This window comes from Trichoplusia ni, chromosome 3 (assembly GCF_003590095.1).
Source record: "Trichoplusia ni isolate ovarian cell line Hi5 chromosome 3, tn1, whole genome shotgun sequence".
Classification (NCBI taxonomy): domain Eukaryota; kingdom Metazoa; phylum Arthropoda; class Insecta; order Lepidoptera; family Noctuidae; genus Trichoplusia; species Trichoplusia ni.
In genome coordinates, this window is record NC_039480.1 from 14,140,860 (window position 1) to 14,408,863 (window position 268,004).

Sequence of the window (268,004 nt, forward strand, 5' to 3'; positions counted from 1 at the left end):
TTTTATGCTCTATGAAGTTTAAAATTATTAGGATTATTCAAACGCTAGCTGTAGCCCAGGACTCCGTCCACGTGGACTTCAGTTTATAGCGTTCGGTGGTCCCCGTTTCCATCAGGCTATCTCTCAAATTCAATACAATCGGTTCAGTAGGATTGGCGTGAAAGCGAGACAGACAGACAGAGAAATTTTCGTATTTATAATATTAGTTTCAATAGATGCACAGTTTATCGGTATATGAAACAATTCAACAAAACTATCGCGATCAATCGCAAGACATAGGTACTCCCCAAAGTTGCGCCACATAACCATTCCTAGGTACCCACGACACCGCTTCAATTTAATAATGAAAAATTACTAAAACCCAAAAGAGCAAGAAGAAAAGTGTCCATCTATTTGTGATATCAAAAGAGTTCGTATATCTACATCAACCGCATAATTTAAAAAAAAAACACTTTGCGAAACTTCAACGGCAAAGATGGCGACTTTGAGCGGTTTGTTTTTTGCCATCGGAATTTAACGAAATTCTCCATAATCCGAAATCTGCGGATATATGTTGTCGACTCAAAATCAATATTTTTTTTATGTTTTGTTATTCATATAAGATTTCGATCGAGTTTACCGTAGTCCTGCATGAAATTATTAATGTAGATTTGAAGCTTTTTCGGGAATATATATCTTACTCTGTCTTTTAAGCAACGTTAGAAAGAAACAACTACATTAGGCGTGAAGTTAGGCACGTTCGACAACATGACAAGTATGACAACACGAATACTACAATAACAATCGAGCTCTCGATAGCGAGCGCGTCAAGGTTTTTTAAACTCATGGTATGAGTCCGATTGTAAACTATTCGATCCGTGTTTATACGCTATCGACTGTAGTAACGTCATTGACGTTTTCGATGGCAACTCATGGTAGAGGTACAGATTGATATAGAGTATACGGACATTCGTTTTTATACTTACAGATAAACCATTAAGATACATGAACTACGTACAATAAACAAAAAATAAGACTCTTTTAATTGTTTACGTTATCATAATTAAAACAAAGTTATTCGCAAACGTAAACAAGGACGCGAATGCCGAGATTTGTAACAATTTCATTACTACATGAGTTTAAAGCCGCTTTTGATAATCCATCATTCTGATATAGGTACTGCAATTGTGTAAACAAGTTCAGAACTTCAGGACGACTGGAGACTAAAGAGAGATAATTTATATTCTGTAGTTACGTTTTAAGTGTTACAACCCAGAAATCTAGTGTTTAAGTGTATACTTTATTTCTTTGGGTACCTAAAAAGGTAAACAATCCCGGTTCTTTTGTCGAAAAGCTTAATTTAAAAATCATAACGCCACTGAATCCATAAAAAAGAAATTGATTTCCGAATTTATTAAATAACGGTTTACTCACGCATATTATCGGATAGCCCGACTAGTTTCGGGACGCGATCTTGAGTTTAGTATTTTAAACCAATGAACTATCTATATTATAACAGTCGAGAATTTCTACGCGCAGCGGGAAAATTATCGAGCCTTTGTTAGAACGTACTAATGTCTAAAACTACACGTCGAATTATAAAGAACTTTTTTAGGAATTTAGAGTACAATATTTGATGAAGGCTAACATTAGTCGCGAGTTAGGGTAAAAGGCGGGCAAGGTAAAATAAAACTACTAACAAGCCTAAACTGGGGTATTGATGATCTCATTGTTCAGATGGTGAAAAACGGTATCAGTACAGGTATTAGTAGTCATTACATTCGCCGTTACACATTAAAAAGCTTTACAGCGAATATCGATCTGACACGCCTACGAACACCCACATCAAGTTCACCACACATTGGTATTCGTATCGTGTCGCCATTGTTGGCCGCCCAAACACTGCCTACCCACAATTGTTAGATTTTCTAACTGTGCCAATGATAGTACAGTGTTATTAGTGGCAATCTGGGGTTGATGATCCCATGTGATTGAAATGAAATGAAATAATTTATTCTGCAAATAGGATAGACATTATCCCTTTTACATGTCATTTTTTTGAGCTAGCTGGAGTCGACATTTCCTAGCTGGCTACCCTGAGAAGAAATGTCGAAACAAACTCAGGGGTCACACCTCTTTTAAAGTCCAGACACTGTAGTTTTTCACAATGAGTAAATAAATGCAGTGTCTCTTCTGGACTGGCCTTTTGATTCAAGACAAATTATTATGAATCATTCATAATCATTCATAATAATTACTTTGATGCCTTACCTAGTCAGAAAATTAAGCAAAAAGCATTTTTTTGTAATTGTAATTGTTGTAATTGCTAAAGTTACTGCTGTGGTATACACAAACAATGTTTTATTAATGAGATTGGAATTTTCACCCTAGAGACATTATTGTAACACCTGGAAAACAGTCTACCTAAAATATAAACTTTTTGAATCAACAGAAAACTGAAAATGTTAATAATCATTAGGATGTATTAATTACATTTTTTGACAAATAATACCCACTTGCACACATTTAGGTATTTTTTTTTTTTCAAAGCTCAAGTATATTTTGTTAATATTGTAAGCAAACAATAACATAATATATTATTAAATAGTAACTGTGAAGTGTTGTTAAAAACTTACTTTTATGTAACATTTGAATGGCTTTTTTGGATGATACATCAAAACTTTGACACAACAACATCACTTGCACATACAGAAAATAAACAACATTTATTTCCTATGTTGCAATTAAAAATTGGAAGCCAATAATAGAAAATGAATTTATTGCAAAAAATGAAAATAATTTATGTAACATTTTCTTTGTGTAATTATTACAAGAGAAATTAAAAAAAAAACATATCACCAACACATCAACAATAATTATAATTATATTTTTAATTCTTAGATCAATAACACACTGTATACATAATATGGTTTAATCAAGGTTGAATTATGACATTTGGAATGATCAACTGAAGTGTTTGTGGAATCCTTTCTACAAGAGTGAACCAGGAAATAATGAGTTCAACTGTGATGTTGGTCACAAGAAATTTCTTTAAAATAATAGTGTAAGTTGTAAGTAAAGAAGTAAAGCAAAGCGTTTAGGGAGATGGAACATTTTTTTTTTAGGTTTAATTAAAATAAGATCACTTTAATAGATAACCAGTGATTAATAAATCGCGTGCCTACATGACGAAAAAGCGTCGAGGCTAAGCCAAGTAAACCCTTTAGAGTCCATTACATTTTCAAGGTAAAAAGAAAGTGAAAGAAAATATTTAAAATTACTATATAAACACTTACCTCTATATTTCCCATCGTTTGAAATGCGGTAAAGACAAACATAAAACCAAATCCAAGTAGTATAACATTTACAAATTTTCGATTCATTTTTGCAGATTAGATACTATTTACTCCTAACAAATAATATTATAAAAATTACAAACTTAACGAAATACGTATAAAATAAATCACCGTTGGAACTCAACAGCCCGATATCAAAAAGAGAACTGAATTGTTGAACGTAGTTTTTCAATGTATTACATGCACGTCCAACTCCCCACCACCAACAATACTTAGCAATGTAATAATGCCCAAAGAAATTTTTGTTTTCTTAGTTTCTTGCATGTAAATAAATACACGACACGAAACCAGTTTCACTGTCAATAAATTGTCAATTTGACATTCATGACATTGATCATGGATTCCTGGATTGTCTCTAGTACTAAAACCATAGCCAAATTTGTTGTTTTCTAAGTAAAATCAATAATTTTTTCAGGAAAACGCATCCGCCTTTCGGAAGAAAATCTTTGTCCTTTAATAATATACCGTTGGATATTTTCGTGATTGTTTGATGTCCTGTCATATGTTTTTCGTCTGAATAGAACCAAATGTGTTCAATCTATTTCAATGGAATTGCGTCAGGAATTAACGTTAACTTAGCAAATTCTTTGGGAAAAGTTTATTTAAATGAATTTTATTTACAATGAAATAAATAAATCTTCTTGTACTTTGTTACGTTTTGTTTTACTTACGTAGCTTTGCTTATCTGTTTCATAGTTTGTGTACTTAATATTTTTAATCTGTAGGCATTAACTTATTTTATTTTCCTGATTCATCGAGAGTATTTTATTACTGTGTCTTTATACGTAAAATTACAATTTAATTATGGATAATATAGTGTTATAAGTGAATCATGGAAATGTAGTGCCTTATTGGATAATTTGTGTAGCAAATTTTTGTGTAAATCTACTGCAACATTCTTTGATGAGGATGATCTCATTGATGTTCTGACATTACGTTCTTTTTAGCTAAATCTTGATCGTTTTATTATTTTACTATTGGGTCCAATGACCTTGTAGCTTAAAAATAATTTCATCGAAATTGATTTGTGACAATGAAGAAACAGTTCTATAGGGTTAAGCAACTTGCCGACCAAACATTTTCAAGGTATACACGTATTTTATATTATCTTACCTATCAGATAAGATTCAGTTCTTTGTGGGTTTAACTCGTTGTTATTGTAATCTTTTCACGTATATCAGTATCATTAGAACCGATATTGTGACTAGTATTATGAGGAAAAAGTATTATTTGATCTTCTTGAATAGTTTGTTACAAGTTAAATTTAACTTCAAATTGTGATAGACATTTATTTTTACAGATCTGGTAAAGCAGAAGGCTTGACAGATGAGTTACAAACGGCTGATAGGAAAGTGGAACACCTCAGAAATGCCTTACAACTTGTCAGCAAGAGGCTGTCGACAGGAGCAGGCAGCACACAGGGTCAGGATCCTGCAGCTAGAGAGAAAAGACTAAAGAAACTGCCAGAATACCTTCTTGGGTTGTCTATGTTGGAGGCCAGCAACTTTGATGATGATGATAGTATCTTAAAATACATTTTATATGAATGTGGTAAGTGAACAAATCATTATTCAAAATTTAAATAGTTACTCAAAGGAAAACGATTTTCCTCAAATTATTCCAACTACTCACTTATTGACCTTAATGTTAATATAGGTAAAACAGAAAAACTACTGGCGAATGAAATAGCAGAGCATGAACTAAAAGTAGAACAGTTGGTATGTGCGCCGTTAACATCCATTAGTGACCAGGATTTGCCAGCTATCATGAAAACCAAGAAACAGTTGAGCAGGCTCATGAGTGAGAAGGAAACGGCGGCCAGTAGATATCATGTGAGTTATATCTTATAAGAAAACTGATCACTTATCTTAACATTGAATTTAAGAACAACTCTGTTTGTGACAGTTACCTTATCTGCTTGATATTGATATCTGTGTCAGTTTTGGGTACACACATTTGTGAATCATTGTTTTTTAGATATTATTTATTTATTTTATTATATTAGGAAAACTTACAGCTAATAACAAAGATTGAACAAGCTTATAGCAAAACTAAAGCCAATTAAAAGTTTCCACTGATAGTAGAGAGAAAACAAAAAAAAAATAAAAAATACAGACAGTATGTCGGTCAAACCAAAAGCACGTAGCGACATATTAAATAATCAGTTTGGATTATGAGCAAAAAAGGGCTTGCACAGAGTTCTTTTAAGTTTACCTAACCCTGTATTGAACAGATCAATATCAATTTTATTAATAGATTTGTAGAATCATAGTAGAAGTAGTAGTTTTCAAGTGGTGATGCAACTTGTATTCATGTTTATGTTTCATTTAGGAAGTGTAGATACAAATTGTAGAATAAAGAAGTCTCAAATAAGTTTTGAATGTGTATATGGTATCTATGTTCTGTAGTTAAAGTCTGCAGACAATTAGGCTTCAAAATTGTTTTATGTAATAAAAGGAAAAAATATCTCTTGCTAGTTTTAAACACTTCATGTCACAGAGGAAGAGAGAGAAAGTGTATGATTTGTATTTTAAAACTTGTGAAAGAAATATGTATAGGACCTCTTTTGTTAAAAAAAAAATAAGCCAAAATGATTAGCCAAAGAAAGACAACATTTTATTGATCAACAATACAACTCCCAAACAGCATTTAGAGCGTCAAAAAGAAGAAAATCCAACAAAGTTTAATGCAGCACGAGAAGAGCTCGAAGATGTCGGGATACGTGTTGAGGCCGCCCGAGACGCCCTGGCCGCCGACATGTTCGCGCTTGTCGCTAAGGAGGCCCAACTGGCACACACACTACTGCAATACATCAAACTACAGAGGGCCTACCATGAATCCGCCCTCCACTCTCTACAAGACACAGTGCCAGAACTGGAAAGGTTTATAAGTAAGTATAGTGCCTTACTAAGCTGTGATGTGTGATTTGTTCTACTTTCTAAGTGTTCTAGTATAGTCTTCAATTCTGTTTGAACTTCAAGCACAATGGAAGTTGATATATGTAACATAATATTATTAAATTCTCTGTGTGAGATCTATTCATACATTGAGTTCTGAATTCTTAGTTGATAGTATATTTTTTATCAATAGTGACTGCTCTACTCTGCATCTATCATCTAAATATGCATTTATTTTTAGTTTCACAATACATAGTAATAATTAAACATCAGTTAACTGATTTATTATCTAATTTAGTCAAACCTTGTTTTGCTATATCCTGCTTCTATCTCTAGTTTTCTAAAGTATTGAGAGAACCTTTATTTGAACTCCTTAAATTGATTTTCGTAATAATATATTCTCACTACTGATAAACTGTGGACTGCTAATGGGTCTAAAAAAGTAATTAGTTTATCCTTCATTAGTAAAAACCAGTTATTTATCAGCTTACTAATTATTACTAGCAAGCAAACTGTTATTCTGATTTATATATAAACACAGTTTCCTCAGTTAAACAGTTACTGGTCATTGGCTTTGTCCCTGTACTCCTATAATTATATGCATGCATATGTATATTATCAACAACATCCTCATACAATAATTCACAAATCATTACCATACAATAAAACGGATGTCGATACCATGTTTGGGAGTAAAACTGGAAATATTCGGAATTATCCTTTATAATTTTGGTTGAAATATTCTAGATTAATATTGTTAGACTATGAATATGAAAGGTGAAAAAGAGATGGCGGTATCTAACCTATAATGTTTTAGAATTCAACGACTTTGTACTTGATATTATAAGTTTAATTTACGAACTACAATCCGAATAACAAAATCTGAGTGCCTACTGCCACTAAAGTAATGTAATTGCTGGTGTAAAATAGACATCGCTCTACGCCGTGCCCACAATAATGATATAACTTTAAGATGGAATAGTAGACCCTCATCGACCCTGTCTGTTTACACGTTTAAATAAAACTTCACTAGTTAAAGAAATCTTTATTCCTCCTCAATCTTTCTTGAATATCTCAGTTTGTTCGCAGTGTCGCTCCTCGCAAATCTTCCATTAATAGATTATGTATATTGGCTTCCTTCGAATCATTGTAATGTACACATCCGTCGTCGACACAGCATAATACTTCCGCTGTTGAACAATACCAATTTAGTTAAGTGACTGCGTACTGTGCAGAGCTGTAGATATCGTTTGGTAATCGTGTTATAACGAATGATTGAGAATTGTGTTGAAACTTCTCTTGTAATATTATAAACGGATTGAGATATAAAAATATACCTGTTAACTTTTACTGTCAAGTTGATAGTCAGGTTAAAACCCACAGGACATCCAATATCCGATTAGGCAAAAGATAATCCCTTATCTTAACTCAAATACCACTATCGATGAATAATTTTTATCAATAACCGTTTAGTCATATTTGTAAAGGGAGCAAAATATAAAAATTCTAATAAAAATAACTCAATCTGAAATTGTTGTTTACATAAACGAGTTTAGCTTTCAAGGTTGTATTAGGATCACACTAATATACCTTATCTGATCAATATCACACTTCACAATCGGATTACCGGGTAAAGTATTACTATAACAAGTGCCTCGATTGTTCTGTACCATCAAGGGGTCCAATTTTTATAAATAATATATGCTTAGATTACTTTTTGTTCCCGTTTGAAAGCTGACACGCTTGATCGTTTTAAATAAAATTGGTTCCGGGTATAGTTTGTAATCTCTAGGTAATGTTTTGCCAAGTAGGTATTGGTTATCACGGAAGCAATAGCGGACACCTACTTGGCAAAACATTGGCATAATATATTCTTTACATTTTTTTAAAATCACCATGAAAGAACATTGCGCAAGTGCGTACTGAATTACATAAGATAATAATTAAAAATCTACCGGCCCCCTACACCTGTAACACTTGTCATCTCTATATTGAAGGACCACAGAAGGACTCATGTCCAGCCCGCCAACCGTAAAATTTAAATACACACAATATTATATCGTATAAAGTACCTTGCCTAAATGAAACACCCTTTTACAGATGATAGTTCCACAAAGCCGGTGTTTGGGTATCCTCTAGAAGAGCACTTGCGAGTCACGAGCCGAACTATCGCCTTCCCAATAGAGCTGTGTGTCTGCACTCTACACGAGTTGGCCCTCAATGAGGAAGGACTGTTCAGGATCGCCGGAGGTATTTATGATTTATTAAGGAAAATATAACCCTAATTGAATTGGATGTCAACTCCTAATAACATAGTGAACTAATTTGATGAATACCTGATTCTGTCAACTGGAATTAAAATTTTGACTATAAAATAACATGACTTCCAATGATATTTGCTGATCGAAGTGTGACATGAATTTGATGGTATTCTGGTATATTATAAATATTAGCAATGAAGAGTCGGCTAGCCGAAACCAAGTACCTCCAAAGATGTAATAAATGACGTGTAAGGCAGAAACTAGTAAACTGTTATCACTTAGAAAATCATATTTACCTTTGAAATCCAATATTATAATGTAACACATATAAAGTTACTTGTAGTCATGCGTGAACAAGCAAGTATAACTTATGAATGCAATCATGCGTTTTCCAGGTTCTTCGAAGGTGAGGAGAATGAAATTATCGTTAGATGCAGGCTTGTTCAACGTCCCTCTACCGAGAGATTACAGAGACATGCATGTTGTGGCATCCGTCCTCAAGTGCTACCTCCGAGAGCTGCCCGAGCCCATACTAACGTACCGCCTTTACGAAACCTTCGTGAATGCCTCTCGACAGCCCACAGAACAAACTCGACTGAACGCTCTCTGGGAAGCCATACACCTTCTGCCAGAGGCTAACTTCCAAAATCTTAGGTACCTCATCAAGTTTTTGTCCGCTTTGACTCAGAACCAAAGTACGAATAAAATGACTCCTTCAAACCTAGCCATCGTGATCGCTCCCAACCTGCTGTGGGCAGCTGACGAGAGCACCTTCGACATGAACATCACAACAGCCGTCAACTGTATCGTAGAGTTACTCATCAAGCACGCTGATTGGTTCTTCAAAGACGATCTCAGCTTTTTCATTTCATTTACCAAAGAAGATCTACTTCCAGATCAATGCGAGTACGGTTTCACTCCTAATTTCGTCCACGGATACAATCAAACCGCTGCACTTAGTCAGGACGCAGCGAATGGTGACTACAGTAGCATGAGTAAATCTATGTTTGACTATAATCACCAGAGCTTGAGCAAAGTCACAGACGGGTCCGGCCGACACTCGCGGAGCAATAGTCACGACACTAGTTTAATATTGCTGGAGAATGACATTAAAAAGGCCCAGTCCAACAGCTCTTTGTCTGATCAATCTAGTCCCCCACACGGAAGTCCAAAGCCGATACTGAGGCGAAAAAACAAACCTCTAGCGCCGGTGCCGCCTAATTTCACTCCAGACAAAAATAGAAAGGTCGAACCACAGTCGCAGCCGCAGCCGCAAGCGCCAGAGCCTGCCAAAGAGCAAGCGACCCCGGCAAAGGTGGAAAACGACAAACCGGCAAAACCACCCCGGCCTGTAATATCAGATACCGGTAAGGTTATAACTGGTGTACAAACAATTAACCGCTCTACGTACAGACAGAGCAAGGCTCTAAAGGAGGAAGCAGCTCGCTGCGGCAGTCGCGAACACTTGTCTGACACACGGCGGCAGAGTCTCGAACTGGACAAAGATAAACTCGATATTATAAAAGCACCGGATGGTCGGGAGTCCACGCTTGTAGTCAAGAATGTGACGGCACAGACGGGCATCGTCGGCAGAATGAAAGTCGTTGGCGACGCGATGAGTGGGCCCGCGTCGCTGGGCGCGGAGCGGCCGCTGTCGGGAGGAGACAAGCTGGCGCCGCGCGCCGGGCCCGTGCTGAAGCCGGGCGCCGCGCCGCCGCCGCGCCCCGTGGCCGCGCCGCGCACGCTGCTGCCCGCGCCCGAGCCCGAGCCCGACGTCACGCTGCGCCACAAGCCCGCCGTGCCCGAGCGGCCCGCCGCGCTGCGCCCGCAGAGCTTCCGCGCGCTGCGGGCCTCGCTCACCGACGCCGCCGACGTGGCGCCCACCGTGCTCGAGCGCACACACATCTACACCGTGGACAAGCACCACCCCACCGTCATCCAGGTGGGGGCCGCGCCGCCGCCCGCCGAGCGGGACGCGGACGACGCGCCGCGAGCCACCGTGCAGCGCACGCACAGCTCGGGCGGACGTGACGGCGACCTGGAGGAGCCGCGCAGCCTGTGCGTGGCCAGCCGCCAGCTGTCGCAGTCGGAGGGGGACATCACAGACAGCCCGTCCCCGCGCCCGCAGCCATCCCGGCCGCCGCGCCCCCTCATGCCGGCGCCGCCGCCGCCCGTGTCCGCGCCCGCAGCGGCCGCAGCAGCCACAGCAGCGCAGGTGGTCCAGCCCGCAGCAGCACCAGCACCTGCCGCTCCCGTGGCGCCTGTTGCTCCGCTGGCAGCTTCCGTCCAAGCGACTGTAACTGCTTCCACGACTGACGTCGCTCAGTCGGGGGAGAGTACTGATCTTTAGCACCGGACAGTTGTTCCTGTGCCGATGCCGAGGTTGAAGCGCCGGCGCTAGCGCACTGAGTGCTGAAGTAGTGTTGTGTTCGTGATGACGGCTCTATAATAGAAGCCAGTTAACGCGATCGTGATTTATGAAGTCGCAACGAGACTGATGTTCGCTTTTTATTTTCTGCTGGCTCCGCCTGACGGTCGAGTAGAAAAATGTAATTGAGAATCGTTTTTCTTTGCATCAAATGAGTATTATGTATTTATTTTTGTAAAAGTGTAGCATTATTAATAAGATAACAAGTGATAAATTGAATAATATTATCTATTACCAAAATAGAATTTACAGCTTCTGCAGTAATACAAGGTCTGACAATTAACCATTGACCCCTGGAATGTTTTCCAAAAAGACATATCGGTTGGATTGTCTATGTAGCTTTTTTATGCAGTCTAATTGTATTTAAATAATGGAGCATTGCAAACTAGTTTGTACAATGTGTGAATGTTGCAATTAATACTTGTGATATTAGGAAATTATAATCACCACTCCCGGTCAATGACCAGTAGCGGGAGAATGCACAAATGTTATTGTAACGAACAGCCATATTTTATGATATTGTGATGGTGTTTTTTCATTGGCTACCAATCATTTGGCCAGCGCCGGAAAGTCTGATAATTTGCTAGCCATTAGAAAGCATATAACGCTAAGTGGCTGCTAAGACAAGTTAAATTTTATTTTTCTATTCAGATTAAATTATAAAATAGTCATGGAGTTGGCCGACTGACTGTTGTCTAATGGCGATATGCCGTCGTGAATTGTCAATGCATTAGATTAAGTAATCAACGCAATGCTGTTTCAATGACTATTATTTTAGCTATAAGTATGTTATGTAGTGTTTACAATCTTATGTGATATGCATTTTATTATTATATACTTCAAGTATACCGGCTTCTGTTGTAAGTATTAATAAAATAGCCCAAACATTAGTCATGAAGTTTTTCTTCTTAACCTAGTTAATGCTCTTATTTCTAGTAGTAACATTTATCAATGGATTGTATATAAAACGAGCGATAATTCAGATGTAAGGTTGCTTATGGGATAAAGAAAAACAACAAATATAACGATAAAATATTTTTATTATGTCTGCCATTTCACGATGTAGTGGTTCCGCTTTCCGACTCTCAATAATGAAAGTAAGTTGGGCAAAATATGAGCCGACTGCGTTATAACTTCATCAATCTTCTTAACTTTTTGATGGTTGATGTAGAAGCCGCCCGCTTGGATTATTCTGATTGCATCATCTATAAATAAAGGATAAGTGTGAACACACATTTGCCAAAGCAACATTACATTGATTTGTTCAATAAAATTTCCATGTAAACTACTGATATGCAGTAATATGATTTATTTTTCATTTGTTAACCAAGGAAAATACCTAATTGCCCATTGCTTAAGCTAACAGAGTAATAGCAAGTAAAAGTTATGGCAAAAACATAAAATTACTATTGTAATTTAAAATAGTCCACAGTTATCAAAAATCTTTAATGTCTACATTATGTGAAGAAAGAAACCAAATATTCTTACTTTCTGTTGGAAAACATTTAGCTTTCATCCCGAGTTCTAGAACTGTGATGCCGGGTGATAATAACAGCGTTGTGATCGTTGCGTTCTCAAACACTTGCTCCAACTCCGTACTACTTAAGGCGATTAAAGATTTCACGTCTTTGCTGTATATCGCCTCAGTAGCTTTCAGGGCCTTTTCCACTCCTTCCTCTAAAAAATTATCAAAATTAATAAGTATTTACTTATAAAATAAAAAAAAATGATATTTTTTCCTTAGAAAGTAGATAGATAGATGCACTTCACAATTTAAGTAAGGATGTCTAACAATTGATTGCTTTTTTTTCAAAAAGGAAGGGATAGAAAGCTGCACAATTTATAAGTTAAACTTATGTATTGACAGATAAACACCAATAAGTAGACTCCTGGTTAAAACTATTGAAATTTGATACTTACTCCCATGTACTAAAGTCGTAAGATGCTCAGCAAGACACGTCTGTGGATATCTTTGGTCTGGATGCTCTTTATGCTTAAACATAATATCTTTTATTTCTCCTAGACTATAGAATGTGAATAGCTTGAGTAGTTTCTCAACTTCCGAGTCCTTAGTCCTGATGAAGAACTGATACAAACTGTATGGGCTTGTTTTCTTTGGGTCCAGCCATATAGCATTGCCAGCTGACTTGCCAAACTTGTCACCTTCTTCTGTCGTCACTAGAGGTAATGTTAACCCTGAAAAATAGATGATACCAATGTAGCTTCTGCATAAACTAACTTAAGCGTTTATGTTTCCAGCTGAAATGACTCGCTCATTCTTATCTTCTTTGATTCTCTAGACCGATTTCGGCCACAGCGACTTGGATCTGTGCTTAATTTTGAGAGCTTCGCTGGTGTGCTCTCCAGTGACTGACAAAGCCAATTTTAGCCGTAAATGTCTGTTCACATCGCCGCAAGTCAGCGAAGTCTTTGAAAAACTTCGCTGACTTGCGGCGATTATTATCAAAGACTTGACTATATTTCCTAGTCACCTTAGACCATACATCTTTTGTCAAAGTATAAGAATAGAAGGTACATAAATGAGACTTACCATACACACTCTTCTTTGAGGTTCTGCTAATAAGTTCATGGCCTGCACTTATATTTCCCATTTGATCACTACCACCTATCTGAAATAGAACAGAATAACATTTAATTTAAAAAAGACTGTCAACATCCTTGGGCTTTGATCCAATATTTGATTCTGATTGATTTTATTTTAATGCAGTTTTTATCTCAATCATATTTTGAGAGGAAGAATTGACCAGAAACAAAAAAGCAAGTGTGGGTCAGAAGTGGCTCTGTACAAACAAGCCAAAAAAAATATTTGCAAACCAAATTGGCCACCCATCAAATTTATGAGCTAGCTACTTGTTTTTACAGTAGCAAATTAAGAAAATTTCAGCCGTCGAGGTTTTTTTAGGTATAATGGGCCTGGAAAGTCCCTTATATAAAGGGGAAAAAGAAAGGTTCATAAGATATTGCCTGGAGATAGACGGACAAACAGTGGTTCTTCATTAATAACATAATAAAATGCAATACCTGAAATCTGCAGTTATATTCCTTTAGTAAATGCTGCCAGTCATAAGACTGGAATATTTGATAGGCAAATTCTGTAAAACTCATTCCTATTTCGGAATTTATTCTAGCCTGGACACTTTGTTTTAGCAGCATGGTCCCCATCCGAAAGTTTCTACCAATTTCACTTACAAATTGTATGGAGTCAATATCTCTATACCATGTTTCATTGTTGACTATTCTGAAAAAAAAGTAAGGTAGTTTGTAAATTACAGGCAAGAACTTAACATAAGGTTAACATTAAGTTCTTTAAAAAAACCTTTGCAATAGTGATCATTAATTTTAAATTTCAAATCTTATCTTGATCCTACTGCTCATAAGTCCCACTTCAAGTTGAGTTTTTTCCATGTGAAGTGTTGGTTTTTAATACATCTTCTAAATCAAGCTTTATTTACACAGATTTAAATGAGACGCCTTTAAATTAAGCTCTATAAAACATGAAAAAAATGTTTAAATTTAGTCTAAAGTGCAATTTTACCTTACAGGGTTTAATTTCCTCTCATCATTCCAGATATACTTCTGATGGTTTTCAAATACCGTCTCTAGGTTACTTTTAATACACTTGATGTTATTTTGTATGATTTCTTGTTGCAAAGCTACACGTTCTGTACTCCTGCCACTGGGATCACCAATAAAACCTGTTGCTCCACCCAACTGCAAAGATTAAGGGCAAAATTAACATGATAATATTTTAAGACTAATCATTACTATTATTATTTAACTAGAACTAGGTGGTCTAACCAAGATTGTTGGATTGTGTTATAAATATGAAATAAATGGTGTTTTTTTATATAATAAAAGAATAATATTTTTGATTCCTTCATGTTTCAATGAAAATGGAAATATTATTTTAGAACTAGCTAGCTAATAGTATTAAAAATATATTTACCAAAGCAATAACATTGTGTCCTCCTCTTTGCCAATGTAGGAGGTTTATTATGACAAGTAGGTTCCCAACATGAAGGCTATTTGCAGTAGGATCAAAGCCTGCGTACACACACTGTGGGGCTTTATTTAAAAGGTCTAGTATTTCTGTGCTGAAAAAATGATTATTAAATTATTTCGGCAACTTATGTTATTGTTATAAAATCATAATCCCTCAAAGAAATAGATTTAGGAAGTTAGAGATGTGTGAGGAAGTTAGAGTGGCTTTCTTATGCTATTTTGATATGAGAATGAAATGGATTTATCGATTTTTATTGTTTACCAATTAGTTCAGGGACACACATTAAAAATATATTTTAAATAATTACATGTTACACTTACCCAGCCGTGTTTGGAAACATATCCTGATACATTCCTCGTTCATTAAGTTTCAAGATATTTCTGCTCGAATAAGTACGCTTATACGATCTTAACCATGCAGGTTTAACCCCGCACAACAATTGCTTTAAAAGCTTCATAGTTATAATTCAATAATTTGTAACTTTTATGTTTAAAAGGACAACCTAACCTCCAACCACAAGACTACCGCAGCACTTATAAAACTTTAATTAACGACACTGAAAATACATTTTAGGGTAAAATCTCGAATTTAAAGTACTTTACCATCCATTACATAACAACATTTATTTTATTTTTATCGTAAATCCGCTATTTACTGTCAAATCCTGGTATTCACTTTTCTTAAACATCTGTTTGATTTGACAGAACATGCTGTACAGCTGTTCATTCAAAATCATACCCTAGAGCCATGGCGCAAGGTTCATGTTCCCAACTTTCAAAGTGTGCAAGTCAAATCAAGCAAACAGATTATGTATATCTTTCTGGAAAATAAAAACAATTTATTATCTATTTACTCCATCAAATAATGAAAATTCTGCGTTTACAGAGTCAGTATTTTAAATCCTTCAAGGGAAATCACTGTGTTCAATTTATCGATACTAATCCCATAAAACTATAATACACATACACATTAGACTTGATATTGTAATATTTTAATCATAGGCACAACACAAAAGTACTATAAGCTGAAAAGAAAATAATTTCGTTACATGTGGCTACGGGCTACGGAAATGCGATTCGGCTCGTCAACAGACAGACAGACATATAAATCTCAGACTTGAACAGCTGACCAATTCCCGTAGGAATCATTTTCTTGTATGTTACATGAAAACATAGCCTTAGCCGATGCCGACGGTGCCTACTACTACTCCCATTAAAAAGTAGGTGAAATAAAAGCCAATTATGCCACATTTTAATTTATTTATATAGTCTATATTTAGTACACATATTACGGCGTTTTCTTAACTATAAAATTAATATATTTATATTTACTATTAATTCTCACAGTCATAATGTTTATTTTGCATATTACAATTTATCCAGATACAGCCAACCAAATGGCATACAGGGTGAAAAAGAGTACTTGATCCCACGAACTTTGTTCGAAGATCAGGCGTGTTGTGTACTCTTTAGATTCTTGTTTACCTGGATAAACTGTATTACAGGTATTCATCTAACAACCATTCATAAAACTACAAATATTACTGGTTATGTTTATAGTATCCACAAATATTTTAAGAAAAAATATAGACTCTCGGAAGGAAATGTTCTTCGAATCACCAATATACTATATTATTGCATAATCAACTTCACTTTTAAATAGGCAACTTTTCGACATTAAGGTATATAAAATATATTGCAAATATTCGGAACAAAAATATAAATTTATCAGTCTATAAACCAGCAAGGCAAATCTTTAAACAATTGTAATTATCTACTTCATAGGTATACTCATACACTCATTATAATCTAGAGCTTGGCCTAACGAAAGTCGTGTAGTTCTATAACAAGACCATTTTAACACCAGAATAATAATAATTATACACTGCAAAATATTGTAAATATGAGCAGGATGTATGTCTTAACAGAGTTGACGGACACCTAAAAGTAAACAGATTATCTAAAAAAAGCAGGGATTAATTTTCAGTATAACGCACTTCTGGTAACGAGGTGTGTAGGTGTTATTTTTATATGTAATCGAGTATGAATTTATGGAGATGTAAACTGATTAGATTAGCAACCTATTTTTATATTAGATAGTTTCTGCAATGTTTGTGTAGTAAATGAGGCGTTAAATTATTTTTATAGCACACCATAGAATCATATGAAAAAGCTCGTTTCAAATAAATGTACACTTGGATTCGTCATCTTTGAATATACATTTAATACTTAACACGACTAAAATAATTACCTCCACAACTTACAACAAAAACCTTCCTAAAGCTATGATACATTTTAAATTCAATTTTGTATGTGCCCTTATGCGTGTCCTTTATTTTTGGTACAGAACACTAATTAAATAAACAAACAATAAGGATAAAATGCAAAATTATATAAACAAATGTAGAATAAAAGAAGCAGTTCAAAACTAATGTTGACAAGGCTATTTGTAGCCAAATATCTCGTTTAATGTGCACCTGAATATGGATATATACATACAAAAGATATATTTTGATTTGTTCAGATATTTGGGTAAACAATTTGATTACAATAATAAAAAGTAAATAATAGAAGCAACTTAAAAAAATAAGAATACACAAAATAATACACAAAACGAGGAATTATAAACCATTCCACATAAGACCTTTATAATCACTGAGAAACTTGCTTAAAAGGCTGGTATGTAATACAGTCACTAACAGATGTTAAATACTTTTACAATGGACAGTATAGAAATTCAATGATTATAAAACTCAAATAAGAACATAATACTTAATTAATACTTAAGATTAAAACATGGAAAGCAATACAGGTATTAATCTTCGAGGGTGACATTTTTGAAGAGGTATGACATGGACTCTTTGTTGTGGATGCGCCGGATGGCCTCACTAAGGAGGACGGATATGTCTATGGTCTTGATCTTGTTGCACTGCATCTTCTGTAACTCGTGGGGCACCGTGTTTGTGACGACCACTTCGTCGATGGGCGATTCTTCAATGAGGCGGGGCGCATCAGACGAGAGTAGGCCGTGAGTCGCAAGCACGTAAATTTTGTAAGCTCCACATTCCTTTAAAACTTCTGCCGCAGCTACAAATGATTGGACGTCGTCTATCATGTCATCCTGAAATAATAAGCGACAATTTATATTCATTTCTTTTTTAGTTGCATCTTTTGAAGGTCCATTGCAAAAAATCCTGAGATTGTAATTTCCTTGAGTAATGTTGAGTTGTGTATAATTTAAATCGCTTTTGCGTCGAATTCCTTTATTATTGGCTATAAAATTATATCTCGCATAAAATCTGTTCAGACGTTTTGTGTACAAAAATGAACAGTCCAAATCTGAAAAGCCATGAGAGAATTATAAATAGATGTAGGTACATACCACCATAATAGCTATTCTCCCGCCTACGTCTCCAACAACATTTATTGGCGGCTTCTCTTTTGCCGGGTGTACCGGCACACCCACGGACACATCCATGGTGCGGGATCGGCTGAAAAAGGTTAATACAATTATTACAGATTACATATAAATGTGGTGTGAAAATAGCAGAACATAATTATGTTCACACGGCATCACTTTATATACGCAACGTGTATTAACAAGCAATATTGTATTTACAACATCTTAAGTTGGGCACGCGACCTTTGAATTTATCAGAAAAAAGTACCGTAATTTGACTCAAGTGACGCTAAAGTGTCCGTGTACATGTCGCCTAATAGTTCATAATTTATAAAAATTCCTTTAATTTAGATACAATGTTTTTAATTAGAGTAGGTAGTTTAAAGTGACTAGCATTTTATTGCTTCTTAAATACCAGTTATCAACCACAATAAGTTCACTTACTTCGGTAAACAAGGTGGTGAGTAACGTCCATCTACTTCATCACTTTCAGCTTCCTTCTGTTCGCCGTGAATCACCGCGATAGCTAATCGTAAACGCTCAGCGTATGACGTAGCCTTCTTAGCAGAGCCAGGGTTGCGCGCCACTATTACTGAATTCCGATAATCTGGAATCTAATACCATAATTCAATTACTTAAGAAACTACAAAGTATATTTGAGCCATTTGAGGTGGTTTCACATTGTATTTTAGTCTTAAGGTAACTTTGGAGGTGTGCCAAAAAACTAATTAAAGGTGTAATTATTGGGAGAATTGTCAGTTATTTATTTTCAATGTTATAGTTCCATTGCCAAAAATGTTAGTCTAAATAATATATACTGAAATCTATGGAAAAATCCAGTCAAAAAATACACAAATAATAATAAATTAAAGAACTTACACTTTCTTGAATGTATTGCAGTAAAAATGGTGAAGCCCTTAAATTATCAACTGGGCACTCGTAGAAACCTTGGATTTCTTTCTGGTGTAGATCCATAGTGATGATATGTGTCAGGCCAGACTTGCACATCATTTTGGCAAGAAGTTTAGTGACAATACATCCACGCTTCCTCATTTTACACTGTTTGCTGTATGGTAGGTACGGTATCACACCTACAATAGACCTAGCTGATGAAGTCTTACAAGCATATGCCATTATCAATAGTTCCATTATGTTGTTATTTACATCTCTGTAATAAAAATTAAAGTTAGTATTTTTTTTATTTTAACAATTAATGAGTTTAATGGTTATTTATGGCTAACAGCTGGGTGAAGTAAGAAAAATTTTTTACTTATTCACAAGGAACTGAATGTATAATTTCAAACCACATTCAATGATTATTTTAGGCTAAAAACTGTATGAAAAAACAAAAAATTATCACATATTATTTGCAAGAAAATGGATGTATTATTTTATGTTGCATCCAATTTATATTTATCGGATCTATCCAGTTAGCCTTGACAGCTTTTTCAGATTAAATTAACATATTTTGTTAGTATTATACTGAGGTGTCAGCACACATTCACAGAATAATTGGTAATAAATGCCAAAAGATACTAGGCCTCACAGGAATATCCTTGAATCTTTTCAGATCTTACTTACAATACAATACTTTCATACAAATTACAATTCTTAGAAGACAAATCTTTTTACAACATGTCATTGTTGACAGAGTACATAAACATTGAAGCAATAATCTACTGTTTATTGCCAGTTAACTATGCACAACACAACGTTCCATTTAAGTTGATTACTGAGAATATGGACTGATATAAGGACACACTTATTAGCACATTATTACGCAAACAAGTCACTTTAGATATATAAAATACTCTTTGAAGTTTGTTTATTACAAATACTATTGACTAAAGACTTTGGAATTAATGGTTAAAAATAGTTACATGTTTATGGGCTAGATTGTATACAAATCAGAAAAATAATTTATTTTGATTCCAATGAGATTCATTTTCATTCAGAAATATTTTTTTAAATTATACTTACTTAGTACCAGTCTGTACTATATAAATATTCTTTCCACGAATAGAATCTGCAATTTCAACAATAGTTTCCCTATTGGTCTTATGATATACAGAACATCCTCCTTTTCTTACTCCCAGACGACTGAAAAACATGAAGATTATTCTAGCATAGTAAAAGTTAAGGCTAATTTAATTTATACATATACAAACCAACACATACTCATATTTTAAATGAGGTCATACTACTTAACCTCTGTGATTGTCAAACACTAGGTCAATGTTCCGATCCTTCCAATGGAATGGGTATTCAAGATGAAGAGCAAATACTTACTGAGCGATTGATTCCGCAAGTTCAGGGTGCGAGTTGCCGCTCAAGATCACTATGTCTGACGTGGAGTTACCGTCCATATTGCCCTTGCGAGATCTATTAGTGAAACCCACCAGCCTGAAAAAGAGCAGGCACGTTTTCTTATTCGTTAGCCGACTGTTCAACACATGCAATTTTATTTAATTTAGGAAAGGGACGTCACTGTGGATCAACAAGAAAAACAATAAACCTGGTTTTGTTGAGTAACATAATAACCTGATGGCAGTATTGTATTTGTTACCGCAGAATGAAAAGAAACAATATGAAATATTTCTAAGGTACTTTGCTTCCTAAAACACACTTTAAATACATGTAAGTGGGAGATATTTGGTGTGGTAGTACGATTTAATTAAAATTATGGAATCACCGAATGTGAATAGCCACAGATAAAAATACAACCGAACGAACAAACAAAAGGAATGATAATTGAATATGTTTAAATTTTCTCACAATAATTATCATTATCTTTTCAAAAGTGCCATCGTGAATATCCCTATATAATATCAACCTGTGTAAGTCTTTTTTTTCCAATAAAAGTTATCTAGGACTAATTTAATAGAATTACAATTTAGTTCAATCGAAAACCAACCTCTTTTTTGTTTTGCTTTCAAGGTTTGTTGGTAATGCTACGTTTTAAAGGAAATGGCCATTTTATAATAAAATATTATCTGAACAAGTCTTCGAGATTTGGATAAAATATTAAGTTATCAGATAATCCAATTTTAACCTTGAAGGAAACTTTCGTTCGGCTTTTGTATTTTTAGCCTAGGGAAGCTTAAAATACCATGTTCCGAAACTTGAAATTATTGGAACAGACTGTTAAAAAAATCCAATGTCATAACAAAAAAGTGTGCGCTGGGATCTGGGAATTCTGGGATGTTTTTGTTGGAGGTTATGACCAGTAAATAAATAAAAATGGGATTGACTAAACAGTATTTACGTTACGCTCCAAGCGGAACATTCAATGTCATAGCTAGTGCCGATTGTAACAGCACTCATGTCTCGCTGAATGGAGTAAGTGGGCGATACATAGCAGTTGGAACATGCGAACATGTTGTGATCTGGGATATGAGGCTGGGCGAAAAGGTAAGCGTTAGATGTGTTATTTATTTACCACAAAGGGACAGATTATTTACTAGTTAATGACTTTAAAATGTCGAGAGTTAGATTGGAAGACTAATAATGTTGAATTGTGGTGTTGTTTGTTTACTCTGTCTCGTTTTATTTTTCCTCAGGCTCAGGTGCTTCCAGGAGAAAATGTAGTGGTATCTCAGATTGCAGCAAGTCCCAATGGTAACCACATAGCGGTGGGTTATGTGGACGGCAACATCAATGTCTTTGAGCTCTTAAACAATGAGATAGTGTGTGTGTTTGCCGGTCATAAGTCCGCCGTCACATGTTTACAGTATGATGAACAAGGACATCGTCTGGTGTCTGGTTCTAAGGTTAGTTTAATATTTTAATCATTGGTCATGGATGGTAATTTTTATGATGTGCATTAAATAATTGTCAATCAAATGGCAAAGGCAATATTGCTTAGAGTTATTTTTACAGAATTCATTTGTTGATATTTAATATCTAACTGTTTATCAGGATACAGAAGTGATCCTGTGGGATGTGGTGTCAGAGACAGGTAAAGCCCGCTTCAGTGGACATAAGGGGGCTATAACCAGTGTACTGTTCATCAACGGCAAGAACTGTGTGGTCAGCTCCTCTAAGGACACATTTGTTAAATTCTGGGATATTGAGACGAAACATTGCTTCAAGACTCTGGGAGGACATCAAATGGAAGTGAGTACTTGTTCTCATTTTGATATTTATGTACTATTTACTACTTAGTAACATCATTTTATTAGAAGTCATGTGTGCATTACTTTTGGTGTTCAATGATATAGTAAATGGTTAATTTGAAAGTTACTTCCCTTAATAGTCAATTATAAGTGTTTTATTACCAATTAATAATAATCCATAATAATCAAGACTGTGCTCTGTAGGCCTTTATCAACTCATGCAATATAGAAAAGTTGGTATTATTAAATTAGTACATTGAAAATAATGTGTCAATAAAAATCATTCCAGGTATGGTCAGCAGTACTTCTAAAAGAGGAGAGATACCTTGTGACTGGTAGTATGGACCAAGAACTGAGAGTTTGGAAATTGAACTGGACAGCAGATGTGAAAGATGAAGACAAACTTATTAGACAACTAGAAATAGTCAAGTTGGAGGAGACAGATAATCTGGAAGACTCTTCAGTGAGTACCTATATAATAAATACCTACTATAGCTTGTTTTTTGTAGAAGGTGGGTAAGAGATTCGGCAGGAGCTATGCAACATTAATAACTTAACAACGTTAATGTTATGCAATAACTCAAACAAAAAGTGATTAACATTGTATTATTCATGGATTATTACATACATTGTCTAAACTGGGTTTCAATTTTTATATTCTTTGTTGCAAAACAAAAATTCATCATCAGTAAAAAATACTAACTCTCTAGCTATAAAAGTTCATGAGACATCGCCTGGACAGACAGGCAGATAGGGAATAACAGATCCCTATCACTAAGCAGGGCCTTAGTGATATAGATCCCTATCCCAGTGATAGGGATCTGTTATTCCCAAAGCTTAGAAAATATTTCCAGTGAAATAAAATACATAACTAAATTCTTACATAAGTAAAGTTACTGCTTAGTAAAAACAATTAAAATTAAACTCCATTGCAGGTACTTCAATGTCACCAAGTAGGTACACTAGTGAGAGGCGGTAAAGGCCGCGTTGTGGGCCTGTCAACCGACCCGGGGCTGACCGTGTTGGCGTGTCATGGTACAGATTCTCTATTGGAACTGTTCTCGTTCTGTTCAGATGAAGAAGCCAAAACAAGGATGGATAAACGAATAAAAAAACAAAGAAAGAGATTGGCGTGAGTGAATTTAAACTAAATTAATCAATAATGCTTAAGTAAAATATATTAAGATAAATTTTCATTGTATCTGAGCTTAAAAATTAATGGACTGCACGGTTAGCCGAATGGTTGACGTCACCACGCCAAAGCACTGGGCGTGACGTGTCGCGGGTTCGTCCACGCGTAAGACAATTATTTGTGTGATCCACGAATAGTTGTCCTGAGTTTGGGTATCTTTATGCATGTGTGAATTATAATTCCTTTTTGCGGGAATCGTTTCTTTTTTGTAAAAAAAAAATGTTTTGAATCATTATAAAACTTTTTTGCAATTTACAGGAAACTAAAAGAAAGTGGTGAATTAGACGCTGAAGCGACCACAGTACCAGAGCTATTAACACTGTCAGATGAAGTGAAGCGACTGTCTTCTATAAAACTGGACACCAAGTTGAAGTCTACTACATTATTGTTGGGCACCACAGGAGAGTTGCGTGTTGGTGTGAGCTTGGCTAACAACACTGTGGAGCTGCATAGCCTGAGGATCGGAGAAGGACATGAAGGTATGTCATGTTCTAAGGTTTGAGCCACAGTAGCTGTTGTCTGCGATATGAGTATTCATCCGCGTTGTAAGTAGGAGGGTAGGTTATTAGATAAATAATTAGCAGGAAAATAATATTGCGACTATAAATTGAAAGCTACCCTATTTGTCAAGTTGTATCAAGCTGCGGTGTGCTAATTAGATTGTATTCAGGAAAGTAGTTCAGGAGTCCATCGCAAACCAACAACGTGACACATAATTCAACATTCATATTAAAAAATATATACCTTAACTGATTTGTTTAAAGCGAGGTTGAGGTTGTTGTGAAAGTGAAATAGCGTTATATAGTGTATATTACTGTCTCGCTTTCAAGACGGCATCAGCTCGTTGTAAGCATAGCTGTAGACTAATGTTGAGAGTATGAGTAATTTATTATATTTGATTTCTTTCACAGTGCAATGTCTAAAACAAATTACTCAACCGGGCCACCAGAAGGAGCCGCGTTGCGTCGCCATCAGTTCTGACAATCTCGCTGTGATATCTGCTTCCGCTGATTCTATCAAACTTTGGAGTAGGTAAGTTGAGATGCAGTGCCAAGATTTGTTTACCTGATGCAATTAGGCTAAGCGAAGGTTTTGTTTGAACATTATATTGTATAGTTTCGCTGTGTATACTATTTTCGTTATGTATAATATGTAACATGCCACAATTTACGCCCATGTTTCTGCGAAGAAGAAGGAATTTAAACTTGGTTCATTTGCTTTACTTAAGTATTGTTTTACTTAATCAATTCAATAAGCAATAACTTTTTGTCCATTCAAATACAAGATTTGAATTTTGAAGTCTAAATCCAAGTACTTAGGTTCATATTGCATTGAATATAACACTTCGTCAGTGCTAACAGCTGATGTATATTATCATACTAGAACACAATACTCCTACATATTCCTTATCCTTCCTCCAGGGCAACGCAAGCGTGTCTCCGTACAATCCCAGTGCCATGCGGCCGTCCGTGCAGCATCAGCTTCGCGCCGGGCGACAGACACGCGCTCGTTGGCTGCGTGGACGGGACGCTACTGCTGGTAGACGTGGCGGCTGGGAAGGTTCTAGAACAAGTGCCCGCTCACACCGCCGAGTGTTCCACTGTCGGACTTACACCGGATAGTGTGAGTACATTTTATTTCTTTATTTACTACTTATTGCCTGAGGCGTTCTCTAGCAGTCTACAAATTGTGAAAAGAGATAACAAGAAGTAGGTGCATTGGTAACGTGTGATGAAGTACACTACTGTGTTATGCTATTAATACATACAGTAATTATAAAATAAATTAGTATACAATATAATTGCGTTGTAATGTTAATGAAATGCAGCCGTTATTACACTGTGTTAAAGTATAAAATGCAAGAATAACAAAAATCTTGTAGTCAATTAATTGTTTAAACTTATTTTTTTAATTGTCATAGAGAGGATGTTTTTCGGGTGGCGGCGACAAGACAGTCAAGTTGTGGCAGTTTGAACTTATTCCGGATCCGACGGGCGAGTCCAAGGCAAAGGTAACCTTCTTCTTTTATTTAATTCTAAATTGTCGTATTTGATTAGAGCCTGTAATGAGTTTGTTAAGAACGACTTTTGACCTTTTAGAATCGAGACCATGTCGGTTCTACTGCACCTGTAGACCCGCTTAAAGAGCCTACAGGAATACCGCAATATCGGTGAACAAATTACGCAATATTAGCTTTTCGGTCACCGGTGACCGACGGCCACAAAACCCTGCTTTTTTTACATGTTTTCATGTGTTACCTGACTTTATCTAGCTTATTAATAAGATCATTATTTTCCAGGTGCTTTCCCTCCTTCACACAAGGACGCTAGAGTTAGAAGAATCTGTACTGGCAGTAAAAATAAGTCCGAACAACAAGTTCATAGCTGTCGGTCTATTAGACTCTACCGTAAAAATATTCTTCCTTGATACTTTTAAGGTAAGTCAACAGTATCAAAAGTAGCTTAATGAGCGAACGTTTCCTATTAATGTACACTGATTCGTTGTATTGTTATGGCTTAAGTATAGTTGGTTTGCGCAACATTAACTCAGTCAAAGATCCAGAACAAAGAGGGGTACTTGAAAAAAAAATTTTTTTCTTGTTTATAAATAAATGAATCTTATCTTATCTTATCAAAGATGCAATGATTGTAAACTTAGACTATTTGATTATTGTGGGCGAATGGCTATGGGCCATTTCACATTGCCAATTGTTAACTAACCAAAAAACAATCAATTTTCAACCGTAACTTATCATCCACAGTTCTACCTATCCCTCTACGGGCACAAGCTACCCGTCCTCTGCCTAGACATCAGCTACGACTCGACGCTCATAGCAACAGGCTCAGCCGACCGAAACGTCAAGATATGGGGAATGGACTTCGGTGACTGCCACAAGTCGATATTCGCTCACAACGATTCCGTGACCTCACTCCAGTTTGTACCCTCAACGCATTACTTCTTCACCACGTCTAAGGATGGGAAAGTGAAACAGTGGGATGCGGATAGCTATGATAACATTATTACGTTGAATGTGAGTGGCTTTTTGATTATTTTTTTCTATACCGATTTGTTTTTAATTTTAATGCAAGGCCACCTTAATAAAGATCTTTTTTAGAGTAACTATCGTGGTAAACATGATTTATCGGTATTGCCCATCTAGTTTGGGACTTAGCTGAAGTGGCGAGGTCGTGAGTCGAACAGTCGTTTTGTTTTAATCAAAGTTTCTACTCGAAAAGCCCATTCAAACGAATCTATATTCCAAGCCACCTTCTAGCATCAGATCTTGTGCCAAAAGCTCTGCTTCAGCTCAATCGGAAACCGGGAATAAGATCAAATTAACTTGCTAGTTGATATTAGACAGACAGTCTAACATCTGTCGCTTACAGATAAAAATAAACTAAAAACCTTTTAGTTTTTTTAGTAAGATACGATAAGACCGCCCATTGTGGCACCATGTAACTATTTATTTGTATCCAATCCTGTACTTTGTGGTGTGCAGTACAGAACATTCTATCTTCTATATTCTTTAACATAAAACCGTTTTCCGTGTGGCAGGGTCACGCGGGCGAGTGTTGGGGTATATCGGTGGGCGCGGGCGGGCTGCACGCGGCCTCCTGCGGCGGGGACCGCGCGCTGCGACTGTACGCCAGGACTGAAGAGCCGCTCGTGTTGGGAGACACCGACGAGCAGGAGGAGGGACTGGCTACAGGGGAACAACATGTATGTATATCTCGAAAATCTCGATGTATCTTAATTTAATACCTATTATAGTATGTTTCTTATAGGAATCAAGTTATTAGAAGTCATACTTAACCGGGAAGTTGGAGAAAACCAGTTATTTCATATCCATAAGTAAATCGTTGTAGTATAAGCAGGATACCAAAGTTGTAATCGATTCATCAAAATAGGAAAAGAGGGAAGGGGAATGAGTTCATTTTCGTAAAATTTTTATTATATGACTTGTTATTTAATAGGCACCAGTCCCCGGTCTGCCTGGGCTAACTATGCCTACGAAGAAAACCATCGGTGCAGAGAAAGCTGTAAGTAGAAAACATATTCAGTTCTTATAATAATACTTATGATACTTCACTGATTTTGATGAACGGTAATTTTCGTTTAAATATAGACCTTATACCTTAGTAAATCAAAGTTATTTTTTCCTTGACTGCTTTTTTAAAGCCAACTTTTCCACTTCGGGATGATAAGGAACTATTTCTCATAAACAAAACTTAAAACATTTCTTGGCAAAAACAAGTTATGTGAAATATACGTATGTTTTATAGGCGGACTCGATAATGGAGTGCCTGTCGGTGGGCGCGGAGTACAAGCGCGAGCTGAAGGAAGCTCGCGGCCAGTTCGTGCAGCCGCCGCTACTCATGGCCGCCTACAACTGTACCACGCCAGAGAACTTCTTAGTCGAGACTGTTAAGAGGATCCGATCAAGGTAACTTGTTAGACAGAATAGAAGTAAGGGGGGGGGGGTGTAGGGTTATAAGTTTGTAGTGTTCGCAGTTTCATTTAAATCTGGAGATGTTGGGATAGCGACAGTAATGGCTAGCAAAACTATTTTTTTTTCACAATATGTTGTTTCGGAATTTCGCCCTGACGTTAAAACCGTTACCTGACAATTGATTATGCTGCCTGACAGCTTATAGAGGTCCACTGCTGGACATCGGCCCTTTTTTCGCATGGGAAATCATCAAATGGCTCCTTCCGCATTGGGTTGAGCGGTAGGGAGTGACATAAACCATGTTCCTTCCTTTGCCACGGTAACCCTTTCAGATAATCCCGCTGCCTCGGTGGATATGGCCGTAACTTGCTCAAGACTCTAGTACTTACTAGCCTGCAATGTCAAAGGCCGGCCCAAACCTTCTTATAATACTAACACTCCACATTTTAATTCCGATCTTCGTTATCCTCCAGTGACTTAGAAGAAGCCCTCCTTCTGATCCCGTTCAGCGTGGCCTGCGACATGGTCCGCATGTTACCGACAATACTAGACCGCGGCGACAACACGGAGCTGTTCTGTCGCCTCGCCATTTTCCTGCTGAAGATACACCACGCGCCGCTGGTCGCCAACCAGGCGCTACTGAAGCACATGATACAGATACAGGCCAAGGCCAGCATGCGGCTTAATGAGTTGAGGGTGAGTTTTGTTTACTGCCTAACTGTGTAACTATTTGTGACGTTTTGTGATGGTATTAATGAGTCTGATGGAAGACCTATTTTGAAATAATGCCTGTGTTTTAGGAAAGTAGGAAGGATATACTATTTTTAGCACACAACTGCCTCTTCTCAAAATAATCCAAAGATTCTAGATTCTACAATGATAGTAATACAGTATAATATTTTAGTCGTTACAATTATCGCAATAAAAAAATGTTTATTTTCTTGTCTGATTGTCTTTTATTGTTAAATGATGCAACGTTTTACTTAAGCGTATTTATAGGGGTTTTAATTTCGGACCCAACCGGAGTCCTTAATCATGAGCTGACACGGCTATCACAAAACATAAATACAGCATGATTTTCAACTTGTTTCGTAGGACATGGTGGGCTACAACGTGCATGCCCTGCAGTGGCTGCGGCGCGAGGCGGAGGCGGCCGACAGCGAGCAGCTGTTCCGGGAGGCGCTCGCGGACAAGCGCTCGCGGGACAAGCGCCGCCGACAGCGGCAAGCCGTCAAGAGGCCAATCGTCACTGTTACTTAGTAATAAATGTTATGTAGTTAATAATGACTTTCATTTTGCGTTTTTGTGGAAGTTGTATGTAGCTTGATGTAAATATTGGCCCATATTTGGTACGGCGCTACTTGGGGGAGGAAGTGGGTAGAGACTCTTCCTGACAGAAACTGAACCGTCGGATGACGTCAGCCGCGTTTTGGCCGTTGCGTGGCAATGTGTAGCAATTCATCACAATACATGTCCATATTGGCTTAAGGATATCCAGAGATAGCTTCACGCAGAAGGTTGAAACGCTGACTGGTTTAACTGGTAAATGGCCATAAAGTGGGGTATTTGCATCTTAGGAACTCTGTTTCACGTGACACCATGTTATTTAAGTCCATACAAACATCATGCGTCAACTAGAACGTTAATTCAAATGATCAGTCAGACCAGATAATAATATCCAACACCAATGCGGGGAAAAGGAGACCATGAATGAGTAAAACAAAACAATAGCTGCTATAATTTATTTGTAAAAAAATATTCTACTCACTACATAGCCAATATATCAGTTAAAACTTTAATAATTTAAGTATCCATCCCTGCGTAAGTCACATTATTTATCATCTATACAACAATAACTAATGTTTCACAATGAGTATTCCGGTCACGTGTTCATCACTAAACAATCTCAAACGGATAATTTATGCTGAAAGTTACTATAAATACAGTTATGTAATTTGACAACAACAATAACAAATGGTCCTTCAAGCTTTCTCTATTGGAAGTTATTGCTTTACGTTCACACCATACTATGCGTATGTCTTCATAAAGGAATTCAATAGCAGACTACGTGCACCTGCTTACAGTAAACAAGTTGAATTTGACATAAGATGAGCCTACCTGTAAGAAGGTTTGTCGCTGGACGAGTGCCCTCACAATATTTAGGTAAATACAACATTTATATTTCTTAACTATAATTATCGCTAATTTTAAGTTGAATATAAGGCTATGACCATACCGGTCTATTGCTTTCGTCAAATTTATTGCTATAACAATATTCGAAACAAGTTCGTAGCATAACTCTATAGACCGCGAGCTCACCCGTCCAGCGCACACAAGTATATAATTGACAATATTCATTCTATATTATTCAGAATTTACTGTTCAGTTTAAATACAATCAATGTTCATCACCACTTATCACAATGTTATTGCTTTTCGGAAACACACATCTACATTCTCCAACAAAATATATCACAATGAATTAAAATACTTTTACATAATCATTTTTCGAACAACTCGAGTGAAGTAGCAAGTGAGAGAGATTACAAAAACAGAAGACGTCATGAGATTTCTTGTCAGTCTTAAATCTTCGAAAAACGATGTTACATACAATGTCGAATGGAATTTCTAGGATATGAATACGAAGCCCATATTCCAGCATAAATTATAATAATACACAACAGTATTGGTACTGCCCGCATCGCTGCCAGACTTGATAATAAAAACAAAATCACAAACACATGCTTGTTAGAGCGTAAGCACACACAACACAACCGGTTTGTTAGTAACTAAATGACGATATACATTGTTCATCAACTCTTAATACCGATATATCCATAAATTAACCTAACATAATAAATAACCAAATTGGAAGATCTATATCATAGCTGTATCCCGCTGCAATGTCGACTTGAGTGAGAAAAGCAGCCGCGACGCGATGGTCTTGCACTATTCAAACGACGCCGTACAACACAGAAGTCAAACAATCATTCCACTACGACGGACAACTACAATCATCAATTTAAATTCGGAAGTCAAACTAGTTAATAACTACAAAAATACAAAAAATAATAAACCTAAGAAAATGTACAGAGTAGAAAGTTCAATAAAATAATACTGTATCACTACTGCAAGCAGCAATATTAGTGGAGATTTAGAACGGTTATATCGATTGACGAGGATTGCTGCTACATCTCTACGATCAAGTTACAAATCACCTACAGCGCGCCCTGCTCTATCGACAACTGGTATGCGACAACTAGCAATAACCACTGTTCCTTATAATATATCGACGAAACGATGAAACTTCTCGTGTATAAAATTACCTAAATGAGTACGAACCAACATGGTACACCGTTGTGATAAAATAATATCATCAAGGCCCACAAACATAATCAACTAGACACTTAAATCTCCTTTGACTTAAGCTTAAGCAGTTATAATTTAAAAATAATTTCAAGATTGAAAAATTCGACCAAAGATATATTCTTAAAAAAATAAACACGCCCTATTTCTATTTGAAGTTTATAAATATCCATGGGTAAGATCTAAAGATTTACAATTTTAATATCATCACGCAGAGAGCTAAAGTTACGTAGAGAGCGAGACAGTTTTAGAATTTACGTACATAACACAGTTCCATAATGACTGGAACATTATTGTCAAGGTAGACAGCTACTCCGAAATAAACGTAAGCAATACTAAACGGTACACATTACACCGACAACTATACAGTGATCCCAATAAGAATGAATAAATAATCTCAATGTTTAAAGCTTTTTAAATACGATAAGCTTGACGTAACGATGAAGGATTAGCTGCAACAGAATCACACGATCGGATGCCTCAGCTACGTTACAGCTGAGAATGTCTAGCTAAGTATTATCACAATGTCTCAAAGACTGCTGTATTTTACTGGCCCGTGGGGTTTCCATAATAAAACAAACTAACACTAAATTAAGTAGACGTCAAGTAAAGGACGGTGACAGAGTTCACAGCTAAATAAGTCGAATGGAAGCAATAACAAAACAGCCCAGTTCAAGGTACAGACAACGTAAATGCTTTCTGCTATATAATATACACATAACACTGACCATCATGAGGTGAATCCGGTAGATTTTAACTCGATATAATGCCACAACGTTCTGTTACACGGTTTGTTCTAACGCTTAACGACCAAAATGCCCGACAAATTAAATGGACTGAAACATTAATACCTAAAATAAATCTTTTAACTATCATGTACATAATATATATCTATTTTAATAATGCCAAAAATTACAGGTTTTTATTAGTAACGTATAAAGGCAACATCACATTAATATATAATGTTAATTAAGAGTATATAGATTTATTGTTGATTTGTGAACAAGTTTTGCTCCAAGGTACTTTAGTTTTGAGAATTAAATATATTCTAGGCAAATAACGTAGAGGAGTGTGATAAACCAAAACATTCAACATTTATAATTATTCCAATTTCAACTTATCATTAAATTTATCATTCCTCAACATTGTATTCTGGATAATTCCAGATTTATAATTGCTTGTCATTATTGCTCCATATCTTTTCGTTACCTTAACTAAGAAAAAAAATACTCGACAGAAATAAAAAAAATACTTACATTGTAAATACTGACCGAAATGGGAAATAAATTAGACACTTATAATTTACTGAATTTAAGCATTACAACTACTACGTAAATAATAAAATTTACAATATGACCTAAAACTAAAAGAATACTTGCGTCCTGCAATAGGTAACCGTAAATATAATTTCAATAATATCAAAGAGAGCATTCTAAGGCAAGGCTTATTATAATAAAACCCGATATAGTGTCATTATCGTTTTTGAGATTTTATAATTACAGATCGAAATCGGTGCCTGTGCGAAGTTTAACGAACAAACCCGAATAGATTCTATGACTGGCAGAAGTAACCTTTATTCTGCAGTCATATCACAAATTGCACGATGCTTGCACATGCATGACAACAATCATACATATCACATGTTAAGAAAATATATACATACGGAGTGCGCATATCATTCACTGCGGTACCGTTTCCATTCCTATACATTAAGTAGGCACTAGTACAATGAATGTATATTGTTTCCCGCGACCGAATAACCAAGTTATAATGCGTAATGCCCTGTTATTATAAGTCAATCGTCTATCTCGACGATTCGCTTCGAATATACAGATAATCGTTGTCGATTGTAATATCGATTATCGTATTAAATACTGTTTTATATTTAGTTGTAATAACTGTATTACTACCGACAATTATTATCGAGATATCGCAAGCTCTAAGCTTCATGCCGTTCCGATATCCAACCGGTCGTTTCGCATCAATGCAAAGCTTATACCAGCAAATATTTCTAAGGAAGATTTTAATATGAAAACTTTGTGGTCTCCTATAAAAATAATTCATTTTATTATACTATGACAACAGGACGAAAGGAATGAACAATTCAAATGTATTTCCCTCTATTGTCATCAACACTGGCCTGAACTATCACTATAAGATATTTAGTACTATATTATACCAAGAATGTTATTATTGCATGTATTGTTAAATTCTAATTTTATATTGCTTTTCGATTATTTCGAGTGTTACGGCGACTGTTTAGCAAGAGAGTGAGTTAAAATGTGCTTCTGTTGCGAAAAATTCGCGGGAACACTCGGTATTGGAAGAGATGGTCGATATGCGGTACACACATACGTACTGCGGCACGACAGTCTGGGTGTGATACGCGAGCAGGTCCGGGGCGAGAGTGGCTATCACAGAGGGCAGTCAGTGAGTCTCTTCTGCGGCGGCGACGTGACTCGCGACTAAGTTCAACGGGGCCTCGTCGTACTCTGGGGCGTTTAGACCGACCTGCAACGTATTAATATGTCTAAATATCTGAAAATATTAATAAGTATTTAAGCAGATTCAAAGTGATTAAGTAAAATATTTACTTTGCACCTTATGGGGTATAATGATAGTTTTGCTGTTTTTATCCATTTTTAAAGTGGATTTTTTTAAAAAGTGCAACGCAATTATCGAGATAATTGAATTTCTAGTGGGGGTACGTTGCTTCAGGTTCGCACTGGGGTAAAGGTGTCTAAATGGTAATAGCAGCGATCGACTCTGCGTTTCTTTCTGATAATATCGTGTTGCTACCGTAGCGGTGGGGTGTTACCTGCGCGCGATGCGGCCTGGCGGCGCGCGTGTTGTGCGCGTGCAGCGCGGCCAGCAGGTGCGGCTGCAGCTGGCGGCGCAGCGCGGCCAGCACGGCCTCCTCGGCGCCCTCGCCGCCGCTGCCCGCGCCCTCGCCCGCCTCGCACGCGCCGCCGCCGCCGCCCACGCTGCCGCCGCTGCGGCGGGATTCTGAGACCAAACATAATCATATAAGCATGGTTAAGCGGAACGTGTTATGACCTAGAAGTAAAACCGCAGGATTCCGAAGTCAAAGGTCTCGTTTTTATCACTTTTCCGATACATTAAATTAAAGCACAGTTTCCAAGTTCGAAAAGTAAGGATGGTGTCGGATTCAAAGAGCCCATCGGTCTAAAAGAGACATACAAAAGGCTCAGACACGGAAAGTGCAACTTTCTCCCACACGTGAGAGAATATATCTCTATAATACACTTGTACAGTTTCTTTGTAAGGTAAAAGACATTACTATTATTTAGTAGAACCAGAGCAATTAAACAGATTATAACATACACTCCGTCTGTTTTACTTTTCTTTTGTTACAAAGGACAAAAACTTTTCGATAGGGCCTTTTCCCTTAAATCACTGCAAAAAATCATAAATATAAAAGGCTAGACTCACTGCTCTTGGTATGTTTCCCGTCGTGTCGGGGCCGGCGGCGGCGCGTGTGTATGGTGTCGCGGCGCATGGCGGTGGGTCGCGGCACTCCGTGCAGCTTGAAGTACAGTCCGCACGCGTTGCACACCATCTCGCCGCGCGCGTCGCGCCGCCAGATGGTGGTGGTGTGCGTGCCGCAGTTGCTGCACGACAGCTCCACGCGGGGGCCCGAGCGGGCCGCGCCGCCGCCCGCCGTGCCCGACGACTCCGATGGCTCTTGCTGTAAACAAAAACATTGATTAAGACATAAATACAAAACATTTGGTGTGTTATAGTCCGAAAAGGGAATCGAATACATGCATTTCCAATTTTAATGTCGCCTGGATGTGTTGTAGTTCCACTATCAATCACATCGTTTGATTTGAGCTTTGATAGAGGACAATGTATTCTTCGTTAAAGTTTCTGTTTATCAATGTCAGAAATAAAACTAAGGAAATTAAGTAACTTACATTTTCAGACACTGGTTGCGGCCATTGTGGATTAGAAGCGGGCGGCTCAGTCGCTACAGGCTGCGCACGCGCAGGGAAGCTTTGTTTTCTTCGTGCCGTTCCCGCCACATTTGAACCACGACTTGACCCATGCCACTCACCATTCTGTTTGGAAAAGACAAGTAAAATTTACAACATACCTTAAAGTTGAAACATAGAATTAATCTTAGAAATATTATAAACTCCTGCAAAACAATAAAATTAACCAAAGCATTTAATTTCTTAGCACCTATTTCTCCTATTAATACAGACTTACACAATAGAAAACAATTGGTCACAAGGCCAAAAACAATGCACCATGTATTTATTGTTCTAAGTACGTGATAAGAGCAAATACAAAGAGAAAAATCAACACTATCAAGAGAATATACGATAGGAGTGTCGATAAAACACATTTTCAAGAATAGATAACAATAAGCAAATATATTTAACGGGACAAGGAAAATTGACTTGTAAATGAACATTAACATAACATTCGAACTGACAATAAAGAAGCAAATTCATTATGTCATGGCGATGTATAATGTTATGTTATTTGCGAGAGATGTCTTCTCAGTGTGTTGCCGACTTTACTAGTGGATAAGTTGAATTGTGTTTCGTATAAGGAGGCCGTGTTTGTTGTGAACCGATGGACCATGCAGGAGATTAGTGTTGGTATATTTTTGTTATGTTTTTTTTTTTTACAAAAAGAAACATCGTGTGCTATCTGTATTAAAAAGAAATCTAGATGTTTAGAATATTTAAAATGTAATTTTATTACAGATATATTTTTTAGCAAGTGTGTTCATCTCACCAATGTGTTATTCATATGTATAAAATAATTGTTGTAACATAGTTATATATTGTAATTATAATTAGTGTAACTCAGCTGATCTCTTTGCTCATTAGAGATATTTTTAGTCGAAATTTCTTTGTTTTTTTTATGCCATACTGGACTAAGAGAGCATAACCAAACTATTATATCTTCTAAGAGACATAGAACGCTACAATTTGTCTTCATTAACCACTTCATGCACAACGTTGTCAAGGCAACACATACCAAGACATGATAATGAATTATAGAGACTAAATCATGCTAGAATTGGTCACGCAAATCGCGAATTTTGCATAACATTCACAAAATAAAATTTCCTTATCGCTCTATTTAAGCCTTCAAATCTATTGGAGGATGACAAACGGGAAGCTGAAAGCATTTGAATTTGAACCTTATGCAGAAGGAAATAAAAGTCAAAATTGAAGCATTAAGTAAAAAGGCGGCAAATTATGTCTTCACACTCGTTTTCAAGTGTGTTATTTTTTTAGTAATGCGTTAATGCAAGGCGAGATCATTATACTGACTAATTAAATACAGATTATTAAACGTCAGCACCCATTAGAACACCTTATAAAAAATAAATTGTTTTCTGACTCAAAGTAGTATGTGCCTATATGATAATCTCTATCACTTACAAATAATTACTGTACTGTAATGAGAGTAATTAAACTTAATTGTCATTGTTATCTTGTAATAACAAATTAAATAATGCAGACATAATAATCTCGTTTTAGATTTGTGTCATGTTTGTTGTAGACAAAATATAAATATTTAAATGACTTGTAATATAATAATTTTTTTAATATATCCGTATGTATAGTACAGAGCATCTTATTGGCGGATCCGGGAGTGGGGAGGTGTGTAGGGGGCTTATGTTCAAATTCATCTTAATTATAGTGTTAAAAAAAGGTTGCTCTAAACTTTAGGTACCTACTACTTAGGATTTTTTATATACATTCTAACTATTGAGAATTGACCGAAAGATTTAATAGTGACAATTCGAGAAATACAAGACTACGAGAAAATACGCTGTAGTCGTCTACTCGTGATTGACAAACAAAGCTACAGATCATAACAAAGAGATAGACTTATTAGAATTGCAGTATCTGTTATCAGTACCATATCTAATGCACGTCGTAATGTTATATAGTAGAGTCGGCATGAGCAACGAGGGCATCAGATCATCCGATCAATAACGCTGATAAGCGCTGACCAGTTTCGCTAACTTTGGCAATTGTCCAGATACTTTATAGCGAGTAATCAGTCGACTCGACATTTAAATGCAAACTGAGATAAACAAAACCTATGAATTAATTTTAGAAAACTTGCGAGCGGAAAGTAGCTAAGAGTGATAGAAAACTATGAATTGTATTCATATGGTGTTATTCATTTTCCGGACCAACACATTTTTTGCTCCTACTGGAAAAACTTATGGACTTTCATCACCCGGGGGAAGGTGAAAAGGTGTGCCGGACTCTTACCGGCATAAACCAATTTAAAGCTTTTCCGGGGGCCAAGCAGGAACACTTTCGCAGACTACCGCAAAGAAACCAACAGTCTTATGTTAACATTTCCTTATTCCTACAAGTCACTCGAATAAATTAAATGTTTCTAATCATAGCACCGTAAATTATTTCAGGATATGTTATTGACTTGTAACTAAAATAAAATAAGAAACACGTATTTCATACAATTTCCTCGTGTTTACATAACATATTTACAGAAAGATTCATGAACTACTTTAAACATGAAATTAAACACAGAAAGTAATAACGATTTGATCTTTTGATAACATTGTGTAAGTAATTGTTTTTTACACATTTTGAAGATTTATGAACATGAATGTAATAATTATTTACTTCGTACCCTAGTGTGTAAACGACAGTAAAAGTATGTCTATATTAGATTTCTATATACTTACGAATGTCTAGACAAAGGTGCACGCCGACTTAGAAATGAATATAACTGCTTACGTGTTACGGAAGGCATGTAAGAACGCGTGTCTTGCGATTGATCTCTCTCCAGGTTTGATGGATTGCCGTCCCTTCGGGCTTTAAAAGTAAGAGAATAGAGACTGTCTCAGTGTGAATAGAGTGTCTCAAGACACTAGCCGCCATGTCCGTAATCGCAGGACAATATTATACGGATATAGTACGTATGACATGATGAGGTAAAGAAGTGTTTAATATAAGGTCCGTATTTAAAAATTTAAAAACTTTTTAATAGTCATATCATCGTGATAAGCACTTTAAGCTTCACTCGGTTTTTTTTAATATTTTAAAATGTATCATAAATCTCAGCCTACGTCATTAGCATATAATTATATTGAGACGTAGAAGGAAATAACTCGAGCTCATGTTGTTGATATTTGTACCGTACATTAACACTTGCAAGCTAAACAACATTTCAGGTAGATAGATAATCTTTGACGGTTCCTTATTTGGATATATTTATTACGATACTACGCTATCTGGTAGCATTTTTATATAAACAGCGGGCGTCGACACACGTCGCCTTTATTGTTGAAGCGTTAAGGTTGATTTTCGTAATTCGCAGTTAGTGTTGTGTGTGGCTTAAGAAGTGATAGTGCTGTTAATAATGATGCTAATTTGTTTTCTATAGACCTGTTTCGTGATCTCACAATTAGACCAGTCAAGCCTATGACGTCAACCAGGGTATCCGTTTTAATTGTTATTGAGTGCGAGTAATCAATTTTAATAGGCAATATTTTGAACCCTATAAATTATTGCATAATATTTTTTTTGTAAGTAATTAAGACTAACATTGTGATATTATTTATAATTGTGTTAATCGCAAAAGTGTCTGGTGGAATTCAGTGAAAACTCAAAAAAGAGAAATATGAAGGTAGTGTATAATTTCATATATAACTTGTCCTTAAAACATTGCTCTTATAAAAACCTTGTGAAAGGTTTATTAAAGCTTAGGAACCCAAAGAGTTAATTCTTTTGCCACAACATTTTTTAAATGTGTATGAGAAATGTCTATGGTCGGGTACTTACCGGTGAAACAGCGCCGTTTAACGGTTGCTGCAGAGTACTGGAGAGGGGTGAAGCTGGTGTTCGTAATGGTGATACTGTCATGCCGAGTTGTTTGCTGTTTATTAACCGCCTCAGTAACTGTGTTGCTTCGCCGCTGCGACCTGAACACATTGATTAGAGTTAGAAATGGTACAATTAATCGTAATGGTTAAATTGATATAATCTTCTCTGCTCAGATCTTATTTAGGTGGTTGGATTCAGCATAGTAAATATTTTTCATTGTTCATTTCAAATAATTCCTAATTCTCGCTTTAATTTCTCATTGTATAACAAAGTAGTGTAATTAAAAAATAATTTAATAATGACTAAAATAGAGCAATAAAAAACGTTAAAATAATTGTCTATTTAGATATACAAGTGGAAATCTAGTAGTAATTAAATATGGATACGGAATTTAAAATATATATATTACATTTCCTAGTTTGTTTTATGTTTAATTACAAACCAGAAACGATTAGACAAAAAAAAACTTGACAATAATAGATAATTGGAAATGAAACCATGTCCAATTAATAACAAGTTCTTTATTATTATGCAGTTGTAGGTTTACCTAATTGGAATATTAAACTACCAGTTTTTTAAACCTAGTTATACTTTGCTCCTACATCTGTTGATATTTTGTTTTTATTTTCTTAAATTTTCTTGTACTTCTTTTTTGTATAATAGAAGTCTGACCTATTAGCCAATAAATTATAATAGATTAATTATTTTACTTTATTTATGTGGTAATAAATATGAGAATTAGTTTAAGGTGCCCAAATTCAATCTTATTGATTGAACATAAGATACTTTTTTATCAAAGTAAGTATTTGGGAAAAACCTTTAACTATGCCAGATTATGTACCTTACCTTTATGAATGGATTCTTTACATGATTTGTATTCCTTTAATAGATTAGTACCATATTCCTGATAACATAGAGTTGAAATTCGTTGGTATGATAGTCTTAGGTGAGATAGGTATTTTAACTTTGTTTACTTCATAAAGGGTTATTCCCGCAGCATAATTATAATCAAAGTTTATTGCCGGTCAATAACAGAGAAACGATGATGCCAATGACGGCAACAATATGGCATTATTTATTTGAAATGAATTAATTTGAAAAATAATTATATTTAGTACCACCATATTTGAATTAAGTAAAATACATCGTATCATCCAGTAAATCCTAGCAATGCTATATAAATACACTACATTGGATACATAGCCAACAAAAAAGAGAAATTCCTCATAATTTGTGAGGCACAAGTAAAAGTCTTCAAATTTAAGGAAAATTTGCTGTATAGACAATAATATTACTGTTATTAAAATAGTCTTTAAATCCTCTTAATACGGTTTTGTCTAGTAATAGTGACGTCTCAATGTCACTAACATTGAGATGTCATAGTCTTACCATTTTGTCGATGTAGAGCTTGCCACAGCGACTCCTTGTCCTGTTCATGCTCCTGCGGCGGTTGCGGTGATGACTGCGCCGATCTTGCGGACTGCGTTTCTTCAGGGTCGTCCTGTAATGATATCATACAATACATTAGATGTTGAAAATTATTTAAATCCGTAAACATTCATAAAGTTGTTTTCGCATAAATTCGAATTCGATTAAATACGTTTTTCGGTAATATGTAGCATTATATCTCAAGTATTTGCGTAGTACTACTCATCACAAAGTTGAAAAACACACAGCTTGCGAAAACATCACCTCAATGTCGCTAGATGTCGTGACGTCATCGCAGCCTTGTTTGTTATCTCTAGTTTTCTATTGTGGACAGTAGAATACCGTGACCTTCCTATGTTACACATACTACTGGAAAGTGAATCGAGTTATTATTATCTTGCATCTCACCTGCGACATCTGAGATATGTCCATCTGTAGCCGGTCCGGGTCGGAACCACTACTACTTCGACTGCAGTCCTCGTACACCGAAGAATTTTCTTTCGACGTTTTCATCTTGCTTCGACCAAATACATGTTGCTTGTACTCGTCAACGTAATTCGTCTTGTGTGGCAGTACGTTGTGGAAGTATGTGTTTGTGTGTTCTTGTTGGTCGCTCTGTTCGATAGGCTCGTTTTTGACGGATCCGTATAAGGAGAGGTCCATCTCCTTGTTGTCATGGTCGTCGTTGCTGGCCGGGCTGGCGGCGGTCTGCGGCGCGCTGTACGCGGGGTACTGCTCGTCCGTGTAGTCGTGCGGGTAGCCGTCGCCGGCGCCGCCCGACTGCGTCCTGTCGATCACGCCCGTGTAGTTCGGTGGATACTTTTGAGATTCTTCGTTTTCCCTCTGCGCGACCGCCACAGCCTTGCTTATAATATCGATGACGGTATTGCAGTGCATCACCTCTCTCGCTCTGTCCGAGGGCGGTAAACTCGGCACACTGTTAAACATTATGTGAGGTTCATCTTCCGGTTTGACCGCATATTTACTTGGATCGTAATTTTTTATCTGTAGTAGTGTGACCGCCGCCTGCCGACTCTCCAAGTTCTTCATCTCCTCAGTAGAGTCCGGGGAGCCGATCTCGGCATATTTGTGTTTCGAGTCGTGATCGAAGTCGTTTTCATTTAGTGGCTTGATTATTTCTTCCAATTTTGCCGCCGTTATGTTCAGAATCTCCTAAAACAACATAATATTTGAACATTAAAAGGCGCTCCATATTAGTAGCACGATAACAAACAATCATCGACCAATGAGGCGCGCGCTTATTTCATGTCACTCGTGATATCAGTCGGCTCCTGACTGATAAGATAAAAACATATTGAGATCCAAAGGTGTACTAGACAGTATCCTTTCTAATTTTGAGGAAAATGTACAGCGTAACAATATGCAAAGTGAGTGACCGTAGTGACCGAGATAGAAAACAGAGCCGATTGTTTGTGTACCTTAGAGATTATATAAGTAATGGTGTTTCTTTGTTGTAGGTGTTAATGATATTATGCGTCCTAGTTTCGTCGAGCCACGCACAAGAGGCCGACGCAGTAAACGCTACAGCTACCTGTGATTTTTCCATTCAAGACTCTGCCGACCTCACATTAAACTGTTCCCGGCGCAACATTAATGAGGTTCCCGAAACTTGGCCGGAGCAAGTGAACAGCATAGACAAAGGTACAGTCATAAACAATGTAAGGGTGTCAGGCTCTTTTATCACATCGCCTGACGCTCAAGATTATGATTGAACAAAACAAATTCTTGTAGTCTATCAAGTTTTACGTTCGACTCCAGCGGATACTAGAAATAACTACATGATAAACATTGATCAAATTTTAGTGTTCAAATATATTATGATAATAAATTTTAAGCGATGTGCATACGTTCGTGCGTATGTTTATGGATGCAGTGAAGTTAATCGTGGGCGGAATGGATAGGTTTTATGAGATTAGTTAGTTTTATGAATATTGATGAGGTGTTAAGAGATCTATAAAGCGTTATTATTTGGATATACGTATCCTAATATTGCATCAATACTTTGATGTTTTTTTTTTTATATATGGTTGTATAAGTGTGTTATGTACTTTTCAGATGGGCACGTATTGATAACCTTTTTCAACAATACTATTTCGAATCTGTCGCAACTGCCGTCGGTGCCTGGCAAGAGAGTCGCAATCAGTTTTAAATCCAACGAGATAGTGGATATAGAGGATGATGCCTTCAGTAACATCGAGGGATTGGTCTACTTGGACTTGAGCAATAACTACATCGCAGGTATGTATCGATACAACACTAGTTTAATATATTAAAATACTCAGTCGTTTCTATGTTTCTGTGCCAACTTAAGTATAACGCGTAAACAGTCTAAGCTCACTGGAAAAATACCAATATTAGATATGCAAATTTATTTTCATCGTTAATATTGTTTAAAAAACACCAAATAGGTTTAATATAAAAAAAAAAAAAACAATCTCCTTGACATAAATAGTATTAGAACACAGTCGAACGAAGCTGGCTAGGTTGACCTAGAAAGTGCAGATAGAAATTGAACCTTCGGCATTTAAAATATTAGCTTGGAACTCTACGAAGATAGTGTTCTTTATAACTATGGATACGGGAACAAGTCTACGTGATATTATTGATCAGAAAACAACAATCTGGGTCAGATATTTATGTACACAAGAAAAGCAAACCTAATAATAGTATACTAATGACAAACGTGGTAATCTACATCTACACCGTACGACTTAATACGAATGCTTGCATTCGAATATTTGTCATCGGAGGCTTGTCAAACCACAACTTAGCATGTTTACACTTTTAAGGTAATGCGAAATGTAGTTCGAAACTCATATTTAAATGTAAATACAACTTAATGTATTTTTAATACGGACATTTTGAACCTTATTGCAAAATAAGTCTTAAAAAAATGGTTGAACTATAACATAATCTACAAAAGTTTTTTCAGTAGTTTGTCAAGATATTTTTAAATAACTTAAGTTTATTTATAGATCATCTAACATTCAATAAATGTTAATTTAATTAGCATTAGAGACGTTTGCATTATCTACGTCGATGATTGTAACTTTCCATTCTAAAGGTGAATGAATCAGAATGAATTCTAATACTTAAATGTTCCTTCAAATTTGGACGTGGCGTGATATAAATAATACATCTTGATATGATTAATATCTATCGACTGTTTTTTTTTTAATTGAAGTAAAATCACATTTGTCAGCACATAGAAATAACAAGCGTATGATTTTGTTCGTGTAGTAAATCATATTGTTTTAGTTTCTACGCTGATACGAACGTACACTAAACATCTTTCATAATATTAGTCATCGGCAGCGGTACATTTATTTATATGGTTTCGACGAAGAACGCTACTTGGTTGCAACACTTTGATTCACAAAAATGTCGTAAACACCGTCTAACAATAGCACAACAACATGAATCCTTAATTCTCTATCACATGATTCAAGTAAATAAAAAAATCGTATAAATCAATGAAGTATGTTTTAGTAATAATTCTTCAAGCGTGACGAACCCATTCATTGAATCACTACGTTTCCCCGAAGCTTAAAAGTAAACCTGATTACAATAGTATAAATTAAACAGTTGATAACGACTTATTTGTCATCGATATCTTACATTCTCACTTCTAACTATATCACAAGTAAAACAGCGCAGTAATGTGCGAATACATACGACTAAAAAAACCTCATTAGCAATACCATAACAACGCTAATCCACGGACAAACGACAGTTCTCAATCATAGCCCTCAGTTCATTGCTCCGTAATTATAGCTTTGTGAGACAATTTACTCATTTAGAACCGCCAAATGGAATAATAAATTAAGACACACCTCAGTGCAACACAAACAAGTTTCTGATAGTGATATCAGACCATAATCGTTTAGACAAGTGACAATTCTCACAGTATAACATCCCTTATCTCAGTGTGCGTTTCACACAATGTTCTAAACAAATACTCTTGCAAAATACGTGTTCAATCAACATAAATACATATACATGAAGAAAGTGTGATCTCTGAAAATACTGTCGATTCGGTGGCTCATTAGAAAGTAAACTCAAACAATAAAGCCGCGTGTTAACCTATAAATATCAGTATTATAATGCTGCGCAATACGTGGTCATTAAGCAATCATAATTTATCATAGAGACCACAGATTATTCTCTAAATCAAATTAAGAGAAACTCTTTCAAGTATCGTATGAAACTCGGGTTAAATAAAAGAAAAGCGCATTCACTTTTAAGCGTGCTCTTTTGTCCTTCATTTTAATGGGTTTTAAGAGTCATTCCGTTCGACTCCTGACCAATGGCAAATTGCACTCGGTGAAAACTATGAATCACAAAGAAAGTGGGCGGATAAGTTGAGTGCAACTTTAGTGAATACTAAGTTAGAGGTTATAGATTGGGTTCCAGTTAACTTGAAGTAACTATGGGTTATTTTAACCGTATTATGAAGGTGTACAATAAATAATGGTAAAAAAATGTTCTTTAAAAAAGATGATTACCCATATAAGGCTGACACTAAAGTATTGTCGATGTTACTGTGTAATGTATCTCATTTCCTTATTAAGACACATTTATAGAAAAGCCTATTAAACTTGACCCTCACGTTCGTTACAACCACGTGAAATGACTCGATAAATAAGACCATTCTTCTTCCTTCTTCACACAATAGTCATAGCTGGTGTATTTTTAGTTAAAATTAATTATTTTTTTGGAGAAACGTATATATAAACAGGTGATGTCACTGAAAAACTGTTAGCATTTTAATTTTTACCTGATACATAGCTTTTCCTATAACAGATATTTTTTCGGCTTATCTCTGTAACTACAGTGTCGACGTTGTTTTTCTTTTATTGTCAAGAGAGAGCCACGATTACGACGAAGGGTTATTCCTAAGTGTTAGATGTTATTGCCTCGAAAAATACCGTCCTACAGGGTGCTCGTTCATATAATTAAGTTTTTGTATTTAACCTTATATAAATCTTCATTTCAGGCGATGTACTGAGGAGCGAGATCTTCCAAGGGCGCTACATAGATGGTACATACGCGAGTATCGGTCTGGAAACGTTAAACTTGGGCCACAATGACATCCACTCCTTGGACCGATATCTGTTCCAGCACACTCCTCACTTGACTCGACTGTACCTCAACAACAACCCGATAGAGATACTTGATCATGTGACTATCCTCGCTTTGTCTAGCGCTACCAATTTAGAGGTGAGTAAGAAAGAAGTTTATAGAATTAAAGTGGGGAAGGAAGCTAACGAAATTCTCTTGCGGTGACTATACTACTATTGATCTATTTGAAACTAATATTCTCACATCCTAGTGTGACAAAAATCAACTAAAAAGATAAGGAAATCTGTTGTAACAGTATTCAAAGAGGAAGGAAACGAAACATTATCAATATACGCCTGTTTAGATTGTTTGCTGTCAAAATGGCCGCAAGAATCTTCAACATTACACATATCTGTCAAATTACAATAGTCCCGTTTAGTCACAATGAACGGTGATTATTCGTCGGCTAATGTATAACCTCGATTAGTGAATTTACTGATAAATAAAGATTGTCAAGTAGAAAACAAACGCCGTGAAGTAGTACAAACATATGAAAGTTAAGACACACCTTCGTAAAACAAAGATTAGCCATAAAAAGCGTATTTTTAACTTCGGTTACGTGTAGTATGTTACCTGATAAAAAACGAGGTTATCAAACTCTGACTTTTATTTAAGCAATAAAATTCTAATTTATGGTGGTAAAATATTCTATGGGGATTGCGTTCTAGCAAATACATTATTAGAAAATTTTTGTCTATTCTTATGTGGGTTATGGGAAAAACAAAAAGCTAAAGCCCTCTTGCGCCATGTAAGCCACAAGTCGTAGTTTTATTAAGCGTTTTTAAAAGTAGGAGTCATCAATACTTGATTATAGGGGTTTAAAGGTATTTCATGTCACCTTAACTAACTCTTAAATTAAGAATGTCGCGGTAGCGAAAACGAGACGGATCACGGAGCACTTGATGGCGTAGAATGTCGTCATACTGCCACAACTGATTGCAATTGGGTATTTGAGGAAAAAAGCCTCATATGTCCTTCAGATAGATTTCCAAAAAACATATTATAGGTCGCAATATTTTTCTACACCTTTGAAAGCAAAATCACATAAATACAATCAGTAACGTGACATACTTATAACCAATAACTTACGTTAGTCATCCCATACTTTTCACCACGGTGAAAAACGAAAATGGTTTTTGGCCTCCCGATCTAATTTATTAACCTTTTATTCTAATTGCAGGTATTGGATTTAGCTAAGACCGATATCGACAGCATACCCTTAGACGCATTCAGGGGTCTGACTAAGCTACAACAGATCGATTTGTCGGACAACCGGTTCGTGACGGTGCCGGAGAGTCTGAGTCTCGTCGGGGAGTCCTTGCAGTACTTGACTTTCAACAACAACCCCATTGTTGAACTGAATGATGACAGTTTCGTCGGTAAATATGTTGTTTTTCTAACATTATGTGGAGTTAGGTCAACTAAAGTATGATGTTTTCTTTTATAATTTGATTATATATGGTTGAAAGAATTTTCTGTACTGCAAAAATCTACCAATCTCTTGAAGCTTGTAGTATAGGAACCCGTCTTATTTTCTTTAAACAAGTAATATCTAAATTAATTTTCTCTTTAATTATTAACACACACATGTATACCACAACTAATCACAACTCAGGTGATTTCCCTGAACTTGTTTCTTTTTTAATTAACGATGATAAACCGATGTGATGAATAATATAATCAATCCCAACTGATTTTGTCGCTCAGCTCACCATAAATATATCAAACGAGTCTGTCCAGTGTTTTATGTTCGTCCAAAATGTTTGTTCTTGGCCAAAAGATACGGATATTTACGCCTGTCTGTTTAGCAACAAACGGGCGTTTTCATAGACTATATATGATATGAATATAGAACCTTTTGCTTGAGTTAATTAAGTGTTTTTTTTTAATTAGTTTGACATCTTATCAGTCACCACTAAAAACTGAATGTGGCAATGTTTTTGAAACCCTCTCGAGTTAAGGAATAAATTCCTTACCGCGATCTTATAAGAAAATCTTATATATATGATCTAGGCAATTTTATTCATGCAAATCCGTTTAGAGATTAGCGTTTCTAAATTAGAGATTACGTTAATCACATGCCGTAACGTAACGACGTAGAACTATTCGTAAAAGGATGTAATGTACTTACATACGTTAGCTAATGACTCACTCTGATATGATACAGAACCTGTTCTCATTTTCTATTGCGAAACATCAAAAATATAAATTTTACTACGCTTTTTACCTCAACTGTTGCGAAATCAATCAGCCATGATTCGATCCTCGCGTTAAAATTCTTTTATAACACTAGCCTATTAATTTTGTTAGAATTGGACCCGATATTTGGCAACGATGTTAATCTGGAGCGTATTATGAACTTTATAGCTATCATATCTTCTATTTCAAGAACATATATTTATTGTATCACAGAGTATTATAAGTATATATTACTTTGTAGTATGACTCGGTGGTTTTAAATATCTACTCAATAGTTTTAACTGACAATTCAAAAGCGTAACCTATGCGTATCAATAGTACATTTTTTGCTTCAGATTTTTATGTAAGATAAACAATATACTACAACTTGTTAATACGGAAGTACGCAATAATAATAGAATTAGTTTTTTTGCAGGCTTAACGAACTTGATCGAATTGGAAGTCGGCGAAAACGATTACTTGGACGAAGTCAAACGGAGCACGTTTTCCCCACTTGTCAACTTGAGAGTACTTCACCTTTGTCACAACAAGAATCTGAGGTACATCAGTCATAACGCGTTCCGTGGGTTGAAAGATAAATGGACCTTGAAAGAAGTGAGTAACATGGCAGGCATTTGATATTAACTTTGATATGGAAAAACCCCTTGCCTAATATTTCGCGTTCGGAAATTTAATTTGGCGCTAGTATTCCTTTTAAGCAAGAGCCTATTAATTCCGTCTACTTTAACATTCGTTATTATCGACCCAATCACAACTACGTACATACATTTTCCGACAAGAGATTAGTGTTACACAGAATGATGACACCAGTCTATAATTGTAACTGATATAATCTATAAATAGCTGACGTTAACGCGGTTTATCACGGATAAATGTACTTATATTAACATAATTTTGGTTAGAATATAATACTCTTCACATAATAGAATGTATGCAATCCAATTTGCCCCAATTTTGAGTGCTTACATGACAGTCGAGAATCGGGGTCAGCTTACTAATCACTTTAGTGTGATGTTTTGATACACAATCAGTCAGTACATTGCGACATTTATCCGAAAATTAAAACGTAATCACGATGTGTCTGTATCTGCAATCACACTTATACTACTCGAAATTATGTTGACATAATGCTGAATAGTGAATACCTATTTGTGTAAAGGGCGTAAAGATAACGCTGCCGCGGGAATTCCCTGACCACAACAACAGCAGAGATAAAGTTGATCGGAATTTGAATTGTTTTTTTTTTCAATAAATATTTTTATAATTTAGGAAAAAATCTTAAAACTAAAAAAAACTTATTTGATTTCAATCTATGATTAATACAATATTATTTTTCTTTGACAGGTATATCTTGATGATAACAATCTAAGTGAGCTATCAACTGACTTGATGCCATGGAACAAGTTAGAAATTTTAGGCATGACTGGCAACAGCTGGTTGTGTAATTGTGACTTAGCTGATATTGTTACTAAACAAGAAGCAGGAACAAAGTTCCAGGCTGGAGAAATTCCTTAGTAAGTATTAAAAAGTATAAAATGACAGATATAAACTTCAAACTTCAAATTTTCAAAATTAAATAACACATAATAAATTGATAATTTGGAAGATTTTTTCATAATAATTGGTAAGTTACAGAGCTTCTAGCTTTGAAATTTATTCATTAGAATGCATAAGAATATCAAGACAAGTAATAAAGTGAATTACTTACAATTAAGTATGTAATGCTCTGCATGACATAAACAAAGTACCTATTTAAAGTTTTATTACAGCATGGCAGCATAGGTCACTTTGAGTGGTATACTAACATTTAGTTTAATTACAGCTGTGCAGCACCCATGAGGTTCAGTGGCGCATACATAACAAACATCACAATCACCTACTGCCCAAGTCTGGACACTACTGTTGCCCCACAAAGGGGCTTCACTTTAACTGATTTGAAAGCAAAACATTTAATATGGAGTATTCTCGGAGTAGCTGCCATAGCTGCAATAGGCATGCTATTAGGCCTATTTGTTAATGCAGCTAAATCTTTCTACAATAAAAGAATCAAAGGTCAACCAATCCGCTATATCAACTTACATGCAGACACTAGGTTTGCATAAAGACTACATTAGTACTTACAAATATAAGCATATTGTATTATACATCAATATAATAAAGTTTCAGTATATGACTTTAGATAGTAATAAACACATGTAAATAGAACTTGTATGTCATTATGTTTGGAAATGATTAAATTTTTAAATTAAACCATTGTTTATCTTTTTAAATGACTATAAACTTAAACAATCTATTATAAAACTCACCTCTTTTGGACCAGACAATGAATTTGCATACTGGACAAACTGTTCCAAAAGCCTTTCAGATTTATGTGATAACTCTCTGAAGGTGTGAAATTCATCAAGTTTGTGTGCACAGCTCCCACACACTACCTGTGGCAGTAAGTCTTCTGGGGAAACCTAAAAATATTATAACACCATTAGATATGTACCTCTCTGCCAGTTTCACAGTACAGTCATTAAGAGAGTTGATGTGGCCAGTGACCTTTTGCAAGTGTAATCATAGATGATGAGTCATTGGTGGCAATCTGATAACAAACACATTAAAGAATCCTACAAGTTGTTTGTTACACCAAGCAAGCAGCAGGATGCACACTGTGACAAAAATGGGAAGATGCAGTCCCCCTGCAGATTGATTGCCTTAAAATACAATTCTAAATTTAGATAATATTGAAATCTCAAAATAGCAGGGAATAGCATAATGTGGATAAGCACAGTTAAGAGTTTATTCCTTGAGAAGTGTATTTGTGGAGGACGAGGGGCGAGGGCGCTCGGGCCAGGCAGCCGCGGGGCGGTGAGGCGAGCGCGAGGTGGTCTCCGCGCTCCTTTGTTATCAGCGACGCGGCCGCTGATACAGCGCGCCTGCCTTACGCTACCATATCACTTCCACGAATGACATTAGTCATACGGCCGAGCAATCGACGCGTGGGCCGTAATATGATATCACAATGCGAAAATACCCAACACCCGCGAGAAAGTTAATGGCGCTTATCAGCATCCACAATCTCATACGCTTACGCTAAACTTTCACACGAGAAAACTCCTCCTTCTTAGTGCTCATTGCGAGAAATACTCCAAAATTATTACCATTATTGACAAATTTGCCATTATCATCTCGGAAAGACGTGATTTATCCTTATCACGGTCGAAAATTGGAAGTTTAACATCACTGCAATTATCGCCACAGAATGATAAACAAAGGCGACACACTGAATGGAACTTCGGCGGCAAATTACACATATTTAGAAATTAAAACAGAGAAAGGTATTCACAACGAAAGAAAACATTTAGAAATTAATCAAGTAACTTAATTAAAAATTAAAAGATTTTGTTGAAAATATAACTCAGCATGCGATGATGTAGAATACATCACATCGCGATTGTCAACCAAACGAACGAACAAGCTACACACACATTGAAAAACTCTATTGTTTACGAAGCGATGAACGCGTCGCATGTGTGAGCCACGAAAGTTTGTTCTAGTTTACGCACTGATAAAATGATAACATTATCAAAATGATTTTTATTATCAATATTTATGTTATGAGATAGTAATATTGTTTTCTGTATATGAATGAATATCACTTATGACGTATAGAGATAAAACATTTTATTTTAAGCGGCCTAAAGGAATTTATTTGATAAATGAGAAATAAAATGTGAACACATTTTATTTCTCATTCATACTCTACAGTGGCAATTTACTTTATTTATAGTGTATATTGTTATGTAATATAAATAATAAAAAAACGACTTCGATAAATTAATCTACGATAATTCATTTATTTGGAGCGGACTCTTTTTTTTAATACATTATTTTTAATTGTTATAAAACGATTTTTTTTTAATATTATATAGAACCCTTCATAAACATGCGCATAATTACACAAAAGAAACTCTACTAAGCTTAAAAAAATAAACTCTACGTTCAGTAGTAAATATTAATTAAACTTTTTTGTAGGACTTTCTTCTATCAAGGACTTTCAGTAATACTATCGAGAATAAGCTTCAAAATCGTTTTTGATCTGTTCTCCACGGATTGACATTTCTGATTAGTAATCATATGTCATTCGTGTGTCATATACATTGGTTGGTGTGTAGTTATTTCCAATACTCGTAGTGTTAGGACAATAACATACTTTTATTGCTCCGAATATCACTATATGAATTTATGATTTAGTTGTTAATATGATAATGTATTTTAGAACCAGCAATACGTGTCTTACTGGTAGTTAATAATAAAAAATATTTATTAAACATGTGTAATATAGTTTTGTTATGATTCTGTGGCCAGAAGAAATATTTACACGATCATTATTTAGTTTCTTGCGTGATTAGAACAAAATGAGCCACTCGTCAACGTCTGGACTTGATGGAACTGTTAGTTCCATTAGCAATGTAGAAACTACGTCGGATACAGCTCAATTAATAAACACTGAAGATGCCAGTACTTCTAATTACACGCAACTCAACAAATCTGTTAATTTCGAGGTATGTATAAATACAAATTCACTGTTTCCGTGTCAAATATTTTTTTTAAATGTATTATCTTAACTTAAGTATAATTTCGATGCAGAATATCCAAATTGTTGATTTAGAACACTGGCCTAAGTGACCTCTTTGTCTAATCATCTATTTGTTTAGAATAATAGCTAAGGTCACGTGACTCGTATATAAAGATTATTGATACACACAGGACTCGGATGATGAGGAATTTCATGGTAGCCATGGTGTTAGAAGACGACAAGCGCAACAGAAAATTGAGCCAGGCTCCATGAATGTACTGTCAGCCAAATATGAAGTGAGTTATATTTATGAAACTAATTTGTATGTAGGCATTATCTTAATTGCAAAATGTAGTGAATAGTGAACAGTTGGCATACATAGTATTTGTTTTTGGTATTATTAACGATGCAGACAAAGGAATGCCCAACAGTGGGTTAAACTGACACCAATGACAAAGATTACTTTCATTTGCTTCTGCAATATTTAAATGCCAGATAAGGAAACAGTTCTCAAATCGCTAGAATAATATTATATATGCATGGAATGCAATTTCTAACCAATAATATTTAGTCATTTCCATGTTTGTATAACTTCTATTTACTTACATTACTGTATTTTTTTTTACAGAGTTTAGACTATGACACATGTGAAAACCATTTACTGTTAGACGAGGAACGCAAAAGAGGTTATCCTTTTGTTGTCTGGAAGGACATAGCCAGGTGGTTTATAATACTGCTAATTGGCATAGCAACTGCTTTAATAGCATTTACAATAGATATATGCATAGAAGAATTCTCAAAAATCAAGTACAGGGAGCTGAAAAAATGTATCCTTTTAAATTGTTAAAATTTAGAAATTGCCATGTAACACACAATGTTAAAAAATCATTAATCAACTTAAAATTATAAGAAAAATCACCTTTAAAAAATAATTTCGAGTTTTTGTTTATATTATTATGTAAATGAAAAAGAAAAATACAAAGTATCACAATATAAAAAATGGAACTGATCATTAGGACCTACAAAAAATATTTAATTGTTTTATTTCATTACTATTTGTGGTATCTTTGGTGTTTGAATGAGTCATTACCACTGTCAGTGTTATCTTTGGATATAGGTACAGTTAGCAACAAAAGTTGACACACTAAACCGATTTTATAAATGCCGAATTATAGGCCTTACAAATTTTCTCTTCTTTCTCGAAAATTTTAGCCTTGTCGTCTACTATCTAGCGAAACTCAAATGCGTTACCTTGAAAAATTGAGTTTAAATAATTTCAACACCCATACGAATTTTAAGTAGCTATTAGACTAGTTTTCCCCCTTACTGTTAATTATTTTTATCAGTCAGGTTTTTGTTTTTATAAACCCATATCCTTATAGCTATCCTCATACATAATTTCGTTATCCAATCAAGAGCTAATTTAAACCGGGAAAGCCTAAGTAAAATCGTAAAAACTTCACGTCCATAGGGGTTCAATTTTATACGATTGCTTCGCTAGGCCTTCGAAAGATTAATTTTGATTGATTTAATTTCTGTTTCGCAGTAGTATAAAAAATAAATGAACATTTCATGTTTTTTTTCTAGATGCATTTTATAGTTTTCACTCCTAAGCTTCCGCACACAGAAGATGCGACTACTCTTCCAAAAAAACTAATTCAATTTTGCCTCTTTTCAATTTTTGTCGCCTTAAGCCGGACTTTTTCGCCTCTGCACGTTCTCATTTATGAGATTTGTTCCAATCCATCAACTATTGTAGCTAATTGTACTTTGATAAATCCGCTTCCCGACCCATTTTAATATGAATGGTTAACATAATATTGTAATTTGATTAAATGATTTTCGTAACTAATTTGAACAGCTGTGGACAAATATGTGGTACAAGACAGGCTCTACATTCCGTATTTGTTGTGGGTGTTATCAAACATATGTATCGTGTTCATCGGGTCTATGCTGGTTGCGTATGTTGAGGTAAGATATTGAGCAGTTACTGATTATTTTTGATTCTTAAAAAGGTTGCTATGGAGTTTTAAAACTCTTGTGTACTAGCTTTAAATTTCAAACTTTCGTTTATGAAACTGTCTTTAGTTTTACCACCTTGTTTATAAATTTCACCTTTTTAAGAAAGAAATCTCTTGTTAAGAAAACGTAAGGTGTTTCTTTTTTGTGTATATTTAATGGTAAAATAGTCTGCCTTATCCAAACAACTGTATAAATTAATTAATTCTGATGTTAAGCAATAGGTGACCTTTTCGACACGTACTGATTTATCAATCTATAGATAAAGACTGGCTATATCGATGATGCGCTTAAATAACATCCTTTCTTTATCATATTGTTTATTTCTAGACATCAAAACGCAAATAAAAATGAACATTTTACTAAACCTCCACATCGCTTTTAATACCGAAATACCTAAAATATATAATCACAGTTTTTAAGCGTGTGAAAAATCTCTACTGGGTCCTCGGAACTCATCTAAAATATAACTTCGGTAATAAGCAAGCTTCATGGAAGCAATAGTTTATTCTGAAAAAAAAAATCCGATATAAACTTGTACTGTACAGAATCGGTGTGTAAAAATAACAATAGGCTTTTATAAATACTATCTACAGTTCAACAAGAAAGATTTAAATTATAATTTGTATTTGTAGCCGGTAGCAGCTGGCAGTGGTATTCCCCAAGTGAAATGTTACCTCAACGGTTTGAAAGTACCGCGCGTGGTGCGGTTCAAGACGCTGGTGGTGAAAACTGTTGGAGTCATCACTGCTGTGGTCGGCGGACTTGCAGGTGGAAAGGTTAGCTTGTTCTTTTATGTTCACTAATAATCAAAACTAATAAAAATATCCGATTCTAAGCACGAGGTACATGTTCGACATGCAGAAAAGGGACCAATGTGGCTTTCAATTCTCTATGTACTTTTTAAGTATTCTAGGACACCACTAGCGGTAAAGGAAAAATCCTTTTGAGGAAACCTAGATTCCAAATATTGGATCAAAAATCGCCAACCCGGAGTGAGCTCTACTCTACTCCCTTATACGTGAAAATGCCCAGAAGTTGGTATAGTATTAAAAATAAATTAAGCCTTGCCTAAGTTTGAAAGGTATCGAAGTTTGAAAGGCGTCAATCGCTCGACAAAAAAAAATAAAACCTCTTTCTGTTGTACAAGAACAGTAGGCAAACAAGTTGCATTCCAAACTTTTTGTAAAAACTTTTTCATAATTCGTAGGAAGGCCCGATGATCCACAGCGGAGCGGTAGTAGCAGCCGGTATATCTCAGGGCAAGAGCACGACTTTCAACAAGGACTTCAAGGTATTCCAGTACTTCCGCGAGGACCATGAGAAGCGGGACTTCGTGTCCGCCGGCGCTGCTGCCGGCGTGTCAGCCGCTTTTGGTGCTCCTATAGGTAAATGATGATGAATATCATCCGTATTCAGGAAGACATTGAGTTAAAAGTTGCATTCGAGATAAACACGACTGTATAATCCCATTTTATTAACCCCTGACGCTAAAAAAGGGGTATTTTAAGTTTGACCGCTATGTGCGTGTGTTTGATATCGTAGCTCCTAAACATGTTTACCGATTTTGATGCAGTTTGATTTGACAGGTTTAAAAAAGTGTTGTTTACTGTTGTTGACATAGATATATTATTTGCTAGCACTGGCAAATGTCACTTGACAAAGAGTCTTGGTAGGTAATTTGGCAGTTTGCTTTCGGGCTGACTAGCTCCTACGAATAAAAATCTGTAAAACAGATTCCCAAATTCTTAGTTAACCGCAACCGTATTGTGTCTAACTTTTCACATAGAAAAACGAACGTTACTCCTTTGTAGAAAAGCTGATATTAGCTTGACTATTCCTTTTACTAATTAACTAACTTTCCTAGGTGGAGTACTGTTCTCTTTAGAGGAAGGCACGAGTTTCTGGAACCAAGCTCTTACGTGGCGGACATTCTTCGGCACTGTCGTGTCGACGTTTACGTTGAATTGTGCCTTATCTGCGTACCACGGAAGGCCGGGAGAACTGAGTTATCCAGGTAAATAAAAACTAAATTTTTTAAAGAATTCACTACACATTCAATTAAGTTTCAACTATAAAATATTGTGAATATATTCGTCTTCAAATGGCAAAACGATATCTTTATTATTTTCTATGGTTACAGGTCTCCTGAACTTGGGTAAGATGGAACCCTTCCCGTTTCAATTTTATGAATTACCAGTGTTCATGTTTTTCGGCGCCGTCGGAGGACTATTAGGCGCGCTGTGGAACCATATCAACTATAGATTAACTGTATTTAGGATCAAGTAAGTACATGTAGAACACTCAATATATCACTTTACAACTGACGTAAAAAAAGTGGAAGTCCTCAATTTCTGTGTTTTTATGTTGGTAACCTTAGAACTTTGGATGGTGTGAAAAGTATTTAACGTTTTTCATTTGATGTCAAATAGCTGTCATACGGTCCCATATATTTAATCATAAGTTCGGTTAGTTTTTATTTGAAGGCCGCTATATAATTTTATTCTTAAAATAATTTTATTAAGTACCGTTTCGGGACCCCAATGAAAGCCAACGTTCATATTGATATAAATCTTCCGTGCTAAGTGTTTTAGGTAAAATAACAAGCCTAGAATGTTAAAAATTGATAATTTCTTAATGTAAATGTTATCATCAGGTACATAGGATCTCCTTGGTTGCGAGTGGTTGAGGCGTGTCTAGTGGCCGCAGCTAGCGCCACCTGTGGCTTTCTCATGATGTTCCTGTTGAACGACTGTCGACCACTAGGAGAAGACCCTACGAAGGTTCCTCTACAGGTATGTTAAGTACTAGTGCATGAAGAATGCAACGCATTGCTATGCATATTGCACTGATACCAAAATGTTTATGACGTGTCTCGGTTTACGTTTAGACAGTAAGTGCCAAATTATAAAAAAGGTATATTAAGTCCTAAATTTAATTTACTATTCTGTTTTTTAAATTCCGACGCAAAATGTTTGGTGAATTGGTGGTGGGGGGATGGTCTTTGCAGTTCTCCTAAATATGATTTGTCATGTGGGTTATCGTAGGGATATTATAAATTTAGGATAAATACTAATCCAGCTAATTATTATCATTTTGGCTAAAATTATAATTTATTTCCCAGTTATTCTGCGCTGACGGCGAATACAATGCTTTAGCGGCGATCTGGTTCCAAACACCTGAAGCGTCCGTCCGGTCCTTCCTACACGACCCTATAGGGTCCTACAAGCCGTGGTCGCTACTAGCGTTCGTCATCAGCTACTTCCTGCTGTCATCCTGGACATTCGGCCTCTCTGTGTCCAGTGGACTGTTCATACCGAATTTGTTGACCGGGGCCGCCTGGGGCAGGCTGTTGGCTATTATGATACAGTATATGCTGCCGTCTAATGTGAGTATTATGTAGTATTTTTTACCACGTTTTTATAAACTTACCTTCCTGTTTGTTGGTTTATCGTTCCGATTAGATTTTTGCAACTCAATTTTGAGGCACTTCCCGATAAGCAAGCATGCTTGAATTTCAGGGTAGCTTCGAAACCCGATAACAATGTAATTTAAAACTATACAAAATTGATAAAATTTTACTTTTTTTAAAAACGTGGGTATTTCGATTTTTTATTTTTTTGTTTGTTTTGTTTTTACTATTGCAACGATACTAAAGCTATAAATATTGCTGAACTTGGCAGGATTAACAGCCAGTGTTAAGTGCGCAATAATGATGCCCACATTTCGGAAATATTAACAAAATTCTGCCATATGTAATCAGCCTATAGATTCCTCGTATCAGTTTTCTTATAGTGAAGCTTTTGCATTGTTAATATATAGTAGAAATTATCATTGACCTCTACCAGACGATTAACCCAGCGAAGTACGCGCTGGTGGGCGCGGCGGCGCAGCTGGGCGGCGTGGTCCGCATGACCATCTCCCTGACTGTCATCATCATAGAGACCACCGGACAGATCTCCAACGCTCTGCCCATCATCATCACCCTGGTCGTCGCTAAGTGGGTCGGAGACTTCTTTAATGAGGTACTTATATTTTAGAATTGTACATTGATTGCAAAATTTTATTTGTCATTTATATTCTTATATCATTACTTATATCTTGGATCGAAGATGTATCTCATAATACAATGAACAGAACTATCAATCATGAATCAATCATACCGGGCCTTAACCGTATACGTAATTAATGCTAGAAATACCAACTTTTCCTTTGGCCTTTACGTTCGGTCGAGTGAACCTTGAACAGCTACATCAAGCAATAAAACACCAATTCTAGACACTAGAAACGTCCCCATTACCGCGGGTTACCTTTTTACGCCAGCTTACTTCTAGTACAGGAGCCACCAAGACTAACAATCAGATTTAAATTCTTCAAATATGTTCCATGAGAGAAAAAGCCCTCATATTTACCTTGCCCTACAAAAAATCACCCATACTATTACCTTCTCAGGGAATATACGACATCCACATCCAGTTGGCCGCAGTCCCGCTCCTACCGTGGGAGCCGCCGCCGCTGGCGCACAATATCTACGCGTCCGAAGTGATGTCGCATCCAGTGTTCACGCTACGAACAGTCGAGAACGTCGGCCATATTGTGGAGTTGTTAAAACTTGTGTCCTACAATGGATTCCCCGTTGTAGACCCGCCGTTGGCTGATGATGTGAGTTGCTGTTATTCTGATATGTTTAATGTTAATTAAGATTTTTTGATTTGAGGTTATGTTGATTACGGTTTATCGTGATGCGGATGTTTCGACGCCTTTGTAAGTCTCTTTGTTAAAAAAATTACGTTCCTTTTATGTTCTAACATGCATCGGTCATCGGTGCCCGATCTTCTTTCGCTGGACTTAAAACCATCAGTGTAGCAAATTCTCACAATTCAATATTTTTAGGTGGAAGTAACAACCTACAAACGCCTCCGCGGCTTAATACTACGATCCCAGCTGATTGTTTTGATACAGAACAAGATATACAATGAGAACGCCAACACGACGTGGTCGAACTTCAATGTCGATATGAATATGTTCAGGAAAGAATACCCCCGGTTTCCATCTATTGATGAGGTAAGAAAATACTGTTTGCTTTGAGGTGATTTAATGAAAATGTTTAGTTACTTGCTAAGTAGCTTTTAACTTTTTGCCATACAAAACGTCTTTGAACATGAAAACGCGTCGTGACGCTTTTAATTATGGGTGTCAATAATTGATTTCTTATAAACAATTATTTTTAGAACCATTGAAAATCGGTGAAGAAGCCTGATATTCAACTATTGAAATCCGTTATTTCCAACCCGCTCTGATCCCCTAACCTTCCCTTCCGTATGGGAATTGGGTAGAGGTCTGTACCCGGTAGTGTGATATGTATGGGCTTGTGCTGTGTTTTTTAATAAACGCATCTTGTTAATTCTTATATTCCATAGCTAAATCTAGCCGACTGGGAGAAGACATGCACAATAGACCTGCGCCCGTTCATGAATCCCTCGCCGTACACGCTGCCGCACCGCGCGTCTCTCCCGCGCATGTTCCGCCTCTTCCGAGCACTTGGGTTGAGGCATCTACCTATAGTTAACGATGTTAATGAGGTAAGTAGCTATGAAAACGGGCGCCTCGTCCTGCGGCTGCGTTCTTGAGAAAAGTGTGGCGGGCTTCTTCCTTTCATACTACTCGAGTGTTCATTAATTTTACTGATAAAAGTAACTGATTAGTTTCATGAATACTTAAGCCACGCAAAGAATCGGAACAAGTATTCGTAGAACATATTTATTTGTATAATATAATATGTTTGTCCTAAGCGGGGGTTTCGCGACACTTCTGGGTTCGGCATGATGACCTCACCGGCTATCCGTGTCGTCTTAACACTCCTCCCTCGAGGAGAGAGATTCCAAAGGGATAAGACAATCTTGTGCCTCTGGCCGAGATGGGCCCGGGGTGTTTTCAGTTATATCCCTATGTCGCCCTATGTATCCCGCGCCCTCGGCGAGGGTTGAAAACAAAAAGAAAATCTATAAGACCAATTTTTTCTATTATTTTGAGTTGAGTTATTGGGTTTGTTGTGTTTCCTACAGGTGGTTGGCATGGTGACACGTAAAGACATCGCTCGGTACAGGGTTTGGCGACACAGAGGCCACATGGGAATGGAAGAACTCATACTTTCAAGTGAAATATAGGTTTGATTTCTTTGTACAAAATTGCATGTAATAAAGGAACCTGCAATATTGGATTATGACTCATAAATGAATAGCCAAAAAATCTATAATTATGAAACTCAAGTAATTATAATTTAAAACAAGTTTATAATTCTTCTCATATGTGTAGCAATATTAATGTTTTATTATTCCTCTTTATTCTTCCAGTTATTTTCTACTACTGATATCACATGATGATTCATATCTCTTTCTTATATAAAAAACTGTTTGTTGTAAATTGTGTTGTCAATAATTAATGCAAATATCAATTAATACATAATAGATAAATGACAATTATAATTTAATATATTTATTTAAAATTGGCCAGTGGCCAGTGTAATTAAGTACATGTACTCTAAACCAAATACAGATTTGTACTCATACTAACATATTTATTAATGTAGGTATAGTTTACAACTTGTAGGTGTTAGATGTGCCTGATTTTTTGCATAATTTGATTAGAGTGTTTTGTTTAATGTTATTAGGTTTCTAAATAATATTACAAATGGTCCTCTATTATAAAAGATGTCAAATCATGGATGGACAGGAGGATTAAATACATAAACTCTTTTATTTTAAAATAACACAATAACACAGCCCATCCTTTTCACCCTATTTAACAATATCCAAATTTATATAGGAACACAGAAAAAAAAATAGTGGGCATTAAATATTATCTTGTTTGCCCACTTGGAGTTGTAATAATGCTTGTGCACTGTTAAAAAAATGAGTCTATTAGCTGTATGGTATAAAGTGTAAATAATTTCCATTGATCCAATGTGATATTTTTGTTAAGATTTAGATGTTGTACTTTAATGCATGAAACTTATGCAGAAATTATGAAATTGTTATGATTTATGACACTATTGTGATAATTCTATAATTAAGATTATATATTGTGTTATCAATAAAACGACTTTAGTAAACATAATTTAATTTATTGACCCTTAGCATAACTTAGTTTTAAATCTGTCTGGTATTATAATTTAACTCAACGAAGACATCCCTCAGTCTTAGAAGCAGGTAATTCATAGTGATACTGCATTTTATTAGTTGTTTTCAAACAACTCCCAGCCAATGCCAGACCAAAGGTTAAAAAATAGAACCACTGGTAGTATTACCAATAAAATCAGCAAGTAGTTGACGAATTCATCCATTGTGGGTGCTAACTTACGATGGTCTTAAACTCTAATGCAAAAATATCATATTTATTATGTTCAACAGCTTGCAACTCAACTAATAAACATAGCCTCCAAACTTCAATTCCACAGAATGACATTGACAATGACAGATGTAATGTGAAACTTGTTTATGGTCTCGCGAAGACATAAAATTGAGTCTACCGCCAGCCAATAATGACACAAACGACCTAATGCCTTGAGTTCAACTTAATGCATGTTTGATATACTTACGCTGAATCCTACATTCATACAATGTATTTTAAATATGAAACTTGTTCAGGATCGAATGTTAGGTTATATTTATCGGGATCCTCGTCAGGCTTATTTTTTTGTATGCTGTTTTAGGACTGGCATTACTACATTTCCATTTATAATTATTATTATTTTCATATCCTTAGCTCACATTCGCAGCATTGCTTACTACGATTTAACTCGATAGATTATATATTATTATGATTGGAAATAAAACTAGAAAATAACGTTAAATTATTTAATGACAGTCCATTAATCATGAACTAATTCGTTAACATTACGTTATAAATATAAGATAAACATGAAAATCAATTACAATTAATTCATAACAGTCCATTTTCACACAAACACAATCAAACAGTTAAAATTAATTTAAAAGAAAACGGTTAATATGTTGTTTTTCGGCGTATGCGTATTTAAATAAACGTGTGTCTATGGAAGCACATTAACGCTAATATTAATCTTTAAAATTAGTAGAATGCCTTATAATAACAAATAAAATCAAGTCTTGTCTACCATATTACGAACATAGCAATATTAGTAGACATCTGCTAATTCGATATCAAGAAAAGTAATTTAGTATGAACATGTTAAAAACCACCAGCATAAACTGTCTTTAAAATGTATTAAAAATTGAAACATGATTTCTATGGAATCCAGTCCTTAGTAAAAGGATGTATGAAATGAATGACATTATTAAAAATTAAGTTACATTACATGAAATATATTAAATTATCTTAATTAAATATAACACACAATACAAAAATTATCACAACTTATATGTATGGAAAAGGCAGTTTATAGCTTGTTGGGCATCCTCGAAGTAACGAGGTTTATCAACCCTGGCAATACCATAGTCGGGTTCTAATGCTGGCAGCACTATGCTGTTGCCAGTACTACACAAACTCATGTTAAGTGATTGGTTGTTTGTATGTGAGATGAATTTGGATGGCTGTGGCGTGTTGAACTTGCTTCTAACACTGTTTGTTGTCATCCTCTTAGTTCTGTCTACATTGTTCTTAATTGTCACTAACATTCTGTGGTTTTCTGGCTGATTCAGCAACTCCGTAAGATCCTACAAAATAAGAAAGTTTGTTTTGTATATGATAGCAAATATAAAATTAAGTAAATTTTTGTGATCATATAAATCTTACCTTTTTCACATTTTCGTATTTAGAAAATAGCCACACGTAGGTGGCCATAATGCAGAATAGTTGGGTCTCACTGTTACTGAACCTCCACATGAATTTCAATATCGGCGGTATGCGATCTCTCTGCAAAGACAAAGACAATCATATTTTAAGCCGTTATAACAGACGGTTTCGCCGACGAAAACGACAACAGGGAATATGTATAACATATTCAAATCAAATAATGTTAGGTACAACTATTCATACTAATAAAGTATTAAATTTACGAACAGACAGTATTTAAGTATTATATGTAAAAAAAATACTGCATAATCAGGCAAAGTGATTTAAGAAATTAGTAATACAACTTATCAACATAAATACTATGAAATACAAAACGCCTTACCAAGTATATCTTAGGTCCCGTAACCCTGTACCTAGTAAGGTTAACAAGAACGGCGGCGGCAGATTTCAGCACTTCTATGCTAGAGATGGATCTGTTCGTCACCGACATATACGTGTACACACGATGGACAATGGCCGAAGCATTGTCGTTGTACATCATCGGGAATACTTCCGTTAATAATTCTGAAAAAAAAAATACAATTTTAGATAGATATAAGGCTAAGGAACTAAATTTGGACGCCGTGTTATAGAAAATGAAAATCAACTGTTTAGGAAACACTTAGCCACGCCGATTCAAGATCAAACTCAACTCCCCCTCAAAACCCTCACATACAATTTATTCTATAATTATGTTTAACACTTACCCAGTGACCTAAAAGCTTTAATAACAGTCTCTATGCCGCTAATATTTCTTAAGACTTCCATAGCTTCTTCATTGCGATCCTTCATGGACTCCTGAGTGGACTTCAGACCTCCATCGCGCCACCGGCGCCTGAGTTCCGTCACACGTATATCGTGCGAAATGTTTACTCGGGCTATGTGGCCACGGCAGAGTGCCTAAAAGGAAATAATAAATAGTTTTATTGAAGTTAACAATGTAAATAAACAGTGATAGCGTATCCAGGAATTTTGTTTAGAGACGTATAACTTCGGCTTTTACCACAGCAAGTGCTAATAAAATGCCTTAAAGTTAAGACCTTGAAAATTATAGATCATTGATTACAAATAATATGTACTATTTGTTTAATATTACAAAGGGAAACCATAATCAAAACTCAGAAACATGCAGATCCCGGATCCGCCAGTTTAATAAATAGCGTGCATAATTACCTGAATTTTAGTTGCAGCCCAGTATCGCCTCTGTTCCTCTCTGGTCTTTCTAATCTCTTCTTTCTTCGCCTTCATTTGCTTCCTCACTAAATATCCCCTAAGAATGGATTGGAAATTGATAATAATTCGTCTCTTTTGTAAGTACTCGCAACGGACTAGTCTTGTAAGCAACTTTCCCCTCCATATCCTTTGTATAAATCTGATTTGTTCCATATATTTAAGGTAACGTGATCTTACAAGATAACATCTTGTGTATTTCTGAATGCAAATTGCAGCATCGATCCTTTGCAACCTCGTTATTTCTCGTAACTTTTTCAGTCTGTATGCAGCTTGTAAAGTTACCACGGCAGAACGGAGTCTCAAGAATCGCTTGCGTTGTATAAAGGCACGCAAGTAGCTTTGCAGTTTAATTATGGCATGTCTAGTGGTAATGTAGTTCTTCTTTTCTGACAGCATTAACTTGTATGAGCGATAGAATCTTTGGATACAGAGGGAAGCGTTTCTGATAGTCGCGTATCTTTTGTATTCAACACGCATACGGACTATAGACTGTACAAATATTACTGTCTTTCTAAGTTTTAAATATTCTTGTCGGCAAAAGTCGCGTTTCTTTGAGGCGATATACCAATTTTGTATTTTTGTCGCTGCTTCATTTTCTTTAATAGAGCGAGCTATTTTATTCGCTCGATACCTACGCTGTATCATTATAGCAGCTGCCCTTAATTTTTGGTAGTCGTTCTGAATTTTTCTCGTCTCAGTAATAAGTCGGAATCGTCTTTGAATTAATACTGCAGCTGATTTTAAGTTATTGTATTCACTTCTTTGTTTTTTCATAAGTTTGAATGCTATAAATTGCCTTTGAATGCAGATCGTAGCTTTTATTAGACGAGCATAAGCTTCACGATCTTGTCTCATGAGACAATTAGCTCTATATTGGCTTTGAATGACGATGGCTGCAGCCTTGAGATTTAAGTAAGCCTTCCTTGTTTGTCTCATGGTAAGTAAAGCTCTATATCTCCTCTGAAAAACGATAGCGGAACGTTTTAGTTTCAGGTATTCTTGTCTTTGTTTTTTGCCGTCAAGATAAGCTCTGAAAAATCTTTGAATAGTACAACAATGTTTTACAGTAGTGGTGTATACGAGTCTTTGAGATAACATAAGTTTTTGTGCTCGGTATCTGTTTTGGATGGTCATGGCTGCGTTTCGCATCTGTTCGTAAGCTTGTCTTTGCCGCCTCATTTCTAGTAGCGCTCTAAACTGTTGCTGTAGACATATAACGGCATTTTTCATTTTCAAGTATTTTTGCCTCTCTCTTCTCATAGCAAGAATACTTCTGTACCTTTTTTGTATGTTTATTGTGGCTTCTCGTAGCTGACAGTAGTTGTTTCTGACCATTCTAGTCTCTTTGTACCGTTTGTAATGATCCGCGATACATACAGCTGCGTTTTTCATTTGCAGATAAGTATGTCTTTGTTTCTTAGTTTCTAAATGACATCTATAATATCTCTGGATGGTCACAGTGGAAGTCCTAAGCGTAATGTATTGTTGTCTCACAATCTTCATTTCTGTATAAGATCTATAGTACTTCTGAATACAGATTGTCGCTGTTCTAATACGTACGTATTCCTGCCTTTGTTTTCTACCATAGATGTATGCTTTGAATATTCTCTGGATAGTAACACAAGCTTGTTTCGATTGTTCATACTGCTGTTTAACTTCTTTTCCTTTCTTACAACTTCTGAACCATTCTTGTATCTTTGAAGCAGCCTTTTTTATATTCAGAAACTCTTGTCTCTGTTGTTTACCTAATACATAGGCTCGGAATGCAAGTTGAATGGTTATGCAAGAAGTTTTAGTTTTGATGAAACTGTTTCTTGTCAATTGCATTTCATTTTGAGCTCTGTATCTACGTTGTATAGCAATCGTTGCTTTCCGGAGTTCCATATACTCGTTTCGTTGTTTTCTCATCATGATTTGAGCTTTATACCTTCTCTGAACGACAAGTATCGCTTTCCTAAGTTGTAAGTATTCTGATTTCTGTTTACGCATCAAAATTAAGTTTCTGTACGCGTTTTGAAGAACGATTGCAGCATTTCTTTGCTGTATATAAGATTTTCTTTGTGATTTCGCCAGTAAATAGGATCGGAAGTACTGTTGAATAGTGCTGACGGATTGACGCAGCCTTTTGTAACTATCTCTCTGTTTCTTCATTATCAAATAAGATCTTACGTAGGTTTGTAGAACTATTACTGCGTTTTTAATTGTTACAAAGTTTTCTTTCTCTCTCTTCATCAATTGGTGTGCTCTGATCTTCCTCTGGAGTGAAATAATTAAGCTCCTCTGTCTCAAATAGTTTTCTCGACATTTCTTGCTTCTGGACAATGATTGAATTCTAACAACCGTTTGCCTAAGTTGTAAATAGTTCTTACGTTGATGTCTTGCTTCAAGTAAAGCTCTGTAGCGTTCTTCGAATATTTTGACAGCGTTTTTGAGTTGTAAGAAATACCTTCGCTGTTTAAACATACGGTAATAACTCTGTATGAGAGTAGCGCTTGATTTTTTAGTATTAAATTCTTGCATTTCTTTTTTCATTAACATTTTACTTCTATATCTCTGTTGGATGCATATAACTGCATTTTTGTATTGAATATATTGCTTCCTAACAAGGAATCTACGAACCAAGCTCTGGACTAATACAATCTGCCGTAATGTTTTTGTATATCGTGTTACACATATCCATCTTCTTACTTGACACTGAATATGAATTGCCGCTTTACGTCTCAATTCCTCTCGCTCTAATTTTAGTGTTTCGAGAATGTATTTTGCCTCTTTCATCTTTCGGACTGAGCTGTACCATTCTTCGATCTTTATAACGCTTCGCTTATATTTAAGTAAGCGACTGCGAGCAAGCCACATACGACAATACTTTTGTACAATGATGGTTGCAGTTGTTACTTGTTGCATCTTCCATTCGACCAGGCGGTTGTATGTAATACGGCGCCACCAACATTGGATCACACTCGCTGCGTCGTTCTGCTGCTGCAGTATTCGCTCTGCTTCCTTCCTCTTTTCAACAATAACTTCATACTTCTTACGCCACCACATTTGTATAACGTTAGCAGCCTTCTCAAACAGAGGAGCGCGGAACACGTGAATGATCTGCCATAGTAGCGACAGAGTCTTCTCTCTATGTCCGTCAGCGATATCGTTCGAAGTGATTTCACCTGCTATCACAAAGCTAGACTCCTTCAGAGCAGTCAGCGCGACTTGAACATTATGAATCTTCTGTAAGCGAGATATCGCTGGCGTACGGAGCTGTTTCAGTAAGCCATCCTTCATTAGAATGATTTCCATGACTTTAGTCAATCGAACTCCATCTCGAATGTCTACAGCTATGTTGTGAACTGCGTATTTGTATTCGTCTAAATAAGATTGCTTGTGGCTCACAACGTAACCGAGCGGCCTCAAATGTTTCGTGATATCACCAATTCCAGCAATTAACTCCCTCGTAAATCTTATTATTATTTCCCTGCTCTCTTTACACACTGCGTTTCTACAGAAGAGGCAAGGATCGTGAGATATGAGTTTTCGTTGTTTGGCTTGATCCAAAAAGAAAACAAGAATGAAAAACTTCTTCAGAGTAAACTTTTTGATCGCCTCCATGTAAGCTGGTAGCAACATGTTTGGAGCATTCGCTTTTGAGTGTTTATTCTTTAGGAAAGGATTCTTAAACATTCTATGGATAATGAAGGTTGTGAGTCCTTCAATGTCGCTGTTAGATTTGAGTGGCAGGACACACCCGTATATCGCTTCTAGACCGATTCGTAGCCATAACGGATTGTACGACAATAACAATTCCATGATTGCTTTCTGTAATCCGACATCTAAGTGAAGATTACGATCAGTTCTTATAGCTATAAGCTTTTTTTCTATCTGCGCGGTTAGTTTCTGGAAGACAGCTACCATTTCAGGGCTCATGAGTAAAGCCCTCGCGGACCTACGCAGACTCTCCAAGCGGTGGCTGTTGTGGTACGCGTTGGATACTTGTTCTTTCGTCGGTGCAGCCGGTACTTCTTTATTCCTGTTTTCAATCCACGCCTTACCGACGTCTACCTTCTGTTCGGTATTACTATCGAGGTCCGCAGGCGGAGTCAGAATACAGTTAAGCCATCTCTTAAACTCCTTTTCGAATTTTTCTACAGCTTCCTCGTCGTAGAAATACGTCGAAGACAAGAATGGATCCACAGTAGAAGACTGAGAGTAGACATTACCTATCTGATTAACAGACATGTTTTGGATAATACTCTTATTTGTCTCAAATGTAGTGTTCGATATTTTGCCAGATAATGATTCCTTAGCTTTGATTGATGGTCTATTCTTAGCTTTCTTCACATGGCTTATAGGTATTTTCCACAAGTCCGGTTCGGCTCGGACAGCCTTTTTAGACCAGGATTGAATGTTGCTAATTGAAGCATTGGAGGAGAATCTATCAGCCGGCTTGTCAAATGTGCGGTTTATAGTAAATGTGGACATTTGTTTATCAGTCTTGTCAAGTACTTGGGTGTCGGAAAAATGGGCACTCTCTTCAGGTATCGATTGTAAAGGCGGAGTAATAGATCTGGGAGGGGACCTTGTGTCTACACGCAAATCATTTTGCCAAACATTATGGTCAATTTGATTCCCATACGTTCGTTGATCGTATGCTTCTTTTTGATGCTGGTATTCTCTGAACAAAGCCTGCCTGCACATTTTAGGTTGATCTTTCATAAAGAAATGTGGCGGCTTCATTTCGTAATGATTAAAGTTATGTTCCATCGGTGTATTTGGCGATTCCTTCGTAAAAGTGTCGGAGCTTGGTTTAATGTGTACATGATCATCAAACATTTCGTGAGTGTCATTGTTTAATTTTGGGAATGTTTTTCTTTCAGTTGAAAATCTTTGAGGGAAGAATGATAGGTCGCTGATACGCGAGAATTCTGTGTTGATCGAGAAATTGGGACTGTTGAGTTCCTTAGGGGATGAAGTGTTTGGATGTTTCTTGTTGGGAACGGTTGGCGTCTCCATATGGCTGTCAATTTGTGCGTGATTGACTGTCAACCACTTATTAGGTGGTTGATTAGATGTCACACTTATTATAGAGCAAGTCTGGTTCTCTTTGTTAAAGTTTTTATTATCTAAACTATCATCCAGCTCACTATCAGAGTTCATGCTAAGGATTATTTTAGGTCCCTTGTCTAGTTTATCAGCTTTAGATGGCAATGTCTTCAGAGGCGTGAAGGTGAGATTGTCAAATAACTCAGTAGCTGAGACATCATATATTTGCTTATTACTTGGTTTTAACACATTGTGAGGAATGCTTAACTTGCTGCTGTCTGCAAAAGACTTGTCATATGTCTGTTGTAGAATATCTGGCTTTCTCATTGTAGAGAAAACTTCGGAAGTGTCAAAGTTAAAGTCAACACTTGTGAGTGAATCAAAAGGACACTTGTCTGGTCGGGAATCAATAGAGTAGTCATTTATAGAAATATTCTCCTTGTTATACACTTGCGAAAATTTCTGTTGAGTCTGCATAACATTGTAAGTTTTTTTGATTTGTGTAGTATTGTATATAATTTCTGACTTTTTTTTGTACAGGGCTACTGGTGACTTTTTAGAGACCTTTTTCTTTATTTTACCTGGAGATATCTTGAAGCCCTTTGGTTGTAAGCCTTTGCCTTTGATGTTCTGAAAATATTGAAAATTATGAATAAGTATTGTGACTTTTACACATTAAATATTTATAAAAAAGTGCATGAGACAATGTTGTTGAAAAGAATATTATTTAATTTAGGGATTTTTAGAAAGTTATGAAAGCATATGTACTATAATGGTTTCAGAACAAAAATGTTAACTAAACAATACTTTTCTCTTTATAATAAAAAAAAAATCTTAAGAATATCTTTACAGTACACCTATAAACAGTGAATTGTAAATGTTTCTTACCATAACAGACTTGAGGACAAGAATAACATCATATCTGCCTCTATTCTCATTAGTGAAGCGTATAGTTTCTCGGGTTGCAGTTGGCTGCACTGGGGTCCACATCATGGTTATGCAGTAACAAGTCTGGGGCTCTAGGACCAGCCATTCTCCAGGTAACTCTATAACGAGGCCAGGCGGCAGGGACTTCCCCAGTGTTATCTGAAATAAATACATTTTAATGTACTTAGTTTTTTTTGTTTGAATTATATTGATAATCTAATTGAAAAACTTAAAAACATCATGTATTGCTACATAAATTATAGGTGTAAAGTTGTAAACCTTTTCTAATCATGGACAGTTTTTATATGAATACTAAAGAAAAACAGTTATCTCAATAATTAACACAGAGAAATAGACATAGACCTTGTAAATAAGGTCACATTTCACTATTAATGATAACAAAACAATGTCATAGAAAAACAATACTTTAATTAAATATATTAGGACAGTATGAAGATAAAACATGGTTTTTGTGTAACTATTTGGATACTAGATTAAATAATTCTTATCATGCACTTGTTGACATGTTGAGCTGGCATAAACTTGCCGCCCAAAATAATGTTATGAATACCTGTTGCACTTGCTTCGAAGGGTTAAACACCTCCAGGTTTCTTTCACATGACGCCCCAATGAGGACATTGTCGAATACTACTTGTGGAGGTCTAGAAAATGGAGCCAAGATCAAACGGGGACATTCCTCTTTCGGCGACTCTTCAGTCTTATAATCTGCCCGTCGAGCCCTCCTAATGTGCTCGGGAGTATTCTCAATCTATAATAAAATAACGAACAAATTGTAATATTATAGTGACACAGTTGAAGTACGTTACAAAACACTAATCAACACGCACTTCGAAATACATATTTCGTAGGCTATATAACTGCACACGTTCCACACAATTCACTTATTTTTAATACACATTATAAGACAGTAAAACTTCACAAACTCTGGATAACAATGTAACAAACGAATTACGACCGACTGAATTGAAATTCAAACGAATTTGAACTTCAAACCGTTCACTTCACCGTTTCCGTCATGAAATAAATAGCCCAGAGACAAGTACAGTTTTGGTTTTCATTATTGGTAAATGTGCACTATGGTATTCTGCATCGATCGAGTAGCTTGCAACTAGCAACTCTGAAGGCCTGTAATTTCGCTTTATTATTTTTTTTCATGGCAATCACACAATTGTGCTGTCATTACAGCACTACGAAATTTTCGTCCTTCCTTTTCTCAATCTTACGTAGGTATATACAGTATTTATTTCTGATTTTTTATAGATAATCCCGACTAAACGTGTCAGGATATTAGTACGTCGTTATAATTTTACAGAACCAGCCCGACACCATGAATGACTCGCAGTCAAACGAGAATACTTGCGTAGTGTGTTTCAAGAACGTTTTATACTATTCGATTGGCGAATGTGACCATCCCGTATGTTTCGAGTGTTCAACCCGAATGCGGGTGCTCTGCCTGCAAAATGAGTGTCCTATCTGCCGGCGAGACCTCTCAAGGGTAAGCTCCATTGCTATGTATATCTATGAATAATAGTGTTTGTTCAAATTTCAGTGCTCATGGTATCATTGTGCAACATTGTGCATTATAAACACATCTAGCAAATCTCCCGTCATAATATTGCACAATAGACGAATAACTACACTAGTGTCATGATTTGTATCATAATAACTAGAATGTTGATAAACTTTTCATAGAGGCAGTGTGAGAGAATGCTAACAAGAATGATGAATGATTGCTTTATTATAACTGACATCACTCTATTATGAATGGATCATGTCTTCACCTATACAGGCCGTTTCAATTAAAAGAGTTCAATTGTCTATATTTACATCCCTGCACCATGTAGTTCATACATAAATTGTAACAAAATGAACTTGAAAAACAGTGTCAGATTAGAAAATAACAGTAATTAAATTATAATTACCACTTGCCAACACTAATAATTAAATATCTTGTCAGGCTTACTTTGAAAAGAATATTCCTATTGTTTACAAAATTTATTCTTATGTGTTTAATTCCTAAAACTATTATTGTTAGGTGCTATTAAATATTTTATTTCAATATCATTTAAATGACTTTTATTCTTATTTAGTGGAAATGCATTGTCTTCTACAGTTTCAAATTTGTTCCCCTAACTTTTTGCTGACATCAATATTAGATCTTTGTCTAATTAGAGACCTCAGTCATTCTCTAATTTCTTTAATAATTATTTATATTTATAACATGAATATCTTCAGTCTTCAAACAAGGTTTCAGCAAGTAATATTATCACTGTAACAATTAATTCACAAGTTTATATTCTTTTTTTTTCTGTAGTTATCAAATATTACATACACATATTTCCCGTGCACCCAATGGAGTAATTATAAATTTATTTATTAATGGAAATTTAAATAGACTGAACGCTAACTATTCTAAAAGCAGGAATTTCACAAGGCTGTGCATAATCTTTTTGATCAATTTAAATCAATAGATAAATCAAAACAAGTAATGACATGTTTGAGAATTCAAATAGGAATTGACTTTTGAAAAATTATTCACAGGTGGTGTTTACGGAAACCGTCCAACCGTATAAGGAGCTTCGTAACAGGGTGTTTACTGACCGGTTGTTTGAGAGGCAGTTCAAGATTGGGTTCTGCAGTGAGGACATCAAACTCTCGTATGAGGCGTTGTTGGAAAACCGCTGTAAGATTTGTGACAAGATTCCACCGTTCCGCACTTTCACTATGCTGAGTGACCACATGAGAAAAGTGCATGAAAGATACTTTTGTGACCTCTGCGTTAAACACTTAAAGGTATGTTTTGAAATCTATAAGGCCCGTTTGTCCCACTGTGGAGCAAAGGCGCTTAATTAATTTTTTTTTTATACATCCTATCCACCTAGACCATTCAACTGTGGAATAGATAGGTTTATGCTAGAAGCCCTTCTCTACCAGACAACCTTAATCCTTCATTGCAGTGTACTCAATACTTTGTACTTATAGACAGCTGTGCGTTGGTTTTGCCAAATTTTTAAATTATGTAACATCTGTGAGAACTGGAGTATGAATTTGTTAAATTGCCAAAACATTTTATCTTGGCAAATAATGAGAATAGAATCGTACTTTACATGTGCCGATATAGCAGTGATATCTACAATGTGTTCTAACAGGGAACATAAAATGCATTTTTTTTTAAGAAAAATCGTTATATTTGTAGGAAAAGTCAAAAGTGCCATTGACATGTAGTCGAGGTTTTTATGGCAAAACTTATGCAAGTCATCCTGAATTCACAATTTTCTAACTTTTTTTACTAAGAAACGTACATAAAAATGTTGACTCAATATCACGTCATTATAGTTGATCATTATGAATTTTCACTAATTAACTGACAATTATTTTTTTATTACAGATATCATTGTCAATTTACGCAATAATTACACAGTCATTTTACCAGATATTACTTACGCTTTGATACAATAAGTCTGTGTACCAATAGTATAATTTTCGTAAAACAACTACCATCAGAAGACTCAATACAAGTTGAATTAGCTCTGTCCCCACCATATTGACACGGCGATTGATATCTTCTACACAGTTTATCTTTAAAGCTTACCTCATTCAGATAATCATTTCATAAGAAAGTTGTAAAACCCGACAAATTTTAATATGCGATTTAAGCGACCGATAGCTTAGATTATATTTGCATAGATTTTCATATATTTTAAAAGCATTATAATTGCTGATTAACGCCTGTTTCACAATCACTGATTACCCGCAATCTGGAAGAAAATAGAAAAAAATCTTTGTATGCTAAAATCTGTCAGATAACTTAACGGGAACTTATTTGACGGTGGTGAAACAGGTGGTTGGTTCTAATCAATGACGTGACTGTAGTATTTAAGTAAATAAGAAACTATTTTAACGCTAATAAGCACCACAATAGCGTCATACAGTAATTTATATATTTTATTATTACAATAATTATACCGTATAGTAAATGTTATCAATAAATGTAAACAAGACCGGCTGAATGGGGATATACCTATTCTTTATATAATAGCAAATTGTGGAAATTGATAGTACTCTCTTGTTGACATTGTGTTGTTTGCCTTGTAATTAGGATATTGTCATTAGTCTAGAGTGGTAATATTTGTAGCCTGTCTGCATTTCTAAACTTACCTTTTAAAAAGTCTAAAAAAGAAAGAAGGAATTATTGGAATTACTTACTTAAAAAACCGAAAGAATGCACAATGTTTGGAAAGAAACATTAAATTGCAATGAAAACAAAATAAAACCCTATCATATTTTGCTCTGCCGAGTTAGTTATAGTTTCGTCCACAGACAAACCGATAAACCGGTTTTGTGGAGCACTACATACTGTAATTGTATATTTAACAAATAAAAATAAATAAATTAATAATAGTCTATTCAAATAGAAATAAAATGATTAACATACACACACAAACATTATCCTGCCAAAATAGTCAAAAATTTCGCTTACTTTAAATGCATAGAACTGAAACAACAAGGAAGACGTATTTAAACGAAATGTATGGATATTTTATAGATTTTCACGATGGAGAGAAAGTGTTATACTCGTCAAGAGCTGGCTCACCATCGACGGAGAGGAGATGTGGACGATACATCCCACAGGTAGGTAACAGCATCATCATCATCCTAGCCTTTTCCCAACTATATTGGGGTCAGCTAAGTACCAGTATTTTACAAGGAGGCAAACTTTCTAGTGGTGGGTAACGGCTGCTGTGTTAATAACAGCCGGGACCCAAAATTTTACGTGCCTGCCGAAACGCGGTAGGTAGGTAACAACAAATGTAGGTAACACATGAGATATATCCGGCATTGTACAGCAAGATATATCAGGTATTGGATAAAATCAAAAGAGTTGACAACATTAGCAATTCACGGAAGAAACTACAGGGTTTTTATTAAATAAAATATAGCAGGCTTTGTATTTTGGCAATTTTAGGTTTTATTTAACGATATTAACGCCTCCCGAACTAAGGCATTAATTAGCGCGGGGCTTGTAGCAACTTCAGCCAACGGGGTTGATTTATTTAGGTTCTCAAATTCCTTGTTAGTTTTGCTGCGCTACCAACTTAATGTGTATAGTGCAGTTTAACTAATCCATACGACTACGGCACGGGCCGCACTCAATTTTAAATTATTACGGTCAGAGAGGCAACGGAGCGCGGGACCCTCCTATTCGCGGGGCCTGTAGCATTTACTACTCTTGCTACGTGGTTATTCCGGTACTAAATATGTATACACATGTATGTATGTATAAACATGCCTATAATCTGTGCCATTACTGTCTCTATTACACTTTGAAAACGTAAATATTAAGTTCGAAGGTAATTGTACTGTTGCTGTGCTAAATAAATTAAATAAAAAATAAAAGTTAAATATCTAGGCTTAAAAATTTAGATCATGTTTGTCCTACGCGGTAATCAAACCTGCGCAATACGCAATTATTTCAACGAACTGTATTACTTTAAGGATTATTAGTAGGTCCTTAGATGCTGAACACATGACAACCGTACCAGCATCAAAACACCAATCAATTTACATTAAAATCGAATAGATAAGCATCATTAAAACGAATAAAGATATCGTACACGAGACTAACACGCTTTTCTTATCAGCACTATGATATAAGCTTCGTTAAGTCAACATTACTTATCAGTTACATTATCATATCAAATTGAACGTAAAACATGCCTATGAGATGAAATATTTGCGCAATTTTATTTTACAATTTATTATAAATTGCATCACGAAATATTTTGAGTACCGTCGTACCGAGTACTCACAGATTTAATTTTTAACATAATTCTAGATATAGACGTTTCGTTCTTATTTGACGGCGTTTGATTACGAAGCGCGCACAAATTGATAGAAACGCAGGTTAGATGTTCTTCAACTGTTCTTCATCTTCAAAAATGCAAGTTTGTTTATAAATTTACAGAGTTTTATCAAAAGCGCGACCACTACTTGTCCGTATCGACCGTAACACCGCACTTTTGTATCGATATTGATACTAATAAATGTCAATACTTTAGTATACCCACAAAATTTGCCAGCGTTTGCAAGCGTGAGAACCTACGTTGTTGGGTTGAAAGTACGACCCTTAATTGAGTCATAAAGGCTATATTTACAATGATTCCCAAGCAAAAATAGACTACAATTCAAAATTATTAACGTTCCTTTTTATCCCGCTAGAGGTCACCCCCTCTGCGAGTTCTGCGAGGAGCGTTTCATGGACGCGGACGAGTTGTACCGGCACTTGCGTAAGGAGCACCTCTACTGCCACCTGTGCGACGCCGACGGGCGTAATCTGTATTACGCGTCCCACTCCGCGCTTGCCCACCACTTCCGCACCGATCATTATCTGTGCGAGGAGGGCGAGTGTGCGGGACAACACTTGACGGCTGTGTTTAGAAGCGAAATTGACCTTAAAGGTGAGTTTTAGTAACATTCGCAAAGATGAATATGGTGAAAATGGTCCCATTCCAAAGGACGAAGTTTGAATGCTATTCACAGAATCTGTCTCCTTTCTTTGGAGGTGGAACAATTCAAGTTCATCTTGACGTCTGGCAGCCTACAACCGCCTCTGATACCTTTAAGGTCGGCAGGATCTAAGGACCTCTGAAGGCATGATGGGCACTGGTCGACGACGACCGATGACGCTTTTAACAGGTTACGTGGATTGTCCAATCAAGTACCTGCAAAGGCATCAAAATATCGAAAACTAATTACAGTAAAAGTGCGTTAAAATCCGATTGAAATATTGAATACCATTAAGAGTTACTATCAGCAATTGTTAATTGTTGCAATGTTTGTTTGTATAGCGCACAAGGCGACGGTACACGGTCGTGGCATGCCCCGCGGCGCGGCCCGCCAGGCGCGGACGCTCGAGCTACAGTTCAACATCACACCGCATCCCAATGTGCAGCGGACACCCAGGTACCCGGACTAACTACAGAACATACAACATTCAATTAATATCAATAGTTAAGGAACAGATAGGTATTTGTATCGGGTGTCAGAAAAAGGCGCGCGTACGTCATTCAGACGACCGAAAAAATTGTTTGTTTATTTGCGGAGGTGCTCGGAATATAGAGTGCGAGATGGGGACAGCTGCGCACTTACTAAAGAGCATACTGAAATAACAATGCCTTGATTTAGAATTATGGTACAGACTGCAACGCTCACTGAGTGTTAAATATATGGGCCAAAGTGGACATTAATATTTCCTCTCTGACCATTATGTCAATAATGCTTTCTAACTGACAGCAAATCTAATCATGCCCGTCCTGAACGAGTTTAACTCTAAAATCGGTCATAAATCATTTACTGATGACTGATAACAAAAGAATCCCTTAATATACACCACATACTCAAAACTAACTTCTATTTTCTGTAGGGATCATAGGGGTGATCACAGGGATAGACGAGAGCAACCGGAGCCGATACCCGCCCCGGTAGTGCAGGTGGCGCCACAGGCGGACATCGACACGCGCAGCGACGAGCAGTTCCCGCGACTGTCGGCCGCGCCCGCCGCGCCCGGACTCGTGCTCTCGGCCCCGCATCGCTCTTATAAAGGTATCTACCGGGTGTAGAAGATGTTATAGAGAAATCATATAGATAAATATTAATCAACATCTGTAAAAAAACTTTACGAGGGTATATAGGTTGTAGGTAGTTTTTTGTTCGATGAACGCAGGCAATATATATAGCCCATAAGTATTCAAATGTAGATCAGGTGAAGAAAACTAAGCTTTTACGCTGAAATTAACGATATAAAATAATATCAGTAGGTGTCGACGGGCTGACTCGCAACGACAAGAACTTCCCCGCACTGGACGGCGCGGCGGGCCCCTCCCGCGCCCCTCGCCCCGCCGGACCCGCTCCCACTACCGTCGCTGCCACCATCGTCAGGAACAGTGAGTTGTATATCTTATGCACAATATAATAAAGTCCAAACTCCCTTTGTAAAAGCATGTAACTATTTTTAAATGCTTTTGGTGCCAAGTAGTCTCCAATATAAAATCTTAAAGACTGTAGCTCAGAATTTTTTAAAATAAAAGAAGTAACGGAAGGCTCATTAAAGAAAATATATGTAAAAAAAACTAAATACTTTTTACCACTGCTCACCCTAACTTATCAGTCTGATATACTTATATTTCCAGCTAAGCCTAGCGTGTCAATCCAGCTACACAGCCAGCCGACTAGCGCGAGCAACTTCCGCCTGACGCAGACCAGCGGCAACCGCATCACGATCCCTCATCAGCAGAAGATGGCGTCGCTCTGCGATGACGACTTCCCATCGCTCAGCGTCGGCAGGGACGACCATCCTAGCCTTGGAGCTGCTACCATGCAACCGCCAAAGGTATGCCATGACTAAATGAGTAATAATGTTGTATTAGCTTAAGTAATATTTCATGTAATAAATTAATTCTACAATTATCGTCTTAGTTAATTGTTAAAATGACTACAAACGTCTAACGTTCTATGTCTGGTTGGAAAGTAGAATCGGCGTTATAAATTCTGCAGCAATAATATATTGTTTTTTTTTCTTGCAGGTCGCACTCATCAACAGTCAAGCGATGCAGGCCTTAAAGAATGAGCACCCGTCGCATCACAATAAGAAGCAGCCGCCTCAGTCGGCCGAGGCGTTCCCCGCGCTCTCGGCCACGACCGCGCCTGTCGCGCCACCGCAGTGGATCACCGTCTCCAAGACTAAAGACAAGCAGAAGCCCACCAAGCCCGAGCCGCCGCCGAAGAGAGAGCCAGCCTTCAACCCTGTCGCCGACTTCCCCACCTTGCCCGTCAATCTCTCTAAATCAAAGTCCAAAAAGCAAGCATCACAGCCACAACAACAGCAACAGCAACAACAAGCTCCTGCACAATCAAATGACAATACTAAACTTAGTAAAAAAGAAAAGAAGAAACAAAATAGTAAAAAAGAAAATTTAGTCGACCTATATCACGTCAACGGCACGAATGATAAAAAAATAATGAGGGAGTCGTACGCCTCGGTGAATATGAATAATAATCAAACGGGAGAAGAGAAAAATGTTAAGACTGTGGAGGCCCCGACGACCGAAAGGAACCGGAATGGCGGCAACGGAGACTTCAGCCTCGCGGCCAAGGACTACCCACCGCTGAACTCCCGCAGTGATAACTGCCTGCCCAGCAAGAAGCTGCCTAACGGGTCCGTTCCACCAGGCTTCGTGCCGCCCGGCTTCAAGCCGCGCCCGCCTTGCGATGGCATGACCTTCACGAACTCCTCGGGACAGACCTTCCCCGCGCCGCTGCACTCCTACATCCCGCCGCCGGAGTTCGAGCAAAGGAATCGTGCTCTAGTCAAGAAATTCTCCGTAGCGTTGGGCGGGGACGAGGCGGTAGAGAACTTCAGGGTAGCGTCGCGGGCGTTCCGGGACAGCTCGATCAGCGCGGAGCAGTTCCACCAGCACTGCCGCGCAGCGCTGGGCGCGCAGTTCGACGAGGTGTTCCCCGAGCTGGTGGCGCTGCTGCCCGACATCGCCAAGCAGCAGGAGCTCATGGTGGGGCGCAGCGCGCGCGTGGCCGTGTGCAGCACGTGCGGCCAGCTGCTGGCGCCGCCCGACGCGCGCGCGCACGCCGCCGCGCACTGGCCGCCGCTGCAGCACGCCTAGCCAGCCCGCCACCAGCGACCGGCACTACACGCAACCGCTAAACTGAAACACCCACGACCCGCGCTTTGAAATACAATTTCTCATAAACAGCGATGGTATCCGACGATACATGTTACAATGTTTCGTTATGGTCATTGATTTGACTTGCGGTTCTAGTGTTACGTAGTTCAATGATCCGATTGTGTTCACACGTGTACCTTACACGCTGCGAGTCTTCAGACATAGACAGTGAGTGTGAAAAACTATAATGTTAATGCCATATGGACCTCTGACCATCAGCCAGTGCCTACACTTCATGATTTGCTAGTAGCGACCTTATTTCCTTGAATACTTCATGTATTCAATCCTTACTGTCCGGGTTTCAGGACCGTATGGAACTATATATAGTAACTGATTATACTTGGAATGTATAGTACGTATGGTTTGTATATACATATTTAATACATGTTTATCTGTAGTAGATGAACGCGACACGCACCGGTGTTGTCGGTGTACCGTACGCGAGCGCAGTTTTATTTCGCTAGCCTGAATATTCCTACGACTGTGCATTTTTATGTGATCATATCAAATCCACAGTATCTCGATTTTATTACACTCAAATGTGATTTTGTAAAATGTAAATGTTATATGATGTAAAATATATTGTTTCAAAGTTAAATTTTTATTATATTTTTGTACTTTCGATCAGAACGATTTCTTTAGTTTTGTGTAAAATATTTTTTGTTGATTACACAGGTTACTGGTTTTATTGTAACACTTTGTGCTAAATTATAATTGGAATTATAACTGTCCATATTTTCAAATAACATTCACTATAATGTATTTAATACTATGTGTAGTGTATGAATGTACATTGGAAATATAACAATACAACTATAACTAAGAAATACAGTATGGAAATATTGGATTTTTTTTACCCTAATTATATGTTGGAATTTTACAGGTTGTTTATAATGTTTCCAACGCTCGCTAATATCGCAATGCGAATATTATTTGTATGCGTTTTAAAACCGCAAATGCGAAATATAGAACACATTTTGAATTAATTAAAAAAAAACGCGCATTACATATAAAATCGCATCAAATTCTACTGACACCATAAGTATTGTGACGCAAGAAGTTTCACAAACATTCAAGTCGTATGTACAAAGAAACCAGAAGTATTTTATGGATCATATAAATGCTTGTGCTACGCGGTAATCGAACCCGCAACACGTCGCATACAGTACGTTTGGCGTGGTAACCTCAAACGGCTCAAACACTCGGCTATTTGTTCACTAAATGTTAAAATTTATCCTGCAATTTGCAATCTGCAAAGCTGATGACGAGCAGACTGACACTAAGAACTCCCTTAGCACTAGAATTCGGTTGCAAGTCAGTTTGAATATTAGATCAATAAGGACAAACGTTGTCGAGCAAAGGTTCGAGCCCCTTAGCCGTCTTATAAATTCAAACGTCAACAAACAGCAGGCTTACTCACAAAAATGGTTCAGAGCAATTTTTTAGTTCGATTAGAAATTGATTCGATTCTCGATCCGGTAAATACCAGCGTCGTTAGCTGTAGACAAATGAGCGCAAATTACACCAGTTACTCCAATTTAGTTTGCATTTTATACTATTGTCACAATCTACATTTGCCGCGTGGAATTCGTTGCAATTCGTTGGTTAACAATGGCCGATGTATGTATGGAAATTGGATTAAAATAACTCTATTCTATTCTCCTAAGTATTTTGACAGAGTACCAACTCAAATCTTCCAATTTAGATAAAGTTCATTTATATATAGAACATAATGATATGATCGATATGGTTATGTGGATCTAAAAAACATTCGAGGTAGGTAAATATTTACCTGAATACCTACAACAAAACAGATGTGTATTGTCTAAGCCTGCGACAAGTCGGTCTCTTGTTGTTTCTTAATTTCTTGTTTACGCTGGCTTAGCGTTTATTCTTAAAGAGAATAATACAAATCCCACTTTTGGATATATCTCGACAGATTCAAGTGGACTGATAAAATTGTGTTAGGAACCGATAATACTTACGTTTAGTCAGTTGGTTTGTATGAGAGCACCATGAAGCTGGCTGTGTTGCTATGGTATGTGACCATTGTTCTTGTTTTTTTTCGATTGATTTTTTGTATACAGTTTTTTGAAATATTTTGTAAGACTTAATTATTCATGTTAACATAATTTATATATCCACTAAGTGACTACTTGAGTTAAGGTGACCGTCGTAAGTAGTTTCCATATGTTATGCTCTGAGATCCTACCACCTCCTCTTGGTTCGAGTGTAGCCTTAGAGTGAAGAAGAAGAAAATAATTTTATTTGTTGGAAATTGTCAAATGAAATGTATTATAAAAAAAATGAAATGTAATCTATAAAAAAAATTTAACTACGAAAATAAGTTAGTTTTTTATGTTTTTCATAGAGCTTCTGTCACTCTTCAATCTCACCCATCATCTTCTACACTATCTTGTAGGATGATCTACTGACCTTCCTCTGCAAACATAATTCATTCTGATATCCTTGAAACTTCAACGCTCACTGTATTTGTAGTTCTGCGCTGGCTGTATGTCATGGCGCTGAAGTTAAGCAAAGCAGAAAGTTCCCGAACTACTTCGTCTTCGGAGTCGGTACAGCTGCATATCAGATTGAGGGAGCTTGGAATGAAGATGGTGAGTACCTACATCATGAATAAGTAACGAAACTGTATCGCAAGGAATATTTAATAAATGGTTCTTGATTATTTAAGGTAAAGGAGAAAATATTTGGGACTATCTGACTCATACCAACCCTTCAGCAATCGTAGACCAGAGCAATGGGGACATAGCCTGCGACAGCTACCACAACTATAAGCGCGACATTGAAATGTTGCGAGAACTCGGGGTCAGCGTCTACCGCTTCTCCGTATCCTGGTCTAGGATACTACCCGAAGGGCTCTCGTACTATATCAATGAAGCTGGAATAACCTACTACAATAATCTTATCGACGAATTGCTAAAATACAACATTCAACCCATGATAACAATTTACCATTGGGACCTACCGCAAAGACTGCAAGAATTAGGAGGCTTCATGAATCCTCTCATAGCCGACTGGTTTGAAGACTACGCTCGAATAGTTTTCAAAACCTTTGGCGATAGAGTAAAGTTCTTTGCCACTTTCAACGAACCTTCCGAAATTTGCAGCGGATACGGGTCACTAGGAAAGGCCCCGATGTTAAATGAGACTGGTTTTGGCGACTACCTTTGTGCTAGGAACCTTCTATTGGCTCATGCTAAAGCGTACCATCTTTATAATGATGAATTTAGGCCGACTCAAGGTGGAGTCATTGGTTTTATACTGGCTGTATCATCTACCGAACCTTTGACGGATTCAGAAGAAGATAAGTTTGCCGTCGAATTGTATTCTCAAGCTACGGTTAGTAAAAGTAATTTTATTTTATTTTAATTATCAATCACTAATTATTGCCACCGAAATATTTACGATATACGTTACAAATAACATTCAATTAATTAAAAGTTTAAAACTTTTTCTAGTGGGGAATATACACGGATCCAATTTACTCAAAAGAAGGAGGGTTTCCAAAAGAGCTGGTAGAACGAGTGGCCGCAAAGTCTGCAGCTCAGGGCTATTCCAGGTCTCGTCTGCCAGATTTTTCGGAGGAAGAAAAGGCATTTATTCTCGGCACTAGCGACTTCTTTGGCGTCAACCACTACAGCGGCAGTTACGTTTCCCAGACATTGTATACGTCACAGCATGCTATCCCTTCAGCATTAGATGATATTGAAATGGGAACATATGCTCCAGATGAATGGCTGCAGTCTGCTTCGTCGTGGTTCCAAGTGAGTATTTTTATACAAGTTAGAAACCAGGCTCATAACTTATGGAGATTATTAACCCCTCCCCTTGAAATCAACAAACTGGTGTGCATTATTTTAAATTTAAATATTTCAGTTAAATTAAAAAGCCATTGTCATTCCAAAAGTTTCATATGAAGTTTGTCCCCCCATTACCCTCCTTAACAACCCTTTTTCCAGTTAAAATAAAGCTGATGTCTTTTTTTAGGCTCTAGAATGTCTGTGTACTAAATTTCATTGCAACCGGTACAGTAGTTTTGGCGTGAAAGCGGGACAGTCGGGGAACTTTCGCATTCTAGTATTATTCACAATATTAGTATGGATGAAATTCCTAATCTTTCTCTACCAACCTATTACAATGAAAGTCTTTATTTATACCTAGACTAGATTAGGTGGTGGTCACGTAAGACCTTTCTTTTCAAAGGTCGAAACTTTGCTTAATTTCTCATAAATTTTCCTTTCTAGTTAATGCCGAACAGTGTCCACATTTTCTTGAAACTTATAAATGCGAGATACCCAGGAGTGCGCATATACATTACTGAGAACGGATGGTCGAGTCGCGAAGGCATCGTGGACGAAGACAGAGTTAATTACTACAGGTCTGCGCTAGAGGGCGTGCTGGACGCGCTGGATGAGGGCATCAACGTGCATGGCTATCTTGCGTGGAGTTTGATGGATAACTTTGAATGGATGGCGGGATACTCGTAAGTTATGTTATTTAACAAATAATTAACTGTGGTAGCCTGTCGTATAACACAAAAGTTGACTTTGTTTCTTTAGTGTATAACATCATTTTTTTCAGCCATTTTTGCGTGAAGAAGTCACAAATATTTACCCAAACCTACGCCTTATAACATTCGTGTTATTTACGATTCATCTACTACTCATCATCACCACTCCAAAAATAGATAATGAAATTACTTGCTTACAGAGAACGTTTTGGATTATATGAAGTCGACTTCAATGACCCTAACCGCACTCGCACGCCAAGAAAGTCAGCATTTATCTATAAGAATATTATGAAAACGCGAATGGTCGACCATGACTATGAACCAGAGAGCTACGTCATGACCATAGACGAGGGACATTAATACCTGACAAGAAAATCTGTGAAAATGAAAATAGAATATGTTGTTATTTATGTGTGTATAATAATTTGAACCTTTATAAACATATCCAGGCATATAATAAAACCAATAAAAGTTTGTGTCTACTTGTCACTTTTGCCCCATCCCAAGAAACCCTTGACCAGTCCAGTGAGACCTGCGCCTTGCTTCTTGTTCTCAGCGGCGCCGGTCTTGTCGTCCAAGTTCGGAAACTCTACAAAGTTGCATGCCAGGTCAAAGAAGAGAGGTTTGCAAGGAATGGCTTCCATTGATGGTGGCATTTTGTAGATGTTAGGGTTCTTCGTAAGAACTTGGGTATCCTCTTTGTACTCGTCCAAGCGGTCGACCAGAGGTTTCTTCTCCTTGTATTTTCCGCTGGACGTGTACTTCATGTCCTCGTCTTGGTCTTCATCGTCTTCCAGCACGGAGTCGGCGTGAACTTCGAACTTGCAGCTCTCAACATCCTTTTTCAGTAATTGCAATTTGTCTACTAGTTGCTTGTCGTTAAGTTTGCTGTTGAGCGACTCGGTGGCGTAGTTGCTGCAGCGCTCGAGCATCGCGAGGGCTTCCCTGAAGCGTCTCAGTCCAGTCAGCACTTGAGCGATGTAGTAGCAGCGGAAAGAGCGGTATGCTTTCGTCAAGGTCTCGATTTCCTGTTGGTAAGCTGCGTCAGTTTCGAACCCTGGCAGTTGTTGCAACTCGGTGAAGTTCTGCAAGATAATTTCGTAGAGCCGAGTCAAGTCTTGAGGACGAACCTTCTTGCCGTCGATTTGTATGTTGTTCTTGCGAGCTTCCTCTGCTTGCTGCACCAGCAAGTTGTTCCTTTCAATGGTGCGAATTAGACGCAAGTACATCAAGTAAGACAGCAAGTAGTTGATGCTAGACAACTGGGTCTCTGAAGCAGTTTTTAGTTTCGGATCGGTTTTGATCTCGTCCTTAATAGCTGATATAGCGTCCTTGCAGTCCATCAGTATGTTCTCGAGGATGTCAATCTTGGCTTGAACGTTGTCAGCGCTGGCAACGGACTTGTCTAAATCTTGGAGAGCGATAAGGAACAGTCGCACTTTTTCGGGCCTTACAGTGACCTTACGACCGCGCCATTCCACTTCATGCATTACGCCTGAGCGCGACTCCCTGCAGTTAACATTAAAAATATATTATAGATGCTTGCCCTGTGGCTAGTTTGGACTGAGTATTGGAAAAAAAGCCTAAATTAAGTAAAAATTATACATACTTAGCTTGCGCCATGAGCGAGTCCAAGTTCTCGATGAGTCCCTGTCCGCGCATGGCGACGAGGTCGCCAGCCGCAGACTCATCGCCAATGTTGTAGGCGCAGTAACGAAGGCTTGGCTTCAGTTCTTCTACCTAAACGGTTGGAAATAAAAAAAAATATATCAGTTTCACAATACATTTATCAGTGAATCCGAATAAGTTGTTCTAATTACGCGTTTGGTAAGTACAGTGGCGTAGTGTGGGTCACCGTCATCCGGGGCGGATTCACACCTTGGCGCCCATTTATTTGGTGAATATTCATTATAAAAAATACTGAATAAGTATCAAGGTTTCTTTTATTTTCTGTTCTAAATATTAAACTACAACATACCCATCAGATTACAAGAGGTAGATAGTACCTATGCGGCGTATAGCAGTCATATGTGCATTCACGGCATACCCCATTATAAGAACTACTGCTTTCATTAGGCGGCGCGAAACCAGTGGTGTATCACGAGCATGACAGCAAGGAGGTCGGTTACCTTCTGCTTGTAGACGAGGCGCTCCTCGTCGGGCAGCGCGGCGCAGAGCTTGTCGAGCACGAGCTGCGCGCGCTGCAGGCTCTCGGCCGCGGCGCGCCACTGCTGCAGCTCCACCTGCAGCGCGCCGCCCAGCCACGCCGCGTACGCGCCCGCCTCCAGCTGCGTGCGGGCGTCGCACACGCCGCTTTGCTAACACAACATACACTACATTTATACAGGAATATTTTAACAAATGGAAAGTTAGCATTTTCGATAAATATAACATACAACTTACGGTTACGGTAACAACTTACGGTTTCGTTGAAAACACGAAACGAAATTCCCACGCCAATTTGTTGTACTTTTTATAACCAAATTTTGCTATTGTTGAAAAACAAACTACCAAAGTTAAAAATAATTCTGGTTTAATGGATATTTACAAATAAAGATATAGTCAAGAGATAATAGTCGATTACTCAGAAAAATTATAAAAAGGGAATTTATGTAGTGTTTACCTCACACAACTGCAGAAGCGTCTGAGCATGCGCAAAAGCCTTCTTCAATCTCGACACCAGATGGAACTTCTTCCGCGGCTCGGTGTTGGCCTCTTGACGCAGCTGCATAGCATGTGCCCAGGCCCTCTCAGCCTGAAGTAGCGGCACGCACAGCAGACGGCTCTCAGCAGTCGTCGCCGTCAAGTGGACGGTGGTTACGTCACGGCGACGGTAATGGCGCCTATCGCCCTTAAAATGAAGCAAAGATATTACTTTCATGCTTTAAAAAAAAATGTTACTCAGACAAAAAAATTTAAAGGTTCAGAAATTGAATGCATTTGAAATGATTTCTCAAAGTTTAATAGAGTTTTAAGTATTTATGTAGGTACTCAATCAAAATATAGAGAAGTACAAATCAGGCATTTTCATTCATATTTGGTATCAAGAGAAAGTAAATGATTCTTATTTTTATTAACTTGATGTGACCAATTCTCCACAGTAAAATTTTTATGTTCCTAGTACCTGAGGTATTTTGAGCACTTTGCGCAACCTTCGGATGCGCCTTGAACAGTAGCCGCGATACCGCTGGTAATCACCATGACGCAGACCATGCTGCTGTTGGGCATCCTTTGTGATACGGAAAACTGAAGCATGTTAAGGAAATATTACAATATATTAAATTGTTAAGATTTGGAACATTGACCTGGTCTCTATGTCCTATGAACAGCCTATATATATATTTTATTTTTAACAAATGAGCCTCCTCTGTCTATTCTACAGTCAGAACTAAAGATGTAGGAATACTTTTTGTTCAATTCAATATCAAGCAGTGGTTTCAATTAATTAAGTGTTAACCTCAACCTGACACAATATTACAGTCACAAAGATAGTAGATAAAACAATCCTATGGTAAATGATACATTTACTATACAAATTATGGTATGTACTACTTATATATATAATTTTCAAGAGTCAAAACTAACTGCAAAATAAATTATTCTACAATTGACATTTAAGTGTTCCAATAGCAATTGAAATGCAAAAAATCTATACTATTCACTAGCACTGCATGCATGAACACTATATATCTGGAGTTGTTTCAATAATTTATATCATTTAAAGGAGTATCAAAGAGGTACAAACCAGCGTTCATTTATAATTTAAATAAATATGTCAAATGAGAGGGTATCAGAACTTATTGAACTTCTATGTTAAAGTTATATTATGATTACACATTTAAATTTTACACTTTTTTCTTCATCAAATCTTATGTTCTAATGTCAAATTATGCATCATTTTAAAAAGGATACTTTCTAATGTTAAAAGTCTTGGCGACTTGGTTTCTTCTTTATCAATTTCCTCTGATGATATAAGCTTGGCATCCCCGGAATCACCTTCCAAAACCACCATTGTGACTACCTTTGACTATTATTATTTAATATTGATTGTAAAATTTTAATTTTTAGTTTATTTTTCTTGTTTTTTCTGATAAATAGCTTCTTTCACAGCAGTCTGTATTTCCTATCAGACAACACGACACATGTTAAATATTCTGTAATTTTAATCGTATCTTGAGCACCAGTACATGTTGCTACTCGCTCTAACTTTAGATTAAGTAGATCATAGTGAGAAGGAAAACAAAAACCACATTTCCACAAAATAATGAAACGCGCTCCCCACCTGAGTGGCAATTATTTTGACATAGTCACGTCACGTCATTTGACAGCTGTCTATTTGTCCAATTTTTTTTATTAGCAGCAACACTTGCTCTACCAAATACCTAGCCTTCATTGAATTAAGAAATAATGTAATAAAAAAACAGTTAATTTTCGTCAGCAGCTTTAAGTAAAATAATTAAACATTTAGGCTGAAACAAAAAAGTGTAAAAAAATATTTAAAGCAGTTAATTAAAACTCAGATTACATAAAATGGTTTTCAGATAATTTATTTGATTTTCATATTTTTATCATTTAGATTAATTAAAACTGACATAATTAAAAAAATACAATTTATAATAAGGCACTCTAGAATAAGACATTCTCTTGACATTCTGAACATTTTAACTTTACAGTACATTCTGAGCATAGTAACAGTAATGATTACTCAGTTGACAGCAGGATACCAAATTGAAAAGTTACGTATAGAAAAGAGACACAAATAGTCACAGGCTCTATATGGCAACTTTTAAAAATACTTCAACTGAGTGTGACAAGAGATTTGTTTTCTTCTTTCCGATTCCCTTGCTGTTTTAGGTTAGTGTTCTGACGTTTTATTTAATTCTTTGAATATCAATAGAATCTTACGGTGTTTAATCATTTTGTGTATAAGATACGTATCAAACAGTGATATATATTTAATTAAACTACTTATTTTTCTTTCAGAGCAAATAATTTGACAAAATGGCAAAGTCAAAGAATCATACAAATCATAACCAAAGTAAGTTTTACCAAATGTTTCGCATTATTTACGGAAAAAGTGTAACAGCCAATTAGACGTGGGTTAAACCTTACTAGCTTAATCACCAGTTTTATTTATACAGCAGAAAATAATTAATGAAATGTGAAATATCGTGCTTAAGTTTGTAAATACAACGATGTAACGATTATTACAGGCCGCAAAGCGCACAGGAACGGCATCAAAAAGCCCACAAAGTTCAGGCACGAGTCAACTCTTGGTGTAAGTAGATTTATATATTGTTTGTGGAGTGATTGGGCTGGATCTCATTTAAATGTTGAGTGTGAACCACTTCTAAGAATTCTTATTACTTTAATTTAGTATACTTGTTCAAGATGAGTAACAATGTAATTAATTGTACTAGTTTTGATTTGAGTCCCCTTCACATTTAGATTTAAGTTTAAAAGGTGTCTGCATGTTGGGCCTGTGTCCCCTTATACGATTATTTTATTAATCACCTCCTGTTCTCTTGCTATAATTTTATTGTATGTATGAAGAGAGATGAAAATTTAATGTTCCCAATGTGTGACGAATTTACTTCTACAAAGCCAGATAGTGTAATGTTTAGTATTAGTTTGGTAAGGAAACTGGTGTAAGTGAGCATCAGAACAGCTCAGGTGAAAATGTCAAACAGCTGGTTCTCTAAAATAGGTATGTTTTCTGGTCAATTACAGCCTGTAAATTTATCAAACAACAATGGTTTTACTTGCTCTCTCCAAGTGCAACTTAGAATTAATTGTGTGACATAATACAAACATATTTCTGAACCAAGTATTTTGACAGCTTATTAAACAGCATTATTTTGTAATGATAATTATTTATTAGGATCCATATACATCAATAAATAAATTGAGACAGTTTTCTGAATCTACTCAAATTACTTATTATTTACCTTAATTGTGTTATTATAACTAACTAACTAACTTTTGATCTCTGACTGAAAACTGTAAATAAATTAATTACAACAGAAATAATACCTGTCCAGCAAATAGAATTGATGTAGCAATTTCAATGAATATTATAAATAAATACTTTTTTTTATTCACAGATGGACCCTAAGTTCTTGAGGAACCAGAGGTTCTGCAAAAAAGGCAACTTAAAACCAGCAAAGCAGGTTGCCCGTGCGGCAGAAAGGAAAGCCACACGCGAAGCCAAGGCCAAGAAATGAACTTTTAGCTTGTAAGGAAATAAAAACATAAAACTACTTTTTAGTTTTATTTTTATAATTTAAAACCATTTATACTATACTGTCACTTTCATGTATCTTATTTGTTGAGAATATTCTGAAGTTGATATTATCCATGTGACACTACCCTAAGATGAAATATCAAAACAAACTTGCTGGTTGATTTTCTATTATGATTATCATTTTTTTATTTACTCACATTTTCATACCTTTTAGTCTGTTGCAACTAGACCTAGGCTTGTTTCCAGGTACATTGTGCCAGAAAGATTATTTTAATAAGATAGATTATAATAATTGTAACACCTTCCAAATACCCAGTATAGCTAGTGCACTTCTATTTACAGTTAAGCCAAAGATCACCTAGCATGATAAGAATTGATATTAAAAAAAAGTTAGAAATTTTTGAGTAAGTAACTACGCGATACTCCCACGAACACAAAGTGGGCAGTAACTGCATATGCACCTGGAGGATGTCGGTGTCAGTCGCGCCCAGAAGCAGCAATAACTGATCCTGGTGCTACAGGTTAAACGCTTTGCTCTTCGACTCGAGTATGAATTGTCCCATAAAGTAAAACACCCATATCAAGTCCCGATAACAAAATTGACGATATACTTACGAGACGAGTTATTTATACAATGGTTTCCAGTGTAAAGGTTGAATAAAACATTTTTTTCCAACACAAAAAGACATTTATTTCTTAAGAATTATAATAATAAAATCTAACATGATGTCTACCCACTAGTTATAATCAAAGTTGGGTAGATATAAGGTATTTCAAACAATAAACCTGGATTTGTATATAAGGAAGAGTCTTAGGCCCTACACCGCTATTTGCAATTGCTGATGTATTAAAGGAAATTGAATTAAATATAGTATTCACCATAAGCATTTTTGAATGAATTTCCAATGATTATTTTATCCAATTTCCATTCAATTTTCGGCCATTGTAAATAGCAGAATTGGGGCCGGGCTCTTTTTTACCCGTGTAACGAGATCGAACGCGATCTCGACACACAGGTAAAAAAATAGAGATCGTTACTACTATTCTGTTGCAAAGTAGGGACGATCTTTATTTTCAATATCCGTCTTGTAATTTAATTAATCAATCAAAAGCCTTCATTGTCTCGAAGTACATAAAAATATAACAATAATTAATATTTAATAGAACTTACGCATGACACACGACACGTCTGTGTATAATTTTACGATGCACGTCACAAGCTCCACTATTCTTATTAAATAATTAAAAATTGTGATTATAATGAACTATTTTATAATGTTTGCATACTTAATTACTACGTAGGAAATCATTTTATTCGGAGCACTAAAAACTTATATTTAGATGGTAGGTACTTAAACAAAACTATTCTAGGCCAATCTGACAGTTTTTGAACCCTTTTCAGTCAGATATATCAACAGCAAGGTACTAAAGTAACTTAGATTGGCTTATTCCTTTGTGTACCTACTGGCCCGAAGTTAGGGGTAGCCAAATACACGTTGGACAGCTTAGGCAGGGCACAAACGCGGACACTATTCTTGAGTCAGATACAAGCTACCGATGAATATTGGATTGCTATATGAACCAGTATGAAATCATCCATATCTTGCGGATATTTAAACTTTGTCGGATCACCACTGAGCTGCTGAGGTAGCAGCTGCGGTCTCTGTGAAAATGTGACGTGTGATCCACAAAGTGTCTACGTTTGCGCAGAGCTTAATTCTGTCAATTAAAGTTGGTTGAGGCTAACACACAGAATACATACTAAAGGAATACCTATTCGCCTAACTGTATCCAGCCATATAAGCGTCATAGGTATAAATGGAAACTTATAGATACTACAATCATTGTAACAGCGTAGATATATGTCCAGCGAAATACGGCTGATATATCATAAATTGTTTAACCTAGCCTATATTCTAAAGTACTATAGTATAACAAATTTGAAAAAGCAACTATTTACTCGTTAATAGGAAGTTAAATAAATAGAAATCAAAACTCACTTTTCGTATGACACAACGCGACTTCATAATAAAAATTAAATACCATACTATTCGTGGTATTTCGCATTATCGGGGATTCGTTCATCGGTTTTAAAAGGTTACCAGATTAGGCCCGATAACCCGTACACGATTAGCCTTAAGAGCGACTATTATTCATCAAGTATTGCTGATAGATAACGAAAACGAAGCTGCCAAGGGTTTCTAACAGACACATTGGACCTTGTTCTGACCGTAAGATTATAATTGGTAGTTTATAGTGGTATTATATATTATATACCTAATGGAAGATGAGAAATTTTGAATGAAGGAGCAACATCAGGTATCAGGTATCCCAGTTTTTGGATGGCTTTCAGTTACCAGTTACCTGGGGAAAACGATACCCCATAATGAAACGGCTTCTGATCACTGGTAAAAACTGTAAGGATGTAAAAATGCCAGTCGTAGATACGGTAGATACCCGTAATCAAACGTGCCTATCGAAACATGATGGGATCATAAATGGTCACCCCTTCACAGACCAACTGTGTTAGGGCAGACAGCACGAATAGCTGAACCGTCATGGAACCGATCCATTCAATTGATTGACCAAGAATGCTCGTTGTTATTGCCCCGTGACAAATGGACTAAATCCCTATGTGTGGGATTAGATTTTTACATAAAAAAAGGACTTATCACTTTTCAGAACGATTTGGTTATTTAGACGCGTATACACGCGCTAAGCTGAACGGGTTCGAAAGCTTTCCGGTTCTGTCCACATATCGGTATAGAACTGAATAAGTTTATGTGTAATTATGAGTGTGTTGCTCATATATACATCTAGAAAAAAAAAAATATTCGTAGTGTTTATAACCTCACTGCAACTAAGTACCGTGGCTAGGCGACTCGGTCGAAATTAATGAGTTATACTTATTACCGGGCAATGATACTAACCTGTCCTTTCAAATATCGATTGAAACATTGAACGGGGTACCGCATTAATCCGTAATAACGTACATTTTAAATACGATTTAGTGTGTTCCTTTCAATTCCACGTATAGATAAGTACCCTACCGAATAGTTTCTAAGCGCATCGTATAGGCAGATGCGACCTGTATGGAAACACACTGCTTCGTATCAAAATTGTATTGAATATCATGAAGCATACTGTAGCACACGTAATCGTGAGAATTGGTATCCATTATTAACATCCTATGTAACAAGTCAAATTAGTTGCAAGATATTTAAATATAAGTATTTTAAAAATAAAAAGTACGTAATAATGTTGGTTTAGGTAACCTAAGACTGCGCTTTGTTTTTGTTAAATTTGGGGCCAGGTCCAGGTCCATTCGGCTTGTTTTTATTTTCTTGGTTTTTTGGTCCTTTGGGCCCCGGGCCCTTCGGTCCGTTACCTTGGTTTGGTCCTGGAGGCTTGTTATCGTTCTTGGCGTTGTTGTTTTTTGGACCACCAGGAGGAATCCGCTTGATGAAGAATCTAAATGACATGGCTTTGTCTTTTATGTAGTGAACCAGCGAATCTAGAGGCAGGACCGCACATTTGCCTTGACGAAATACCTCTTCAGCCTTGATAGCATCATTGAAGCAGTGTTCTATGAACACAACTTTCCTTCTTGGGTTCTGCTTGCTCGTAATATGTATTTCGTAAATATGGTCTTGTGCGACTTTCTTGCTTCCGATGTGTTGAATAGTCCAGTAAGCCATTTTCTGAAGGGTGTCAATCTTCATAGTTAAAATGAACAGTAGCTTGCTTTGAGCCACTAGGAAGAAATGACGGTCATCGTTTTTGATGTCGACGTTGGTAATCTCGACTTCCTCATCAGTTGTGACGTTGCAGAAGGACCCGTGGCGTTCCTTGAAATGATCCATAATTTCTTTCAGTCTACCTGTTAGAGAAATGAAAGTTTGTATCATTTAAAGCATTGCTGGTGGCTAGAAGATGGTGCGTGTTGGTATTTGAGACTAAGCTGTTTTAACGCAACTGTTTCTTTTGTAAAATTGACAGAAAGTTATCCTTTGGGACCAGGCAGTTAAATTTAAATGTATTTTCTTCACGAAATCCCAGACAAAAAGAAAATATTTACCAGTCCAGGAACATTTTCCAAAGACAACACCAAGAGGGCACTCCATTTCTCGAAAGATACACTCCTTGAGATGTTCTTCCAAGTCCATGGACACCATGGTGTAGACGCAACCCGACGACTTGTTGGGGCACGAGACTTTAGCCTTTAACAGATATAAATTTTTAGTTAGTAAATAGGTTTTGGGGCAATAAATGAGGAGGGTGAAGTCGATGATATCTCAACAAGATATTTCCGATTAATCTCCCGATATCTGCATTCCTATCTTTTCGGCATTTCAGAAAAAAATAATTAGTTTCTAATAGTACTTCGGCCGGCACGTGTTGCAATGCTACGCAGCTCACCCGGCGGTTACGTGTAATCAGTAAGAGTCTGACACTGAACGTTCCCTCCACCGAAGGATCAAGTCTCCACGAGACTCCCCCGCCGTGCCAAAAAATAAAGGTATTTTAGGTTCTTGAGCTACATACTGCGCAGTAGGTATACAACTTTTCAAATATCCATAACGAGCATACAAGGAAAATCGTATGAATTATGATTACGTAACATACAAATTAGTTGCATGGTAGTCAGTATACATTTTTTTAGCTAAGTTTCTCAGTTAGAGCACTTCTAACTTAAGAGAAACTTGGGTAAGTGCTAACAAAATCCAAAGTAATAAGTTCCCGTCAATGACTAACAATTTAGGTATCATCTCATAGTTTACGTATTGGGTAAAAGACTCCCCACGCCTTTTCTACTTTTCCCATGACGTTCACCAAGTGAGTGATTAAATTCCAATCCACTGACCTTGGAGACGATTTCTTCTAACTGCCAGTTCCTCATCTGCGTCAGATTCTGGCGGCAGATGGGACACATCGGTGGCAGCAGGTTCTGAGTGCAGGAGTTGCAGAGGCTGTGCCCCGACTGGCACTGGTATATCGGGGCGCTCATAGTCTCCATGCATACTGGACATTCTGGTAAATCTATTGCCACCGCAGCTGCCCTGGAAGTATGGTTGTATGGAATTTATTTTTTCCCCTCAATGAACTCCAGAACAAGCATTTGGTGATTATACAAGTGCTCGTAAATAGCCGCGGGGTTAATACCCGCGGAACGTCAGGCGTAATGGTCGTTTATAGTAAAATCACTCAATAAGTTTGTGTATCGCATTATTATAATATAGTAAGCAGCGCGTGTCACATTTTCAACCCTTAAATTTAAATACTCGCGAAATTCAAGATCAAGATAAGAACTAAAAAAGTTTTGACATTAATTTTTAGGCGTAGTTTAATTACTAGTTTGTGTATCACTTACTTTTTATTCGCCTTTGCCGAAGCCATTTTAGGATGGTTTCTGAAATTAAAAGAGAACGGTTACTATAAGTAATCAGGAGGAATTATTTACAAATACTTGACAGTTGTGAAAATTCGTCTTTAACATATCGCTACATTATACATTGAGGGTAGTCACAGAGTATGAAGTAAAGTAAAGTTCTTTTTTACCCGACTGCCAGGAGGGTTATGTGTTTAGCGCGTATCTTGTATATATGTAATATTCTTTATTACCTTGTATCTCTAGAACCGTTGAATGGATTTTCACATTTGGTCAGATCAGTATAAATAGAATTGCAGTCGGAGGCATGAAATTAAGTGCTTCTATATGATAAATTATTATCTCTTTGCGCATGCCTCCGACTGAAATTCTGTTTATACTGTTGCAAAAAATTGAAAGACTACCGTGCTGATATTTCTAAGTGTACAATACGTAGTACGTAGGTTTTGTAGTGTTTCAATTTACGTTTCTAGTTTTAAGTACCTACCTAATCATTGCTTTTTTAAATACCTTATCATTGAATTTTTATCTTGTTTCAGTCTTTTCAGTTGATTTTTAATTGTAGTTATCCATGCAGGCGGGTTTTTTGTTTTTTATATTATTATTTTATATCAGATGAATTAAGCTTTTTAAAAAAATATTTTGAATTTCTTATGCCGGGGCCACATTAACAAGAAATGCTATTATGGACGTTAACCGTAGGTATATAACCACAACTTAACGCGATAAAATTACCGTTTAGCGTGAGGCAATAGCTCAAGTGGCGGTACATCAAAAAATTAACGCAATAAATATTGCGCTAATGGGCATTGACGTTAGACACTAGTGTGGCCCCAGCGTAACGGACTAAAACTAAATTGAAATTTAAAAATACCCTTGCAAGTACTAACAACGCAGACTTCTTGTCGAAATAACTTTAAAGGTCGGGAAAGAGGTGCAAGATATTGCCGTCTCGCTTCATCTATCCTTAATCTCTATACCGAAGCGTCAAGTTATATCGGGAGCACTATTATACTTAAAACTACTGTTATTATGTTATTATCAACATACAGATAATACAATGCAGTATTTAATAAGGACTCCATGGTGTGGTTATGAGTAGCTAGCGACTCTAGTGATAAAACTAATTGGTAGACATTAGACACTGTCGTGATTATTTAACGTAGATAATATGTAACAACTTACTAGCACAGAGTTTTTATTTCAATCGTGAGTAATAGACACAAAGACGAGGAAAAACTGTTATAAAATAAATACCTATGTATTCTATTAAAATCGAATGAGACTGGGTGTGTTTAAAATTGATAAAGGAAATATATTCAACTACTTCATACAGCATAAAATTTGAAGATTTAATATGACAAGCACTAAAATTAAAAAAAGTCCAATAAGGCATGCTTATTTTTACTTTAATTCATTTCATGTTCACTGGAGTAAACATAAGTTAAGGATTCCGTATAAGAAGGACAAATAATTACTTACTATAATAAAAAATAAAATATAACCACGTTTTACATTTATGATTGTAACACCCGATCTTGCTGAATCAATACAATATCATTTCATCATTTTCGTACTGTGTGCATCATATAATAATAGAATTTATAATCTTCCTTCTTTTTTTAAAAAAGGCGTTTCTCTTCTACATGTACAACTCAAAATGGCCGAATAAATATGAAAGTCTTCGTTTTTATTCATTCCTAGTTCAGTGAAGATTGCTATTATTGCTAATCTTTCTGTCATAAGTGGAAGTGAAAGATATGTGAAGGCCAGTCTTCACTTATGGATCGGTTTACTGATAAACTCATTCAGCACTCATGTTTCATAACTTCAGTAAGACATTACGAGGGCCGAGGGGTATAATCTTACTGGAAGTGACTTGAACTTCATAATTCTATACTTTTGTAACCTTATAATATATAGGTTATAGCTAAATTCGGATCACATTTCAATATTCATAAGTAATTGATAACCATAATGAATCATAATCTAGATAGTTACTACAGAGTAGTACCCTGTAGTAACTATCATCTGAGGGTACACGATTAACACGATACTTTCAGAAACACCGGCAAAGTCTAGTCTTAATTTACGCATAAAATTAATTTGTTAATGTTTTCAAATTATACGTTGTGAAAAAAACAATAATAGCTCGCAAATGGTACTGAACTACATGGGTACAGAGCTCAAAAAAGGTAGTATTATGAATTCAACGGTAAAAAATAATTTTAATATTCAGAGAACACAATCCAACGTAAATGTCGGGAAGAAGAACGATTTAAAATAGAATAGAGTATAGACAAGCAAGACTTTTCCAGAATCAAAAAAAACTTCTTCGATCTTTCTTTTGAAGTAAAATTTTATTATTGATTGCTCTTCAATGATGGTATGATAATGATAGATATAAATATTATCAGGATAACACTTAGTCAAGATAAATATTTTGCAAACTAAACACGAGCTAAGTGATACTTAATTAAATTGAAGCAAGATGGCAGCCTTATCCAACATTTTATTTTACGTTATTAAAATGTAAGTATGCGGTGATTATTTCACACGACTCAGTTGCTTCTATCTAACAAAGCACGCTTTGACACACGCTCATGGCAAATAGGTATTTATTTTATCATTATAGCATCCTGCAAAATGACGCCGCTGCCAAATAAATACACAATCACAAATACTTTATCATAATAATTGAAATCAAAGTTCTTATCAATATTACAAATGAAAATACCTTACCTTATACGTTATTAGTTAAGAATCCAAATGGATATCGATAACAACTTAGAAATATTATAATGCTTGCTCACGATGTCACAAACCAGACGAACTACACGATGCAGTCGCTCTTACAATGGTTCTCTTTCAGGCGTCACATAACCGTCGCTTTTATGAGCGCTTCGTGACGTGGACTACGTTAAGGACTTAAATGCCAGATGCCATAATGAATAACATGTCGGCAAACCATTTAAAACTTAAAGTAGTGGACTATAAAGCACAAATTTATCTCGACTTAATCATGGATTCGGGAATTCCTGCGAACGAATTTGTAATGTTGCCAGTTATTAATAAAATATCCTTCTAAAACAGAGTGAATCACATGACATGCTAATTTAATGTACAAATATATTTTTAAATGGTATACCCTAAATATAAATTGTAAAAGTGACGATACAATTTTACAAATAGAAAAAGCATAAAGTATAATCACTGTCGTAATTTAGATTTATTTTTAAAAAGTTTTTTTTTTTTTGCCTTTTGTAAAGATAAGTGCTGTATATTTTAGGTATCAATCACTTCGGTAATAACTAATAACCGATATTTGTGCTGCTTGCAGTTTCTTAGCGAGGGGGGGGGGCGAAGGGGCGGACCGCTCCGGGCGTCACTATCAGGAGGGCGGAAAATTACCATGTAGAACTTTATAAAATTTCGATGTTAAAAAACAAGTTTAAAGGCGTAGCTTCACAATCGAAGCTCGAAAAAGCGTCAAAATATGGTCGCAGGAAGGGTAGCGATAAAGCTCAAAATGTTGACCTTTGACGCTAGGAGAGGTCATAGGTAATCGAGAGCGAGTGGCGAGACAAGTCGATACAAAAGTAAAGCTGTGACGGTCTCTAAATAAATTCCCCTAAATAACGGAATCAAAAATCGAAAACCCTCATCCTGACCAGATTTATCGCTGCAAACGAGCGACCAGCGACTGCATGAAGCAGCTACTTTTTGAGTCGCGGGAAATTTTAAAATGGGGTCACGTGATCATATTTGTCGCTGGAAACGAGCGACTCCATGAGACCGCGCCAGGTAACGAGCGACGAGCGACTGCTTGAAGCAGCGACTTTTTGTGTCTTGGGAAATTTAAAAATAGGGTTACGTGATCGGATTTTCAGCGACGAGCGATTCATGCGGCTACGCCTTAAGATTACGTCGTACAATTTAAGCGAGCTTTTTTAGTTTACAAGTTAGGGTGCCAAGGTGTGAATCCGCCCCGGGTGACGGTGACCCAAGTTACGCCACAGGCTGCTTAAATTACTCTTTGACCGCTACGTTAAAGTACGTAAACTTAGCGATAGTACCAAAGTAGGCCGGCCTATTGATTTTGATACATTTCTATGTACCTATTAAAGGATGAATTCGGCCGATCAGTGGCTCGATTAATATTCGAAAAAAATACATAGTACTGTGAGGTTTCAAGATAACCATGTTTTTGAAAACTTTTTCTTAAGTATTTCATAAACATTTTGTTCACAATTTTGGTCTCCTCAAATACTCCAGACTTGTTCTGTGAGTTACTAAAATTCTACTCTTCTAATCCTTTGAATCAAGCAAAACACACAAGCTATAATATCACTATTATTCACTATTTTTTCAGACCATAAAATGGTAAAAAATATTTTGCTCGAATAAAGATATTTCATTTGATTTACTCAAATAATGTAGCAACACAACATGTGGCTGACATGTCAATGTCACATCACATTTGTTTATTTTTAGGTTGACAGATGTACAAAATTATAAGTTGTGTTTGTGTTTTAAAATTTGTTTAAGTTATTCCAGATTTAACTTAAAAGTGTATGAAGGAAAAAAACATGAACAAAACTGAATCAAATGAAACTAGTTATTATAATTTAATAAAAGAAGATCCCATAGCTGTATTGGAATATGTTGATAAGTTCGTTAGGGTTCAAGCTATCAAGAACTGTTTTTATGAGGGTTTTATTCATTCAGTAGACCCAATAACTCACAGGTAGATAATGTTCATATTAAAATGCTGATTACCACCACATCACTCTTTTTTATTTATACAATATATAAATAACTTTAAATAAATTTAGTTTTATTAAAATTCAAATCTATAGGTCCTTACAAGTGGACTGTTTGCCAGGCAATTTTTTAGATAGTATAATGACTAAGTGTTTGGTCCAAACATGAATTGCTATAGAAGAGAACTGGCAAGAACCTCAATACAGTACATTTGTAATACCTTGTGTATCATACAATACCTGTATTATACACAATGATGTCACTGACATGATTAATGTAATTTAATTGTTGATATATCTTTTATTTTATTTTTTAGTGTCATCCTTTCGGTGCCTCAAACTGACGGGTATAAAACTGTCCTCATACCAGGCCATGCAGTCTCTGATATCTCTGAATTAAATTTACCCGGGAGCATAAAACCTCCACAGAAGAAACATCACAACATGGATTTAATAGCAGACAACCAAGAAAAAAAAAGAAAATTAATAAGTTGGTTTAAAACAAATTTGCTGCCAGTGACCGAATTAGATGACAAAATTGTTTTAGGAAATGTTACTGTTCTGTATCCATACAATGTCACAGATATTAGCACAGACAGCCCAATTGTTGCTATGCAAATAAAAGATATTATGGAAAGAATGCCTCATGATTTTGTTCCCACATGAATGTTGTGAATTTTGAAACTTTGTAATATTGAGCTGATTTTAATAAATAAGAAAATGTATTCTGATTTTCATTACCTAGTCGTACTAAATTATGTTCCTAATGTTAATACTAAGAAAATATAGGCAGATAAATACATTAAAATAATTATATGTTTGTGCAGACTGTACCTAAATTTTCTATTGCTGATTTTACATATAACAAAATTACTGAAATAAATTGAAAGTACTAATCTTGAAGGGACTTATTTTCGACTTAAAAGTATAGAAGCACTAATTCGACTCAATATAGTGTTAGAAACAATCATTTTAATTTCATACTTCTTGGTATATTACATTGACCTTGATCTATATTGTTGTAACCTGATTAGTTTTGGTTCATGGTCATTAACTCTAGACGTTTTTTACAGTGTTATTGCTAAGGCAAGTGGCTTTCCTAGTTGTCCTGTAAATAAAAATCGTGGAAAAATACGTAGGCGGGCTTGCATATAAAAATTGTAGTCTTTGGTCCGCAACACGCTCGCTCTTGTCAATTCATTAAGTATATTTACTGACAGAGACGTCAAGCGGTCGGCGCACGCGCAGCCCAGACAGTTGATCATTGGGTTGATAACAACTGTAGCGTATAGTATTTATTTGATAAGGACCGCCGTCTCCGTGCATTATCTGTAAAAGTGGCATTAGCTAAATATTAATTTGTAGAACGGTACTACAAACTAAGTGCTATGTCGAAGGAAACGAGCAGGAAAGTGCAATATTTGGCGGGTGTTTGTGGTGAGTAAACAATAAATTTGCGCGGGAAAATTTGAATATTTCATGTTTTTTTTTTAATTAAATTTACCTTCAGCGGCCTTCGCGTTTACGTTTACTGGTGCAACACTGGCCTGGTCGTCACCGGCGATTCCAAAGTTCAAAAATGGCGAAGCGAATATTGTTATCACTGATGTAAGTATTGTTTATAATTAATACCTAATACATTATTTATATCAGTGTTGCTAACTCGCGGCGTTCCAATCGCTGGAAAAGTCACTAATCAAGGTAATTAACATTACTTATTATTTATTATAGTTAAGCTAAAGATGTTAAAAAGGTTTAGAAAATATTTATAATAAATTAAATACCTTTCTATTATTAGATATTTATTTATTTATTATTTACTAGTAATATTAATTTATTAAGCACGTCGCTGATAACCAATAATACAAATTAAACGTAACGACATTTTTTCCTTTCATGCCAAAAGTATTTTAACCTTCATTCTTTGTTATAAATTTTTCTTACCGATATTCATAATGTGTACAATAATAAATTTACTATATTAATACAAAACAAAGAGTTGAGAAAAGACTGCTGATAAGGTTGAATAAGTAGGTAATGTTGTGAGTACTTGTGAGAACTTACTACATAATTTAATGGGTAGGTAAACAAAAAGTCAATAAACCCGTTGTGTTGGTAAATAAAAATGATAATTTATTCACAATCGTTTGGCCTACATATCCAAAAAAAATAATGAGTATTCTTTGTAAATTCCTACTCAATTGTAATTTTGGAAACTGTTTGGGAATTTTGGACTTTGTTTCAGAATCAACCAATCGGAAATAGTAGCTTTAACGAAAACTTAATACATAATATAATGAGAAAATAATAATTATTATGCAAATAAATGTGATGTTTAACTATGATAGGTAAAAAATCAACGTTTGCATTTGTTTTACAGTAGGAACTCACTTCGACAACATTGTATGATAGTGATTGTAGGTATTATGTGTATTTTAATATGAGGTGATGTTGCGTAGGCTTGTTATCCACCCTTTTATCTATTATCTTCTGCATATTTACGTTTAAAGACGCTACTCATCGGAAGCTATTTAGATTTGTGTGAAAAATATATCCATACTAACCATGAAAAATATATAAGTACACTAGCTTTTCGCCCGCGGCTTAAAGCGTCGCGTTTCCAAGAGAACTCTTCAAAAGTCCTAGATAACAACTATCCTATGTTCTTTCTCAAGGTCAACTCTATCTCTGTACCCAATTTCATTAAAATCTGTTCAGTGGTTTAGATATGAAAGCGTAACCGACAGACATACAGACAGAGTTACTTTTGCATTTATAATATTAGTAGGGAAGTAGGGATAGCTACTAAAATTCGCGCCATGCATAAACGACTAGTTTGCGGTTGAAACTTATTTTGTAGGCTACCAAGTTCTGTTTAGAAAAATATTTTGCCTAGGAAAACGTCTAGCGCTACTGCAATTATTAACTTTGTATAACACTCTCTGCATACAAAACTGTATCTCTTTGCTAATAAAACGCGACATTGACGACGTTTGATTACTAACTGATAATGTATTCGTGTAAGACTTAGATAAACTGTTTGAATGTCATACAGACGCAGTTGTCATGGGTGGTGTCTCTGCACTCGGCGGGAGCTCTCCTCGGCTGTTACGTTGGGCAGGTGTTGAACGAAAAGGCTGGAAGACGTCGATCGTTCTTTGGTTCAGCGGTACCGGGCCTTATAGGTGCGGTACGTTGTATATCACATGTTCTATCTTCGATATTCTTCGAGATGTATGTCCAAGTGCTAACGCTTATGGAGTCTCTCGAATATATTGAAACAAAAGACGTTTTTTCATATTTTAAGCTTTCTATCTTATTTTTTTTCAAATTTGAGCGACTACATCTGCGTTAGAACTGGCAATGTTACCTGGAAAAATATGCTAAGTAGGTACTTGCATACGATTTCAAATGATTTTAACTTAAGAACTTTTCTATTGATGACGGTTTGTTACTGAAAATCTAATAGAAAATCAATTCAACGAACTTAGCTCTTGTCTCCAAAGTAAGATAAGAAGATACGTCAGGTTCCCAAATTGGTCCTAAGATCAGTTTACGTTTAGTATGTAATTACACACGGTCAAGCGTGTGGTAACTGTGGTATGAACTGTGTAATCCAAAGGTCACATACTATTTTTATGCGGTGCTTGCTCATCATCTGCACGATAAGTTTTAACAACAAATAACATTCCGGTCAAATGCTTCTTTGCCCAATTTCCTCTCTATTCCAAAAACTAATTTTGGTTGCCCTATACATTTTTAATAAGCTTATGATTTTTCTGTTTGGTAGGCTTCACTTTTTTTGATAATTTATGTGCATTTTCATCAGAAAGTGTGCAAGGTGTATCCTAATATACATGGAAAGCAAATAAACATGTTTTGTAACTGCCTATTTCCGCACCTACCTAACATTTTTGTTCTTTTTCTTTCAGACCATAATACTAAATACGTCGCTACCTGAACTTATGTATGTGGCCAGGTTTCTGATGGGACTGGCTACCGGAATCATAGCTGTGGTGAGCATTTTGACTATCGTTACTCAGGCTCTTTTGGGCATTTAGACAATTTCATATCGCATCAGAATGGAAAGCCTTGATCTTGAACGATACGATCCTTCTTTTCGGGTTTGAGTTGTCACTAGAGAGATTCCATTAGCGCTCGGATAAATAAAACTTATCCAATGGTCTATTCTACTAAGCATCGTGACAAAACAGTATGAGTATTGCGCATCGTGGACTAAAAAGACTACGAAAAGGTATAAGTGTAATGTTTATATTGGCAAGGGTCCAAATATTTTGCACTCAAGAGAGGCTAATGCCCTATAGACGTTGAAAAGGGCTGTCAATTATGTATGTAGGTACACACGTGTCAGTTTGAGATGCTTATAGCCTAGCGGTTCATTTTACCAGCCTGATAGCCAAAGTAAACAAATACCTGATGATAGATTCTTTATAAAACATTGACTGGTGATACTGCAATCTTGTTTTTTCCTTATGAAAACCACGAAGCGCATGTCGCCGGTTGGAAACCCGCGTAGGATATGTAGTTTCGTAATCCACGGATGCTTGGTCTGAATTAGGGTGTCATGTGCTTGCGACTTGAGTTTGTTAGGGAACCCCCGCGACACAAATATTAAATTCTCTAATTGATAAATGTTGCCTATCTGTTCGGTATATCTAAACAAAACATTTGAAGGAAGTAGGTAAGTAGGATGTATTATAAAATTGATGCAGTCATTTTATAATTAGCCGTCCGTAATCTGAAAACACGATTAAAACTGGATTATATTTTTGTTCTTTTATTATATCCCATAAACGTGCGAATGTTTTAACAGCCAGTATTAAACAGTTTGGCCTTGAGTGTCGTTGAAACTGACTTGGTAATGCATTTTGCGGTAAATCGAGCATACATTCTCGTAAAACAAGATTTCAATTCTGGTATGCAGAAATGCGAGAATATTTAAATATCAATTCCGGTCACAATTTTAAACATAAACTGCATATTGTAACAGTTGCTACACATCGTTGACGTCTTCATACTATCCTCGCTTGAGATATGTCGAAAAGTGGGCGTTGAATACTACTGCAAAAAAAGGGAATCCCTCTGTAGTAGTTATTCCTCTCGCTCAATAGCTTTTCATGAGATAAAATAATAGAAATATCGACAGACCTTCGATCGAAATTATTAGCCCTATTTATAACTCCCTGTTCATACCAAACGTATAGATTTAAATTCGATGTCCTTGCCACTATTTTTTCAACGAATCCCACCTTGACGTATTTACATACATATACATGTAACATATTAAAATAATTAAAATATTTTTGTAATTTCAGGTAACAATGATTTACGTAACAGAAATATCTGACAAAGAGATTCGTGGTGCTCTAGGGATGACTGTCCAAGTCATGAACAATTTTGGCGGTTTGACTGTGTACAGTGTTGGGCCATTTGTGTCATATTCAACGTTGAACTACATATTATTGGTGATACCCATATGTTACGTGATGCTGTGCCTGTGGATACCAGAATCTCCGTATTATCACTTGAAGGACGGGCGTGTAGAAGCCGCGAGAAAGGAGTTTATGAGACTTAAAGGCACTACGGATGAAAGTGTAAGTAACTTCGTACATCTAAGATTGAAAGCGAAGTATCTTTATTGGATCTCATTAAAAAAATGAAGGAAATACATTTTTAAGGAAAAAAAATTAAAATTCCTTATTTTTTTCGTATTCCTTAATTTTTACATATTATCTCACCGTTTAAACTTTCCCTAGACTGCTACGAATATTTCAAGACTAAAAATGCCAAATCGGTTCAGCCGTTCTCGTGTTTTAGCGAGACTAATGAACAGCTATTCATTTTTATATAATTCTAGCTGTCCCAGCGAACTACGCACCGCCTAAGAGTTGACATAATATTTTTTTCATTTTTTTTATATTTTAACCCCGTTTAAACCTTCCCTGGAGTGCTACGAATATTTCAAAACTAATATGAGCCAAATTGGTTCAGCCGTTCTCGAGTTTTAGCGAGACTAACGAACAGCAATTCATTTTTATATATAAAAAAGAAGAAGAGAAGAAGATAATATATAGATAGATAGATAGATAAAAGATTGCGTTCACTCTTTTTCTCCGAAAGAATTCGTGTCCATAATCAAAGTGAGCGTAAGGTGTTAATTCATTGACGGTAATTTCAGGTGATTGAAGAACAAATGAACATAATGAAGGCTCATGTTAGAGAGAGCATGGAAAACAAGACAACACTCAAAGAATTGTTGACTAACATGAGATATAGAAAAGCTGTTTACATAGTGACAGGTAAATATGTAAGTACCAATTAAGCTCACAACTGCCATTGTGTCACAATATCATTATGAATTTAAGATAGGGTCCATGTGGAGGACCTTTGTTCCATTATCAAGGAGGTCTATAATCTCTCGCGGTGTAATTTATGGTTCTAAATGAACCGTCATAATGGCCAGTCCTTTGTCGATTATGTCATAACATACATGTTTTATCTTATTAAGTTTACGATGAAACATTTTGATATATAATTCGTAACTACACGTACAGGGTTTGGCAGAATAGAATATTGTTTTATTTTGATGATTTTTTTTTCTATTTTTTTTAACTCATGGCGCTAAAGTTTACTCGCGATATCATAAGTACTGTCTATAGTTTCGGTCATAATGAAAATTGAGGATGCATTTAGGTTGTTAGTGACACTAATAAACGAGACTTGGTTGTTGCTGAGATGTTTTGGCTCATTATGATTATTATCAAATTTGAAGGTCTGTCAAAGGAGGAAGCGAACGTCTGTTTCTTGAAGGATGTTTAGCTGTAGGAGGTCTAACTTTTTAGATGGCCTTAATAGGATATTTGTCAAAAACTATTAGGTAATAGTCCGTCAGATTATTTTCCGAAAAATGTTTATTGATTATAATTTTACATTTCCTCACATCATTAGAAAGTTTTTTTTTAAATCTTTATTTATATTTAAGGGGTTTTTATCCACACGGATACGTCAACCCCATTAGAAAGTTACAAAGGTTAGTAGCACTTCAGATGATAAAATGTATAGGGTTACTAACATCACTTGCTAGTAAAAAGTGTACTGGTAAGTGACGTCATATTAGACTTTATTTCACTGTATTATCTGTATCCCCTTCAGTTTTTTTTTACCAGATAAAATAAAAAAAATCGTATCCAAAATCTTTTTAGGAATTAGTCCAGCTGACTAAACATTTTTTTTTTGTTTAGTACACTATTGCAATATCGCGGTCTAGGTACCTTGACAGTCGATGACTCGACATAGTTGTCGTTGACCTCTGACTTGTATACGATAGTTCTTTAGTTGGGAATAGATGAGATCAGCTTGTAATCAGCTGGTAACGAAGTAACAGTTAGGTATTGATACGTAGATAACGTATGTGTTACCTAAACGTGTTGTACCGCCAGCAAATTAATGATTCTCCCTAAACACATGGTAAACATTACAATACATTATTTACTAAAGTTATCATTCGTTTAATGGCAGAAATATTTACATTTGTCAGGTAGACACGAATTATATTGCGGCTGTTATCACTTTGTACCAAGGACTTCTTAGATATACTTATCACAGACTGTCTTACTATATTCCTTGTTACCCTTTTAGTACTAACTAAAGTAAATATAAATTTGATTCAATATCTTATAAATTTAATCTGATCAAGACTATGTACTGCCTTATATTTATATTTTAAAACTATTAGACTAAACTTTTACATGAATACAAAATAATGTTTCTTCATTTGAATAAACATACATAGGTTATGTGTATAAAGCCATTATGTCTCCAATTTTTGACCGTGATAGGCGTACCTGACGTGTCACGTGTTTGATGAACTTTTCAATGGTTGAATGTTGAAGCAAATGAAACGTTATTCTGATATTTTCCAGGTCTAAAACTGTTACAATACATGACTGGTATTCTCGTCATCCAGTCCTACTTGGAGCCGATATTCAGGCACAGCAGTTTTGTGTCGGGCCCCATTGCTAGCATTGTCTATGGATTCGTGCAGTTAGGCGCGGGTAAGTTTAATACAACACATATATTTTTGTATTAAGATAATAAAACCGAAAGTATTTTTGTTTCTAGAAACGTGTCTGTTTTTTTTTGTGTAAATCTCACAAAAAAGTTCTAACATAACGGCAACACAAGTTCATTATTTTAGCTTTAGAACCCCTACATATTTTTATTTAAATAGTTTTTTAAGTATGAACTAGACAGTAGCCAAATATTATTTTTCATTACCGTAACTAACTATACTTTCACATAATTACATCTCTCAGGTATCGGAGCCACATTCCTGTCCAGATTTTTTGGCCGAAGGATCCTGCTCTTCATCTCCTGCCTCGGAGTGTCAGTCGCGATGACAATAGTCGGCCTCTACTTCTTCCTACATGACACCATTCAAGTCAGCCCCGAAGTCTCTCGAGCGATTTCTTGGATGCCTTTGGTAGGAATACTGAGTTTCAACGTGCTATACGCGGTCGGGGTTGGGAACCTACCATATGTATTACAAGCCGAATTGTTCCCGGTCAATGTGAAAGGTGTAGCGTCTAGCACAGCGACTATGCTCGCTTGTGTTCTAAGTTTCTTAGTTACGAAATGCTACCAGCAAGTCAAAGACGCGTGTGGCCACTACATGGTGTTTTGGTCATTCGCGCTAGTCGGCTACATCGGACTGTTCTTCATATATTTCTTCGTACCAGAAACGAAAGGCAAGACCTTAGAAGAAGTACAGGATAATATTCAGGAGAAACTCCCCGAGGAAGAGGTTTTGAATCCAGAGAAAGAAAAACCGCAAATTAACTAACCATTGATATTTAACTGTGCCATTATTGCTGTAAAGGAAGTTTAACACTCCAACAGGCATTTCAAAGATAATTTATTTTTGATAGAATTGATGTTCTTTATTTAAAGAATAGAATTGTTATTAATATAAAGTTATGTAACATAATTTTAAGTTCATATACCAAAAATAACTAATTTGAAACCAAAAGTGTAAATAACTTAGTTTAATAAGTCGCGTATCATAAAGCAGCTATTTTTATAATCAGATTCAAATAAAAATCCATTATATGTATTCATGTAAGGTAGAAAGAATATACATTCAAATAATTAAGGTAAAACTAAAACACAGAATGTGACTATAAAATTGTATTCGGCAGAATAAAAATATGAAATACATACTGATTACCAGAAAACCTTAAATTATTATGGCAACCCTATACAGATTACCACGCAATCGGAAGATACGGACAAATAGAATACAACTATACAATAATATTGTATCTGAGGGAATAATAATAGAAGAGTTTAAGTAATGAATATAATGTTAAGTTTTTTAGCGTTATGTCTAAATCCTCTTGGGGTTTCCGTAAGAGTATAGTGGTGCGAATGGCGTGTCGGCTTGCTCGTCTCCGCTCTCCTCCGACGCGTCCGACTCGAACGTGTTGTCGGGGATGTCGTACAGACGGATCAGCGGCTTGTTGGGGTCCTTCATGATTAGGTATTTACCTGAAAACATGTGTTTGTTAATATCAAATATTGTAATCTGGAAATGTCTGGAATCATCGTCTCGCAATGAGCGTGCGTAGTGATAAATGTACAATCTTCCTCTATATGAAAATAGGCCTGTGCCTAGCAATGGGATGTTTATATTATTTTTATATATTGGCTTTTTACTACAGTATACGTTAAACAACTTAGAGGTCCAATTGATTCGAAAAACAAAGGAACATTGTAGCGATGATCGTAGTGACGATCACAATAAATGTATTCTTTACGTGAATATAAATAACCGTTTAATTCTTATGAGGAGGTAAAAGTGTATTGAAGAAACATTGTTAAGATATAACCCAAGATAAAATACTGTATTTATCTTTACTTGTGCGTTATCATTGCATCACGATAGTCAATAAAAATGCAAGACAATTTTTTACACAAATTAAGTAATTATAATAATCATAATAACTCGAAAAGTCAAATTATTGTCAAACCATTTTTTTTAAATAACTAGTCATTATTATTCACCTACCACAACTAATGTGGCAGCATACAAAAGCCCTTGGTCATTGCGAACAGTATTTTATAATTTTCTGCGACCAATCAATTAACCACAACACCCCACAAGTAGTACTGCAGTTTTGTATAAGCAAGAGGCCTTACTACGTCGCGTGTTACAACGTCAAGTTTCCACAACTGCAATGATATTATTTCCAAATTTTGGAGTACGACACATTTTGGCTCAACCGGAGTCCTTAATCTCCTTGATAGTTACTATAAAAATACTCTTCACTTGCTGGGCAGCAACCGAAAGACTTTCTAAAGATCACGCATTTAGTGGAATTATATACACCTTAGATAGGAGTTTGTATACTGACCATCCTTCTGCTTCATGCAGATATCGATGATGCACCGCAGGATACCCCAGGCGTTGTCCATGGACAGGTTGATCTGCGCGGCGAACTCGTGCGGCTTGAACTGCTGCGTGCCCAGGATGACGTGGCGCGAGTTGTCGCGCACTTGCGACCGGGACACGTAACCGAACTTGATCTGGTCAGAGCCGGCTAACAGAGCCTAGGAATAGTACAAGAGTAAAGTTAATTAGCCCGCATGTTGAGAGATGGAAGATGGTCTTGCAGTGCTACGGAATCTACATCTAGATTTTTTTCAATAGTCCTGTTTAGAGTGACGGAAGGAGTGGAGGAACCCTTTGTGATATACAAAGCCACAAAAACAGTTAAAATAACAAATGGCGCTCCTCAGCTTGAGTGGTGTTCACAAAGAGCAATGCTTTTTTTTCGGCAAGGTTGATATTCGAAAACATCGCTTAGTAAAAGTCCCTTTCTCAATTCGGAGACCTATACCTAGGTTACGTGGGAAGTCTTTAATACTACATCTGCCACATGCGAAAGTATGTGAAGAATAAACTGAAACCCAAATAAAAAATATTGTGGGCCAATTAATGAATTTACAAGGAATGATATAAGTATTACATACATTGTACTTGTCTAAAACACACAGATGTAACTACAAATTATACACAGTCCTACCTGGACGGTCCACTTGGCGAGCTTGCAGGAGTTGTTCCTGAGCTCGTTGGCGAGCACAGCTCCGCGCTGCGTGTCGAGCTTCTGGCGCCACTCCACGCCGTTGGCGAGCTTCGAGTCCCACTCGTTCAGAGCCTTGATGCTCAGGAACTGGGTCTCGTTCTGAGGACCCTGCATTACTGCGTCGTGCTCGCATCGGGCGACTAAAGTCTGGGACGATGAACATATTTTATAGCATCTTACCATTGCTTCTATATATAGCATGACATAGGCATACAGAAGGGAAGCATAGCCTGGTTGAGACATTTTTACCATTGTAGAGATAATGCCATTGAATATCTCAATAAGAGTCTATTATGTATCATAATTTTGTCATTAATTATTGTATTAATATGATGGAAATTAGATGATAATTGTAATATTAAGTATGTAAAAAAAGTACGCAGAATCAATTGAATTAAAATAGATAAGAACAGAAAAAGAAACATGAAGTTATGTTGTGGTATACAATTACATTATAAGATCTGGGTATTTCTCTTTTAAACTTCAGTCAGTTGACTCTGATATTAAGTTACTAAGGAACTCCTGGAACCGTCATCCTAATCGTACTTCATGAGTCGAATAATATATGTTTATGTTTACTCACCACGCCGTTGTTGAGGTTCCACTTACGGTAGCGGTACCCGACGGACGCGACTTCGCCCTCCTCCTCCTCCGACACGAACGGGTTCTGTTCCGGGAACTTGTACTTGGGCTCGTTGGGCCCGTTCTTCAGAACCTGGTAGTGGAATGTATGAGTTAGAAGAGTCAGAAACGTGTGGTGTAGTGATGAGGTGAGTTTGCGGTTCTATGTTAGGATATGTATTAAGCCTCCCAAAAGAGCAAGAGTACCAAAGTGACTTTGTCAAACTTATTTGTACTTCTTTAATTATTCTGACAACATTTACAAATGTTAAAGGATTAAAAATGTGTTTAATTCACAATGAGACTGTTTGATTTTGTTTAAATAGGTACCTACACAAATGTAGTAGAGATTTAATGGATACAAGATTATATTATAGTTACTATTACACCATTTTTGGCCCAACTCAACACAATGAATATAAGGACTCAATAAGCAGAAGATTAATCTTTAACTGACCTGCTGGCTGAAGTTATGGTTAATAAATGTAGCTTCGAGAGCCAAGTTGCGGGGCGAGTTGATGGAGTTGCCGTCATCGGTCGGGGGCTCGACCGACGTCTCGTTCACCGTCAGCAAGTCGAACTCCGTGTTGTCGCGCTTGTCGAAGAACAGCTTGTCGCCTGTACAGAAGTAACGAGAATGTCATTACATGCACAAACGTTCAATTGTGTTGCCCAGATGGGTTGAGGATGTCAGATAGGCAGTTGTCCGATAGGAAAGAGATCTAAGTATGCATGATGTGTGTATGATAGAGACATGAATACTTACCAATCTTCTCAATAACAATATCCCAGGAGTAGTTGGAGCGTGTGCAGCACATGATGGTGGCCAGGATGGCGTCAGTAGCGTACACTGTGCCCACAGTCTTACTGAGCCGACGGATCACCGGGTCGTCGGTAGTAGTCACCTGAGAACCCGGCACATAGTTATTATAATGAATAACCAGGCCTACTATTGACAGACATTAGTCTTGATAGAGCAAGAAATTATTGATTCTTTGGCCAGCATTTGTCATTGCTGCTGGCATACAGGCTTTTAGGTCCAACATGTGCGTGGACTATAGCTTAATTAGGAGCTTAAACTTGCAATGGGCATTGGATGGCTCCCAGTATTGTAATTAGTATTTGCAGTGGTCAAATTCTGTTCATATTCAATTGATGGCTTTTTACATGACAAACTAGTCCAAATGCCATGATTGATAGTTGTAAAAAAGTGCATCTCACCATCAAACATAAAAGTTTGGCGACTTTATAATAAAGAGATTTTGTATGGTATTTTAATAAATATGATATATTACCGTATGGAAGATACGGTCAATGCGCTGCAGAGCTTTCTCATGTTTCACATTGACACGGTCGTAGCCTTTGTCGTAGTATTCAAGTGTACCACAGCACACAATGTCTTCACCTGATGAGGGAGGAATTTGGTAAATATTATGTTGTTCTATTTTGTTATCACTAGAATGACAAAAGTAGATATTTAGTTGGTGGTAGATATTTTTTATTTGTTGTATTCAACCAAATCATTCAGTTTTGGTGCACAATATATTCTGTTCTGTTCATTTAGCTGCATGACGTAGTAGAACAAAAACTAGAAATAAATGCCCCTTAGTATTTCTACTGACTATTAAAAGTGAAGTTTTCTATATCTTTTACTAGTAAGTAGTTTTAAATTTTGCCTATTGAATTTTCTTAATAAATTACTCAGCCTAATATCTAGTTCTGCAAAGGTTAAACCATAGAGTATTAGGTAATTAATTACAACCATTATTCTGAGCATAGTTATTTTATATAATTCAGTGATATTTATGAATATTGTTAGATATAGTAAACATATTTTTAAAACTTTAGTAATAGTTTAATCTCATTTTTGCCAGTTTTAATAAGCTAAATGCCTGACAACTTAAGTTTATTCTGCCCAAATTGTTCTAGCTAGTTGGTGAGTACTTATTATTACATACCTTCTTTAATGCCAGGCAAAGACAACTTGGCAAGTCGTGGGAAGTCCATGTCTTCAATGGTGACCCATGTAGGCCTCACAGTGACGGAAGCATCACGGATCTTCATAGGAGCTCCTCTCTGGCCCCAACGCTTACCAAGCTTGCGATCACGTTGCTAAAATAAATACATAATATGTTACATAACTTTAAACAAACAGGCAAAGAATATTAATTTTATTCACTGAATGCTAGATCTAGTCTTTGTGTTTATGCCGAATTACCAAAAAAATATTGTGTTGGTAAAAAGTATCTATTGAATTTTGAAGGTAGTTAGTATTATGAATTTTTTCTATATATAACATACATTTTTCTATATACAACTATATATAACAACATATTAAGTTTGTACTGTCTAGTCAAACATACACTACATTTCACTTTAATTAACATAAATATATTTACATTTCTCATGTATCCAGACTTGTTGAGTGTGGTCATGCCGCCGGGGGTGCGCGCGCCCCTAGCCCCGCGGCCGCGCTGTCCACGGGCGCGTCCTCGCTGGTACGGCGGCTTCTGTACCCTGGTAGTGTCCACCAGGTGGAACGTACTCTCATCCTCATCGTGGAAGTAAGCGTACGACGAGCCAGCGCCGAACTGAGACGCATACTTGTCTGAAAGTTTTAAATCAAATATTTACTACGAAACATTTATAATTACGATTTGACGATTTCGGTGAGTAATAGTGACAATGTATGAAATTTAAACTTTTAAGTCATGTTCACTATAAGGCATAGAGCCATAGACTGATAGACGCGAATTGCAATATTGGACACTATGAAGGTACAAAAAAACGTCATCATAACCTCAAAGAAACATAAGTTTTAAACGATTATAAAAGTAATTACCAATCAGAGCCATTATAAGAAACTTACTTTGGTATTTCTTATCTTGAACGACGGTCCAGTCACTTATTTTTCCTAAGCGATCGCCTTTACTAAAAGGTTGGTAAGGCATGTCCCGAAATTGCTCCGGCATTTCGGCTGGACCCCATCCTGTTGGATTATCTTGAATAACTGGAGCTATAAATCTGATCGGCTCTTCGGCCGGTAACACATGTTCTGACATCGTAACTACTCAATCGAATTACAAATTTTAGCGATAATTCAACATGAAGATACACCAATGCCACACGACGTCGACACTTTCGAAATGTGTTTTTAAATTTTATGTCACTATGACCAAATGACGTGCATTGATTAAGGGTCTTTTTGCTTCTTCGTTCCGTAGAGTGTTGCTATAATCAAAAACAAAAAACGTGAACTATCGTGATTAAACGATTCTTCATATCCTGCGACCATATTTTGTCGCTTTTTCGAGACGTGGGAAATTTAAAAATAGGGTCACGTGATCAGATTTGTCGCTGCAAAAGAACAACGAGCGACCATAAGGCTACGCCTTAATAATAATATAGGTCAGGCCTAGACCTACTATTTTTACGCTACGGCTACCCTATGCTAGTTCCATGGTGAACACCCATGGTTTTCTATTATCCTGCATAAAATGTGTTTAATGGTCCGCTCTTATTTTTATGATCATATCTAGAGTGGACGCCCTACGACGATTGAAATAAGTTTTAGAAATAAGTTGTATATATATACGTACTTTTATCGAATAATTTCTTAAGAAATATGTACCACCATTTTTTTGTGCATGTTTGATTCGTTTTTAGAACATATACTTCATGATTCGTACTATAAATACATAGCACGCATCTTCTAAGCTAAAAAATCCGTTCTAAGAAATGGTTAAATGCGGTTCATTGTACTTAGTTTATCAGTAAACTCCATGGTAAACAAAAATGGTACTGCCTATGTCATAGATATAGAATTACAATTCTTGTAATTCTTTAGCTGAGTACTATGTACTTTTTTGGTACTAAAGGGACGGAAAGAGGTATGTATATGTGTATGTAGTATGTAGGTTATATTGTTATTGCCCATTGTTTTAGGTGCAAATGGACAACCGGCGACATAACAGTATGAACGCCAATCGAATACTTACATCCTGTTTTATAAAAGGTTTTGAGAAGTTTTTACAGGTTTTATATTTTAATAAGTACGCCAGATTGCTAAACAAGTAGACACAAATTTAAGAAAAAAAATATTAAAATGATTAAGTCAATTAAAATTATTTCGTTTGAATCAACCTTTATTGAGGCATAAAATTTCTGTTAAATAAGCGGATTAGTTTACACGAGGATACAAGTTCGATCTCAAAGCAGGCAAATTCATGTGACTTAATTTTAAGTTACCTATGTTGTATTTCTTTTATTCTAAGTCTTAGGGTAAAAGAAAAAAAATCAAAGAAATGTCTCGTTTCTGTACAACATGCTTCAATTTCATTTTCCTCTTGGTCTTTGGATAGGTTCCGCCTAAAAAGGGCTGATAGTCTGCAGCTAAATAGCATGTATGAAACATTGCCAAGTTTTTAACGAAATTTGCATATCCCACGAAAGGTGAACCCCCATTTTATAATTGTGCCTAACGAGGGACTTCCTTCGATGGTTGAATTCTCATTTAAAATTTCGACGATTGGCAGCCAGCTGATGATATAAAAGTGATACAATAGCGAGTACCACATTAGTGTCGTTTATAAGTTACGGACGGAACTATCAATTTTTGAAGGTACGTTACGTTGGCTATCCGTTGTTATCCGCGCGCAATTTAATTAAATTGTTATCACATGCCGATTTAGAAAACACTCATCCCGGCGCTTTCAAAATTTTAGTTTTAATTTACCTAATTATATTATTCATCTAACTATAATTATAAGGGAAGTCGAGGAACAATTATACCAAAACTATTTAAAAAGTTACATCATATCAACTTTGTAATATAATTTTAACAAACTTGCTAATCTTTCAATACCTAAAGAGGAAACAGAGTGCAAATTAATCTGAAATATACTTAGATGTTGTATTTCTTCGAATTGAGATAAACACAAAGGCTGTTCTTTGTTAAACAAATAAATCTTGATGTATGTACATCAGTACATTGTATTCTTGTAGGTATGTCGGGAACAAATTTAAATTGAATGTTGGTCATTGGTCAGTGCTTCAATTGATCGTTTGATTTGTCTGCTTGTTATAAATTTCTATGGTCTGAACGTTTTTAGTGTAGTGTAACTTTAAATGTTCCTAGAAGGAAATTATCGCAAAAAACTTGCTTGTTACAATGTTTTTGTCATGTCAATAAGTATACAATGTAAAACTATTTATCAGTTATATGTTGCCATGCCGGCTTAAGTTATAATTATCCATACATACTCGTAGTCACTTCGTAGTTTGCGATTTCATAGCGCCATTAGTCTTCTCTTTAAATATTTTACAATATGTAATGTAATCAAGTAGATTATGTTGATCTAAATACATATGTTTTTATCAAAGTACCATTCAATGAACCATGAAATATGTTCATTAAAATATAAGTCAATAATTGCAGTCATTAAGTAATCACCTGTGTTTTCTACAAGAACTCCTTTTTGTAACAAATGAAAAAAAAATACATTGTTTTATATTTGTGGGCTTGAGGGTAAAAAAGTCTTCAAAATAAATAAATAATTAGGGGAAACCAGTTTTTGAAATGCTTCCATCCGGTTGTAGTGAATGGTTAAGCCGCGCATCGTTCATATTTTTGACTGAACTAGAATCTAGACTGAAATACATGTTTGTAATGTCTGGCTGACCGTTCTGCTAAACTTCACTTCAATCAGTTAATCACTCTTGTCCCTTAGTTGCATGCGTGAACTTAGCGGGAGAGGACGTTCGTTCAATTGTTTTAAGTTTAAAGTATAACATAGTTTACGATTGTTTTGTGTTTTCTGTGCCTTTCTAATGATCAACTTATAATGTGTCAAATAAGTGTTTTCCTATATTATATTCACTGAAACCTTGATCGTCAACAGTAACTCGAGGTACCTAATAAAAATATATTAACAATTACTAGAATATTTTTTATGTAAACAATGCTATAAACATACTTCCTTTCATGTAATTTAATAATGTCAATATTAATTTATAAGTCATTAAAATGAGAAAAGCTTCATTTTTATTCATTCAGTTTAAATATAAAATATTTAATTTACATTAATATAATGTTTCTAAACATTATGCATAACGTAAACAAACATTGATTCATCCGCTTCTTGTTATCAACAACGAAACATAACCTAACCTTTGAAGAACAAATACTGATCACTTCTGCATCAATGTTGCAAATAAGATTATTCGTCTTCTGTAGGTTAAAGTACTAAATAACTAATAAGCAAGACATTAAAAATCTTCGATTATGAAATCTTAAATCTTTTAAATCAAAGAAAAAAAAACTACGTCAGTAGAGTTTAGGTCAAAGGCGAATGAGCCCAGCGTAAAAACATAAGTAAAGCAGCTGCGTCAGTGATACCAAAAAATAAATTTAGTTTATATTTAACATCTTACAATAAGATTTTATACAAATAAGAAGGTAAACTACATACAACAACACAATTGTTTACGAAATATACCTACAACTTTTTTAGACGATAAAATTAATTTTCTCGGCAACACTGCAAAGTAGTGCAAAGTCCACAGATAAGCGCTAATTCCACAGAGTAAATAATCAGGCTTACCCACCACCAAGCACATAAATACAATAATGAATTGATGTATGTAACTTAAATGTATAGCATAATACTTGAATCTACTTAATGTTTGTTCTCTCAGACCATGGAGAACGGAAACAGAACGAAGCTTTATTTGGTGACCCTATCTGGTAAGTTTGCCATTTATTTTCAATATCATTTTCCGATTTCGGTTAAATTTGTATTATACTTTTATGTCTAATTAGAATTACTTTTTATATAAGTGGGATTGTAAAAAAAAAATGATTAAATTTTTAATAGTAATTGAATTCTTTTTCAAAAATGAATTCTTTTACAGTGTCTTTGGCATTGGTGACTTTGGGAGTTTCGTCAGCCTGGGCCACTCCTGTTCTACCCAAGTTTAAGAACAATGAGACTCAGGTTGATATTGATCAGGTGAGTGATAATCTTCGTACCGAATATTTTTTTTTGGTGGAATCTTTTCTCTAAACTGTTCGGTAAATCCCTTCCAGTCCAGGCTAGGTTTACTATAAGGTGTTTATACAAATCAGGCAATTTAATGTACCGGTCAAACAAGCCAACTTTGCCAATCAAGGTATCTTTGCCCCAAAAGCAATTTATAAGCAAATCCTCTAATATAAGAAACAATTTTAGTTTTATGGCAATATTTATTATTTGGGTGGAAAGTTGATTATAAATGTTACCATAAAACTAAAATTGATTCTTATGTAAGAGGATTTGTTTATAAATTGCTTTTGGGGCAAAGATACCTTGATTGGCAAAGTTGGCTTGTTTGACGGTATCGCAGTTACTTACTGAAATCTGACTCTACCAAAAAGAAAATTTAACTAAACTTATTTATGGAACGTATTTTTTTACTTTCGCATTTATAATATTTATAATATTAGTAGGGATTTGCTCGGGCAATTGCGATGCAATGATCAGCGCGAAAAAGAGGAGCTCGTGGCTAAGCTATAACCGCATAAGTGAAACGCTCACAGGTAAAGCTACGCTTGACGCGGTTCGTCCGTAGATGGGTGACCATCTTTGTCATAACGAGTTCCTCCGTGTTTCGGAAGGCACGTTAAATTGTGGGTCACGGCTGTTATTCCTTCATCTTTGACAGTCGTTACAGGTAGTCAGAAGCTTGAAAAGTCTGACAACCAGTCTAACCAAGGGGTATCGTGTTGCCCAGGTAACTGGGTTGAGGAGGTCAGATAGGCAGTCGCTCCTTGTAAAACATTGGTACTTAGCTGAAACCGGTTAGACTGGTAGCCGATCCCAACATAGTTGTGAAAAGGATAGGCCAATGTATGATCAGCGCGAAAAAGGTAAACACTTTGAGCATTTAAGCGAGTGTCTCGTTCAGTTACAAGTAAATGCTCAAGTGTATCATCAGCACGTCACCATTTAGTCGCAAATATATTTCGCTTATAAAAGGGATATTTTTGAGAAATATTAGTAGGTTATAGAATGGATATAGAAATATATAACACAGAATATAGAATAGTACTACGCTATTAGAAAGTATGAACGACGTGTACGTTTCATTTACCTAACTAAACGAGTATACTATACAAATAGGAATACCCACCAGGGCCACGATTCTGCTATTTACAACGGCCGATGAATGAATGAAATTTTGCTTAAAATGACAATTTTCGTATTCTCTTAAGAATTTTTCTACGGGCGTTTACTTCTTCGTATACAATTAACTTCCAATAATTGTATTGGCAAAATGTTTAAGAGGATAGTAATAATTTCAAATTTAATCCAATTGCCATTCATTCATCGGCCATTATAAAATAGCAGAATTGGGGCCCAGATCCATTACATACGTATTTACGTATTTATTTTGATTTAAATTATTTTTCCGTCATATTTGTCTTCATTACGTTATATTCTACAGCGTATTTCTAATTATATTATTACTTTATAAAACGCTTTAGTAATGACGTCATTAATAAAGCTTATCAATTTAAATAAAAAGACGCATTTATTTTGTTTGTAAAAACCCAATATTTGCGGTTTTGTTTTCAAAATAGAGCTAATAATTGCACCTTATTTACTAGCTTTTATTCTTATATTTACATTTACTTGAAAATGTCAATCAGACTGTAACGATGAAAAAAGAGAGATTCTGTCCATCACCTAAGATCGTTCCTTAAGCCTATGCAAGTACCAACATTCTTTACTCAAAGTACTTTTCTTTACTCAAGTATTTCAACTTTCAACACGATTGTTTATTGTAGGTGAAGCTCCTGTAGGGTTTTACAAATAGCTTCCATTGTTTCAACGTCCAGGTTCCAATGTTTATCTGTAATGTTATACACAAAGACGGCTGTTTCATGTTCTCATTATTTTATGTAAACTCGTGACGTCATAATTACGTTGACTGTTGACTGGCAAAGAAGGATTGTGCAGTAAACAGTACACTCTGGTGGTATTTAATAATAAATTGCAAGCTTTGTAAATCGAAGATTCCGCAACAGCTTAGTACCTATTAGATAGTGAATGCAATAACTCTGTTACTATGTACTGACAATTTGCGTCATTAAATGGTGGCGGCCAGGTTTTAAAAAATAACAAATGCATCCTAGCATGAAAAAGTCTAATTAAATAAAGCAATTCAAAGTACCTACCAAATCGCAACGATGTATTGATAAGTGCATTGTTTTCTGACCTGTACCTACGTCCTTTATCCCATGTTTCAGCGAATTTGTTCTTTAATCTAAAAATGTATTGTTGTACAGTACCAGATTGCAACGATGTTCGCATTAAACCCGGTAGGGTTTGCCGTGGGATCTCTAGTCACTGGATACATTGCAGACAGATTTGGCAGGCGAACGACTATACTGGGAAGTGCTTTGCCAATTGCTATAGGTTCGGTAAGTGTACATACATATGATTACGAATTATTTCATACTTGTTTGTATTGAACCGCTTTCAAAAACTTTAACTGATCATTTAGAGCCTCTGAATTAACACACAGGTTCTGGCATATAGACCACTAAAAATAACAATTACCCATTTACACTTATTTAAAATAAAGTGGTTTTTATTTACTTAGGTTTATTGTTGAGCACTCGGATCCTAACCCACCGTAAAGTAATAAGTATGAAGTGTCATTTTCACAATAATGTTACGTAATGGTTATAGAGCGCTCTTGAATCAAAACTTAATTTTACACTCCGTTTTTAGACAAGCCTTGCCAAGCTAATTTAATCCTTATGTCGTAGAGAGTTATACGAATATTCAGAACACATACTCAAAAACTAAGACTCGAAAAGCATTTGTGGATCGAATAAATGAGTTTTCGGCTATCCTTGCAGTCAAAGTAGAAAAGCGAAGCTAAAATTCACTTTACCTACGTATAAAGGTAGTTATTGCGTTGTAAGTGTAAGTAAGTGCGTAGAATGGGTTATTCTCCGTTGTTATATGAGTATTATAGTTGCAAAAACTGTCCCCTTTTACGAATTAGTGTGTGCTCATCCAAGGTGTTCACACATCCAACACTTATATTATTGATACAATCATGATCGATGAATCATGTCTTCAAGCTCCTTTCTGTAGTTTTCAACCAGTTGAAATTGTCGTTTGCTGTTGCCATATACAGTCACTACGTTATAAAGTAAATCTAGTCGAAATCCTAAAATGAATGTTAAAAAAAATACAAGCCTAAGGTCTGGATGGGTAATGTTGAATTAAATGCTACTGTTAACTGCGAATCATTGCTTGTATCATTATTTGTATTATTTTAGGATTAAAAAAGCATGTTTAGTTTACCCATTGTCTAACTGGAAGTAGAAATAAAACGTGCTTCATGTTTTAAATATCATAGAAGTGATAAATAATAATGTATTAGATAAAAACATCCGGAGTTTCGTATTTAAAAAGGACACTTTAAGCCGCTTTAACATTCCGTTCCGTTATCAGTGAAGCAAAAATATCCACATAGTTATTATAACTTCCTATGCAGTTTTGAAATCAAAACGATTATGTACACTATAGACAGGTCCCAGCAATAAAAAAAGGTTTTGTTCCGCACTGAGGAAAAAGTATTCTTTGTATCGCGGGGAGTTCCATTAAAATTTGAGACATGCATAAAGACACCCAGACTGTGTATTACACAAATGCTTGAGAGGACCGCAGGTTTGGCGTGGTAATTTTTGCCAATCGGCTATCCGAGTAAAGTTAATTAATAAAAGGTTAGACAAAATTGGTCGCAAGTACCTATAGACAGATTCTTGAGAAAGAAGGAAATTCCAATTTGACTCACGATAAAACAATGCTAAGACCATTAGTAGCTCAATGCAAATATTTTGTAAAATAATAATTACCGGACCATCATCTCAAAGGTCTGAGTTCTGCTCTTAAAGCTATCCCAGGACACATAAGAGATAAAATATGAGATGTTTTTGACCATTCTATAATCATTGGAATACTGTCTTACTACTCCATTTATTTTGATAGTAACTGTCGTGAGAATGATTCATTATTAAATGATGTAACGGTTTACTCACGCGTATTTATCGGGGTAGCCCGACTAGTTTCGGACCCAACCGGAGTCCTTAATCATGAGCAGACAGTTCGACTCGCGATCCCGCCGCGTCTGCTCATGATTAAGGACTCCGGTTGGGTCCGAAACTAGTCGGGCTACCCCGATAAATACGCGTGAGTAAACCGTTACATCATTTAATACTCCATTTATATTGTGACTTATAATACTGGTTGTTTCAGTTGATTGTGGTGTTTGCTACAAAAGCATGGCTTCTTTTCATTACATCTCTAACTTGGAGTTGTGGATCAGGAATGGTCAGCACGGTAAGTAACCAAACAGTTCTATACACAGAAATATGTCAATCGTCTGAAATTCAGACGACTGCAATATTCAGACTCTGAATATTGCAGTGAAGCATTGAAGCTTGATAACAAATGATCTAAATTGCAAGGCACGTGTATAAGATTATTCGGTAAAAGTTTATCAGCTACATTTTGCCAAATCATTATCAAATCGATTGACCCAAATTTACTTTCCCAGAAATACTTTGTTCGGTTGTTTACTCTTATTTTCCGCGAAAAGTAAAAATACTGTTTTCTAATCGTCTTAAATTCTATACAACAGGGCCTACCATAACATCTTAAAGTAATATTGATGCAGTTTTTAAAGAGGATGCTGCTCTACTCTGTATAGTGTGCTGTCACTTTCACTAACAAAATAATATAACTTTGAGATGTTAACTCTCTCTCTCTCTGAACTCAAACTGCTCCTAGTTACACTTACCCTGATATTCCAGGTCAGCAACTATTATTTATCAGAAATAGCAGACAAAGACGTGAGAGGCACGCTGTCAGTCATCACGAGTTTCATGTTTAAGTTCGGGACTCTGCTCACGATGTCTGTTGGACCATTCCTGTCTTATAATACCCTGAACAACATTATGTTGGTGCTGCCTTTCCTGTTCTTTATCGTTTGCTTTTGGATACCGGAAACCCCGTATTACTGTCTAAAGGCAGGCAATCTGGAAGGTGCAAGAAACTCTCTTCGAACGCTAAGAGGATATAAGGATGAAAAGGTAACTGAAAAACTAATATGAGTTTGTATTGTGTAGTTTCATATTTTTGCTGACGTATTTTGGAGGGGAACAGTTAGAATATGCTTGGGTCCAAAGATCTTTATTACGTTACCGTGCTGATAACAGTCTTGAATGAAGAGATTCCTTTTATAATTTCATTTTTTTAGTCAAGTAGTTGAGATCACCACGCTTAACTGACTTTACAGTGGGAGGATAAAGGCTGTGGATGATGATGATGATTTGGTTTATTTCAGGTTTTAGAAGAAGAACTCGTAGCTTTAGAGGCACACGTCAAAAATGAAATGAAACATTCCAGCTCAGTCAAAGAGCTGTTCGTTGGAGTCCAGTATAGAAGGGCTATAGTCATTGCTGCTGGTGAGTTCAGACTTCAAGACTTTGTTTTTCGATGGTTTATGACGTCACGACTACTCAACCAGTCTAAATAGTAGTAATCATTGAACCATCTTATAAAAAGTAGTCGTTGAAGCCGTGAAAATTTAGTTTAAAATCACCTGTGTGTATTCATATCGAAATACAAATGAAAACCATTTGACAAAATTGTCGAGTACAAAAACACATATTTTTTCTATTTCAGGTCTGAAGTTAACGCAGATTATGACTGGTGCAGTTGTGATAAGACAGTACCTTGCTTGGATTATGGCGGAGACCAAGTTGAACCTACAGCTGTCTCTAGTACTCATTATTTATGGCGCGGTTTCCTTTGTCGTTGGTAAGTAAAATTGTTTACTATGAAATACTTCACTTTATCTTAGTGTTGTACTCGTAGAGATATGAAACTAGTTATTATAGTTTTGCAAGCTTTACTAACCTTAAGTAATTACATTTTAACACAAAATTGTAAGGGCAAATTAATAGAAAACACAGGATGGTATTTATGCCTGTCAATTTACATGAAAACTTTCATCAGTACAAAATTGATGTTGGAAGTTAGAACTATTCGGAACTTTTGAAATATTTAAGTACTCTTACGTACCCAAAAGGATTAAAAAATATGTCAGTTCTTCTGTCTGATACCAGGCTGAATCATGAACCGTAATAGTTGTAATTTTTATCGAAAATGTATTACTATCGATTCTATTACAAAATAAGCTAAAAATCTACTGTAGTATAAATTAATAGTGAGTTATCAAAATTTATTAGTCACTGAACCTATATATTTTTCTTATGTACTTATCTGCCTACATGTACTCAGTGACGCAAATCCGACTTCGGCTAATGAATTTTTCCATGTTCCAACTATTACACCCTATATTTTTGCACATCTCCCTAAATGTGTAACTTTTTTCACCAGGTCTGATGTCTTCAGTTCTGGTGGACAGGGTCGGTCGTCGCCCCCTCCTCATCTTCTCATACATCGGCACAGGCATCTCACTCGCAGCCGTCGGCGTTTACTTCTTCCTCAAAGATGTCCTTCATATCAACTCTGACGCACTGACCACATTTGGTTTCATACCGTTATTAGGGATAATCTTAGCTAATGTTATTTCTACTGTTGGATTTAATTCTCTTATATTCATAATACCAGCTGAAATCTTTCCTTTAAATGTGAAAGCTGTTGCTATGACGTCATTAAGCCTCTTTGGAGCAGCCCTAGGGTTTATTGTCGGGCTAGGGTATCAGAGGGTTAAAGACTATTGTGGGCTGACTACAGTCTTTTGGATTTTCGCTGGCTTTGCTTTCGGAGGCAGCGTATTCTCGTACTTTTTAGTCACGGAAACCAAAGGTAAAAACTTAAGGGATATACAAGCTGAGTTGCAAGGGAAACTGTATGATGCTGTTGAATTAAATGATAAAGATGAAGTAATTGAACTAGGTGATGAGAAAGGAGTCGCTACTGAAATGAAGGAACTTAAGAAAGATGCGGATAATAGAGTTTAGACTTTATTTACATCATGTTACGGTTCATTTTCTGAAATCGTCCATCGAAAAAATTTTGAAACTTAAATCACAGTACGCAAATTTATTGTTCTTTTACTTTTAAGTTGCTTTACAATTAGCTCTTAGTACTTCATGATAAAGACTGTTTTAGATATAAAGATGTCTAGTTTAACAAGACGAAATCTCAAGGTGCATTTATTGATAATTTCGATCGATTATTATTTGTGAGACAGACAAAGAGTACTTTAAATGTGAGATTAAATTGTAATTTTGTATATTAAATATATATTTAATGAATAAGATCCAGTTTGCTTCTGAAGCTTTAAAAAAACGTATATGTCACAATATTTGTATTGGAAGTGGCCCAAAACTTCAAATCTATAATTAGGTAGTATTAAAATTAAGCATTAAGAATTTTGATATTAGGTATTATAAAGTACCTAGGTTTTACTGATGGAAATAAGACTCGTTGACTATTTTTTTTATTATTTTATTATTCTGTTTTTATAATTTTTCTTTAGTGTATTTTCACAAACATTAGGTTCTTTTACGTGTTGTAAAACGTACGTGTCGTTGTTGTATGTTAAAATTGTGGTGTCTTAAGTCTAATCATTTTGATCTAGTTTTGAATCAACGGATCACAACTTTGATTGGTTGATCACAATATATAAAACCAATCACAGAGCGAGATATAAAGTGCCCGTTATTATAATGTTTACTGACTTCCATTTTGGATTGATTTTACAAATTAAGTTATAAGAACTTTAAGTTCAGGCTATATTTATGACCAGAGTGAAAACATTTTTTTAGTATGTCTGTAGTGGCGCTTTTGGTGTCAAAACATGCCTTATATAAAATTATTAAGCTAATAAGCTAAAAAGGCATCACTTAGGTATATGTAATGGGAATAAAAGTGTTAACTCTTTATAGTTTTCGGCATTTTTTCACTAAATTTCACGATTGTTAAATCTTTAAGATTTGTGTTACGGTTCACAAATGGTCTCCGTTTTACTGATCTATTTTTTCCGTTGATGACATATAAAGTTGTCCGAATGATATACCACTTATTATTCTGTAAATACATTAAAAATAACGGTCGGTATGAAAACCGTATCCGATAAAACGGAATAAATGAAAACTAAACTGGATGTTAAACTGTATTCACTGGTCGACTGCCTAGCCTATTTGATTATAATAGTTAATTCTTCAATTTAATACTAAAGCTATTTCTAATTTATGACTTTGTAACAATTTTCCTTTTTTATTGTTTTGTAAATGATTTTTAATGAAAAATAAAGGATTTGATCCAAATAACAAGTTTTATTCTGTTTTATTAACCTAAAATTAAACTCATTTAGTTATCATCTGTTTTAGCACAAACGTACCGAGATAAATGAGTAAAAAGACTATTTTTGGCTTCAGATTCGTTTGTAGAATCCGCAGAAGGGATTCTTCTTAAAAGATGTTCCAGGTAATGTGTTATTTCACTTTTCTACATTTTTATTATATGTATAGATAACTAGTTTACCTGAGAGCCAGCAAAACTGTAGAGTGAGTACCTGAGTACCGATTATTACAAGCACATATGTGTAGATAAGATTATCATCTTAAATATATGAAACATATCTCTTGAACAAACGTCTTTTTGTATTGATATAAAAATATTTTTTTCTAGTGTTGAGAAATGTCATGTTTGGTATAAGTTAATTGTTTGATTAAAAAATGATGCAAAATACGAGAATTCAGTATTTAGCAGCGTTTGCTGGTAAGTAAGATTTATGTTATTTATATCAAGTTGGGTAAGAAACCTCATCGAATTTTAGGGCAGAAAAGACGCTCTTCTAGGCCCCAATTTTGCTATTTACAATAGCCGAAGAATTAATTGTTTTAATTTGACACTATTCCTATTCTCTTAAGCATCTTGCTAACGATATCATTGGAAATTGTTTGTATTGACCGTGAGTGTGCCATCCCTGTACAGTATGTGTACTGAATTTCCATTGATTGAATTGGTAAAATGCTTAGAATGATAGGAATAGTAGTGCCAATAAAATCCAATTACCATTCATTCATCTGCCATTTTAATAGCAGAATTGGGGCCCTGAAGTTTTGTAATAAGGTCGCTGCAGTTGTAGAAGAGAGATCAAGCTCTACATTCTGTAGTACGCCGTCTCGTTTCTACATGTTTTTCTTTAGTCTTGGCACGCTTATGACTTTAACCCACGTCGATTGCACGGAGCGGGGATTGTTCCGACTGCTACCGTCTAAAAACACCCCGGGTCCCTTCTTCTGCTTTAGCCAAAATCTTGGGATTTCTCACGCATGCTCTGCGCGACTCGTGCTGGCTCTAGTCCTTTGGACTCCTTGTCGAGGATAGGTGTAAAAATGTAAAGCAAATCCTTCACTCCTCATTAGAACGGATGCGAACGACGCGCCTCTCTTCTTCTTGGCCTGTTAGCTAATCGAGTGACAAGGTGCTTTTCTCGCCTCCTGCAAGGACCTTTTGGTGGTCGTCTCATTTCTACATCTATAACAGTTTCACTTTAAATTGTGGTGGCAGTTCGAGTCGGAAGATCGATTTTTTAAAATGGTTTAATTATTGTAAATGTCCATGTCCATTCGATTTTTAATATTTTCTATTTGAAATATTTCAGTGTCTTTGGCGACCATGACAAACAGTGTTGCCTACTTCTGGATGACTCCAATGTTGCCAAAGTTTTATGACAACGATACAAGCATGATTAGAATCACACCAGTAAGTAACCAGACACTACTACGTACACATATTATGGGAGGGGATGACGAATTTTGGCAAACAAAAGCTTTGTTAAACATAAAAGCTTTGTTCAACAGGATGAGATTTCATGGGTAGCTGCATCCATATACCTCGGGACGATCGCTGGTAGCGTGCTGACCACTAGTATTTCTGACAGGTTCGGCAGACGTACCACATTGCTGTGTAGTGCCGCACCATATATAGTTGGAACAGTATGTATATTAAATATTTCTCGAAACGAACTTGTTGCATAGATTTCTGTCTATGACCGTATATAAATACGCGTGAGTTAATAATGAATCATTCTCCCGACAGTTACTATCAAAGTATATAAAGTTGTTTAAATTTATGAATGTCCAGACTAAATCTGGATGTACATTGTAACTGGTTTGAACTCTTCATTGTGTAACACTCTTATGATAAGAAACTCTTCGAAAGAGATTCTGCAAAGAGTCTATTCCTTGCAGTTAAACAATGGCGGATCTTAAGACAATAAGAGGAGAAGAAGATATTTGCGATTAGCACAAGCATTTGTTTGACCAGATGCTTTTCCTAAATCTGAAGAGTCTTTGTGCATCTGAATTGAATGTTTGTAAAAACCCACGCGACACAACTATTAAAATTTATTACCGCGGGAGTCGTTTTTTAACGTCGACTTATATCCCTTGCAGGTTTTCATATTATGTGCATCAGACGTCTGGCTGTTATACATCGGAAGATTCTTGTGGGGTTTGGCATCAGGACTAATAACTAATGTAAGTTTCCGTCATTATTGAGTTGCTATGTAGAGTCAGCTCTATCAAGACCTGAATATACAAATATTATGATGATCAGTAACTTATAATTCAAGCAGTTCGTTCCTTCTTTATTTAAATTAACTTAGCCTGGTTTCCTTGCAAGATCATGCTCCGATATTTGTAATATTAAAAAAAATAGGAAACAAAGCTATATTTTCATAACGTTTCAGGTGTCCAGCTTATATCTATCAGAAATAGCAGACAAAGAAATGAAAGGTACTTGGACTACTCTCACCAGATCCATTTCCAGTTTTGGCGTTCTCTTGGTACTGTCATTGGGATCCTTCGTCAGCTACCAAGTGCTCAGTTACTTTTTGATAGTTCTTCCAGTATGTTACTTCATAGCTTGCAGGAGAATACCTGAAACCCCTTACTTTTTAATTAAAGTGGGTAGGGTAGATGCTGCCAGAAGAGAGCTGCTGAGTCTGTCTGGAAGTAAGGATGAAAGGGTGGGTTTTTTTTATAAAGATAGCTTTACTTTGATATACATTTTTTATTCGTTTAAATTTTTTCACTTCAAAATAAATACAAGTTGAAATTCAGATGTTCCAGAGAGTTATGTGGATTGTTTAAAAAGTGGAACTGTTGTAAATTATGTTACAGGCGATTGATGAAAAGTTGTCGGTTATGAGATCCGAAATTAGAATGGAAGCGCTCCGTTCCAGCTCTGCTTATGAGCTGATAACTGGAAAACAATACAGGAAAGCCGTCATAGTAACAGCCGGTAAGATTAACTTTAAACTGTTTTACTTTAATGTCCTATATGTGGGCCATCAGTGTCCCACCGTAGGGCAAAAGCCTTCCTTTCTTCGTCTTATTCTGGCAGAAACTACTATAGACCAAGATAGGTGGTTTTTTTTAGGATAGTACTTCAAAACACGAGTTGTATTAAGAGTTGGATTTCAAATAATGCTTTTGTTATTTACAGGGATGCTATTGACTCAAACAATGGCTGGTTCGATACCTATACAGCAATATTTCGGGCACATTGTACAGGAGAGCAATGATGAAATGGAAGTATCGACAACCCTAATAATTTTTGGAGTAGTATGTTTTAGTGTTGGTAAGTTGGTGTTTTATTTTGCCCATTTAGAATTTAAATGACGTTTTTTCCTGCAGTAATTTTAACAAACTTACTAAAAATCGCAATACCATTCAGAGTTTTCTTGTTTGCCAGGGTTATCATCACCAGTAATAGCCAAGAAAGTGAGCCATCGTCCACTCCTGATATACTCCTACTTGGGCTCCGCTGCCGTGCTAAGTGTTATCGGAACGTATTTCTTCCAACAGCGTATCATTGGTATTGACGACGATTCTTCCCTCGCTATCAGTTACGTAGTCTTTGCCAACATCATTTGTTTCACCGTTATTTCAGGCCTAGGTTTTGATTCTCTAGCCTCAGTTGTAGCTTCAGAAGTTTTTCCCACGAATGTAAGGAGTACTCATACATCGGTACTTACTACATATACAGCGATATTAACCTTTGTAGTAGTAAGAGGATACCAGATTTTGGAAGATTGGTTGGATTTGTATGGAGTATTTTGGGTCTATACCGCTATGGCTGTAATTGGAGCAGTGTTCACGTATCTTTTAGTACCTGAAACTAAATGCAAGAGTTTAAGCGAAGTACAAATTGTATTCCAAGGAAACATGTATAAAGATGTAAATGGAAGCTTGGAACATGGAATTATTGCAGAGGATGATGTTAATGAAAATACAGAACTCAAAGAAATGGTATATAAAAATGGTGTTGCATGAATACAAAATGTTATGAGAAAAATAAAAAAGTGAGATCTCAGTCTTCTTCAAAATGCATTAAATGTGGAAATTATGATTGATTTGTTGTTTTATTTGACATCTACAAATAAAAAATATTATTATTGATAGCCGGCCTTGAACACAATTGTATAGAGCATCTGAAAATTTGAGGTGACATAGAATCTCCTAAACCTAGTTCTTCGGATTTTGTTAAGTCAATTTATACGTCTTTACGGTTTAATCAGCATGACCAACCATTTTTTGTGAAAGATAATAAAATGATAAGATATACAGATATTCAACACGAGTTAGATACAGATGATGCAATGACTGCACGTAGATTTAGTATCACTTGCTTAGTATTGCGTTGAAAATGTTATCAATCAGAAGATCCCAAGTATAAAAAGTTGAGAAAAAAATGGGAGTATTTATTATTAGAAAGTCGATAGTAAAGATAAAACTAAGAATAATTTAAATAGAACTGACATACGGTTACTCGAAAAACTGTACTTGGAGTGAACTAAAGCAACCATTTTTTTGTCGAAGCCGTATAAGAGTGGATTTGGATAGTGCGGAAAATATAGCTCAGGTACAGATACATTGCCGGCCACGATTTATAACTTTTGATACCAAAGTTGTGCGATCCCGCTATGTATTGCCACTCGTACGATATTCCCCGCATCGTTTCAATGAGCCTTTATAAAAATTGTAAATAGATTATATCCCATGTTTTCTGGTGGTACATTTAAAATTTGCATTTAGCAATACCTGCGTTTGTGTGTAAACTGGCGAACAAAAAAGATGAAGATCTCTTATCATCTATTAACGAAATAATCACAGCGGTATTGAACCTAATAGAATACAAAGGTCGGGGTTAACTTAAAAAGATAAGTTTCCTAACATTGGCGGCTGATAAAACATAAGTATTGGTGAAGTAGCTGTGGATGATACACGTGCTTTTAAGATGTGTTTTTTTTTGTTCGGAAGTTAAGTATGCTCATTAGTTCACGATATAAATTGCTATTCAGAGATATCCACTGAACCTGAAAAGGACAAACGGGTAGAACTAGTAGTAAGGTAGTAGTAAATTAGGTTTAGGCAGTTTTGTGTGTCCAAAAACGTATCGATATTCGTGTGAAAAAGAATAAACGTTTCGTTAAAAATGGCAGTTATGAAAGGAAGACAAGTGCAGTATTTAGTGGCATTCGCTGGTAAGATTTATGTAATATTTTTGTGTGTAAAATACAAAACAGTATTGGAAAAACTTGAATCCTTTGACAAAAGTCTCGGGTTCGAGTCCTGTCTGAGGTTAAAGTTTTCAATACACAATTTTCGTTTCATCAAAAAAATATGCTAAATATAACAAACATTTGTATTTGTGCGTAGTGTTTGAAAACCAAAAAAATACTAATGATATATTGGATTTCTTTTTCAGTATCGCTGGCAGCACTTTCAAGTGGAGTCAATCTAATGTGGACAACACCAATAATTCCAAAGTTTCATAATAACGAGACGAATATAGTTGTTACAGACGTGAGTGTTGAGACATAGTTTCAGTGTTTGTGCAATAGTTTCACTCTCTTATGCAATCATCTTCTGATAATCCTTGTGTGAAATGTTAAGATTTTATCTTGAGATCTGGTTGAATTATCTAGATTATACAAAAAATGTTAAAAAAGTTTTATCTAGAGAATATTTTAGACAAATTAATCATTTATATATTCTTTATTTTTTCCAATTTTATTATATTGTCATGCCTTTTACTAGCTGCAACCGCGTCCACAAGAAATATAGCAAAATACTTTATTTATCTACTATAAAGGTAGTCTAAGTTACTCATTAGTATATCAGCTATCTGTCAATAAAAATCCCATCCATATCGGTCTAGTCATTTCAGAGATTAGCCGGAACAAACAGATAATTCAATATTACAAACAGGACCTCCAATTTTGTTCAATATATGTATAGATTAAGAAAAGTTTTCTTTCAGGACCAAATATCATGGATAGCTGCTATGTCGTCTCCCGGTTTCATGACCGGGAGCTTGCTCACCAGGTTCATATCAGATAGATTTGGGAGGAAAACCAATATATTGCTCAGTGCATTGCCTATTGTCACTGGAACGGTAAATATAGAAAATTGAATATTTTTATTCCGTCTGTACCTACTATGGATTAATGGTCACCACGATAATGATCGATGTGAGCGACGTAAGTATTCATTTCATCCATGAATGCTAGTTGTATTTTTGGGTGCTTTTGGGGCATGAATTGAATATTTGTGACACACTATATGGTATATCCCGCGTTTTCGAGAACTAATTTATCGATTCCGTAATTCAATTCTTCACCCGTTCAAGACAGTTATTAGGTAAGTATAAAAGGATAAGAACGGGAGTCTATCTATTACCGTCTGACACTAGGCTGTATCTCAAGAACTGTGGTAGCCAACCACTTGAAATTTTTATAAATGCTCTATTTCTCTTGCCGTTATAAATTTGTTGGTTTGCAATTTTCCTGGTGACCCACATAACGTCATCAACCCTTATGTTTTCTTGAGTCTTCTTGTACGAAACACACAATTCCAACTCGCACTTTTCAGTTCTATAAATAAATAAATACATTTTTAAAATCTTTTTTATTTTCAGGTTATTCTCCTAAACACCTCAAGTGCTTGGTGGATTTGTGTCACTAGATTCATTTGGGGCACAGGATCAGGTATGATTAGCACTGTAAGTAAATAATCTGACCATAATAAACTCTTCAAAAACATATTTTTTGATTTATCTCAGTAGTTTAGAAACAGGCTTACGTGTATATATTTTCTTATTGTGAGTAAGAAATATTGAAATCCTGATATGACTTTTGGGTTCTATATTTTTATTATAATACCAGCCTTTAAATGTCTCGCAGCTGGCCGTAGGCTACTTCTTATCCAGGTTGGTTATACCTGCAAACAAAAGTATCTTATGCGTTAATCCCTTCAGCCATCAGCGGTCCCTACCAATGTTCATTGAAATCCGGCCACTCATCTGAGCGTGGAGGCATAACAAACAAACACACACATGCTTTCGAATTCATAATTCTAAAGTGTGATTTCAGGTATCAGCAGCCTATTTAGTAGAAATATCGGATAAGGACATCAGAGGCATGTTGACTGCCTCATTCCGGTTCATGGTGACGTTCGGCAGTATCCTGGTCATAGCAGTTGGTTCTCTTGTCTCCTACGACACTCTGAACTACATGCTCATAGCTATACCGATGTGCTACTTCATGGCCTGTTCCTGTATACCCGAATCTCCTTATTATTACCTCAAAGATGAAAAGGTTGATGCCGCGAGAAGGTCGCTGATGAAGTTGAGCGGGAATAAGGATGAAGTGGTTAGTTTTTCGTTTCTTAAATCATTTTTTTTGTTACACGTGATAAAATCTTATGGAAAAATATTAAATAACATCATAAATTAGATTTTGACATGGACTTTGTAACGCATTAAATAATTGCGCGATTTTTGCTCGGGAAATCTAAAGTCCTAAATCATGAGCTGACGCGTCGGGGTCGCGAGTCGAACTGACATTAGATTTAATTTGTTGAGAAGACTCTTTTTTTGTATAAAATAATCTATATTTTAACATGATCCTATCTGATTAACATCATTCACAATTATCATTCTTTTATATTATAATTCAGGTGCTAGAAGAAAGATTATCAGCAATGAGGTCTGATGTTAGATTGGAAATGTTGCGATCAAGTTCACTTAAAGAGCTGTTTACTGGAAAACAATACCGACGGGCGTTAGTTATTGGAACAGGTTAGTTGCCTATAATTGTATATGCAGCAAGACTCGAAAACAGGCTATTTGAATTTCATTGATATTTGCGAATATTTCCCAATCTTCCAATGTTGGCTTATTGATATCCTCGTAAATGTCGGTTATGAGTTAAAGAAAGTACGAAAAGAAAAGTATCCCGCATTAGTCCCGGCATTAATATATTACTTTATTAGTATTTTTGTATGAAAGAGTATCAAACTTAGAACATCTTCTCAAACTTTGCCTTCTCATACCTACTATTTGTGGCATTTGAAGTCCATATTGTCTGCAGGGCAAGAGTCTTTCCCCTTCCATTTGTTTCTACACAACTAAATCTGCACCAGTTAATTATTTCCATAAATTTATTATTTCATAAGTAGGTACAAGTCCTCTCGTATTATCAACATTGTATGGTTATAATCGCAGGCTGAATATGGTGTCAATAGTAAACAGGAAACATTACTTGAGTCATTTAACACTGCGTGAGCAGTGACTAATCCAATTATATTTATAAACACTATAATAGCCACAATAAATACTTATTACAGATAAATACATGCTCTATGTAAATTGTCTTAAACTACTTCTGATATAGCTGTTGAGAGAGTGTTTTATGTTTTAGAAATCACTCACTAGATGGCGTTTGCATAACGCCATCTAGTGGGTGATGCCAAAAGTTGGAAGCCATGATACGAATACCTTGCTCTAAAAGCACTGAAGTCTTGCTTCAAGGACCTTTGATTAGACAAAGATGGCACCGTTGAGCCGATGTGTTATATCTTCTAAACGGTTTGTATGAACGTTTTCTTTTTGCAGTTTTGAAACTGACTCAAGTCATGGCTGGAACGATAGCACTTCAGCAATACGTGGGTCGGATCGTCCAGGAAAGTACGACAAGCATCAGTATATCCACAGTACTGATGATCTTTGGAGCTGTGAGATTAGTTGTTGGTAAGATCATAAGACATCTCTTCTATCTTTAAGGTGTACCTTGATTTTCTCTGTCCTCAGTTCCCTGGTTTGCTTAAGTATGTCAAACTATTCTGTTATGTTTACTTTTTCTATATTAAAATTTATTATTAATTTTTCTTTACAGGCTTATTATCCTTAATAATAGTGGACAGGATAGGAAGGCGTCCGTTATTACTGTACTCCTTCGTCAGTTCTGCGTCAGTTCTCGCTACAGTCGGCGCTTACTTCCTGATTCTCCCTAACTCATCTCCATACTTCACTTATATCCCTTTCATTGGCATCACATTATCCAACACAATAGCAATCCTGGGCTATGACACCCTAGTCTTTATCATCCCAGCAGAAATATTCCCTTTAAACGTCAAATCAGTAGCTTTGACATATTTCAACATGTTGGGTGGTATAACAAACTTCCTCTCAGTCAAAGGCTTCCAAGAAATCAAAGACCTGGCTGGGCTTACAGGAGTCTTCTGGTTTTATACAATCACTTGTATAATTGGAGCTGTCTTCACGTATTTCATGGTCCCAGAGACTAAGGGCAAGAGCTTAAGAGAGATCCAGATTGAATTGCAAGGACGTTATTATGATGAGGCTAATGAAAAGTTGAATAAACTGATGCCACTCGAAGATATTAAGTCAAATAGTTTGAAAGGGGATATAGTAATAAAAACCCAAGAAAAGTTGACCCAAAATGGAAGTTAACGAATGAATTTATTTATTTTTAGCACGAATTTAGGTAAATGAAATTTTATGTGTAAAGGATGTTTCCGTCTATGCTACCGCAGGCTAAGACTGCTTATTATGAACTAAGTACATCACTGCCACGAATATATGTATTTTACGTTAGATTTTAAATATAATAATGCTACCTTAATAAACATGCAATTAATCATTTTATCAGTCTATTTTTTTGGATTTATTTATTTTAAAGTAATTTGATGTATTTCAGTAGTAAATTGTTACATAGGCATTTAATTGGCTTTGGGGTTTGCCCAGATTTTCAATTTATGAAGTTGTTGCTTTAGGCGTGACAATTAATATGATTTCGAGGGCAAATTACTATTAAAAGCTAGACAAGTATTACGAGTAAATTTTATTCTACAAGTAGAAGTTTTTTTTTTAACTGTAACAACGGAACACTAAGCGTAAGCCTTGTCTGGTTATCACAGTATGGACAGTGAATTTACACTGATGATGTTTTTTTATTGCCGTTATAATAAAGATCGAATTTAAACAACGGATGTTACAGTCATCACCTTGTGGAGTGGCAATTTGTGATTGGTTTCTTCAGCTTATTTGTATGTGTCTTTACATTTGACCGTTATTTCTAATACATTCAACAATCTTGACAATTTTTTTCTTATACATTTGTGAACAAATTAGATGCGCTGCCGTGTTGAAAAAGTATAGATCACGTTCGAATTACTCTAATGATGCTTGACATTCATGACATAAAATAAAAAAAGATCGATGCGGAAATACAATCATCTGTTTGACAAACCAGACAAACCCAACTCGTCATCGCGTGATCAGACCAAAAAATCCCCGAATAAATTACCTTCGTTCTTCCGTACATCCAAAATCGAGGATCTAATTAACTTTCGCATAATTCGATTACACAGCCGTTAGTAAAACGTGCGGCAAGTAATTTTTATGGGTCCATTTAACGGATTAGGTTCGGCGGGAGACAGATTCGATTAATGTGTATGACCGAAGAGATGGTTGTTAGGGATATTGATGATGAGGCATCGAAGGGTTGACAGTCCCCCACATTTGATCGACAGCCTGTTAATTGCTATTTTGAATGTGTTTACAGTTGGTCTCGTGTCTGTTTTAGGATTGACGGTTGTATTGAATCTGAACACGTGTAGGTTCGACGTCAAGCATTACTAATATTAATGCCGGGAACGATCCGCGTTAATGATCTGGTTACTCTGCCTTAATGGCGAGTTTACACCGCTCTACAATGTATGGAGGTGTTGACGTAGGCGTAGGCTTAAAACAGTAAACCACTAAAAGTATTGTTTCAAAATAATATTTTCCCTAATTTAAATGTTTTACGTATTAAATAGGAATTTGCGTAACGAAATAGTGCAGACAATAAGTAAAAAGCTCAATACTACATGGTACCTTCTTAATTATTAATAAAAGCAGTAGAAAAATCAAAAAGATGATCTCAAATGTTCAAAAACAGAAAGAACGTTTTACTCAACAGATACTTTATATATTCAGTTGCATTCGAGAATTTTCAATATCGATGAATACCTTGTTCGGAACGACTACATCACTATCTTCACCAACGGGCCAACGCTGCAACGATGCCATCTGTCTGCCCCGCGGAGTAGTGGCGTGCCACAAACAAATATTTATCGATAGTTTAACCACGGACGTGCATTGCTTAGCATTAGCGTCACGTTCATTGCTTCGGAATGCTATATTGTGCGAAACAATGCTTCCGTACGTAGATTGTGTAATAGAATAGAACAGTAGCAACTTTTATAGATTTAAGTGCTTTTTCAATTGTTTGTGGGTCAGTTTGGTTTAGCCCACGAAAGTTATTTTGGAGCCAGCGCAAATGTCTTGAGTATCTAAAATCATTAAAGTGCCTGAAAAAAGTTATACTTTAGGTTAAACTTTTTATAATAATTGTGATAAAAATAATTGCATGAGATTTAAATTTACACAATAATAAGGCTAGTGTTATCCGACTGTATTAAACGAGAGTAATGTTTTGCAGCTATAACTGATTTTCAGGGGGGAAAAGCCGCGAGCAACAGCTAGTTTTAAATAAGTAAACTCTACATTAGTACCTAGAGGTACCACCACGTAAAATTAGTATAAAAATAACTTAAAAAAACAGCTTTCAGATTACTGCTTTGTTTGGTAATTAAAGGACTTACTCGAAAAGATTCATTCTAATTCAAATGATTAACTCCACCACACCCCAGTTTCAGGATCAGATCAGCTATGTCATCATATTGCATTGTCACGCTACATTATATCTAACCTAACCTATACGCTGTTAAAATTTCAGCTCAATCGGAATCCGGGAAGTGGCTCAAATTCAACTTGAAAAGTCTACAGACCGACAAACAAGGACAACGGGACAGGACAAACCAAATAAAGACTAGTCAAAAAGATAGTGACGAGCCATTAAGACCTAGTATTTCAACTTTTCAAGATAAACGCACTAACACTGAAACCTCTTTTTCGACATTTCCCCCGTGACCATACGTTTTCGGCAATAAAATATTATAATACCCTTTGTTGTTCCGAACATAAATGCTTGATAGTCAGTAGATAAGGAGCTTTGACAAATAGGACGACGCTGGGGGCGAAACGTGGGCTATCATTGAAAGTCTTATTACCGACAGCGTAGCATTAAGTTGTGCAAAAGTTGAGGTTATATTTGAGGTTAGGAGCAGATTTTGTAAATAAAAATTAATTAAGCATTATGTATATGGACAAACATTTTTGCCTAGTGCTATTAGGCCCTCAACTATAAATATATATCAGAGTACATAGATGTTTTAACGTTAAGTTGCATTATTTTTCCCACGTTTTTGACATTTGTATGAAAAAGTCCTTTTTAAAATTGAATAAATCTTTAGTTTTCAGCTCATTATGAGGGATAACTACACTTCACAGTCCGAAAAATATTCACTATCAAAGTTTAGATTTAATACTGTATTCTAAAAAAAATATTCTGTGCTTTTATATGTACACGTTAAACACGGAACCCTATTACTGAGGTATCGCTGTCTGTCCCTCCACATCAGGCCGCACCTCAAAAACATTGATAGCTAGACAGTTAAAATTTTAAACAAGATAAAGATCGAGGTTGAAGTTAGGCTCTAATAAGGTCATGATTTTATCATAACAAATAAATTTCACCTCAGTATCGTGATTTCGACTCGGACTTGACCGGTTATTGTTTTTCATATCGATTTAAAAAAATACCGAAGCATGAAAATAGTTTGCATATCACACCAAGTATGTGTACGATAGTAATTAGCTAGTGTATCAACACATATTGGTGTTCGTATGTAAATTTAACTTGGAATGAGACTAAGTAAACGCAATATCTTGCGTAATTAAATCCGAACCCAATCGAATTTCGATTACCTTCATATGTTGGGATAGTAGGCAGTAATATAGCACATATTTTACGAATTTCATTAAATAAATCAAGTATTATCTGTTACTATTTTAGTTAAATGATATAATTGCGAAATCCTTGTCTTCTATTACAAGTTTTCACTTACGGTACACTTTTTGGTCGCTGATAACTAGAAAGTGTAGGTTATATCTTGTCGGAGTTTTAAATTTATCCTGCACTATTTGAAACTTCATATTTGAAGACGTTTAAGAGAAAACAATATTTAAAAGAGTAGGTAGATTATACAAATCAACGTTAGGTTCAGTCATGGCATGTAACCGATTTGCAGTTTCCATATTCATTCCATACCCAAACTGTTTTTGATATCGATATCACAATCCCGGCATTAAACTCTAACTGACTTTAGATTTCCCTCCAAGGTTCATTTAAACCAATCTGCAAATTGCGATCGAATGGACCTAGTCTTTGTTTTCTATACTTTGACGACCTCCGTGGTCGAGTGGCGTACGCACCGGTTTCAAGGTGTCGCTAGCTCTGAGGTCCCGGGTTCGATCCCCGGTCGGGTCAATGTATAAATTCACATTTGTACATTGTCTCGGGTCTGGGTGTTTGTGGTACCTTCGTTGTACCTGAATTCCATAACACAAGTGCTTTAGCAACTTACTTTGGATTCAGAACAATGTATGTGATGTTGTCCGCATTTATTTATTATTTATTTATATAAATGTAAGAGACACAGAATTATTTTATCTTAAGCTTCTATTTCCGTATAAAGTGATCGGATAAATATTAAGGAATCCCTCGGGCGAAGAAAAATGCAAATTGCTTCGTTAGAAGGGGTTTATTCGAAGTCCACTTTATAGAAGTTGTCGTACTTATTGCGTTGGGAAATTATTTCAATGGCGCCCGCTGAATTGTCTCAAATTTCTCGCTCCGAATCTTAATTAAATTTTGATAACGATTAATCTTTATCATAAGGGACGTTACCCAGAGAGGCTTTGTTAATAAAAAGGAGGATTAGCAATAGAAAAAAATTCAAATATATAGAATTTCATTTCTTCTAAAAAGAACAAGTATTAGTATAATTTAAATAGTTTCACGTTGTATTTTCTTCTCTTCTATGATACAAATAAAAAACTAATTCTTCATTCCAGCAAAGAGTCACAAGCAGCAAAAAAAAAAAACTCCTGTACTGGTCAGCTGATATAATATAGGTGAGTGGCATGACGTTTAGAAACAATTTACGTATCGAACCTATAAAATGATTAAAACCATTCATGTAAACAATTGAAGTCACCAAGAAGACTGCACGTCGTAGTGTTGTTGCCTAAATTTTAAGACTGCCCTATTGCTCATTCAAGCATTCTGAAACTTGTCCCACGTAGACGGCAGAACTAGTTTTTGTTTTTATTGTACTTGCATGAAGTTCAAAACTGCACAGACTCTAGGGATTTGGGCGTTACAACTTTAAAAATACAGAGACTGGTGGGGCAAAGTTTCCTACGTATGTTGCGTTTCCTTTTCATAATTTATGTTAGAAATAAAACCAGGAGCTGTAAGAACAAACTAAACTTTCGCTTTAGACTTATTTTTGTAGTTTGCTGTTAAGGTCTCTAACCTGTTTTCCATAATAGGTACCTATTTAGATGTTATTTTATTTTGCTTGGTTTAATTTATTTATTGAAAATTACATACAATACTCAGCTTTATTTTACAAAAGACTGTGGTGCAAATAAAATTCGGCTTGGAGCTAACTTTCATCTATTTATAACAATCTTTCACTTAACAATATTATGACAACTAAAGTTCTTAAAATCATGTTACTATATTTTTTATATTACTTGCAATTATCACGAATTAACAGTCACCTTGCAGGGTATATGGAGTTATACAAACAAATAAGTAAGCCTGAAATTCTTTAAAAATGTAGACCTATTATTGTTCAAAACGGGGAAACAATATGGGTTAATTTAGTGTAGGATTTGCGAATGATGACAAGCAATAAAGATCTTCAGCTGTTTAAATAAAAAGGTTGTCAATAATCACGGAGGTTACTCACAAACTCAACTAACCGAAAAGTTTTTGAACAGTTACATGAATCCATTTAACGACAAAAAATCCGAGTCAAAGCTAAATGTTACTTAAATGGAGATGCCACAACGTTGTAAACCATTTACAAGTACATGTACACAAACTTAGCACTAAAACGTTCGTATAAATCATTTACTCATAAACTGGTTTATATGGTACTGTATGTCAAAAACGGAGGACTGTACACTGGGGCCATGTTATAACCAAGGCGTCTACTATGACCACATAAGCAGAACTGTTGCAAAAGTTTAAAGCGAGATGGCGCTACGTGCATGTAGAGCGCCGTCTCGCTTACTCAATGCGTATAGTTTAGATTAAAAAGTTCATAGTACAGGCCACTGGCCTTTGGATGCAGTGATTGGGGAAATAGCATTACTGCAGTTGCATGGCTCAAAGAGAATATCGTTATGTGCGATACTTTTGAGAGTAGGTATGTGTAGTTTACATAAATGAGGGGTCGGTTGAATTTCCCTTTGAATTTTTAATGGAAAAATTATATAATTACTAGCTGACTCAGCAAACGTGTTGTATGTATTTTAATGCCACATTATAAAAAAACTAAAAACAAACAATTTCGTCCAAAAATACATTTTTTTTTAGTGTGAGCAATCCTTATCACTTAGGAGTATGAAAAATAGATGTTGTTCTGTTCTCAGACCTACCCAATATGTATACAAAATTTCATAAAAATCGGTCGAACCGTTTCGGAGGAGTACGGTAACTAGCATCGTGACACGGGAATTTTTATATATTAGAAGAAAGATTAAATCCGGTCAAGTTCGAAAAGGACGCGTCCCTGAGGGCTCAGTACACATTGGCAAAAAAAAATAATTTGCAGAAAAAATGAAATAAAAAAACATGATCATATATCAAAATTCTGACCGAACCAACGATTGTTTAACCTCGATTTTTATATTTTTGTTATAGCAGCTTGGTGTCATAGGTACAGGCAGACTTACCGACAGATAAGCAGAGAGACTCATTCGGCTTATGAAACATCACACTTTGCTTCGTTTAAAAAATAAATAATCTTTTGATACATCCCACTTTAATACTCTTATCTGCGATGAAAAACAAGACATGTATGCCAGCAATCGGCGACCACATTTAATTTTGTCCATAGACAGAACGATTTTTATGCAAATCCGTGGTACGTTGTTACGAAGCGGTTGTTGCCAACCAATCAATTCATTTAGAGATTAGCATTAGCCTTCTGTTGCATGTAATCCCTTTATGAAGCTAATGAAGCAATGGTTTAACAGTATTTGAGGTTAAAAACTATTTTAATGGCGGAGATTCACTCGTAACATTTGTTTTAATTCTTATTTCTTTGTTGTAAAATAATTGCAGAGATTAGTTTTAGATTGAAACTAAATGTTTAGTTTATAGATTAATTAGTACCTAGTAGCTAATATCTTTTTTAAATTTAGGTTTTTTCTGTATGCTTGCTTAAGTCTTTGTTTAATGATTATTTTGTTTCAGGTTTCGTGCCACAGGATATAGAATTGTGGAAAAACTTGAGGAGCCTTTGTTCAGGCATTTGGCACCATACGCAAGCTAAAACAAGGGTCAAAACATTAGGTATCCAAATAATCCAATTCTAGTACTTCCATTTCTAAAAATAATTCTTCATTTATTTCTAAACCACAGTCGTTTTTCGCCTTAACAAAGCAGAAAAACACCAACACCATTACTCCAACAATGAACCTAATATTATAAGTCGTAAGAATAAAAGTTGCAAATAGATCGCATGCAATATGTATGACACGTTCCAATCCGTCATGTCAGAGTAAAGCCTTCCTTGAAATATGAGCGATAGACGCTGCACTTCGGAAACAAAGAACTGCGAGATGAAGCCAATGTGAGGAGCGGTATTATGTGAAGTGGAAGCAAGAGAATATTCGAATGATAGTTTTAAATTTGTTATTTTTTTTAATGTCGTCGGTTCGTGATGCAGTGACAATTCTTCTGTATGTCTTGGCTATTTAAGTTCGGCGAAGGGATGATGTATAGAAAATTAAAAAAATGTTTTTGTTTAACTAGAAGAAATGTTAATTTAGCTTAATTATCATATCTATCTAAGTTAATTTCATAAATCTGTTTCTTATTTTGTTTGGTTGAACCCGCTAGTATAAATACATTTCCATTATTAATATTCATTTGTCACTGTAACACCTTTATTATTAAGTTTATTTGAAAAAAAAAACTACCGATTTCCGAATTATTGAAATATTTCATGACTCATATGATTAACACAGGGTAAGTAGCTCCTTACCCTGTGTGTCAAATTAATGTCCTACGTCCTGGCTACGTTGTAGACCCTATTAAATGAACTTCAACATTTAATACCAAATAAGTTCAAAATCAAACACTCAACTTTCAAATGACGTAGCTACATCTAATTCGCACACTTTACAGATTAAAAAAAAATACCTTTACACGATCTAACACACCGAACAACAACTGTGTGGGTATCGGCACTCACACAGATAAACGAAACACACCACACACAATATTGACACGGTAATACCTCTGAAAACATTACGTTTGACATAAAGCTCTTCAACATTAAAAATTAGATTGGTTGGTGTAGTTAATGTATCTTACAGATGTCGTTCGCCTTAATCTTGGGCCCAAGAGGCTTCGCAAACACTAATCTTTCTCGACGCTTCGGGGTTCAAAGATTAAATGTGTTTGCGGATACAGATGCGACGTGTTTTTTTGGGTTTTTTGCCTATTGAGTGATTTTAAATAGTTGTGGTTCTTTAATCTTAGGTAGTGTTTTCATTTCTCTTTTTTCCTCTTAGTATCGATTATACATAATAATAGTAGGAAGTTACATTTCATAAATATTATTTTTCCAAGAAGAGTGTACTCAATTTACTTTTATTAATACATTGGAAAGGCTATTTATTTATTTTACAAAAGGATTTTTAGACGGTATGCATAGAATTTGGATTTATATATATGTATTTTATCTTAATCTCAAATATGAAAAGTTTTATCGAAATTTGTTAAGCAATTTCGAACTGACACGTTTTGGCTATATCAAACGAAAGCTACAAAAATAAACATCAAATAATTTAATATCTACTTCAATTTAAAAAACTCTTACCGTCGTAGTTATAAATTAGTATGTCAAGCCAAGCTGAAAAATTAATCATGAGTCAGGTAAATAAATATTCTCGGAATCGTAGCTCATCTGCACTGTCGTTCTCATCAAAACGAATGGAACTCCATCCAGACTTATTTCCGAGGGTGCCCGCTTGGAATAAATAAACAGAAAGCCTACCACCAACGCTTAAAGTAATATTATTTCATGAGAGGAAGAAAGATGACGCTCTACGCTCTGTAGCGCGCTGTCTCGCTTTGACAGCTACGATGATGTTACTTCAATGTTTAGTGGTAGGGGGTCGACAGAGCCCAAATATAGGCGGCCCTTGATTTTTCCTTATCGCCACACTAATCGATGGCTTGATTAAACAAACGTATTTGATGAATAAACATTTGCGCTAAACCTTATGAGATTTATGTTTATGTAAATGTTCATGATATTATTGCGATTCGCGTTAAGTTTTTTCTAGATTTTTGTTTGTTTTTTTTTCTATTTATCTGGTAGTAATGATTTTTTTAGTGTACTGTTTGACTGTTTTTGTCATATTCATGTACTTCCTAAAGGAATGAGCATTATTCTGCCAGCTTTGACAGTAAAATGTATACTACAGTATAACAATTTCAAAGCAATAGTCAACTGGTTGGGCTTCTCAAAGTCGTTAAGAACTGAACACAATGAAATAACTCAGTATTGTGTCAGAGAAGGAAAAAAACGAGCTTTATTTAAAAATTGGCATAAGTAAAAAAATAATGGAACTCACAAAAATGCATTAACAAAAATCTATAATATATTTAATCAATTGACAAAACAAGAATTGCAAATCATTCAGCAAGCACACAATTGATAAACAACTCAACAACTTTTGCGACTAACTGTACATTCACGAGAACAGGTTTAGCTTATCATGCACATCACATTGTACAATCATCGCAGCTAATCTGACATTAACTTAGCTGTCAATTAGAATGCAGTCCAGCACATAAGCTATATAATTATCTTAGTACGTCAACGGATGCGGAATGATGACAAGATCCTCATCAGTCATACTGTTATACAATTAATCAGTTAAATTACACGTACATATGCAGACAGCTAATGTAGATTCAAAGGCTCGTGACGTCACGGATTAGAGACGCGGTTGTTTCGTTTTCTTTATCAAGTTCGTCATGGGTAGGTATTCGATTAATAAAAAAAGCTGTCCAGTGCGACTCTAAGGGTTCTGTACAAATAAGTTATAAAAAGAATTTGCAAAAAAACATGTTTGTGCGAAGGGGTGCTTAAATTCAAATTGTATTATTTCTTGTTATAACGGAAACCAGATCACAATATGATTTCTGAAAATTTCAACATGTAGCTATCACGGTTAATGAGATACAGACTAGTGACAAACGGACAGACAGGCAAATAGACAGATAGACAGAAAGTGAGATCTTCAGAGGTTAAGAGGAGTAGAAACAAAACAACAAAAATATAATTTAGCTGAAATCTGAAAATACGTTTACCTCACGTTGCATATGTTGGGAAAATTAAACCAAAAAAATGTCTTACGAATACTTAACGGCCACTAAAACTGATTGGCAGTCAAGTCAACATTGTATGAACAAACAAAATGTGCATGATCCTGTATGATCCCCGAATAATATCTCTATCTATTATACTTCCAAAAGAAAAAAGTTTCGTCAACATCAATAATCGAAGGCAAGTAATTAATTTAGCTAATATACCCATAATGTGTGTTATTCCCATGAATGTCACAAGTCACATGGACCCTTACTTTTCCGCCTTCTACAAGTATCATAATAAGTAACCTTCCCCTTAAGTTTTCTTAAGAAACCTTCCCTTAACATATATCAATTGATATTTATGAATAGCAAGCCTTTGTGAGAAATGACCCATAATAGGTTTATACGTAATTTTGCTTTTTGAAGAATGTTTTTTTTTTACATATAAATAAAATAAGTTATTCAATAACTAAAGACTGTCGCGATATTGAGTTAAACAAAAGACGATCATAATTTCATAAATTCATTAATCGATAAAGGAATAGTTGATCTTTTTAAAAACTTACTCCTATTACATCGTAAAAAATGCTTTTTAAAAAAGAATTTGAACCATTATGATTTTAAATAGATTCCGTATTTTTCTGACATCTTAGTTCCTAGTTTTACCTAACCGTTACTTTGTACCGTAGGTAACTCTTCATATTTCTTGTTAAGCCTTTAGCCTACTATCCCTTAAGCTTTTATAAATATTTCTTCACTTCCTAGATATTTTAGCAGCTCTTAGAAAATGAATTAATCATGGTTCTGTTTTAAACATAATTTCCTGGCAAAAGACAGCAGAATAACAGTGAGGTTTTTTCTAAAGCTACGGCAACGTGTCTGTGAGTAGTTTGTAAAACGGTATAACTTTTTGAAGGTACCTATTATTTTATTAAAATATTTCATATACCTATAAGAATAAATTTAAACTGGTAGCAGGAAGAACAATCAATATAGGCTCTTGAATAAACCTTAAGATTTTGCATCGGAAAGAACTGTGTGGGACAATAACGTTACACCTTAGAAAAGAAATATCTCTTAACATCCATTAAATTCGTTACATGGTACAAAATAATAAAGTAAACGGAATTTTATATAAGTTGTATCTTGTTAACGTTTAGAGGGCACCACTAATGAGAATTTAAATATTTCAGAGGTACGCGGGGGCGGAGAAAGTATCCGTTAATCCTGAATGAGAGCTGATTCTCTGTAATGGTAGTTGTAAAAATAATTACATTTCCTCACTTCGTCCGAGTTATCTGCGATCGTCTGTTTCCTAATCCTCCTAAACTTTCAATGGGATTTTCTTTCCTTCTGTTTACTGTATATTATGATTATGATTCTTTATATAATTTTTTCCACGTCAATTCGTTATTATTGAAACGAAGCACTGAGTCAATTCATCTTGGATTTGTTACGCTACTGAGAGTGAATCGAAACATTAGCTAAACAACACCATCTAAAATATTCATTTAAAACTACTATGAAAAAGAAATCAACCACGATACATACTTATTTCCATGTTTCATCAAAGCCACCTCTTCCACGCCTTCTTCTTTCACATTTCCATAGTATCTTTAAAGACATCAAAACGAGGCCACGTGTTACCAATTTCCACGCACAGTATGCATACCGCTGTAAATTTTCATTGCAACACTCCATGGGAACATCAACGCATGTTACGTTACAGAGCAGACGTAACCAAATTTAATGTGTTTTACAAAAGTTACGTTTTTGAGAATTAAGGAAACCTCTTTGGAAGTCGCGAGGGAAAATGATGGCTATTTAAAGTCGCTCAGAAAATTCGCATAGAAGATAAGCCAGTAATTGCGCCCGATCTTGTGGGAATGTGGATCTTGAAAAGAATTTCTCAGAGGCCGAATTTTTATCAATGGGAGTACCTATCTGTCTTTGAAAGTGAAATAGTGTTATTAGAATTCTTTGGAACCGAAGGTGATTATGTTTTATCATGCACGTCTCTTGTGATCATGCGTTCGGATAATAACTATTTACTTCATACTTATATTAAGGCTTTAAGATGGCTAAATTTGAATGTTAACTGGCTTATTGGCTATGTCTTTATGACAAAAAATATTGTTTGATCAAAGATAAAAAAATATATAATAACTATCGTGAGACTGATTCATTATTAAATGATGTAACGAATTACTTACGAGCATTAATCGGGGGTGATCGGACTAGCTTCGTTTAATTTAATGACGATAAAAATATATCAACTCTCCGATGGATAATAAACTCTATCACATCTCAGTTCATCTGCGAAAAAATGGCTTTAGACATGTGCACTAAACATCATCCCATAGTTTTGATATTCCCAAAAATCCTTATTTCTCCCTGACCAGAATACTTCACAGAAGGTCCCCCTGACCTACAATACACCGAACTCTTACCATTAGTCACCTTTTGACATCCAATTAGTGTGTTGTCATTCACACGCACTAATTACCTCATATCAATTGTACCAAGCTGTCCCGGTGATTTGTCTTACCGGACATTTCAATAAGACCGGGACAAGATTGGGGCGGCAATTTGCACTGAGAATTCCTTGGCCTGATACCCTTAGACATTTCGTTACGATCTTCTAGTTTTCTTGGTGAAAGAAATATTAAAAGCTTTAGATATAAGTCTTTTTCGTCAAAATATTCTCATTTTCTTTTGGTGTCAATGGTACTGTTCAGTTTTGATTCATCCAGTGGGTAATTTGCTACTCCAATTGCAACATTATTAGGATGTTTTTGATTCTCTAAAGGGTGAAGAAATTTTAGAATAAGTAAGCGCTGAGAATATTATGATATTTGGCAACTCGTGTCGTCATTAGATATTGTACATAAAGTTTTTAATGTATAAAACTAACGAGAGTATGTTTTTGGTTGGTTGTCGTTATTTTCCATTTCAAAATATATTAAATTTTGTTCCAATTTAATATGTTTACAGCATCTAACAAAATGTTCTTGTACAGAGATAAAACTTAAGTGCCACCTAAGGGATGTTTTGGGGGAGCCACGACCTACCTCATTTGAATGTTAAAGAAATAAATGTTATTGTTATCTTTATGTTTAATTCTCTATGTTGCTTTAGCGTTAAAGCAAAGTGGAAGAGGGACGAAGTTCTACGCCTTGTAGTTTGCCGCCTCGCTTCCTCAACGGCTATTCCTAATTTAAAAGCTGGTGGTAGGCTCCCAATGCCGGCCGTGTCCGGAAACTTTAGTTTTTATTTTATGTCTCTCATTAGCTTTTATTTAATCAGATGCAACTACTTTCTTTAGTGTTTTGTTTACTCCATTGTCGGATGTTTTTAGTGTTTACATAAATATTTGTTTATAGAGGAAGGAGTTTTGAGGTTGCATAGTATTTTTTCAACCTGTGCTCCGTTCCGGCGCATTGTATTATTTGATTTGTACTACATTATAATTTACCTAAGAGGGTATCATTTTTGCCCTTCTATTTAGAGTGATTCTGCTCAATACTCAATAATTTATGGCGTCCATAATGTACATGAAGGTCTTAAATATATAATGATACAGAACCATTATAAACCCTGTCAGGCACAGCCATATCTTTTAACATTAAGTAAAACTGTTACTTAATCAATATATATTTTTAGGTATATAAGGTACAAACAATATATAGCTACTACTACGACTAAACTTATAGCTCCTTGTAATTTTAGATTGTGTTATACTTTCCCCTAAAACTGCATGACTATTTATTAGTATTTATTTTAAATAAAACCATCCCTGTGATCTAAGCACAGTAAATGTAGGATGTAGAGGGTTGCCATCTCAAAAACTCCAAGTAAACAGTTTTTTTTAAACATGCAATTTTGTTAGCGATATAACCAATTTTTTTTTAAACCCGGTCCACATATGTTACCCTCTCCCGGAAAAATCCCCGGATACCCTATAAACTAGGAATGTTTCGGAAGGCACGTTAAATTGTGGGTCCCGGCTGTTATTCCTACATCTTTGACAGTCGTTACAGGTAGTCAGAAGCTTGAAAAAAGTCTGACAGCCAGTCTAACCAAGGGGTATCGTGTTGCCCAGGTAACTGGGTTAAGGAGGTCAGATAGGCAGTCGCTCCTTGTAAAACACTGGTACTTAGCTGAAACCGGTTGGACTGGTAGCCGACCCCAACATAGTTGGGAAAAGGCTAGGCCAATGATGACCCTATAAACTAGGAAAAATCAACCCATACGGACGACAACCCTTAGTTATACCCCAAAATAATATTACTATTAGTATGGCAGTAGATACACGTAATTGCGTAAGTAATGGCTATTGCCAATGGCCAGTTGAACGTGCAAACTGTTTACATAACAATCATAACGGCAGATATATTAACAATAAAGTTATTAGTTTAATGGAGTATAATCCATCGCATCTGTCAATTCAGGTCACCTGCGTTTCATAATTAAATGTATCGAATAAAAAGTTATGAATTCAGTGATTTGTATTGAGAAGTGAAATTATAGACTAACATAGTACCTATGTAGCCTCAGATTACGCAATATGGTAGCATAAGTTATTTAGGAAAATGATTTTTTGATATTAATCGCGGGGAGCTAAGCTATTCAAATTAGTTTTTTTTTTAATATAACATTTCGTTTCAAACTTTTCTTTCATCCATGAAGAAAAGCAAAGCGGAAAATAAACCTTCTTGCTTGAAATATTATTTAGGAAGCTATTGTGATCCAAATCACAATTTCATTTAATTTCAACAATCTCATTTGATTTTAACTCTTTTACTTCGTGTACGTAACCAAAACGCAACGCAAAGGTTTAAATTAAAAAAAAATAACCAATCAGCTTAAGAAATTAAATATCTGTCTCTGTACATGTGCATGTGACTTGAATGCTTGTAAAGCCCCCTGCAACACAAAGATTACATGTAGGCATGTTATCTTTGTGTTGCTAAGGAAGTCGTTTTATATGTATAAAAAAATCCTGCTTTTATAATCTATCCGCGTTATTCATAACCGCATATTACCCAATCTAAATCCTTCTTTTACTATATCAAGTAACGAAGGCTTTGAGTAAAAGAAGAATGTATTTCAGCCGAAATATTTATGAGATTTCAGGTGTTCCCGCCTACGTACTATAATGTAAACAAAATGGTTGCAATCGAGGCGCATTTACTTTTGAGCTTGCTCGCTAAGTCACAACAAAGCGGTGTTGCCAACACTGAAGTTAAATCTCCAGTTGGTTTTGAATTTCGAATAGATTGGGGAAGGGAAGATTATTGTGAAACTTTTTGTTGTGTATATGTCAATAAAACAGACATAAGAGGAGTTAGTTAAAGATCAAAATTCGGGATATAATTTAACCTATTTTTATTGGTACTGAGCTGAGTGAAAAGTTTTTTTATGATCTTAATAAAAGATTTAACTGGAATTCCTAGTAGCGTTTTAAAGATAATGAGCTGTTTAGATTTTATGAAATTTAAAACATACATTACAAAGACTGCTGTTTTTTTAGAACATTCCTTTTCAAGTAAGTAGTCGGTTAACAAATCTAAAGATGGTTAATAAGTGTATATTTTTTCCCCATTACTAAGTGTAAATTTCTAAGTCTTGCAACCCGGTTACATAGGTGCTTCATCGCTAAATCACCTGAGGCAAATTTAATATTTTATTATGAGAAGGCAACGGACGTCAAACGGCGCGTAAATTTTGCGCCCCGTGTGTAAACGGCCCTTAATTTTATGTGTGCCAGTTTCCTACGTTATAGCGAACTGCTTGTTTATATGAAACATTTTAAAGCATAATTTAGTGTTGCTTTTAAAACGATATAAAAAAGTTAGACGTTCGAATTTTAAATTGAATTGCATTCATGAATGTTGGCTGTTTCTGAATGCTGGCTGAAGTTTTAATTTTCGTTTAATTAGTGAAAGGAATAGTGACGTATTTACCGTTGAAAGGTTTATTCTTAATTTAAAATGTTGATTAAATGGACTAATTTGTTAGCATTTTTGTTTTTATGGTACAAAATATAGCCATATTTTAAAAGTGAATTTTGTTTAATTATGCTTTACCTAAATATAATAAAGTATGTATGATACAGAGGGCTTCAAAATATTTTGTTATCAGTAGAAACCTAAAGAGGTCCGAAATGTTGTCATATAAATACAATCATAACCAATCAGGTACATATTGCATGGTCATAAATAACGGCTACAAGGCCATTAGCCATCAGTTAAATAGAATCGTCCCGGACGTGGTTGTAATGTAAATGCAAATAGTATTGCCTTTTCAAATAAAATTAAACGATAAATAAACGAAATGATGATAATGTGGGGAATATTTACAGTGGTTAGGGTTTAATGTGAAAGCCATTGTTGCCTACTATACTCTTTTCAATGACATAGCTTATAATACAGGTAATAAAATATCACGTTTGAAATATTTTCGTAATTAAGAAGTAGAATAATTAATTAATTAAATTTAGAACCTCGAATAATTATTTAAACAAATAAAAGTGTGCATAGTGTAGGGTTAAATTCATACAGACAGGAAAAGAGGTTTTAGTTACTTATTTTATAGCATTACTAGCTGTTGCCCGCGACTTCGTCCGCGTGGTTAGAAGATATAAGTTATAATTTATACCTGCCTTCTATCTATCTATCTGCCTTCTATCTATCTTGTAGGATTCAGTCAGCGTTTGCAATGTAAGCGCAAAAAATGTGTTTTTTTACGACCTCACATTAGAAACCTCAAAAATTGTAGCCTATGTGTTATTCTGATGTATAAGCTACATTGTGGTAAAGTTTCATTCAAATCCATTCAGTAGTTTTTACGTGAAAGAGTAATAAACATCCATACATCCATACTTACAAACTTTCGCGTTTATAATAGTAGTAGGATTATAATAATCGTTGAGGACTATGGTTGCGTCGAAAATATTATAATAAATAATGATTAAGGACGTTGTTTCCAAAACTAGTCGGGCTATCTCAATAAGTATGCTTAAGTAAACCGTTATTCAATAAAACATTATGAATCCATCTTACGAAATTTATTATGATAATAGTTGTATCTTAAAATCTTCTGTTAGGTACTACCTACGTTGTCAAGTATTTCCATCAATCACAACAAAACCTTAAATAATCTACTTCAGTTGTTTATTTTCCTCACTATGACTAGAACTGTTTCTTAACGTTAAAATTGCATTAACTAAGCTTAATATTCAATCTCAGGCAAATGTCAATGTGCCATTTGTCAGGTTTCTGGAATACTTCTCGTTAACTATTATATTATAGAGTCAAGACGTTGATTGAATTATAATTAATACGGTAATATTGTGAATGGTAGATATTAGGTTTAATATTTGAGAGTTATAGCTTTGTCTAAGTATCATTGTTAACTTAGACTATTTATAATGCTGATTTAAACTAGAATTAAGAAACTCACATAAATCGTTATTTTTTTTATTAATAACTGCAGAATATCTGCTACATCCATGTATAGGCGGTTGTTTTAAAATATGACGGAGTACCAATTAGACGTATTTATTTTTTTAAACTTTCGTACAACGCCATCTAGTATCAAACTAAGCAAGCTCAACACATAATACAAATATGACTAAAGCGTATCTTACTAGTAATAAATTACACATAGTCTCAAACCCAATTACCATGTTTATACATCTGGCTTAATAATATCTTAATGAAAACTATTCGATATTTATCAATTAGAAATACATACGAAACTATAATCAAAATCTATTTGTAATATACCACACACTGCATTCCCTTAGCTCATTATCAAGAGCAACGTAATAAACAAGTTTTATAAATAGATTCTTGTAATTAGTTTATGCGAACTGTTGTCTTGAACTAATATGAAAATGTATCAGGAATTACGGTCCAGGGAAATACTTTTTTTTGGCAGACTGTAGGTTTTCTTGCAATAGTTGTAAATCAAATTAATAGTTTCTATTCATTTAGTTTTTACTTGGCTTTTTGGGCATTTTTGAAAAAAAATTAAGGCCCTCTTTATAAAATAAACTTGTAATGGTAATTTCAGATAATTCATGAAAATAATTTGGTTAATCCGATACTTGCAAATTTTATTTAAATACAAATCACGACTTTAAAACATATTTGCATGATAAATCAGGTTAATGAAAAAAATAAAGCAAGTAACATTAAAATTCTTTTAAAATAAGTGTTTTACCAAAAGTGTTGACGTGTGTTTATACCTCGATACTTGCAAATTTAATTTAAATGCAATTCAAAAATGATTAGACTTTAAAACATATTTCCATGATAAATCAGGCTAACGAAAAAAATAAAACGAATAACATTAAAATTCTTTTAAAATAAGTGTTTTACCAAAAGTACGTGTGTTTATATCTGCCATTTGCAAGCTTTTCTTCAAGAACTAAACTTATTATTAAAACCTCATTTTATTTATCTACGAAGAAAAGTAATAATGTCATTCTAATCTAATACTTGTAAGGAAACTGGCTGATATTGCTGCCATATACTACACTGCCGTATGATATATGTTCTAAGTTTAAAGCACAGAGTAGAGGGAAAGGCTAGAGGCGGACCCCATAACAATAACAAACATCGTTTATTTGCAAAGCAAACATTTATGTTGAAAAAAGCAGATGCTCTAAATTTGAATGATGATATTCTTTCTAAGGTGTCCGACTCACATTGACGATAAACGTTTTCTTTGAAGGGTTTCGTACCAAAAAGTTGAAAACGAAGCCCTGTTATGTTACAGGCTTTGCTGTGAGTATTTATGTCAATAAACAATAAGAATCTCATAAACTACGATAGTTAGACACTTAAAATTTTCACAATAATGTATTTCGCTTTACCGTCTCTATTGTAGCTCTCTTCTATTGCAATTTCAGTCAAACTGTTACAGTTATAACTCAGATTGGTGTCGTTTTATTTTCTAACCTAATTGCACAGTACTCCCAATATCGCGATCCCGACTCACCTAAGACTAGTTTTATTTTTATGGCATTGTTCTGTCCAAAATTTAAATAGTCTATGGTTTAAAGTTATAAGCCTTACGATGTACTAAGAGATAGTCGGTATAAGTGGTTGTAGAGGCGTTCTTTATGTTCTAGAGATATTCGTTAGTGTATTAGCTCGGAATATACGGCTCTTATCATTGCTTCGCGGTTCTGTTTTCTCTAAGCGTTTCTAAGTTGATATGAAAATTGGTTTAGCTGCTTGTATAAAACTTCAAGAGCAGTCCAAGATCAACGCTTAATATAGAATTTAACCTAAGTACTGTAAAAATAGTCTCACTCAACAAAAAAACAAGTCGCGATGAAAACAATTGACACTTAAAAATGTATACAAACATTTTTACAATATCATCGACATTTAATTTGAAACGTTCGATGATTCAAAATATAAATATGATTATTTAAGGTAATGGCCGCAGTTGACGTCCGTCACGAGAGCCACTCGATTCGTTCAAACAAATAGAGGGTACTTGATGTCGAACGAAGGCTCGGAGCGCACTCTTTGCCTGACAGCGGGCGTCGGACGCTTACGTCAATCAAAAGGGTAATGAGCGGGCATTTTTTATTGCTGCCGATTGTTCGAGTTTTTACCTAAGTGGTTTTAGATGATTTGATCCTGAGTTTCTGTTTTAATATTCGCAGGATTTGGTAGGTTTCTTTTCTGTAAATTTAGTAAGATTTAAGTAACAGTGTATGTTTTAATTCATTTGGTGACCTTTATTTGCTTTGTTTCCCTTTAAAAGCACTGATAATTCGTCAAACAGAAAACAAAATTTACATCTAGACAAAACTAACACAGTACCTAAGTACTTACATTAAAAAAAATAGCCCACGGTTTGCTTAAATCCTTCTAAAGACTTCAAGAGACAATTCGAGAAGTATTGTAAAGGACCCATAGAAATACCTTGTGAAGTTCCATTAAATTTCAGATTGCTATTCTTTATACAGCTTCCGAGACTTAGAAGAACCATGTTGCCCAAGGCTCGTTACACAACTGACCAGAAAACAGATAGATTAGAAAACTCAAATGTACGAGATTGCCATTCATTTTGACTTGTCAACTTAATACATGGGCGAATTGTCAGTGTTAATTATTTATTGCTTTGGCTCTAGCCGGGATCTGCAATCAAACTAAAATACCTAATAAATACTAAGGGAGTAGTATTAGCTCTCGGACTAGCGCAATTTCTTCTATTTTCATGTCAATTCTTCTCTTTAAAAATGAAATTCTGGAACCGTGAACTTAGAGTCACTAGTTCTGTGATCTAACATTTAAATAACGCCTGTTCAGGACGTATTAAAAAAAAATATTTTGGTGTTCCTCAGGCCCCGTACGGCTATGGTCTCAGTTTCTTGAAACGATGGCACGGTGTAAATTTAAAGCAGGCTTAATCCAGAGCGTGTTTTGGAAAAATGTATAACCAGCCTAACATCTAAAAGACATGGATTTATTTTCGTGTACCGCGTTTACCGGATAAGAAAACCATGAAAACGAAGCCTTTTGCTATGGGAGCTTAGAACTCTTTAAGAAGTTAATTCAGTCGAGTTTGAAATTGAGAGGTGTGATGAAAGGAAGATTATTTTTGTGCGTTTATAACCTTTTTTTGTCAACTGAAATAATTACGTTCACAAAAGGATCATTTTAACTTCGTGAATGTAACTTAATTTTTTTATTGCATATTGGACTTATCTCATATAACTCATAATTCTAGATATTTATTAGTACAAGTAACACTAAACCAGTCTAGCAATTTTGGAGATCAACTCTTTTAAAACAACAAAATAACTTTTCCGGTTTTATACAAGTAAACCTAAAGACAAAACACAAATATTGCAAGAAATAAAACAATAGAAGTACCAAATGCAAGCATAGTTATATAACACATACAATATTTGCTTTGTTTAACCTATTTATCGTTCCTTCATATTCCTGTATAAATTTTCAATTCAAATGAAGATATTTAGTTAATCCTGTATAGATTATATTAATAGTTCGGGCGCCGGGCGGGAGAGTTTGTGCGGTTTTGTTCCCGTATTAGCGGTGAAGGGGTTACAGTAATACATGTTTCATGTAAAATCGTCTATATATTAATCCTATTGTAATATCTTGTAACAGATTTTGCTCTGTTCGAATATTGTATGATATTTATCGTGAGCTTTTATGCTGTTTAAATATATTAGAGAGGAATGCAGACGATACATAGGAGAATAATATTACAATGCCATAGTTCTTGTGTATGCGCTACTTTTGATAAAGCTTTGATTCGCAGAAAGTTGAATAGCGAAATTAACATTGTTGTATCTTTTAATATGTTGTTGTTAATTGTTAACCAACATTTAAAGTATCAAATTTATGGCATATGATACGCTGTAACTTACTTCTTGCGAAATCATCACTAAACGTTAAACTGCTCCAAGCACCAACAATTTGCAATTAACCCTTAATATATCACGTAATCACCAACGTAATAGCTCTCATAAACAATGCTATATCGAGGTTGCAAATAAAATGATTGTTAAGCAATATCCAGTCGTGGATGGTAATGATAAGCAAGGGTATTGTGATTCTTACCCACGTGTACATAGGACGGACACAATATCACGTGGTATGTCTCTACAAGTAAACATTTGGTTTGTTAACACTTTATGCGACGCCGAGTGGGTGTAATATGTCCTAAACTAACAATCAAGTGTGCATATCTGACGAAATGACGCCAACAAACGCGAACGGACCGCTGCCTTGTTATTGTATGGAGTCCGCAATAAGGATGAGGAAATTTCAGGTTTCAGAGAAGATTTGCGTGTTTCAGACGAATGTTTCTTGTGTGATTATGTTGTTTTTAGGTTCACTGTTTTTGTAGGACGAGGTTTCTTGCCTGTCTCGTTAAAGATGATATTTAGAATAAAGCTAGTTTGTCGTTAGTCATTTCAGCTATCTTCGATTAAGGTATTTTGCAGCGCATTTTCTTTCCAGAATCAAGGAAAGGGCGGTTTTATCCAGTCAGAGTCCATCCGATACCTCTCCGCCTTCCCCAGGGTGGATAAAGTCCATGAGGATTTCCTCGGTAAAAACAGTCAATCTTAATATACATAAATTCCGCGCTACGTTGTTTGACCGCGGCGGACTCTTGATCAACTAACTGATTTTAATCACACTCAGGTCAACAAATTTAGTTTTAGTACATTGGAAACGTCATGTTGCAGTTAAATTACGTATTATAAAATAATACTGAATCAAAATATGGAAACATCTATAGACCAAACATCAATTAAATGTAATCACTTTGATATAATTTTGTCCACCACCAAAAACAAAACAATGGAGCAAATAGGAAATTAGTAATTAGGTCAGGAATTATTCAGTTATCCTAGTTGCTCAGTAAATTGTTGCGGTTTTCACTATTCGAGATCGCTCTTTGACAACTGCATTTGATGATGCCATCATCAGCGAAATTGTAACGAGGTTAAGAGCTGCGACATTCAATCAATGTTTGAAATTAGATAATCGTGTTTGTTGTGTCATATCGTGATATAAAAATGTCAGATGATTTGAAAGGACATGGAAAAATGCTATATTGTTGTTAATCACATTTTATTTAAAGGAAATAATATAATTAGGTAGGACTGAACTAAAATCTAAAATTAAACCGCGATAAAATCCGTAAAAGTAGTTTCATTTGAAAGTAGTACTGAATCAAGCTGATCTGTTGAAATGATTACATTATGTGTTTTTAATAGGTCTTAAATTCTATTAATATTGGATTCCCTATGTTCCAAAATTTCGCTAATGATTTTTTCACTTATACATTTAAGTCCACATTTAGTGTTATCTTCAATGATAAGTTCCGAACCTCTTTCTCCGATCATGATGGATGCGGCGTTAGTGTTACCACTGACGGTATTAGGCATCACACTTGCGTCAACCACACGTAATCCTTTGACTCCATGTACTCTTAACCGGCTGTCCACCACCGAGTTGCCGATGTCTGTCCCCATCTGACATGTCCTGACAGGGTGCCACAGTGTAGACACTAAATTAATACTTACGCATCTCCAATATTCTTCACTATCTAAGAAGAATTTATTGCAAGCGGGAATGTTCAGTCTTCCCAAGAAACCTCCGATAGATTTGAAGTACTTGGTGTTGACTATTTTGGTTGCCATTTTCAGTCCCTTAACAACAGTTTCTAAATCTCTAGGATCAGATAAGTAGTTTGGATGAATAAGAGGAGAATCTTTAGGATTGTTCGAACTTAGCGAAATATTTCCTTTGGATTCTGGATGCAAAAGATTGTAAATTAATAAGTACGTAGCATGATTTTTGTTTGCTTCTACTATAGAATCTACAACATTTTCCTTGTATCGGAAAGTTTTTGTAATAGTATCTGATAATAACGACTTATTTTTTGGAAAAATCGTGAGACTTGTTTGACAGTTTGAATACGAAGCATTTTTATCTGTTGAGTAAAATGCCATTGCGTCGGTCGTCAAATCGCTTTGGGCTAGAGGACCTTGGCGATTAACTAGATAGTTCAAGTTGTCGTAGTGTGTATCAGGTACTGAAACCTCGTCAGGTACATCACCGTGAATGAATACGGGCACGACGCAGTGATCCTGAAGATCTTGTCCCACTTTAGGCGAATTAACGACGCAAGGAATTTTCTTTTCTCGTAAATGCTCAACAGGCCCTATACCAGATAGCATCAGTAACTGTGGTGAAGCAATTGCACCAGCGCTTACTACGACTTCTCGAGTTGCGTAAAACGTATATTTCTTGCCATCTTTTTCCATTTCAATACCATATGCTTTTAATTCCTTAGTTACTAATACTTTTGTAACCAGAGATCTTTTCAATATTTTGATGTTCGTTCTTCCAGCAATTGGTAGTAAAAAAGCTCTGTCTGTACTTTGCCTGACACCGTTAGCTGCTGTACCGGGGATAAGGCCAGAAGTCATGACATTTTCTATATTAAGATCCGGAACGTTTCTAAAACCAATTTCTTCCCAAGCTTCCATAACTTTATCTGTATACCTTCTAAAAGTGCTGTTGAATTTATTGATAACGAGTGGTCCATTGTGCCCGTAGTGTGCTCTGATTTTAGGATCACTCAGCATTTCATCATTTTGAAGACTCTCTGATTTTCTAAAACATCGACGTACTTCATTAACGCTCCATTCCTTATTTCCTGCGTCATACCACCTTTGATAGTCTGCGCTATTTCCTTGCACGTAAAACATGGCGTTGATGCTACTGCAGCCACCAAGCATTTTTCCTCTTATCCAACCCACGGAGCCATTTATGAGGCTCTGACTTGTTCTTCCATTGTTTACAGTTAAATATTTCCAATCATAAGTAGTGTTAAACAAATTGGATTCCAAACCTGGGACCTAAAAACGAAATGAATAAAAACGATGAATTGATAAATCGGATGAAATTTGTAAAAGTTTCTTTTGAAATGTAGACTAAAGTAAGAATACGTACATTGGCTTCAATAGGCGCATCGCCTCCTGCTTCTATCAGTAATACATTCCATTTCTTATTTTCACTTAGTCTGTTAGCAACCACACTTCCTGCCGACCCTGCCCCGACTATAATGAAGTCGAAACTTTCAAAGTCTGAAAAGAAAACGAAATATGATGAATTTATTGTGGCTTTAGTAGAAAATCTTTTAGGGAAAGCATCAGCTGAAGACCATGGCTAAAAGAGATTTGGAGCCACGCATTTTCCACAATAACATTCTTTCTCAACCACTAAACGAAGAACTACGTCATGGAGTTTCAAAACTGATAACTGGTTAGCAGACTTTCACTGATTGGGGTATCACTTGCAATAGAAGAATAATATTTACTTACTTTTTACAGAAGCCTCTGGAAGCAATTCAGGAGTAAGGAGACATTGTGCTGCCGCGAAGTACTGCAGTGCTGATGCGAAGGTCGATACAGCATTGCCAGTTGTTGGATACAAGCATGGTGCACCGCTAATACTGTTTAAATAAAAATGTTAAGTTAATGCTGGATACGTATTTCACTAAGTCTTTTTATTCTTCATTTTTGAAAGTAGGGGTTTCTACATATTGACATATAATAAAATATAAAATTTTACGTTACTGTTTAAAAAGCATCTTGGGCTAACACTGTCAAAATTACCGTACCACCATACTTTGAATCTATTTTAAGTTAATGTTATTTCTTTAAATATTTTCTTTTCTATTAAGAAAACCGAGTCATATAAACCACTCACCACGACATTATGAATGCGAATATTTTTGGTCACGTTTTGGTGCTTATATCATTTAGGACTTATTTGCAAAATGTGATAAAATGTCATAAAGATAGAGGATTTTACACAAGTCTGGTGTAATTGTCGTAAAACACACGTGAATTGAAAATGAAATGTTTATTTTGTATTAAAGGTCAATATACTTAACCTTTTGAAAAGTTACTTTGTAGATTCACTGTGTTGGGTGCTATTCGCTTAAATTATTAGATTTAAATTAAATTAAAATCTAAATCATATTTACTCCTTAATGAAATTAAAAAATCTGTTAAAACATCTCTTTACTCTCTTACTTCTAAGATTTGTTCAAACCTGATCGGATCCTAAACTGCTAATTAACCCCGAATTTTATTAACCCCCACTGCTAATTAGCTCCAAAACGGATTAAGGGATTTTAATTAGACATGTGTACAAAAATCGGTAGAGCCGTTTAAATGTTTTTTTGCTGTAGGAGTTTTTCTTTTTTATATATATCCTGTTTTGTCGCGTGGTTGCGGTAGACTGTTGGCATTGTAGGTCTGAACGGTAGTGTAACTGCATATCCAACCTATTTATCCGAATAATACTTTTGCAACCACGTGCCGTAGAGCCGCGACTGGTGACGACACTGTTTGGGTTTGAAGGAACCTTTATAGATACACGTGAGTAATTTTCCTTGCATCTGTTAATCTAATCTCGTGTGCATTTTTTTACTGCTATATTTCACTGTAAATATGAGCTTGGCTCAAAGTTAATCTCTTCTATAACAGATTGCTGATAAATCCCAGTTTCTGTACCAAGCGAGAGAGAGAGTAAGAGAGTTAAGGTGTTATGGAAATGTTTTATTTAATTAGTTTTAACCAGGCTATATCTAATTAATCGTGATAATTAGACGGTTGATATTCTCACGTATAATAAAAAAATTCGAGATCAATGATTTTTATGGTCATAAATTTTTAATTAAGTTTTTTTTTGATTTTATGGAATCTTCGGTGGTTTCTAAACTAAATTGCACTTGACTGTTTTTTTATTCTTTTTCGCGGAAGGAAGTCTTTACTTAAGTTTGTAGTGTATAAAATATTCGTTTAAACATTAGGAAGTATTGCAAGAAGTTGATAGCACTAGCACTAAAACTATTACTAAGAACTATCCACATACTAGATTTCCTTTGAAGCAAAGCCAGTAAGGAATGTTTAATCTATTCTACAGCGAAGACAATGGTTTTAGATAAGCGATCCGGAAACAAGTTATTTAGGACAAAGATATTTTATTAGTTTCTAAATGCAGATTTAGAGTCTACGGTAGTTTATGTAGGCACTAGCTGCCTCCGCGTTGTAAAACCATCGTAAATAGAAATGTTTTTTGTTGACTTATAATTCGATGGAGCCGGATGCACGCATTTTTTTCCAATGAAATCAGGGTTTTCTAATGATGTTGCTATGCCAACTATCGTCAGTAAACCGCTTTTACAGCCAACAGATTTTTTAAATAAAAAGTAATACAATAATAACACACAATGTTATACCAGTCCATTATGAGCCACTGCTAGCCCCTTTCCGCAAGAGAAGACTCCAATACTTGGAATCCATTTTTCCTCACAGGATTACTTACGATTAATTCACAAAAAAAAAATGAAGATAGAAGAAGAGATTTCCTTTGCCGTCTATAATTGAGAAAGTACAAATTAATTCTTAAAAGGCACATTAGTATTTGCCTGTGTTTGGCGATCGAACCTGCACCTTCGTGTATACAAGTCCGTAGGTACATAGAACTGCAAGGGGACCAATATTTCTCCATAAATATTTCAACAGTTTTTTCTTTATTTTATTTTCCAGCCTCGCACACTTACGTGTGCAGGATTAAATAGTCGTGCCACAAAGGAGCTTATTTCGTTCGCCTCTGATGGCATGTCAAAACTATCCGATTTATACTTTGATGTGGGTACTAGAGACTTGCGTACAGTTAAGAAGTAAATAATGAAGGTTTATTATTGTTTTGGTTTAAATTATGAAAATAATTACGCGAGTCGATAACAGGATAAGCTACGCTTGACGCGGTTGGTCCCTAGATGGCTGACCATTTTTGTCATAACGAATTCCTCCGTGTTTCGGAAGGCACGGCAAATTGTGGGTCCCGGCTGTTATTCCTACATCTTTGACAGTCGTTACAGGTAGTCAGAAGCTCGAAAGTGTGATAACCAGTCTGACTACGGGATATCGTGTTGCCCAAGTAACTGGGTTAAGGATATACTCGTATATATATCATATCATATAGGCTGCTTGTAAAACACCGGTACTCAGCTGAATCCGGTTAGATTGGAACCCGACCGCAACATAGTTGGGAAAAGGCTAGGCCGATGAGTTAAATAAACTTAAAATGGCATTACAATGAATATCTAAGGTTGTTCAGGAAACCTACTGCCACGTCTAAAAGTAATATTATTGTGAGTGAGGAAAAGAGACGCAGCCTTAAGCTCTATATAACGCTGTCTCTTTTTCACAATCATCATAATTTTACTTAAAGATGTTGTTGGTAGACCTAAGATCCTTTTGGTAAGTACTGCTCTCAAAAGGTCCTCTATATGTATTACATATAAAACCTCATTATTAACTGGGCAAAAAAAGAAACATCAATCTTTTAACTCTTAACCACTTTACTCAACCCAGGGCAATAATATGAGTCGAACAAAATGATCAATTTGATTGTATTCCATATTTACACACATTTTAATTGGCAACCACATTGTTTATTTTAATTTCATGTTTGATTTTAACTGAATTGCTTACCAATATGTATCGGGTGAGTTAATTAAATAAAGTCCAAGTAAAATATTTGTACAGCTGACTTAAAAACTGTTATTATCGTTTTGTATATTGTAAGTATTACTCGCTTATTTTTTTACTTTCACTCAACGCCATCTAGTGTCAAACAGACGGAGCGTGTATTATGAGTACTAGACAAGTGATAAACATACTTGATATATTTCTTATTACACCCAGACACAGAAAAAATGAATTTGCTCATCACACAAACATTTGTCTTGGGTGGGAATCGAAGCCGACACCCGGTATAGCAGGCATTGTCACAAACCACTAAACCAACAGGCCAGTCAAAAAGTTGTATCCAAAAAGTTCAAAATTATTAACCTATTCCTCTCTAACCTCTTTCTTTACGCTACCAAACTAACCTTACAGTATTTATTAGCCCAGTTGCATACACCGGCTCCAGTAAACGTATTAGGTGGCAACTTTGTAAAGGTGGGTTCGTAAGAGCGGGCTAACGAGAGGACATCTGCATATCGAGCGGAGAACCCAAACCGAATTGACGAGTCCGTTCGCCTCCCCCGATTACATGCAGGTTTGGCAAGGAAAATGTATTACAAGTATTGTGGACTGACGAAGCCCGTGTATTTATAGGGGTGTAATAGAATGAGGGATGGGTTACGTTGAATTGAAGAATAGCGGTTTTTCGATAAATGAGTTTGTGCGACTGCCCTAGTTTTGGGAGTTGTCAGGAGTTGGTGTACGCTTTCGTATGAATACTCGAATTTGGTCAGTTATGTTTAAGTAGTGGTAAGAATTTGGTGAATCTTTTTTAATGTAAATTATGAATTTAAAAAATATTAACATTCTTTAGTTGATTCAAATATTTCTTTTGATTTTTTATTTTGTGATTTTTTTTCAAGTATTATTTTACGATAGATCAATCTCTTGAACTTTTAGTTATGAAGAAAGTACCTAGAATTCCCATTTTGAACACTATCATTTAAATTCTCCATGATCATTTAAAACTTTCGGAGTTATGTTATAGAAAGTTGTGCAAAACAACAAGTTTTCAATACACCTCTGCTTACAGTCAACTGTTTTTCTAACGCGCGATCAAAATACATCAATGGATGTTATTACCTTATGACAGTCGTTTGTCACAGTCAACCCTATTCACAGATTACGTATGCACCTCACTACAGATTATTTTTAAACGGTCGCCTCTCCAATTGATTTCTATCAGATTAAACAATTTCGAATATGAAAAGAGGTCGTAAAGGGTGCTGTTATGAAAGGAACGTCGAGGTGTTCATGTGAATTGCTAGAATAGAATATGCTACGTTATTTTTGTGTTTGATTTCTCAAGCATAGATTGTAATAGGTTGAATGAGGACACATGGAGATAAAAGTGAAAGCCACTTTATTAGGGTTCCGTACTTAGGGGGTAAAAACGGAGGGCTTGGCAGAACGAAGTTTGCCGAATAAGCATGTATCTTACAAATCAGTGTAAGTATAAAATGTAGGTATAGCATTTTTATGATGAGCTACTTAATATCCTTTATATAACAACTAACGCACCTTTTTATTTTAGCTGATGAATCAACGCGTCCGTTTTCCAATACCCAAAAACCTCTCATTCCCACCAATTCCCAAGAAAGGCATCCAATTAAACCAGACATTTCAGTCACATCGTTTCAAACACACAAAAAAAAAAAACATCTTTTTTAAGTGACAGATTGGGAACCGTACTAGCGACCGTCAGTGTTGCGAAAGAACCGCGGTGTTGTCATGGCAACGCAATAATAGTAGCCAAATACACAATGATAACTACACATGCAGATTGGTGCAAACCTCGCTTGCTCGTTAGTTGTGTTTCAATCGTGCCATGAACAGAAATAACAAGAAAATCGAATAAACGGTATCCGCTCGACATTTTATTTGGGAAATATTTGAATACGTGTTTTTGGCTTGGCTTGGTTTTGTTTTTGAACGATGAATGTTTGAGTAATTTTGGAGTTTTTCAGTTTCTTTGGTTTAAGTCATATCTAGGTAGATACTTCAAAAATGGGGCTTGTAAGTTTACGTTTTTTATTTTTATTTTTAGTGTTATGTACCCGAAAGTAATAACTCAGTCTCTCAGTCTCTGTCCGTCTGTTTATCTATCTGCCAGCAGATTGTATATTATGAATCGTGACTGCTAAACAGTTAAATTTTTTATAGAGCAGAATTTTTTAAAGAATAAATAATGATCGAGGTCATTGTTACGGTCATAGATTTGTTAGGTGACTTATCAATTTATGGGTACCTATAATCGATTTCTTTTAGACTATTTGTACAAAAACCCCCGGTCACGACTCCGTCACGCACTTGACCAATTTTATATATTAGGTTTTTACTAAAATAATCTTTAATTCACTTGAATTAAAGAGTATTTTAAGAAAAGCACTTACTTTTCCGAATAACCTGGTCACAAACAAATGAAATAGTTTTCTGACTTGCATAGAATTTATTTTAAATTCAGGACAAAAACAATTTTCATTCCCGCTATACCAGATGATTGAATTACTAAACCTTTCACTGTGATAATTCGTTTAAAAAACAACAGTTCATATTGGATATTTGATTGTTTTAGTTTGAGTACATTTGATACTGGCTATCTATTACTATTGTTTTAGGATGCCATTTAACCAAAGGATAGTATTTGAAATATTTTTAACGTATTTATGAATAGCTATAAATTTTTAGATTTATTTGGCTTAATGAGTGGTTTGGCTATTTAAGAATAAGTTATTTTTAACAAAGAAGACTTTAAAGATCATTAATCTTTAATGAATATTTGGTTTACCATTTTAAAATACGGTCAAATGATAAACAGGCAAATGGCCTGAAAGAATTGTAATTTTCGATCCATGTAAACCAATAACTTTTGAAAAATATAAAAGTTCGTCACTCAAATAAATACTCATATAGAGAACCGTACTTCGAGGTCAAACTCGAAGCTTTTTTTAATGTAATAAAAAACAACTTTTCACGTAGAACCAAAAACGAATTCTCTGTGCAATCGGTATATTATCCAATTTCGAACTCTCCTTTCTACAGTCGGTTAAATTTACGTCTCTTTTTTATCGAAATCGTGAAACAAAAAAAAAACATTAAATAAGTCTAAATATAATCTAATTTATCTCATCCACAAACACTCGAATATTTCCATTTAGTTTTAAGTAAATAACATTGTACTTTACAAGGTGGGTCGTCCCACTTTTTACATGTCCGACCCGCGTTACGTGGCACCCATAATTTACAGAAACCTTTTAATCACGAGTATTTACAAAAGATATATGCGTTATACTACCTTCAAATCTACGCGTTTCAGTCCTCATTTTCAAAACACGGAACAATCCTGACAATTAGGTCACATTACATTTTACGCGCGTAAATTAATTGCCACTCACAATAATATATGTATGTTTTCATTCCCTTTTCATTTTGGTGTTTGGGTGATGGGTGAAAGTAATTGGGTTGTTCGTTTTGATATTTTTGTTGCTGCTTTTTGTACTTTAAAACATAATGTATTAAAACAACAACAATGAAAACTGAAAGCTATTGAGATTAAATTTAAAAAAGAAAAAAAAGGCTCAAAATCACATTCAGAAATGCCGGTTATTCTCGACTGCGGAGAAGAACCGGCAAGATACTCCATGCTTTTAAATAATAAAGGACAATTGTATTTTTAGAACGTGATAAATGTCAAAAAATATGGTAAGAAGGTCACATTGAAACCAATTGTATGATCAACCACTGACTCTCAGTAAAGTACTCAGTTTATTATATATATTTCCATACATATTCATTTTTTCGTTTACATCTAACTAACAATATAATCACACGTAGCCATTAAACTACGCGTAGATAAAACGCTACGCGTAGCAATCTGGCTACGCGTAGTCGCTGACAATACATACCATTTAAGTCTCCCGTTGTCACTGTGAGCTTGCTTTCAATCGGCGGCTGAGTAAACATTTGCTTCGAACGCAGGCTAAGACTTTGTAGACACATTCACGGCAGTGTCACAGCAACATTGTCGCATTCCGTGTCCTAATGACTAGGTTAACGCAAGCATTTAACTTGGTCTCTTGATGTTTATGATACCTAGTTGTCGGATTTTGAAGCTTCATAATGCTACATAAGGTAAAGGCATAAGGTTTTGAAGCTAAGTATATAATTTACAATGTCCGATAGGAGTGTTGATAGAGTATGGATGTTTCAATTTATATAGTATGCTAAGAAATATTAAACACCTCATCATAATTTAATGTTGTAGAGTGGGGGCTGGTGATGAAACAGAGCGGCATAAATAGCAAAAGGTGACGTCACAAAATTTGCATTCAAATTATCATGATAACTTTTCCTTTTCGGGATTAAAGAAAAAAATTGTATTTACAGTAAGAATAATTAATTACGTTACTAATTCATTCACTCGTCGGGCATAAAAAATACATGTAGCATATTTAACTTCAGATATACATATAATTAGAGATTTTTTATACATCATTCTCCAAAAACATGAAGACAAATCAAACTTTTCACCGCACTAAGTACCTAAGATCTAAGTAAATCTCATTACAGCTTCTCACATATAGATAGGTAGGAAGTTCATTTAAACACTGCATTGTCGCGATCCCTAAGAACTGCCTACTACCTTTACTTAAAGTAATATTAACGCAGTTGTGTAAGGGAGACGCCGCTCTACAATATATAGTTCTATCTCGCTCTTACTACTGCAATATAATTATTATTGCGTGTGGTGGTAGGTTACCTAGTAAGCTTGAATAACTTTACTAAGATTAGTAAGATATTAGGCGATAGAGCCTGACTTGTAATTAGGTGGATGTATTGATACCGCATTGAGTTTAGTATCGAGTTCATAACTTTTAATGGGAGTTTGCTTGATGAACATATTAAATTCAGCTAAACTAAACACACATTATTTTGGTAGGTTATTGGTTCATGCTGGTAAACCAAATGATAAGCTTACACAAAACCTTTTATATTTTCAAAGAAGCAATTAGTATAATGCATTAAAAAATAAAAAGGTATAAGAATTATGAACGATTTAATGTACTAAAAAAACCGATCGACGACGAGTGGGACTCGCGACATTTTACGACGGGGTTTCTTGCAAATAGGACTGAGAAAATCGAATTTTCAAACTAAACTGGTCAAACATCACAAGCTTATCAATCGTTGCTGAAACTGTTGATATTTAATGTAGTAATAGGTTCCGTTTGTACCCTTTGAGTACGGAAGCGTAAAAACCACGGGTTTGTAGTCACTTTGTGGGTATATTTTTTATCAGATATTGGAGAGATCTAGCTTATTTAAAAAGACATATCTTCGTAGCTGAAGAATCACACACAAACACCTCAACAATACAAATACAGAATCAAAGCTGTTTTTCACCGACTCTTTAAAGGAGAGAATAATGAGAGGCGAAAATTAATAAATGGGATTACAAAAGATCTTATTACGGCCATTTTCCGCAGTGCCGCGTCTATGGAACAATAATTAGTAGAAGAAATGGCGGGAACTCTAGGAATCGGCGCAAGGAATTTATTTAACAATGCAAAACGTTCAGGCGCTCGGGAATCTATTTGAACTTTTTTTGCGGAATCTCACAATGGAATTGGACAATTAAATTTATCTGATAGTTGTGTTTTTTTGGTTTTGTATCTAAAGGGTGAAGACGGTTGTATTACTGAGGCTCTACTGTCTTTCCGAACCATTAAGAATCTGTAACACGTGAACAGTGATAGCTAGATAATTGAAATAGTCATACGTTGACGTATTCGAATTGCCGCTTAGCAAACCTGAATGAAAATTAAATAATACGTTTAACTCTTTTATTTTCACATTGCAGATTGTACTAATATTTGACAACAAACGCTGACCATTTGCAAATTAATTACTTCACTTGACGTTCATAGCACGCCTAGGTGTTTCGAATTGCTACAAAGGCCACCTATAATCTTGTAAAGAATAACCAGCATTGTATTATATAAAGGTCAGTGTGGTTCATAGTCATTACTGTTGGAATTAATGAGTTTTAATACGTTATAACAGGGATGATGACTGGGTATAAAAAAAAAACTCATTAGTCCCTTTTTCAGAAAAACTAGAATTGACAAAGATTCACCGCTTTAAAGTTTAGGAGAGAGGGCTTGTGACGTGACGATAGAGTAAAATTTATACTCAATCGTGACGTCACGCGTAAGTTTCATTCACTGTAATTTGGTCAATATATGTTTGCGGGACAAATTAAAAAATACGTATCCATTATTATACGAAAAACTACAAGATGGACAATGCAAAAAAAAAAATTGTCGTTATCCCTATTATCAGTGTTATTGCGACTTTGATGTTGCGTTTTTGTGTGTAATACAGTATTACAAACAAAAATGTAAGTATTCAAAACTAAAGTATGTAATTGATAAACACCTGCTAGAGAGCTGATAGCTGATTTTTGGGACGAGAGGAAAAAGAGAAAGAAGAAAAAGGAGGATTTTGAGAGGAATACCTATCGTAAACACAGTGTTACAAGAACAGCTCATAAACTTCCGTAAACGTTTGTACTTTTATTAAAGTTTATTCGGACAGCGCGTTATAATTACCAGGCTAACAGAAATTATAATAACCTCTCGTTTGTCTGGGATACACATTTTAATGACCACACTGCAAAAATACACATTTTTAATTAAATCAAAACTGAGCTTTGTCCCGCTGCGCTTGACGGCTGTCAATTATAATTTTAGAATGTGTTTTATAAACCTACATTTCTTTTAATAAAAATAATTGAAATTAGGCAGCAAGACTAACAAACTGCTTAATATACCTCATTGACAAAGTATTGCTTTTAGATTTTTTTATATTTTATAAACATTTCAATTTTATGGGACGAACTTTACTATAAATGACTGCATAATGCCCAAACTTAAACTACTACAGTCAATCAGTTGACAGTTATGGAGAGTATACGAATAATACAAAAAAAAATTACTCGTCTCATCACTACAAGCCATGAAGTTCTTTAAATATACGTCAGCTTATAGCATGGTCCTCGCACAAAACACGCCGCGTAGATACACCATGTGCAGAAAATAACAAAAGATTTACAATGACAACTCACTGAAGGAGCAAATAGAGTAACTGGAAGTAGTATTTCATGTTCCATTTTATACTTTTATAGTTTTATAAAGTTTGAATATTTTCCGGGCGATGTTTTAGGATCCTGTTGAAGCACGGCACATAGCCAAAATCACGGGCCTTTGTTTTTTTGGGTTCGTACTACAAAACGAAAAAAGTTCCTTTATCGCCTGGTTGACTGGTGTTGCTGTATCGATTTATATTTTTTCTCAAACATCGAATGTTGTAATTTTTTCATCAGAATAAATTGTACATACAACATATTTTTCACGCGGCTCCAACTAAATTAATAAAGGTGAACCTCAACTAAAACTAAACGAATTCACTAAAGCATTGATAGATCACACAAATAGTGATAGTTCAAAAATGTTGTTGAGCCTGCGACTCGTTGCGTACAGCAGACTTGGCGTGGTGAACTTTAGAAGTCAGCTATTAGAAAAGTATTATTAGATCTGAATACCATAGAATCTTCTTATTCTGTGTAAAACTCTTGCATTACAATATTCCAAAAAAATAAAATAAGCGATATTCAAATAACAATCTCAATCTACGCCTTAGATAACAAACAAAGGATTTATGCTCCAAATGTCCAACAGTTAGTATACATATAGTTAAACGTGTCAATGGCCACATGTTGTCCTCGTAAAGTGCGGGATCTGTTCGCCACCATCCAACTGGACAGTGTCCAGGGCTCGTATGTTAAGCTAACGGCATTGCACGTAGGGAACACAAACATGGAACTGAATACAATAGTTTTACTCTAAATTATACTTCTTAGATAAGACTATTTGCATTCACAAGAAGATTTTTTGGGTTTCGTACTCAAAGAGTAAAATTGGAACCTTATTACTTAGAGCCCGCTGTCTGTAGCTGTCACTAGGTTGATAGGATAGACCTGATGAATACAATGTTGTAGCGCATACACCTGAGTTAAGTAGAAAATATGGAATAAAACAAAAAAAACATATTTTTTTTAATAGCTTTCACTCCGTCGTTTGACAGAATTTATTCCAACAATATTCCCTGCAATCAGCAAATACATCCAAGTTAGGATTGAATCCAGGAGAGTACTCGCATTCACAGTAGTCGAATGAGGAGGAATACTCCGCGCAGCTCAGGAATTTGTGTCTTCTTGCTCGACATTCATTTTCTAGGATATGAAGACTACACAGTTGTGCTCGAGGATTAAGTGCGTGTACTATTTTAATGCTTTCCTAAATTGATAGCTAGCAAAGCTTGAGACTTGAAAGTCCTTGAAATATCGAATAACGAACTCATACATTCTGTATCAGTAACGCACCTAATACCATTTTCTAAAGTAAACATTTCCTTGTTTGGGAACCAGTCTACTAAATATTGCTTAACGTTTCTGTCATTATTTCCTAAGATTTACCACTCTACTTATAAAGGTCTCGTTTTAATGTAATTAATTGAAATAAAGTCACTTAAAGGTCTTGTGATGAGTGATTGAGAAATTAGGTAGTCATAAATATTAGCCGGAGCGTAAAGTTTGCTTTCGACGAAGTTGGTTGACAAAGAAAAACAAATGAGGGAACACATATTTGGTTTTCAACTTTAGATGTGAAATTTCTTTTCTTTGATATCAAACAAGCCATTAAACCGAGATTTTCTTCGGCATAGGATAAGCTAACACACAAGGTCAACTGATAAATGTAATGTCATTTTTTATTTTTATGTTCAGTGGCTTTTCTTATTTATTTTGTGTTCTGTTTTATTAATTAAAACCTGAAAATAAACGAATTTGAATTAAAATTAATGTTTCATTGTATTGACATGCAAAGCAAGGCCAACCTTATCTCTTTTCAGTTAAATTAATGTTTTTTGATATTAGATTGATTTGTAATCTATCACTTTAGCTGAACTTATATCTAATTTTTGTCCAAACTCTCTCCGGCCAAGAAATTGCAAATTAAACTAACAATACTGATAAATATCCAAATGAAAACCCGACGGCGAATTCCAAAATGCGTACTTTCGTAACTTAATAATTACACTCAAAGTTAAAGTAATTTACAAGACAGTTCGAAGCCTAGCTATTGAGTTAGAACATTCATCAGTCAAAGGCTTTACGTTACATACCGCTATCTTGTTTGATGCTGACCATTATTCAAATATCTCCGACAAGAGGTTACACAGAGCCTACCTCCATCTTTCAACCTGTAGCAGCTGAGAAAGGGAGACAGCGCACTACACACGATATCGCTGTCTTTCTTCCACATTAGCAACCGTTTGTTAGAGACATTCTAGGTGAAAATTTGAGCAAGATTCAATACGTCACGCATGGGTTACGAAACTACCATTTCGTAGGGAAAACGGAGATCCGTTTTAAAGGTTGGAAGGTAGAGAAGGTAGAGTAAATTGATTTCGGTAACGTCAGATTTCGAATCAAAATCTAGCCATTTTGCCGTGGTAGGCCAAAAATAATTGATGAAACTGAGGAACTATATACAGGAATATGTTCCATATATACATAGGTATGACTTAGGGTTGGTTAAATAATGCTTTAAATACGTTCAAAATCAAAAATGTCCGATCTGATTTTTGGTTCGTGTCTGGTTGTTTTCATTTAAAATGTCTAAAGTAAACATTTAGTAACTGTTTGAGACATAGGTATGTACAATGATAACATCATTGGGTATGTACCAAAGATATGAATAATTGAGTTATTCAATGTATATAAGTTACGGTATGCAAGTAGCCTAATTTTCTTAAAATTACTTGCCAACCTTACCGCGTCAATTTTTAGGCTAATATTCTGTCATTTTTATCAGCTCATTTTTATATTCGGGACCTCATCAAAAGTAATTACCGCGTCAGTCATTGCTTCATTACATCCAGTATCAGGGAAGCAAGACGTCATTAGTGTTTTATAGGGTCAATATAACAGCGTAATCTTCTTAAATAACTTGTTTAACGTCCCAAGAGCATTGACCCCAATATTTCTTAACGAACCAAGAGATTCAACTCATTACAAAGGCCAAGTAACACTGGTATTGTTGCTTCCCAGATAGACCGCCCCTATTAAATGCTTATCTCATTATTATGATTAGCTGCGACCAAAGATGGTCCTCCGAGCCATGTTTTGCAAGAAAATTACTTTTGAATTTTTGAGACCTTGTTGAACCGTTTCCACGCTGTATAATTATTGTTTAAGGTTTAATTTGTTTCGGAATAACTGATTTTAATATGGAAGTGACTCATTTATTTGTTAAAATGTAATTATCGCGCGTAACAAATTAAAATCGTAGCAGCAGCTGCGGATGTAGCGCACATGAAGAGCTACGACAATAACAGTGTTGGCTGTTCGTAGCTGGCGTAGCAAGTCTACGGGAACGGCTACGTTTTATCTGACGTAGGCTAAGGTATATCCACTTTCGTTTAAGTTTTGTGATTTGTTGCCTACTTCAAACACACCACCTACAGCAACCATATACATGAAGATGCAGGCAAAAGCAGGCCTCACACATATGTATCTACATATATGTTATATTACCACAATACGGTCGGCAACATACGGTCACTAACCCTGATCATCATTTGGTTCTCTCCATTGATTCATTACTCTACGCAGTCTAATTGTTGCTTCAGGCTGATTGCGTAATGTAACGTAATAGTTTTGCTCATTATATCGCGAAATTGGTTTGTCAGAATATAACACTACCGGTATAATGTAATTTATTTTATATCTGAGTAGGTCTGCTTGTCTGTTGCGCTATAAGAGTGCTCAACGGATTTGTATATTAATATATGTTTTTGGTGAGTGGTGGAAAAAGCTGGTCTTAAGTTATAGGTATGTATTAAAATAATCCTATATAGGATAAAGAGCTTATTTCGGATGATCTTAATTGCTTTTCAGACTTCTAGTCATAAGTCGAATTGATTGAGTTCTCAAGATCGAGCAGATTGACTTTTATTAATTCAAATAAGTGGAAAGAGGTCACATTTATAAAAAGACTAGCTGTTCCCCTCGACTTCATCCACGTGGTTAGAAGATATAATTATGATTTATACCTGCCCTGTTTTTTCCGCATTTTCCATTGTATCTTCGCTCCTATTAGTCGCAGCGTGATGGTATATAGCCTTAAACCTTCCTCGATGAATGGTCTATTCAACACAATTTTTTTTTTAATTCGAACCTGTAGTTCCTGAGATTAGCACGTTCAAACAAACAAACTCTTCAGCTTTATATATTAGTAGAGATATAGATTTTTCCAAAAAAATATGTCTCTTTTTATATTTTAAGAAATTAACTGATTGCTCGTTACTCATGCTTAGAATTGTTAAAACAACCTGAAAGCAATTCAAAAGAATCCTAAAACAGTCTAAATGTACTGTAAGTTACAAAAAATCAGTTCCACAATCCCACCATTTTGACAAAGCACTCAACACTAACATTTTATTATAACACAGCTATAATAAGGCTATTATGCAAAGAAACAGCCCATAAAACACTCAACCTCTTTTGTTTAGAGGATTCTTCTTAATAAATTATTCAGGCACATCCGGATGTGAAAAAGGCCTTTTTGTGTTGCGTTATTTTTCTTTAGTAACGTAAAGAGGCCGTTAACTATTTACCGAGGCGTACATAAAGGGTTTAGTACGACCTAAGTGTGAATGTGACCTTGACGGATGAACCTGGCCGTCGCCATATTTGTTTACGAAACCACCCGCAAAAATGTGGAAATGAGTGAGAAAAATGTCGGGGAGCTTTTTGCTGTTTTTCTAGTTGTTGGCACGAATGTTTCGCAGTGTGAAAGGCACCTGACATTTGCCGACTTTAGAATGTGTTTGGCTGGAATATTGTTTAGTTAGACTAGTTTTTTAGTGACTTCAAAAAATGGAGCAAGTTTTATTTTTTACGATTTTGTTTTCATCTATGTTCACATTTTTCTGCCAACTGTCATCTGATTTTAGAAATATCTGTTCTTTGGTTTTTACTTTCAATTTTGTATCAAGGTAGAATGAGGAATAGGATACAATTCTCAGAAAATTAAGTGCAACCCTTGCATTTTATCGATACTTATTATTATTTACAAGTGTTTTGTATTCTAAGACACCCCTGAAATATGAAATCGCCAACCCACATTTAGCGTAGCGGTCAATGCTCAGAACTTTACTAAATGGAAAGTGGTCTGTGTCCAGATATACGACATATATAGGCTGGTATCCCACATTCGCTAAAGCTACCTAACAAAATATGGAAGAAAAACAAAACACCTTGTACTTCAAACCAACAATTTTCGATACATAATTTTGGCTTAATTGTTTAAACAAGTAAATAATAACATATTTCCCCATGACCTCACACGATCGATCTTTTCTCCTCACACGTCAATGTGAGCGTATATTTACGAATACATGGCGAATATTTGTGTGTGGGCTCCGTAATAAATCGTCAGATGTGTCTGTAAAACACGAAGTAATTTATCAGTGTCTTTCGGTGAATACTTAACAATTTTTTGCACAGAAAATGTTCCTCCGTTCCAACGCCTGACCGAAATAAGATACTGTCATTTATTTTGTTACTTTGTAATTTTTATACGCAATTTGTAGCCTTTTTGGTAGTCTCGACTAGATATAGTAGTATTACCATCTTGTTATACAAAAGACATAACAAGTTATGACAAGTACATTGGACAGCAATTCAATAATAGGAAGAAGATTCATTTCCGTTATGTTTCCCGATAGCTTGACGGATTTCAGATTGATACAGCGTCCATTATTTAAATTTAATTTATTACAGTACATAATATATCTTCATAACTCTATAGTACATCTAAAACCAAAATGCATCCCTAATTCAAACTAAATATTACGTACCATGTAGTTTTCATTCACCTACACTACAGATTAAACGCGAGAATATTCGCACAAAATATGAAAACACATTGAAAACCACAACATAAATATGGTTGATTGTGCTAATTCAGTTAACAGTCTGCTTAATTTCATTACACACGGTTACATTTGAATAATGTAAGCTGTGTAGGGATATCAATCACTCGCGTTCTAGTTTCATAAATAACTTTATATTTAAAGCTGTGTCCAATTGATTAAACATTTCAATGTTGATTACGGTACAGTGCGCTGTGGATAATAGAGTTGTGTGCATTTAGGCGACAGTTTTGCAATAGTTTTTTCATAGCTTTTGTTTTGGCGAAAGGTCGAGGTGGCTGAGTAAAATGCATTTTGCTAGGACTGGTTCGAAGTGGCACAGTATAGGAAACTGTCGAGGGATTTGGGGGAAATGTAAGCTAGGGTTTTATTTCTTGTGATTCGTTTATTTTATAAGTATGTTAAATGACTACCTAATCATTTGGTGTTTTCCTCCTAATCAAACAGTTGTTAATGAAAAACAAGTAGATTTTACGAAAAGCCGGTTATTTATTAGCCTACTTAAAAACAGGACTTTCCAAAACCTAACAAGCAAATCTTATTGTCCTACCCAACATTAATTCCCACACTGTAACACTTAAAACAAAATATAAAATATTAATTTCGCTCTACCCTTCATCCCTCTATTTATTATTAAAACGGCTTTCAAAAGGATCGTATACCTTCGATAAATTATAAAATCTCACTCGGGCATTTTATGTTGATGAAATGCAAATCAGTAGGCACTCATCACTTGATCTTTTTAGAACTTGTTAATGTATTCATGATAATGTCTGACATCTTTTCATTCAGAATTCGTGGGTCGTGAACTTGACTTTGAATTTTATGGAATTATTTTAGAGAAATTGTCTTTTGAGGTGGGCTGGTGAAACGAAGATGGAAATATAAGTCTTATGTAGTCGAAATAAGGGATTTATGATTTTACAGGAACAAGGAATTAGAATACTTGGATTCTGACGACCCTTTCGTAATATTGGTATTATTGTGGTGAGAAGGCGTAGAGCCTACGGTGTAGAGCTACACCTCTCTTACGAAGCTGTAGATAGTGTTGGGAATTAAGTCCTCTAGCTCTGAGTATACTAAACAAATAAATTATAGTTAACTTGTATAAATAAATTATAGTTATATTTCTAAAGCTTTTCCCTCTCCAGGGCAAGTGCCTCCCAATACCTCATGTAGGAGTCGAGCTCATCACGCCATCTAGGCCTGGGTCTATCATATCATTTTATGGCTTTGGAGAATCTTGAAGCATTTCAAAAGAAGAGAAGGCATTTGCCCAGTTGAACACTGACTAACCCTATTTTATTTCATGTCAGCAGAGGCTGTTGGCAAATCAATCAAATACAAATTGTTAACAAAACATATTGTTATAGCATATTCGTTACAAACGCTACCAAATACCTCTGAAACGGTAATAAACCAAGTTTAATACAGCCAGCAAACTATTTTGTTTACTCTGTAAGTATATTAGTGTTTACGAATGGAAGGTCGTTATTTCAGTGGAGTTACAAATATTTACGAATGACTGAGATTAATGGTAGAAGGGTTTGTTAGAGGTTTCCTCCGGTGACGCGGATGTCGTGGTTATTTGAAACAGTTGAAACTATCTCAATTATGTGTAGGTATGTTAGGTAGTCCTGAGGCGATAGTGATGAACCAAGATAGCTGGCAGGAGCTAGATACGAGAAGGAGAAGATAGATCTCGATGGCGTGTTGGGGAGGTTTATGTCCGGCAATAAGGGCTGGTGAAGATGTTGAGGATGATGTTTGGTGGTATAAACATTCACCTTCGAATTATTAAAAGTAAAGCTAGTTTCGACCTAAGGAATTAAAGATTTATGTCGCGGGGGCTTTTGCTGACATTCAAGTCACAGGCAAGGATACCCAGATTCAGAACAAGCATTCGTGGATCACATTTGTCTTATTCGGGGATTGAACCCGCGTCACGTCAAGTTTTGTGTAGTAAAAAATAATAATTTCTACATCAGGTAGGACTCAAACCCGCAACTCCTGTTGCAACACACCCATCGCTTTATTATCGAGGTTACCGAGGTCACTGATCGAGGGTTTTTTACCCAATACCCTTGTTATATTACTTGCCTTTGATTAGATCTAAACACCAAACAAAAACCACATCCAATATCATATGTTACGTTTATTTAAAATTACATTTTATTCTGATTTTAAGAGTATTATTTCAGCTATTGTTTTGCAAGTTGCGATAGAAATCCAATATTTTTGTAACAATTCAAACAATGGAATTAAAACGTATTATTTATAGTAGAGTCAATATTGTTTAATTGATATTGCCATTTACATGTTTAATTGAGAGAAAGGCTTTGTTTGGCGTGCGGTTTTGATTGACGAGTACAAATAGTCATTGGTAGCTAGTAGCACTGGATGTGTCACTGCTAAAAAAATCAAAAATAAACATTGACTACCCTCCTGATCATTGTAAAGGGGTTTTAGACACAACTTAATAAATAAATATTAATTAACTGCGAGTCGGAATGTCGACACTAAGGGTTCCGTTCAAATAGGCAAAATAAAAGACATTTGTAACATTAATTGGTCACCCATCCAATTAGGTATTATGATCGAAGAATGGTAACCTCGATTAATATATTTTGTATTATTTTTATAGTAGCGGCAACATTTCTGTGACAGGCTGTAACTGTTTATGAACCCTCTAACGGACGTACAGGCGGACAGTTATATAGATCGCGAACGCTTAGTTAAAGAGTTGCATTTTTAACCGTTGGGTACAGATCCCTAAAAAACTACGACTTCCGAGAATTGAAAAAGGGAGTCAGTGTGCTCCCAGTAATGTAATAATTCTAGCAATACTTCATTGTTGATGTTTTTGGCATTTAAAAATTATGATCGTCAGTCGGAAATATTTTTGAACAGGCAATTAAAAGTAGACGTTTTTCGAAATTGGTACAGTCGTTTTGTAGTTAAAAAAAATAGCAAATAAATCATTGTCTGGCTTTCAGTAACGGAAGAACTTAATAGAATATTTATATTAAATTTGAATACTTACACACATTTCCAGATGCTTTTATCTACGTAAAACTATTTCGATAGCCGAACCGCTTAGTTTTCAATGTTTAATTAAACCAAGAGAGTTACGACCGCAGGGACCACTAAGGGATTTTGTATAAATTGCAATAAGTAGAGATTTAATGTACAACAGCGATATACCTGGAGTTCCGAGTTTGGAAACTATTTACATACCAAAATGATATTGCGACTGCACGGATAGCTGAGTGGTGTACTTGAGTATTCAACACATCTAAACTCATTGTGCGCGAAGTGTAACAGGTTCGATCCCGAATAGGAGAAACGAATGCTTGTTCTGTGTCTGTGTGTCATCTCATGAATTAGGACTGTGTTGGGATGAAACTAGTCGGAAATTCCCGATAAATACGCGTGAGTAAACCGTATCATCATTTAATAAAGAATCGCTCTCATGGCAGTTATTTAAAAAAAATGTTCCATTTATTGATTGCGCTTGAACAAGAATCGACCGAAATGAATTTTATAAAACTTGTTATAGTCTAAGCTTAAAAAGCATAGGGCATTGGTATTTTATAGTGCTTTAGCGCATTTTTTTAACATTCCTTTGTCAGTACAGTCTGCTTTTACTATTCTTGTCGAGTCATAAAAGGTTATAACTACTGTGCTGTACAACAAAACTCTTTATCTCTACTCTATGAATCCTCATATTTGAATGGCGCTGAAAGTGAAATAGATCACCGCATTGCATGCTACAACATAACTAGCTAGAACGAAACAAAACAAAACCGAATCGGAAAAAGAACACTTCATTAAAATGATTTTCTAAATTAAAACCCACATGCAAACAAAAACAGTACGTTTCTTAAGACAAAAGCACATCACAGACTTCGCCCGCGTGTATCTTACGTGCATAATATGTGAAAACAATTTAATTAAAGTGTCACGCTGTTTCAAAGTTTAATTTCCGACATGTAGTCATGTAGTCTCGGGACATTTATTTCGCTGGTTACGCACCGTTACGTTGTTATAACTTCAGTAAATAATTATAAAGAGATGTGTGTGATATCTTAACAGACAGCTTCGGTAACTTTGTTTACGCGTTTTGTTTTGATTTGCTTGTACTTAGTTTTAGAGATAAAAATATTATATTGAAGGTTTCGTATTCAAAGAGTGAACACGGTACCCTATTATTTAGGCTCTGCTGTTTATCCGTGTCTCACTAGGCGGTTATTCTAAAAGTTAGGTTCAGAAACTTTAGTACATACATAAATGTGATGGATGACCATTTGTAGATCGAGTTTTCTTTAGCCTTTTTTGTATAAAACACTAAGTTCAGCGAACCTGACTCGCACTTGATCGGTTTTATCTATATTTTTCCTATTTGAATTTTTACTTTTCGTGTTACTCATCAAACTATTTCCTGTGAACTTTGCTATACCTACTCAATATGTTTATAGTAACTTAAGGGCGAATTTTGGGACTTTTCCTGACATATTACACAGAAAAGTATTTATTTTCAACCTTTTCATCAAATTAAAAGGTTATTCAACCATCCAAAATATTTTCTCTAAACTTCTAAATCATGAGACGGTTAATATATTAATTTGTTGCACAATGTGTGTCAATTTTAGCATGCAATATGGTGAGTCCGCGTCAATGTGTACGCCGACGTAATTAAACGGAGTAGCCCGACTACATTGGGGTTTAATTTTAATTAAAATTGTTATTCGTGGTCGACGGCGATAGAAAATAGGGAAATATAGGTTAGGTGCAATAATAATGTGATTGCTTTAAGAACGTTATACATTTTGTATTTAAAGGGTTTTAAACTCGATAGAACTTCGGTTCAATTGCAGTTAGCCTTAATTTTTTGGTTCTTCCTATATATCTAGGCGTTATCTCATGCTCCGTGATATTTGCAAGGTTGATGTTTTCACTGATGTTGTATTACTGTTTGTAAAAATAAAAATAATAATAAAATAATCTTTATTTCGGATAAGCAGCATCCATATGGGTTAGTAAACAATAGAAAAAACTTATACCTTTATTAGTACACTTACAAAGCTATCTATTTGGAAACCAAGTGGTTATTCAAAAAGCATCTTTGAGCAACAACAGCTAACAAGGGAGAATCATATCTCTCCGCTATGATCTTCAGGATGGAGTTGGAGCTATTCCGCACTCTGCAGAGCTAAGAAGCAGACTTCTGCCTGACGATGGCTTGGAAGCCATCGACGTGTGCTTCTGCAAACATACTTGATGCACTGCATCAAGTATGTTTGCAAAAGCAGTATGTTTTGTTTGTGCTCTCACAATCGAATCTATTTTTATAAATATATGTTGAGGTCAAGCGAGCGACTCTACCGGATCTTTATGATTACTAACAATGACTTGAATGTATTTTGACTGCACGGATAGCTAAGCTCGATCCCCGCGTAGGAAAAGCGTTTGTGTGATCCACAGCACAAGGATTAAATTCCTTAATGCGGGAATCGTTTAAAAAAAGACTAGAAGTAGAAATTGTTTTCGCACATCAGACCATTCATGAACGAATCTATTTATCGAGCACAAAAAATTACTCGAAAAAGGTCCAACAGATGTATATTAACTATTCCAATACGCCATAACTATATCTGAATAGGAACTTATGTTAATATAGAGCCACTAGCAGACCTCTCCCGTACCTTCTCGTTAGACGGAAGGTACAAACGGTTCATAACGCTTGTATGAGCTCGGCACGGCATCTGTTTGCCAACGTAATCCTGTGTAACGGGACTAACGTACGGCTTGACATTCTTACTGGTGTTATTGTACGTTATGCGGCACTTGAATATAATTTAAACCGATGTTGGATGGGTATGAGAGGTATATGTTAAGGGTAAGAGTTGGTGAATTTGGAATCCGGTTTTGTTTAAGTTCTTTAAGTTTTTAGGAGTTGGGGAAGGATGAAAATGTAACTCTAGAGCTAAGGCCTTGAAGTCAGTCCGTCTATTATCTTTGTGACTTTGTTTTTTCTTGCCTCATTTGTAAAAAAAAGTTATGAGTAGACATCGTATCTTACATAAAAGCAAACAAACGCAAATGTCGACTAAAAATCTTCATCAATTGTGCGTCGGTTAAAAACTAAAAAATAAATACTTTGAAACTAAACTGAAAACTATACATACACATATAACAATTTTAAAATCAAACTCTTGCTCTCTTTTCAATGACCTGCATTTTCACTTCTAATAAGAATTGAAGGAACATCCTCTTTTCGCTGCGAACAAAGCAATGCATAAAGCAGCACCTGGTTTTATAAGTACCCAGATACCTATTATACATGTACAAAACCACAATTTATACGCGCCGCGTCAGGTATATTCCCATAAACTAGTTCCCCACTCGCATAAACCCCGAACGACTCTACATTAATACTCCTTAGATTTATTACTCTTTATGAAAGCAGAATCTATACTAATATATTAAGCGGAATAGTTTGTTTGTTTGTTTGAACGCGCTAATCTCAGGAACTACTGGTCCAAATGAAAAATTATTTTTGTGTTGAATAGACCATACATCGACGAAGGCTTTAGGCTAAACCATCACACTGCGACAAATGGGAGCGAAGAAAAATGTAAAAAAAACAAAGCAGGTATAAATCATAATTTATCTCTTCTAACCACGCGGACGAAGTCGCGGGCAACGGCTAGTATTTTGATAAAACTCTAACTTATACGCTGGACGGAACCAATAAAATGAATAGGAATTGTACTATTGCTGCGTTGTCAAAAAACTTTGAAGAGTCCTGATATATTATCGTTGTTGGATCGGCTTCGAGTCAAACTTTTTCAATATTACGGGACTTTCTGACAGACGTGACACTTTGACGAAAGCTAACAATAGATTCTAGGCCCAAAATACGTCATTCATCCATTATTGGACACACAAAGTAGAGTGTTTAACTCCATGTAGTTTTTGGTTTCACAGTACATGGAGATGGTTTGAAAGATTTGTTATTTTTACATGTACGAAGCTCGCTTCTTTTTATGTTATATTGTTGATGTGTGCCTTATTTCACACTTGATTACGTAGCTGAATTTCTTCTTTTTTTTCTTCTTTCCTTCTTTCTACAATCTGGTCAGAGTTAAGCCGCCCTTTTGTCGTGGCTTAACATACCTTTGTAAAATTCTATTCTGGTAAATTTCATCACTTTATTTTATTCACAATTATTTAAAAAAATTACGGACACGAATTTAAAAATAAATGTTTGTGAGCAAGGATTTGAACTTGTGCCCTTTATCTTGGCAGTCCAACGGTTATACGACTAGGCCATAACTGCTGTTGGTTTGAAAGACTATAAAAGATTCCAAAAAAGGCTAAATGTTTTAAACAAACATGTTTGATCGTCTTACCCCATTACATAATAGAAAATTATGTTTTAGAAAATATGATAGCGTTTGTTTCGATATTCCCTTGTTTCGGGGTCTTACTATGAATGGGAAATAATAGGATTAAGGGTTTGTGTTCGCTGCCTCAGTAAATGATTGAATATTATTATTTACAAGAAATATATGAACGATATTTCGTACAGACACTATCAGAATATTGTTTTGTTTAATCAATACATCCAGACAGAATAAACGGAACATAAAATATATTATTTAAGTACGTGTAATAATTAGACGGACAATCAATCATTACCACTGGTTATTACCGGATTTCAGATGCCCCAGCAATATTACATATCATTGGAATATAAACTTTAAATATATAAGCACTTAGATTCCTTTTCGACAAAAGACGTGTCTTTGACTTGTCAGTTCAATACATTGTAATGCAACAATGCCTATATACCCACAGGACTCTTCCTGATTAAGGCAACAGCAAAGAATTTTGAATTTCATATTTTTATTGTTATTCAAAGGCGTCTCCGCAATCGGCTAGTCCGTTTGTCACTAGACTCTATCTCGTGAACCGTTATGGTGATACGGGTAAAATGTTCACATCTGACGTATTTCAGTTGTCGCTTTGCAAAAATCAAAACTTAGGTTAAACAAAGCATAGCATATATTTGAAGGTTGACTATTTTATTCTGTAATTCCACCGCTAGACCGACTCTTACTTGTAAACGAATGTACGATGTATCCTGTGCAGTTGTTGTGATTGTTTTATGGTGTAGAATCCCGGTTCGCTTGAATATTTTATGCAACCTACATTTTGCTTTCGGCTCCAGGCGTTTTGCATCAAATGCAAATGTTACCATAACTTCAACCAGAATAAAAAAAAAAAAACAAAAGTTGTGGTAAATTGAATTATTTTATCTTTTTAACGAATGAAATAAGCTTTGTCAAATATCATGCTAGTTGTCGTTTATTACGTGCTTATTAACAGTGTTTGTGTGGTTTTATATTACGATATTGTATATACATAATATAGCTTTTCCATCAACTTTGAGCTGGATGTAGATTTTCCCCCTAGTGTTTTTTATTTGAATAGAGTTTCAGCAACACGGACATAAAGAACGACCAACTGAACCAATAAGTTTGATATGTTTGCTTTACCCGACAGGGTTCAAACACGTCTCAAGTATACTATCATCTGTTAACATGTATATTAAGGAACAGGACAGGTGTACAGACAAAGGACCCTTAGTTTATAGTATTCTAGTAATAGAATTCCATCTTAACCCCTAGTTGCGGAACCGTAAAGCGAATAATAGATTGTAAAAAAAACACAAAGTAAAACCTAAAAAAAAGTTGTGATGCGAAAATAATTTGCCTAAAATATTTTGAGAATCACTAATTATCTATTGAGAAAACTTTGGTCCGGAAAATTTCGGTCACCAGCTTTAAATCACGTTTATTTCTTTTATCTTTCATACTTATCTGTATCCGGTTTTATCCAGCTTTTTCCCCTTGTATTCTCGTTAGCGAGTCGTTAGACATGTTTTACGATTTCTTTCCTGATACATAAAATGTTTGATTGTGATAAACATTGAGTAAAACTTACGCACGCTTATTAAAATAAGCGTGCATTTTAAATAAGTGATTTTTTTCATATCCTAAATTACACATAAAGAAGGTGCAAGAGCTAATGACGATTGAAAAAAGAAGATACCAATTTAATGAGGGAAGTACCAAAATTTCATAGGGCCGCACGCATTTTAAATATTGCTATCTGAAGTCGCTAATCATGAAGCGATTATTTTATAAACGCCTCCCAAAGAAATTTAATCCTTGCGTCGGTTAGACTTACAAACTCATAGACAGCCAGTCTCAAACAAAGCATTCGTGGGTCACAGAAATGTCGCGCTCTGTGTGTTTGGCGTGGACACCATATCTGTGCAGTCTAAAATCGAGCTGAATATATATATATTATATTGGGTTAAATTTCCCCATTTATTTTATTTTATTTTTTCAAAGAACACTAAGAATAACTTTAAAACAGTCAGAACGTCTCAAGCTAACTATTTCTCCGCACATATTTCTCAGTAGTTTCCACAAGTGAAATTTATTGCGTAACCCAAGCTATAGTCCAAACAAGTCATTGTATTCCGAGATAGCGGGTGTATCTCATTATTTATAATAATAACTAGCTGACTCAGCAAACGTTGTTTTGCCGAATTTTTTTTTTTCTAGTTGTTATTGTAATTAAAATAAAAACAAACAATTTCGTCCAAAAAATATTTTTTTTTTTTACTGTGAGCAACCCTTTACACTTAGGGGTATGAAAAATAGATGTTAGTCGATTCTCAGATCTACTGAATACGCTTATAAAATTTGGTAAAAATCGGTTTAGCCGTTTCGGAGGAGTTCGGTAACGAACATCGTGACACGGGAATTTTATATATTAGAAGAATTATAATAAATCATTTATTTCAGATAATTAAATTTATTTATTGCAATAACGCAATATTATGGTATCATCTCGAACATTGCTATCTTTTTTCGAACGTACTGGTTGCGAGTTGATTCATTTTAGGCGATTTTTTGGAACGATACCTTAATGACCCTTTGGACTTTGTTATGGGGTTTTAAACTTTTTTTTGGGATAGATTTTATAGAGATGAATTTAAAAAGTAGGAATTTTGATTTGGAAAGAGATTTGATTACAAGAATGATGTGTCGATATTTTGCTCTATCTATATATTCCGTACCTTTTACCCTTTTTTTTTAGCCAGGTCCAAAATTCAAAATGGCGTATATTTCTATGTAGTACAAGATATTTTATTGTCTGGTTTGTTTTGCTCTTGTTTGTAGATATGCGAAACTCAAAGTTTTTCACTACTTTATCAGAATCTTACTAATAATATTATTTCTTTGACTTTTCGTTTAAGTAAAGGCAGGTTTAAGTCGATACTTTTAACCGAGGATTGCATTTCCTTGTGATTTGCGGACCGTATATTCTAAACAACGACTAGTTTTAGAATGTAACTGGAGTCAATATCGGTTAAGAATCGATTCCGTTTAAACCGAAGCGATTTTGAGATTAAATTGAATAAATTAAACCTGTCAAGTGCAAGTCGGACTAATAACATTAACGATTCCGTACCTTCCATTTTGTTTGTTATAGAGGTAAAATTATGTAAAATTTTCAATGTCAGCTCACTGCATCACGGTTCCTGAGATAAAGTCAGATAACAAACATACACACATAGATGAAGCTATTTTACTCTTCGTTTTTTTTCTGTGTACGGACATCTAAGATCAATTTTCTCACATAAAAAAAACTCAAGTAAAAAACAATGACCTACATTGCAATATAAAATTAATTAAGTTCAGTTTCTCTGTTGTACAATGTTAAGGGGAGGTCAAGTATTTTTAAATTATCTCGTTGTCTTCTCACAAGTGGACTTTTGGCCCAACTTTGAAGTTCTGTTGAAGTTTAAAAGTGTTTTACTTTTGGCACATAGTTAAATAAGCGTTCAAAAAGTTTTTGTTCAGATACCTTTAGAGAGTGTACCCTTTAAGTTACTGGATTTTAAACGGGGTACATGTATTTTGAACGTCGATTAGAAAGAAAAATGAAATTAATCGAAGATGCATCTTTTTTATAAGTAAAAAAAAAATACAACGGCTTGAATTAAAAATGATTCTACTTTTATGATTTTGTGCGTTGCTTTGTTTTATAACAAACTGAAAGATTTTCACTTCTCGTATACAACATTTATAAGTCTTGCAATAATGAACATTATACGACAAGATATGAAAAGTGGACCAGATGTACCTAAAGAATAATAAATCTTGAAAATTACTTAATAAAATATATAATATAACAAGATACCTGTTCAAAGGTAAGGAAACTCGGAAGCTCCTAAGCTCGATGAAATTTGAACAGGAGAGCAACCTCGTAAACAAAACGGTTTTACGTCCAACGACGCACATGATTCAGAATTTAACACGATTTAATAACGGAATAGGTCTACCGTAAACATAGCTTAAGTCATAAGAATTTATTAAAAAAGAAATGTAAAACAAAAAAGTGTAGATATGAATTATGGTTTTTAAGTAGGTATGAAAGATCGTTTTTCATCTTTAAAATCAGGTCCACGTTGACAGATTGTATACACACTCATCCTGTTAGCAAAATTCAACCTCAAACTGCAAACATGTAATTTAACATACGTTTGTCCTTGCCAACCATTCACTCGAAAACATTTCAGATCACACACGCACACATACTACATGCACTACATATGTATTACAACACCGACCAATTACATAGCACATAAACACATACATCTCTATTAGGATTCAGAGAACGCGACACAAGCACAGAGGTCCCACCATCACATCTTAAAATAATACGATTGTAGGTGAGGAAGAGAGACAGAGCAATACGTTACATAGCGCTGTCCCGCTTGAACAACTGCAATAATATTAATTAGGATGTAGATGGTAGTGCCATTGTAAACCTTAGGCGAATGCATTAGGCATACAAAGGCATTTGGCAAATGCGTCTTGTTTCAGTAAGTAACTTAGAGATGATTGTTGGATTGATGTACGTTGTTGTTCATGTGAAAATGGGGGACGAATGTGAAGTGTTATTTATATCAGTATGTGGAGGCAATTTTGTGTTTGACAATTATTTAATTTGTTATATAGCTTGCAAGTCATATAATATATTGAATTTCGATTATTACAGGTATTTTATTACTACTTATTACTATTTTTATTACTTGCAAGCTACATAAATATGATCTATACCCTATACTAATATATTAAGCTGAAGAGTTTGTTTGTTTGTTTGAACGCGCTAATCTCAGGAACTACTGGTGCAAATTGAAAAATTCTTTTTGTGTTGAATAGACCATTCATCGAGGAAGGCTTTAGGAAACTTATATCTTCTACCCACGGGGACGAAGTCGCGGGCAACAGCTAGTAATCTTATATGAACTAACGTGGACCCTGACGGGCACTGTGACTAAAGTAAGCAGTATTTTTGTACTGCAAGGAAAATTCATTGTCTCCCTCCCCCAAGATCATGTGTAGGGTAACCGAGAAGGAAGGACAAGTAGCAGTGGACTAGGTGATTTTTACTCCAAGTAGATCCACTCGAAATAAAAATCTTATCATCTGTTTTGTTTCAGAATTTTAAATCATTTAGAAAATGTTGCATCATTTTGAATGGAAGAAATGGTCCTAATTCAGATTACAAGTTCTAGACCTTCCTCTTTTCATGATCAAGAAAACATGGTGATATTATGTAAATCAAATATTTTCTACCAAAGAGTTTGAAAAGCATCATGTAAATATGAAATATCCGTGGTATGACCAGTTTGGAGGGCATCCAATATAATTTATTAGCGAACTGGCAACGGCATGCATCTCGCAAGTTAACCGCGCCGTATGCCGCTTCCAAATTACGGTTATCCCGACAAAGTTGCTGCCGTAAGCATTGATCTTCAAACTGGATTTTGTATCCGTCTTCTTAAAAAAACATTCCTATATTAAATTCACATAAAAATAAAATTAAAAAAATAACAGCGGGAGTTGTTTTTTATAAAAAAAAATGAATTGGAGTGTACCTATATATTTCTAAGTTTTAGCCGTATTAATGTGACTGCAAAAGTGAAAAGTTCCTATTCATAGAGTCATATTTGGTTTCTTAACTTGCCATAACTGTCCATTTTCCATTTTCAGAATCAATTTGACTGGACTTTGGATGCAAAGGTAATAGTCGCTTTACGCTAATTTAGTCTAGAACGTGCATTAAGGTGTATTGAATGTTGTGTTTTATAACACTGCTTGATTATACAAATACAGTCAGTATCAATCCGACATTTTGTCTATCTTACGCAATGCTTTTGTTCTAAGCTTCTTCCTACAGCTTTCATAGTCCTAAAAAGGCTTATGAGTAAATTATAACAGGACTTTTTACGGCATGAAGTCTTGTAAAAGGAAAATTCAATAGCCACATCTTTTTGACTTCCAACCGGCCAAGCTACCGGAGACGTTTAGTTCTAAGTAATTACACTAAATTGCACTATACTCCAGCAAGGCGCCTCGCCACAAGTGATTTAACACTAGAACACAGGACTTTGGACATCTAAAGTTTAGTAGCGGTAACTTTTAGTTGCAGCGCCAATTAATACGTAGAACCATTTATTATTACCAAACTGTTTTACGACGATCATTGCTTTACTCTTCGGTTAAGCGATATTTCGGTGTAGAATACCATGAGATTGAACAGTGTTGAAAGGATTTTCAACGGAATCATTTTAGGATTCACAGTTTTGCTAATGCGTTCAAATGGGCGCCTGATTTCTAGCATACGCTTCCGTATTTAAATTTCAGAAGTAACACATTGCCGTCATGTATTATCTCTAATATCATAGAAATAGTTTGTTTTTCTGTTTGTTTGTGTTCTTTAACGCGCTAGTTATAAGAACTACTGATCCGATTTGGCAAATCTTTCAGTGTTTGAGAGCCCATTTGTTCTGTTTAATGAAAACATAGCAGTAAATAAATGTACAAAAACGGGGAAAAGTAGCGTGCGCTAGAAAATTATTAATCTGATATGAAAATCCTAACTTATAGCTACATAGCCACTGGATAGTACATTAGAAGTTCTTTATTATTCCAATAATAGAGAGCGTTGTTTGATCACTTTTTCATTCTAATGAAAACCCTGACGGATACCAACAAACGGCTGACACGAAGTTCCTTCCCACTTCTATTCACAAACGACCACAAAAACCTCTCTGTCTGCTTATGCGTACAGAAAATGTCCCCTGAATTGCCTCAGAAGCCACGTAAATCAGACACTGACAGCCGCTTGTTTTGAATAGGCCCACAATTTGTCACAACAAATTATTCAGCCGTACCGTCTGAAAAGGGTGGCTTTTTATTTCCACAGCGCGAAATAATTCAGTAATTGGGACGCCGATAAAATTGACCTTATTAAGCGCCGAATTCGTGTCGGTACGATGTGAATTTATTTGTTATTTAATGGGTTATGGGACGTTTGCTTTGAACAGCATGTTTTTTTTGTTTCATTGATATTAAAAACGCGTTGCTTAAGTTAATGAAGGGAATATTTTTGTGGGTGAGCTCTTTTTGTTTGCTTACGATGTTTTTGTGGATGTTAAATCTACAGGAGGTTGCTTTTTGCTCTCTCGATAAATGTCATTATTTTTCATTCATTATATAAACCTACCCCTACACTATTTATACAATATGATGATGATGCTTCAATTTCAAGAAATTCTCAAACGTAATTATATTCCGAAGCAGTTTATCACGCATTTTATTAAACCTTTTCATATTGAAAAACACATTGTCAGCGGACCATTATATTTTTTGTTCAACTATTCATAAAATATGACGAGCGCTGTATAGGCTAACTTTCAACCCTTTTCGCAACTCTAAGAGTGTTGGCAAACATTGTAAAAACTTATAATAGGGTTTTAAGCTTATGTAGACCCATCTGTTCGAAATTCTGCGGAATCGCTGAAAGCTCTGCGTAAACATAAATATTTCGTTAGATTAGATTTCTGTGTAAAGTCTTTTGATATAAATTAATACTTTTTATTGACCTTTTTCGGTTTCGGAATGAGGATTTAAGATTGTCAATATCCTACAACCAGGCAAAGGTCTCTTCCTACGGAAAGGATTTTAATATTGAATTTGATTCAGACTTATTCTGAATTTAGAAAGTTAAATTAGATGAATAAAAATGAAAATTATTAGTGGGGCACGGTTTATTGTTTGTCATATACTCGTAAGAGTACAATAGTTATATAAAAAACACAGTCCAGTGGTTAGTGGCCCTGACTGCTACACTGGAGGTGGGGTTCAACTTTCACCCAGAAACGTGATGAGCAGGATCATTTGTTCAGCGTTTGGGTGTAATTTGTCTACAAAATGTGTGTTCAGAAATATACCTATAGGTATAAATGTGTCTATCTCTTGCCTATATTTTTTTATACTAGCTTTTGCGTTGATGAAGACTAGATGGCTGAGTGAAAAGTTAGAATATTATGGCAATGTAAAAATTATGAAAGAAAACCTTTTATAAATAAGTCTCGGTTCTTATGAAAAACTCGCATGTTGGCTTACATTTCTTTAACTAAAACTAAGAACCATGTCTACGACGTAACACAATCCTAAATCCAATTATGAAATGTAAGCCAGTGCCCTAATTACGATACGCAGATGCACTGCATTCCTAGAAATATAATCATTCCGTCTGTTTCATCGTAAATGCAGATACAGTCAGCAACATAAAGGCTGAAGACAAACCGAATTACAAAATTTCCCCTTTTTTAATTGACATGGTGATTTGGTCTTTAATGTGTTTGATCTATTAAATGAATAATAATTTGTATTCTGATAGCATAAAAAAGCTTAGTTCGTATAATTGTCGACATATGTTTTTGAAATCTGCACGTGAACTTTCCTTGCTGACCGTATTGTGTACACAACCAAATAGCTTTGCTATGCGCGATCCAGTTTTAGGGTACTTTTTACAGCAGTACTGGAAACTTCTGCATCAACGAATTATCAAATACCACCTTAGTGCGTTGACTTAAAGTCGAAAATAATACGTTCCTAGTATTGTGAGGTGGTCTGTAGTCCCTAGCGAAACTAGTTATTTCAAGTTCAGTGGTTCGATAGATGTAACTGTGATTGACTTGGGCGCCATCTGCAGTATAAATTAACGGGACACGTGTGTAATGAAAATACGATAGTTTATTGCCTATCGAAGCAGCAAATGTAAGTGTGCAATATTCATTTCGTTGAATCATTCTTTACAGATGAAATAAGAAGAATGACGCAGGAGCTCGTGGCTAAGGTATAACCGCATAAGTGATTCGATCACAGGTTAAGCTATGCTTGACGCGGTTGGACCGTAGATGGGTGATCTTTGTCGTAACGAGTGCCTCCATGTTTCGGAAGGCACGTTAAATTGTGGGTCCCGGCTGTTATTCCTACATCTTTGACAGTCGTTACAGGTAGTCAGAAGCTTGAAAAGTCTGACAGCCAGTCTAACCAAGGGGTATCGTGTTGCCCAGGTAACTGGGTTGAGGAGGTCAGGTAGGCAGTCGCTCCTTGTAAAATATTGGTACTTAGCTGAAACCGGTTGGACTGGTAGCCGACCCTAAAACAGTTGGGAAAAGGCTGGGCCGATGATGATGTTAGCATACATTTGATATATTTCTATCATTTATTCTCATCACTCCTAAAATTAGATGACTTTTCGATGTAATATCAACCATGAAATTAAGTTCAGGATTAGAAACAATCGTTCAATATTCAAACAGACTTCTAAACGTAGCGGGAAAGTGCACTACGCAAACCAAAATGCTTTTATTTAAATTGAACGTTGCATACTTTAGCCGAAACGTTTTGCATTTAAGTTGAACGTCTAGAGAAGAATGTTCATAGACCAAACTTTAGATCGACATGGGTTGATTGCGACTCGAACGAACTCCGTACAGTGCTGTTGTATTGAAAGCTACACATGCGGTGTATCCAGTCGTATGGATTTAAACGAATTCTCAAGAGCGATTCAATAAACTTATTTCGTTGAAGTTGAAAAATGGTGTTGGTAAATATGATACTGCAGACGTCATATTATTCTTGTTGGATTTCTGGTTTTGCATGCATTATTTTTGTTTATGCTGGTTTGAGATTTAAAGAATTGATTGTAATTTTTAAAGCAATATTTTATTTTAACTCACTATTATCATAAGTAAATAAAAACCCTAGTTTCTTTTCTGCTTGTACTTACCTCGTGTACGTCCCTCTCTGTATTTTTATTTAGGGTGGCTAATTTATTAGTTCAGTTTCGCCAATCCGTAAATTAGTAAATAATTTAATCAAAAACACTTGTTGAATTTTAAATTTGTCAGTTCTTTGATATTTCATTAGTCAAGCCCTTTCTAGGCCGCCATCTAGGACCGATTTTCCTAAACACCGCAACAGAACCTCCTGACTAATTAAACTTTAAAACAAAGAAAAAATAATCTCAAAATCAGTTTACCCGCTCGAGCACACCGATGGCAAAGACAGACTCATCAACCTATACTATTAACACCCCGCCGGGATAAAAATACATAGGGCCTTAACCTAACTTTTTAGTTTCCTCCTATAAAAGCAACCTGTCAATACAAACTACTGCCAGGACGAAAATCACAAAAATAAACACGTTCTTAAAGGATATTCAAGTAAGGAGTTATGTCATTATAAGCCGGCGCGAGTCGTGTTAACACTTTAGCAGCTACGTTCAAATCCCCGAGCAAAAACTTCCGTTTACGAACGACGCTGACAAATCGGTCTTTACACTACCATCCAACATATGTCCTGCCTTACAAGGATAACTTGAATATTCCAAGAATATAGAATTAGATGTCGAATTTTCTCTTTTATGGATTCCTTTAGTCTATATAACTACTTTTTAGACTTTTTAGATGCTCTTGATAAAGCTACTACAGTTTTCTTATTTTTTTGAATTTTGCAGATTTTTAGAATAACGACACATGTTTCAGGATGGGAGATTTTTGGGCTATGCGACATTTTTTTCTAAGGTTCTTTAACCAAGCCACTTCTGTTTCTCTGTTTGCCTACTGGAGCTCAAGAATTGTGATAGATACTCATGTCCCTTAAAATATCTCTACACATTTGTCCTCTTAAAACTATAATGAAACTTGAGGTTAAGCTACGATTGGAACGGTGATTTTGATGGGTGACGATTTATTTTGACAATTTTTTACTTCTCTTCTGTACTTCTCTTGTCTTTTTATACGGAACCCTCGGTATAACAAGTCCAACTCGATCTTGACTGATTTTTTCTAGATTAAATAACAATAAGCCAGCATGATGTTGCTTATTTTTACACGTATTGCCATTTATAATACCTATACCATATCTAACCCATGTAAGATACATGCTTTCGAAAGATTTCCTTCAACCAGCTTCACAGTTGGTAAACATAACATGTCAATATTGAAAGACAACAATGGATCCATGATCTCTATCGTGGAAAGTCAAGCTCTTGTGTCAGCCCTATATGTCGATGTTCGACGTCAAAATATTATGTTTAACTTTACCTTAAGGCTATTTTTCGGCTGTGACTGAGAATATTTCAATTTTAATGGTATATAAATGACACTTATATGTAGTTTTTTTTATGTTGAGTGCTGATTTACTGTGTGAGAGTTTTGTTTTGTCAACAATGACATTTTTCAAATGCGCAGTTGCTGTCAGAAAAACTTTTTTAGAGTTCAGTATACAATTATTTAGCCAATTTGTACGAAACCCTCAATATCACGCGCCTGACTCATGTCTGACCAGACTGTTCAAGTCATTACTACTACTTTTTCGCACATCCCTACGACACGCGACGTTATCGCAACCAGCAAAAAAAAAATACAATACCTAAGCAAACAATAGCGTTTTTAACCAAGGTGAAATGTTAAATACCCACGAAAACAGCTGAGCACACAAGCAAGAAACATAAACATCACTGAAAATATTCAATATATTATGTTAAACTCTGGTTTTTAACCCCCAAGAGGTGTTTGAAATAATTAATTGCCGAGTTGCATCCCACGGGTGCAAGGTGATTATAATTTGTACCACGTTTTATACAGCCTTCGTATACTGCCCCTTTATATGGTAAATTTAATAAGCAATGAATGTAAATGAGCTTGGATTAATTTGTCACGGTTATATATTGTATTGGATGTGAAAATTGGGAACACAAAGAGTTGAGTGATGTTTTGTCGATTTAAACTATTGGTTTGGTCGGTTATCAAATGATAATGAAGTTGATTTGTTGTTATCTAAATTAGAATGGTTTGGTTATCAGTTTTGATTTTTGTTGATTGTGGTGTTGAACGTTAGTATGTACGTATACCCTGAACGATATTAAAAGATCCGCTATTCTGCAAATAACCTTTAATAAACCGTCCAAGAATAAGTCAGTCTCTCAAAACTGAGGGTTCCGTACAAATTAGTTGTTGATTTTGATTTTCAGTATTTGTTGTCATAGCGCTAACCGAAATACATCATTTCTGAATAGGGTTTCATTATACGGAACCCTTATAATCATTAAGAAAATAATCAAAAGTAATTTTTGTTCGTGTGTTGGTTAAGGTTTCATGGAAGTATCTGTTGTTGCTCTTGGAGAAGTTGTTGATATTGAAATGAAACTACTTTTACGGATTTTATCACGGTTTAATTTTAGTTCCCGACGGCGTTTGTCTTGACAGAAGATGTTGCTCGTTCTACCTTCATATTTTAATTAATTATTTGTGGTCCGACCTACGCAGTATGAGCTCACTGTGTCATGATGTCTTGCAGCGCTGCTCTTGGGTTTGGCCTTGAGTTTATTTATTATTGGATCCCAAGTAGGTGATATCTTCCAGCCATCTTCTCTATTGAAATTAGGGTGTTTTTTAATCTCAATAGTCTCGCGAAACATCCTAGGTAGGAATTTGGATTCTTTAGCGAGGATCTGTGGTTGGTCAAATCTAATATAATGGCTGGAACCTTCAGCATGTTCGGCGACTGCAGACTTCGTTGAGCGGCGGTGTTTCACGTCAGCTATGTGTTCTTTGAAGTTGTTGATTTTCATTTGCTTTCTTGTACAATTATTTAATCATGTCAAACCTTGCAGCTATGTAGGTATACCTCTTTAGCGATAGCTACTTTTGTGATTGTAAATTTTCCAAAGAGGTACCTATATTGTAAACATGTTGTAAGAATAAATAGAGCCTCGCTAAGAAAATCACAAAAAAATCACAATTATTATGTAATATTGTTTTATTTATCATTCCAGCATTAAAGTTTACTTAAAGTTGATAATATTTAAAGGCAAATGTTCACCAAAATTCAGTCTAGAATAATCTCAGTGTGGAATGAAAGCAGTCCATTTGACTAAAAGTCAGGCAGGTTACGGAGGTGTTTCGAATGGCGGAGTTTGAAGTTGGTTCAACTTAGCCCAACTTCCCCGTTGCTTAGTTAATACATGAATACGTATTTATAAGTTTTAAACGGCTAAGTGTTGCCGAGGTTATTGTCGTTTTATTTGAAAGTGTCAACAACTTTTATTAGAGTTTAAATGATTTATTGAGGTGTTTTAGGCAGTAACTGATCGCTGATGGTTTTGGGATTTTGAGATGACGGCTGAGATAAATTGCTCATATTAATCATAATGGAACCGATGATGTGAGTTTTTGAATGGTGGCGGTTCTTATGGAACAGTTGACTAATTTGAGAAATAAAAAAATGGCGCTTATGTATGTTATTACCTACATGGGCGTCATTTAAAAAAAAATATTTTAGTACTAAAATACTAAGAAATTTAACAACACTGATTTACTAATTTGAATTCTAAAGATTTCCCTAGGTTAAGACTAGCAGCAAACGCAAAAACATTACCAACTTTAACCAAATCGGACACAGGTAGCTTATGTGTTAATCCAAGGAGTCAACACCATACCAAACTCCATCAAAATCGGTCCATCGTTTGGCGGGAAGGGTAACAAATATACACACACACATCTAAACACACTCACATACATTTGCATTAATAACATTAATGCTATACCATCTAATATTATTTTTATCTTATCGTTGACCTCAAGCTAACCAACAAACAAACCTCTCAGCGGTAATCCAAGAAAGCCAAGACTATAAAAAATATAAAACCTTCTTCGTTATATTTCTCACCCGGCTTTAAAGAATATCTGGCACTGACATTTCAGTTGCAGTCATCTTTTTAAGGATACAGAACACTTTATAATTGTATTGCGGTTGAAGTAAAAACTAGAAACAGTTGAAGAGACTGTTGCACTTGGGAAATTGTTGTGTTCCGTACAAGTTTTTGTAAGTTTGTTTTTGAAGTTAGATAGTTTATACAATTGGGTTTTGAATTGCAAAAAAAGAAGTCGATATCTTTTGTTTTTCATGTGACTCTCGTTTTGAAACTTAATCCTCGTGCTATTAAATGATGTAACGGTTTACTCACGCGTATTTATCGGGGTAGCCCGACTAGTTTCGGACCCAACCGGAGCCCTTAATCATCGTGTTATGAGCGTTGCGAGGTGAAAAAATACCAAAGATATGCACGGATCCGAATAAATAAAGTTAATTTTATTGTTATTATAAGGTTTGCTCCTTACGGGGCTCAAATTTGCATCATTTCGCGCAGTGATCATTGTCTTAGTGGCTCACACCATTTGGTACCCGTACAATCAACTTTTACAATCAACCCTCTTGAACCATTTCAAACGATTAACACTACAATAAAGACTTAACAACATACAACTTAACATTAAATATTGACTTCTATTAAGTATGAAATGTACATTAAGTTAAAATTAAATATCCTATATTAAGTTAAAATATTCATTAGATAAACATGGTGTATAAGTAGAAAATGTTAGTAAATGATACACCCAAGAAACAGCCAAATAGGTAAGCCCGTTATTAGAAATTAACGTTTTCTTTCCACTAACACGGGTTCCTAAAAAACACGTGATTTTGGTACAACTTACAACTTTACATTATTTTGCAAGTTACACCCAAGCACCCTAGGTGAATTCCTAACTATGGTTTATTTTAGATTGTTAACTTAATGTTTGAAGCAGGATCCATTGTGGTTACGATCGAGTTTCATGCAGTTGGTATTTGAATTTCTGTTTTTATAACCAATCTCGTTACGTTGACTAAAGTGAAGCGATGGAAAATGTATTTTTTTTTCAGTTAGCTTTCGTTAGTTTGATGCAAGGAGTTCTGTTAGCAGTGGTTATTTTTAATTATAAATCATCTTATAAATTTGTAGTATTGTAGTTCTCAAGTAAATAATTAAAACAAGAATGCTCTTAAAAGGTGCAACGGTTTTCCCGACTAGTTGCGGATCCAACTACGGTCCTTAATCATGACCTGACCGGCTGCCAAGTTTAAAATCTCAATCATCCGAATCCGCTGTTTTGTTGCCGCAATAATGACATTACTTTTAAAAGCAGTGTACCAAAGCACTTTATAACTCAATTACCTCCACCAACATAGATCCCACATAACTTGTTACCAGCCCATAGTTTCTATTATTAGTAGTGAAATATAAGCAAACACAAGCGAATGCTTCATTAATTACTATTTCGTACAAGTCATTAACCTTCAGTAACATTGATTATTAAACTAATGAACTACTGACGTATATAGCCTCTTTGGTAAAGATTATAACTACAAAGGGTTCGGTACCATCAAAGTATGGATGAAATAAAAGAGGTTTTGTTTACGTAGTTGAATGTTATATTATCACGTTGTCGACTTTCCATTGTTATTTTAATTGATTGGAACAGTAGAATAGTTTTTTAATTTGTGTTGCGATGTTTTTGTGTCTGATTGATGCAAAACTATTTTTGTATTTCGATGGATGAGTGTAGCTATCACCTCATTTGACGGTTGTTTGGGTCAATATTGTAGAAATAATGGCGGTCAATTTCGAGTTTTAGTTCATAAATTATTTTGAAAATTGAATCATTAGTTCTAAGATAACCTAGAATGTCACAAAGTTGCACTGTTGCACTTATCACAACATCGGTCAAGATGATTTAGGTCATATTCAAATTTAAAACTGTCCTATCACGTTAAATACCCATTCACGACATTATAATTGCTAAAGGGCTTTAATGGAGTAAATTTATAAATATTTTCAGGTATTTTTGTATACATTCGATGTACATAAAACAATTAGCAGAGAGTAGTATGTGAAACAGCGACAGTTGGGTGAACGGCCGCTTCAATTATCTAATGGGTTGCGGAACACACCTCTTATTGCGACGCCATGTTTTAAATGGTGCACGTAGCTCAGGAGTTGGACTAAGTTTTATCAATTATAAATTTTTTGTTAGATTTTGATAAATTCCTAAAAATGAAAATATTACGGAATTGTTTTAAATGACAGTTTTGTAATTTTAAAAACAGCTCTTTATTTTGGCCAGATTCTTCTCAATTTCCTTTGCAAGTGGTTTTTGCACAATATCATTATTGGTCTAGCCTTTTCCCAACTACGTTGGGGTTGGCGTCCAGCCTCACCGGATTCAGCTAAGTACCAGTGTTTTACAAGGAGCGACTGCCTATCTGACCTCCTCAGAATCGTCCTGTGCCTGGTTTTTGCACAATAATGTATTGTTTAGTAAAAAACTCTTTCATTTGGTCTAATCATTTTCCTATAGGGTAAATTATCTAAAATACTACCTAAAAGTAAATTATCGTATAAAACTATAGTAATGCATATAATTTTATGAAAACGTTATATTATTTCTGAAGAATATTTCTGAGTTTAAAAACTTACTTACTACAAAGGTATAAACCTTTCTCCTGGCCTACAATCCTGCCGCGCCTCTTACTTGTTTTCACGAACTCGTCGGTTCGCGTTGCCTGAGTAAAGTCTGCGCTAATCATAGACTTTAACAACGTTTAGACACGGAACGAGCCTCGCCTATCAATAGACCGACTTTCCATTTACTCCGTGTAAAAAGTTCCCGACTTTACACCGGCAAAGTTGAGTAAACGTTGAACAGAATGTTTGCAACTGTCCCTTGTAAACATTTAGCGGTACCGCGAGCTATTTGAACTAGAATCCACTGCGAATGTTTATCATTGGCTTGAACATTTTCTTTTGATAATCTGTGAATGAAAGGCAAAGTTGTCCTATTGAAGTTTTTTTTTGTTTTCTAACTGTTTATTGAAGAACATGACCTGTTAGTACTTGATGGGCTAGTTAATAAAAGCTAAAATCTCTTATTAACTACATAAACATGCGTTGAAAATGAAGTTTTAAAATGATGAAATGATGCGTAATTTCAATATGAAATTACGCATCATTGATTATTAAAAAAAAACACTAAAGAGTAGTTAAGCACCAAAACAATAAATTGTGTCAAAACTTAGTGGTTAATAAAAGTGACAGCTCAGTAAAATCTAAAATGAATTTTATAATTACTCAGTCCTTTATTCTTAGACAGACGTTATAATTTACAGCCTTCGAGGTAAGGCTGGTGTAATCATATTTAGGGCTAAGTTCACCCTTTGTTTCGTCCATGGCTACCTTTTGTCTTTTGCGTAATAACATTGTCATCGTTTTTCCGTGGAACAATTTCTTTGGGATTAAGGGAAGGAATTGATTGATGTATGGAATTGTATAGTGGTTTCTTAGGTTTACGCGAATGTTAGACATTGAAATGAAACTACTTTTATGGATTTTATCGCGGTAGAATTGTATATTTTTTATTATAGGGTGGTTGCATGACTTTAAAACGTTAGTTCTGTATTTGAGTTTGTTTGAAAGTTAGCTCACGTGACGGTTTGGGATTCTTTTGCTCGTTTATGATATTTATGGTATTCTTAATGTTATGTGACTTCAGCTTTCTCGAAGACATGTAAAAGTAATGATAAAACCTACTTACAAAACAAAAGATTTAATTTTATAATACGTGGCTCGTCACGGGAGAAGCCTGAGTCCAGCAGTGGACTGTGACGAGCTGATGACGATGATGATGACAATAAACTCTTAACGTTTTTGTTAAGCAAAAAATGAGATGAAAAGTTTACACAGGTGTATCCTTTTTCTGTTTGAGTCCTAAATAGATTTTACATTATTAGACGTCTGTCGTCAATTTGATGTGTTTGTGGATGACTTGAAGGTTATCTTGTGCTGAATTCTTGGCGTATTGTGAGTCGATAACATGTTTCAACGAAGTTCTGCGTTTTGTTTACATTTTATGTAAATAATTGACGTTTTCCAATTTTATTAGTTATTGTAGGTGGCTTTAACCTGCTAATAAAGTTTAACCTTAAATAAAGTTGGACCTGGGTCAACGTGAAAGCCATGAAAAAGGCCGGGTTTCTTCTCATAAAGTTAACACGTGAATGAAAAGAGATACTAATAAAATTAGTTATTTTAATGTTGGATACGATAATAGGTTTGGTAGGTATGTATACAAAACTATACTCTAAGAAAGGTCTATGCCCGGCAGTTACTACGTAATTAAATATAAAAATAAAATACAATAACAATATTGTTGTGACAATAGCAACAATAAATGTTTTCATTTATGAAACAAAGCTTTGAAAAACATGAGTCTGGTAGATGGCAGTACAACAAGTGATCGTCATTTATGGTTTGTTGGTAGACCTATATAGTTCCAGTGATAAAAGTAGTTTATAACATGCCTTGGTAAGTAAAAACTATTTTTCAAAATTCAATACTTATTTATTTTAAATCTAATCATTCTATTTGAAAGTAGTTTTTTTCATTTTTGGGTAGTTTAAGTTATTTGATTGGGTCGAACTGTAAAATTACGTGCTGTTTTTGAATAATTTTCAGGAGAACACGGTGTACATAATCGAAATATACAATATTGTAGGGCTAGGCAACTAAGTAAAATAAACCGAAATGTTTCTTTTGTACGTGCTATTTTTATGTGTTGTTTTATGCCAACTGTTACTTTGTTTACTTTTTCATTGCTAAATCAGACGCACGTAGGTACCTACCTCCATCAATATGATAAACTCGGTTTTCTACGTCTACTTTTAAGTTTTGTTTTGGTTTTCTACTTTTAAGCTTTGTTTTATTATCCCCAGTTTAACTAACGCATCATGTACGATGCCCACATCAGGAGCTCAGATGTTTGCTGCAGCGTTACAAGTCCTTACATCTGCGCAGCTCCTGCTAACACCACAAGAGATACCCGATTCAGATGTGTTAAGTAAGTTATTATAAAGTAGTTTGAAAAAAAATTGGTAATATTTTTAATTCAAGATATGACTTACAAAGCGTGATTCAATTGAAACTTATTTATGTTTTAGCTGTACCTAAGTTTCGTAAACTAACCTCGAACGGGACAGAACAAGTAATAGACCGAGCAGAGTCGAAGAAGGTTGGCTTTTGCCGTGCAGTAGAACACGAAAGCATGAACAAAAAAATCGAATAACTACGAGTATATGCTCCTCTACGATTTTGTGTGTGTTATAGTAGTCCCTTAACCTTTCACAAAGATCCTAAATAAGCACCATTACAATTTAGTTTACGCAGATATTGGATTTTCAATATGGGTTTCGCGGTCTATCGCTCTTGATTACATAATCTGTTTGTAGAGTACTCATAGGCCGCTATAAAGCATAATTAGGCTGAAACTACTCATCGCGTAGTCCTGGTACTTAGCTCTAAAATAAACCTAATTAATTTTGATGTTATGATTAGAAATAGATGGATGAAATGTATGCAAATGAAAGAGGTTATATATGCGAAGGTATTTATAATGTGATCGATTATTTTTGTGTTTGTATTTACAATTTAAATAGAGCGAACTAGACGTAAACATTTTTTTAATTTTGTTATCATTATTTAGTACCTTTTCGCTTTTCTTGTTACAGACTATCAGTCTTTCGATTTCATAATAGTTGGAGGTGGTACAGCTGGGAGCGTGGTCGCAAGCCGCCTTAGTGAAGTCAAGCACTTTAAGATATTGCTCATAGAGGCTGGAGGAAACCCACCTATCGAATCTAATGTAAGTAAAATATATCCAGCAACAGACATAAGTTTATTGAAAAGTTCACGCGTATTTGGGATGCCCCAATTGGTTTCGGACAAAACCTTAGTCCTGTCGGAGTCCTTAATCATGAGCTGACGTGGCGGCATTGACGACGGCTAAGTATCCAATAGAATTCAATGCTATTATGTAAAAAAAGAAGATTAAAAGTAGTTATATTTAAAACATACTAAGCACAGCCAAGAGATATTTCTTGTTAGTCGAATAACCGAGTTATGTTCTTAACTGTACGTAAATGATGGTAAAACTACGAGTTGGTTTAGAATAATTGAGATAAAGAATTTTGTCTTTTTAATCGACGACTTCCGCATTATTCTTGTGTCGAACGTCAAACATTCAAATTACAAACAATGCTGATTATGATAGGCACAGAAGTAGCCGAAACACGTAGTTTCGAATACTTGAATAAAAATGTAGACAGTTCGTTAGTAATATGCAAATTTAATGTCGTGTAAATGTGCATGAATAAAGTGCAAACAGTGCATGTTTACCAGTATGTATTGAACGCTGTTGTTGTGACCTAACCGCTACTTGCACCAAGGTTGGCTTTGATTCAATTCAGTTGACATTGCCAATATATTTTATTTTATTTATTCTAAATTCTTGATCCCCTATAAACTAAATATTTCTGTACATTTTTTTTTCTTGGTTAAGATATTTTATTTTCTATGATCTTTACAATTTTACAGCGTTAAATATATACAGTACAATCATTTGTACATTCATTTCACAAAAAAAACATACATACATTTAAATAGCGTGATAATATAGTTACATCCTGTGAACATCAAAACGAGCTATTCAAAGAGTTTTCTTATTTTTGTGTTGAATTCAATATTATTATGAAACACTCGATAGCAGTGTTTTTATTCCAAAAAGTAATTTACACTTATCTGTATCAAGAATCTTATTTTTATAACATTTATGTCAAAAGGTACGGGCACAAACGGGCACAAACGTATTGTGTAAACTTATTTATTTACGTTACCTTTCCAGATACCTGGATTAGAAAAAGCTATGGCTGATAGTGACTCCAAATGGAAATATGTTTCCACAAACAATGGCGCCGTAGATCAAGGGATTATAAATGGGTCCATAAATCTGTCTAGAGGTAAAATGTTCGGGGGAGGCAGCAGTCTCAACGAAATGCTGTATATTCGGGGACATAACCTGGACTTTCAAGACTGGTATGACGCTGGAAATAAAGAATGGAGCTTAGATGACGTAAACAGATGCTTCAAGAAAGCTGAAAGTCTTCAAAACGAAAAACTACTCAAAGATCCTACTATCAAGCCGTACTATGGCAGTGATGGTCCACTTGTGTTAAACAGATTTAATAGTACAGACACTGATATTACTAAAAAAGTCCTAAAATCGTGGCATGAAATAGGCTTTAGGCACGTTAATGACCTGAACTCCGCTGGTCTTTTTGGTTCTGGATTCGCTACAGTCATAGCATCCGATGGCGTTAGAAGAAGTACTAATAATGCTTACTTAGCTCCAATCAGACACAAAAGTAATGTAAAATTCCTCAAGAATGCTCTTGTGAAGAAGATATTGATCACACACGATACCAAAGTTGTCTTTGGAGTTAAAGTAGAAAAGGATGGTAGAAATTTAACATTTTACTCAACGCATGAAGTTATTTTAAGTGCAGGTGCAGTGAATTCACCTCAGCTCCTTATGTTGTCTGGTATTGGTCCTAAGGAGCATCTTCGTTCAAAAAACATAACGTGTGTACTTGACGCTCCCATGGTTGGGCAGAATCTGCAAGATCATTTAGTTGTTCCAATAACGATATATGCCGATCGAAGAGAAATACCAGTTGCTGAAATAGGTCCCTCTAACATTATTCAATACATTTTTAACCGTACAGGTCCTTTAGCAGAGAGTAGTATTTTCACTGACGTATCAGCATTTTATGCCACTAATAAAAAACAACGTCAGCCCGAATGTCAATTACACCTCTCAATAATACCAAGACACGCGTGTGATATAAAAGAATATTTCACGTCCCTATATAGGTACAAAGATTCCGTTGTGGATTCAATAGCGAATTTCAACAAAAATCATACCCTTTTCTTCTTCGCCTTCAATCTTTTGCACCCCTATTCTACAGGAAATGTTTCCTTAAGTTCAAACAATCCGAAAGATACGCCGCTTATCTTTACAAATTACTTTAACGAGACCAGTGATTTAAAAACAGTAATTAAAGGACTCAAGATGGCATCAAAAGTGGTGAAAACCATATTTTTCAAGTCGCTCGGAGGCTTTTTGGGTAGGATGGAGTTAAAGGAATGTGATGCCTTTAAATTGGATAGTGAAGATTATTGGGAATGCGTTTCTTTGAACTTGGTAACTTCTATGAACCATCTTGTGGGAACGTGTAAGATGGGGCCAGATCCAAATACTTCAGTTGTTGACAGTCACTTAAAAGTTCACGGAGTCAGTCACTTACGTGTAGTTGACGCCAGTGTGATGCCGAAAATAACAAGCGGGAATATACTTGCACCTACAGTTATGATAGCAGAGAGAGCCGCGGAAATGATTAGAAAACAATATGAAGATTTATAGTTAGGGATGTACTGATATATATGTAGTTACTAAGAATATTATTTTACATGACATTAATGCTGAGTGTGTCTCTTATGCTTTGTAGATATAAAGGTGACGCGAAACATTGTGTTTTTTTTATTATGATGTACTTACTGTTGAAGATGACATTACATTATGGATGGGTCAGTTTTAAGTTATAAATAACTCCAGCAAATTTTGATAAATGTTCTTCATAAAGAGTTAATTATGAAAGAAAACATAATAAAGTACCAGCGAAATTCTTCATTTGTTTATGAACTTAGAAAGAGGAAAGCATTTTGTTAAGCAAATAAATTTTGGAAAGATTGTTTTTTTAACGGTGTTTTCTCTGAATACCCGTTACAATGAAGTACAATGAATAAATTTTCAACTTCCACCTTTGAGGCGGAATGTAAAATTACTTTATTCTACTACTATTGTTTGTTTTTTTTTCTTTTTGCCAAGAAAAGCAAGAAACTCGTTGAGGAATTATTTCGTAACGTTTTTATTTGAAATGGAGGGTTTTGGAAAGTTCTTAGTGCCTTTCAACCGTACTAGAAATAAAAATACTGTATTATTTTCTTAGGTATCTCGTGTTTATAGAAATTACTTTTTCTTGTTGCCTATTTCTGTGTTCGTTTTGAAGGCGATCGCGTCGCTAAAAATACAAAGTATTTATCATGTATTTAAAAATATTATTTTACTCTTGTTTATCAAATTCATGATGGAAAGTAGGCTTTATTGTTTTAAGAGTAGATATATGATTATGCTAATTATATTTGTAAGACACACGATACCGAGTTGTTTTAATGTATACCCAATGTTATTTTACATCCACAGTTATGTGTTTTCAGGACTAGATATTTGTAATAAATAAGTTGACTGTTGGTCTAATGGATAGAGGCCCTCACTGCTATAAATCTGAAGTTAGATTCATCATTCAGTCATTAGTATCTATTTAAATATATATGTATGTTTATATATTACAACAATCTGACTCTGCGGACTTTGTACCGCCTAATAGTCTAGGAATTTAGTAGCGCTTAGGTGATCTAAAAAAAAATCCATTTATATTCACCGTGATTTTTTTGTTGTCTTACAAAAGCAGCCCAGTTCATGTATCCAATAACTAGAACACGTTCATTATAAAAAAGTTGGTATTTATGAGATTTGAATAAATTTAAAATGCAATTTTTATTCAATATTATGATGCAATTCGTAGTTTTAGAAAGACAGCTCTGTTGCGAGCGCGGTCCGAGCCTCGTAACAATGGTAAGAGGCGCGGGCGGCGGCGCTTATATCATTTTTAACAGGATGTTTCAGATTTCTCTTATTTCATTTTTCTTCGTACCTATTATCTTAGGTGATGATAAAAAAAAAACGCGCCTAGGGGTATTTTACGTCGGATACATGAACTGGGCTGCTTTTGTAAGACGACAAAAAAATCACCGAGTATAAGAGATACTTCTTATTGTACCTTCAAATATTAACGTAGTCGTAACTGACATTCGAGCAAAGAATACAGCGAAAACGATTGATAAACAAACTCTATACGACTCAATGTTACATAATAATGTTCGTATCGATAAAGTTTTATGTAACCAAGCCGAAATATCCTTTTATACCATAAAATGGTGCGTAAAACACATTTTCTGTCGATCTGACCTTCTATGGCAGTGTTACCTGACCAACCAAATGGGATTTGGATTGTTTGTTCTGTTTTTCACATTCATCATTAAGCGCCTATAGTAGAGGAGTTAGCAACGTTTTTGAGAAATAATTTTAAGGCCCCGATTCTTCTAATTGCAATGGCCAATAAATAAAGAGAAATATAAATAGCATAATTGATGTTTATGAAACCCCCCTCGACACAGGGATTAAACTACCTAATGCGGGAGTCGTTTTATAAAATAACTAACTATGAAGAATCTATTACAAGGTATATTATGTTGTCTCAAAAAATACAAATCTAGGAACTTTGCAATCGCAGTGTTGACTCTGTAAAGTATTGCTCTTACAGAATACGCAGAACTCAGTTTTCCCATTTATATAAACCTCTTTGAATAAGAACGCAAACGAAAAGTAATGAATATTTTTATTTGCAGAACTTATTTGCATCTTGTGACTTTAAATTATAAGAAGTCGTTCATTTAATTTCTGAAAGATAGAATTGAACGACAGACTTTGTACAAGACACTGGCAATAACCACTTGAAGAAAGATTTCTCTATGTGGAAGAGAGAAGGCACGGTTCACTTTGTAGAGCGGCATCTCTTTTTCACAAACGAATAATCTTACTTTACGAAGTATTGCTTGGTTCTTAGTACCTAGTCTGAAACGTGTCAAGAATAATTAAGGTTCTGAGATCGCAGAACATAAATAAATATTAGCTGTTGTGTCTTTGTCTTCAATACTTGGCTGTCACAGTTCATTGAAAGTATAACTTGGTCTAGTTCTAGAAATAAATATGAAATATCTACGTGACCTATCTATACTTTAGCATTCGTTTAACAAAAGGATTTAACGGCACTGATTGAGTATTGAGTGTTAAATGATTTATTATGATAATTTGTCAAAAAAAGTTTTAATATAACATTTCAGAAAAATAATCTCATTGTTAATGAAAAATTACAATCACTATTCTTTTGTTAATAAAATTAGTGTTAAACTGGAATATAATTTTCTTCACAATTGCTCTATGAATGACGTCTTTGATCGATATAAACTTGGAAATGTGTCTGCAAAAAGTGCTTATGGCGCTCGAAATTGGTTGCGTATAGTTAACCATAAGGTTTGATCAAAAAGTTCCTCAAAGGTCTATGATTAGCTTCAAAAGTGCCACACGAAATCGTGCACTTGCAACTATGACACCTAATCATCGTTTTTCACGAGCTAACAATACCGCATACAATAAAACCTAGCTCTACAATTCCCAAAGCTGAATGGAGAAAAAACCTTGTGTATTCTTACCGCGACTTACTACAAAACAAGTTTGCAATCCGGAACGTTCTTAAGGGATTCGGTAACACCCGTAGATTAATCTAGATTAGATAAACGAGGATACACGAATGTTTTCCCCGAGGAAACTTAAAGAGTATTTAGAGTTTCCTGCGTAAGGCTTATTTGGTGACCGTATTGTTAAATTAGTTTCAGATGCTCTGACTACAGTTTTTTGTTTTTACTGAAGAGATTGCATAGAGAGCCGAGTCGTGTGATGATAACGCCATAAGCACAAAGGGCGACGAGACCCGGATAGAACAATAATGTGGGTATTTTTTTTCATGAAATTCTCTTCCTAAATTGCATTGGAGTAGTAATCTTAAAATATTTCGTGACATTCCTTTTCAATCAGTGACCTTTTCCCTTCAGTTGCAGATTTGAGCGATTCGGCCTCTTGTAAAATGCTACTTCTTTGTAAAGAGACATATCTACTTTAGTTAAGGTCAATAGATCAATCAATTTAATTTCGATCAATCACGTGAGTTGGATCTGTCAACTCAACACATTTGAGCATTTTATATTTTAGTTAAGACAATATTAATTATTCAGCTGTTTTTTGGATGTTTTAACAAATGCAGACTATTTAAATTAATAAATTATAATATAAATAAGGAAAAAAGATATTGTCTGTCAATAAATGAAAATTAAAATGTTAAATAGGTATCTTCATAAAACGTTGCAAAACTATATTAACTTATATTTAAAAAGAACGAAATTAAATAATTCGTATTAAAGACTATTAAACTTCGAATACCGTGCAGGCAAAGGTATCGAGATTTGTGGTGTCGCCATAATTTGTTTTTATCGACAGCCACTTCAAAGTAAGGTAGTTGCAATTGCGGAAGTAAGATGCCGCTCTATGACGTTTTGTGCTGTCTCGCTTATACAGCTGCCACAGTCTGAACCGTTTGTGGTAGGATCCCTACAGTGGGAATATAAAAATCGTAGAAATTTATTATGGATGAGCTCATTATGGTAAGTCATCATCGTCCTAGCCTATTCCCAACTATGTCGGATCGGCTTCCAGGTGGTAGCCAGGTTCAAATAAGTACCAAAGTTTTGCAGGGAGGCTGCCTATCTGACTTGCTCAAACTAGTTTCCTGTGTAACACGATACCCCTTAGTTAGCTACTGACTACCATCACGACCGTCAATGATGTATGAATAACAGCTGGGACCTACTATACACGGTGATTGTTTAGTCGTCTTACAAAAGCAGCCCAGTTCATGTATCCAATGACTAGAACACGTTCATGATAAAAAAATAGGTATTTATGAGATTTGAATAAATTTAAAATACAATTTTTATTCAATATTATGATGCAATTCGTAGTTTGTTAGAAACACAGCTCTGTTGCGAGCGCGGTCCGAACCTTATAACAATTGAATGGTGCGGGGCGCGGGCGGCGGCGTTTTTATCATTTTTTAAGAGTATATTTCAGATTTCGTTTGTTTAATTTTTCTTCGAAGTTATTATCTTAGTTGATGATAAAAAAATAATAATCGCGCCTAGGGGTATTTTACGTCGGATACATGAACTGGGCTACTTTTGTAAGACGACTAAAAAATCACCGTGTATAATGTGCCTTTCGAATCACGGAAATCACAGAAAGTATGGTTGGCAAATCTCAAAACGGTTAGGACTTAAATACGTGATCTTCAAAGTTATACGTACACATCAAATGTTAGTAATGTTGTTTGGAGCTAGTGGAAAAAATAAAACAAAACTATTCATAATAAAATAAAACGACCTTCAATAAATCTGACACTAAGAAGCCAAAAATATATGAATGACTGAAGATATTTTGATCTCAATGATTGAGAGATGTGTGTTCCGCAAGTTCATTGCGGAACACTTAGTGGTCTAACCCTTAACCTAAGTCAAGTGCTACGCTCTACAACGAGGCTTACGAATAATTTGAACTAACTAGGAAAAAAGTCTCTAAATAGCTTAGAAAACAAAAGGCAAAATTAACACAATTTTGTTCACCAACATTTGTCATCCAATGTTTGTACAAATAAGCAAGGTTGGCGTTACTCCGTTGTTAAATATTTACGAGGTGCTAACCAACTCGTTTACTTAGGACCAGTAGTTCCTTACTCAGCCTATGAGAACAGCTTATATCACCGTACATAATCTTTGGTTCTGTAATCATGTAAAAATAGCTGAAGATACCTCGAAATTTAGGTCAGGGCTCTTATGGGACCGATTAGAGGGGATTTACAACCAAACCGGACTGTTTTTGCATTATTTAAATTATGTTTAGGTATTTCACTTTGTTGTGTTACAGAGACATGAGCTTTTTCTTCTTAAATTATATTTTTGTATGCGAATTTTATTCTGGAGATGACTAATTTTGAGTTTTCGATTTAAAACTTAAAAGAAGTTTTACTATCACACAAGGCTTAGTTGACTAACGCATCTTAAATGCAGAGACTCAATATGTGAACTCTCTAATCACATGTTACTGGTCTAAATTTACAGTATTTTAAAGGCTTCTAATCAAAATCGTAATGTCTTGGCGACGACATGAAAAGTAGGCAACCAGCCTTTTGCTTTTCTTATTATTGACCCTCATCAAACTAGGCCATCAATCGTGGTTCCGCCAATTGAATGTTAATACTATTGGGATGTAAACAGCTGACAGTAAAACACAATAAAGTTGATCTCATGCTTTTATTCTAGTAGAGTTCATTATTATAGGTGCTAATATCATAGAATTTTTAAGCCTGATTGTCTTCCAATATCAGTTCAGAACCCCTTTCTCCAATCATGATGGTGGGGGCGTTAGTGTTACCACTGACGGTAGCGGGCATCACACTTGCGTCCACCACACGTAAGCCTGTGACTCCGTGAACTCTTAACCGACTGTCCACCACCGAGTTATTGATGTCAGTACCCATCTGACATGACCTGACGGGGTGCCACAGGGTAGCGGCCAAGTTAAGACTAACGCATCTCCAATATTCGTCACTGTCTAATTCAAGCTCATTACATTCTGGGATATCCATTCTTCCCAAATAAGCATTGATGGATTTGAAGTATTCTGTATTTACTATTTTACTTGACATTTTCAATGCTTTAACAATAGTTTCTACATCTCTTTCATCTGAGAAATAATTTGGGTAAATAAGAGGATAGTCGTGAGGATTTGAAGATTTAAGTAAAATTTGTCCCTTGGAATGGGGATGCAAAAGATTGTAAACGAATAAGAATGCACCGTGATCCTTGATTTGGTCTTCAATAGAATCCATAACTGTACCGTTGTAACGGAAAGTGCGGCTGAAAGCTTCTTTCAATCCTTCAGTCTTTTTGGGATACATAACCAAAATAGTTTGACTGTCTGGGTAATTAGCTCCTTCAACGGTTGAGTAGAATGCACTAGCATCTGTTCCAATGTCACTGTGAGCTAAAGCACCTCCACGTGTAACCAAGTAGTTCATGTAATTGAGATACGTGTTGGGTAATGTTGCCTCATTTGGTTCATCAGCGAATATGAGTACGGGTGCTATTACGTGGTCTTGAAGATTTTGTCCAACATTTGGTGAATCAACAATAGGAGTGATTCCTAGTTCTGTCAGATGCTCTGCAGGGCCCACACCTGACAACATCAGAAGTTGAGGAGAGGCTACTGAACCAGCACTTACTATAACTTCTTTTGAAGCGTAAAATATGAATTTTTGACCATTTTGTTCAACTTCGATACCCTCCGTCTTTTTGGTTTCTGTGTTTATCAATACTTTTGTAGCCAAAGCATGCTTAAGAATTTTCAAATTGGATCGCTGTCCCACGGGCATTAAATATCCTCTACCTGTACTTTGTCGCACTCCACCAGATGCTGTGGACAGCAAATATCCAGCAGTGTTGACGTTTTCCATATTTAAATCGGGAACATTTCTAAATCCGATTTCTTCCCACGCCTCCATAACCTTAGCTAAATATGTGTTGAAAGTGCTGTTGAATTTGTTGACATTGAGTGGGCCGTCGTGACCATAGAACTCACTGATTTCAGGATTACTTAATCTCTCTCCATCTTGAAGATTTTCTGCTTTTCTAAAGCATCGATTTACTTCATCGACACTCCATTCTTCATTCCCTTGGTCGTACCAGGTTTGATAATCTTGATCATTTCCACGCACATAGTACATAGCATTAATGCTGCTGCTTCCTCCGAACATCTTTCCTTTGTTCCAGCCTACAGTTCCGTTTATAATAGCCTGACTTGTTTTTCCATCGTTAACGGTCTGGTAACACCAATCATAATCCGTGTCAAACAAGGAAACTTCGAAGCCAGGAATCTGAAATATTAAATAAAATGTTACTACCTGTGTATACCTTTTCTATCTCTCCTGTCCGTCCAAAAGTAGTCTGGACGCTATTCGCGATAAGTCCGCCATAGTACCCTTACACTGTATTTACTAAGATTCACAACTATAAATCTATAGTGTATAAATAATATTCTATGTATCCATCTTGTTTCGGGAAATTAATTTAATATTAAAGAAAAAAATTGAAGCTTACATCAGATTCAAGAGGAGCGTCGCCACCTGCTTCTACAAGCAGAACATTGTATTTCTCATTTTCACTCAATCGATTAGCAACAACACTTCCTGCAGATCCTGCACCAACAACTATGAAGTCAAATGTATCTTTACCTGTAATGAAAATTTAAGAGTTAAAATCACGGTGTTCATAAGATAGAAAATTATTAGTCTGTGCAAAAATTTTTAGTTAAAAAATTGCACAAGATTATTAGGACATAAAACTTTCAAAATATTTCAGAACCGTTCAAAACACAGTTGATTTCTGTCTATTTTTGTATCGCACCCTTAAACATTCAATAATAACATTATTTTCATAATTTTTGACGCCCTGTTTGGATTTTACGGTCAAATCTTGATCCTCTCTACACTGTTAAGCGTAGCTGTAAAGTCAACTTACTATTAAGCTTGGCTTCAGGAAGGAGGTCGTGTGTGAGAATGCATTGAGCAGCCGCGAAATATTGGAGAGCTGCCGCGTACGCCTGAGGCGCTGCTCCGTTCGTGGGGGTAAGACACGGCGCGCTGCTAAAACTGTAAATTAATAATAATTAGTAACTTTTTTAGTGTTTTATCTTTATAATAAATGTTAAGTTAAAGTTAGTTTTTGAGTAACAAAGTCAAAAACAATAAGTTTGACATGGATGTTGCAACACTACGTTGTCAAATTAAGGAAATAGAGGAAAAAAACATTAAAAAGCTATGTTCATTTTGGAAAATGTGCTTCCGAAATGTATGTATTCTAAAGAAATAAGGGAAAAGTACATTAAAGGAAGTTAAAACATTTTTTTTGGCACAGTACTTTCTAATTTTAAATCATATTATTTCAGGCTAATTGAATATGATTAGTACAATATGTCGCAGATGTAAACATTTGCGATACGTACAGCTGTTGACGGATGTGCCGTTTAAGCATAAAAGGGTGAACCAGTTCGGATGTTTTGATCTCCTTTAATATTTTGCAGTAGAGTTTTAGGTATTTTATTAAAACTGGTTCGAAACAACAAAATTTGAAAACCTTCTGTTTGGGGTTGAGCGGAAGGGAGTGTCAGACTTTTATTGGCTAAAACCCACCCAAGTTCTTTCCATTACTCATCCTTAACCCAAAGCAGAAGGAATCGAATTATGATTTCCCCATCCAAGAGATGTCAAAGCCCATTAAATAGAAAGGAAAAATGGGAAGAAACACTGAAAGGTTTGCTAAATAATTTTTTGGTTTAATATGTTTTTTTCATTCTAAAAACAGCCTCATTGCTAATTTATGGTAACATAAATTAATACAAATGGTTATTGTACATGATAAACTTGATATAAAAAGATATTTTTTTTTTAAGAAATGAGAAAAAAACTTACCAAGACGCCATTCTGGTTACAACTAGGTAACTTCGAGTGAATTCTGTTGCAAATTGTCTTTGCAATTTATACACCTGTAGAATTTGGAATTATGAATTTCATTAATTTTTAAATAATTGAAGTACAAATATTGTCTTTACGAATAATGACATGACTTTCACAAAAACGAGCACGTGACAGTATTTGTAGACAAGTTCTTTTGAAATTTTTCACCAACTAGCTGTTAACCGCGCGCCCGCCCGCTACGAATCAAAAATGTTTCCAGATGTATATAGAATCGGGATATAAATCCTATGCTATCCAATCCTATCCTAACCTTGATTATAAACTAGTTGTCCTCCAAGTTTGGTCTGTATCTGTTCGGTGGATTTGCGTGAAAGAGGAACAAACATCCATACATGCACACTTTCGCGATTATAATATTATCACGGATGCAGGATTATGATTATTATCAAATTTTTCATTTGTTATTAAAACCTCTTAAAGTAGTGTTTTTTTATCAATGTAGGTAAACAATGTGTAGAAAAGCATGGAGTATTTTTTTTGTAAATTTACATTTCAATAGCAATCACTGACATTAATGAAGGCGCATAAAATACATGTTAAACTTGAATTTTTAAAAGAATGTAAGAATAAAACCGTGACAGCATAGTATACACCTTAATCAATTTTAATACTGTCTCAATAATAAAAATGATTAAGTAATTTTACGTCGACGGTAATGCAATTTAAGATTTCTTAACTAATTAAAGAATAAGAGACGAAGGGAATGTCACAAACGCTTTAAACTATCAAAACAAGTTAGAGTTGTTTACTTACTTCTTTACCAAGAAACGGTCTCTGCAGCAATTACTTTGACGAATATCTTAGGTTATACAACAGTTGGAATCACTGAACTGTAAAATAATGAATTAGGAAAACAAAACACTGCTAACCGCCCATTGCTTAGCAGTGTGAACGTCGAAAACAATTGCGTAGGTATCTACTAAGATGGTTATCATTGATTCACAAACGAAAAGAACCAGACGCGTTGAGATTTTTTTTTACTTTCACATAACGCCATCTAGCTTCAGTCTAAGCCAAGCTTGTATAATGAATACTAGGCGAATAAGATAGATAAAAAGCACCCAGACACAGGAAACGTGCTCATCACACAATGATCCTGGGTGAGAAAAAGACCTTGGATCTACTGGCCTGTTAGTCTAAGTGGCCATTCGGGGAATTTGATCAGGTTTACTTGCTTCATTGGCTGAAGGAACAAGCGTATGATGAACAAAACTGCTGCATCGCGTCGCATAGCCCTAAATCGCATGGGATCGTTCGCGACACTTACTGTATCACACACACAAGCACAGAGATATATGATCGATCTGCGCAGGCCAAGCCGTGTGCAAAGGTTAGTTAATACATCACTTACTTGCGTCACTCTTCTCTTCGCACAAGCATTTAGCCGACATTTAATTATTATTTTTTGTTGCCTAGTATTCAATTCAGTTTCTCATGATTTAAATCTCCTGTTCAATTGTTAGCTTAATAATAAATTACGCAAATTAATGATTAAGGTACTTGTAATTACGTCACAAGTAAAGAAAAAAAACACATACACACATTAATCAATATATTTTTCATAGGATTGGTGGATTTCGTAGGCGAGTTATTGTACAAAGTAATGCCATCAAGCAAGCTTATTACTAGCAAGTAATGTACTCTGGTAATCTGTGTGACGGACTAAACAGATACTCTTTATGGTACAAATAACCATTTCTAGGTACTACATGGTGTTTAATCAGAACCGATGCTAAGTGTTTTTAATTAACATTACCTAAAAACAATTATAGATATATTATTGTTGCTATACTACATTTTGATATAAGAAAAACACAGTATAAGATTTATTTGTTTATTGTAGAATGTGCAAGATTTGCAGTTCCAGCATTATTTATTGTTTAGTAGTTATTGTCTTCTAATATAAGCTCTGAACCCCTTTCTCCAATCATGATAGTGGGAGCGTTAGTGTTACCACTTGTAGTACTGGGTATCACACTTGCGTCAACCACACGCAAGCCTTTGACTCCATGAACTCTTAACCGGCTGTCCACCACTGAGTTACTGATATCAGTCCCCATCATGCAGGACCTCACGGGGTGCCACAGTGTAGACACTACATTAATACTAACGCATCTCCAATATTCGTCACTGTCTAATTCAAGCTCATTGCACGCCGGAATATTCATTCTTCCCAAAAACGCATTAATGGATTTGAAGTATTCTGTATCTACTATTTTACTTGACATTTTCAGTGCTTTAACAATAGTCTCAACATCTGTTTCGTCTGATAAGTAATTTGCGTAAATAAGAGGAGCGTCGTGAGGGTTTTTACTTTTAAGAGATATATGTCCTCTGGATACAGGATGTAAAAGATTCAATACAAATAGATAAATACCGTGATCTTTGTTCAGTTCTACAATATCGTCCATAATTGTGTCGTTGTAACGGAAAGAGTGACTGAAACCTTCTTTCAATCCAGGAGTGTTTTTAGGGTATACCACCAAAATGGTTTGGATGTTTGGGTAAGTAGCTCCTTCAACAGTTGTGTAGAATGCACTAGCATCTGTACCTATATCATCGTGAGCTAAAGGACCTGCACGTGTAACCAGGTAGTCTACATAACTAAGATATTTCTCGGGCAATGATGATTCATTTGGTTCGTCAGAGAATATAAATATTGGAACTACAGCGTGATCTTGAACGTTTTGCCCAACATTTGGTGAGTGAACAATAGGAGTAATCCCTTTTTCTGAAAGATGATCTGCATTGCCCACACCTGATAACATTAAAAGTTGAGGAGAGGCTACTGAACCAGCACTTACTATAACTTCTCTTTTCGTATAAAATACATATTTTTTGCCACCTTTTTCCACTTCTACGCCCTCCGTTTTCTTATTTTTTTTATTAATCAACACTTTGGTTACTAAAGAATGTTTAAGGATTTTCAAATTAGATCGCTTTTCTGCTGGTATCACATAGGCTTTACTTGTACTTTGGCGCACACCGCCAGTTGCAGAAGCAAGCAAGTATCCGGAGGTGTTAACATTTTCTATATTTAAATCGGGAACATTTCTAAAGCCGATCTCTTCCCACGCCTCCAAAATCTTAGCTATGTATTCATTGAAAGTGCTGTTGAATCTATTAACATTGAGTGGACCATCGTGACCATAGAACTCACTGATTTTAGGATTACTTAATCTTTCTTTATCTAGGAGGTTCTCTGACTTTTTAAAGCATCGTTTTACTTCATCGACGCTCCATTCCTTATTCCCTTGGTCGTACCAGGTTTGATAATCTTGATCATCGCCTCGCACATAGTACATGGAATTCATGCTGCTACTTCCACCAAACATTTTTCCCTTGTTCCAGCCTACAGTTCCGTTTATAATTGCTTGACTTGTTCTTCCATCGTTCTCTGTATGATATTTCCAATCGTAGTCCGATTCGTACAAAGACCCGACAAAACCAGGGATCTGTAATATTAATAAATTGTTATTCTATTGTGAGGAATGAATAAAATATAATTACAAGAAGTTTTAGCATATTATGTTGAAGCTTACATCAGATTCAAGAGGAGCGTCGCCACCTGCTTCTATGAGCAGAACATTGTAGTTTTTATTTTCACTCAGTCGACTAGCAACTACACTCCCTGCAGACCCTGCTCCAACAACTATGAAGTCAAATGTATCGTGATCTGGAATGAAAATTAGTAACTTGTTAGATAACTACTTTTTTTACAAAGTGCCAAATTTGTCTTGAATTATGTAATAATGTTATCTGGCATTCATAGTATGTAGATGAGCAAAAAAACAAGTGTACAAGGTATTTGCACTTGGCCGCTCAAAAACACGTACAAGAATTAAACGTTCTTAATCTTTAATTATGATTAAAAATATCTTGCTTGCAAGGTTTTTTTTTACTGTTGTTTAAGTTTTATATCGGCCCAAGTTACTTGTTTTTTTTTTTTAATTTCAAGGTGTTATTCCTACATGGACTACCTCCGTCCTAGCGAGGAGACAGACTCTTACCGGATAAAACCATCGAAGTGGGTTTCTGTTGTGTTGGGAAGGTCTCACGAGCAAGTAACATGGTGTAACCACAACACTGAACAACTAATATTAACATCTATCCCTTTATAACTTACGAATGCGTTCATTATTCTCACAATTTAACTGTAATGGGATTCTCTAGAGGAATAGCGTTTATATTTTAGTTCCCGGCGATTCTGTACATTGCGTTGGTCCTGCCAACACTGCTAAAATAAGGTTTGAAGAAGACTATTGTTTGTGGAAGTGAAAAGGCTAACACTGTAAAGACCGTCTTCTTGTATGACTGTATCAGTAATACTTAAAGACGCAGTGGTAGGTTCATAGGGATTAATTATAAGCCTAAGAGTCTATAAATGCTGCTTACTGATCTACTTAATCAACTCTTACTTTTAAGCTTGGCTTCTGGTAGGAGGTTGTGGGTTAGGAAGCACTGTGCAGCCGCGAAATATTGGAGAGCTGTTGCGTACGCCAGTGGCGCCGCTCCGTTCGTCGGGGTCAGACACGGCGCGTTGCTGAAGCTGGAAAAAATATTTTAGTTTTTGATATGTCAGTCATGGGCAGAAGTATTAACTAGAACATATCGCGATGAGTATAGCCTTATGATAGGAACATACATTATGTTATCGACCCTTATTAATTAAATCATGTAGTGAAAAGTTAATTTGGTTTATAAAAACACAGACTTGGCCAGTTTTTTAATACATCCAACAGGTATTAAAAACCAATTAAAATGTTTACTGAATACGATGGTTCAGATAGGTTTTGAAAGCAGAGAGTATTTTCTTAAAAAAAAAAATGACGTCTGTTTAAAATTTAAAATTTTAAACTGACGTCTAAAAATTTTATTTATCTCTATGACCCAAATTGAGTGGATTTAGTTCTTATTATTAAAGCAGGAAGACACACTAACACTAACATCACAGAAAAAACACTCACCAAGACGCCATTTCTGGTTATTGGTCAACTGCAAGTGAACATTATCATTACAATATCAGCAATTTATACAACTGATGTTTAATAAGAAATGTAATTACTGAACTAAAAATAGCAATGCAATCATATTTAAAATACGAACAAATGTTATGCTTAATTCAAACAATCCTCTTGAAAATGTAGACGAATGTTAAAAACAGCATACGTAATAAAAAAACCAAATGATACATAAGCGTGCACTAAGAAGGTATAATTCATTTCTTGTTTCAAATAATTATGCACATTGTTCTGATAGTCTTGGAGTCTGTTTTCGTTTGTCATATAGACATTTCAAACATTGATTACCCAAGGCCCACTACCACCTTTTAGAAGTTGAAAAAAGAGCCTGTGTAGTTTCGTGACACTCTTCCTACATCCGTATGAGAGGTAACTGTAGGTCTCACGATTCTTCTTCATTTTAGTTAGTTTATTTTAGTCGTCGTAGGAATACCGCGTAGAGCTTTATCTATAATCTATATTGCCACAACGGCAACTGTCTTAGTGAGTAGGTATGGGTTGGTTGTATGCAGCTTTTTTTAACGTAAAGCTTGTTGTAAAGCAGAAAAAACGGTTATGTGCACCTCTAATTCGCGACCCTGAACATGCCGTTCAAATAGCACCAAGCAAAAAAATCCAATCGAATTGTTCACCAAGCAAATAATTGAACAAGTGGTAAGAGAAATGCATCAAGTCAGCGGTGTCTCAGTAATAGTGTTCTTTTTTACCCTTAGAATATGAAACCCTATGCTACAATACTTCAGTAGGTATTGAGAGATGGTAATGAAACCTCTCTGACTCGACTGGCATTGACACAGTTATTATAATTGCATTACCGCCATCAACGTCGATAATTTTGTAACTCTTTCAAATTCTGTCATTGTCATGAATTTCAAATATCAAATTATTATTGCACTTCTTCTGAGTGAAACGCGTTAATGTCTATTTAACAGTTATGTATAAACAGTTTGTGCGCTTAATTGTCTTTTGCTTCTTTTTCAGTATAGAAAAGTGTGACTAAAACATCAAGGTTCCACTCTCTAAAAACAGCCCGGACTCCTTCTACTACCTCAGTCAAAGTAACGGGACCAGCCTTCCAATTGACCACAGCTGACAATGTCTTTAAAAAAAAAATAGCCTGCCATTCATGCATCATATTAATTTAAGAAAAATACACATTTTTGATATCATTCGTTTATTATAGCTCTAAATAATTCAGTTTCCCATATTGATTGTTTACTCATTGTCTTCTAATATAAGCTCAGAACCCCTCTCTCCAATCATGATAGTGGGAGCGTTGGTGTTACCACTCGTAGTGCTGGGTATCACACTTGCGTCAACCACACGTAAATCTTTAACACCATGAACTCTTAACCGACTGTCCACCACCGAGTTACTAATGTCAGACCCCATTTGACATGTCCTGACTGGATGCCACAACGTTGACGCCAAGTTAGTACTGACGCACCTCCAATATTCATCACTGTCTAGCTCAAGCTCATTGCACGCAGGAATATCCATTCTTCCCAAAAACGCATTGATGGATTTGAAGTATTCTGTATTTACTATTTTACTTGACATTTTGAGTGCTTTAACAACAGTTTCTACATCTCTTTCATCTGACAAGTAGTTGGCATAAATAAGAGGAGCGTCGTGAGGGTTCTTAGTTTTAAGAGCAATATGTCCTTTGGAATGGGGATGCAAAAGATTAAAACCGAAAAAGAATATACCGTAATTTTTGTTTAGTTCCACAATGGAATCCATTACAGTACCGTTGTAACGGAATGTGCGACTAAAACCTTCTTTCAATCCAGGAGTATTTTTAGGATACATAACCAAAATAGTTTGACTGTCTGGGTAATTAGCACCTTCAACAGTTGAGTAAAATGCACTAGCATCTGTACCTATGTCACTGTGAGCTAAAGCACCACCTCGTGTAACCAAGTAGTTCATGTAATCAAGATACGTGTTGGGTAATGTTGCCTCATTTGGTTCATCACCGTATATAAATACAGGAGCTACGACGTGATCTTGAAGATTTTGTCCAACATTTGGTGAATCGACAATAGGAGTTATACCCTTTTCTCTAAGATGCTCTGCAGGGCCGATACCTGACAACATAAGGAGTTGAGGAGCAGCAATTGATCCAGCGCTAACTATGACTTCTCGTTTCGAATAAAATCTATATTTGTGGTTGTTTTTCTCCACTACGACACCCTCTGCCCTTTTAGTTTTTTTGTTGATTAACACTTTTGTCACTAAAGAATGTTTCAAGATTTTTAAGTTAGATCGCTTTTCTGCTGTCATTAAATATGCTCTGCTTGTACTTTGTCGAACTCCACCAGATGCTGTTGACAGCAAATATCCAGAAGTATTGACGTTTTCCATATTTAAATCGGGAACATTTCTAAATCCGATTTCTTCCCACGCTTCCATAACCTTAGCCAAATATGTACTGAAAGTGCTGTTGAATTTGTTGACATTCAGAGGACCGTCATGACCATAGAACTCACTGATTTCAGGATCACTTAATCGCTCTCCATCTTGAAGATTTTCTGCTTTTCTAAAGCATCGATTTACGTCATCGACGCTCCACTCCTCATTCCCTTGGTCGTACCAGGTTTGATAATCTTGATCATTTCCTCGCACATAGTACATAGCATTGATGCTACTACTTCCTCCGAACATCTTTCCTTTGTTCCAGCCTACAGTTCCGTTTATAATAGCCTGACTTGTTTTACCATCGTTGACAGTACGGTAACACCAATCATATTCCGTACCAAACAGGGACACTTCGAAGCCAGGAATCTGAAATATCAAAAGAAAACATTTGTTACTTTTGTCGATTACTTCCTCTCATTGTTAAACAAAAAATCTAATTATGTGAAAGTTGAAGCTTACATCAGATTCAAGAGGAGCATCGCCACCTGCTTCTATGAGCAGAACATTGTAGTTTTTATTTTCGCTCAAACGATTAGCAACAACACTTCCTGCAGATCCTGCACCAACAACTATGAAGTCAAATGAATCGCGATCTGGAAGGAAATCACTCTCGTTAATCCAAATGTTGTACAAAATGATTTTGTTTTTTATCACTTTTATTGTAACGGTTGCAACTTACTAGCTAAAATGTTTTTGTTTCCTCACAACTGGGTTTTGTTTCGTATAATGTGATCAACACTTACTTTTAACTGAGGCTTCTGGGAGCAGGTCGTGGGTCAGAATGCACTGCGCCGCTGCGAAGTACTGCAAAGCTGCAGCGTATGCCGCCGGTGTCGCCCCGTTTGTTGGAAACAAACAAGGCGCATTGCTAAAACTGTAGAAGGAATGTTAGAAGTTAGCTTTTTGAACTGTTATATAGAAATATTCTGAACTGCCTGCCGAAGTTATCATTTAAATCCTTTTGACTGAACGACTAGCCGAGAGATTGAAGTCACTATGCTACCACTGGGCACGACGTGAGGCGGATTCGATCCCCACATAGGACAAGGGTTTGTGTGATCCACGAATGCTTGTCCTGAGTCTGGGTGTCTTTGTGCATGAGACTTCAATGTTTGTGAAATCCCCGCGACACAAGGAACACTGACAGTCCTTAGTGCGGGAGTCGTTTTTAATAAGTGTTTTTGTGGGACCTATTTCTTACCAGGGTAAACTGGAGAGCAGGATGATTTGAAGACCTTAAATATGGTTAGCAATACGTCTGGGGTTTAATTTCTAAATGGTTTTTGATGCATAATATTACAACAACAAACTATTTTTTTTACAGAATATGAAAATGAAATGATCATAGAAATGGTAACCTTTAAAAGAAAGGCATTTATTCGTATCTTCACGTTTGTTTTTAGACCACCACATTACTTTAATCGAGTCCAAAATCCAAACAATTGGTAAATTTTCAACTTAAAAATCACAACCAGATAAAGGTAAATAATTTTAAACAATTCTTACCAAGTCGCCATTGCCAAAGCTGTCGGTGAAGAATGAGTAAAAAAAGTTTGGCCGCGCTATTTATACTCCTTTCAAAATATTCCCTTTGTTATTACAATTGAAATTCGAAATACAGATTTATGCGTAACAATATTAAAAATACACTCCGTGCGTATGTATTAATTACACAGGGAAAATAATTTCATATTTTTTATTTTTAATATTTCGAGAAGTTTCATTAATTAATGGTGTTTTCTTCATACAAGGTTACTTTAGCTGACTAATTAGTTGCATAGAAATAAGACACTAGTTCGCCCTTTTTTGGTTTTGGAGAAAGTAAACCGCAACGTAGTTTGAAAATGCACAATACAACACCGATAACGCAGACTTAGCTTGTCACATTTGAATTGACCTCTTATTTTCTCAATGCAAAATTTTAATAGAATGTTCAGCAGATGTAGCCATTCTCACAGCCGTACCAAATAAAAACAATTTTTCTCAAGATGCCTCAAGTTTTCTTTAAACAAATATTTTATGTTGAAAGATTTATTTAGTTTTATTTTTTATTTATTATACTAAGCAACACACACAAACACAATATATTTTATTTATTTATTTAATAATGACAAAAAAATACGTAGGTGCTCTAGTGTAAGAATCATTTACAAGTAAGCACATCATGCTCAAAAGATGCGATTAAACACAGGAGTTTTTAAGTTACAAAATAAAATAAAATAAAAATAAATAAATAACAAAGTTAAAAATCAGTCTATTTGATTAATTAGGTACAAATAGAAGGAAGAAAATGATAATAATAGAATGTTGCAAAAACTTCTATTATGCAACGTTTTTCTCACGCGTAATTATCAAGATTGACTGACTATTCTCGGACCCAACCGGAGATCTAAATCATGAGCTGACGCGGTAGCGAACTACGCTTGCGTATACCGTTGCATTATTTATTAATTACTAGCTTTTCGCCCGCAACTTCGCCCGCGGCTTCGCCCGCGTCGATCAGTTATATCGCGTTTTCAAGAGAACTCTTCAAAAGACCGGGATAAAAACTATCCTATGTTCTTTCTCAAAGTCGTACCATATTTCATTACAATAATGAAATTTGGTACAGACGTTCAGTGGTTCGGTCGTGAAAGCGTAACAGACAGACAGAGTTACTTTCGCTTTTATAATATAAGGTAGGGATTAATTAATAAATAATGCAATGATTTACTCCATCCTCACTATCAAAAATAAATTAGTTTTAATTGATTTCATTATGTTTATTGATTTAGTTTTATATTAAATAAAATACTTTAAGGCTGGTATTATCGTCGCACCGACCGTACATTGTCAGTCAATTTCATCGACAAATTGAGCGTGAGCTGAGTGCAATAAAAATACTACCGTAAAAAACAGCTTATGGCTGGGTGTCAAGCTGGCGGCTGGCGCTGGTAGATGGATATATATGTACTATATGTAGTTATAGTTACCGGCACGGATCTTGAGCGCTGAAATTCACCTGCGCAGAAGTGAGTTTCGGGTCCCCTTTGCGTTATGAAGTGAGGCGCAGGGCGGATAAAGTGCAGTGATTGGCCCGCAGCGCATTGCGTCATAGCCGTCACTCGTGATTGGTTGAAATTTGTTCTTTGCTGCAGTTGCATGCACCTCAGCGCGACGAGTATGCACAATTGATTGGCGTTATATTTTACGATGCGCAAAGCGATCCCCACTCTTCCGCCGAGCGCTCAAAATCCGTGCCGGTAACTATACAGGAGTTGCCAACATTCGCTAACCATTCAGCGCTGTCTCCTTTAACTTTAAAGCACTCGCTCTACAGGCCAGCATGTCATTTGTTAAAATCTAAAAAGATAATATTTATAAATAAAGGATGCCAAAAATACACAAGAAATGATCTTAAAGTTTGCATCCATCGAACAAATGTTGTTTAAACATTCACATAGAACCTTATCTAAAGCCTCATAAATTGTTAAATATAAAACAATAGAAATTTTAGTTGCCAAGGTCTTTGAAAGTCACAAGTACTCGTAAAACTACATAATAATAGTAACACCTGAGTTAATTAGTTACTTATGTTTATTTATGTATAAACATAAAATTTTAACTGACTTTATAATATTTTTTTGAATACAAATTAAGATGTTCATGAAGATTGTTCATGTATCATTCTTATTATATATGAAGCAACTAAATAAATATAAATACGGGTGTATTGGTGCAAGGTGGCAACACAGTTAAATTTAAATATTTCAACTCATGGTGATGTCATTTCTTTTAATACAGAGATTGTTCACAACTCGTGGCCCTATTTTAGGCTCGCAAGTGTTTTGATATTCCTTTTTTGAAAACAAATGTGGCATGCTTCTGAAAACATTCTTCTTTATTTTCCAAGAAGGTTTCAGTTGCCTTAGTCATATGTAAATATAGATTAGATGTATGTACTGTTAGTTTTGTAAAAATAGTGATAGCGTGCTTTGCTATGGAGTTTGTTGCGAGGTATCTTCTTCCCAGTTAGAGCCCTTACAGTAGGGTCGTAATTAACGTAGTTAAACCGAATATCTTATAAGGTGGTAGGTGGTGGTAGGCGCCTACCACAGGTGTAAAGTAGTACGAGGGGGTCGTCTATTTGTTTTTTTACCTTTAAAAAAAGCGCTACTAGTTAGCCTATCTTGACTGTATAGACAGCCAAGTGGTTGAGGTCCCCACGTCAAACCCACTGAGCTCGACCTATCGCGATTTCGGGCGACAAGCATTGGTGTGATCCACGATTGCGTGTCTTGAGTCTGGGTGTGTTTGTGCATGTGACTTGAAAATTTCAGGTTTCAATTTGTGAGAATATCAGCATACCTGGATATAGGGCAAGAGGACGGCCAAAGAAACGATGGATGGATTGCGTAAAAGACGATATGGCTGCAAAGACTGTTTCTTGCGAGATGACGTCAGGTAGAAAGGTATGGAAGAAGAAAACTTGTTTCGCCGACTTCAAATAAGATAATTGTGATAAGGGTAAGCGCGTGATGATGATGCTGATCAGCAAACCTGAGACTTTTTCATCGTGTGCAAAGTTACGTCAGAGGTGTTTTGGGTGGTTTAAACCCTGACGCTACACAATACATGCAGATACACATACAGTAAAGCAAACATACGACAGGAAGTTATAATTTTGCCATATTCAAGCCAAATAAAAATAAGAAATGTTAAGAATATAACATTAATGAAAAAACATTATCGTACATTTTTTTATTAGTAGCTAGGTTACTGAGAGTTATTCAGTAAAAATATGTTTTTCTTATATTATCATGCAATTTTATATCGGCTACTTCAAATTTACACGGTCCTTTTAGCATCTGCGTTCAGATTCAAGTGTGGGGCTATAAGATACTGTTTGTCAACTTTGAATAAATAATACTTTACTTATTAAAATGAAAAAAAACGACGAATTTCATTCTAACGTCGAAGGGGGTTTCAAAAACACCCAGGCTCAGCACAAGACAAAAGTGCTTGTTTGACTTGAGGATCGAACCCGCGACACGCCGCGTGTCCTTGGCTTACCTGTACAGTCTAAATACGTCATGTATTCGTCGTCGCGTCAGCTTTCATTCTTTACGTAATCATTTTTCTTGACCTAACCACATGGTCTCGCACGTGCGCGTACACTTGTCTTGTCTATAATTCTATACTAATATTATAGAGAGAAAATATTTGACTGTTTGTTTGTTTGTCTGTCACGAATTAGCTTCGAAACTACATGACCGATTCGAAACATTCTGTGTATGGAGTATTGTAACACATTATCATGCACGAAAACAAAAACCTGCAGGACAAGACTAGCTGACACGTCCGTTCTTCAATAGGCGAAGTTGTTCAGGTATATACAGAGTGTATGAAAAAACCTGCCCGATTCGTCTGTCCAGATTTGAAAAAAATAAGTGGCTTTCTATTGGTAATAGAATTTCGGAAATTGGTTTCGTATACGTTGAGATAACCAATGTCACATACTTTCCCATTTTGTCATATTGTAAAAAAATAATACCTTATGTATTTATCTTTACTTTATGCATATTTCTACTAGTATTATAAAGCTGAAGAGTTTGTTAGTTTGAACGCGCTAAACTTAGACAGTATTTTTTATTTGAAAAATTATTTCATTGTTAGACAGTACATTCATTGAGGAAGGGTGTAGGATATATAACTACCATCAGGCTATGATTATTAGGCTCAGAGCAGTAATGAAATATCTTACAAATAAGGACATAAGTTGCGTGGACTCTAAAAGACCGGTCTGATATCTTCGTTGTGGTATCGTAAATTTTGAACAGAAATTAGATTTTATGTCGTTGAAAAGTTTAATTATTCGGGAGAGAACTTAGTAATTGTTTTGGAATAAACCTTAATCTTTTAGAAATACAAAATATTTTCTTTCGTACATAGTGATTTCATGATCATTGGCCCTTCCAAAAAATTAAAAATTTAAGTCAAAATATTTGGTATACATCTTATGATTGATAATCTTCCCGAATTATTATTGCTATGGTTGACATATTAACAAACTAATATGATTCTATAGGATTACTGGTAACTCGCCGTGCTCCGGCTAGGATGTGATAGCCGGAGTTTAAATGCAACCAATTTGCCACCCAAAAGTAAATATTATTGGTTATGAGGTTTTAATAAAAACGGCCTATTGCTAATATCATCCAACCTAGGTGTCAAATTGGTTATATTTGACCCCCTCCATCGCGTTCGGGAATACTTCGAGTTATGAATAAAACTACCGTACAATAAAAATACACACATAAAATCTACATGATTGTCCGTCGAGAGCGTGCCAACACTAGGTTGGTGGTATTACCACGTTGATTAGAATGATAGCCCTGTGCGCGAGGTAAAATAGTTGATACTGTTAAATTGAAGTCGGTGCACGTCCATTTGGAGGTGGTGCTGCAAACAGACTGACTTCGAATTCTGTCTTTCTTTAGGCAAAAAAATAAAAAAATCAGCTCTAAGTTTGTAATATGCCGTGAGTAAAATTTTTTCTGATTTTTTTCAAATTAGAGCTTTCTATATTGTCCTTACAATTTTGTTATTATCAATAATTAACGTGATGTTCCTTTTCAGCTTAACTGCAACACCGTGCTTGTCGCTGTTCCAATGGACAGCACCGCTGACTTTTGTGGCAGTGTTCAAATACCTTGCAGCAGTGCACTGCCTGTTGTCGCACGACACTCTATTGGACGCTGACATCAGAGGTCAGACAGAATCACTATTACTACAGTTATTTATTTGTGAAGGAAAACCAACAGCTATATAGTAAAATGAATAAGTGATGAAACTAAGGTAGAAATTGAAAATATGACAGAGATTCATCGAACATTTGTGAGCACACAATATTACAAGATTCAACTACTAGTGAACTAACTGACTAGTTGAAGGAAAATTTATAGCATAGTGTTAAGTTTACCGGTGAACCATTCTGTAAAGTACTAAAATTATCTGTTTCTTATTGCAGGTATCAACTCGTTTGATTTCATCATAGTCGGTGCAGGCTCAGCTGGAAGTGTTGTTGCGAATAGATTGTCTGAAAATAAAAATTGGAATGTACTATTACTGGAAGCTGGGGGTGATCCGCCAATAACATCTGATGTAAGTCAATAAGTAAAGAAACATAAACTGGATCAAAATTTGTAAGAAGCATTTCTTACAACGTTTTTAGTCTTAAATGAGTCGTCCAGTGTTATAAATTTATAATGTTAGTCGTTGTTTAATTGTTGTCTTATAGATACCAGCACTGCAGACACTCTTGTATAAAACGGAAAATGATTGGCAATATAAAACAGTGAATAACGGGGTGACGAGTCAAGGAATTGAAAATGGTGAAGTATCCTGGACAAAGGGCAAAATGCTTGGTGGCAGTAGTAGTATGAATGCTCTTGTTTATTTGACTGGAAACGATAATGATTACCAAAGTTGGTACGACGCAGGCAATAAAGAATGGAGTGTCGACGAAGTACGAAGGTGTTTTAAAAAAGCTGAAGATCTTCGAGATGAGGTTATGTTAAGCGATCCAGAAATCAGTTCGACATATGGCCAGGGTGGATTACTTGCTGTAAGTAGATTCAAGAACACCTATCGCAGTTACACTAATAAAATAATAGAGTCCTGGAGTCAACTTGGGTTTAAAAATACTTCAGATTTGAATGTGGCAAATTATTTGGGTGCTGGTATTTTGCCTGTAACTGCATTTAATGGTGTTCGCGAAAGCACATTTACTGCTTATTTAAAACCAATTGAAAAGAGATCTAACTTAAAAATAGTAAAACATGCTCTGGTAACTAAAGTGTTAATTGATGCCAATTCTACGGCTTATGGGGTTGAAGTGACAAAAAATGGAGTGAAAAAAACTTATTTGGCAACACGAGAAGTTATTTTAAGTGCTGGTTCTGTTAGTTCGCCACAGCTATTGATGTTGTCCGGTGTTGGACCTCAAGAACATCTTGAAACAAATAATATCGAATGTCTCGTTAACTCGCCTATGGTCGGACAAAATCTTCAGGATCATGCACTGCTACCAGTTACAATCTATGGAGACAAACCTGACTCGATTAATTTAATCGATGTGGTGCAAAACATAAAAGACTATCTCTTGTATCGTGAAGGATTTCTTGCGCAAAGTAGTATCATAACAGATGCTGCAGTGTTCTATTCTACACGAGAAGGTGCTACTTATCCAAATAGTCAAAGCCACGTAACAGTAGTGAATAAGAACTTCCCATTGATCGAATTAAATTTGAAACTAACTTTCGGATACAACGCGTCCGTGCTCGAATCAATCATTGATTTAACCAAAGAACATGCGCTGTACTTCTTTGAATACATTCTCCTGCATCCTTACTCGAGAGGAAACATTTCTTTAGCGTCGAACGACCCTACAGATGCACCTCTTATATATGCAAACTATTTTGGAGATCCTCGAGATTTAGAAATTGCAGTAAATGCTATTAAGATGTTAACACAAATCTTGAATACACCTTATTTTAAATCTATTAACGCTTTCTTGGGAAGGATGAATGTGCTGGCGTGTGATCATTTCGAATTGGATAGCGTGGATTATTGGAAATGCGTAGGTACAAATTTAGTAACTTCGATATTCCATCCCGTGGGGACTTGCCAGATGGGAACGAGTATAAATACTTCAGTAGTGGACAGTCGGTTGAGGGTACATGGCGTAAAGCAATTGAGGGTTATTGATGCTGGAGTTATGCCTACAATAACCAGTGGAAATACAAACGGTCCAACTATCATGATTGGTGAAAGAGGAGCTGAATTAATTAAAGAAGATTATTTGTAAGGTCGCTTATGACCAGATCCATTAATAATCTCTTGAACCATGAATTACGACTACAAGTTTAAATAAAGATTTTTCATCATCATTGCTGTTTTAATTTCCTTTTTTATAAAACTAGTTGGATTGGTTGATTATCTTATAACGCAGATACTAATCGTATTACTATTTTAAGAATAATAGTATGAATTATTCATTTTGAATTATAATATTTATGGTTTCCTTCATATAATATGTATAGTGATTGCAAAGTTTTGTCTATTATAAGTATTTCTGTTTTTTATAAAAAGGCCTCCCGCAGTTAGGAATTTAATCGGTTTTACAACTATTCAAATCAAATCAAAAACACCCAGACTCGGAACAAGCAATTGTGGATCACACCAATCATTGTCCTACGCGGGGTCGAACCGAAGCCGCGTCGCGCGCAGTGGGTTTAGCGTAGTCACCTCAACCACTGAAGAAGATTGCTTGCTTGTTTGTTTGAACGCGCTAATCCTCTACTACCACTCCAGTTTGGAAAAGAAATTTAAGCGTTAGATAGCTTGTTTATTGAGGAAGGCTATTTGATTTATAACATAACACCATGACGTTATAAGTAATCAGGAGCGGATCAGTTATGAAATAATAAATTAAAAAAAGGTTTTATTGACATAAAAATACAGTTCAACATAAATGTAACCCTGGAGCCTGTGCTAGGCTTATGGCCTATGTCACAGGAGCCAGTGTCTTCGCCCGCTTAGGTTATACCATTTATATCTTAATACTAACTTAATATTTACACTTTGAATTTATATTTATAAATATGTAACAGAAAAAATGATTTTTTGGAGTGCAGCTTTTATTTTATAAAAATATAAATTTGTTTTTTTTTAATCCCTAACTTATATCTTCATAACCAGTCAAACGAAGTCGAGCGCAAAAGTCAGTTAATATGAGTCAATATTTGATACTTAAAAAACAGTCTTTTTTGGATATTTAAGTGAGTACTAATTAGTAATCAGCACACTAGCTAATTAACAGGTCGGCGGCACTGGAGTCTATTTTGGAATTCAAATTCACTTGCAATGTTATCTTACTCCGTTTATAAGTGATGTTCTAGATTCATTTATAGATGTTTAATGAATTAATTATTTATGGAAATAGAACTGCAAATTCTGAGGTCAATATTTTTGGAAATAAAATCTCATAAATACAGACTGTCTCATATAATCGTGGTGCACTACTTATTGCACCTTGCCAGACGATGGCAGCGGTTTGACAGAATTTCTTTACTTTAAACATTAAGTAGAAATCATTTAGTAGGTTGTGTAATAATAAACCAGTGTTAAGATATACTAATGGAAATAAAAAAAGATAATGCAAATATTTAATAATCAACTAAATACATTAATTTGTTTTAATTGTTTAAGTCAACATCTTTAAGCAAAATAAAACACAGGCAGTTAAGAGTGGCTTTAGTTAACAAACATTCGACTTAAATCATTATATCGCTTGATAACGTTGAAGTTTAAAATGGCTCTCAGAAAAAGATCTAGAATTCTTCGTTTTTATGGTCCTCTTTTATTAGATCAGATCCCCTTTCTCCAATCATGATTATAACAGCATTCAAGTTACCGTTGACGGTTGTGGGCAACACACCTGCGTCTATTATTCGCAGATTTTTCACTCCGTGAACTCTCAAACGGCTGTCTACCACCGAGGAACTTATACACTGTCCCATCTGAGAAGTCCTTACTGGATGGAAAATTGTGGTTACTAAGTTTTTACTGATACATTTCCAGTAGTCTTCACTATCCAGCTCAAATTGATCACATTCAGGCACATTCATTCTGCCTAGAAAACCCCCGATAGATTTAAAATAATCGGTATCAAGTATTTTGGTAGCCATTTTTATCCCTGCTGCAGCAACGGCTAAATCTCTTGGGTCTTTGAAATAATTTGGAAATATTAGGGGTTTATCTTTGGGGTCACTAGAGCTCAGTGAGATATTTCCTGAAGAGTATGGTTTAAGAATACTGAAAAGAAAGAAATATGTTCCATAATCTTTGTTCAATTCGACTATAGAATCAACTACTGACTCGTTATACCGGAACGCAGACATGAAAGTATCTTTTATTGTATCCAAGTTCTTTGGGAGAATAGATAAAATATTTTGGACGTTTGAATAAGTTGTGTTTGTTTCTGTAGTGTAAACAGATAATGCATCTGTTACTAAATCACTGTGAGATAAAAGACCTTTCCGATAAGCAAGATAATCTATGTGACTGTGATACATGTCAGTAGGATCTGTTTCTTTCGGTTCATTTCCATAAATTATTATGGGTACTAAACAATGATCTTGAAGGTTTTGCCCCACCATAGGAGAATCAACAAGGCAAGTTATATCGTTGTCTTGAAGATGTTTTGCAGGACCAATACCAGATAACATAAGCAATTTTGGTGATTCAATGGTACCAGCACTTAATACAACTTCTCGAGATGCCTTAAGTTTAATTTTTTTACCGTCTTTTTCTACTTCTACACCACTTGCTTTTAGATTATCTATCACAATTTTCGAAACTAAAGTCTTTTTCAGTATTTTCAGGTTAGGCCGATTTGCTGCCGGTTCTAAATAAGCTTTGTCGGTGCCTTGTCTGATGCCATCTGCTGCTGTTGCCGTAACGGTTCCTGAAGCCATGAAGTTTTCTATATTCAGGTCATTTACTCTTCTAAACCCAATTTCATCCCAGGAATCAATAACATTTTGTATGTAGTCACTGTAAGTACTATTAAATTTATTTATGACTAATGGACCACTATGACCATATTGATCACTAATTGTAGGATTTTTTAACATCTCCTGATTTTGAAGATTCTCTGCTTTCTTAAAGTATTTCCGTACTTGATCTACACTCCACTCTTTGTTTCCTAAATTGTACCATGTTTGGAAAATTTGGTCATCGCCTTTGAGGTAAATCATGCCATTAATGCTACTGCAGCCACCGAACATTTTGCCCCTGTTCCAGCCCACGGATCCATTTATAAGAGCTTGGCTGGTTACTCCATCATTGACGGTTAAATAGTGCCAGTCATATTCCGTACCAAATAAGGCACCTTCTAAGCCTGGAATCTGAAATTTGACAATTGTAATGTTCAAGTGTCCATAACTGTCCGCGATAGTTATCCAGCTCCATAAAATCATACTCACATCGGATTCAAGGGGAGCGTCTCCCCCTGCTTCTAGAAGGAGTATATTCCAGTTCGGGTTTTCACTCAGCCGGCTCGCGACGACACTTCCAGCTGAACCAGCTCCTACTACTATGAAATCGAAGTCATCGTCATCTGAAACAAATAATGCAGTCAATTGTTAAATTATTGTTCGCTTGTCACTTATAGTAACAATTGAGATATACGGAAGAATTTATAAACGTAAAACGGGTTTAGTGCATTTCAGACTCGCGATATTGACTAGTATCTTTAGTTTGAGTCACATTTTCGACTTCGATTATAGCTTATCATGTCACTTAAAATGTACAGAAATGGGAATAAGATAGCGATTTAAACAAATGATAGAGTGTTTAAACTCATGGTCTGTACCATGAACTCATGTAGAATAGTAATGTATGCGCGATTTATAAGTTTACATGCCGTTAACTTGGGCTTCAGGCAGTGGTTCACGTGGCAGAAGGCACTGTGCCGCCGCGAAGTATTGCAAGGCCGTTGCAAAGGTCATTGGAGCCGCTCCCGTGGTTGGAGTCAGGCAGGTGCCACCGTAGCTAAAATCATAATATTCGAAAACAACACATTTTTATCCATTAATTCTCGTTTTGCAATCTCCACTGAAGAATATACTTAATAATTTCATATTAGTTTTAGGAAAGTTTTACAGTGTTAGGCAAACATAACAGGTATCTGTAGGCACACACCCACGTTACTTTTATGGTAGGCTCACTGGCATATTTGTATTTCGTGTCAGTGTTTCGAAAGATATAATCAATCTGATTTGTGAGAGATAAAAACTGTTAAGCTAGACTCGCAAGAATAAGTCCCGCGAGTAGAGAATAAGGCTGAAATAAAATACAAATCGGTTGGGTGACAAATAATTGAAGAACGAATAGTTTGTCTATCGGTAAATTTACGTCTTTAACGTCCGTTGTTTAACCGCAATATTTAGAATATGTTGATATAGTTGCATGAAAAATATATTATCTGCGAAAATTTTAACCGTTAGCTATCACGGTTCATGAGATACACAGCTTTGCATAGTGGTTGAACACTTGTTTACGATTTACAGTAAAGCAGATAGTGCTGCCTTAACAATAGGTTTCCATTTTTACAAACTGAAACCCTTGAAATAAATAAATATGCATTCAATATGAAAAACCCAAAACCTTTACTGAATATAAACAAAGTATACTGAATTTAAAACAAAAAAATGAAACGAAAACTCACCATGATGTCATTGCATGTACTCTTCAATAAATAACATAAAATAAATGTGTATTTGTGGTAAACGATCCCAATTTATATACTTGCATTATATAAATAAGTATAATTATTCAGTATAGACACTTCGTAGGTACCTGGCAGTAATAAAAACCCGACAATTTTTATTTAAACTTCATGCTCTAAGAGGTTTTAGTGGTGCATGTATTACGGCAGTTACGTTTTTCCTAAAGTGCTTGCATCCTTCCGTCTATTAATGAAAATACATAAAAACTAACAAGGTAAAATAAAAATAAACTGACAGGAAAAACATCAATCAAATCGGTAACTTTAAGAACTACGGTGCCGCAGACAGACACATAATATAACGAGAAACATAAAGATGAATTTTACAACTGTTCACTTAGAAGGACCTCAAGATTTTGAAATAGCTGGACTGATTTTGGCAGAACATTTCTGAGAACCATCGATAGAAAATCTTCTTTCAATTAAAAGCAACTGCATTCGCATTATGTGCTACAGTCACATACGTACGTCTTGCAAGTGTTTTTTGTGCGGCTTATCAACATGCAACAGGTTTTTATAGAGCCTGTACTTACTCTTCCATGTAAAACTTCCTTGCACACTTGTTGTTTTGGACACTTCTTAATGTTGCTAGAGGAAATGCTCTAGTGTGAAACTACCCTTAGAATTTTTAAATGCTTTTTTACAATAGCCGAAAAATGAATGGCAATTGGATTAAATTTGAAATTATTTCTATTATTTTAAGAATTTTGCCAATACAATAATTGGAAGTCAATTGTATTGACCTTGAGTGTACCGTCCTATACTGAATTTAAAATTATTGTGTAGGAAAAATGCTTAAAGGAATACGAAATGTGTCATTTTGAGCCACTTTTTATTCATTCATAGGCCATTGTAGATAGCAGAATTGGGGCCCTGGTATTTAGTTACTGCTGATGCTTTTTTATTTAAGTTGATTAGATGAATATTTTAAAAATTACGTGCTATTTACAAAGTATTTGTCACTTGCTAAAAACTCTTTAGATCACATTGGTTTATATTCCGAAATTTGGTTGTACATGAACCATACAGGAAGACTTAATATTAATATTAATGAATTACAAATAAAGTAAACATAAAACGCTAGTTACCGGATGTTTCCAAGGCTATTATAATGTTTAACACAGACTTATCTATGTTCTGTGACTTATTAACATTAACTATACTGTGTTTAAAATAATATAGGATTATAAAATCATAGTGAAAAATTACAAAGTTCGGGAATAAAAAACATATTTTTGTTATTTCATAAATAAACAAATCTGTATTCAATAGTGTGTCGCGTTGTTGAACAAAATACAAAAAGGTGAATTCGAATATTACACACTCAGATCTTGTACTGTAATAATGTATTTATAATTCAATTTTAACAAAACATACACATAATATCGGATGGTTTAATATTGAAACACATTCATCAATATTTTAAGGAATTTACAAACCGTTATTATAAGTTGCTAACAGTTAATTATTATCTTCTATGATAAGTTCAGATCCTCTTTCTCCAATCATAATGACAGCTGCATTTGTGTTCCCACTAATTGTGGTCGGCATCACACTGGCGTCTACTACTCGCAAGTTTTTAACACCATGTACTCTTAACCGGCTGTCTACTACCGACGTCTTTTTACTAGCTCCCATCGAACAAGTACCTACAGGATGGAATACTGAAGTAACTAGATTAATACTTATACATCTCCAGTAATCTTTGCTATCTAATTCAAGACTATTACATGCTGGTATATCAATTCTTCCTAAGAAACCACCAATGGATTTGAAATATTCAGAATTTTCGTCGCAATTTTTATGCCTTCTACGGCAGTTTCCAAGTCTCTTGGATCTTGAAAATAGTTTGCGTGTATTAGAGGCTTGTCTTTAGGATCATTACTCATTAAAGTTATATTCCCTCTTGAATAGGGATGTAGCAGATTGAAGAGGAAAAAGAATACTCCATGATCTTCGTTTGGTTTACCAATAGATTCGGCTACTGTCTCGTTGTACCTGAAACTTGACATGTAACCTGCTTTTAACGTTGTAGTATTTTTAGGGACTATTGTTAGATGAAGTTGGCAGTTTGCAAAAGTAGCATTCTTTTCTGTAGAATAAAATGCCATTCCACCTGTTGATACTCCGCTATGTGCCAGAGATCCTTGCCTTTTGTAAATATACTTCATGTTTTCAAACATTGCATCATCTGTATTTGTCTCTTCGGGGACGTCGCCGTAGGTGAATATAGGAACAATTAAATGATCCTGAAGATTTTGTCCAACCTTTGGTGAATCAACAATAGTAGCAATGTTGTTTTTCTTAAGATCTTTTCCAGGACCTATGCCAGATAACATGAGCAGTTGAGGAGTGTTAATTGTTCCTGCACTTACTATAACCTCTCGAGATGTTAAGAATTTTAATAACTGTCCATCTTTTTCAATTTCTACACCTACAGCTTTATTTTTTTCAATGAAAATTTTTGTAACAAATGAATTTTTCAAAATCTTAAGATTAGGTCTTTTCGACGCTGATATTAAATAAGTCCTGTCTGTACTCTGTCTCAGACCATTGGCTGCTGTCGTTGTGGTTTTTCCAGATATGTTTACATTTTCGATATTCATATCTTTAACTTTTCGTAAACCTATTTCATCCCATGCTTCCAATACGTTTTCAATATAATTATCAAGTGTATGGTTATATTTGTTGATAATTTGTGGGCCAGTATGACCATAGAATTCGCTGATTGTGGTATTGCTTAACATTTCTTCATTTTGGAGATTCTCTAATTTTTTGAAACAGCGTTTTACTTCGCTTACACTCCATTCCTTGTTGCCTGCGTCATACCAGTTTTGATAATCTTGATCGTTTCCCCGTACGTACAGCATGGCGTTCATGCCGCTGCTGCCTCCAAACATTTTTCCTCTGTTAAAGGACACAGATCCGTTAGCTAGTCCTTGGCTTGTCACTCCATTATTCACCGTTAAATATTGCCAGTCGTAATCAGATTTGAATAATAGTGCATCGAAACCGGGAATCTGGAAAACAATATAAAAAAATGAATATTTAATAATTCCGAAAACAAAAAAATTGCAGGAAATTGGAAATAAAGTTATTATTTTTTGGAAAGGTCTGAATTAACTAAGATAGGAGCTATAGACAAAGTACGCATTACACGGATGATACACCTATCCGGCTTCAACAAAAAGTCACTTTAAGTAAAGATCGAGGGTAAGTAACGGTTTAAAGATTCATCATTCTTTCTTTAGCCTATTTGCATATAGCGTCGCTAATAAAACTCGCACTTTACCAGTTATTGATACCTAATGATAGTTCTTGGGTTTTAGCCAGGTGACAAGGGGACAGAAGCGAAGTTTTAGCTGTAGGGTCCTGTTTCACCCTCTGAGTACGAATCCGTTAAAATAAGTGTTATAAACTTGATAGGACTTACATCAGATTCCAAAGGCGCATCGCTTCCTGCTTCTACCACAAGTACATTCCATTTTGCGACTTCACTCAGTCGGTTTGCTACAACACTCCCTGCTGAGCCCGCACCGACAACTATGAAGTCAAAGGTTTCGCCGGCTGGAACAGGCCAATGCGATGTTTAATAGTTGTCACAGCAATGAAATGTTGATTTTATATAGCTTTTGCCCATTCACTTACATGTTGTGACGTAAACATTTACAGTGGAAAATAGATTTGGGGATACTTCTTCTTTGAGTTGATTGGAATTAGCCTTAGCTCTTATTTTGATCAAGATAATTTAAGTTACATATAAAATTTTAGGAAAGTTCAAAGGATTCAGTATCAAAAAAATCTGTTCTTTAAGCTAGGCACTCTAAACGCATACACTCGATTTGGCTGTGTTTTAAAAATTCCTTTTTTTTTTAAATCATATCCGAGAGTCCAGCAATCTAGACAGGACCTAATTAGAAATCAAATACAACGAACAATTATTTTGAAAAACTACAACAACAGATATGATTTGAACCTGAAACTCCTGACTAAACCTGCCAATCGCTTTACAAACAAAGCTCTCGAGGTCACTGTACAAGAATTTGAATTTGTTCATTATAAGACGTCTTATGGTCATCGTGATCCTTACATTTCGGTGTTGCTTCAGGAAGAGGATCGCGCGGCAGGAGGCATTGTGCTGCTGCAAAGTATTGCAGAGCTGCGGCGAAGGTTTGAGGAGTTGTCCCCGTCGTCGGTGACAAGCATGACCCAACATCGTCGAAACTGTAATGCGTAATGAACACAAATATATATTAGATCATAGCCTTTACATACCAAATTAAAATGAATTCATAGAAAATCATGTCGAAGACGATTTTGGTCTCATAATTTTGCACGGTCAATACTATTATGGTGACAAACTACACATTCTGAGTAGGTTAATTTAAAAAAACCTTGTTGTATAAAATTTAAACATTAATCCTATTGATTTCCTTAGCTGTGATCATATAATACCTAAGTGCTTCTTTATATACACGGTGATTTTTTTGTCGTCTTACAAAAGGACCCCAGTTCATGTATCCGACGTAAAATACCCCTAGGCGCGATTTTTTTTTATCATCAACTAAGATAATAAGTATGTAGAAAAATTAAACAAGAGAAATCTGAAATATACTCTTAAAAATGATAGAAACGCCGCCACCCGCGCCCCTCACCATTGTCACAAGGCTCGGACCGCGCTCGTAACAGAGCTGTGTTTCTAAAACTACGAATTGCATCATAATATTGAATAAAAATTGCATTTTAAATTTATTCAAATCTCATAAATACCAATTTTTTTATCATGAACGTGTTCTAGTCATAGGATACATGAACTGGTCTGCTTTTGTAAAAAAAACGGTAAAAATCACGGTGTATAATAAGCTTTAACTTGTTTTTTTTATTGTAATATCAACCATGTCATTGTAGTTTAAAAGACGTGGAATAAGTACTCACCATGCTGCCATTTCGTTGACAGTGAAAATGCTAATGATATTGACGGTTTTATATTTAATATTTTTGGATTATCATATCGAAACATCTGATTCTTTACTCAAGTGACGTTGGTTTTACGACGATTGGTCCGTAGGTGATAATTTATGTATCATAAAACTTTTTAAGAGTGTAAAACATGTAAATGCCTTCTACTTACTAGGACTAGTTACGGGGCAACGAAACTCGCGCTAAGAAATTGGATTGTGAAGTAAGATAATTTCATAACACTTCAAATCAAATGTAAAGACCAGCGTTCATCACACTAATATGTACTTGTTTTGTCTTACGGAATCGAAACCTCGACTCGTCGCTCACAGTGGGAGGGACCGTCACCACTCCGCTATCTGAGCAGTCAAGAGTGACGGCCAGGGAATGTCAGAGTCCTTTTTAGATTCTGACAATCTGTTGTCAAATTGACAAATCATAAGTACGGATAATATTTAGTGAGTAATGTGTTGGTGAATATCACATGATCTGGACTCTTACCGCGTGGGCTGGTTCCATGTGGCCCAGGACAAATTTGGTGGAGGCCTTTGCCCAGCAGTGGGATACAGTGAGCTGTATAAAAAAATGTGTGTTGAACAGCCTTTCTGAACTCGCATTACATAAGTATACGGCATATAAAAATATATGTATTTCATGTTTGAATTGAGTTTTTCAACACACCCTGCATGGTTCAAGCCATTTTTATATTGAAATAAATATGGATGAATAAGTTAACAGTACAAATTTAATGAAACAGATGATAGCGAGCGTTACGTCACGTTTAATAAAAATTCTGTACGAGTATACACCATATTCAGTAGTAAAGTAAATAGTTATTACTGTCTCTTTTTGAAATTGAATTATTTATTCTGTAAATACAATATCATCTTTTAACATGCCATGTTTTTTTTTGAGCCTGCTATAACGGTTTTTCACTATCGGACTACCCTGAAAAATATTAAAATAAAGTCAGAGGTCGACGAAATTTTTTTTTTAAAACGACTTCCACACTAAGGAATTTAATCTTTAGGAATTTAATTTGGATGCAATTTTGTGGTATTTAAAAAAGGCAGCTTCTTCTAAAGCCAGAAAATTGCATGAATGTGCGTATTTAATAAATTAAATGCTTGTTCTTGACTAGCATTTTGAGGAAAATAACAGATCAATCTGAACAACCCCGTTTAATTATATATATTTAGGAAATTATTGCGACACTGGCCATGTTGGCCACATGTCTGTAAAAATAAACTATTGGAATAACTAAATCATAATCAGTTCACCCGTTCAAGAGCTACGTTTTATTATTTAAATCTTCACAATGTCTAGCAACAGCTGTCTTCAGACAGTTTATTTAAATTATTTATCAAATTTACAGATTATTTGCGAAAGTCACACGTTCATTGTGGTTTTATCATATTAATTAAGCGTATCATTATGTTAATTTAAGAAAACGTCGAATAGTCATAGTAGAATACAATAGAAGTTTAATATTGAAACTAAAATATTTTGTTAATTTCATGTACATAATGATTAGTCAAGTTTAAACCGTATCAATAGATGTCTTACTCACATGGTAACGCAATTTACATAATTACCTACTTGGCGGCAATACCCGGTGTATTGCGTCACAACAAAATGTTAACGAATACTATTAGCAAACGCAAAAAAATATTGGACGCCCATTAAATATGTACCAACCTTGTCGCTTAACCTCGATTTGAAGTTTTATTATTTGTAAAATACATCATCTATACCTAAAAATGTCAGCTGTCTCGCTGTTACGATTCATAAGGTCTAACTTGATAGCAGACGGACAGACAGATGTACCGATGAACAAATAACGAAGCTTTAGTATATTTTTTTCAATGTATACTGATTTTTGGTTACGGAATCCTAACAAAGTCAAGAAAAAAAAAATACTTTGAGTCCACAGCCACACGTCACGCGTCTCAATCTATACTAATCTGTCTACATATGTAACCTTCATACCAATTATTCCCACGCAAAATAGAATAAACAGAAAATTAAATAATTACGCCTCTAAATAATCAACTTTACTGTTAGTCATCAGGTCAATTATTTAACCTGAAAATATTACTCACCTTAGATCATTGACACTATTAATTTTACACATGGAGTTTTCAGTATGGAAATTATTAAATGATGTGTTTGACAAATATTAGGCATGCTTTAAATATAAAGTTTGGTTATGGAAATCAACAATTATCTTCTTAAAATCAAATCAAATCTTAAAGAGTTTTAAAGGAAAACATTAAAAAAATGGTCACCTATCAAAAATTATGACCGTATCAATTATTTGTTATTTATTATAGCGGCAACAAAAATACATCAACACGTTTTATAACATAAAGCCAGTGACAGACAAGCAAACAGACAGATTGCGGATCCTTTAGTACCTAATAGAGTTTAATTTTTAACCAGTGGATATCAAAATTTAAAGACGGAGCATTTATTACATCAGGCATGCAACTTGTTTCATGTTTAGCGCATCAACAGCGGTGAAAACCTTTATTATAGTTTAATCCTTCGGCTTACTACAACGAGTCCCTACCCTAAAGTATAGCATAATAAATGAACATCATGAGAATGTATGCACTGCACACTCATGCATGATTTAATGTACAACAAACTAAATTTCAAAATTCCACTCTAAATTCTAACGCTCATTGTTTCCAAACAGCGCTCACAAAACGGGCATTAACCCGAAAACGAGCAGTACCAATTAATTCTTTATCTAAGTATAAAAAGGGTCGGTTTTCTATTGAATTAACAAGCAAATTGTCATTAAACCAATACTGTGTGCGTTATTGGCAAAGTATGGGTTTGTTTAGGATCGTCCCCGATGGCAAACGTCGCCATTTTGTATTCATGAAACCTTGCATCGGTAACAATTTATTAATATTGAAAGGGTAGGTATATAATGTTGGAACTGGTTTACGTTGGCATTAGGGTTCATAAGTACTGGGATATTATTCGGCCCTTATTTATAAAGCTGACGGTTGTGGACTTTGGAGATTATTGTTTTTCAGTACCCCGAGTTTTCATCGACAGATTTTAGTTCATTACCTGTTTTTCTTGCTGATACTGCTTTCACTATTATTGAAAACTATAGTAATATATTTGGACGAAATTTTGGCATAACATTAGTTTGAATAAATTGTTATCTTGTGATCAAATTGTATTCAATAAAATTAAGTTGGTAATAAATATTTTTGGCAGGGCCATGACAGCAACGGTATTCAAACCGATACGGTTTGAATTCCGTTGCTGAAAACAGGCTTTATACGTCCATTTACAGCTTAAGTATAAGTCGTCGTTATCTTTAATTCTCTCTCCCAACTATTACGTGTCGACGAATGCTTATTTTTGTTTCATCAATGCCTATCTAATTATATAACTGGTTGAGTAAAAATATACCAGAAAGAAGAATCTAATGAATTTTCTAGTGGCCGCCAACGCACCCAATCTTGATAATTAGGCTATCCAAAAGCAATTACATTAGTTCAATCTCTGTTTCCTATAGAAAAAAACGTACAGGCAACATCCATATATTTTTTCTTCTGGGGACTTCATACTTCGTGCAATCGAATTTTATAATTTATTTTCATTTTATTTACAATGCCCATTTTCCTTCAATAAACAGCCTATTACTATTTATTTATGCATTACCTAAATAATACTTCACTTATCTTCTTATCTACCATTTTCTTATCTGTAAGAAACACTGAACAAACGTGATTAATCTACAAATTCAAAATTTACAACACACCAATTTTACACTCGTCAATTTTATTTCACATCCTACCAACACAATAATTATAATTCCACAAACATTCAGTGTAAATACGGCGTCCCTTACACACAAAATTAAATAATTATACATGATATACCTCCGAGATGTTCATTAATTAAGCCGTTCCAAGCCTTATTGAAATGTTTATGTAATGTCTCCTAACAAAACAGGATAATAATTTATATTAATTATAAATGTTTATTTTGTTATCACGCCTTGAATTTAGAGTACTTGTGAATATTGTGAAACGTTAAAGTAAAACAAATATTGTGTGAATTTCAGCGCCCTCTCTCGGAGGAAATTTGTCATTAAGCTACGACAGAGACATCGCTCTACGCTAGTTGTACACCGTCTCGCTTGTAAGTGTAACATACATAGTAAAAATTAAAAAGTAGATGTAACTTAGAAAAAGCCACAATTATACTTTTATCTGCATTAGGATCGATCCAGCATCGAATGCTTTTAAATCCACGCATAGAACCTCGAGACAATAAGGCAAGATTAAACGGTAAGAAAAAGACGAAAGATAACTATAAAAACCAAATTACGATTAGGGAGCACTTGTTCCAATTGTCTCGTACTTAGATACCTAGTAACCACGATCTTCCAAAAAGATAACACGATTCTGTTGTTACATTTATGTATCTATAACAAATGTTGGCATTTATTCGTTTCATACATGTTGTACATGTACACACGTCTGTTCTGTCTGTCTGTGCCAGGCGATAGTCAGGTCCATGCCAAAACGAATTAGGCACGGACGCACCGCTATGATACCCGCTGCACCTAACCTGTCACTTATATTCACTGTCTCATAATATCACGTAAATAATATTACTGTTTATGCTTCGTTTTATTCCCACAAGCTCAGTAATCTATGTAGGTTTGTATAAAATATTTTGTCGAGTAGTCAGACATTTGCTGGCTAGTATTTTTGCAATTTTTTTTATATGAACTGTATCATTACTAGCTTTGGTACTACTAAATTCAATGTGTTGTAGACAAAAAAAAAACGTATTTTTACTGTTACTAGACTAGGCTCTGTTTTTTTTAATGGATCTCTCTTTTCGACAAAGGCTGCTTTCATCTTCATCTTCGAAAATGAAAGAGGCGTATCTAGACATCTTCATTCCTTTTTTTGCCACGTGCGAGCCGCATATCTGATTAGATCCTAACATGTTCTGCATGCCCATCAGACCACAATCGGACACCATAGCCAGCTCATTCCCATTCTATCTGGCTGTTTTTTCTCCGATATCTGTTTTAACTAGTAGTAAAATTTTCTTCAACCAACAATTGAAATTATTCGACGATAGACTATCGCGATCTCCCAGCCTACAAGATAACATAAAATATTATTCAAGTCAAGACAAATAACGACAGAAAATAATATATCCATTTTAAAATTTCACTACAACTAAGACGTCTAATTGTTAGTTATAGCTATTCATGTAATCTATATTAAAATACCAACCACGTTATACTTGAGGTTATATTCGACAGTAGTCCAGCAGACCACATCTTTTTGAACTAAAACTTTTGTAGCTGCGGAAGCAGGATGATGCGCTACATGGCATAAGGCGGCATCTCTTTTCCACAATTACATCACCTTCACTTTGAACCGTGGTAGACTCCCTGTTATCATTTGAAAGGCATTTCCGAAAGTTTAGTACCTTACCTACAGTAAACCATTCAGCTATAGCAGTCAAACTTTCTAGAGATAAAACCAAGTCTTCCGCTTCGCTGAGCAATCCTAAAACTATGCAGATCCAGTTCCAGTCTAGACCGGGCCTTTTATTGTTATATGGACTTTTAAAACACCAGTTGCAGTGAAAATTGAGGAATATATGTAGGTTTACAATTTAAATAATGGGCTTTTTGTTTTAATACGAGCATTGAGAATTATTGTTACCTTTACTACATATAAATCTCAATATTACTAGGTACCTAACCGAGCAATATTGAGATACATAGTTGGAGAAATTCATGGCTAGGTTAGGTTTATTTTGAACGAAGCTAATTTTTAGCCTTTGTTTTATAGGTAAAAAGCCACTTGAATTGAAACATTTAGTTTCAAATCAAATCGCATTTTTTTATTGATTTATTTAATCTAAATTTACGAAAAATAGAGTAATAATTTGCATCTGGTTCTTTATGGTTTTCTTTTCTCCCACAAGTCTGCTACATAATGTAGCTTGCTACACACGTATGAAAAACAGCAAAACCGTACTCCAATTTCCACGGGAATTAACAAAATAATATATTTTTTACAAGTCTCCCTTGCAGGGACTGGCCTACTTTTAAATTGAGTCGTGTGTGGAACGTAACTAGTTTTTCTCACGCAAATGTGATGTCAAACAGTAAATGAATCCTCGTATTTTATAGCCGTTGTATGTAAGGTTTGTCAGTAACGGGAACGAAGGGTGTGTCTCTTTATGTCATGGTGACCTGAAACATTATGAGGTATTTTAAACTTTTTGTGAATATTATTATTTTTGTATTTGTTTTTATTTATGCAGAACAAAAAAAATATACTGGTAACTTGATGGCTAAATATTAAAGTTATCTGAAGCTACCTAAAATTCTGTGCTAAAATATGACACGTAATTTAATTATTTTTTTGCTATTTTGAGGCTTTTACGTACAAGAAAAACAATACCATTGTAATGTTAAGATGCACTACAAAAGCCCCATAGAATAAATAAAACATACAACAAATTTAAAAATGAAATAAATGGCTTTCGCAAACCATTTTCCAGAACCGCAGAGATGTCATATTATGTAAATTTTATATCAAGATCGTCTAATAGAATATACTGTCACCAATATTGCAGCAAATGGAAACTTTGAAGCCAAAGCGAATATACGTAAACGGTATTATGCTATAAGACTGTAGTCCTGACACCACATCTTAGTATTATTTCAGATGTGGAAGGGGGATGGCGCTCTTCGCTTTATAGTTCTGTCACGCTTACACACCTACAAGTTGTACTTTAAGAGATAGTGGTGCTTGAGCAGTTGCTGCATTTTTGATCTAAGCTGTCTTGTTTATTGCTGTTTTAGTTTCCACTTACTTGATTGAATGTTCGGTACAAATTAGATTCAAAATTGTACTGATAAGCTTATTTGTATCTTGTTCATGTTATCTGCTCTGGCAAAGTCTACATTAAAAATTGTTGAAATATTTATTAAGGAAGTACATTTTCTTTTGCATGGACGTCTAAACATCAAACGTGTTGCATTAAAAGCCTTGCATGTTATAGTTTTCTAAATAATATTTCAGGTATATTTATTTTAACCCTAGAAAGATAATCATATTGTGACGTACGTTAAAGATAATCATGCGTAAAATTGACGCATGTGTTTTATCGGTCTGTATATCGAGGTTTATTTATTAATTTGAATAGATATTAAGTTTTATTATATTTACACTTACATACTAATAATAAATTCAACAAACTATTTATTTATGTTTATTTATTTATTAAAAAAAAACAAAAACTCAAAATTTCTTCTATAAAGTAACAAAACTTTTAAACATTCTCTCTTTTACAAAAATAAACTTATTTTGTACTTTAAAAACAGTCATGTTGTATTATAAAATAAGTAATTAGCTTAACTTATACATAATAGAAACAAATTATACTTATTAGTCAGTCAGAAACAACTTTGGCACATATCAATATTATGCTCTCGACAAATAACTTTTTTGCATTTTTTGCACGATGCATTTGCCTTTCGCCTTATTTTAGAGGGGCAGTAAGTACAGTAAGTACGTTTTTTTCGTTACTGGCTCTTCAGTACTGTCATCTGATGTACCAGGCACTTCATTTGGCAAAATATTAGAGATATTATCGCGCAAATATCTCTTCAAAGTAGGAGCTTCTAAACGCTTACGCATAAACGATGACGTCAGGCTCATGTAAAGGTTTCTCATAAATTTTTTGCGACTTTGAACCTTTTCTCCCTTGCTACTGACATTATGGCTGTATATAATAAAAGAATTTATGCAGGCAATGTTTATCATTCCGTACAATAATGCCATAGGCCACCTATTCGTCTTCCTACTGCAGGTCATCACAGAACACATTTGGTCTAGCGTGTCCACTCCGCCTTTAGTTTGATTATAATACATAACCATTTGCGGTTTACCGGTACTTTCGTTGATAGAAGCATCCTCATCACAAGATGATAATAAGTATACCATCTTAGCTGGCTTCGGTTTATATGAGACGAGAGTAAGGGGTCCGTCAAAACAAAACATCGATGTTCCCACTGGCCTGGAGCGACTGTTTTTCAGTACTTCCGGTATCTCGCGTTTGTTTGATCGCACGGTTCCCACAATGGTTAACTTATACGGTTCTTGTAGTAAGTTTTTTGCCAAAGGGATTGAGGTGAACCAATTGTCACACGTAATATTACGACAACTACCGTGCACAGGCTTTGATAACTCCTTCACGTAGTATTCACCGAGTGGTACTCCGTTGGTCTGTGTTCCTCTTCCCAAATAAGGCATTCCATTTATCATATACTTTGTACCACTGTCACACATCATGAGGATTTTTATTCCATACTTACTTGGCTTGTTTGGGATATACATCCTAAACGGACACCGTCCTCTAAAACCAAGTAACTGTTCATCTATGGTCAAATGAGCCCCTGGAGTGTAATTTTGTATGCACTGATGGATAAAGAGATCCCATATTTTTCTAACAGGAGTAAATACATCGTTTTCTCGAAGTGTGGGCCGTATACTTTTGTCATCCATTCTAAGACATCGTATCAAAAAATCAAAACGATCACGACTCATTACAGAGACGTACACCATTGACAAAGATCGATCAAAGAGGTCATCTGTGGACATGTGGTTATCTTTTCTCACTGCTGTCATTACCAGAATACCAAAGAAAGCATAGATTTCATCTTCATTCGTGTCACGAAATGTAGCACCTGTCATAGATTCCCGACGTTTCAATGATATCTCAGCATTTGTCCATTTTACAATTTCCGAAATTATCTCATCAGTAAAAAATAGTTTGAAGCATAAAAGTGGGTCATATATATTGCGGCACATACGCGTCGGACCTCTTTGAGATCTGACAATGTTCAGTGCAGAGACTCGGCTACGCCTCGTGGACTTTGAAGTTGACCAACAATGTTTATTCTTACCTCTAATAGTCCTCTGTGGCAAGGTCAAGATTTTGTTAGAAGCCAATGAAGAACCTGGTTGTTCAATAACATTTTGTTCGTCTAATATTTCACTACCGCTTGACGTTGGCTGCACTTCATGTACCTCATCTATAAACGCTTCTTCTGTATCGCTCTGGACGTCATCTTCACTTACGTGATCTGATATTTCACTGTCAGAATCCTCACCAACAAGCTCGTCATCGCTTTGCAGAAGAGCAGAGAGGATATGCTCATCGTCTAAAGAACTACCCATTTTATTATATATTAGTCACGATATCTATAACAAGAAAATATATATATAATAAGTTATCACGTAAGTAGAACATGAAATAACAATATAATTATCGTATGAGTTAAATCTTAAAAGTCACGTAAAAGATAATCATGCGTCATTTTGACTCACGCGGTCGTTATAGTTCAAAATCAGTGACACTTACCGCATTGACAAGCACGCCTCACGGGAGCTCCAAGCGGCGACTGAGATGTCCTAAACGCACAGCGACGGATTCGCGCTATTTAGAAAGAGAGAGCAATATTTCAAGAATGCATGCGTCAATTTTACGCAGACTATCTTTCTAGGGTTAAAGGATCTTCGGGATATTCTTTTTTTTTGTTTTGTTGGTATTTTTTCTCAAGAAGAATATGATTCAGTAAATTTACATCTCGTGTGACGTCACTTATCAATGCACTTTTTACCGACAAATTTCTTCCATCCATTCTTCTGAAATCTACTTGTCTGAATATAAGTAAGTAGGTAAACATATAAAAATACCAAACCCAAAAAACCCCTCCTAGCCTACCATCACCACCAAAAGTAAGACAGTTAGATTTGTAGAAACGAGATACTGCTCTACACCGCTTTACACCGTGTAGTTTGTTGTCTCGCTCCCACAGCCTCAACAGGCCCTCTGTTGGCATTCCCTGCAGCCGTAAAAACTAAATTCGTTTATAATGAGTAGTCATTCAACATGCTATAACACGAAATCGATAATATTCTTTCCCCCTTCATATTTACCCTCACGATATGGTAAAATTAGGGTGGACAGTGGCATGATTTGTAACGTTACTGCAACGATTTTTCCACATTTTTATGTAATATTTTGAACGAAAAGAACAGACGCCGTATTGTATTCCGTTAGTCATCATTTAAAGGGGATATCCCTTTACTTATGGTTTTTATTTTGGAAAGAAAGTAATGTTTTTCTCTAAAAGATACAAGCTACGCATTTGTTTTTTTTTTTCGTTGTTGGATATTTCAGAAGACAAACCTCTATATGAGAATAGTAGTATTTTTTTCGAAGTAAAACAGCTACAGTATTGTTACAGATGTTTTACTGCAAAACTGGAATTGAATTTATAGTTCAAAATAGTAACTTCTACAACCAGACTTCGCATTCAATGCAAAAAAACATAACCATTAAAAAACCGATTATTTTGCAGCTTAATTTTTCCCAATCCAAAAAAAATCGAATCTCTTTTTCCCCTGTCATATACCGTCCTTTGTCACCAGCTTGTTACATTGAATTAAAATTACACCGCTTCAAAGGCTTGATATGGGTTCTAATCTAAAATGGAATATCTCGAACATTGCTGGTGTAATTAAAAATGTTTGTAGGGAGTAACAAGTAGCGCCTCACTCACCGATTCATGTTCAGTTGATATTACGACAGCAGCCTCAGGGTCGGCCCATCCCGATTAGTTTACCAACGAGGAAATTTAAACACAATTTCTGTTTTTCTTTTTTTATGAAAACAGGACACTAAGCTCAAGAAAAGTAGCCATATTTTTTAAATAAAAACTTAATAACTGTATTTTATAGAAAGTCAAGGATATAATAATAGAAAATTATAAATCTCTGCAAAAAAAAACGCAAGTGTCTTTTTGATTGGTTATAAAAATATCCACACTTATCACGTATATTTCTGATATAGTCTCCCCATGACAGCCTAGACAGCTGCAAAACGGTCTACAATGAAGTTCCAACGAGTATATGGGAATTTCAATCGCCAGATAATCACTGGACGGAGACCGCCATATATATGAACGGCAAGCCTACCCCGAGTGCAAAACGTTCGTCACCCAAATTGGCAATTAGCCAGTTATTCAGCCTATACAAACAATAACCTTCTAATGAATACCACAGCTTATTAGTTAAGTTTGCATAAATAAACCATGTTTACCTGTTTACCACCTTTTCTTGGGGCGAGATTATCTTGGAACAAAATAATTATGAGAATGTTTTTGTATGAGAACGGTTTTTTTATATTAGTGCAAGAAGAAAGAATATTGGATTATCGACCGTTTTTTTACAAAAAGTAAGAAATCTTTTTCATCTTCGCCGAATCAAATTTTTAATAAAAAATACATCTTTGCGCAGAGCATGCGCAAGAGATCCAGTAATTCCAAAAAGGCAAGAATAGGATCAGTGTCTTTTCAGTCAATCCAAGTCTGATGTATCATCACGCGAAACTATGGTCTGCACATGGGTAGAAGGCCATTTAATTTATATCCCATCAAGAAAGGTATAGGAGTATCAGTAAAAAGTAAAACCTCCTAATGAAATCTATGAAAGATCGGTAAAACACCCATTGGAAGAAGAAAACTGTGACTCTACTAATTTTAAACACAAACACTTATTTTCTGCCTTGTTTAATAAAATGTTTTGACTCTTCTGTTTGTACCGGAGCAAATTGTTAAAAGGGCTTCACCAAATATGCCCCTAATGTCTTTTTGTATGTATACGTGTAGAGACAATTGCTAACACCTTTGTCTTGTTTCAATGTTTACTGTGACGTACGTTTGATATGGCGACAAATAAATCAATCAGATTTATTTGTCGCTTTTTTATACGTGAAGAAGTTTTCAACATCCGATCTATGAAGAGGAGAAAATACTGTATAGGGTTTGAGTCATTGTGTACCAATTTTTTATACACAGTTTTGGTTTGAAATACACACATTAATTCGCACAGACATTTGGTGTGAGCCGGGATTCGAGCCTACCACCTTTGAATTAGTAATTCAACGGTTATAGCATTCTTCTATAACAACAACACAAAAAAAAAACAGAAAATCTGTTCGTGAATTAATTCGCAACATTAACAATTCACAACACAAAGTCAGAAACTTCGGTACAAATTGAAAGGACTAACAAAGGGGAAATTTAAAAGCAGTAGATATTTGTTCGGTGAGAGACTAGACACGGTCTAAGTTAAATTTAAATGCGCTTGAAGCTTAGCTTTGAAGGCAAGGCGTGAACTATGCGAGGCTCAACTTTTTGTTGAAACTGGTTACTTTTGAGCTGGTATGTGGGCCTTTTAGAAAGACTGCTTGAAATATGAAGTTAGGTTCTGAAGATTTGAGGTTGTTTTTGAAGATTTTTTTTTGGTTGTATTAAAAATTGTAGCATATTTTTTTCTTTTTCGTATTAGTGTAATTGGTGTTATGCTTTATTTTGTCACTTGGTAAATTTTATTTGTATTATTAGGTACATTGAATGCTTAATCAGTAACTATTTTATTGGTTAAAGTTTTTATAATGTAACTTACGGTTTGACGCATTCCTTAATAATTATGACAGATTAATTTTTTTTTTAGGTCCAGAGATTTTTACGACGTTTGACAAAAACAATTTTTCAATTATTTCTCAACGTCCAATCGTTGAGAAATAATTGTTTTTTTTTTTTTTTACGTTTTGTTCAATTTAAGATTCGAATACTATCATTACCATAGCTTATAAATATTACACGTGATTCAGCCCGTCTACTTCAATAACTGAAGGAATCACTTGTCACTATCGCGTAAACGCGGTCTCATTATTTAGCAAAGTGTAGCAGTATGATGGTAAAGTCCCACAGATTGCGGTAATGTACCAGGGTAACAGTTCGCCGAGGTCGGTGCCAACGTTGTGTACAAAGTAACCTATATCCAGCTGATGGAAGCTTCATATTTTTTATTAGTTCCAACTGGCCGTCGTATAGGTACCTTTTTTTCTTTAATTAATTTCTACTCGCGCTTGTTGCTAAGGCGATTTAAAAAGTATATAGTACTAGTATTCATTTAAAAAAGTATATTTTAATTCAACAACGTTCTTCTTTTTTATATAAAATAGTTACAATTTTAACATTTTCAAATCATCTATGTTCTACAAAAAAATTTTTGCCGTTTATGGCGTAACATAATGATACTTACTATATTTATTTTAAGAACCTCACTATCATAGGTTAGTCTCACTGTACTATCTATTTTTACAAAATAAATAAATAAATGTTTTTCAAAATGTTTCTCTAAAAAATATTTATTTTTTCTTTTCGTCAAGATTTCTTTTTTTTAGACTTTCAGTAGTTTATGAACCGACTTGCAAAATAGTTTAGTGCTAATGTATCCTATTTATTTGTTAAATAACTATTACTTATTAATGTAATTAATTAAAATTTCAGGCTTGTAGATCTACCGCAAACTACAGACTATCAATATTGAATCAGGGTGTTGAAGATGAACACGTATGAACGTTCACATTTACAACGATTGGGGATCGATCGACAAATAGGTTAAATGATTTTCAAATTGAAGTATAGGCAAACTATCGACCGATGAAAACAATATTCTTAGGCCCGATTTTTCAACCGTCAGATAACTTTTATCTGAGGAATTAATATGGCCGTTTGACATATTTTCCATACAAAAGCTGTCAAAACGCCAAACATATTCATCGAATAAAAGTTATCCGGCGATTGAAAAATCGGCCCTTAGAGATTTAAATGTAATTGGCTATAGAAAAGAGTAAGACAATTGTTTTAGGTTAATAAGGCATCTGTAGTTTTTGGTTATAGAAATATTAAGGTCATTTTTCTTTTGCCTTTATTATATTTATTTTATTTGATAAGGAACAACATACAGTTACATAATACAATCAGACTTAGATTTTTTTTTATACAATAATGTAAGGTATAATTGTACCTAATATTATATCAATACGGTAGTCAAATTCACAAAATTAAATAAAAAGAGATTCGGATGATGTCCCAAGATTATATGATAGGCTAATAATAAATAAATATATTGTAATAATGCAGATTAAAATGGAAACTTATAAATATAGTAAAAAAATAGTAATAGAGGTTACAAATTTAAAGTGTTGTTAATACAATTTCAAGTATTCGTGGACAAATTTCTCATTCACGTTCGTTGGTAGCTTTAAAATATTAAATACGTCCGCTAGATATAATCTATCATAGTATGTCACGCGCCGACGCAGCTCTATTCCCTTACCATGTCAGTCCTATGGGACGTGAATGCCAGGCGACCGGAGAGAAATCAGGTAATCCATAGCTTTATATACATTCTTCATATACCTACTCTATTAGGTCATCATTGGCGTAGCCTTTTCCCAACTATGTTGGGGTCGGCTACCAGTCTAACCGGTTTCAGCTAAGTACCAGTGTTTTACAAGGGGCGACTGCCTATCTGACCTCCTCGACCCAGTTACCTGGGCAACACGATACCCCTTTAGACTGGTTGTCAGACTTTTCAAGCTTCTGACTACCTGTAACGACTGTTAAAGATGTAAGAATAACAGCCGGGACCCACAATTTAACGTGCCTTCCGAAACACGGAGGAACTCCTTATGACAAAGATGGTCACCCATCTATGGACCAACCGCGTCAAGCATAGCTTAACCTGTGATCGTTTCAATTCTGCGGTTATAGCTTAGCCACGAGCTAGTCCATTAGGTAGGGGTAAGAATTGTATACGTAAAAATCCCTGTCAAGTATAAGATTGGCATAAGGCATAAATAGGCTAAAGGAAAAAAAAAATGAAAGTACCAAAGTTAAACTTCTATTTTTTGTTTTAGTATTTTTTGTAACGGCGGCAAACAAAATATATCGTCTGTGACAATTTCAACTGGCTTTCTATCGCGGGTCCTGAGATACTTCCTGGTGACGTCACGAGGCAAACAGAAAGACAGACAGACAGATAGCAAAGCTTTAGTAAAAGGATTCCGTTTTTGATTCCGTTTTTTAATCTTACGGTAAATAAACCCTAAAAATATAAGTTTACCGACAGTTTCTTTGATATTCGTTTTCCGTTTCATGCTGAATCTTATTCAGCCTAGACCTGTCTATATATTTCTTGTATATAAATATAGAAAATAATATATTTCTGACATACCAACCACGTACTATTCAGAAATATTTTCCGAAATCCAATTATCTAGTCATCCCAAAGGAAACAGAATATGTGTCTTCAAGAGAAACACATTCTTCTTATCCACTTAATCACAAATTATATTATTTTCTTTATTTATATGTGTATATAAGAAAAACAATATTCACAGAATAGATGTAAATATTTTTACCCATCGACTGCTTTAAATAATTGAATACATAGGTAGAATAAATTTTAATGAAGAGTAATAATAAGAAGCGACGTTTTTTTGTAGTTTTTTCATAGACATTAGAAAACGTCAAGTTGTCGTTAAGTTCAGTAATCTTTATGTTATTTTTCTGTGTTCAATTCTTAAAGAATAAAATATAATGCTTTGTAGTACTAAGTAGATTTTAATCGTCATGATATAACGGAAAGATTACTGTCATTTCTTTAACAAACTTCTTGGAAAAAAGTTATTGAAATGTCGTAGTTTCCATAGATTAAGAAGCAGGAAAAATAATATAATAGTAGAAAATGGTAGTATTTACCTTTCTTTGAATATTTTTATCTTTTCTGTTCATCCAATAGTTGTCTGTAAGATATTGCTATTACCTATAAGACCATTTTGTAGTTATTATGTAATTAATGTCACTGATGTGAGTGTATGGTAGAACGAAAAATATTCTAATCTATCTTGACTGGTCTGTTGGTCTAGTGGTAAGTGACCCTATCTGTTTTACCGGAAGTCGTGGGTTCGATTCCACCCAAGACAAAAATGTATGTGTGATGAGCATGATCTTTTGTTATGTTTCTGGGTATAATATATCTACATTATGTATATATTTAGAAATATATTATATAAGTATGTTTATCATCAGCTATCTAGTGCTCCTAATACAAACTTTGCTTAGTGTGAAAATTGAGAAATATGTATTATTATTATTCCTATAGTAGAGTTAGTTTATAGCTCTATCCGCGCTAAGGGAACTATGGGAAGTCATGATGTATGTTCGTGAATAAACCACATACCAACATGTTTGTACGGGCACTCTGTCACGTAGCACGAACATAATTGGAAAGGATCGGAATAGTTGAGTATTATTGATGTTCTAAAGAAACGTGGCAGTCATGTTTAACGGCGCATTCCTGCGTTTATACAACGTTGGGAGTTCTCGTAGATCATGCATATGTTGGAGAAAGGGTGATAACTTGAGTGCATACTTGGGCCGGTAATATGTGATTTGTATTTTGGATAATAAGCAATCATTCTACGTTATTTTTCTACTGCCGGGTAAGCATCACCAAACTCTATGTTCCCTTGTCTCTCACATATAAATCAGATATTCAAAATATGAATAAGAAAAATATAGAACGCATACATTTTCCTCACCAACCCTTCTTCGCTTTTCGAACTTTTTCATATCAGTTGAATACAATAAAAGCTCAACATTCTTTTGTAGGAAACTCAAACAATTTACGATACATGACTTAAACAAGCGCGTCGGAGCCTCTTAGTTCTTTCGCCACGAGACATAATAGCAGAGGGTTACAATCGTTCCCTCTCGACCTCTCTACCCTTTTACACAAAAGATTACGTCATATTACGTATGTTTAGGGTAGCTCCCGCGTCGTTAAGGCATCGTTCAACCGAAACCGGAATGATTCAGTAGATTTGATTTAAGAGTACTTTCAGTCCCTCAGAATATCTCAATGCCTATCTGCCAAGCGGTTCTAGATAAGGATGAAACGGAGGAAAATGTTGGGTTATGAATAAAAATTGAGGTATTAAACTGACTTTCATACACACGTTTGTAGTTCGGTCCGATATTGTAGAGTTGGTTTATGGCTATCGTAAAATTCAGTTATATGATTTTTCGACACGAAATGAAGAAACGGATGTATTTTATCTAGGCTTTAGATTAAACTAGCTGTTGCCCGGAACTTTGTCCGCGTGGTTAGAAGATATAAATTATAATTTATATCTGCCTTCTATCTATCTTGTAGGATTCAGTCAGCGTTTGCAATGTAAGCGCAAAAAATGTGTTTTTTTACGACTTCACATTAGAAACCTCAAAAATTGTAGCCTATGTGTTATTCTGATGTATAAGCTATATTGTGGTAAAGTTTCATTCAAATCCATTCAGTAGTTTTTACGTGAAAGAGTAACAAACATCCATACTTACAAACTTTCACCTTTATAATAGTAATAGGATTTACCATTTAAAAATATTTTTTGACTATATGTTGGTAACTTTGGTACCATATGAATTGCCTTGCTAAAAATAGTAGCTCCAGAATTATTTACTTAGTGATTTAGAGAGACAAACTTTATAAGATTCTTATATTAAGATACAACTTTCCCTTTAAATGTGTTTGCAGATATTTAGACAGGAAAATATTATCATGTCAAAATTGAAATAGACAAAATCCTTTTTCCTGTTTTATCCATCTTCACAATATTTATGAATATAATAAACGTTGATTTTTTGTGCATATTTATGGGTATTTAGTCTGTATTTGTATTTGCGTTATTCAGCGAATGCTTTATTCAAAGCCATTTAGAATGCATATAAAATGGGTTTTTGTTTAAAATGTAGAGTTTAACCAAGGTAATACTTGCTCCAGGCTAGTCATATGTACTTTTCACTTTCTCGTTTCTCTAGACAAACACAAACCGATTTCATAGTTAGTGTTACGGTCTTCGTGGTGTTTGATCCGATGCGGTCGGAGGCTAGATAACTCGTGTAGACTTACTTGATGTCGATCCTCTCATTTCCATTTGTGGGTTATGTTTATCTACGTAATTAAGGGATGACTTAATTACGCAAATATCTTTCAGCTACTGTCATTGTCTATAGAGACACAATATATACATAAGTATAACATTTTGTATAAGTATAAAATTTAGAATTATTCACGCCAGTTGCTAGGAGAATAAAGTAGAGATTGTACAAAAAAGTAAAGTAACTTTTTTAGGGATTTTGTATTTGTGTGTCTCTATTCTACCTTAAAAAGTATTTTCAGAAAAAACTTTATACATCAGTCCAATACAATATAAAATTTAAACTTGAAAACCATACTCTCCTTCAAAAACATACCCGCAGGTGTTAGACAGTTTTATTTACATAAATTCTCTCTCGAAACACTCACTTTACTAAAACACGGGAATACAGAATATAGTTCAAAAACCATTCGATTGAACTAATAAATCTGTTTATAAGTTGAGAAAGTTGATTGTCACCAATCACTTCTCATTTCCTAGAATCAAGTTTTACAACTTGTGAATGGCAAACATTCGGCTCTCGTTGAACATCGGAACAACTTTCAGTACTTAACGTCAATGTTTCAACTGTCATTTAAATAAAAGAAGATCGGGGAATATATTTGACTTTCAGTTACTTGATTTGATTGAGTGTTTTTGTCTCTTGGGAGTTGGTTTATTTTGATCGATTTTCATTTCGAAGAATTGCTTTTTTAGAGAACCGAAATTGTTTTTTTTTTTCATTTGATGTAAGTATTTTTGATATTTGGTTAGTTCTTTGAGTATTTTTTTTTATACTTATAAAATCGTCATATATCTGTCTAACAAACAATAAATAATGTGATGTCGATCAAAATCCTTCAAGTTCCACTCCACCTTAAATTTTAACACCCTAGGCAATAAACGATAAGTCTTTTTCAAAATCCACCCCTGTTTATACTAATCTAAATTACAAAGAACAATAAAAAGTATTGCAGAGCAAAATTCATGCAGTTTTCCACAAAAGCCGTAATCAATAAGGCAGTAATAAAGCTCCAGGGGGCATACACACCTGCCTTTTTATTTCACTAACCCTGCGTTTATCGGTAGCACCCATATAAAGTTAGAAGCAATGATTAATGAGCTGTATAACAAGTCAAGTTCATATGTAGCGGAATCGATTACCCTTTCCTGAACCGGAAAAATTGCTTCTACGTGCCACATGCATGTTGCTTTATTTTATAGTGAGGTGTTTCCGAATGATTTAGTATAAGCTTCTTGCGTTCTTTTAAAGATTTCCTTTTTATGTTTTGTTGGGAATAAGTACTTAAAGTTTTATGTTGGAGTTTGGTAACGTAGCTTTCAAATAAATGGCCTGTTTTTGTAAAAGATTGCCTGTTTGATAATTAGCTCTAATACTTGTGCAAAAAATAGATGAAAAATACTTGCTGGGTAAAGATTTTAAAATGTTTCCTATATTGAGCGAATATTATCAGCAGTTTTTAGTTTCTTGCCGGTCCTTTTCCACACGAAACGGTTTTTCTAACCGCGCAATAGAGTCAATAACATAACTATTATGTTTTGAAAGTGCCTGGAAAACGGCCTATTTGAAATAAAAACTTTTAGATTTTGAGTACGAATTGGTTTCGCGTTTGATAAATTCGGCATTTGGTATAAGACGTCTTTGAGACAAGTCCATTCTGTTAGACGAATAGTATTATGCTCCATTGATAAGAGTATTCAAAGACAAATTGTAACTAAATTGAGTTGCGATCGCGTTGCTACTCGGTTGTAAAATAACTAAAATTTTATAAAGGCATCCTTGAAACATTTGAATGTGTCTGTTCGTATATTAAAGATAATATATATATTCATTCTAGATAATATCTAGATTCACTATATATTATATTGTATGGATACAAATTTTGTAAAACCGTTGTGTAAAAATGCAGAGGAATTCTTGGTTAAATGAAGAAAAATTTATTGTTATTTAGCTAATGAACGCAACAACGAATACAGTCTGCAAAACGATGTTACAAAACATTCTGTTTACGGCTGCGAGTTTTGTTACTGTTATGATTTTTATTATTGCAACAATTTTGTGAAACTTTTTTAAGATCAGCGCGCTTATTCAGGGTTGTGTAGCAGAATGCTAATATTCGCTATAGCCGTTGTCTCCCTTCCACAATGGCAACAATTCTGTTCGAATAACTTATAGTACATTCAACCTTTCAATCGTTTCATTTAAGACTTTACAGTAAAATGGAGTTTGGGTTTTACGTAACGTTTTTTTTATTAATTTTTTTGCAAACAGATCGACTACCAGACAGATAGACGTACAGACCTACCTACCTAAATTTAGGACCTAGGTATTTTTTTTTACTTACCTTACGGAACCCTAAAATCCACTATGATAGTTAAAATATAAACCAAAATTATAGAAATACGTTTCCTCCTAAACTCTACATAACATATTACTAACGTTATTAATAATAATAATAAATCTTTATTTAAAGTAACAAGACTCAATGGGTTAGTAACAATATTAACTTAATTCTATGTTAGTAAAGCACAATTTATGGGTATATAATAAAATAACGACATTTATTACTGAACCGTTACTTCATAATTCCCGAAGAAATTCTGGAGCAACGATTCAATATATGGCTATCCAGCCTATTGGCAATCATGCCCAGGATGCTATTGGAGCTGGCCCGCACCCGGCGCACCAGAGATGCACATCTTTTTCTCATTATGGCATAGAAACAATCCACTCTCATTTCAGCGAACATAGCCGATGCGCTACAGTAGCGAGGCAGCCCCACTAACATCCTGAACGCATTATTGTACTGGACGCGAAGGGCGCTGTGCGATTTTTGGGTAAAATGTACCCACAGGCTGCAGGTGTAGAATGAGGTGCAGTAGGCTCTAAAGAGTGTAATTTTTACATCCTTAGAGGCCCTCGCAAACCTGCGAACAATCATATTAGCCCTCACCGACAGCGCCCTTCGCTCCCGTTCAATGTCATCATCATCTGCCATGGTAGATGTCAACATATGCCCAAGGTACTTGAATTGGTGTACTCTAGTTAAGGACACACCCCTTAGTCTGACTGGAGGTATCGTTTCTAAGGGTTTTCCACCATTAAAGACCATTACGACACTCTTTTTTACATTATACACGAGACCGTGTGCTTCGGCAAAGGCCTCACAGGTGCTAACTAGTCTCCTTAGACCACATATTGAGGCACTGAGCAGCACCATGTCATCAGCATAACTTAAGTTGTTTACGCATATTCCATCAATATAGCATCCGACTCTGGTGCTGCTCAACTCCACAATCAGTTGGTCAACGTACAAATTGAACAGTGTAGGAGAACTTAGTCCCCCTTGTCTGACTCCACACTCCAGTCCATACGGACTAGAATACGACCCAGCCCATCTAACGCAGTTGGTCTGGTTCCCATACCAATATTTAAGAATGTTAACCACTTCTAATGGTACCTGGGTGTCATTAAGTTTTTTCCAGAGAATATCGTAGGAAACCAGATCAAAAGCACTCGACAGGTCAAGGAAGCATGCGTATACAGCTGTTCTGCGGTCTGTGTAGTATTTCACAGCGTGCTTAAGTCCCAATATAGCACTTTCTGTAGACAGGCCTGGTCTAAATCCGAACTGATTGTCATGCAGTTTTATATACTTATTTAATTGTTCATTAAGCACGCTGTCCAGCACCTTTGAAACGACTGTGGCCAAGGAAATAGGCCTGTAATTATTCTTGTGAATTAGTGACATAGTGACTTAGTGACATTTATTGCCATTAAATTATGAGTATTACATTTGCCGTAGCAGTAACAGTTTAAATCTTAAGTCGCGACATAAGTACAAAAGTTGTTTTCAATTGTACCCTGCGAATCGCATAAGTTTTCACAATCCCACTCCTTAGCCCGTAACTTTGTACATTACGTGTCACCTGTGGCTTTATTTACACCTTCATAGTTCAAGAGCTAGAGGCACGGGCTTCGTAATTATCTATTAAAGTTGTAAACAAGAAAAAAGTTCGTTTTTTTTCTTATTAATTTAATTTTGTCTTCCAGTCAAATCTTTGATCTTTATTGCGTATTATACGAAAAAAGGCTTTCATGTCGAGTAAATTAAAGTCACGAAAAAACGGTCTATTAAATTCGTTCCAAAAACAAACGTTTATTTTTTGTTTTTCTTATTAATGAAAAACCTCAGTTTGTATTACGCTTTGTGACTTATACACCTCTACAAATATTAAGACAGTAGCTTAAGCAACAATTGATCGTAACAGGATAAGTGATGGACTATCAATAGACTGGTGATAATCGATATAGTTCAGTTACATTCTAGTCGAGACATATCCATTTCGTATCACTATGCGTCACGGATCGGCTTCGACAACCCAACTGATCCGCATTTACCGTACATGTGTATGTAACATGCTTATTACTCCTAAGTGTATGTAACTATATCGATACACTCAAGTCCTGATTATAACATTAGTCAGACATTACTAAGGATCGCCTGTACTACGGTATCTTGGATAGGAATTGTTGTTGTAGAAGTGAAACGGCGCTCTACATTGTGTATATCTGTCTCGCTTTGTTAATGAAGCAAGTAGGTATGTGAGTCTATACTTGTTTATACCGTCTATACATTATAATTAAATAGAAAAGTGTTACCTTCTATCTTCCGTGATATAAAAAGGTACCATTAATGCAGGATTATACATATTATACGTTTTTCTGGATCCGTAGCTAAAAGTTAAAAACAAAACAATTTTCACAAATCTACCGCTGTCAGTCCGTGTGTGCTGATAAATCGTGACAACTAGAATTAAAATTTTCGGACTTTCTGACTCGTACAAGGACAAATACAAAAAATTAAGATAACAGCTCAGCAACTATTGTTAGGATCATATATGTGATGGGTGAGCTTTTTCTTTTCGAATTGGCACTAGTCTGTCTAGCACTTGACCAGTTTTCTCCATTGACTTTTACAAAACAAATGCCAGGCTTTAATACTAATCAAATCGCCGAAATGTATGGAAATAACATTTCTTTGTCATGGACTTTGATATGTTAGTTTCAATATTTTGATATAAGTAATTTCGTTGTCCCTAGCTCCCTGACTTCGTAAACAGTGAAAATATATAGCAGAAATGTACGAACACACATATATATGATCCCATGAGGTTAACTGGCAATATAATTAGTACAAAGCCGTACCTGAAACAGGTTCACTACCTGTATTATGAAAACTTAAAGCTGTAGTTGCTGTTATTGAAGCAAGATAGCGTACTACATTGCACGTAGAGCTGTCTCGCTCGCACAACGAGAAAAGTTTTAAGAATTCATAGGAATTGACGTTTTAATGTGAAGTACCGAAAATTGGAAAATATTGTCTGCTTCAAGAAATTCATCTTTTATTTGAGTCCGTAATATTATAATTAACCACTTAACCTTTGAGTTTTACACACAGAGAAATGAGATTTCGGGAAACTACAAATAATAAATTTGTAAAAAACTTCTTTATGCTTATTTTAAAAAGAGATTGTATCTTCATTGTACAGTACAAAATATAAAGAGCATTTTCCAATGATGTTTTGTTTCATTAATAACATTTTAAGTACCTTATCGTTCTAAACATAATATTATAATAACAAAGATAAAAAGTAGCATTAATGATTTGTGGCTGCTATTTGTGTGATGCTGCATAAAATATTACAAACCACAAATACAGTACGTCAAAAATATAGTACGTCAAAAAATAAAACAAAAGCTGGTAAGTGGTGTCTTATCAGCTTTCGTATTCGAAATTAATGAATATTAAAGGTAAATTAATAAATTTTAATACACAATTGAAAGGATAAAATGGTAGAGCATACAGTGAACTCTTCGTTAAAATAAATGTGTATCTAATAATAATCATAGCAGTGTAGCGACTACGTAGGAAAAGAGGTAGACAAGCAAATAGATGAATTAATGACATAAGAAAGGAGAGCATACCTAATCTAGAAGCAGGAAAATTTGATAGTGTCAAAAAGAAGCGTGTTACAGGACACGCTAATCACTTGATCAAAAAACTGATGTATCCTGATTCTAAGACACACATAATATGCACACAAAATTTAATGCGAATCAGTCTAGCCGTTTCACAGAAAAAAAATATATTCTAAAAAAATGTATTGATATGACGAGAAAGCGTATTCACCGACTTTGTTAAATTATTTTTATAACTATTCAAACACACTGAAGGAAAATATTTGAAACCTTAAAAAATAAACTAGAACGGCAACTATTTATGAGAATAAATCCAAGCGGCAGACCTAGTATCATAAAAGAAAATTAGTTAAGTAAAGGTTTGCAACAGTAATTCGTAATAATAGGTAATCCTTATCGTGGTCAACTTACGAAGGGTTTCAATATCTCTT

The 268,004-nt window shown here is 35.3% G+C and overlaps 26 protein-coding genes and 1 long non-coding RNA gene across 36 annotated transcripts; 13 read left to right on the forward strand and 14 right to left on the reverse strand.

The window, feature by feature from the left end:
• The first annotated feature begins 4,067 nt into the window (after positions 1-4,067).
• On the forward strand, positions 4,068-11,811 carry LOC113492030 (rho GTPase-activating protein 44-like). 2 transcript variants are annotated; one of them, XM_026869306.1, is made up of 6 exons: positions 4,068-4,421; positions 4,636-4,886; positions 4,992-5,167; positions 5,982-6,225; positions 8,333-8,482; positions 8,889-11,811. In XM_026869306.1, the coding sequence occupies exons 1-6, from the start codon at positions 4,369-4,371 to the stop codon at positions 10,841-10,843; spliced, it is 2,829 nt and encodes a 942-aa protein (XP_026725107.1). In that variant the 5' UTR covers positions 4,068-4,368; the 3' UTR covers positions 10,844-11,811. The 2 variants fall into 2 exon arrangements, with proteins under 2 accessions (XP_026725107.1, XP_026725108.1); XM_026869307.1 differs by lacking the exon at positions 4,068-4,421 and adding an exon at positions 4,491-4,558.
• LOC113492034 lies at positions 7,258-8,325 on the reverse strand. Its single transcript, XR_003400474.1, has 2 exons — positions 7,570-8,325; positions 7,258-7,422 (listed from the first exon to the last, which is right to left on the reverse strand). It is a non-coding gene; the product is annotated as an uncharacterized LOC113492034 (long non-coding RNA).
• Positions 11,812-11,943: 132 nt separating the features above from the next.
• Positions 11,944-15,646, reverse strand: LOC113492031 (tyrosine--tRNA ligase, mitochondrial). Its single transcript, XM_026869308.1, has 8 exons — positions 15,266-15,646; positions 14,889-15,036; positions 14,478-14,653; positions 13,964-14,180; positions 13,473-13,551; positions 12,842-13,117; positions 12,410-12,598; positions 11,944-12,126 (listed from the first exon to the last, which is right to left on the reverse strand). Exons 1-8 carry the CDS (start codon positions 15,400-15,402, stop codon positions 11,963-11,965), a joined length of 1,386 nt encoding a protein of 461 aa, XP_026725109.1. The 5' UTR covers positions 15,403-15,646; the 3' UTR covers positions 11,944-11,962.
• Positions 15,647-16,190: 544 nt separating this feature from the next.
• On the reverse strand, positions 16,191-21,058 carry LOC113492035 (phosphoribosyl pyrophosphate synthase-associated protein 2). 4 transcript variants are annotated; one of them, XM_026869313.1, is made up of 7 exons: positions 20,886-21,058; positions 20,634-20,726; positions 20,325-20,444; positions 19,224-19,512; positions 18,789-18,958; positions 18,327-18,435; positions 16,191-18,065 (listed from the first exon to the last, which is right to left on the reverse strand). In XM_026869313.1, the coding sequence occupies exons 2-7, from the start codon at positions 20,708-20,710 to the stop codon at positions 17,760-17,762; spliced, it is 1,071 nt and encodes a 356-aa protein (XP_026725114.1). In that variant the 5' UTR covers positions 20,711-20,726; positions 20,886-21,058; the 3' UTR covers positions 16,191-17,759. The 4 variants fall into 4 exon arrangements, with proteins under 4 accessions (XP_026725114.1, XP_026725113.1, XP_026725112.1 ...); XM_026869312.1 differs by having other exon boundaries at positions 20,634-20,747; XM_026869311.1 differs by having other exon boundaries at positions 20,860-21,058.
• Positions 21,059-21,357: 299 nt separating this feature from the next.
• Positions 21,358-29,382, forward strand: LOC113492037 (WD repeat-containing protein 3). Its single transcript, XM_026869315.1, has 16 exons — positions 21,358-21,755; positions 21,905-22,114; positions 22,263-22,460; positions 22,749-22,922; positions 23,395-23,591; positions 23,910-24,130; positions 24,563-24,683; positions 25,073-25,274; positions 25,573-25,662; positions 25,951-26,088; positions 26,413-26,682; positions 27,207-27,371; positions 27,626-27,691; positions 27,935-28,095; positions 28,575-28,797; positions 29,197-29,382. Exons 1-16 carry the CDS (start codon positions 21,585-21,587, stop codon positions 29,359-29,361), a joined length of 2,772 nt encoding a protein of 923 aa, XP_026725116.1. The 5' UTR covers positions 21,358-21,584; the 3' UTR covers positions 29,362-29,382.
• A 447-nt stretch (positions 29,383-29,829) lies between these two features.
• LOC113492040 lies at positions 29,830-51,625 on the reverse strand. Its single transcript, XM_026869320.1, has 9 exons — positions 51,235-51,625; positions 50,395-50,547; positions 41,156-41,920; positions 40,709-40,820; positions 39,278-39,417; positions 35,405-35,548; positions 34,920-35,175; positions 34,285-34,472; positions 29,830-33,977 (listed from the first exon to the last, which is right to left on the reverse strand). Exons 1-9 carry the CDS (start codon positions 51,385-51,387, stop codon positions 33,894-33,896), a joined length of 1,995 nt encoding a protein of 664 aa, XP_026725121.1. The 5' UTR covers positions 51,388-51,625; the 3' UTR covers positions 29,830-33,893.
• LOC113492043 (protein artichoke-like) lies at positions 35,957-50,327 on the forward strand. 2 transcript variants are annotated; one of them, XM_026869324.1, is made up of 8 exons: positions 35,957-36,093; positions 42,226-42,409; positions 42,824-43,006; positions 45,765-45,988; positions 47,070-47,268; positions 48,504-48,682; positions 49,433-49,602; positions 49,911-50,327. In XM_026869324.1, exons 1-8 carry the CDS (start codon positions 36,079-36,081, stop codon positions 50,188-50,190), a joined length of 1,434 nt encoding a protein of 477 aa, XP_026725125.1. In that variant the 5' UTR covers positions 35,957-36,078; the 3' UTR covers positions 50,191-50,327. The 2 variants fall into 2 exon arrangements, with proteins under 2 accessions (XP_026725125.1, XP_026725124.1); XM_026869323.1 differs by lacking the exon at positions 35,957-36,093 and adding an exon at positions 42,040-42,135.
• A 576-nt stretch (positions 51,626-52,201) lies between the features above and the next one.
• LOC113492039 (H(+)/Cl(-) exchange transporter 7) lies at positions 52,202-61,782 on the forward strand. The gene is made up of 15 exons (XM_026869319.1): positions 52,202-52,638; positions 52,844-52,948; positions 53,281-53,479; positions 54,514-54,623; positions 55,307-55,450; positions 55,882-56,059; positions 56,539-56,688; positions 56,815-56,956; positions 57,328-57,466; positions 57,796-58,059; positions 58,520-58,696; positions 59,124-59,333; positions 59,565-59,735; positions 60,092-60,253; positions 60,737-61,782. The coding sequence occupies exons 1-15, from the start codon at positions 52,492-52,494 to the stop codon at positions 60,836-60,838; spliced, it is 2,400 nt and encodes a 799-aa protein (XP_026725120.1). The 5' UTR covers positions 52,202-52,491; the 3' UTR covers positions 60,839-61,782.
• A 731-nt stretch (positions 61,783-62,513) lies between these two features.
• Positions 62,514-71,695, reverse strand: LOC113492036 (protein abnormal spindle). The gene is made up of 8 exons (XM_026869314.1): positions 71,525-71,695; positions 71,248-71,445; positions 70,638-70,835; positions 64,656-70,379; positions 64,190-64,382; positions 63,826-64,007; positions 63,444-63,563; positions 62,514-63,364 (listed from the first exon to the last, which is right to left on the reverse strand). The coding sequence occupies exons 1-8, from the start codon at positions 71,534-71,536 to the stop codon at positions 63,059-63,061; spliced, it is 6,933 nt and encodes a 2,310-aa protein (XP_026725115.1). The 5' UTR covers positions 71,537-71,695; the 3' UTR covers positions 62,514-63,058.
• A 139-nt stretch (positions 71,696-71,834) lies between these two features.
• On the forward strand, positions 71,835-81,274 carry LOC113492038 (E3 ubiquitin-protein ligase ZNF598). 2 transcript variants are annotated; one of them, XM_026869316.1, is made up of 10 exons: positions 71,835-71,924; positions 72,010-72,192; positions 73,239-73,490; positions 75,244-75,329; positions 76,917-77,155; positions 77,546-77,660; positions 78,121-78,299; positions 78,512-78,640; positions 78,887-79,086; positions 79,280-81,274. In XM_026869316.1, the coding sequence occupies exons 2-10, from the start codon at positions 72,025-72,027 to the stop codon at positions 80,372-80,374; spliced, it is 2,463 nt and encodes an 820-aa protein (XP_026725117.1). In that variant the 5' UTR covers positions 71,835-71,924; positions 72,010-72,024; the 3' UTR covers positions 80,375-81,274. The 2 variants fall into 2 exon arrangements, with proteins under 2 accessions (XP_026725117.1, XP_026725118.1); XM_026869317.1 differs by having other exon boundaries at positions 71,861-71,920.
• A 961-nt stretch (positions 81,275-82,235) lies between these two features.
• On the forward strand, positions 82,236-85,442 carry LOC113492042 (myrosinase 1-like). The gene is made up of 6 exons (XM_026869322.1): positions 82,236-82,472; positions 82,934-83,052; positions 83,130-83,797; positions 83,917-84,222; positions 84,703-84,941; positions 85,169-85,442. The coding sequence occupies exons 1-6, from the start codon at positions 82,450-82,452 to the stop codon at positions 85,326-85,328; spliced, it is 1,515 nt and encodes a 504-aa protein (XP_026725123.1). The 5' UTR covers positions 82,236-82,449; the 3' UTR covers positions 85,329-85,442.
• LOC113492041 (signal recognition particle subunit SRP68) lies at positions 85,367-89,242 on the reverse strand. Its single transcript, XM_026869321.1, has 6 exons — positions 88,881-89,242; positions 88,093-88,214; positions 87,592-87,819; positions 87,098-87,286; positions 86,578-86,708; positions 85,367-86,477 (listed from the first exon to the last, which is right to left on the reverse strand). Exons 1-6 carry the CDS (start codon positions 88,978-88,980, stop codon positions 85,448-85,450), a joined length of 1,800 nt encoding a protein of 599 aa, XP_026725122.1. The 5' UTR covers positions 88,981-89,242; the 3' UTR covers positions 85,367-85,447.
• A 523-nt stretch (positions 89,243-89,765) lies between these two features.
• Positions 89,766-91,228, forward strand: LOC113492046 (60S ribosomal protein L29). Its single transcript, XM_026869326.1, has 4 exons — positions 89,766-89,822; positions 89,952-90,006; positions 90,182-90,246; positions 91,073-91,228. The coding sequence occupies exons 2-4, from the start codon at positions 89,970-89,972 to the stop codon at positions 91,190-91,192; spliced, it is 222 nt and encodes a 73-aa protein (XP_026725127.1). The 5' UTR covers positions 89,766-89,822; positions 89,952-89,969; the 3' UTR covers positions 91,193-91,228.
• Positions 91,229-94,498: 3,270 nt separating this feature from the next.
• LOC113492044 (E3 ubiquitin-protein ligase siah-1-like) lies at positions 94,499-99,600 on the reverse strand. Its single transcript, XM_026869325.1, is given in 6 exon segments — positions 94,499-94,867; positions 94,869-95,092; positions 95,291-95,432; positions 96,077-96,272; positions 96,584-96,622; positions 99,344-99,600. Coding segments are annotated over 5 exon segments (657 nt in total). The 5' UTR covers positions 96,610-96,622; positions 99,344-99,600; the 3' UTR covers positions 94,499-94,798.
• Positions 99,601-102,429: 2,829 nt separating this feature from the next.
• On the forward strand, positions 102,430-110,618 carry LOC113492048 (facilitated trehalose transporter Tret1-like). Its single transcript, XM_026869328.1, has 8 exons — positions 102,430-102,801; positions 102,875-102,972; positions 104,420-104,554; positions 105,297-105,380; positions 106,701-106,979; positions 107,564-107,684; positions 109,308-109,439; positions 109,701-110,618. Exons 1-8 carry the CDS (start codon positions 102,753-102,755, stop codon positions 110,225-110,227), a joined length of 1,425 nt encoding a protein of 474 aa, XP_026725129.1. The 5' UTR covers positions 102,430-102,752; the 3' UTR covers positions 110,228-110,618.
• Positions 110,557-116,309, reverse strand: LOC113492047 (eukaryotic translation initiation factor 3 subunit D). Its single transcript, XM_026869327.1, has 10 exons — positions 116,020-116,309; positions 115,550-115,758; positions 115,109-115,262; positions 114,446-114,555; positions 113,917-114,055; positions 113,608-113,768; positions 113,113-113,244; positions 112,470-112,676; positions 111,798-111,993; positions 110,557-110,931 (listed from the first exon to the last, which is right to left on the reverse strand). Exons 1-10 carry the CDS (start codon positions 116,210-116,212, stop codon positions 110,771-110,773), a joined length of 1,662 nt encoding a protein of 553 aa, XP_026725128.1. The 5' UTR covers positions 116,213-116,309; the 3' UTR covers positions 110,557-110,770.
• A 1,169-nt stretch (positions 116,310-117,478) lies between these two features.
• On the forward strand, positions 117,479-128,511 carry LOC113492049 (facilitated trehalose transporter Tret1-like). Of its 2 annotated transcripts, none has more exons than XM_026869331.1 (9): positions 117,479-117,771; positions 119,847-119,895; positions 120,063-120,160; positions 122,479-122,613; positions 124,466-124,549; positions 125,023-125,301; positions 125,556-125,676; positions 125,897-126,031; positions 126,614-128,511. In XM_026869331.1, exons 2-9 carry the CDS (start codon positions 119,850-119,852, stop codon positions 127,198-127,200), a joined length of 1,485 nt encoding a protein of 494 aa, XP_026725132.1. In that variant the 5' UTR covers positions 117,479-117,771; positions 119,847-119,849; the 3' UTR covers positions 127,201-128,511. The 2 variants fall into 2 exon arrangements, with proteins under 2 accessions (XP_026725132.1, XP_026725131.1); XM_026869330.1 differs by lacking the exon at positions 117,479-117,771 and adding an exon at positions 118,666-119,059.
• Positions 128,512-128,845: 334 nt separating this feature from the next.
• Positions 128,846-132,611, forward strand: LOC113492050 (facilitated trehalose transporter Tret1-like). Its single transcript, XM_026869332.1, has 8 exons — positions 128,846-128,965; positions 129,855-129,955; positions 130,054-130,188; positions 130,648-130,731; positions 130,944-131,222; positions 131,377-131,497; positions 131,702-131,836; positions 131,951-132,611. Exons 1-8 carry the CDS (start codon positions 128,923-128,925, stop codon positions 132,529-132,531), a joined length of 1,479 nt encoding a protein of 492 aa, XP_026725133.1. The 5' UTR covers positions 128,846-128,922; the 3' UTR covers positions 132,532-132,611.
• A 276-nt stretch (positions 132,612-132,887) lies between these two features.
• LOC113492051 (facilitated trehalose transporter Tret1-like) lies at positions 132,888-140,845 on the forward strand. 2 transcript variants are annotated; one of them, XM_026869333.1, is made up of 9 exons: positions 132,888-133,742; positions 133,967-134,064; positions 134,522-134,656; positions 135,179-135,262; positions 135,633-135,911; positions 136,219-136,339; positions 137,156-137,290; positions 137,436-138,047; positions 140,346-140,845. In XM_026869333.1, exons 1-8 carry the CDS (start codon positions 133,694-133,696, stop codon positions 138,011-138,013), a joined length of 1,479 nt encoding a protein of 492 aa, XP_026725134.1. In that variant the 5' UTR covers positions 132,888-133,693; the 3' UTR covers positions 138,014-138,047; positions 140,346-140,845. The 2 variants fall into 2 exon arrangements, with proteins under 2 accessions (XP_026725134.1, XP_026725135.1); XM_026869334.1 differs by lacking the exon at positions 140,346-140,845 and having other exon boundaries at positions 132,888-133,120; positions 137,436-138,208.
• Positions 140,846-160,805: 19,960 nt separating this feature from the next.
• On the reverse strand, positions 160,806-163,449 carry LOC113492052 (glucose dehydrogenase [FAD, quinone]-like). The gene is made up of 4 exons (XM_026869335.1): positions 163,427-163,449; positions 163,039-163,169; positions 162,668-162,801; positions 160,806-162,573 (listed from the first exon to the last, which is right to left on the reverse strand). Exons 1-4 carry the CDS (start codon positions 163,432-163,434, stop codon positions 160,927-160,929), a joined length of 1,920 nt encoding a protein of 639 aa, XP_026725136.1. The 5' UTR covers positions 163,435-163,449; the 3' UTR covers positions 160,806-160,926.
• A 41,527-nt stretch (positions 163,450-204,976) lies between these two features.
• On the forward strand, positions 204,977-209,319 carry LOC113492053 (glucose dehydrogenase [FAD, quinone]-like). The gene is made up of 4 exons (XM_026869336.1): positions 204,977-205,017; positions 205,425-205,549; positions 206,217-206,350; positions 207,389-209,319. Exons 1-4 carry the CDS (start codon positions 205,010-205,012, stop codon positions 208,964-208,966), a joined length of 1,845 nt encoding a protein of 614 aa, XP_026725137.1. The 5' UTR covers positions 204,977-205,009; the 3' UTR covers positions 208,967-209,319.
• A 5,308-nt stretch (positions 209,320-214,627) lies between these two features.
• Positions 214,628-217,939, reverse strand: LOC113492054 (glucose dehydrogenase [FAD, quinone]-like). The gene is made up of 4 exons (XM_026869337.1): positions 217,857-217,939; positions 216,907-217,037; positions 216,487-216,620; positions 214,628-216,263 (listed from the first exon to the last, which is right to left on the reverse strand). The coding sequence occupies exons 1-4, from the start codon at positions 217,865-217,867 to the stop codon at positions 214,689-214,691; spliced, it is 1,851 nt and encodes a 616-aa protein (XP_026725138.1). The 5' UTR covers positions 217,868-217,939; the 3' UTR covers positions 214,628-214,688.
• A 1,803-nt stretch (positions 217,940-219,742) lies between these two features.
• Positions 219,743-222,977, reverse strand: LOC113492056 (glucose dehydrogenase [FAD, quinone]-like). Its single transcript, XM_026869338.1, has 4 exons — positions 222,890-222,977; positions 222,341-222,471; positions 221,465-221,598; positions 219,743-221,377 (listed from the first exon to the last, which is right to left on the reverse strand). The coding sequence occupies exons 1-4, from the start codon at positions 222,898-222,900 to the stop codon at positions 219,803-219,805; spliced, it is 1,851 nt and encodes a 616-aa protein (XP_026725139.1). The 5' UTR covers positions 222,901-222,977; the 3' UTR covers positions 219,743-219,802.
• Positions 222,978-224,100: 1,123 nt separating this feature from the next.
• On the reverse strand, positions 224,101-228,475 carry LOC113492057 (glucose dehydrogenase [FAD, quinone]-like). 2 transcript variants are annotated; one of them, XM_026869340.1, is made up of 5 exons: positions 228,251-228,475; positions 226,871-226,953; positions 226,108-226,238; positions 225,824-225,957; positions 224,101-225,730 (listed from the first exon to the last, which is right to left on the reverse strand). In XM_026869340.1, the coding sequence occupies exons 2-5, from the start codon at positions 226,879-226,881 to the stop codon at positions 224,159-224,161; spliced, it is 1,848 nt and encodes a 615-aa protein (XP_026725141.1). In that variant the 5' UTR covers positions 226,882-226,953; positions 228,251-228,475; the 3' UTR covers positions 224,101-224,158. The 2 variants fall into 2 exon arrangements, with proteins under 2 accessions (XP_026725141.1, XP_026725140.1); XM_026869339.1 differs by lacking the exon at positions 228,251-228,475 and having other exon boundaries at positions 226,871-227,308.
• A 3,404-nt stretch (positions 228,476-231,879) lies between these two features.
• On the forward strand, positions 231,880-234,294 carry LOC113508718 (glucose dehydrogenase [FAD, quinone]-like). Its single transcript, XM_026891803.1, has 4 exons — positions 231,880-231,884; positions 231,983-232,113; positions 232,374-232,507; positions 232,644-234,294. Exons 1-4 carry the CDS (start codon positions 231,880-231,882, stop codon positions 234,210-234,212), a joined length of 1,839 nt encoding a protein of 612 aa, XP_026747604.1. The 3' UTR covers positions 234,213-234,294.
• Positions 234,295-235,615: 1,321 nt separating this feature from the next.
• LOC113492058 (uncharacterized GMC-type oxidoreductase Mb1310-like) lies at positions 235,616-238,927 on the reverse strand. The gene is made up of 4 exons (XM_026869342.1): positions 238,638-238,927; positions 237,834-237,961; positions 237,394-237,527; positions 235,616-237,315 (listed from the first exon to the last, which is right to left on the reverse strand). Exons 1-4 carry the CDS (start codon positions 238,646-238,648, stop codon positions 235,738-235,740), a joined length of 1,851 nt encoding a protein of 616 aa, XP_026725143.1. The 5' UTR covers positions 238,649-238,927; the 3' UTR covers positions 235,616-235,737.
• A 1,030-nt stretch (positions 238,928-239,957) lies between these two features.
• On the reverse strand, positions 239,958-242,950 carry LOC113492059 (glucose dehydrogenase [FAD, quinone]-like; the record flags this gene model as incomplete). The annotated part of the gene is given in 4 exon segments (XM_026869343.1): positions 239,958-240,479; positions 240,482-241,717; positions 242,131-242,264; positions 242,788-242,950. Coding segments are annotated over 4 exon segments (1,854 nt in total), but the record flags the coding sequence as incomplete, so codon positions are not given.
• Positions 242,951-268,004: the final 25,054 nt, after the last annotated feature.

What these genes read in the sequence shown, in the direction of transcription:
- LOC113492030 (XM_026869306.1), top strand. Translation starts at nt 4,369, where the DNA reads ATGAAGAAACAGTTCTATAGGGTTAAGCAACTTGCCGACCAAACATTT. An exon ending in ATACATTTTATATGAATGTG is followed by an intron (nt 4,887 to 4,991) that starts GTAAGTGAACAA and finishes ATGTTAATATAG; the next exon opens with GTAAAACAGAAAAACTACTG. An exon ending in ACTGTTCAGGATCGCCGGAG is followed by an intron (nt 8,483 to 8,888) that starts GTATTTATGATT and finishes TGCGTTTTCCAG; the next exon opens with GTTCTTCGAAGGTGAGGAGA.
- LOC113492031 (XM_026869308.1), bottom strand. Translation starts at nt 15,402, where the DNA reads ATGAAGCTTTTAAAGCAATTGTTGTGCGGGGTTAAACCTGCATGGTTA. An exon ending in GACACAATGTTATTGCTTTG is followed by an intron (nt 14,654 to 14,888) that starts GTAAATATATTT and finishes TAATCTTTGCAG; the next exon opens with TTGGGTGGAGCAACAGGTTT. An exon ending in AGGAAATTAAACCCTGTAAG is followed by an intron (nt 14,181 to 14,477) that starts GTAAAATTGCAC and finishes CTTTTTTTTCAG; the next exon opens with AATAGTCAACAATGAAACAT.
- LOC113492035 (XM_026869310.1), bottom strand. Translation starts at nt 20,879, where the DNA reads ATGTTACTCAACAAAACCAG. An exon ending in CTTGCGGAATCAATCGCTCA is followed by an intron (nt 20,445 to 20,633) that starts GTAAGTATTTGC and finishes CATGTTTTTCAG; the next exon opens with TCGTCTGGGAGTAAGAAAAG. An exon ending in GGAGAATAGCTATTATGGTG is followed by an intron (nt 18,066 to 18,326) that starts GTATGTACCTAC and finishes TTATTATTTCAG; the next exon opens with GATGACATGATAGACGACGT.
- LOC113492037 (XM_026869315.1), top strand. Translation starts at nt 21,585, where the DNA reads ATGGGATTGACTAAACAGTATTTACGTTACGCTCCAAGCGGAACATTC. An exon ending in ATAATCTGGAAGACTCTTCA is followed by an intron (nt 22,923 to 23,394) that starts GTGAGTACCTAT and finishes ACTCCATTGCAG; the next exon opens with GTACTTCAATGTCACCAAGT. An exon ending in ATAACATTATTACGTTGAAT is followed by an intron (nt 26,683 to 27,206) that starts GTGAGTGGCTTT and finishes TCCGTGTGGCAG; the next exon opens with GGTCACGCGGGCGAGTGTTG.
- LOC113492043 (XM_026869323.1), top strand. Translation starts at nt 42,112, where the DNA reads ATGTACAGCGTAACAATATGCAAA. An exon ending in GAGCAATAACTACATCGCAG is followed by an intron (nt 43,007 to 45,764) that starts GTATGTATCGAT and finishes TCTTCATTTCAG; the next exon opens with GCGATGTACTGAGGAGCGAG. An exon ending in ATAAATGGACCTTGAAAGAA is followed by an intron (nt 48,683 to 49,432) that starts GTGAGTAACATG and finishes TTTCTTTGACAG; the next exon opens with GTATATCTTGATGATAACAA.
- LOC113492040 (XM_026869320.1), bottom strand. Translation starts at nt 51,387, where the DNA reads ATGTGTAATTTGCCGCCGAAGTTCCATTCAGTGTGTCGCCTTTGTTTA. An exon ending in CGGGAAACATACCAAGAGCA is followed by an intron (nt 34,473 to 34,919) that starts GTGAGTCTAGCC and finishes GTTTGGTCTCAG; the next exon opens with AATCCCGCCGCAGCGGCGGC. An exon ending in CCAGGCCGCATCGCGCGCAG is followed by an intron (nt 33,978 to 34,284) that starts GTAACACCCCAC and finishes AATACGTTGCAG; the next exon opens with GTCGGTCTAAACGCCCCAGA.
- LOC113492039 (XM_026869319.1), top strand. Translation starts at nt 52,492, where the DNA reads ATGAGCCACTCGTCAACGTCTGGACTTGATGGAACTGTTAGTTCCATT. An exon ending in GTACAGGGAGCTGAAAAAAT is followed by an intron (nt 53,480 to 54,513) that starts GTATCCTTTTAA and finishes TAATTTGAACAG; the next exon opens with CTGTGGACAAATATGTGGTA. An exon ending in ACCCGCCGTTGGCTGATGAT is followed by an intron (nt 59,334 to 59,564) that starts GTGAGTTGCTGT and finishes CAATATTTTTAG; the next exon opens with GTGGAAGTAACAACCTACAA.
- LOC113492036 (XM_026869314.1), bottom strand. An exon ending in GGGCTGCAACTAAAATTCAG is followed by an intron (nt 64,383 to 64,655) that starts GTAATTATGCAC and finishes ATTTCCTTTTAG; the next exon opens with GCACTCTGCCGTGGCCACAT. An exon ending in CGGGACCTAAGATATACTTG is followed by an intron (nt 63,564 to 63,825) that starts GTAAGGCGTTTT and finishes TTGTCTTTGCAG; the next exon opens with AGAGATCGCATACCGCCGAT.
- LOC113492038 (XM_026869316.1), top strand. Translation starts at nt 72,025, where the DNA reads ATGAATGACTCGCAGTCAAACGAGAATACTTGCGTAGTGTGTTTCAAG. An exon ending in CCCGCATCGCTCTTATAAAG is followed by an intron (nt 78,300 to 78,511) that starts GTATCTACCGGG and finishes AAATAATATCAG; the next exon opens with TAGGTGTCGACGGGCTGACT. An exon ending in TGCCACCATCGTCAGGAACA is followed by an intron (nt 78,641 to 78,886) that starts GTGAGTTGTATA and finishes TTATATTTCCAG; the next exon opens with CTAAGCCTAGCGTGTCAATC.
- LOC113492042 (XM_026869322.1), top strand. Translation starts at nt 82,450, where the DNA reads ATGAAGCTGGCTGTGTTGCTATG. An exon ending in AAGCTGGCTGTGTTGCTATG is followed by an intron (nt 82,473 to 82,933) that starts GTATGTGACCAT and finishes CTGTATTTGTAG; the next exon opens with TTCTGCGCTGGCTGTATGTC. An exon ending in CTGCTTCGTCGTGGTTCCAA is followed by an intron (nt 84,223 to 84,702) that starts GTGAGTATTTTT and finishes TTTCCTTTCTAG; the next exon opens with TTAATGCCGAACAGTGTCCA.
- LOC113492041 (XM_026869321.1), bottom strand. Translation starts at nt 88,980, where the DNA reads ATGGTGGTTTTGGAAGGTGATTCCGGGGATGCCAAGCTTATATCATCA. An exon ending in AAGTGCTCAAAATACCTCAG is followed by an intron (nt 87,820 to 88,092) that starts GTACTAGGAACA and finishes CTTCATTTTAAG; the next exon opens with GGCGATAGGCGCCATTACCG. An exon ending in CGCTTCTGCAGTTGTGTGAG is followed by an intron (nt 87,287 to 87,591) that starts GTAAACACTACA and finishes ATGTTGTGTTAG; the next exon opens with CAAAGCGGCGTGTGCGACGC.
- LOC113492046 (XM_026869326.1), top strand. Translation starts at nt 89,970, where the DNA reads ATGGCAAAGTCAAAGAATCATACAAATCATAACCAAA. An exon ending in TCATACAAATCATAACCAAA is followed by an intron (nt 90,007 to 90,181) that starts GTAAGTTTTACC and finishes CGATTATTACAG; the next exon opens with GCCGCAAAGCGCACAGGAAC. An exon ending in GGCACGAGTCAACTCTTGGT is followed by an intron (nt 90,247 to 91,072) that starts GTAAGTAGATTT and finishes TTTTATTCACAG; the next exon opens with ATGGACCCTAAGTTCTTGAG.
- LOC113492048 (XM_026869328.1), top strand. Translation starts at nt 102,753, where the DNA reads ATGTCGAAGGAAACGAGCAGGAAAGTGCAATATTTGGCGGGTGTTTGT. An exon ending in CGAATATTGTTATCACTGAT is followed by an intron (nt 102,973 to 104,419) that starts GTAAGTATTGTT and finishes AATGTCATACAG; the next exon opens with ACGCAGTTGTCATGGGTGGT. An exon ending in ATTCGTGCAGTTAGGCGCGG is followed by an intron (nt 109,440 to 109,700) that starts GTAAGTTTAATA and finishes TACATCTCTCAG; the next exon opens with GTATCGGAGCCACATTCCTG.
- LOC113492047 (XM_026869327.1), bottom strand. Translation starts at nt 116,212, where the DNA reads ATGTCAGAACATGTGTTACCGGCCGAAGAGCCGATCAGATTTATAGCT. An exon ending in TTTGCCTGGCATTAAAGAAG is followed by an intron (nt 114,556 to 115,108) that starts GTATGTAATAAT and finishes CTCCCTCATCAG; the next exon opens with GTGAAGACATTGTGTGCTGT. An exon ending in TCGCCAAGTGGACCGTCCAG is followed by an intron (nt 111,994 to 112,469) that starts GTAGGACTGTGT and finishes TACTATTCCTAG; the next exon opens with GCTCTGTTAGCCGGCTCTGA.
- LOC113492049 (XM_026869331.1), top strand. Translation starts at nt 119,850, where the DNA reads ATGGAGAACGGAAACAGAACGAAGCTTTATTTGGTGACCCTATCTG. An exon ending in GAGGATATAAGGATGAAAAG is followed by an intron (nt 125,302 to 125,555) that starts GTAACTGAAAAA and finishes GGTTTATTTCAG; the next exon opens with GTTTTAGAAGAAGAACTCGT. An exon ending in GGCTATAGTCATTGCTGCTG is followed by an intron (nt 125,677 to 125,896) that starts GTGAGTTCAGAC and finishes TTTCTATTTCAG; the next exon opens with GTCTGAAGTTAACGCAGATT.
- LOC113492050 (XM_026869332.1), top strand. Translation starts at nt 128,923, where the DNA reads ATGATGCAAAATACGAGAATTCAGTATTTAGCAGCGTTTGCTG. An exon ending in CTGGAAGTAAGGATGAAAGG is followed by an intron (nt 131,223 to 131,376) that starts GTGGGTTTTTTT and finishes ATTATGTTACAG; the next exon opens with GCGATTGATGAAAAGTTGTC. An exon ending in AGTAGTATGTTTTAGTGTTG is followed by an intron (nt 131,837 to 131,950) that starts GTAAGTTGGTGT and finishes CTTGTTTGCCAG; the next exon opens with GGTTATCATCACCAGTAATA.
- LOC113492051 (XM_026869333.1), top strand. Translation starts at nt 133,694, where the DNA reads ATGGCAGTTATGAAAGGAAGACAAGTGCAGTATTTAGTGGCATTCGCT. An exon ending in CGAATATAGTTGTTACAGAC is followed by an intron (nt 134,065 to 134,521) that starts GTGAGTGTTGAG and finishes GTTTTCTTTCAG; the next exon opens with GACCAAATATCATGGATAGC. An exon ending in GGCGTTAGTTATTGGAACAG is followed by an intron (nt 136,340 to 137,155) that starts GTTAGTTGCCTA and finishes TTCTTTTTGCAG; the next exon opens with TTTTGAAACTGACTCAAGTC.
- LOC113492052 (XM_026869335.1), bottom strand. An exon ending in TCCAGAGGCTTCTGTAAAAA is followed by an intron (nt 162,802 to 163,038) that starts GTAAGTAAATAT and finishes TTTTCTTTTCAG; the next exon opens with ACTTTGAAAGTTTCGACTTC. An exon ending in ATGCGCCTATTGAAGCCAAT is followed by an intron (nt 162,574 to 162,667) that starts GTACGTATTCTT and finishes TTTCGTTTTTAG; the next exon opens with GTCCCAGGTTTGGAATCCAA.
- LOC113492053 (XM_026869336.1), top strand. An exon ending in ACCCGATTCAGATGTGTTAA is followed by an intron (nt 205,550 to 206,216) that starts GTAAGTTATTAT and finishes TTCTTGTTACAG; the next exon opens with ACTATCAGTCTTTCGATTTC. An exon ending in ACCCACCTATCGAATCTAAT is followed by an intron (nt 206,351 to 207,388) that starts GTAAGTAAAATA and finishes TTACCTTTCCAG; the next exon opens with ATACCTGGATTAGAAAAAGC.
- LOC113492054 (XM_026869337.1), bottom strand. An exon ending in TCCTGAAGCCAAGCTTAATA is followed by an intron (nt 216,621 to 216,906) that starts GTAAGTTGACTT and finishes TTTTCATTACAG; the next exon opens with GTAAAGATACATTTGACTTC. An exon ending in ACGCTCCTCTTGAATCTGAT is followed by an intron (nt 216,264 to 216,486) that starts GTAAGCTTCAAT and finishes TTAATATTTCAG; the next exon opens with ATTCCTGGCTTCGAAGTTTC.
- LOC113492056 (XM_026869338.1), bottom strand. An exon ending in ACCAGAAGCCAAGCTTAAAA is followed by an intron (nt 221,599 to 222,340) that starts GTAAGAGTTGAT and finishes TTTTCATTCCAG; the next exon opens with ATCACGATACATTTGACTTC. An exon ending in ACGCTCCTCTTGAATCTGAT is followed by an intron (nt 221,378 to 221,464) that starts GTAAGCTTCAAC and finishes TTAATATTACAG; the next exon opens with ATCCCTGGTTTTGTCGGGTC.
- LOC113492057 (XM_026869340.1), bottom strand. An exon ending in CCCAGAAGCCTCAGTTAAAA is followed by an intron (nt 225,958 to 226,107) that starts GTAAGTGTTGAT and finishes ATTTCCTTCCAG; the next exon opens with ATCGCGATTCATTTGACTTC. An exon ending in ATGCTCCTCTTGAATCTGAT is followed by an intron (nt 225,731 to 225,823) that starts GTAAGCTTCAAC and finishes TTGATATTTCAG; the next exon opens with ATTCCTGGCTTCGAAGTGTC.
- LOC113508718 (XM_026891803.1), top strand. An exon ending in ATTGGACGCTGACATCAGAG is followed by an intron (nt 232,114 to 232,373) that starts GTCAGACAGAAT and finishes TTCTTATTGCAG; the next exon opens with GTATCAACTCGTTTGATTTC. An exon ending in ATCCGCCAATAACATCTGAT is followed by an intron (nt 232,508 to 232,643) that starts GTAAGTCAATAA and finishes GTTGTCTTATAG; the next exon opens with ATACCAGCACTGCAGACACT.
- LOC113492058 (XM_026869342.1), bottom strand. An exon ending in GCCTGAAGCCCAAGTTAACG is followed by an intron (nt 237,528 to 237,833) that starts GCATGTAAACTT and finishes TATTTGTTTCAG; the next exon opens with ATGACGATGACTTCGATTTC. An exon ending in ACGCTCCCCTTGAATCCGAT is followed by an intron (nt 237,316 to 237,393) that starts GTGAGTATGATT and finishes GTCAAATTTCAG; the next exon opens with ATTCCAGGCTTAGAAGGTGC.